The 222,834-nt window shown below is 38.7% G+C and overlaps 1 protein-coding gene across 3 annotated transcripts; it reads right to left on the bottom strand.

Moving 5' to 3' along the window:
- Positions 1-3,930: 3,930 nt before the first annotated feature.
- ELAPOR2 (endosome-lysosome associated apoptosis and autophagy regulator family member 2) lies at positions 3,931-209,221 on the bottom strand. Of its 3 annotated transcripts, none has more exons than XM_065938920.1 (21): positions 209,123-209,221; positions 86,475-86,670; positions 80,196-80,343; positions 77,013-77,099; positions 72,896-73,001; positions 65,477-65,629; positions 64,776-64,864; positions 51,746-51,926; positions 50,240-50,368; positions 43,112-43,202; positions 42,396-42,498; positions 39,403-39,540; positions 37,635-37,898; positions 36,739-36,912; positions 34,289-34,478; positions 32,772-32,868; positions 32,138-32,239; positions 18,323-18,449; positions 13,399-13,577; positions 12,220-12,385; positions 3,931-5,645 (listed from the first exon to the last, which is right to left on the bottom strand). In XM_065938920.1, exons 2-21 carry the CDS (start codon positions 86,636-86,638, stop codon positions 5,586-5,588), a joined length of 2,748 nt encoding a protein of 915 aa, XP_065794992.1. In that variant the 5' UTR covers positions 86,639-86,670; positions 209,123-209,221; the 3' UTR covers positions 3,931-5,585. The 3 variants fall into 3 exon arrangements, with proteins under 3 accessions (XP_065794992.1, XP_065794994.1, XP_065794993.1); XM_065938922.1 differs by lacking the exon at positions 209,123-209,221 and adding an exon at positions 115,493-115,588; XM_065938921.1 differs by lacking the exons at positions 12,220-12,385; positions 13,399-13,577; positions 209,123-209,221 and adding an exon at positions 115,493-115,569.
- Positions 209,222-222,834: the final 13,613 nt, after the last annotated feature.

Here is a 222,834-nt window from a genome sequence, read left to right as displayed (position 1 = left end):
AATAAACTCAGTCCGCTGATGGGATTTGACAGGCCAAGGAAGGCAATATCAGGTGGGTTGTTCAGAGAAACTAATGATGCCCAAAACAATCAAACTGATTGTGGATCGTCTTAAACAAGACAGTCAGGTTGTGAGTGAATCCTGAGTGGGTGTTTCTGAGGACCGGGTTTTGATCTGTGGTCACTGTATTTCACTCCCTGTCTTTACACTGAAAGTGCATTCACTGACCGCTCTCAGCATCTTTTTCTTCCCTGCCATGAACCGTGTTTCCTACTCAAATGCACACACCCTAACGTGTGATCCCTAGAAGTAATTTTTTAAAGAGCATTCAGCATATGTGTGGAAAATAGCAACTATAAAATCTTTTTCACATGAGCCATTTCAAACCAATAGGTTTGGGATTGATTTTTCTTTAACTCCAGTAACAGCATTTCATTCTCTCAGAATATAAAACTTGCTGAGTTGATCCATCTTTCAAAAATGTCCTGAATGCAAGGAACTCAAGCAGAATGATGTATCCCACTCATAAAAAGACATGCCAGAGCCTCATGATATGGTTGATTTTTGTTGGATTCCTGAGTTTTTACAGCTTTTGAAATTCTCTGTGTCCTCTTCTAGTTTAAATACTAATATTCACTTGCCCACTCAGGTTTCTCACAGTAGCATAAAAAGGTCCCACTTTCAAACTGTGAGGCAAGCTGGTTTGCAGACCACATAGAGGACAAATTAAGAGAGTAGCTGAGAAAGGAGGTAATTCAGCCAGTGTACCTTTGCAGACTTCAACCCCGCAGTTCCTCTCAACTAGCCCCCCTGCTTTATCCATGTATCCACCATGATAGTTTGGGGTGTCAGAGCTCTGTAGCAAAAGGCCACAGAGAAGCAAAAATAAAGTGAGGTGCCAGGAAGATGGAACATCAGTATGGATTAAAACCTTCACAGCCCTAATAAGGCCCAAACCCATGAATAACGCAATTATCACTCCTGCTCTGTGAAAGAAAGTTTAGATTTGCATAATCCCCACTGGTTGGACTTATTAATTTAACCCAAGAAATGGTAATTTGAAATCTGTTGATGGCTTGGATGGAAACCCTTAGATGGCTAGCTAAGATAAAAGGAATATTACTCCCTTCAAAACCAAATTTGCCAATATCCACAAGCTGTTTTATACAGTATTCTTCATCCAGGAGTCTTTAATAAGATTAGTAATATTCCAGCAAATAAAAAGCCTAACCGGGATATCTTGCTGAAGGCAATTGGAGGTCTGTTTCTTGAACCACCAATCATTAAAAGAATCCTAAGTGTCCTTTGCAGTTCAGTCAGTCTTAAAATAGGATTTGGTAAATATGTGTGGACTGAGGTGTACATGGCCTGAATACAAGAAATGGATGCTCCAGTGCTGGCAGGGAACCCTATCCAGCACCAGGGCTCAAGAATCTAGGTTGACACTACTTTTATGCATCAATATATGTTACTTCCAAATAGTTAATTGAAAGAAATCTGTCAAAGAGATTGAATATTATCTCCAAATCTAGTTACCTTAGCAATAAATGTTATAGAAATCACAATGAGAAAAGACTTTTAAATCAATCTTACTGGATGACTTTGAACCAATTCACTTGTTTTATTTTATCATTTCCTAATCAATATCCACAATCAAGTCCCAGAACTATAAAAGGAACTCAGAAGAGTATCTGGCTTTGTCTTTGGTGAGTGATTAAATCATCAAGGGAAGGTAACGGGCTATTTTTTTCTTGATCCTCTCTAGAGACTTGAGAAATCTTGAAGGTGTAAACTCCTAAAGGGCAAAGAATCTGTGCAAAAAGATTATTCCAAATAGTTTTGCTTGTGGGTTGTAGTGATGGAAAATAGTGGTCAGCAAGCCACAGCCCACAGGTCAAATCCTAGCCTAGCATCTGTTTTTATAAAATCTGTGAGCTAAGAATGCTTCTACATTTTTAAATAGTTGGAGGGAAAAATACCAAAAGTAATATTTCATGACAAACAAAATTGAACTCAAATTTCCATGTACATCAAGTTTTATCAGAATGTAGCCATACCCATTTGTGTATAGACTATCTGTGGCTGCTTTCATGCTACAATGGCAGAGCTGAAACAGACCACATGACCTGAAAAGCTGAAAATACTACCTGACCCTTTACAGAAAAAGACTGCTGACTTCTAATCTAGACAATTGCAATAGTAATATCCATTAATAGCAATTGTAATAGTAGTATCAATTAACTTTCAATTATTTGTTCCCATCTTTTACTTCATTTATGATTCTAAAATGAACTCATCAATCAGCCCAGCTAGCTCAGTTGGTAGAGCATGAGACTCTCAAAATGAACTCATCTGAAAACATTAAACCGAAATAAAATTCAGCAAAAATGTAATCTCTGGCCATTTACTGTGAAGGTGGACTCCATTTTAGTGTCCAAAGAATAAGTCAAGTGTTGGTATTTTTTAGGTTTATCCTCCTTGAGTCCTTTTCTAAGAGCAATCTTTATTTAGAACTTGGTCATGTAAACCATAGATAATGTTCATGATCACTAGGAAATAGATGTGAGGGTATGTAAATCCTCTGAAGAAGTTCTACTCTACCTATCTTTAGTATAAAAAGGTAAATGTGAGCAATACACTGCCAATGAAATCAACTTCCCACCCCAGCTCTCAGGAAATTTACATTCATGAGGAAGAGAGAAATGATCTGCATATTAGCCTCCCATCAGGAATGACCATGAGTCACAAGAAGTAGCTCTACTGACAGATGTCAGATGACAGTTCACCAGATTTATCTTGAACTACCCCAGAGGGTAAATGATAGACACAGGTAATCCTTCCACATAACCATTTAAATCACCTTTTCTCTCCTTGGGAAGAAAATAATGACAAAAATCTACACAAAGATACTAGGAAACATTTTTAATCCTGAAAAGGACTTGATTACTAGTGATCAAAGAGGGGAAAAGTCAATAAAAACAAAGTTCAATCCTTTAAATCAAGTGAATGCAAATGAAATTGCTCAATATTGTTAAATGGCATGATATAATTTATACATGGAAGATATGGTCTCATTCAGTGGAAAACTGATTTAAATATGTTTTGACAGAGTGCTAAGAGATTTTATAGATGATAGCTGACTTGATGAAGTATTTAAGGCTTCACAACTGCCTTTTAGAAAAATAACAAATAACTTGTTCTTCCACCACTTAGAGGGGCAAAGATATAACAAATGTCAATTAAGAGTCAGAAATGTGATTATTTTATTTTTGCCTTTCAACATTACACTGAGCTTTGCAAAGGCAAGACTTTAGTAAGTTTTATAGCCAGAATTCGTCTGAATATCTTCCTCATAATTTTCCTTCTGTCATACTTCTTCAGTGGTTGAAATAAAATGACAATCCACTGGGATCCAAATGAAAAAGTCAGCTCTTTCCAAAGATGGGACTGAGCTGCCAAAATCTATTTAATATCTAAAATAAGAAATAAAATAAATAAAATTTTTAATACCAACTATATTTTCTGAGAGTTCATTAAAATTTAAGGCATTTTTGACATGTCAGAGATTTTAGTCCAGTGACAAGAGAAGAAAGACGCTATCTGCGAGCAAATCCCAATTATCTCTATGGCTTGGAACATACATGCTGAACACAGCAAAGATGAAGACAGAGGTGGCAGGTGGACGTGTGGAAACTTCTTGACTCTGTCCAATCTGTACAGCTTTGCCTGGGCTCCTCTGAAAGGGTGCGTTTCAAGTGTATTTTTATTCTTTTGCTTAATTTTTGATCAAAATGGGGAATGGCTCACCAGCAGTGACGGCAGGATAAAAATGAGCAATGTCAAACTAATTTCCTAATTATAATAAAATGTAAGAAATTAAATGTAGAAAAGGTTTATGTAAAGCAATGTCCTCTGCAAATTCCACAAAAAACAACAAAACAAAGCCCACCTCACCTATACTCATGAATCCAACAGTAGTGACTTACACAAGACAAACATTCATTCAACAATAACAGAATGGTCCACTGTTTTACCCACCAGCGAAATAAATTCAATTATTTATTTTTCCTTCATTGGCCACAAAACTAAGGATGACCTGCTGAATCAAAAATTACAAGGCGTACCTCATTGACAGACTGGGGGTAAAACATTTAATAAACTTGTCCCTATGCCCTACCTCACAGGCCAATTACCAATTTTTTAAAACTCTGGATTGAAACCTATAAAGATCACTGCTTATTGAAAACAAACAAGATCACCTTAGATTATAAATGATAAGGAAACTCCCCTCTTTCTGAGCTTTAAAACATGTTTTACACAAAATTGGTCATACCCAGCTTCGTTCAAACTTCTTTCGACAAATATTCAATTCCTGCTAATATCAGTATAACCTGTCCATCAGAGAAAATACCACAATTATCTGGATCATTTTTGAATAAGAACAATACTTATTTCATAGCTGCTTATGGTACAACAACATTCTTATTTTGAATACAGATATATGCAATTTTCTAAAATTGAATTTCTAAGTAACTTAAAAAGAAAACCTCCATAGAAGTAATAATCCTTACAGTCTAGCATATAACCTTTGATGATTGATATAGGGCAAATGTACCCACTGCCATTTTCTGGAGGCCATAAATTACCCCGTGCCTCTGTACAGTTACCTGTACTTATACACAAACCATCCCACTTTTTTCTCATGATTTTGCAAGTGATTTGCTAAAAAAAAAAAAAAAAAAAGCTTTCCTATTCATTCTAAATTATACTTCAAGTATTACATAAATTGTTTCAAGCCATTTGACTTTTGTGATAGTGTCAGCTTGTTTTTATTAGGAGAAAATCTAAGTTTCTCTTTGCCTTTTTATTTTTTTTAAGAATCCCATTTCTTAAAAAGCCCTTCTTACCAGTTCCAACAAGGATGGAATTTCAAAGGCGAATGTAAGTTTAGAAAACCCAAGCACATGCTGACTCTTCATTAAGAATTACTGCTTACTTAGGCTCCTGAAATCAAGAATGACACCCTATGGAAAAATGAAAAATCTATTGTCTTTCTTTGTTCATCATTTTTAATAGAAAACATGTTTAAAGGTTGGTCAGGAAAATAAATAATGGGAAAAATAACTGTACCTTAAAAAATTTTTCAAATCTTCCCCAAAATATGAACAAAAAAAAGACATACATGGGATCACAATGCATATGCTCACATTAGCCCTCCAAACACACTTTTTATATAGAATTTATAAAGAGGAAAAATTACCCATTAATTATACGGCATGCATCAGCAGTGCACTGGTGGGCTTAACCTTGGTTTTGAGTTATGTGTATATACAGACAAATCTCTTCCTGAGTTGAGCTTCATCTTCAGTTGAGACTCAAACCATTTGCTTTCTTATTTTTGGCAAGACACTTGACCATGTGATAAGGCAATCTAACATTTCAACCTCCTTCCCTTCTCTGCGGCATGGCCCGCCTCTGTAACATCGCCAATGTGCCAGATACGAGGACAGGCTCTACACGATGGTTCTGTAAAACTAGAGAATGGGTTCTTTGTTCATTAGTCCGACAGCTACAGCACTGTCTTTTCATATATTTGGAGATCTTGAGGATTTCAGTTGAACAGATTCAAAATGGTCTTCTTTTTCCTATGGGGGGAAAACATAAAGACAAAAATCAACTCGTTAAAATTACAGTAAGATTTTAGGATCTTACCTACCCAGAAATAAGTTCTGAAATCAGGTCAATGAATGCACTAGCCACTCATAATTGGGATTTCACATTTAAAGGGGAGGGTAGTACATGTAAAACAGATAGCATGCCTACCCCAAAGACACACAATCCAAAATAGAAGCAAACACATGACTGTAATAGATACCAAAAGATACAGCTGTGATACTTATGCAGAAATTCACTGAGACCCTTCCAAGAAGGACATCTGATCTGAGTGCTGAAATAGATGACTTATCCATGTAAACTGTAGATAGTAAACTAAATATTCTCAAGATAACATAGGGTAAATAGTAAGAAAAAGGAGAGAAGAAATAAAGAGAACACAATTAAAACATAAGATCATTTGGGTCACTGATAAGTTTTAGGAAAATCTTTGGGGATCATGTTTACTAAAGATATTAAAAACAAGTCATCTCAGATAATAAATCAAAATTTTAATGCAAGTATATCATTGATGGAATTTGTTTTATAATGCATTCAAAATGTAATCTATTAAGATAAATTATTCTTCTTTAATGGGGAGAAAAGGAGGTAGTGAAATTTCTCCCAATGTTTTCACTGTTAGACAAAGCTTTCCAAAGGCTTCTAGAATGGAGTGGAGGGACTATGCTGTTGAGGAGAATAAAGATGAAAAGAATTAGGATTATTTTAAAAGTAAAATAAATATGAAACCAATCAGTCCTGGGTGCACATGGATATGTGTATAAAACAGAGAAGTGAAAAGAGAAAATAACAGGAAAAAGATTCTGAGTATCTGTCAAGAAGAATCAGGTTGCTTTTGTGTCTTCTCCCATTTGAGCAGAGAAGTCCAAGACTTCAGATCAACTTTAGGGCTACATGGTCAGGATTACAGGGAAAAAAAATCACAGTGCGAATCAGCATATCCCATTTCCCTGCCTCTGCCCAGGCGACAGACCCTGGGAGAGCAGCCTGCAGACTGCAGCACCCTGACCCACTGGTTCTAGCAGAATCTGCCTCAGGTCTCACAAATCCCAGGCTTAATTTTGTAGGAATAACCACTGATAATCCAAATATTTGTTAAACATCCATATGTTACAGGAACATGGACTAGACTTTATGGAATATAAAATGCCTGCCCTCAAGGATCTCACCATGTATTACAGGAAAGAGCATTTGACATCAGCCATGAACTAGAAGGGAATGCTGAGGTTTTTGTGGCCTTGTCTGAGAAGATTTTATTCAACCTGTTCCTCCAGAAGGGCAGGCAGAGACCTGTTTGTTATCCTCAAGGTAATGTTTCAAGTAAAACATTGGAAGCCCTCTATACAGTCATGTTTGCTTCACATGGCTTTCATCACCATGCCCTCTCTATTCACAGGGGATTTTGCTCCTATAACTGATATGGTGGGATATATATACACATATGTGTATGTGTGTGTGGTTAACATCACTAATTAACTGGAATCTCCTGATGGCAGGAAATCTATCACTTTTTAATTCCCATAAAATGACCCAAGGCCTCACATGTCATTGGCTGTCAATCAATGATTGTGAAAAAGTACTGAAACACTAGTATGTAGACAGAAAAAATTCTGAGTTGGAATTCAGAAGATGCAGTTTCTAATTCCTAACTCACCCTCTCTTGGACAAAGTGAACCTCTCTAGGTTTCAGTTTACTCATGCATTAAATAAAGATGCATACAAAATGATCTTTTTAAGCTCTAAATTCAAGAATCCAAAGAAAATTCAACTTCTCCCAGAAGTTTCTCCTTAGCTTGTCACTACCCACCTACCTACATACTTTTCTCTTCTGCTGTGCTCCAAGAGACCCTACTCAATATTTCTGCTATATAACAAAAAGAATAAACACCTAGGAATAAACCTACCTAAGGAGGGAAAAAGACCTGTACTCAGAAAACTATAATATACTGATGAAAGAAATCAAAGACAACACAAACAGCTGGAGAGATTATACATGTTCTTAGATTGGAAGAATCAGTATTATGAAAATTATTATGCTACCCAAAGCAATCTACAGATTCAGTGAAATCCCTACCAAATTATCAATGGCATTTTTCTTAGAAATAGAACAAAAAAATTTATAATTTGTAAGGAAATAAAAAGATCATGAATAGCCAAGGCAATCCTGAGAAAGAATAACAGAGCTGGAGAAATCAACCTCCCTGACTTCAAATTATACAGAAAGCTACAGTAACCAAGACATGATGGTACTGGCACCAAACAGAAACATAGATCAATGGAACAGGATATAAATCCTAGAGATAAACCCGAACACCTGTGGTGACCTAATCTATGACAAGGGAGGCAAGAATATATGATGGAGAAAACACAGTCTTCAATAAGCGGTTCTGGGAAAACTGGACAGCTTCATGTAAAAAATGAAATTAGAACACTTCCTAAAATCATACACAAAAATAAACTAAAAATGGCTTAAAGACCTAAATGTAAGGCCAGACACTATACAACTCTTAGAAAAAATATAGCCAGAACACTCTTTGGCATACATCACAGCAGGATCTTTTATGACCCACCTCCTAAAGGAATGAAAATAGAAATAAACAAATGGAACCTAATCAAACTTAAAATCTTTTCCACAGCAAAAGAAACCATAAACAAGACAAAGGCAACTCTCAGAATGGAAGAAATTATCTGCAAATGAAGTAACTGACAAGGGATTAGTCTCCAAAATATACAAAAAGCACCTGTAGCTCAATATAAAAAAAAAAAAAAAATACCCAATCAAAAAATGGGTGGCAGACCTAAACGGACATTTCTCCAAAGAAGAAATGGCCTTACAGACGGCCAGGAAGCACATGAGAAGATGTTCAACCTCACTAATTATTAGAGAAACACAAATCAAAACCACAATGAGGTGGTATTACCTCACAGTGGTCAGAATGACCATCATCAAAAAAATCTATGAACAATAAAGGCTAGAGAGGGTGTGGAGAAAAGGGAGCCCTCTTGCACTGTTGGTGGAAATGTAAACTGATACAGTCACTATGGAGAAGAGTACCGCGGTTCCTTAAAAAATTAAAAACAGAACTACCATATGACCCAGCAATCCCATTCCTGGGTGTATACCTGGAGAAAACCATAATTCCAAAAGATACATGCACCCCAATGTTCACTGCACACTATAAACAATAACCAGGACATGGAAGCAAACTAAATGTTCATCAACAGAGGAATCAATAAAGATGTGGTGTGTATATACAAGAGATTATTATTCAGCCGTAAAAAGGAACAAAACTGTGTCATTCACAGAGACATGGATGGACCTACAGACTGTCATCCGTAAGTCAGAAAAAATAATATTGTATATTAATCCATAAATGTGGAATCTAGAAAAATGGTACAGATGAACCTACATGCAAAGCAGAAATGCAGGCACAGATGTAGAGAACAAACATGAGCACCATGGCGGGGAAGAGGGGGAAGCATGAACTGGGAGACTGGGATTGGCATATATAAACACTACTATGTATAAAGTAGATAACTAATGACAACAAACTATACAGCACAGGGAACTCTACTCAATGCTCCATGGTAACCTAAATGGCAAGGAAACTCAAAAAAGAGGGGATATATGTATACGTGTAACTGACTCACTTTGTTAGCTCGGCAGAAACTAACACAACACTGTAAAGCCGCTACACTCCAATTAAAAAAAAAGACTTCTACTGCAGCCCACGTGGACAGAGGTAGAAAACACACTAACTCTCCCTAAGTGTTTTAAAAAGCCCTTGACCTTCCTGGATTTGAATGTTCACAGGCACAGAACTCCAGTAGATGAGTAGAAATAAGGTGGAACTTCAGCTACTGAAATGGGACAAACTGATCTGTGGCAGTGGAGGATCAACAGTGCAGTCTGATAACGAGGTACCTGGGAAGGAGTTACCTTACACTCTGAGAGATGCAAAGGTTTTTGCTTTTCAAAGTTACCCTGTCACCTCCCTATGAAGGAAAATGTTCCACTCTCAAATTTTTGCAAGTGCCTTAGATTTAACAGTCTACTGTCTACCAAACCCACCAGATGCTCTCATCACAATTTGCTTGCCATTCCCCCTTAAACTTAATGAAAAGTATCAGAAATAACTGGTATGGTGCCAACTTCTGCTTCAAAATAACAACAATTGACATGTCCATTCCCATCACTCAATCATTCCATGGAGTGGACAAATACCACCCAGTCTGTGGCATGGGCAAACAGAAAAAGCTGGACTAACAGCCCTCAAGCAGTCTCTCCAAAGACAAAGAAGAGACACAGCTGTCAAGGTGAATCAGAAACACTAAGGTTTATAAGACAGCAAGAAGGTCGCAGGGACTATCAACCAGTGCTGCCTAGCTAAAGAGATCCCACCTGGTGTCCCTAACAATCATAAATAAATACTTCCTTTCCACAGGCACCAAGTGTACCTACAGGATATACTTTTGTAAGAACCAGACATTAACTTCTTCCCTAGAAACAGCATAGCTTGTACCCTAGGAGTGGTCCTAAGTGGTAATAATTTAACTGTTAATGAAAACATCCTCCATAGATCACGCAGCTCTTAGACAACTACAAGGGTCTTTTCAAAATCAGACTACTCTTGGATAATCAGAGTAGATTCCTGGACGGAAAACTGACTTATCCACACTCACTCTATGGGTAGCTATTAAATTTTTTAAAAAAGTATGAAATCATGCCATTTGCAGCAACATGGATGGAACTAGAGGCTAATTACTAAATGAAGTCAATCATAAAGAAAAAGACACCATATGATTATCACTGATATGTAGAATCTAAAATATGACACAAATGAACTTATCCACGAAACAGAAACAGGCTCAGACACAGAAAACAAACTTGTGGTTGCCAAGGATGAGGGGCAGGAGGAGAAGGAAAGATTAGGAATTTGGGATTAGCAGATGCAAACTGCTAATGAGGTTTGGATTTTGTTGGGAGACAACTCTCCATTGTTCTTTGGCATTTCTGCATATCTTATGAATACAACACTGATTTCCCTTTGTTCTAGACTACCTTTTGAAAGGTCTTTATATGGAAAGCGACCTTTGAAGATGTTATATCCTTCCAGAGAAAAGGGCAAGCTCACATACAGTCTTGAAAACAAGTGTTTCCCTTTGGAGCAATGAATGGGGATGCTAACTGTCCAGCACAATAACAATAATATCTCTCTTTGGAACAAAGGCAGAGATGCTTGCTGCCCATTCTAAAAGATTTAGGTTCCCAAGTTCATTATAGGTTCCTTACCTATAATGCAGCCCACCAAGAGTCATCTGTAGAAGTGAGGATTTGAAACTGGGATAAATGCTGAGGTTTTGGCTAGTGCTTCTGCTATGACCATTTAAACTGTCCTTTGTGTCTGATCAGAAATTCTATGTCTTCTAAAGTATCCATGAAATCATAGCAGGCTCACTTGTTAGCTTATAAGTAGGGTAAATTCTCAGCTCTTGACAATCACTGTACATTCACTGTCCCTTAGCGATAAACTAGTTATGTCCCTCCATAAACTAGCATAATAAGCAAAATCAAATAGACATTAATATAAGGAGAATAGGGCTTATTCATTTATTTTTAAATGATCCCCTATGATATATTTATGTACCTAAATTAGGAAATGATTACTAAAACACTCGCAATGAATGTAATCTTTGCCATATGCCCTGCCTGCTGAAAATCCTTTGAAATGCAGTTTCTTTCATGTTTCATTCTATTTTCAAACTTGCAAAAGTAAAGTGGCATGTTTTATCTTTTAAGTCAATGGTGAAGAATGTCAATAAAATGTGTTTACAAATAATATGTAAGGCTTCATGTTATCTGTTTGGATATTTCAAAGCTGATGAACGTGATACCATCTGATAAGGTAATATCTCAACATTTTATATAACTTTTATTTTCTCTAAATGCAACAATCTTATTCTAAAACAAGATATATAAATAAACATTGGATCACTTATTTACCTAAAATTTTTGTTTTTGTAATACTATTAATACATTAACTTTGTACAAATTCAAATATTACAAAACTGTATTACTTCAAAGACAAAAGACACCCATTAGTTAAAAACTCTTGAAATGCAGCTACCATTAGTAGTTTCCTGTTCAAATACTAATATAAAAATACATTTAATACAAATGTGATCGCCTATGTGTTGCTCTCACTTCACTGACCTTGGACCTAGTGACATATCAGTACAGACAGACATCTCCTCTTTATACAGCTACAGGATTGCACAGCATCCCACTACTTTGATATATGGAAATTTAACTACTTCCTGATGGTGTTAAAAGTTGCTTCTACTTGGTTAACCAACAAAACAATACTGCAATGATTATTCTTGTATTTACATCTATCTTTTTTTCCAAAAGTCTCTCTACCAGATAAATACCCAAGGAGATACAGATACGTTGAATGACAGAGTTTGCAAGAATGTTACTGTTAGGTTAATATGGCCTCTTACTCATAAACACACAGTATTACCAGGTTAAGATTCTGCTGTTACCTTTGTTGCCAAGGATTTGAGTTTTCCCAGTAGGGACTGTTTATTGGAATATACAACTTCCTCTTCATTATCTTCTCCTTCCATGATAGCACAGCTGTCTGCAGCTGGGAGTTCACACTCTTTTGAGTTCGTAGTCATTACTAATTTGGAATATTTGTACTCCAGTCTAAGTAGTGGTAAATATATAAATAGATAAAGAGGCTGTTTAATATAAATTAATACTTATTTGGGGTGATCATACACCAGCTAACTGTCTTGGAGTATAGTTGCTTCACCAACAGATTTTCTTCACCCATCACCATAACACTATAGGTTCTCATTAATCTACCATCTATATACCAATCTTTTCCAGAATTTAGAGAGTCAGTACAATATAGTTAATTCTATTACACTTATTTTACATCACTTAAAGTGGCCAATTATGACAAACTTTTGAAAAACAGAGAAAATTAGAGGTATGAATAAATTTTCATCATTTACAAATATTTGGGAACTAATTTAATATGCTGTTTTTCAAAGTTTAGTTCATAAGATGAGAACATTAAATATACGCAAGTGATTTGGTCTTTACTATTTCTTTCACTCGTTGCTTTCTATTTCCCACCTCAGATTATAACTGTCCTTAGATAATACAAAAAAGAACTTTCACAGCCCCACTGACAGGTAAATCATTTTTTAAAAGCCTAATCATATAATGTATCAATATATAATTGGTAGTTAGACTCAATACCCAACTTCAGATTCTTGAAGTCCTGGAGTAAATAAAGGTGATACTTGCCTACATGCTCAGTCTGTTTCTTTGCAAATATTTGCCCACAAGAAACTGAAAAAACAATGATGGGGCAAGAAGGCAGCATGATGTCATGAAAATAAAATAGACACACAGAGAAAATTTGCCTTTCGCTCTGAGCTCTGCTCTCATCTACCTGAATAGCCTGGAGCCTCTGTTCTTCTCTATCTTATAAAAACAGTGAGTCTAATGCAATTATCTCTAAAGTTCTCTGGTCTTTCTGTTATCAGAATAACAACCATTCCATTTGCGTTCTTAAAAACCTTTCCCATAACTCTTTCAACTAGGAGAAATTTCTTGTGGCTCTGGGAGAAATTGTTGAGTACGGTGATTAAGCCTAAATTTTCACAACAAAAGAGATTCCTCAGTCTTATTTGGAGGTTACTTACTTCTGATTCTTTTTCCAGAAGTAGCAAGTTAGAGCCACCAGCAAAACGGCTGTAAAAGCTCCCACGCCTGCTCCCACTTTTAGCCAAAAGTCAACTGTTTCACAGGTTGACAACTTTTTCTCAGGCAAAGAAATTCCTTTAATGCACCACTTAGGCTCATTCCACACATATAAAGTTTCCTTTCAAAACACAAAGAGGACATAGAAATTAGATTTAATAGGAGGAGGGTCTTGCTAACCGTTTATTGACAGTAGGCAGAGAGGATTATTCAGCTTTCATCTAAGCTGAAGCTCCACGAAGAGAGGAAAGAGATATAGAAGAGAGAGAATAAGGAAATGATGAGTGAAAATGCAACAAGACCATGAACTGTCAGATCAGAAGGTTTGCTTCATTATAAGGAGGTTGAACAAAAATGACTCCCTGTGGATCTATCATTTGAGCTATTTTCTTCAAATATGTGATGAGCCCTGACTTAATCATGTTTTTAAATGAAAGCTCGGGTTTTTTAATATAACTAACTGGGACGGGTTTTACCCACTCATCACGTAGGTCCATTTCCCCAAAAAGCCTCTCCCCTGAATAGCAGAACAGATCCTGGAGCCAGACATACAGGCAGAGCATGACGGGCAGACTTTGGTGACTGGTGTGGGGTAGGCATGCAGACTGCACCCCCTTCCCCAGGCCAAAATAAGGAGCAAGTTATTCTGGGTCATTGCTACCCAGCAGAGGGACTTACTCTCTTCCTCCCAAAGTACATGACGATTTTGCTAGAGCAATGTTTTCAAACTGCTCCCTGCAATCAACTAGTAAACGGTAAAATAAAAACAATGGGTCTCAACCAGCAATTTCTTAAATAAACAGATCAAATAAGAGATCAGAGACCAAAATCAGAATCCAGGCATGGTTCCTTATATATTTCAACATATACAATGACCAGTAGCAATTTGCATGATGATTATGTCCAGTGACATTAAATGACATGAGGCATTACATTCTTTACTCAGTATGCCTCCTAAAATTTTCTGGTGAATGATGGTCACTTTATCTACATGCTAACAGAAGCATAGCACCATAATGTTTAATTTCACACACACACACACACACTTTCACAGTTAGTCTTGAAGTAAATGATGTGTAGGAGAATCCTATTTACTTTGAGGAAAAGTTTCAACAAAGTTTTGGTTGAGAACTTTTAGAAAGGCTGTTAGTAATTGAAAAAAATTTTAGTGTAACACTTCATTAAACTTAGTGTAAATAAATTATTTTTAAAATGGCTCATATAATTTTTATAAGAAAGGTGAGGAATGAGGAGGCATGACAAGGCTGAACTGCTCCCTCTATACATGTAAATAATGACAATAAAGAGATAAATGTTAACTCCAGTCGGCAAACACTGATTTCAACTGAAGGGTGTTCCAACAAGAGAAAAAGAAAGGCTGTGAAAGAGTGTATAAGGTTGTATCACATAAGCTACACCCAACGCAAATGGCAAGTGCTCATGTCCAATGATGGTCTTATAAATGAGCCATTAAAACTTCAGAATTAAAAAGACGCATACTTGTAAACCCAGAGATTTTAACTTCTCAATAAGCTCCTCATATTGTTAAGGAAAAATAAAGTCAAGCTACTGACAGAATTTCTAGTCATTCTGTAACTTGATCATTCTATAAATTTCTTAGTCATTCTATTAATTACAAAGCTTTATCCCTACATTAGGGGCTTCCCTTGTGGCTCAGCTGGTAAAGAATCTGCCTGCTGCAGGAGACCTGGGTTTGATCCCTGGGTTGGGAAGATCCCCTGGAGAAGGGAAAGGCTACCCACTCCAGTATTCTGGCCTGGAGAATTCCAGGGACTATACAGTCCATGGGGTCACAAAGAGTCGGACACGACTGAGTGAGTTTTACTTTCACTTTCACATCCCTACATTAAGTCATGTCCTTGGCAAACAAGAAAATGGCTGATAGAGCAGCTGAAAAATTTATTCTTGCAGCATGTAAGGATATTTTGTGAACGGGGTGAGATAAATTTTAAAACTTATCTACCAGTAAACACTATCTCGTCAAATCTCTACCACTATATAACATTTAGAAGTAATGCCTAATACGTACTTAGAACCTGGTATGGATTTTTGAGATTCAATTTGATAAGAACACTTTATCACAAGTCATGCAGCTCTTTTAGTTTATATCAGCTGTATGTGGAGGAACTTTAGTGTGTAAATTTAACTTCATATGTGTCTGGACTATACATCTTTATAAAATTAGAAAAACATATTCTCAGTCAATATCAAGTGAAAAACTATAAAGAATGGAGCATACAATATAATAGAAACACAGTAGAATTATTTAAAAATTAAAAGATACCCATCTCATATTTTACTTTTTTTTTTTTAATAGCAAAAGGCTTTGGCATCCAAAGAAATCCATCCTTGTTCAGTGACATAATGGAAGATGCAGGGAACGTTGTCATGTGTATTGAAAACTCACCAAAGAACAGAGTTTTCAAAATATAATATTCAGAGATTGGCAGTAAACATACCCACTTACTGCATCAAACCCATTTATTTGTCTGCTATTGCAATGAATACCCTGAAGAAGGACATTTCATTTTTTTCTACTTGAAACTCCCTCTCATTTGGCAAATATTTTCAAATTTGACATCTAAACATAATAGAAAGGCATATTTAACTGATTTTAATATTTCTCAAAATAAATGTGGAACTATAGGGGGAGTTACACACCTCACACATCAAACACAACAAGTGTTCTAAAAGGTATTATTCTTAAAACCAAATATTTAAAAAGCATCACCTCACAACTATCTGTTTCAATCATTCTTACAAGCTGTTGAACAGAGGTTTTTTTAATGAAGATAGTTTGAATGAGATAAAATTAGAGAAATAGTTGCCTCCCCATTGTCTCAAACTTATAATCACTACCTTCCAGAAGAGAAATATTAAATATTGAAGAATGTTTGGATAAAAGGTCATTGAGCTTCTCAAAACTCCTGAATTAAACTTGGTGGCCAAAGAGGGAACACATCTTTCATTTTTCATTTACTCTTAAAAAAATAATTATAAGGTAGAAAGTTTATCATAATTCTAGAGAAAAGATAAAGATTAATTTCCACTGTGAAGCATAAAAATGTATCATTATGAGGATTAAAAAGAAATAATTTTTTGTGAAGTTGAAATTTTCATCTTTGACCCACTTACAAAGGTTAAAAAGAAACTGGCTCAGCCATGCCTAAGATATTTGAGCACTGTTGGCTCTGTTGCTCTGCACCAGTGTGAACTATCAACAAGTAAGCACACTTACTGAATTAAGTCTTTTCTAATTTTTGGTTTAGTGTTATCTATTTGGAGATGTCTCCATCTTGTATTAAAGTAATGAAACATATTTTGTGCTGTTATGCCTATGCTCTATTAGCATAAAATATTAAAATAAGTATTGTTTCATAAAACAATTTTATTTTTAGGCATAGCTCTATGTTTCTGAGTTTGTGTCTATTTCCTAGGCTTGATGTATCATGTATTTCTTACTACAAGTTCACTGTCATTCAAGAATAGAAAATACCAGTTTAGGAAATAGTTCTCAATGCTGGTTTTTTTTCCTTTTTTCCTTAGAGGTGGAAACTACTGCTTCCAAATGTGCTGAGTGTATGGGATTGGGTGGGGGCATTCAGATTTCTTCTCTCACTTGGACCCTCCAACCTGACACCTATAAGCTCTTTAAGAGTTTCCTGGATAGAACAGCTCCCCTCTCTGATCACCTTACACAGTGAGTACCCTAGCATGCTTCATGCTGACCTGAAAGCCAGTTCTATCCTATCTACCTGGTGTGCTGTGTTCTTTGCTGAGTCACTTAGTATTGTCCTACTCTTGCCACCCCACGGACTATAGCCCGCCAGGCTCCTCTGTCTGTGGGGATTCTCCAGGCAAGAATACTGGAATGGTTGCCATGCCCTCCAATCCCACTGGAATCTCTGATCCTCTGATGTCCATTTTCCAATAGTGTCCCCACCACATGAATCCCCTCATCTGTGCTTCTTTAGTGTAATTTCAATGGAATTTAGAGAGGGTGAAGTAGTAAGTAAGTTATTTTGAAAGAGGAAAAGTACTAGTCAAAGCTGGTATGGTGAAGTGGGTGCTCTCAAACATCGTATTAGTATAAGAGTAAATTGATGTGACCAAAGCAATTTATTAATAGTATAATAAGTATCAAAAACCTTAATAATGGCCATATCTTTCTAGCAATAAACTCTAAGAATCACATGTCTAACAAAGATATTCACTATAGAGTTATTTACAAAAAGATGGTTTTCAATTTTTTTCTTAAATGTTCAATGGCGGAATTATCAAATTCCAAATTGCATACATAATAGAATATTTCTCTATAAATAAAAGTTATTTAAAAAATTAATGACAAGTGAAATATATTAAATGTATAAAGAAAACAAAATAGAATCCTAACTTTACTTTTAAAAAACAAGTAAGTGAATGCAGAGAAAATATAAAGTAGGAACTTGATTAACGTGTGTGTGTGAGTGCATGTAAGATTTACTCCTTATACATGATTCTTTGGAGAGTCAGTTTTATCATCCTCATCTTAATTATCCCTATAACTGCATTCTATAAGCCATATCTAGGATTCATTGTATCATTTCTTTATGATCACGGTAAATACCCATAGTCTACAATTCTCTTGTATAATTTATTTTCCCAATTCCAGTACACATCTTCAGCTACCTCAGCATACAGAAGTATAGGTATCAAACTCGATTTTAGATATATATTAATGTCTCATTAAGTTAACTATAAGGTTTAGCCCCACTACCGAATCTAAATGTCTACGATGTCAGTGATACTGGACTAAACAGTTATATCTGCAGTGACGCAGTTCTGCTTAGACAGTTTGCCGCTTACCTGAAATCCTCTCTTGCAGGCACCCTCAATCTCATGGAAGTCGTGTTCAGTGCACAGAGGGCAGGCTTCCACACTCTCCCACAGGAAATAGAATCTACATCCATCACAGGTGCCCGCTGGACACTTGCTGAAATAAATCATGGAAAACAACAAAACCAACAGCTTTTGTAACACATTCAGTTGAGTCCAATCAACATTTGAGCACATATTGCATACTGGGAAGCAATAAGTAGATGCAGAGGAAACACATGGGGAAAAAATCTAAAGGAGATAACACCACAACTAGATACCACTCTGCACCAACCAGGATGGCTAGAATCAAAAAGATAATAAGAAGTTGTGAGGTTGTTGGGCAATTGAAATCTTTACACTCTGCTGATGGGAGTACAAAATGGTGCAACTTTGGAAGAATCTGGCAGTTTCTCACACAATTAAACAGAATTGTCATATGATTCAGCAATTCTACTCTTAGGGAAATACCCAAAAGAAATAAAAATGCTATCGCCACACAAAAACTTGTACATGAATGTTCCTAATAGCATTATTCATAATACCCAAAAGGTGGCAACAATCCAAACAACCATCAGCAGATGAATGGATGAACAAAACATGGTATACCCATACAATGAATTATTACTCAACCTTAAAAAGGAATGCAGTACTGATGCATGCCCCTACTTGAATGAACTTCAAAAATATTATGTATAGTGACTGAAGCAAATAAAAATTCCACTTTTTTTTTAATGTTATCCAGATTTAAGTCCATAATAGGAAGCTCTATAAAACATTTGAAAATGGGTTAGTGATTGCTTAGAGTTAGGAACCACTTACTAGGCTTAAGGAGATAATAGCTAAAGGGTATGGGATTTCTTTATGAAATGATGAAGAGGTCCTAGAATTGGCTAGGCTGATGGTTGCACACATCAGACTATACAATAACCACTGAAGTGTATGTTTCCAATGAGTGAATTGTAATGGTGTATGAGTTATATCTCTATAAAGTTGGGTTGTTTTTTTTTTTTAACTTAAAGGAGAAACAGGCACAGATAATGACCAAAAAAAAAAAAACTCCCAAGAAGTTTTTTGCTGAAAGTGATGCCTCAGCCATGTCTAGAATATTCTAGATAGGAGTTAGAATAAAAGAGATGGATGCAAGGGAATTCCTGCCATAGGAATGGAATGGTAGGTGAATTGGAGGCAAAGTGCAAGCAGGTCATTGTCATGGGAGCTTCAAGAACAAGGCAGTGACTGAGTACTGGGCATACAGGCTCCAGGTGGTGAAGGAGGTTTGCGATTTCTGTTTAAGGTAATCGCACAGAGGTGAGGTGCTTTAGGGAACAGAAAGACACACAGGTCTATGGTCTGCAGAGGGTAGGGGAAAGACATACAAACAAAATTGACTAATGTAAAAAAAAAAACAAACACCATCAGTCAACACACAGCTCAGTGATATATGTAAATGATTCTGCAATCCTGGGTTTCCTTAGTCTGAGGATGACTTCCTTTGACAAGAGGCACTCAGTGATGATGAATGAGGTTTGAACCCAGATGAGGGATTGCACTGAACCAATCATTAGGCAGGACCTGCATGCAGACTTTGAAATCCTATTTTCTGGTGGGTATGCCTTTTATATCAACTCATCTCTTTCATTTTAGGGACAGATACCCATGGCATAGCAAAAATTCACCTGCTTTTACTGGATACAGAATTCTTACTGACTGATGCAAGAAACTATTCAGAAATATTCTAATAGAAATGACTGTTTTGTTCATGAATTCATTAAAGCCAGGGGAATATAGTTCCCTCTACCTGTGTATTGCACTTCCCTTAAGTTAAGCTGTGTAAGTATAAGGCATTGCCCTGAAAATCTCCTTCAGATCTTAGCTTGTGCAAAGTGCAGATGCCCTGAAGCAACTAATAGCAAAATGACAGACACAAATAATACAGAGAATCCAAAATATACCCCTTTTTAAGTTTTCATTTCAAATGTCTTTCTGACAGTTCACTATCCAAAACTTCAGTCTATCAGAAAGGTAAAATTTCATACTATTAGTTAACTAAATATATTCTGAAAAGGTGAAAGTGTTAGTTATTCAGTCGTGCCCACTCTTTCGTGACCCCATGGGCTGTAGCCGGCCAGGCTTCTCAGTCCATGGAATTCTCCAGGCAAGAATACCAGAGTAGGTTGCCATTCCCTTCTCCAGGGGATCTTCCTGACCCAGGAATCAAACTGGGTCTCCCACATTGCAGGCAGAATCTTTACCATCTGGACCACCGGAAAATACATTCTAAGGTACCCTAATATGAACACTGAAACAAATTTGCATGCCTGATAACTGATTCATTTTTATATGCCTGTCTTTTTACATGTCATTTTATATGTCTTTTTATAAGTGTCTGTGTGCTGTAGACTAAGTGAAGATGGGTGGGATGTAAAAAAAACAACGTTCTGTATGACATGCTTCAGAAACAGAGGCCCAGGGTTGTCACAGCTATGAACAATGGTGAACAGTGACTCTTCGGAAAAATGACTTGACTCTCTAACTTGCTTTAATTTCTCTTTTTGTAAAAAGGGAATAGTAAATACATTCAGAATAAGAAATACAGAGAGATTTTTTTTAAAAATAGGAATACAATAGACAAAAACCATGCTACCTAAAAAGTTATTCCTACCCTCTACCTTCCAGATCAGTGAAAGTAACTTAAAATTGTTCTTTTGGAAAAAAAAAAAAAACTGGGTAACGAGTTAGAGAAATTCTTCAAGAATACAATTATTATATGCATAATAATGATTTACAACTTTCAAAATAATTACAGCTTTCTGATCAGTTAGCAAAAATTACCAAGAGGCTTTCCTGTTCAAATCTTTTCTCTCAGAATTATTTCCAACTTTATCTTTCCAACACAGAAAAACTTTAAAAGGAGGAAAAAATTGTTTCCATTGGGAAAATGAAAGAGTAAGTCTGCTAAAGTTTTCAAAAAAGAACTCAACAAAGACAAGGAGAAAATTAATCAAAGTTGCAAAAAGCAAGAGAGAAGACTTGGGTTACAGTCCTAACTAGGATTTTCAAATGATTTTGTGTTTTTCCATAAGTGATTCAACCTCCCTCCCCACCATGTCATTCCTGTAATTTGTCAAAAGCAGAATGTCTGCCACACTGCATTCACAGGGTGGTTATAAAGGATAAAAGAGAAGCATTTGACAAAGTTTAAAGAACTGCAAAATATAAAAGACTATTAACAATGCAATTCACTTTCTAAAGAACTGCTAGAGTCAAAAAAAATAGGGAAAAAAATCAAGACATTGATATAATTTAGAAAGCCAGCGTTAAGTGTCAAAATACTACAATGATTCAGTGCATTCCCTTTGTAGACTTCACTTTTTAAAACAAAGTCTTAGGTTAAAAGCAGTTTAGTTTAGAATCGATTCTTAAATTCTTTTAACTCAATGAATCATTTGAAATGTGGGGCATCAAAATTTGATTCTATGTTATGAACCTAATTTTAACAGTTTGAATCAGGCCTTCCCTGGGAAAAAACAAGAATATATGAAGCAATAATAATTTCAATCATGCTTACATACATACATGAAAACAGAAAAAAGATACAAGAAAAAATGTAGTAATATAAATATTTTATCTTTGTGAAATCCTTTTCCCTTTGATGACCTGGGTCACCATCATCTTTACTTTCCAACCAGCTTTTTCCAGGTGTCACTAATTGTGCTTCTACATAACTTCTGCTCTCCATGGTCAACATAGAAAGCAACGGGCACATGTTTAAAGAAACAAGACAAGTCATGGATAGCTGGGGTATAGGAAGTCAGACTTCTACAGGATGGCCAGACGTGCTGTGACGTACAGGTAGAGAAGCCACCACACATTCAAAGGGCAACCAGGTAAACCTTGATTTGGTTTACTGAGAAATGAGTAACAGGCTTTCTAACTGCCCAAGTTTGCCTCTGGGATTGCTTTATCAATCAGGGTGGCTCTAGGAAAAGAATTCAGACAAATCTTTTTTTAGAAAGTTATGTCTTAGATTCTAAAATGGAATCTATTTCATAAATCAGTTACTAGTGTCCTCTTCTGAATGAATCATCTTACCTAAAACAGGATCTAGTTGGTTCATATTATGAATCCATGGAGAAGAACCTTGTGTTTTTGTGAATTCTTATCACCTAAAAAAATCTATTATTAATATTTGGATAGTTGATAAATCACTGTAAACAGTTTTCCCTAAACTTTATTCAAAATCCAAAGGTAAAACAAATTCATCTATGCTGTCAGTGCCTTTCCAACCCTTCTGGAGTTAGTCTCAGGGGATCGGTGAGAAAGGCCACTCTCTAATGTGCCAAGAACATTTATCACTTGGTATCAGGGCACTATTGTTGTTGAACTTCTTTCATGTGGGGCATCTGTAGATTGCTTGGGGTTCCTTGGTCTCAGGGTATACAGACTGGCATCCTCTGTGGGGGCAACGCTCTCTGACCTCCTGCTGTCTCTTTTCAGCTTTGGAATCTCAGGAAGTTCCTCTTGTTTCTGCTAAGGATGTCTTGTCATAGGCCAGAAACTCTCCTTATGTAGGGGCCATAAAATTCATGTTGCTCTAACTCCATCTGCCTTTAAGGTTGAAGACTATCAATCACTTATGATGGAGTTTAAACACAAGATATTTTGACCTGGAAGTCCAGATCTACAAAATTTTACTGGTCTCCTGCAAATCCCTCTCTCTCTAAAACTTCTGCCTTGGGTTAACTACCAAAAGTCAGCATCTGTTGAAGATCTGGACAAACTCAATTTGCTGACACTCCCTAGTCTCTTTTATCTACAGAGTCTGTATTTTCTGAAGTGAAATTAAAATGTGTCAAGGTTTATCATCTTTATTTCAAACTTGATCACAAAACTTGATGACTGTTCCATGATATTTTTACACCATACCTTAAGGTTATTCATTCGTGTTTGAAGTGCACACTTTTAATAATTTTCTATTAGAATTTTTTCATTTTTTCCCAAGTAGGATAAATTAATTTGTGAATGAAGAAAAACATAGGGAAACTGACACATGGTAGATTCTAGCCTCAATCTTGATATTCAGTATTTTAGGATACATCTGCATGTTGGTTACTTTTCATAAATTTTTTTTTATTGATGCATAGTCAATTTCGGTTCAGTTCAGTCTCTCAGTCATGTCTAACTCCTTGCAACCCCATGGACTGCAGTACACAGGCTTCCCTGTCCATCACCAACTCCTGGAGTTTGCTCAAACTCATGTCCTACAAGTCAGTAATGCCATCCAACCATCTCATCCTCTGTCGTCCTCTTCTCCTCCTGCCTTCAATCTTTCCCAGTTTCAGTGTCTCTTCCAATAAGTCAGTTCTTCACATCAGGTGGCCAAAGTATTGGAGTTTCAGCTTCAACATCAGTCCTTCCAATGAATATTCAACACTGATTTCCTTTAGGATGGACTGCTTTGATCTCCTTGCAGTCCAAGGGACTATCAACAGTCTTCTCCAAAAACACAGTTCGGTAGAATCAATTCTTCAGTGCTCAGTTTTCTTTACAGTCCAACTCTCACATCCATACATGACTACTGGAAAAACCATAGCTTTGACTAGACGGACCTTTGTTGGCAAAGTAATGTCTCTGCTTTTTAATATGCTGTCTAGGTTGGTCATAGCTTTTCTTCCAAGGAGCAAGCATCTTTTAATTTCATGGCTGCAGTCACTATTTGCAGTGATTTTGGAGCCCAAGAAAATAAAGTCTGTCACTGTTTTCCCACCTATTTGCCAAGAAGTGATGGGACTGGATGCCATGATCTTCATTTTATTAATATTGAGTTTTTTTGTTTGTTTGTTTGTTTTTTCCATTTATTTTTATTAATTGGAGGCTAATTACTTTACAATATTGTAGTGGTTTTTGCCATACATTGACATTAATCAGCCATGGATTTACATGTGTTCCCCATCCCGATCCCCTCTCCCGCCTCCCCCCCCATCCCATCCCTCTGGGTCTTCCCAGTGCACCAGCCCTGAGCACCCGTCTCATGCATCCAACTTGGGCTGGTGATCTGTTTCACCCCTGATAGTATACTTGTTTCAATGCTATTCTCTCAGAACATCCCACCCTCAGCCATTAAAAAGAATTCATTTGAATGCTGAGTTTTAAGCCAGCTTTTTTCACTCTCCTCTTGCTCAAACTCAGCCAATTTACAATATTGTATTAGTTTCAGGTATACAACACAGTAATTCAATATTTTTATAGACTATACTCCATTTAAGGTTATTATTAAACATTGGCTATATTCCCTGTGTTGTACAATATATCCTTATAGCTTATTTACTTTATACATGGTAGCTTGTACCTTTTAATCCTCTACCCCATCTTGCCCCTCCCCACTTCACTTTTTCCACTTGTAACCACTAGTTTGTTCTTCACAATCTGTCTTTTTTTGTTACTATCACTAGTTTTATTTTTAAATTCCTCATTTAAGTGATGACATATATTATTTGACTTTCTCTGACTTATTTCACTAAACATAATACTCTCCAGTTTCACCAACATTGTTGCAAATGGCAAGATTTAATTCTTTCTTATGGCTGAATATTATTCCATTTTGTTATATATATGTAGGTATGTATGTGTGTGTGTATATATATATGTACACATGTATACACACCACAATATATACCACATTTCCTTTACCCATTCATTCGCTGATAGATATTTAGGTTACTTACCATATCTTGGCTATTGTAAATAATACTGCTATAAAACATTAGGGTGTGTGTACCTTTCCAAGCTAGTGTTTTTATTTTCTTTGGATATATACCCAGGAGTGGAATAGCTGGATCATATGGCAGTTATAGTTTTAGTTTTCTTAAGAACTTTCATACTGCTTTCCACAGTTGTTGTTCAGTTGCTTAGTTGTGTCTGGCTCTTCGTGACCCCATGATCTGCAGCATGCCAGACTTCTCTGTCCTCCATTATCTCCCAGAGTTTGCTCAAATTCATGTCCATTGAATAGGTGATGCCATCCAACCATCTCGTCCTCTGTCGTCCCATTCTCTCTACTGCCTTCCATCTTTCTAGCACCAAGGTCTTTTCCAATGAGTTGGCTCTTGGCTTCAGTTGGTCAAAGTATTGGAGCTTCAGCTACAGTCTTAGTCCTTCCAAGGAATATTCAGGGTTGATTTCCTTTAGGACTGACAGGTTTGATTTCCGTGCTATCCACAGGACTCTCAAGAGTCTTCTCCAGCACCACAGTTTGAAAACATCAGTTCTTCACCGCTCAGTCTTCTTTAAGGTCTAACTCTCACATCCATACATGTCTACTGGAAAACCACAGCCTTGACTATACAGACCTTCGTCAGCAAAGTGACGTCTCTGCTTTTAAAAACACTGTCCAGGTTTGTCATAGCTTTTCTCCCATGGAGCATCTTTTAATTTCACGACTGCAGTCACCATCTGCAGAGATTTGGAGCCCAAGAAAATAAAGTCTCTCACTGTTTCCATGTTTCCCCATCTATTTGTCATAAAGTGATGGGACTGGATGCATGACCTTCATTTTTTGAATGTTGAACTCTAAGTCAACGTTTTTACTCTCCTCTTTCACCTTCATCAAGACGCTCTTTAGTTCCTCTTCTCTTTCTGCCATGTGGGTGGTGTCATCTGCATACCTAAGGTTATTGACATTTCTCCTGGCAATCTTGATTACAGCTTGTGCTTCATCCAGTCCAGCATTTTGCATAATGCACTCTGCACTCTGCATAGAAGTTAAATAAGCCTAGCTTGAAGGATTTTGAGCATTATCTTGCTAGCATGTGAGATGAATGCAATTGTGCAGTAGTCTGAACATTCTTTGGCATTGCCCTTCTTTGGGATTTGAATGAAAACTGACCTTTCCCAGTCCTGTGGCCATTGCTGTTTTCCAAATTTGCTGGCATATTGCGTGCAGCACTTTCACAGCATCATCTTTCAGGATTCGAAATAGCTTGGCTGGAATTTCATCACTTCCACTAGCTTTGTTCATAGCAATGCTTCCTAAGGCCCACTTGACTTCACATTCCAGGATATCTGGCTCTAGGTGAGTGATCACACCATTGTGATTAACGCGCGTGAAGATTTTTTCTGTACAATTCTTCTGTGTATTCTTGCCACCTCTTCTTAATATCTTCTGCTTCTGTTAGGTTGGCATATTTATGCAACATTGTATCAGCATCATCTTTTAGGATTTGAATAGCTCCACTGGAATTCCATTGCCTCCACTAGCTTCCTTAGGCCCACTAGAATTCACACTCCAGGATGTCAGGCTCTAGTTATCTGCACTAATTTACATTCCCACCAACAGTGTACTAGAGTTTCCTTTTCTCCATTCTTGCCAACATTTGTTATTTGTGACTTCTTTGGACAGTGGCAATTCTGACTGGTGTTGAGGTGATATCTCATTGTGATTTTGATTTGCATTTCTCAAATAATTAGCAATGTGGAGCATCTTTCCCTGTGTCTTTTGGCCATCTGTATGTCTTCTCTGGGGGAAAAAATGTGTATACAGGTCTTCTGTCAATTTTTAAATTGTGTTTTTTTTTTTAATATTGCCTTTGTCAACTACAAATTGGCACTTGCCATGGGTACTTACCATCTACCTCTACAGCTATTAAACCATGTGCTTCTGCTGCTGATCTTCAACACCCCCAAAGGAGTTCAGGGTTGAGAGCAGAAATGAGGCACTCTGTGCTCTGGGAAAATTGGCAAGACAGGTCTTCAGACAGCTAGATATTCTCAGGAGCTGATTTTATGAGCTTAATTCTTGCATCTCTTCATATTTAGAAAAGCACTAAAATCCTTCATAGTGACACTATTCCTTGTGACAAGTGAAGGGTTCATAAGACTAGTAGAAAACTTCTGGAAAAATATGGGCTTGATTGCGTGTATTCTCCCTTCACCAAAAATCACATATATACTGACCTTTCCCCCTGCCTCTTTGGAGCAGTTTCTCACAGCTATCTGAGGTGCCATCTCCCAGGTTGCAATCCTCATTTTGGCCCAAATAAAACTTAACTCTCAAATCTCACATTATACATTTTTTACAGTCGACAAATTGTATGAGTTGTCTATATATTTTGGGTACTAACCCCTTCTTGGGCATATCATTGGGAAACATTTTCAATCAGTAGGCTATTTTTCATTTTGTTGACGGTTTCCTTGCCTGTCAGACCCCAAGGCTGGAGCGTTTACTACGTAGCTGAAACCACTCACTCCTCAGGGGATCTCCCAGCTTGTGACATCTCCCCCCTCTCCCGTGTCCCTTCTGAGGGGCGCAGGCCCCATACTGATCACTTCTCCTTCCTTCCTACTTGACTCCATGTGACTCTTTCTGTCACAGCCCTGGGTGCACACAAGTCCTTCTGCGAGTCTCCAGTTTGTTTTCAGTGAGAACCGCTCCACATGCAGATGTATTTTTGACATGTTCATGGGGAGAGATGAGCTCTTCGTTGTCCTACTCCACCATTTGATCTCTTCCTGCTTCTATTTCTTGATCATATGTTTTCACTTGTGATCACAGTTCTTTCACATGCCTCCTTACTTTTTAATGTTCTAAGAACATGTTTGATTTTAATTGAGTTCTATTGCCTTTTTTTTTCTATTGCCTTTTTAACCTATATATGAATTTATATATTATCTGTCCATAAAGGGTGCAGAGAATAGAAATAAACAAGGAACTCATTTAAACAATAATTAATAAATTAAAATGAATAGACAACTGTTTTGGCTTGAACAGTCCTTCCCCAACTACCAACAAAAGCACTACACGAGCAGCCAATAGATCCAATGACTTTGATGCAGAGATTTTAATAGAGCCTGAGGAAGAAATCCCTGGTGTGCTCAATCCCTGAAAACTCTCAGGACAGAACTGTGAGCATCCCTTTTGTGAGAGACAATCTCCTCAGAAGCTATACTTAGAAAGAAAATGAATTTGGGTTTTGAAGGAGGTTTTCACAAAATGATTTTGGACTTATTTATCAACTCCCCAAGCAGTTAAATATGGTAAAAAGTTGTAAGAGAGAAAGGAGGAGGATTTTCCTCTAACTCACAACATTAACAAAGACAACCTTATTTGAGGAAAGATGAGTCATTAAAAAGAAGGCACCAATAACTTGCAGATCACTTGAGTTCTCAGATAAATGTGCTGTTTCCCTCTGTTTAGTGTGTTTATTTGCAAATCTCTGCCTATGAAGGATGGGAGGAAATGACAAGATAAAAGCATGATGGCATAAAAAGAACAACAGAATCAGAAAATCATCCCATCATGACTGTGCCACTCTATAGCTATGCCTACAACCAGGGTCCTCAGTGTTTCCTACTGTGTTGTGTAAATGGGTTTGATGGGAGGATCCCAATGTGCAATGACATCTCCATTACCAAAGTAAAATGGTTCCCTCTGCTTGTTTTCCAATAAGGCTTTTAAAAAAACTTTCAAACCTTTTTAAATCTTTCCAGATAAAACTAACAGCAATTTCTCATGTTTTTGAAATAGTACTCTGGACATAGTGCTTAGGTCTAAATGTTTCCTAATGAAAGGAGAATCTTCAATTCCTCTAACCACATAGGATCATGATTGGGGGTTTGGGAAGCCTTTTAGGTAGAAACTGGAGAGGCATCTATTTAGGGATATTAGTGGTCAACTGTGTTAGCAATTTATTCTTTGGCCAAGGTACAAACTGCACTAGATAATCTCAAAAGTCCACTCCAGCTCTCTGATTTCATCTGCCATAGACATCATGCTGTTAAGTTTTTGTTGAAAATGTCTCACATCCTCCAGACACTTTGTGGAATTAGAAACCAACTGCATTTGCCAGACCAAACAGACAGGCTGGAGTTGCCAACTGCAGGTTTGTGGGCGGTCCAGGATGTTTGCTGCTCCTTCTACATTGCATGTGAGAGCCAGAGAGAACACACAGTCCTCCTTTTCTCTTGCCCCTGCACTTTCTGTGAACAAATTCTCATTTTTTCCCCCAGGGCTGGGGATCTTGTGACATTTTCCCTGGTCACCAAGACACGGAACCCCAATCAACATCACTACTGCTAAAGTCGCCTTTGCCTGGTTTGCAAGGTTCTTGGCCAAGAGAGAATTCCAAGGGATAGCACCCTTTCTGAGCTGCCCAGGTCTCCCCATAGTGACTTCTTGGTAAGCATATGAGATTTCACAGGGCAATTGCCTGGTTAGCACCCTTCTTTCTCTCCTGGAGAATTTAAAGCTCAAAAAAGAAAAATGCAAATTAAACCCTATTCAAAAGTAGCCTAAGTAAATTTGGCTCTGTTAACATTTCTTTACTGTTAGTAGGAAATCTTTAGTCAAACCTATAGCTAAAAAAATATTCTGATCGTTTCCATGCAAGCTTCCATTTCTCATGTTCTGATCGCAGAGCTCCCCCTTGTGCCCTGATGGGAAATTCAAGATTCAAGAAAGAATGGAAGACCAGCACAGGTGGCTCATAGTTGGTAAAGAATCCGCCTGCAATGCAGGAGACCCTGGTTTGCTTCCTGGGTCAGGAAGATCCGCTGGAGAAGGGATAGGCTACACACTACAGTATTACTGGGCTTCCCTGGCGGCTCAGCCGGTAAAGAATATGCCTGCAAGCAGGAGACCTGGGTTTGATCCCTGGGTTGGGCAGATCCCCTGGAGAAGGGAAAGGCTACCCACTCCAGTATTCTGGCCTGGAGAATCCCATGGACTATTCCATGGGATCTCAAAGAGTCAGACACGACTGAGCAGCTTTCACTTTCAGTTTTCACTTTGAGCACATTTAGGTTGTGGGGTTCAAGCAGTTCCCTAGAGCAGCAGTCTTCAAACTACAAGATGCATCTTAATTAAACAGTTTTATCAAAATATGAAAGAATTCACCCTATAGGCCACAAACTTTTAATTTAGCTTTCAGAAAATTAAAATGCAAAACAAAATGTGAGAATCTGTCTCAGAAAAAAAAAAAATTCCAAAATGGGAGTTAAGACCATGGTTCTCAAATTTTAACATGTCAGAACTGCCTTGTGGTTTTATAAATATTCCAGTGCTTAACACTTGGAGACTCTTTAGATTTCAGTGAAGGCCTAAAAATCAGTTTTACAATAGACACTCCAAGGTATTCTGCTGCATCTGATCTTGGGAAAGATAGTCAAGTAGAAAAAACTGCCTGAGGTCAAAGGAAAAACTTAACTTTTCTTCTTCTCACTAGGAAAAAGCTAGTTCCTAGATGCCATCATTTAACATCATGAAACTAACATTTTCTCATTATATGAAAACATCAGAACCTACCTTGGGAGAGTTAGAGTGGAACAGTTTCTAAAGGACAGCATTTGACTTCAGTAGTATTATCCACTTAAGTCATAGAGGCTCCTGAAGGAGGCTTCAGAAGTCATTCATGTGGGATCCCACAGGCTAGACCAAGAGAATTGAGCTGACAGGTCCAAAAAAGGACCTCGGAAGTGCTCTACTAAATAAAACAAGTGTCTGAACTCAAAGCAGTATGGTGGGATATCAGAGCATAGTGAACAAATCTCTGGATACACCTTCTCACAAAGAAAGTGTGCTCTGCGGCCCTGACTCCAGCTTGGATGCTGGCCCAGGGATCCTCTACCACGTGATGCCCTTGAGTTTCAGGCTCCCTCTCTTTCTTTCATGGATGTCAGTTACCTTTATTGTGTTCTGTGCTCATCATATTCATATCTCACCTTGAACAGGTGAAGAGAAAAACTAATGCATCTATGAGAACCAGAGAAACAGAGTTGGTAAGAGGTGAATGCTGGAGTGCTTTTAAGCCCAGAAATGAGCTCAAAATACTATGTTATCACTGTAATTATTTTTAAGATACCCAAGTAACTGAATCAATGCTACAACCACTGATTTCCAATCCTGATCTAATATAAGCAGGACTTATTAAAATCTCATAAAAGTTACACTGAAAGTAACAAAAACAAAATTAAGTCAATCACTTTTTAAAATATACATTTTTTGCTAGCTTGATGGAGAGACATCTGCAAATCAATTTATAATCCAAAGGTACCTTAACCCTAAAAAGATTAGAAATAAATAATCTACATAGTAGACAATGAATAACTATACAAAATAAAAATCAGGAGATACAATGAAAGCAATTTTTAAGTTTGCAATTTTAAATCCATGAAATTGCTTAGTTTCTCTTACTATTCCCAACCAAAATAGTTGTATTAATCAGATCGAGACTGTGGACAGCTAATGCCTCAATGCCAATCAGTTAAAGGAACGATGCTATGTATTCTGCAGGTCAGACTCTAACTTGGTGATTTTGCCACCAGTGATTAGAGAACTCAAGAACAGGAAACTCATCTAACCTGACCTTCATCCCTTATAGAGACAGAAACTATGACAAAGAGGTTAGATTGCTTAATCTAGGTCACCTAGATAGTTCGTTGCTGATAAGGAAATATAATCCAGGGAAAGTCCTAATCCAGCTCTTAAGAAAACTGACACTAGATAGTAAGACTCAATCAAAAGATATAAACTATACAGTTATATATTACTTAAATAATTTTCAAGATAATTTAGACACTCAGGCAAACAAGATGAGAATCTGTCATTGAAGAGACTGATGGTGCTGAGACTCGCAAGGACCTATACCTCTTAACAGGCAAGCCGCACATCTGGAAATCAAAAATCTACAGATTCTTTGTTCCCTTTCTGCTTTACACCCTTAGAGAACATGTTTTAAAATAGCAAGGTTCTGGAGAGTTTTGCTTCCTGATAAATACATACATGGCAGAATCATATTGAAATAAGACTACCTGGGGACAGAAATGGCTCCCGCTCCTGGTTTAGCAGGATTACACCTCATTTTCACAGCAGTTGATCGGCCATTAACACAAGAGGTTGTAGTTGTAGAAGACCTATTAGAAGGCAAAGGTCACTTCACAAAGCAAATATGACACAGACTTCAAAAACAAAAATGTCCTGTGTGTAACTGCTCCTTTGCTCTATGAATAAATGAAAAAATGTATCAAAGTTCACCAATTCAGAATTTTAATACAGACTGAGTTCATTTACTTTCACTGCCTATGAAAAGCTGACTGCTCTGCAGGTAAAGTGATATGCTATCATCAAAGGATTAATAGAGCTATTGTAATTATAATCATAAGAATTTTTTAAGGTATTAGAGGTCATAGAGACTTAGGCTGATGTTTTGATGTGTGAATTACAAACAATTACTGCCTAGACAATGAATAGTCTCTTTATTGCCTTATTTAAAAGATTATATATATGAGAAAAATTACATAATACTTTCTAAATATCCCATGTTTCCTATTTTTTACTAACTCTTTCATTTAAGAACCAATTACTGATTATCTATTCAAAATAAGCTACTGAAGTGATGTCCTTATGATTAAGAAAATAATCAAAAGAAGCTTCATGTTCACTTACTTATAAAAGAAATGCACATCTGGTATTTGGCTTGGTGAAACTGGGAACATATCTTCTTTTATATTAATATTTTGCAACGTGGTTTCAACTGTTACTCCTAGACAACAATAAAAAAGAAACTATTAAGCAGTAGGAAAATTAGGTTTACTAAGTCTCTATATCTAAAGAGAAAATAGCTTTACTTTGAAGCTGTCATTTTAACTAGAAATATCATATAAAATTAATGTATTATTGGTAAGAATAATAAACCTTACAAGGTTTCCAGAACAAAAAATACTCTACTCCTTAACTTTGCAATTTTGCTTAAGTCACTTTACTTCCCTGATTCTTATGTCCTGAATTTGTAAAATGCATGCAATAATTTAGGTGGTCTGCATAGTCCCTTCTAGTTTTAACATTTCAACAATCTACTATTATAACTCTTAACCTCTTGTGAGTTATGTCGAATGGGCTGTGCTACTTTGCTAATGTAGCTTTTCATCCATTCACATTCGTTATAAACACATTTGACAAAATAAAATTTTGTGTGCCCTAAATATTTCCAGAATGTAACTTCAAAGTTTGTTTTATCTAAAAGCAAGGCATTCCCCATCCATCAACCCCATGCAAAATGATAGCAGAGTCAAAATGCAAGCAATAACAGCAACCTTTGTTCTAGGAGCGCTGATGCTGAGTGCAAGCTCAGTAACTGTCCTTAGTGCTGAAAATTATAGCAACTGTCCTTGCTGCTAAATTCTTCTGGAGTCTATAAGCGGTACTGGAGTGGGTTGCCATTTCCTTCTCCAGGGGATCTTTCCAACCCAGGGATCAAACCCAGGTCTTCCACATTGCAGGCAGACGCTTTACCATCTGAGCCACCAGGGAAGTCCAGAGTCTATAGCAGTGGTTCTCAAATCTAGCTGCAGATTAGAATCATCTAAGAAGCTCTTTAAATTGTTAGATTATCATATGCATTGTTAGATCCCTAATCCCTACACCAGATATTTTAATAAACTTGATCCTTAAGAATAACTAGTTAGGGACCTGAAATATTATTAAAGCTTCCTATACTTTCTAGACCAGAGGTAGAAAGGGCAGATGGAGAATAAAATTTAGCACACTCACTCTTGCTGTTTGTCACCAGATTTCCTCTGGTATGAGAAAAGATGATGAAAACTGGTGACAGATATTATGATTTAGGTCTATATTGTGTTTGTTTACTCTTCTTCTTTTGCTCACAGTTTTGAGGTTATTATTATCTTGCCCCATAAATTCCTAGAAAATCTGATGAATGGCACAGATTGCCAGAGAACAACATGTCATATGAATTAATACATAACTCTGGAAGCTTCTAATACTCATTAAGAATGATCAAAAGATCTCACGTGTAAGGAGTTCTAAACCATGTTATAAAGTGATGATTCAGAATTACCTGTGGGTTTTAGTCACTTATGGTAAGCACCGCTGCAGGGACAAGTTATCAGCACCATAATTTTAAGCAAATGCATGCATGACTATATGAACCAAATGAAACTTACCCAAAAATGTATCTGCCAGAATGATGGATTGTGATGATAAGGCTGCTCGGAAACCCTTACTTTCAGAAGGAATAATAGTTGACTGGCACACAAATGCTCCTACCAAATTCGTGTAATCATCTGACCCTGCCACCATTTCCTTTACTGTAAAGTCTGTTATATTGTTGGTACAGAGAGCCAACTTCTTCCCCTAGGAAAACAAAGCCAGAGAGAAGCTTTTACTGAAGGTAAGTCTCTAAGCTGGATCTCAGCTACCTAGTGATTCTAGCAGAGCATTGGCTTTCTCCTCACCACAATTCTGATTTTAGGGATCTGGTGTGGGAGCTCAGGCACCAGGCTTTTTTAAAAGCTCTTGGGTGCTCAGTCACTCCAGTCATGTCTGAGTCTTTTTACAGCACTATGGACTATAATCCACCAGGTCCCTCTGTCCATAGGCTTCTCCAGGCAAGAACACTGGAGTGGGTTGCCATGCCCTCTCCAGGGGATCTTCCTGACCCAGGAATCAGACTTGCATCTCCTGCATTGCAGGGAGATTCATTACCCAATTCCAATGTTCAACCAGGATTAAAAATCTGACATTCTAATGAATTCAGTGATTCAAGGCTGCACTGCTCCCCCAGGTACAGACTGCATTTGTGCTGGATGAAAGCCACTTAGGAAATATAAGTCATCTATGAAATCTTCAGACAACAATGCATACAAAGGAATCAGAAAACTGCTGGTGAAAGTCTTAATGCCAAGGAAAAAACCTTGTTATTCCTTCTCCTGAATAGGCCTCTGTGTGGCAGAAAAGTATTGTCAAGTCTAAAAAAGGAAACATAAAAGTTTAGGACAATATCTAAATTCTAAACAGTTGGTCACTATAAGTGTTTTTATTCACCTACTCTCAGACTCAGTGATGTGGATCTGCTCAAGTTTACAGTATGTTGAAGGGAATACAGGAGCTTACATTTTTAATCATTTGGAGGATAGGTATAAGACTGGGAAGACTTTAATTTTTTTTAATATAGAATATAGTATGTTTAAATATATTATAGTTCCACTAAAAAGCACTTTAGCTTACTCTATAATTTCTGTGAACAAATGTATAAAGAAAAACAGAAACACTATTTTACTGGTCTTAGATGTAGAATGTGTACAGATGGGCATAAAAAACAAATGCTTCTCTTTCTTAATGCAGCTAGCGATCTTAACCTATAAAATGTTTTCTCTCCACCAAGCCAGCTCACCACAATATAGGTTCAATATATTTTTACTAAGCTTAAATTAAATTGTTGAGACTAAAAGAGAAACAAAGAACAAGAGCAGAGAGAAACTGCTGAGGAAAAGAATAAGAAAATAACAGTAAGAAAATTAGAATAAAAAGGAAAGAAAGAGAAAGAAGACCAAAGAGAGAAGACAAAAGCTAAGACAGTGGTAATACAGAAAGGAGATTGGGAAGAAGCGTGATATATTGGGTTGGCCAAAAAGTTTGTTTGGGGTTTTCTGTAACATTTTACAGAAAACACTGGAAAAACTTTTCAGCCAACCCAATATAATGGAATTAATCTTATTCACTGCTTTACACAGCATTTAACACAATAGGTATTTAACATATAATTAGATATCCAGCGAACTTAGTGACTAATCAAGTGAGTATGCTGGATTGCCCCATGTAAAATCAGGACAGGACAAATCTCATACCATGTAAAAATGTATAGATCTTTCTGTTTGAAAACCTCTGTAGTCATGAGATCTCTTTTTATTTCCTTTGTACAAAGTTTGGCACAGCAGTTCATAATGAAGACTATAGGAGTTAATAAGGGAATAGACATGGAGAAAATTACTTATTATACTTTCAACTTAGCTAAGGGTAAATATACACATCCCAACTCCAACCTTGTACACCCACAAAATTATTGTATACATAGTCCTGTAACTCTCCCCTTACCAGTATCAATTGATGTTCTACTTCTTCCCAAAGAAAATTAAATCCCATAATTTATTAGCAGAGGCTACCAAATCAACTGACACTTACCCCCTGCTTATTTCCATTTCATTTTTGGACAAACTTCCTCTGAAAAGTCTTCTCTTTTTAACACAAACTTGACCAGAAAAGCAACAGTCAAACTTTCTCAAACCTTAACTTTCTGCCTAAGAAATAGGTGGGATTGACAAGCCTGACCCACCTTTACAAAAATGAAAGATCCTCAAAGCCCTTACACCACAGCTCCAAGCTTTGGGGGTTCAACTGACTGGATACGTGCTTTGATGGACTGAGAACCAGACAAGGATGGTCCTAGTGGGGAAAACTGCCAACATGCCAGAAGGCAACAAAGGATTTAGGCTGTCAAAGCTCACTTTCTGACATTTGGCTGTTAGTTTCCACAGAGATTTTACTGGTCCACCAACACAGAAAACAACTCAATCAGAGTTGAAACCTAGCCCCATCTCACCTTGCCAGAACTCACCTCATGCCCACATAAACTGATATTGAAGAAATGGAAGTACTTTGTTCCTTTGGAGGTAAAGCTGGGACCATTCATTAAGGAGCCCACACTGCTGAGGTTGCTGAAGTCATAATGCAAACTTTGATTTTCTTTTTCGTGGTAGAAAAAGCAGTCACTGTAGCACGCTGAGTGGTCCTTTGACCATAAACATTAAGAAGTGTAAAACAAAACAAAGCAAAAACAATACAGCAGGAAAGAAAGCATTAGCTGCTATGGTTAAAAAAAAAAAAAAAAAAAAAGTGTTTCCTAAAAGTTCTAGGTTTAAAAACTATTTCAGTAGTTTTGTTTTAGTCATGGCATATTTTACCACTCTAATATAGAAAGTTTCTAAACTCTAGATTTCTCTAACCAAAGTTCAGAAGAGTTAGAATTTTTTAAAGAGTGAAGTTATTCTAAGATAAGTTTCTTGTGGAAAGGTATTTTTAATCAATAGCCAAAATGTCCTGTCATGCCAGTTCAAACAGACATTAAACTATTTTTTTACTTCACTCATAATATAGCATCAGTCTTTGCCCTTAAAATGTTACAAGATACTCTTGCTGTTCTCCATATATACCTACAACCTACCTATAGAGAGGCAACTTACCTGTCCTGCCTTAATGGAATATACAAGAAATCACTTTTAATATTTTGGGAAGGTATTCTTATTTGGATGCTCTTCTTAATATTCTATGTCCCCAGTAATTTTCACTTTCAAGACACATGTTAAGCAGTCAACAGATGTAAGGCAAGGTAAAATAAGGAAGGGAATTTAAAAAGCCATTTATAAATATAAATTAGAAACATTAAGAAAAATCTTTGAGTTTGTCTATTAAAACATGCTTTCCTGGGGATAACTGAAATACAGACCCACTTACCTGAGTGCTTCTACTCCCAGGCCCACATGGAATACAAGCCTCCTTGCCATAGACCTGATGAATGGACAGGTAGGTGTCAGGAGGACACTCCATGCACTGGTTGGTTTCTTTCTCAATGTAGTGGCCTGGGGGGCAGGGGACACACGATGAGCCCGACTGCTCAGAACCCAGGGCACAGGCACGGCATGACGACGCCACCCCATCAACTGCATTAGTGGCGGTGATAGAATAAATCTTCACCATGTCATTGATGAACCGTCTATTCTAAAAAGAGAGCAGAAAGTAGTGACTTCTGCCTTGGCACTCAGTTGTACAACCAGATTGTTTTATGTTCATATCACCAAAATAACTAGGCAAAGTATTCCAACCTAGCAGTTTATAACTGACAGTAGATTAATAGTACTACTTTTTGGTACTTTTCTTTTTTAAAATTATTAAGACTTCACACTAGAAGCTAATTTTCATGGTTATGGACTTCCAGGAATTTTGCCACAGTCACCATGAGATTATATCATAATTGGTAAAAATTCAGGCATATGTATAGACTTGGAAGAACCAATATGATTTGGCAAAAAGAGCAACCTTATCTCCCATCACTGTTTATTCTGATATAGTCTAAATATCATGATAAACGTGTTTATAATGATGTTTACAGTGTGGTAAGGTGAAAAAGACTAGGACCGGGGATTAAAAAGTCCTTACCTAAACACTAACTCTGTGACATTGATGCAACCGCATCAGTTCTTTGGGTCTCCTCTCCCTCTTTTGGCACTTTCCTTAACCAACACAATCTGACTTCTACTGTATGCACAACAGAGTAAAAACCTGGATCTTGCTAATACTTTTCCTTCTTGTGACACTGAGTCAATTAAGGTCTAGTGTTCATCAAGCAGTGAGCACCACTGTGTCAGTAGAGAGCAGATTCTTAAATGCTTTCTGTCTGGGGCTAAGAAAAAAGGGAGGCCAGGAAGCCTTCTATAGCATGTTCACACCCCACAAGCTGGGACTCTGAACTCTCATAAATCACAGCTGGAGTCAAGTGAAACCTGAGGAACAGGTTCCTCAATGAAAGCCTGAAGAGAAAAGAGAAAAAGCTCTCCATCTGCCACCATAGTGTTAAGGCAGCTTCTTAAACAATGATTTACCTTATTCCCACCCTCGGAAGGTCACGATGATGGAGATCTACAACAATAACATGTACTTGAAGCATATGAAGGAAAATACTCACAAGAGGATTAAGGTCTATTCTAGTCTAGCAGAAGGTAAAGAGAATAGTTCTGTGTGTTAACCCAACAACATGTACATATACAGTCTTCATGCTATAGAGGGTGACAGTCATGACCTTGAAGTAACAAACCAACACCAAGAAATGGCATCCGAGCAAATGACAGATCATTCAGATGAAGAGGAAGAAAGCTACCAGCCTTCCCAAAGGCTCAGAAAGCTTTACAAGTATGTTTTTAAATAACTACAAAGTAAGATTTTCTTCCTCTTAAACTTTTAACAGCTATATTTATTCAAAGTGTAGAGCAATCTAAGATACGTTGTTAATCCATTTCATAGTCTTGCTCTCAAACACAAATAAATATTTGTGTGTATATATATATATATATATATATAATTTTATACCAGTCTACTCATAACCAAATGATTGATTCCGCATCAGTAAAAAGCTAAGTCTTTTCCTCCAGATTTCAGTCAGCACTTTGTATAAATCTCCACAGGGAGTATCATCTTTCCTTTTTTTTTTTAAGTGCTTGAAACTTACATCTTGACCCTGATTGGTCCTCTGGAAGGCCCATGTAAATGTAAATGTGGCATTCTTGAAGATGATATGGGTATAAGCTTGTTTTTCTTTGGTTCCTCCCCATGACTCCACCACATTCGTACTTTTTCTATTAATATCCTAAAATATAGTAGAAAAAATATATATATAAGAAAGCAAAATTTCAGTGTGAATATACATGTATATACATCACAACCCTATGTTTGTATTTACAGTAACCCTATAGGGTTTGTGAATATTTATCTACAGAGTAGGTAAACGTAAAACTCTCAAAACCTTCCCTTCAAGTCTACACAAGGACTGACTAGCTTAGTAATTACAATGTATCAACCACATTGCCAATATAACCTGAAAGAGATCTCAAATCAGTATGTTTAAGGAGTTATTCTTTTGTGAGAAGGGATTGGTATATGTGTATATGTGTGTGACTCTAGCGTAGGAAATACACGTAAGGAAAAAGAAAAATTTCTCAAACTTCTGACAGCAAACTTCTAGGATCCTCATAAAACAACAATGCTTCCTTTTCATCTTTTTTTTTCCCCCTTGAGGGATTCTGACAGGTGACTCTTACACAGGAATTATAAATTCTCCCTGAATTATATTTGCAATTTACAGTGCAGATTAGCTAGAATGTTATTTAATGTTCACGCAATCTTCTTTAGTTTATATTTGAATTCTAAAAAGATGAGTTTGTGTAACATTTTATTTCTGATTTCCTTAGCTAAATTCAATATTTAGAATACTATATGAATGTGTGACATTCCAACCAATATTATGTCATTAACATGGTCAGAAAGCAAATGTATTAAGTAAATTAAGTAATGTAACACACATCTAATTTATTTGAAATGAAAAACCGGACTAATTCTGAATTTTCTGATTAGTCTTCCCTGCAGAAACCCTAAAAGATGACATAGGAATTTGGATAGACTTCTTTTAGTTATCCGAGATGTTGATAAAACAATGGCATGAGCTCAAGCCATATCTCTTTCTTTCTAAGATGCAAGGGCAAGCTTTGATGACAAACATGTTATAAAGCAATCAGGTATGCTATAAAGATATGTGTCTTGAGTTCACACCACAGATAAGAATAACAGAGTATGTTTGTCCTACGTTATACAATTTCTCACATTACCAAACAACCAAATAGTCACATATGCCACTTCCAAAAAGGGTCTCATAATATACTGATAGTGCTTGTTAAACACCTTCTGGATGTTTATTTCAATAATAAATGGAACATTAGTTTTGCACCTTACCCTTGCAAAATACTACATGATTTTCAAAGCATTTTGATATGTTATTTAGGTGATGAAATCTCAAAAACTCGTGCAGAAATCAAATCACAGAGTAAAGAAAACTAACAGATCCTGCTATGAGCTAAAAATGCTTAAGATTGATTTTCCAAAATAAATATTAATATGTATGATCCTTACCCTCAGGAATGCTTGATCAACTGAGAGAGACAAATATTGAATACATTCACATAATTAAAATAGGGTTTTCTCAAAAAGTTTTAGGAGCACACTGGAGAGAGTGGTTAACTTTACTTAAAGGAGTAAGAGAAAGCGTCCCAGAAAGCTGAGGTTTTGAGCTACCCTTGAAGTATTGTGTGAATGGCAGTTCACCAGATAAAAAAGAAAGTCATGCTAGCTGAGTGTGTGCCAAGACATACGAAATGAAAAAGGACAGCGTGTGCCGCTAACAAGTCCAGGGTGTTTAAGGGGGGCTGAGGAGTAGAGAGGCTGGGCAAGGAGTACAAGAAGCCACATAGAGGCCATGCTAAGGGATTTTAAGTGTGTTTATAAGCTATTGGTTCTCTAGCTTTAGTGCATGTTAGAACCAACTTCAAGGCTTGCTAAAATACAAATGCTGGGCCCTATCACCAGAGTTTCTCAGTAAGACTCGTGTGGGGCTCAGAAGTGTGCATTTCTAACAAGTATCCACATGGGGCTAGTCCAGGAACCACACTCTGAGAACCACTGCCAGAGGCAATAGAAAGCCCCTAGAGGTGAGGGCTGCCTCTACTATTGTTTGTATGTTTATAAAGATAATTTTGACAGCAAAATTGACAGGGTGGAGGCAAGAAAAATAGACAACAGACTACTGTGGAGAGATAATAGGAATCTGAATTTCAGTCATGGCACTAAGTATGAATAGGAACTAACATTGACGAAATGAGGAGGGAGACCTGAGAGAACTGAAGACTTCCTAGTTATTTATGGATGTGTTGAAGATTAGTCATCATCTTCTTCTACTACCATCACGAGTTAATACTTAAATCTCCACATATCTTATATATCATGCAGGAAACTGTTAAACAGACTATTAACTAGCTACTAAAGGACTGCGGGGAAAAATTAATCGTGTCATTGATGTCACCACTTAATGATAACACTAAAGTCTTAGCCAACAACCTTCTAATACCTGCATGAGGTCTTAGTAAATTTTGTGTTGCTACTTTTTCTCAAGCTATTAGATGAGATTTATAGGACATCTAGGGGAAAAAATGGGCAAAATTATGACAGGTACCTAATAAAATCCTTTGTCTGCATGTATTAATTTAACAAGGAAGAGTGTTATTTTTCCCAACACTCTCCACCTCCATTATTTCGTATTCTCACTTAATACATGCCTTTCCTTCATGATGGTTTGAACTGCTGAGTGGTTTACTAGAGCAGAATTTTCACTTCTGTTAGAGGCATATTTTTTGAAGGAATTTTCTACAGGATTAATATTTCCTGGCTTCTGTCTGTCACCCATACCTCATCGCTAATTTCTCTCCATGAGGAATGAGTGCTTTGTAGACTTCACAACTCTTAGTGAGTTCTTTAGACATTTTTTAATGTTTTTTGGAAGACTCTAAAAATGGGAAGAAAAATGGGATTATTATCCCAGTTTGTATAAATAAGTTCACACTTGAAAGAGAATGCTAAGCCTAGAAATATACCTCTGAAAGCCACTCTTTCACTTACCACCATGAAGTACAGAACACAGTCAGCTGAACAGAGGGTCTCAAAAACAAATGTTATTCTTCCCAGTTCAGAACCCATGGCTCCAGTCATTGATGTGGGTGGTCTATTTAACAGATTAAAATTACAATACTTATACCATGTTCTAAGTACAATCTGGAAAAAATTAAGTCACTTTATTCATTAGGCTGAAAGCCATGCTCTTCTCTCTCCCTAGTCTACTGCTGCACGGAGTCTACAAAACCACAGCGATATGCTCAGACCTCCTGGGATAAATGCCGCCACATAACCTATAGCAAGAGAAAAACTCCTATTGGGAAATTCAACATGGGGACTAAAGCAAATTGGGAATTTGTAACACAGTACTTTACATATAGAACTGTGAAAACACAATAAACCAAAAGATTCTCCTGCAAATGTCCTAGACAATATCTCTGAATTAAGCATCTCAAAGTCGTAGTTTTCATAATGTTCGGACAGAGTATTTTAAAAAACTTTCAGCTTCATCTAACTAATATACAATTAACAATTACAGTTTCCCAGTCGCTGATTCTATAGATATTCTTAAATCTATATTATCCTACTCAGCTTGCTATTTGCTAAGTACATCACAGTATTATAATAATATATTTTATAAAAGCAGTCCTGCTTCATCTGTTTCTGTTGGGAAACAGGCATGAGGATTCTTACAAAAGGGAATCAGAACTGGTTTTCCTTACTTAAATCCTGGGATATGCAAGTTTAAGATCAAGTAATCATTATCGGAACCTCCAGCCCCACTCTGGATGTGATCTCCAGCCACCTCCCAACCTAGAAAAGATAAAGGTTATCAGCAAAAAACTCCATGAATGATTTCCAAAAATTTTTTTATATAAGCCCACAAAAAAACTTCCCTATTTTTTAATTCCAGTTGTAAATTGCGTGCAAATGTAGATGCCTAGATACCAATAAAGACATTGCATATGATTCTCCAGGAAGAACCAAGTAATGCATATTTTTGCATCAAAGTTACTTAATGGTAAAACTAACAACAGTCTTCTCAATGAAGCATGATTATTTTTAAACTATAACAGATGGTTTTTAATCCAGTTTAATAAACTAAGAAAAAAATCCTAGTCTTCAGTTAACCAATGGGAAATAGAAACTTCAAATTACTTAATGAAGATGAGGGGTCTGGAGTTCTTTCTTAGAGTTTGTTGTATTATTGTCCCCTAATTTAACACCTATTCATATTCACTTACTTATTCATCCACCGAACTGGCATTGAGTCTCATTAACCATGATACACATTAGGGGAAGGAAGCCAAGACTGGGTCCGCCCTCACTATGAAATCAGTAGAATATAAGAGACACAGCTACGAACAGTCAAAAGTATGAGGCAATATGTGCTCATAGAATGTGATGTGAGTCTGCCCTCTGCAAAGAAACAATCAGGATGCCATGGGCTGAAATGACCACAATAAAATGAAAGGAGATGCAGCCCCTCAAATACCATCAAACAAGGTTATTAATTAATGGCAAAACTTATTAATTAATGGCAAACCTTTGCAAGAGGAAACAAATATATCTCATGTTTGAACACTGGCTGTTACTACATGTTTTATTATATCACCTGCCTAAAAACATATATTGAAGTTCTAACCCTCTGTACTCATGAACAGACCTGATTTGGAAATAGAGCCTATATATATTATATATATATATAATATATATTATATATATAATATATATATATATTATATATATATAAAATCTGTTGATTATATATAATCAAGTTAAGATGAGGTCATTAGGGGGAGGCTTACTCTAATATGACTGGTGTCCTTATGAGAAGAGAGAAATTTAGACACAGACACTCAGGAAGAACACCATGTAAACACACAGAGACACAGAGACCCAAGGAGAAGACAGTCACATGAAGATGGAGACAGAGACTGGAGTTATGCTGCCACAAGTCAGGGAATGCCTGGAGCCACTAGAAGTTAGAAGAGGCAAGGAAGTCTTCCCAGAGAGCCTTTGGAAGGAACATGGCCCTGCCAATTCTGGGGTTTTAAACTTCTAGCCTCCAGAGCTTCAGGAGTGTAAACTTCTGTGGTCTTAGAAAGAAACAAAGAAAAGTCACTCAGTCATGTCTGACTCTGCGACACTATGGACTGTAGCCCACCAGGCTCCTCCATCCATGGGATTTTCCAGGTAAGAATACTGGTGTAGGTTGCCATTCCCTTCTCCAGGGGATCTTCCTGACCCAGGGATCAAACCCAGGTCTCCCGCATTACAAGCAGACACTTTACTTTCTGAGTTACCAGGGAATCCCTGCTCTAAGGGAAGTCAATTACAGGGTTTCAAACTTCTAGCCTCCAGAGCTACAGAGTGTAAATTTCTGTGGCCTTAAACCCCCCAGTTTGTGATACATTCTTGCAGCAAATTTTGTATTTTACTTTTTGCCTCAGAATAAATCCCACATTTTTCATGTTTCTACACACAATTTCTATTTTGAGTTAATTTTTATGTTTTTAGAAATCACATTTATATTTATTGTAAAATTTTGAAAGCTACAGAAAAACTTTAAAGATGAAAACTAAAATTATTTATAAATTCACCACCCAGAAAAAAACTACTGTTAACATTCTGAGGTGTTTCTTTTCACTATCTTTTTGATGCATACATGGTTTTACATAACTGAAATCTTACTGCTGATGACATTTTGCCTCATAGTTTTATACAGAACAGAATGGGAAAGACTATAGATATCTTCAAGAAAATTAGAGATACCAAGGGAATATTTCATGCAAAAATGGGCTTAATAAAGGACAGAAGTGGTATGAACCTAACAGAAGCATAAGATATTAAAAGAGGTGGCAAGAATACACAGAAAACTGTACAAAAAAGATCTTCACGACCCAGAAAATCACAATGATGTGATCACTCACCTAGAGCGAGACATCCTGGAATGTGAAGTCAAGTGGGCCTTAGAAAGCATCATTGCTAACAAAGCTAGTGGAGGTGATGGAATTCCAGTTGAGCTCTTTCAAATCCTAAAAGATGATGCTGTTACAGTGCTGCACTCAATATGCCAGCAAATTTGGGAAACTCAGCAGTGGACACAGGACTGGAAAAGGTCATTTTGCATTCCAATCCCAAAGAAAGGCAATCCCAAAGAAAGCTCAAACCCAAAGAATGCTCAAAAGAATGCACAATTGCACTCATCTCACATACTAGTAATGTTCAAAATTCTCCAAGCCAGGCTTCAGCAATATGTGAACCAAGAGCTTCCAGATGTTCAAGCTGGTTTTAGAAAAGGCAGAGGAACCAGAGATCAAATTGCCAATATCCGTTGGATCATCGAAAAAGCAAGAGAGTTCCAGAAAAACATCTATTTCTGCTTTATTGACTACGCCAAAGCCTTTGGCTGAGTGGATCACAATAAACTGTGGAAAATTCTGAAAGAGATGGGAATGCCAGACCACCTGAACTGCCTCTTGAGAAGCCTATTTGCAGGTCAGGAAGCAACAGTTAGAACTGGACATGGAACCACAGACTGGTTCTAATTAGGAAAAGGAGTACATCAAGGCTGTATATTGTCACCCTGCTTATTTAACTTCTATGCAGAGTACATCATGAGAAACTCTGGGCTGGAAGAAGCACAAGCTAGAATCAAGATTGCCGGGAGAAATATCAATAACCTTAATATGCAGATGACACCACCCTTATGGCAGAAAGTGAAGAGGAACTAAAAAGCCTCCTGATGAAAGTGAAAGAGGAGAGTGAAAAGTTGACTTAAAGCTTAACATTCAGAAAACCAAGATCAGGGCATCTGGTACCATCACCTCATGGGAAACAGATGGAGAGACAGTGGAAACAGTGCCAGACTTTATTTTTTGGGGCTCCAAAATCACTGCAGATGGTGACTGCATCCATGAAATTAAAAGACGCTTACTCCTTGGAAGGAAAGTTATGACCAACCTAGATAGCATATTAAAAAGCAGAGACAATACTTTGCCAACAAAGGTCCATCTAGTCAAGGCTGTGGTTTTTCCAGTGGTCATTGTATGGATGTGAGAATTGGACTGTGAAGAGAGCTGAGCGCCAAAGAACTGATGCTTTTGAACTGTGGTGTTTGAGAAGACTCTTGAGAGTCCCTTGGACTGCAAGAAGATCCAACCAGTTCATCCTAAAGGAGATCAGTCCTAGGTGTTCATTGGAAGGACTGATGCTGAAGCTGAAATTCCATACTTTGGCCACCTCATGCGAAGAGTTGACTCATTGGAAAAGACCCTGATGCTGGGAGGGATTGGGGGCAGGAGGAGAAGGGGACGACAGAGGATGAGATGGCTGGATGGCATCACCGACTCAATGGGCATGAGCCTGAGTAAACTCCAGTAGTTTGTGATGGACAGGGAGCCTGGCGTGCTGCGATTCATGGGGTCACAAAGACTCAGACACGACTGAGCAACTGAACTGAACTGAACTGAACACTAACATTATTACATAAGCATTTTTATATATAAATGGTTCACCAACATGCTAATGACTGAGTTGATAGTTTATCCTGTAGACAGATATAACTAATTCTCATCATGTAAGAAATCACTCCCACTACAGGACTTACCTCCTGCTGACCATACATCCAGTGTAACCATTCAGATTGTTTTAGCTTTTTTAGCTAGTTTAAGTGACACTATAATTAATATACTTTTGGTAAAGCTTTTCTATATTTTTCTAGAAAAGAATCCCAATAAAAGAACTGAGAGAGTCAACTCCTAGATAGGTTGATAAGTAGTCTGGGGCCCTCAAGGAGGAAGGGGTCCAGGGCCCTCAAGAGGAGAAAGGGGTCTGGGGCTCTCAAGGAGGAGATAGGAGTCTGGAGATCTCAAGGAGGAGGAAAGGACAAATGTTTTTTTTCTTGAAGCCCAGAGCACAACAAAACAACTCCTCTTGCTCAAGGATATGTTTTTCCTTAAACTCTGTACAGTGATTATATAACAACAATGTGTCCTGCTCCAGGACTTGTTTCTCCTTCTTGAGAACCTTCTGACTAAACCTGTCATCTTAAAATGTAATTGTGGGAATGGGTCTCAGAAAAGTATATGAGGCCTTGGTAAGACTAGTGAGTGGGGCCCTCTCCATCCCCCTTCTGATGTCTATGTCAGAAGCTTTCTCTGTTCCTTTTTTCACTTTAATAAAACTCTGCTACACAAAAGCTCTTGAGTGATCAAGCCTGGTCCCAAAGTTAAATCTTCTTTGAAGATCATGAATCCAACATCTTTCACCATAAGCTATCAGAACTACTGGGTAAATAAATATATTTTTTAAAACCAATATTTTGTACTGTTGCTCTGATTCTGAAAGCAATGTGAATACATGAGGAATATTTATTAAATACAGTAAAGTAAATGAAAAAAAAAAAAAAAGTAATTCAAACTTCTCAGAAACCTCCCAGCCCAAGTAATGAACAACATTTCAGAGTATTTTTTTTCACTCTTTTTCTAGTGCATAATTTTCTTTAAAATATACCTTAGGTTTTATTGTATAATCTATTTTCTGTTTTTTTCACTTGACATTATCTTCTCATTTTTCTAATCATCATTATAGCAAAAATACTTTCCCATTAAAAATCTTTGTTACATCTAGTGTTAAAGAGTTAAGAATATGCTATAAGGTTATATCATCATTTTATTTAATCATACCCCATGTTGAAAACTTTGTTTTCTCATATTTTTGACTCTCATAAATAATACTAAAATTAACATATCTGTGCATAATTTCTTTCTTTACATCACACAGTTTCCTTGGTGCAAATTCCCAGACGTGAAATTACTGGGTTAGAGAACGGGACCATTCAAAATGTTTGAAATACTGCCAAATTGTTTTCCATATGGCTGTCATTTTTAATGATTACATAACATTTCATCCAATTAGTACAGCATGACTTTTATAAACATTATCATATTGCTGGAATTTAGATTATTTCCAGTTTTGTTATTAGAGATAATGCTCAGTGAAAGCTTCGTGAATAAACACTAATCTGTTTACAACTCTGAATTCCTCTTAAGCAAAATTCCAGTAAAGATGTACTTATACATACCTATTCCACAACCGTGGGAAATTCCAATTGAGCATACAAAAGAGCCTCAAAGTACTCTAAGGCACACGGTCAAGTTGGTCAAAGCACATCCACTTTAATTCCATGATGGAGTAATGACCTCACGAGACAGGCTACCCTGGGCCTCTCACTTTGATCCTCAGTATTCTGAGCACTGCTCTCCTCAAGGCTAGTTACTGAACCACCAGTCATAAGATTATAATCGCCTTTTATCTTTGTGTCTTTCACCCTACTGTTTGCTATTTCAGTATGACATGCTAATATTGCAGAGATGTATACTTAAATTAATAATTGAACATTTCAGAAAATCAGCAAAAATTTAAATTATAGCCTCTGAGTGAATGAGAAGCCTTCCCTGGTGGCTCAATGCTAAAGAATCCACCTGCCAATGTAGACGACATGGGTTAGATCCCTGGGTTGGGAAGATCCCCAAAGAAGAAAATGGCATCCACTGCAGTATTCTTGCCTAGGAAATCCCATGGACAGAAGAGGCTGGTGGGCTACAGCTCATGGGGTCACAAAAGAGTTGGACATGATTTAACAACTAAACAACAAGTGAATGAGTAAGCAAGTGGATAAATCAAATACTGCCATGAGATTTAGACTAAGAGTAACTTTTTTAAAAATTAATGTTTCAGATAATCTTCACTAGTAAATGCACACACACACAAATGTACCAATGCTTTCATCAATACATTCTCCTTCTTATTTTTGCAATATCTCAAACTTCTTCAGCCACAGGATAATTTTAGAACATAAATCCTATAGTCGGGTAATGATTACTATGTAATTTCTTCTTCTCCTTTAGAAAAAAATCCCAGAAGTGGGATTATTAGGTGACAAAGAGTACTGTTCCATAATGTTCTTTATATATAAAGGCTTCCTTCATGCATCTGTTTAACCAAAATTATTCAAGAACATAGGATTTGTCAACCTGAGTACTCACGTGTACACCTCACTCCCCACATTTCAAATCTGTTTATTTTGGATACGTGCTGATGTAAAACAGATGTAATTAAATAGCATTTTTCCAAGTATTAAATACACTATTGAGAAAAACTGAACTGATAAAAAATACCAGTTAACTTGTAAAAGTAAAGAGCACATTTTAGTATCCGTAACATCTATATCTAGTGTCAAGTTTAAAAATACACATACAGACACTGTCATTCATTTGAACAACAAATATTGCAGAATAACTAAGTGCTATGCTCCCTAAAATGTAAGAACAAAGAAAATTCAGCAACCATCCTATAGAGTTCAGTCATGTTTCCAAGTTTTCAGTAAGTGAGGCTGATACATATTTGCAAATACGGTCATAGATTCCATAGGAAGAGGAGTATGAGATGATTTATCCCTCCCCGAGCTCAGTGCTGAGCCAGAAAACCAATCCAGGCAGAATACTTTCATAAAGTGGTATGTATACACTATGACCCTTCCAAGAAAACAACATAAATTTCATTGCCTCCCTTAGTAATCTATTCTAGTATTTATAACAACCATAAATGGTGATCCTCAACATCTGTTCCAAAACTGACTCCAAAAATGCAAAATAGTTATATTCTTACAGGACAGAAACGTGGCTGTGGCACTGTATTGACTATTTTTATGTGAGGTCTGGGAAGACAAGTAGCCAAGTGATAAGATTAAAGTTCCTCATACTAATATTTATCGTGTTTTTACACAAGTGAGTCCAAGAGTCCCTACCACCATAACACATTGAGAAGGCTGACTCTGAACTCACCATTCATTCCGTCACACTTTGAATTCCCAACATTGAAACAGGAGGTTTTCATGTTGCCAGGAAGTACATTCCACCATTTATATTCAAACCCAAGTGCAGGCTCTGTTCCTGCTGGACATGGTCTACATTCTGCAAGAGACAAGTGGGACAGAGAATTACAGTGATGTCACATCTGGTTAATTTCCACTTCCTCTGCTCCAACTTTAATCATCAGGGAGGCAAATAGTAAGGAGACTAAAGCTCTTAAGAATTAACAACTTATACCTGATTAACATGAAAAAGTAAACAAACACAAACTCTTCTAAAATAATTTCTTTCATTTCTGGGAGTAACTGCTTATACTGAATTAATTTGCATAAGAAAGGTAACTCTGAGACAACTTCTCTTACATGTGATTTTAGAATCAGTTTCCTCCTCTTCATAAATAAAGAAATATTACATCCTTCCTATTAGTCAATAAACTTACCAGAACATTATATCATTTAATTATGGACTGATGACTTGAAATTCAAAATACAGGCTATACTGAAAAGTGATGACAGAAGCTGAGGGGTGTGGAAAGAGTCAGATTTATAAACAAACCTTATTTAAATTAATATTTAAATCTGCAACATTGAAATAAAAGGGTCTTTTACAACCATTGTTTCCATGTAGCCAAGACACTCTGCATTACCACATCAGTAAAAGAAGGAGACAGAAATTGGTTATTGAGCAAGCATTTTCTGGTGCTGAAGGGTTACAGGAGACATTTTTATACAACTTCTCAATGATGATGAGCTAGACATTATTCTCTGCAATTTTACAAATGAGAAAACTGAATTCAAATTAGTGGATACATCATACTATTGATAGCCTGCAGCAAGTAGATTTGAACACAAGTCAATTCAACTGCTTTTTATGCTCTTAAAGGCTCTGGATATTAAGCATACAGCATGGCTATACCCAAGTAAGGTATCTACAGCAATAATGCATTGTAATCTTTATCAAATAAAATTAAAACAAATTCTGTAACCATCTTTCTTTAATATTGTTAAGTTTTCCCCAAATGTACACATTGAAACAACCTAGTTAGGGACTATTTAATTTGTATCTGATCAAAATAATCAATTTTTTCTATTATTATGGTATAAAATGTGATTACTCCAATTGAAATAGGAGTTGTATTTTATGCTTACATCAAAGTTCGTGTGCATACACACTGGAAAAGGAGCGCTTATTCTTAATCACTTAAATTAGTGAATTTTCTTAAAAATATCCAAAGCATCATCCCATTAAGAGGATATGTGTTACACGAAATGCCATTAAAAAACTATTCTTTGCTATAATGAATAAGCCACTGCAGTCTCATAATTCCCTTATATTTCTTAACTCTTCTTCAGCCTGTGAAATAAGAAAATTATGTGTTTTAAGGAATTTTCCATAAAAGCAATTCAGGACAATGTCAATGTGACCCAACAAGTTTATTTTACTAAAGGGCCAATTCTTGGGCCAATTGATATCCCGTACCCTTTGTTCCATCCGAAAATGTTCCAGGAGGGCAGGGATGGCAGGAGGATGATCCATTGTTATAAAATCCAGGGTTGCAAGGTGGACAATCCTTCTTCTCTCCAGAAGGGGGCAACCTAATAGCATCTGTGAGATCCTCTCGGCAGATTTTGGGCTCTATCCACTTGTACATTATCTGTGTCTGCAAAAGAAAAGAAAAAAAAAAAAAAAACTTGCAGGTCTGTAACATACTTTATTTGCTTTAAACTTCCAATAACAAAAATGCTAAACTGACAGCCTAGGTAAGGTCCAAATAGTGACAAAACAGAGGGCCAGCTGAAGAGAATCTAAAACTTTAGTAACAAAATGAGACAGAAAAAAACACTTTTGTGGGGAAATGACAGTTACCTCCAAATGGTTTTACGCTAAGCTGCAAAGACCTTACCTCATATGCACAGGGCATCGTTATGAAATTCCTCTTTAAAACATACAGAACATGACTGCAACTCTTACTCTTCTGGCCACTTGTTCACTTTATTCCATAGCTGCCCTAAGTTTCTCTGCAGACTACCCTCCTTGTGCTGAGACCCGCCCCCGCACTACCCTCTTCCTTTCCCCTTTCTACAGCCTACATCATCTTGCTTCGCACATAGTGATGATTTTAAAAAGTTACTTTTTTAGTTGCATATCTCTAGCTTCACATTTCAATCCCATTATCTTCATACACTGGTAGCTGTTCTCTGAGTCTTTCCAAATAACCTGAGGTTAGACCTCAAGAGCCGTATCTAAACTATCTCCTCTTGAGGTTTCTAGGCCCTGTCACCTGTGTTCTAAATGACAGCATTAAGATCTCCTCTACCTTCGTGGAGGGGAGTCTTTTAAACTCTGCTTCTCACACATGCGTGTACCCAAAAACAAAACAAAATATAACTAAGTAGCTACAAGTCAGCCAAACCCAGAAAATTGTGATTATAAAATTCTTATCTTTTGGAACTAGAAAGAAACATTAAGTGAGTTGGCCATTTCAAAACAAAATGTATATGCTCAGCGAAAAATAGAAAAGGCAGCCTACATGCAAAGAGAAAAATCACTCAAGTTCTTTCATAACTTAACACACTTTTTAAAAATAGACTAAACTTTATTTCATATGTTCAGCTGAAATTACCATTTCTCCTTGAAAGCAATGATAAGTTTAATACTGAAGCAGGAGAATCAAAATTAAAGACAATTCTTTATCGTTATCTCCAGCTAATAATAAATCATATATAGTAAGCCCTTGAGGCCACTCAATTTTATTCTCAAATATTAATAAATTACCTTATCTGATGAAGGCTGTTAAGAACATAGTTTAAAAAGTAGATGTCTCAACAGAATTATAAATAACTGTTTTTTGGGTTTTTTTTTTTTTTTTTACAACTCTGCATTTATGGCCTACATCATGATACAGCTTAACCAGCCACTTCAACCATCTGCCTTTCTCACCATCTGCAAAAATGATTGCTATTCCTGCTGGAGTTTCCTAAATAGCTGAAAAAATTAATTAGATCCTATATCCAACAGGAGCTCTCAATTCCTCCGAGAAAGACAACATAAAATTCAGAGAAGGTAAGCAAATAAACACATTATGTTTGGGGGATTGTCTTTTTAAAAGTCTGGCTTAATAAGTATAGAAAACAACTTTCTGATGATGATCAATTCACAAATTTGCTGATTTATTTTGACATTCACTAAAACTGCAAAGAGTTCCGTGTGCGGTATCGCACTGTTGGGAGGAGACGGCTCCCTGTGTAAGTGGGTGTGATGCTGAGGCTGTGCGCTGAAGGCTCATCCTGGAGGCATTGTGCAATCTTCCCCACCATTCCAAGAGCTCAGTTATATTATGCACATTTATAAGTGAGGAAACTTCAGAGAAGAGCTGTTAAACCTGCCCCCAAAGTCATACACAGCTAGTAAATGGTTAAAACAGCACCAGCCAAGGCGAGTTGTTTTGGTGAGGGTAAAAATAATAAAATTTTTTATTGATTTTAGACAAACTCCCTAACCACATGATTTTCAAACCAAGCACAGTATATCTTTAAAATTTAGAAAATGTGCACCACCTTTAAACACTTGGAAGTCAAATTGCAAATGCTCTGTAGTAAAAGTTTTGTTTGCAAAACCTCCTGCTTCATATGCAAATTGATTCTGTGCCTCTCTTTCTAATGCGGACAGATGCTTTCAAGTCTGACTGACTGGGGAAAGATAATGATTAATATTAATGATATTTAGTACCAGATGGTTCACAGTGCAGGTGAAACACCAACAATCAACTCCTTCTTAGGCAAGTTGAGATAAAACTATGAAATGCTTTATGAAACCAAAACCCTAATAGAGCAAAACTTAGATTTGCCAATCTAATGGCAAAAAATAGATTGCCATCAAGGCTACAGAAAAACTGTAAGATCCATATATACTTATATTAAGCATGAGTAAAATATGTTTTAAAGAGATGCATTGGAAGTATCAATTGGAAGCTGGTTTTCACATAAAAATAACATTCAAATTGAGACTGGGTTTGTCCATGGTTGACAGCTTTCTCCCTTTGGAAGTCTCTGCACAAACCCACCAAACCCTTTGCAGACTGATGGAGCTCATATAAGCTAAATTACATGTGATTTAAAAGGATTTACTGATTGCCACTCCAGCATAACAGGCGTGTGCATCACAATGTTCTAACTCAAAAGTTTTCAGGCAGACAGACTATCGCTCACCTCTCTGCCTCTCCCAAACCTTGATCCTCTCCAGTTGCAAACCACTGGGCACTTATCATCATTTCTCTTGGAAGTACCACACCATTCTGCCAACGTGTGACGGACCCCTCCTTCAAGGTCGAGCTCAACATCCACAAACGCTCTCAGTTGGTCCTCAGCCCACACTGCTATGCATCCACATTCACCAGAATTCCTTTTTTATGAAGCCTCTGCTGCTGCTTTTCCTTATCATTTCCTCCCTGTCTCTTTTCTAAATGCTTTAAAGCCTGGGTCCTATTCTTCCATTATGTGGAAGACACCATGGGGATCTAACATTGTCCTGAAGGTTTTAGCTGGGACTTTACATAAGGAAATGCTCTAAAATTAAATATAAAAATAATAATAATAAACTGAATCGATGCTATACATGGATGACCTTATGGTATGAGAATTACATCTCAGCAAAGCTTTCTTTTAAGTAAAGATGTTAAAGACAACTTGTGAAATTTTTATTTTAAATTCAGAAATCCCTAGTCACTGAAAAACACCACGTTGTTTTTCCATCATCCTAATTAAGAAACAAAGGCTCCAAGTACATCATTCCACTTGCTTAAATCGCATAGGAAGAAAGGCTCATCTAAACCCATATCCCTGTAAGCCCTATTTTTTATGTTCTCTACATCTTACTTCTGCTATAAAACTCAGAAGGACTGTGTTACAGACCTTGATTGTTAAAACGATTTGTAATACTGAATTTAGTTAAAGAGCAAAGAAAGTACTAGACAATGTGACACAAAAACACTAGCAAACCCTTTGTGATTCAATAGTTTCCTAGACTCAGAGATGAAAAAGTTCCATGGTTGGATGTCTTCTCTCTAAAAATTTCACTTCTAAAATGCCCTTCCCTACCAGGCACTCTCTAGCCTTAACAAAAAGTTTCCAATTTGGCAAAACATACTGTTCCAAAACTGGGAAGTTCTGGTTGCTAAAACATCATTACATACAACTGGAATTTATGTTCTTTAAATTTGCCTAATAAGCACAAATTTTGCCTTATGGGATAACACAGAAAGGTCTATTTGTTTTTTATTCTAAGACTTTCTTTCAAATGTTTAAACTTACTATTCAGGAAATTCTTACTAAGTATCTACAACATGTAGAAGAAAGAATTGTAGGAAATTTAAATATTAGTAAGACAAACTGTTCTGAAAGAGGTTTACAAACCTCTGTTTGTAAGAGAAAGATTTACAAACTGCTATACTATAAAAAGAAAATATATGAAAAGGATACAAAAGCATCAGATTTGGAAAACAACAGAGTTGATTAGAATTCTAGTCTTAAGACATAGCCATAAATAGCTATGACCTTAGAAAAATTATTTAATCTCATTAAGCCTCAGTTTTCTCATTTTCAAACTGGGTATACTAATGTCTAGTTACACAGCTGTTGAAAAAAAGAACTGGAAGCAATGTTTGAATATACACGCAGAGCAAGCATGCAGATAAATATGTAAATAACACCTGCTTCTGCTATTAACACCATTGCTACTATTACTATTATCATTGTCGTCATCATCATTTCCAAGAGAAACATGAAATGTCATGGTTACTCAAAGGAAAGAGATCAAATCTCTTTTGAACTAGTAGGGAACATCAGAAAGATGATCACCAGTCCACCATCCAATGGGGTCTTTCCTCCAATCTGAAACAATATTTCTAGTAACTTCAATAATATTTCACATGAAGTAATTAACATCTACTTCTTTTCTCTGGGGTCTTCCCATTTTGTCAAAATTTCCTCAAGCCTCTACAGAGGAAAGAATACAACACTCTAACTGTGTTAATCATATATTCACTTACTAATTCTCTCATTCATTAATTCATTCAAAAGATAATTCACTACCTTCTGCATTCTGGGTACTCTACTAGAGCTAAAAAATTTTTTTTAAATAATTAAGAACAGAACATTACAGCATACTAACACATATATATGGAATTTAGAAAGATGGTAACGATAACCCTATATGCAAAACAGAAAAAGAGACACAGAAGTACAGAACAGACTTTTGAACTCTGTGGGAGAAGGTGAGGGTGGGATGTTTCGAAAGAACAGCATGTATAGTATCTATGGTGAAACAGACCACCAGCCCAGGTGGGATGCATGAGTCAAGTGCTCGGGCCTGGTGCACTGGGAGGAGTCGGGTGGAGAGGGAGGTGGGAGGGGGGATCGGGATGGGGAATGCGTGTAACTCTATGGCTGATCCATGTCAATGTATGACAAAACCCACTGAAATGTTGTGAAGTAATTAGCCTCCAACTAATAAAAAAATAAAATAAAATAAAATAATTAATAAATAAATAAATAATTAAGAACATGTTTCCGTCTATGGGAAGAAGAGAGTTCAGTGAAGGAAACAGTCATCTTTACAAGTATTTGCAATAAAGTGATCTCATATCAAAGAAGACTCCAGAGAGTGCCATGTACTACAAGGAGATCACACTGGTCAATCCTAAAGAAAATCAACCCTGAATATTTTGGAAGGACTGATACTGAAACTCCAATAATTTGGCCACCTGATGTCAACAGCCGACTCACTGGAAAAGACCCTGATGCCGGGAAAGACTGAAGGCAAAAGGAGAAGAAGGCGGCAGAGAATGAGATGGTTGGATAGCATCACCAATGCAATGGACATTAACTTGAACAAAATCCGAGAGATAGTGGAGGACAGGGAAGCCTGCAGTGCTGCAGTCCATGGGGTTGCAAAGAGTTGGACATGACTTAGCAACTGAAAAACAACAACATATATCAAAGCATTGCAAATGCTGATCATCACGTAAGTATCAAAAGAGGTATGTGCAAAATTCTGTGGGAATTCCCAGGATTTCAAGACAATCTTGCCAGATCTATGTTATTTAAGAGTGATGTGTTCTGGAATCTATGCAGAATCACTCTCATTTTATTGTGCTAACAGACAGTATCTCTTTCTCTTTTGGAACTAACATGTGATGATGACAGGAACTGGGAGCCACATGGTGTAGCCTTCCCAGCCATAGAGATTAGCAGGTGAACTAAGTGGTGTAACCAGAGTAGCTCACACTACTGGACAGAATGGCTGGTCTGAGATGGGCTTGAGATTCAAGCAGGGCCAGTATTTTCAGAAACTTTGTTCAGCCCTCCTTTGATCAAACGCTGTAAGGATAATAGTGACTGGAGTGGAGATATCAGAGTGTATCTGGCACCACAGAAAGAAGCTATCTGAGAAGGAAATCAAACTGAGCCAGGAATATCAGTGAGAAGAGCAAAAGAAAGGCTTGGTAAAACTGCTCTGTGATAACTTTCCCAGTCACATGAGTCAAGTGACCCCTGCCCTGTCTGTTCCCACCCAAACTCTGAAAAGTATTTTTTAAATTCAATACGTTAATTTCATAATTATCTCCAACTACAGAAGCCAAACTGACATGGTATGGAGCCTAAGTGTGACCAGAATGTAGGGGTGAAAGTAGGGAGTTGCACTGGATACAACTCATGACATAAGCAAGTGCTAGAGTAGGCATGCTTTCACAGTAGTGAGTGAACTTGAAATTTTCACGTGTGTTTTGTTCTCTAAAGGTTGCTTAGAACCCACATTTTACAAATGTTGCATGAGGTACACCTATATATCTATATACAAACACATGCAAAGATTCAGTGCTTGAGATTTGAGCCCAAAAGAATGTTGACCAGTGAAAACAGACAAGTATTCCTCAAGAGAGGGCATCTTTTAATATTAACAAAATATTTGATAGAGCTTCTCATTATCTCCCTGTGGATAAGACAGAGGGCTATGGACCAAATGATACGATTAGTGGCTATATGGCTAGTTTAAGAACTATATGTAAAACATTTGATCTTACAAATTTTTTTAATAAACATTTCACCCAGGTTTTACATAGCTCTTGAAGCCTTCCCTGATTTGGTCAGAGCACTCTAAAGCTCAGACTTCTCTGTTATAGCACTAATAACAATCAGAAATAATGACTCATTTTCTATGACAGACTCTCTTTTTCTAAAGTCTAGACCAGATATTCCCAAATTGCTGAGATCTTGGACCAGTAAAGTCAGAATTACCTGGGAACTTCTTAGAAATGTACATTCTCAGGCCATGCCCTGGGTCTACTGAAATAGAAAATCTGGGACAGGAACCTCCAAGGGGGTCTGATGCTCACCAAAGCTGAACAACTGCCCTGCAGTCTATGGAGACATGTATCTTCTTCTATCTGTCCTTACTTGGCTCTTCCCTCATCACTCAGCACTCTGCATATAACCAGTGCTCAGTAAAGATTTATCAAATGAATAGGTGAATGAGTAGACACTCCACATTTTTCATGATGTGAATGAGAGTCTATTAATCAGGATTAGAATGGTTAGAGTTACCAATTAAAATTTTCCTTAAAAGTGTATCCTATAGGCAGGCAGCATATTAAAAAGCAGAGACATTACTTTGTCAACAAAGTCCATCTAGTCAAGGCTATGGTTTTTCCAGTGGTCTTGTATGGATGTGAGAGTTGGACTGTGAAGAAAGCTGAGCACCAAAGAATTGATGCTTTTGAACTGTGGTGTTGGAGGAGACTCTTGAGAGTCCCTTGGACTGCAAGAAGATCCAACCAGTCCATCCTAAAGGAGCTCAGTCCTGGGTGTTCATTGGGAGGGCTGATTTTGAAGCTGATACTCCAGCACTTTGGCCACCTCATGCAAAGAGTTGACTCATTGGAAAAGACCCTGATGCTGGGAGGGATTGGGGGCAGGAGGAGAAGGGGACAACAGAGGATGGATGAGATGGTTGGATGGCATCACCGACTCAATGGACATGGGTTTGGGTAGACTCCAGGAGTTGGTGATGGACAAGGATGCCTGGCGTGCTGCGATTCATGGGGTCATGAAGAGTCCAACACAACTGAGCAACTGAACTGAATTGATAGGCAGGAAGCAAGCAAACAACTAAGTTTCAAAAATTTGAACATTCCTGTGTCATATGAATTACAATGCTCAAAATCTGTATACCTCAAGAGCCATTTCCCTTGATGATGCTCTCCAAGCAAGGGGATAATAAGATCCAAAAGAGCATGACAGGACAATAAGAGTCAAAACATAGTCAATGAATGCCCTGGGAAACATCGTTAAGCCACCGGCAAATCACCAGGCTACTCCAAGCAAGAATAAATAACTCTTAAAAAGATGAAACCAGAACAAATGAAAATGTTGAAATAAAATTGGAAAATATTTGAATGGATGTGTATAATAGACATGTCTTCACTATATCTGTTATCTAATTAAGTTCCCATTGCTTTTTGTTCACTTCTGAAGCTAGAAACCTCTCTCTTAAAGTAAGACTTAAATCAGTTTTTAAATAATCAGTGATATAAAAGAGATATTTAATAAGGACCTATAGTATAGCATAGGGAATTCTACTCAGTAATCCATAATTACCTATCTGGGAAAAGAATAAAGAGTGGATATGTGTATATGTATAACTGATTCACTTTACTATACAGCAGAAACTAATACAAGATTGTAAATCAACTATACTCCAATAAAAATTTTTAGAAAAGAATCACTGAGTGTATGGAGTGCTGGTACACTGTTTTGCTATATATCAAGAACACAAAAGGAGCATAATTTTTATGTATCTGTGTACACAAATATGCTTGTGGGTGTACACATGTGCCCATATATGTGTGTGTAGGCATGTATGTGCACCCTGTACATTCTATATTTAATATGTGGCTCTACTTCTTTAGTTCAGTTTAATTCAGTCGCTCGGTAGTGTCTGACTCTTTGCGACCCCATGAACCGCAGCATGCCTTCTTTAAGCACAAGCCAACTAGATTTTATCATTCTATTTACTGACATCATTACTCATTGACATAATAAAAACATGATTTTTGAATATTTTTATTATAGCAAAAACAAGATCCATTTGTATATTAGATCTTATTCATTAGCACTTCAGTAATGTTTTTATTGTTCAGTGCTCAGTTCAGTTCAGTTGCTCAGTTGTAACCGACTCTTTGTGACTCCATGAACTGCAGCACACCAGGCCTCCCTGTCTATCACCAACTCCTGGAATCCACCCAAACCCATGCCCATTGAGTCGTTGATGCCATCCAACCATCTCATCCTCTGTCATCCCCTTCTCGTCCTGCCCCCAATCCCTCCCAGCATCAGGGTCTTTTCCAATGAGTCAGCTCTTCGCATGAGGTGGCCAAAGTATTGGAGTTTCAGCTTCTACATCAGTCCTTCCAATGAACATCCAGGACTGATCTCCTTTAGGATGGACTGGTTGGATCTCCTTGCAGACCAAGGGACTCTCAAGAGTCTCCTCCAACATCACAGTTTAAAGCATCAATTCCCAGTGATGTCCAACTCTTTCTGACCCCATGGACAGCAACACACAAGGCCTCCCTGTCCTTCACCATTACCCAGAGCTTGCTCAAATTCATGTCCATTGGGTCAGTGGTGACATCAAACTATCTCGCCATCTGCCATCCCCTTCTCCACCTGCCTTCAATCTTTTCCAGCATCAGGGTCTTTTCTAATGAATCAGCTCTTCACATTAGGTGGTCAAAGTATTGGAGATTCAGCTTCACCATCAGTCCTTCCAGTGAATATTCAGGGTTGATTTCCTTTAGGACTGACTGGTTTGATCTCCATGCAGAACAAGGGACTCTCAAGATTCTTCTCCAGCACCACAGTTCAACAGCATCAATTCTTCAGTGCTCAGTCTTCTTTACAGTTTAATTAAACACTACAGTTCCAAAGAATAGCACAGAGAGATAAGAAAGCCTTCCTCAGTGATCATTTTAAAGAAATAGAGGAAAATAATAAAATGGGAAAGAGTAGAGAACTCTTCAAGAAAATTAGAGACACTAAGGGAAAATTTCATGCAATTATAGGCACAATTAAGGACAGAAATGCTATGGACCTAACAGAAGCTGAAGATATTAAGAGGTGACAAGAATACATAGAAGAACTATACAAAAAAGATCTTCATGACCCAGATAACCACGATGGTGTGATCACTCACCTAGAGCCAGACATCCTGGAATGTGAAGTCAAGTGGGCCTTAGGAAGCATCACTATAAACAAAGCTAGTGGAGGTGATGGAATTCCAGATAAGCTCTTTGAAATCCAAAAAGATGATGCTGTGAAAGTGCTGCACTCAAAATGCCAGCAAATTGGGGAAACTCAGCAGTGGTCACAGGACTGGAAAAGATCAGTTTTCATTCAAAAGCCAAAGAATGTTCAAACTACCGCACAACTGCACTCATCTCACACACGCTCAAAAGTCTCCAAGTCAGGCTTCAACCGTACATAAATCAGGAACTTCCAGATGTTCAAGCTGGATTTAGAAAAGACAGAGGAACCAGAGATCAAATTGCCAACAACTGCTGGATCATCATAAAAGGAAGAGAGCTCCAGAAAAACATCTACTTTGCTTTATTGACTACACCAAAGTCTTTGACTGTGTGGATCACAACAAACTGGAAAATTCTTCAAGAGAAGAGAATACCAGACCACCTGACCTGCCTCCTGAGAAACCTGTATGCAGGTCAAGAAGCAACAGTTAGAAACAAACATGGAACAACAGACTGGTTCCAAATCGGGAAAGGAGTACATCAAGGCTGTATATTATCACCCTGCTCATTTAACTTATATGCAGAGTGCATCATGAGAAATGCTGGGCTGGAGGAAGCACAAGCTGGAATCAAGACTGCCGGGAGAAATATCAATAACTTCAGATATGCAGATGACACCACCCTTATGGCAGAAAGTGAAGAAGAACTGAAGAGCCTCTTGATGAAAGTGAAAGAGAAGAGTGAAAAAGTTAGCTTAAAACTCAACATTCAGAAAACAAAGATCATGGCATCTAGTCCCATCACTTCATGGCAAATAGATGAGGAAACAATGGAAACAGCAACAGACTTTATATTCTTGGGCTCCAAAATCACTGCCGTTGGTGACTGCAACCATGAAATTAAAAGACACTTACACATTGGAAGAAAAGTAATGACCAAACTAGTCAGCCTATTAAAAAGCAGAGATATTACTTTGCCGACAAAGGTCCATCTAGTCAAAGCAATGGCTTTTCCAGTAATCATGTATGGATGTGAGAACTGGACTATAAAGAAAACTGAGTCCTAAAGAATTGATGCTTTTGAACTGTAGCATTGAAGAAGATTCTTGAGAATCCCTTGGACAACAAAGAGATCAAAACAGTCAATCCTAAAGGAAATCAGGAATATTCATTGGAACGATGCTAAAGCTGAAACTCCAATACTCTGGCCAACTGATGTGAAGAACTAACTGACTCACTGGAAAAGACCCTGATGCTAGGAAAGATTGAAGGTGGGAGGAGAAGTGGACAACAGAGGATGAGATGGTTGAATGGCATCACTGACTCAGTGGACATGAGTTTGAGTAAGCTTTGGGAGCTGGTGATGGACAGGAAAACCTGGCCTGCTGTAGTCCATGGGGTGGCAAGGAGTCAGACACAACAGAGTGACTGAACTGAACTGAACATAAAATAAACTGAATTTAATTTGCCTTAGTCATCATAAAGGAAAGTTCAGCCAAAAAAAGTTTAGCTAAAGAAACATTATTCCAAATTACTTTCAACCCACCTTAATGGAGGAAGGCACAGAAACCCACTCATTGGATTCTTGCCTGCAGAATCCCCATGGACAGAGAAGCCTGGTGGGCTACAGTCCATAGGATCACAAAGAGTCAGACACAACTGAAGTGACTTAGCATGCAGTGGCTCTCTGCATATATTTTCTAAATAGAAATGGCCATTAAAGGACATTCAACATCATACTTCGTACTTCATAAATCTTTGCTCTTTAAAAACTGTTAATGTTACTCTTCTGATTGAAATTAACAGATGTACTTCTAAATGAAAATGTCCATAATTTAAACTGTCCTTCCTTTGACCTATTCTAAGTACTTGCTATACTGTAAATATAAGAATATACATGGTCTTAAGTATTGGACAGTAAATTTAAAAAGCTTAAGGACTAAGGGTAAGATGAACAATTATATAAATATAAAAATTACAGATTAAAACCTAAGGACAAAAATAAATGTCATTATTTCAAAGATGCAAACACACACAAAGAATGCTGCAATGGGCTTAATCTCAGTTTCTCCTACTAACATAGACTGGTAAGGCTAACTTTTTAATTAAGACAATGGCAGGTCAACTGCAGAGTTCAGGTTTGTATCCTTCCTCTGGCTAAGTGTCATTTATATGATAATTACTTTGTATTTTCTAAATGCAATTACACAGCAATCTGCCATCAGCCTATGGCTGCATGGCTTTTATTGACTGAACCTACTGAGTAACCAAATAAGTAAAGAGAAGTTAAACATTATCTTCATTCTGTGAGTCTCAGAACACATTTTAAGACTGTGCTCTTCTGATACTAATATTCTCGAAAAAAATTTAACTGTTTAAAATAGCAGTAACTGAGCATTCACTATGCACCAGGCACTGTGTTAGGGAACCTTAAATTGAGTATCTCATGTATTTTCACGGCAGTCCTATGAAATAAGTACTGATATTATTCCCATTGTACAGATGAAAAAAACTGAGACTTAGAGCACATAATTTAGAGCACACAACATAGCACTAATAAGCAGTGTGTGTTAGTCGCTCAGTCATGTCTGACTCTTTGCGACCCCATGGACCCCCGTGTGACCCTACCAGGCTTCTCTGTCCATGTAATTCTCTCTCAGTCAAGAATACTGGAGTGGATTGCTTCTCGAGAGGAACTTCCCAACCTAGGGATTAATCCCTGGTCTCCTGCATCGCAGGCAGATTCTTTACCATTTGAGCTACCTACAGGGAAGACCTAATAAGCAGTAGATATGAAAGTCAGCATGTATATTATCTATGGTGAAACAGATCACCAGCCCAGGTGGGATGCATGAGGCAAGTGCTCGGGCCTGGTGCACTGGGAAGACCCAGAGAAATCGGGTGGAGAGGGAGGTGGGAGGGGGGATCGGGATGGGGAATACGTGTAACTCTATGGCTGATTCATATCAATGTATGACAAAACCCACTGAAAAAATAAAAAATAAAAAATTATATAAAAAAAAAAAGAAAGTCAAAGCCAGAAAAGTGGGCTTAGGAGCCTAAATTCTTAAGTTTCCTCTGTGCTACTTAAACACACGTGCTATATATCTGCTCATTTATATCTGTCTAGGGAACAAACTGCAGTCTGCTCAAAATGGGAAAAGGGGTGGAAAAATGAGGGATGTAGCTGACTGAACATAGCCTGTACCTTTCCTTCCTCATCACATGGAGTGTGGATCTGGAAATAGTCTTTTGAGGTACAGGGAGGGCGCTCCGTACACTCGCTGGATCCTTCTTCTGCAACACAAGAGTGCATTTCAGAAATGAGTCATTCATGTTGTAACGCTAAGAAAAAGGCAAACATGAAAACAAGCAAACAAACAAAAAGCAGACAAGTGAAAAGTAAAAATAATCTTGCCAGAAGAATTTAGGTAGAACTAGTTAGGCCTAGAACAAATGAAGGCCTGGATTTTTATTCTTCCTAGAGCAACAAATGTTTCCAAGGTACACAAGAAGTATATCATAGTTTCTAAGAAAACATTAGATTTCCTCCATTATCACTGCATGTTGTAAATCTGGAACAAATAAAGTTTCTAAGTACATCTCCATGCCAATGAATCATCTAAAAGTACAATATGAATTTTTTGAGGCAAATATAAACATATCCAAAACAGCTACCTGGGGGTTGTGGAACAGAAAACATTATGGACAAAAAGAAAACTTCTGCAGAAAGAGGTAATTAGAAGTCCTATTTTATCCACTAAGTATGGATTCATTTCAGGACTTTGGTTTCTGGCCCACTGTTTTCATCACATTGTATGTGTGATTTCTGGCTTATGACTATACACTGTCCACAAACATAAATTTAGCAGAAAAGATCAAAGAGTATAAACTGCAGACTCATCTTACCGGAAAATTGGGAGTCCTCGTCACACCTGATGCATTCTTTGGCTCCCTTCTCAGAATAGGTGTTTCTGGGACACACTTGGCAGATGAATGAACCTGGTTTGTCACTGAAGGTGCCGGGCTTGCATGGAAAGCATTCCGATGTGTAGGCCACCCCTGTGTAGTAATGGGAGAGAGAGCATGGAGGGAGGGCCCTGGGTCACCCTGTGTGGCAATGGGAGAGAGAGCATGGAGGGAGGGCCCTGGGTCACCCTGTGTGGCAATGGGAGAGAGAGCGTGGAGGCAGGGCCCTGGGTCACCCTGTGTGGCAATGGGAGAGAGAGCGTGGAGGCAGGGCCCTGGGTCACCCTGTGTGGCAATGGGAGAGAGAGCGTGGAAGGAGGGCCCTGGGTCACCCTGTGTGGCAATGGGAGAGAGAGCGTGGAGGCAGGGCCCTGGGTCACCCTGTGTGGCAATGGGAGAGAGAGCGTGGAAGGAGGGCCCTGGGTCACCCTGTGTGGCAATGGGAGCGAGAGCGTGGAGGGAGGGCCCTGGGTCACCCTGTGTGGCAATGGGAGAGAGAGCGTGGAGGCAGGGCCCTGGGTCACCCTGTGTGGTAATGGAAGAGAGAGCGTGGAGGCAGGGCCCTGGGTCACCCTGTGTGGTAATGGGAGAGAGAGCATGGAGGGAGGGCCCTGGGTCACCCTGTGTGGCAATGGGAGAGAGAGCATGGAGGGAGGGCCCTGGGTCACCCTGTGTGGCAATGGGAGAGAGAGCGTGGAGGGAGGGCCCTGTGCACCCTGTGTGGTAATGGGAGAGAGAGCGTGGAGGAAGGGCCCTGGGTCACCCTGTGTGGCAATGGAGGAAAGAGTATGGAGGCAGGGCCCTGGGTCACCCTGTGTGGTAATGGGAGACAGAGCATGGAGGGAGGACCCTGTGTAACCTTGTGTGGTAATGGAGGACAGAGCATGGTGGGAGGGCCCTGGGTCACCCCTGTGTGTTACGAGAGAGAGAGCATGGAGGGAGGGCCCTGTGCACCCTGCGTGGCAATGGGAGAGAGAGCATGGAGGGAGGGCCCTGTGCACCCTGCGTGGCAATGGGAGAGAGAGCATGGAGGGAGAGCCCTGTGTCGTCCTGAGTGGTAATGGGAGAGAGAGCATAAAGCGAGGGCCCAACAGCAACAAATCAGTGTGTCCTTGCTTCTGCTACCAGAATTGACAGAGAAATATTAATAGTAAGCTCAACCCAGGTCTTTTACATACCATTAATTCAACATCACAAATGTATTTACTGTTTTCAGAGAGCTGGGATGCATACCGAATTGAACACTGAAGTACAGTGAACAGTTAAGAGATTCAGATTTGATAGGGGTATATAATCAGTATACGAGATTCTGCAGCAAGATGGCGGAGTAGAAGGATGTGCGCTCATCTTCTCCTGCGAGAACTCCAAAATTACAACTCACTGCTGATCAACTGTTGACAGGAAAATGCTTGATCCCATGAAAAAAATATACCCCACATCCAAGGGCAAAGGAGAAGCCCTAGCAAGATGGCAGGAGGAATGAAATCACATTTAGAACCAAACCCAATACCCACCAGAGATGCTTGGAGGGCTCAGAGAAAACCTTGTGTGCACCAGAAGACTTCTCAGAGACTGAGCCAGGCCCATCTTTGAAATCTACCTTTGAGTGTCTGAGTGTCTCCTGTGGCGGTATGGGTCAGCAGTCGCCTGCTGCAGGGGCAGAGGCTCTGGATGCAGCAGACCTGGGTATGGCATAAGCCTTCTTGGAGGAAGTCGCCATTAACCCCATTATAGAGCTGCAAGAACTTACACAGGACTGGGGAAACAGACTCTTGGAGGGCACAAACAAAACCGTGTGCGCACCAGGACCCAGAGACTCCACAGAGACTGAGCCAGAACTGTGTTTGAGTGTCTCCTGCAGCGGTATGGGTGGTATGGGTCAGCAGTGGACTGCCACAGGAGCTGGGGCTCTGGGTGCAGCAGACCTGGGAATGGCATAAGCCCTCTTGGAGAAGGTCACCATTAATGCCACCACAGAACCACCAGAGCTTACACAGGTCTGGGAAAACAGACTCTTGGAGGGAACAAACAAAACATTTTGCATACCAGGACCCAGGAGAAAGGAGCAGTGACCCCAAAAGACACTGACCCAGACTTGCCCGTGAGTGTTCAGGAGTCTCCGGCAGAGGCGTGGGTCAGTGGTGGCCTGGTGCAGGGTCAGGGGCACTGAGTGCAGCAGCACATGCATGGGACCTATTGAAGGAGGCCGCCATTATCTTCATCACCTCCACCATAGTTTGGCCTCAGGTCAAACAACAGGGAGGGAACACAGCCCCACCCATAAACAGAAAATTGGGTTAAAGATTTACTGAGCATGGCCCTGCCCATCAGAACAAGACCCAGTTTCTGCTTCAGTCAGTTTCTCTCCCATCAGCAAGCCTCCATAAGCCTTTGATCCTTCTCCTTCAGAGGGTAGACAGGATGAAAACCACAACACACTAATCAAACTGATCACATGGACCAAAGCCTTGTCTAATTCAATGAAACTATGAACCATGCCATGTAGGGCCACCCAAAATGGACAGGTCATGGTGGAGACTACTAACAAAACGTGGTCCACTGGAGAAGGCAATGGCAAATCACTTCAATATTCTTGCCTTGAGAACTGCATAAGCAGTATAAAAAGGCAAAAAGATAGGACACTGAAAGATGAATTCCCCAGGTCGGTAGGTGCCCAATATGCTACTGGAGAACAGTGGAGAAATAACTCCAGAAAGAATGAAGAGATGGAGGCAAAGCAAAAATAAAACCCAATTGTATATGTGACTGGTGATGGAAATCTGATACTGTAAAGAACAATATTGCATAGGAACCTGGAATGTTAGGTCCATGAATCAAGGTAAATTGGAAGTGGTCAAACAGAAGGCGGCAAGAGTAAACATCAATATTTTACGAATCAGTGAACTAAAATGGTCTGGAATGGATGAATTTAACCCAGATGACCATTATATCTACTACTGTGGGCAAGAATCCCTTAGAATAAATGGAGCAGCCCTCATAGTCAACAAAAGAGTGTGAAATGCAGTAGTTGGGTGCAATCTCAAAAACGACAGAATGATCTCTGTTCGTTTCCAAGGCAAACCATTCAATATCACAATAATCCAAGTCTATGCCCCAACCAGTAATGCTGAAGAAGCTAAAGTTGAACAGTTCTATGAAGAACTACAAGACCTTCTAGAACACCCAAAAAAGATGTCTTTTTCATTATAGGGGACTGGAACACAAAACTAGGGAGTCAAGAGATATCTGGAGTAACAGGCATATCTGGCCTTGGAGAACAGAATGAAGCAGGGCAAAGGCTAACAGAGTTTTGCCAAGAGAATGCACTGGCATAGAAACACCCTATTTCAACAACACAAGAGAAGACTCTACACATGGAGATCACAATATGGTCAATAGAGAAATCAGACTGACTGTATTCTTTGCATTCATAGATGGAGAAGCTCTATTAGCTCAGTTCAGTTCAGTCACTCAGTCGAATCTGACGCTTTGTGACCCCATAGACTGCAGCATGCCAGGCTTCCCTGTCCTTCACCAACTCCCAGAGCTTACTCAAGTTCATGTCCATAGAGTCAGTGATGCCATCCAATGATCTCATCCTCTGCCATCCCCTTCTCCTCCCACCTTCAATCTTTCCCAGCATCAGGGTCTTTTCCAATAAGTCAGTTCTTCACATTAGGTGGCCAAAGTACTGGAGCTTCAGCTTCAGCATCAGTCCTTCCAATGAATATTCAGGACTGATTTCCTTTAGGATTAACTGCTTGGATCTCCTTGCAGTCCAAGGGACTCTCAAGAGTCCTCTCCAACACCACAGTTCAAAAGAATCAATTCTTCAGCACTCAGTTGACTTTATAGTCCAACTCTCATATCCATACATGACTCTGGAAAAACCATAGCTTTGACTAGATGGACCTTTGTTGGCAAAGTAATATCTCTGCTTTTTAATATGCTGTTAGGTGACTCACAACTTTTCTTCCAAGGAGCAAGTGTCTTTTAATTTCATGGCTGCAGTCATCAACTGCAGTGATTTTGGAGCCAAAGAAAACAAAGGCTGTCACTGTTTCCATTGTTTCCCCATCTATTTGCCACAAAGTAATGGGACCAGATGCTATGATCTTCCTTTCCTGAATGTTGAGTTTTCAGCCAACTTTTTCACTCTCCTCTTTCACTTTCATCAAGAGACTTTTTAGTACTTCTTCACTTTCACTTTAGTACTTCTTCACTTTAGTACTTCACTTTCACTGCCATAAGGGTGGTGTCATCTACATATCTGAGGTTATTGATATTTTCCCAGCAATCTTGATTCCAGCTTGTGCTTCATCCAGTCCATTATTTCTCATCTTGTACTCTGCATATAAGTTAAATGAGCAGGGTGACAATGTATAGCCTTGACATACTCCTTTCCTGATTTGGAAATGGTATGTTGTTCCATGTTTGGTTCTAACTGTTGCTTCTTGACCTGCATACAAATATCTCAGGAGGCAGGTCAGGTGGTCCGGTATTCCCATCTCTTGAAGAATTTTCCACAGTTTGCTGTGATTCACATAGTCAAAGGCTTTGGCGTAGTCAATAAAGCAGAAGTAGATGTTTATCTGGAACTCACTCACTTTTTCAATGATCCGTCAGATGGCAATTTGATCTCTGGTTCTTCTGCCTTTTCTAAATCCAGCTTGAACATCTGAAAGTTCACAGTTCATGTATTGCTGAAGCCTGGATTGGAGAATTTTGAGCATTACTTTACTAGCGTGTGAGATGAGTGCAACTGTGCAGTAGTTTGAGCATTCTTTGGCATTGCTTTTCTTTGGGATTGTAATGAAAACTGACCTTTTCCAGTTCTGTGGCCACTGCTGAGTTTTCCAAATTTGCTGGCGTATTGAGTGCAGCACTTTCACAGCATCATCTTTTAGAACTTGAAATAGCTCAACTGGAGTTCCATCACCTCCACTAGCTTTGTTTGTAGTGATTCTTCCTAAGGCCCATTTGACTTCATGTTTCAGGATGTCTGGCTCTAGGTGAGTGATCACACCATTGTGGTTATCTGGGTCATGAAGATCTTTTTTGTATAGTTCTTCTGTGTATTCTTGCCACCTCTTCTTAAGATCTTCTGCTTCTGTTAGGTCCATATCATTTCTGCCCTTTATTGTGCCCATCTTTGCATGAAATGTTCCCTTGGTATCTCTAATTTTCCTGAAGAGTTCTCTAGTCTTTCCCATTCTATTGTTGTCCTTTATTTCTTTGCATTGATCACTGAGGAGGACTTTTTATCTCTCTTTGCTATTCTTTGGAACTCTGCATTCAAATGGGTATATCTTTCCTTTTCTCCTTTGACTTTCACTCTCTTCTTTCCACAGTTATTTGTAAGGCCTCCTCAGACAACCACTCTGCTTTTTTGCATTTCTTTTTCTTGGGGATGGTCTTGATCACTGCCTCCTGTACAAGGTCACAAACCTCTGTCCATAGTTCTTCAGGCACTCTATCAAATCTAATCCCTTGAATCTATTTCTCACTTCTCATAAGGGATTTGATTTAGGTCATACCTGAATAGTCTAGTGGTTTTCCCCACTTTCTTCAATTTAAGTCTGAATTTGGCAATAAGGAGTTCATGATCTGAGCCACAGTCAGCTCAGAGAAATTTGTATGCAGGTAAAGAAGCAATAGAACCAAACATGGAACAACAGACTGTTTCCAAATCGGAAAAGGAGTGTGTCAAGGCTGTATATTGTCACTCTGCTCATTTAACTTATATGCAGAGTACATCATGAGAAATAATGGACTGGATGAAGCACAAGCTGGAATCAAGATTTCTGGGAGAAATATCAGTAACCTCAGACGCACAGATGACACCACCCTTATGGCAGAAAGCAAAGAACTAAAGAGCCTCTTGATGAAAGTGAAAGAGGAGAGTTAAAAAGTTGGCTGAAAACTCAACATTCAGTAAACGAAGATCATGGCATCTGGTCCCATCACTTCGTAGCAAATAGATAGGGAAACGATGAAAGCAGTGACAGACTTTATTTTCTTCGGCTCCAAAATCACTGCAGTTGGTGACTGCAGCCATGAAAATAAAAGACACTTGCTCCTTGTAAGGAAAGTAATATCCAACATAGACAGCATATTAAAAAGCAGAGACATTACTTTGTCAACAAAGGTCCATCTAGTCAAGGTTATTTTTTTCCAGTAATCATGTATGGATGTGAGAGTTGGACTATAAAGTCTGCTGAGCACAAAGAATTGATGCTTTTGAACTGTGATGTTGGAGAAGACTCTTGAGAGTCCCTTGGACTGCAAGGAGATCAAGGAAGTCAATCCTCAAAGATATCAGTCCTGAATATTCATTGAAAGAACTGATGCTGAAGCTGAAGCTCCAGTACTTTGACTACCTGATGGATGAACTGACTCACTGGAAGAGACCCTGATGCTGAGAAAGATTGAGGGCAGGAGGAGAAGGGGTTGACAGAGGATGAGATTGTTGGATGGATCGAAGTTGAGTAAGCTCTGAGTTGGTGATGGACAGGGAAGCCTGGTGTGCTGCCGTCCATGGGGTCGCAAAGAGTCCGACACGACTGAGTGACTGACCTGAACAGAATCAGTGTATAATCTCAGCTATCAAAACAACTTCATTAATCAGAAATGGAGTAAATTCTGGTTCCTTCCAATTCTGTACCATTCTCTTCTGTGTCTACCAGTTCCCTTTTTCTCCAATGCTCACTAGTTACATACAGACAAGACCCATGAGACCCAGGGAAAAGCTGACTGTTCTTCAAGTTTGTAATTCCAGGTATCACCAGCAGATGTCCCTATAACTAATGAGTTATCTTCACAGGAAGAAGCACACTTAGATCATATTAAAATGTAAATCAAAGTTAAATAAAAGAGAATCACTGCTTTAATTAAAAGTAGCTCTGATAATGAACCTTGCCAGACCATACGGCCCACCCTCAGGAGTCAGAAAATGCACAGTTGGTTAAGAGATGCAAAACGTGTAGGAGACAGGCCAAGATATTATTTCACTGTTATTTTTAAGGATACAGCCATGACCTGTATAAGTACTATGCCAGCACAATGAAGTCTTGAATGAAGAGTAGGCTATTAATAAAGATTGTTTTCTTTTATTTCAAGACACCTACAATTGTCATTATTTTTACTTTCTCATACAGATTAAATAATTCAGTTTAGGGACAGGAAAAACAAACAGCCAACTTGCCAGAAATAAAACCAGAATCTCTAGGCCAATATGATGCCTAACCTGCTAATTTTGTCCCGTATCCCCTTGAACCAGTGAAACCAACAATGTAGTCAATATTTTAACTAACTATAAAATGGGATAGGCGACTACTAAAGGAGACAGATGTGAAATACCTTCAATTGTGATATTTTTTACCAACACTGGCTTGACTGCCTTGGAACCCATAAGGATGCCTGTAGTTCTCCAGTACAGTATGTTTGTGCCTGATTTCAACATTACCTGTAAAGAGAACACAAGACACTCGGCTCAGATGAACCATGCTACTTCCAACCATACCTATATCAAAGCTAATCCCCTATACACTTTTCAACACATTATAATGAAACACAATTACCTGGAACCCACAAATTTAAATCAACTACTTATTGAGACTTAAGCTTTGCTTAAATTCACATTTTGTAAAAAACAAACAAACAAACAAACAAACAAACAAAAAAGTTTGCCAACCCCAAAAATACAGTAAAAAGGGAGGAACAGAAAATTCTTCAAGCATGGAAGAAGTTAAAATCATTTTCAAATCATTTGCATAAAGACTTGGTTTATATTTAAAAGACTCAATTTAGATTGTGAGAGGCACTTAGCCCAATTACATACTGATTGCTGTCACTATTCATAAGTAAATCTCTGGGCTCTGAAAACAAAAAGGTAACAGAATGAGTTTGCTTCCTTTTAAAATTACTTAACAAACAACACTCCAACAGCAACAAAAGAAAAATAGGGCTGTTCTTATAGAATAGTCTGATTTGACTCTATGGCTCCAGAATTTAAATGATACAATGCCTAATATTTGCTTCCTTTGCCACCAGAACATTTTTATCAAATTACTTTTCCGATCAATTTCATGCTGATTCAGTCAAGTAAACTACTGAAATTAAAAGACGGCTTACTCCTTGGAAGGAAAGTTATGATCAACCTAGACAGCATATTAAAAAGCAGAGACATTACTTGGTCAACAAAGGTCCGTCTAGTCAAGGTTATGGTTTTTCTAGTGGTCATATATGGATGTGAGAGTTGGACTATAAAGAAAGGTGCGCACAGAAGAATTGATGCTTTTAAACTGTGGTGTTGGAGGAGATTCTTGAGAGTCCCCTGGACTGCCAGGAGATCTAACCAGTCCATCCTAAAGGAGATCAGTCCTAAGTGTTCACTGGAAGGACTGATGTAGAAGCTGAAACTCCAATACTTTGGCCACCTGATGCGAAGAACTGACTCATTTGAAAAGACCCGGATGCTGGGAAAGATTGAGGGCAGGAGGAGAAGGGGATGACAGAGGATGAGATGGTTGGGTGGCATCACCAACTCAATGGACATGGGTTTGGGTGGACTCCAGGAGTTGGTGATGGACAGGGAGGCCTGGCGTGCTGCAATTCATGGGGTTGCAAAGAGTCGAACACGACTGAGCGACTGAACTGAACTGAAGGGTGCTTTGCTTTCTTATTTGCCACCCTTATTCTTCTATGGAGTCTGGCTGGCCGAATTCAAGCAGTATAAAATTAAAACATATCTGACTACTTCACCCTGCCAGAGAGTCAGAAAAGCAGTATGTTAAATACTTATCCTTTGTGTTAAGTCTTTGTAAGTGAAGAAAGCGTATTTGCTGCCAAGGGTTACTTGTACCTTCAAAGCCCAGAGGACTGAAAGCTTAGGTGAATGGATCTTAATTGGTACTAATATCCAGGCATACAGATAAAAAAAAATTACTCTGAAAAGGTGCATTATATTAATCACTCAAGGATGAGGTATCTGCTACAACACAAAGGCAAGGCTGGATGGTCACTTATTGAAACAGTGTTCAATCTACACTGTAGGCACCATGTTAGGCCCTCCCTATGTATACTCTCAGTGAACATGAGTTTGAGCAAACTCTGGGAGATGGTGAAGGACAGGGAAGCCTGGCGTGCTGCAGTCCATGGGGTCACAAAGAGTCAGACATGACTGAGCGACTGAATAACAAATGTATCCTCTCATTTAACTCTGTAAAATTGGTCCTGTTTCTCATATGAACTATTAGAGTCAAAGAGACAAGGTCAATTGTCTAACGAATAAAGAAATACAACTACTATAAACCAGAGCAGCTGTTGTTATTTAGTCGCTATGTCTGATTTTTGCAACCCCAGGGACTGCAGGCTGCCAGGCTTCTCTGTCCATGAGATATCCCAGCAAGAATACTGGAGTGCTTTCCCATTTCCCTCTCCAGGGGGCCTTCCCGACCCAGGGATCAAATTGGGGTATAGGACTTTACCGTGTTGTGTTCAATTCTGCTGTACAGTAAGTGAATCAGCTATATGTACACACATATTCCCTCTTTTTTAAATTCCTTCCCGTTTAGATCACCACAGAGCATTTGGTAGCGTTTCCTTGCTATACAGCAGGTTCTCATTAGTTGTCTATTTTATACCTGGTAGTGTATATATGTCAATCACAATCTCCCAATTCACCCCACTCCCTTTCCCCTCTCCGTGTCCAAACATTTGTTCTCTACATCTGTGTCTCTATTTCTTCCTTGTGAAAATGTTCATCTATACCATTTTTCTAGACTTTTGAGAACTGCTTCTTGGGGTGACTGCAGAGAAAACTGGGTAAACGAAACTCAGTTCAGTTCCATTGCTCAGTCATGTCTGACTCTTTGCAATCCCATGGACTGCAGCAGGCCAGGCCTCCCTGTCCATCATCAACTCCAGAGCTTGCTCAAACTAATGTCCATCGAGTCAGTGATGCCATCCAACCATCTCATCCTCTTCATTCCCTTCTCCTCCTGCCTTCAACCTTTCCTAGCATCAGGATCTTTTCCAATGAGTCAGTTCTTCACATCAGGTGGCCAAAGTATTGGAGTTTCAGCTTCAGCATCAGTCCTTCCAATGAATAATCAGGACTGATTTCCTTTAGAATGGACTGGCTGGATCTTCTTCCCTTGCAGTACAAGGGACTCTCAAGAGTCTTCTCCAACACCACAGTTCAAAAGAATCAGTTCTTCAGTGCTCAGCTTTCTTTACAGTCCAGCTCTCACATCCATATGTGACTAGTGAAAAAAACTATAGCTTTGACTAGACGGACCTTTGTCAGCAAAGTAATGTCTCTGATTTTTAGTATGCTGTCTAGGCTGGTCATAGCTTTTCTTCCAAGGAGCAAGCGCCTTTTAATTTCATGACTGCAGTCACCAACTGCAGTGATTTTGGAGTCGAAGAAAATAAAGTCTGTTATTGTTTCCATTGTTTTCCCATCTATTTGTCATGAAATGATGGGACTAGATGCCATGATCTTAGTTTTCTGAATGTTGAGTTTTCAGCCAACTTTTTCACTCTCTTCTTTCACTTTCATCAAGAGGCTCTTTAGTTCTTCTTCACTTTCTGCCATAAGGGTGGTGTCATCTGCATATCTGAGGTTAATGATATTTCTCCCAGCAATCTTGATTCCAGCTTTTGCTCTATCCAGCCCAGCGTTTCTCATGATGTACTCTGCATATAAGTTAAATAAGCAGGGTGACAATATACAGCCCTGACATACTCCTTTCCCGATTTGGAACCAGTCTGTTGTTCCATGTATGGTTCTAACTGTTGCTTCTTTACATGCATTCAGATTTCTCAAGAGGCAGATCAGATGGTCTGATATTCCCATCTCTTAAAGAATTTTCCAGATGAGTGCAATTTTGCAGTAGTTTGAGCATTCTTTGGCATTGCCTTTCTTTGGGACTGGAATGAAAACTGACCTTTTCCAGTCCTGTGACCACTGCTGAGTTTTCAAAATTTGCTGACATATTGAGTGCAGCACTTTCACAGCATCCTCTTTTAGGATTTGAAATAGCTTAACTGGAATTCCATCACATCCATTGTTAGCTTTGTTTGTAGTGATGCTTCAAACTCAAGGATCCATCCAATGCCAGGAGTCACTGATTCTCTTTCATGTGATTACCACATCTGTAAACTTACATACCCAGAGGTTCTGTACATTAATTCTGAATAGACTTCATTCCTGTTAATGCTTCCCTTGAAAAGCAGGAGAGTTGGAGTATGATAGGAAAGAGCAGGGAGACAGAGCTAAGGAGAAAGGAAAAGGAAAAAAATAATACTAGAAAGAGCCCAAGTCCATGAAACTTAGGGGCAACTTCTTCCCTAACTAGAAATTTCTAAATTAAAAGATAATTTTTTTATTTAAAATAAACTTTAAAAAATACATTTGAGAAAAGAAAGGAGAAGAATGGGGTTGGTGAGAGAGAAGAGCAGAGAGACTTACAGAATGAGAGCCCCATTCTCCGTTGTCTGTGAGTTTTACCCACTTGTCCGCGGTGGTGTCCATCTCCTGGCACTGATCGTTCTGAATCTGTGGAGTAAACACAAGGGCCCAGTAAAGCTCAGTGAAAGGTGGTTTTAATTAGATGTGTCACTCACCACAGGACAGGCTACAAGAGCTTCTTTCAGTGTGTAGGAAACAATAGCCACGAGCAATTCTCAATAAGTAAACACACCAGATCTCTGGAGCCTGAGTGACAAATGCGTATGAGTACTAGTTCTAAGTGAAGCATCCTCATTATTGTACCAAAAAGACAAGCCAATTAAGAAGTCAGAAACTGGGTAAGCAGGAGTGTGGGAGGCAGAGGAGGAGAGGGCAGTTAACACTGAAAATTCACATAGAGGAGAAAAAGTCATTGCAAAAATATAAAAGCTTTGCAGGCCCAATAAGTTTATTTTTATAAGATTTAGGGCCATTTAAATTTTAAATTAATAAGTAAATTAAATATGCTTTGCTTTCAGTTCCCCGGGACTTAACCCAAATGTGTATGTAAGTGGCTATAGCCAAAGTCAAAGACCCTAGTTGGTATTTGAGGACAAATGTTGATACTCTATAGCAATTCAATAAATACAGCTAATATCTTCAGCACCAAACATTTTGTGCTTTTCAGACAATTCTTCCAAAATACCTAGGGGTTGGGACATACCTCTCCAGGTCTCTCCTGGACCTCCTGACCAGGTCTACACAGGACATATTTGATGTCTGTGTATTTTTTTACAGTCTTGACTTCTTGAGGCTATATTTACAGTCTTGACTTCTCCTCGTAGGTCAGTCAGGAAAGAATTTGCCTGCAATGCAGGAGACCCGGGTTCAATCCCTGGGTCAGGAACATTCCTTGGAGAAGGAAATGGCAATCCACTCCAGTATTCTTGCCTGGAGAATCCCTTGGACAGAGGAGCCTGGCGGGCTACAGTCCATGGGGTTGCAGAGAGTCAGTCATGACTTAGCAAGTGAGCACATAATAGTCAGCATCAGAGTAGGGTTGAAATAATATCTCCCTGTCTATATTTCTTACAAAATGGCTATTTCTCTATTCTTTAAGTCATTTTCCCACTTCATTCATTCCCATGACTAATTTCACAAACAGCATTAATATCTTCTCCATAAGAGCTATTTCCTAAAGACTTCACTAACTAGAAAACAGATCCTTTTAACAGCCAAAACCAGAGAAAATCAGCTACTGAGGATATTTGCTTTAACTAAATTTAAGTATCATATTTATATTATAAGCATAATGACAATCAATGCGAGTGTTAAGCCATTTTTAAACAGCTATAAACCCTGTATATACCTTTTTTAGTCCATATTTGCATAAACTGAAAGCTTTTTTCTCAGCGTATATCATATATCTAGTGTTATTTTGACAGTCTACTAGCATTCTGGAGATCTGAGTTCTCTTGTTACTCACTCTAAAAGTAACCAGTAAAGATATGACCTTGGTCCAATCACTTCTTCTGTCTAGGTTTGAGTTTTATCATTTCATTAAAAAAAAAAGAAAAAAAGTATGTGTGGAGGGGAGAGCTGAATGAAACTCCCAGATTCCTAACATTAAATACTATACTGCTTTCAATCTGTAATGTTCACAGGTACATCTGCATCCTTTAATCTTCAGACATTCCCTTTCCGTTAACTACTAGCAGGATGGACATAAGGCACCTGACTCTCTGAGTCAATAAATTGCAACCTATGAAGCTGAAACATCAATAAAAGAGGAAGCATAAACTTACCATCCCTTTTCTATCCATAACCAGAAGAACAAAGGCATCACTGAGAGGAAGCAATGAAACTTCATGCCTTAAGAATACCTTTACTGACAACTCTCAAAGGACTTAATAGACAACACAACTAAATGTTTATTCAAACAATTATACAATTACCTTGCCTTTTACCTTTGTTTTAGTAATATTGCAAAAATATCCTATGGAATTTGGAGTCATTCACTCTGAGAAGTGTCTTGCAAACAAAATGTAACTTAAAAAGCCAATCTGTTTGAATATTGCTTAACATCTTAAACTCATCAAAGGATATTAAGAGTTAAGAGAGTCTTTAAACAGTCTGGTCTACAATCCTCTTTACAAAAAGGAATGTTGAAAGCTGAAAAATTAGTTATCCAATAATGCACAACCAGCAACTGCAGAGTTGGGACATGAACCAGAATCTCTTGACTTTAAATCTTAGGCTCATACATTCATGGAAAATATTTCTTCCTAGCAAGCTTTTGATTTAGAAATTTCCATTATCAAGAGCAATATAAATTTGCTTTAGCATTATCAGTACATTTATTCCTGAAATCTGGGCCACAGAAACATTTTACAAGATATTTTCCCAGTTACTTGCACAACAAACAAACTTTTTTTTTTTTTTGGTTTTAGAAGTCAATTAGAACAAATTTTTCTCAAGCATTTGAGTCACTGCCACAACAAATATTTGCACAATTAGGTACAGTTTACATAAAATAGCTAAATAATTTTTGTGGTAACAGCCTATTCTGTTAGACTATTATTTTATCCTATAGTTTGTAATTTTATTTAATCTCTTTTTTGTGGTAATAGTCTATTCTGTTAGACTATTATTTTATCCTATAGTCAATCTGTAATGTTATTTAATCTCTTACCAGAGACATCAACTACCTCATCCCTTAATTTCTTTATATTGTACAAAACTGGGACAATCAGCAAGATATAGTCACTTCTAGTTCTGAAATATTACCCATGAATACACTTAAATAATTCAAATATTTAAAATTTAAAAGAGAAGAAAAAATCTTTTAAAATAAAAACTAAGACTGGTGAAAACATATTTTTAAACAAAGTAGCATCTATTACTATAAAAAATTAAATGAATCTCAGGAAATATATTCATCACACAAAAAGTCTCAACCAAATGGTCACCTAATGATCATATCCAAAAGGAAAACAACCCCAGTGTTATTTTACAAGGAGAGAACTCAGAGGTAAAGAAATAATTATTAACCAGAAAGTATTATAGAAAAAGTAAATATTTCTTATTGAAAGCTTCAGTTAACACAAAAAACCAATGCACACAATGAAATGGGAACAAATGATTAAGAGAAATAATACATGAATGCCCTTTAAAAAGTGAATTCTAGAATATAAAAGGCCTTACGAAGAACTCAAAGAAGATGTTGTTGTCCACATACTGGTACTCAAAGAAGACATAACCTGACTTCTTGAGGTGCACAGCATAGATCAAGGATACCGTGCAGTCATCACGATTGGACTCTATGTAGTTTCCACGAGGGATCCAAGAAGAGCTGTGGAAACAAAGCCATTTCATGTCAGCATTCAGAAACCTCTTCTGTTCACAAGTTCTATAACTGAGATTTAAAAGCATTCTGTCGACAAAGCACGGCAGAGGAGTCTGAAGCACATGTGGACCCCAAAGGCCAACACCACTGCTTGAAAAGAAGGTTCATGTCTTGTGGCACACAACTTGCTAAAATCATGGTAAGATTAGGCAACTAACGTGCTATGCAGCTGCTGCTTATCACCAAAATGTAATCACTAGATAGCTGATCACTGATTCTAGCAGTCTTTGATGGAATTACTCTCAAATAATATCTAAAGTTTGATTTACAAACACATATTGGCAGGGGTGTCCATTTATTATGAGAGGAGAAATCATCCTAGAAAAAGTCCATTTAAAGTGAATCTAAATATTTTTTAATGTTTATTTTGTATTGGGGTATAGCCAATGAACAATGCTGTGATAGTTTCAGGTGAGCAGCAAAGGACCTCAGTTATACACATACACGTATCTATTCTCCCTCAAACTCTCCTTCCATCCAGGTTGCCACACAACACTGAGCAGGAAAAAAAGAGAGAGAGAGAGAGAACGTGGAATCTAAGAAACAAACCACAAAGGGACTTATAGATACAGAGAACAGACTAGTTTTCTGTGGTTGCTAGGGAGGGGAGAGCAGAATAGATGAAGGGGATGAAGGGGTACCAACCTCCAGTTATGAATAAGTCATGAGGTTGTAAAAAACAAGATAAAGAATATGGTCACTATTGTAATAACTTATTGTGGTGATCATTTCATAATATATGCCACTGTCAAATCACTATGTAATGCTCCTGAAACTAGCATAATATCAATTTGCTATGCAACTGTTATATTTCAATTGTTTAAAAAAAAAAAAAAGAGCACATGATCAACCAGATGGGAAAAAAATAATAAAGTGAACCTAAATAAAATGTAGATCACAGTGTCACAGTACATAGTAGGAGCAAAAGTATGATTAGAAACTTTATCTAAAAAATAAAAGATTAAGGAAATACACTATGAACAAAAGTTGGGTTGTAAATCTAAACATAAGCTAATTCTTAGATTAATCAACAGTGAGTCATGTGTCAACTTTGGGGCCAAAAATGTTTCCAACCAGACTGTACAACAGCACAACTCAATATCCTTCTCTATGAATTTAACTTTCCATTTGGATTATAAGAGTAAGATTTTTGGCAAATTCTTTTTACTAACCAAAAAAATAATAACAAAAGCCTGAGACTTCCACGTCTCAACATGATTAACTGGTATTGGACTTGCCCTTTTCTTTAACAATCTAGTAAACTAAACAAAACACACAAGCCATGCTCAGGCATTGACACTAGCCAGTGCAGGACTGAGATTCTTGACAGCAGGAAAACGCATGAGACAAAGTCCAAATTGACCCTGACCTCATTCATTCTTCAGGACACTCTCCAGACTCTGGCACTGGGAGATAGCTCCCAAGCAGAGCACAGTGGCCTCATGGAGTGGAGAAACAAGGATGAATGTTTGGGGGAAGCTGAAATAACCAGAATTTACAGGCATGAGAAGCAGAGAAAACAGGGGCTCCCAAAGTCCACATGGAGCTTCTCTGCAGGCCCAGGCTCAGGGCTGGAGTATGCAGGCCTAGCAGAGAACAATCACTGCAAAACTAAGTCAAAATCAGAGAGGTCACTTTTATGGGTATCTCAGGATCTCCGGGCCAGCCAGAGAGGAGAAAACTTAATCACCACACTGGACATTTATCTGAGACCCCAGAAGTGCCACATTTTAGGAATAAGGGCCATGCCCTAGGATAGGTATCCACAAACTTTTTCATAAAGGGCCAAAGAGTCCATAATTGGGGCTTTATGAAGAATGTGATCTCTCCTGCAGTATTCCACTAGGCAATTACAGCTCAAAAGCAGCCATAGATAACACATAAGTAAATGAGTGCAGCTGTTTTCCAATAAAACATTATTTATAAAAACAGAGGGAGTAGGCCATAGTGTGCCCTAGAGTAAAGACCATGACCTAGAACTAAGTGTGAAACCAATACAGAGCCACCTTAAAAAAATTCTAAATACCAGACTTAACAAGACACTCTTCTGGTAAATATGCTGCCTCCCAGAACAAAATCCAACATCTTTTACACAAAAGAAAAAATAATCCACATTCTCCACATTGTAACACTCATGATGCCAAGATACATTAAAAATTTACTAGAAATGCAAAGAAATGGTAAAATATGACCCTAATTGACAAAAAAGAATCAAAAGAAACAGACAAGCATTTAAGACAGCTTTTAAAAATATAGTCAAAAAACATCAAGAGAAGAATATAGTAAGTGAAGGGATGAATGATCTCAACTATTTTAAGGGAAATAAGAACTATTTTAAAAACTAAACGGAAATTCTACAGCTGAAAATTACTATTTGTGAAATTTAAAATTTAATAGATGAGCTTCAGATCAAGTTTGAAACTGCAAAAGAAATAAGGATAGAGCAATAGAAACTATGTAATCTGAAGTATAAGAGAAAAAATGGTGGGGAAAATGGAGTCTCAGTGATTCTGGACAATACCAAGTGGCCTAACATACATGTAAATGGAGTTATAGAAGGAAAATAGGGAGAGAAGGGGGCAGAAAAACATTACTGGTGAAAGAATAGCTTTAAAAATTTCCAAATTTAATAACAATATCAACCTACAAATCCAGGAAGCTCAATCAACTTCAAGCAGAGTAAAAATACAAAGAAAACCAATGCTTTCTTTGAGTCATGTGTCAACTTTTGGGCCAAAAAAGTTTCCAACCAGACTGTATGACAACACAACTTAATATCCTTCTCTTCAAATTTAACTTTCTCTCTGGGTTATGAGATTGAGATTTTTGGCAAATTCTTTGTTTTTACTAACAAAATAATAATAATAAAGGACTGAGATTTCCACATCTCAACATAACTAGCAAAGAAATAGAGAACACATTATAAGCAAAGAAATAGAGAACTTATTACAAGTAGTCAGGGAAACAATGACACATTACATAGAAGGAAGCTAACCAAGCAAAATACAGCTAATTCTTTTTTTTTCTTATCACAAACAAGGGAGACTTCAGAAGGTAATGGAACACCTTTAAAACATAGAAGGAGAAAAGTAAAAGTCCAGAGTCCTATGTCCAACAAAATATTCTTCAAAACTGAGGCTAAATAAAGATGTGTTTAGATTTCAAAAAGTTGAGAGAATTTATGAGCAGCAGACTTGCATGAAATTATAAAGAAAATTTTACAAATTAAAAAAATAATACTGAATAAACATTTAGAAAAATAGGAGAAAAGAGTATCAACAATCATAAATACATAATAAAAACATAAAGCTACATTTCTCTCAAATTTTTAAAAAATTAACTGATTCTTTAAAACACATTTCATTGTATTACAGGGTTTATGATGTGTTCCTAGACATATGGTAATAGCACCAGGATGAGGGTATAAAGGTAACTATACTGTTGTAAAGCTTTACATATTATATAAAAGTACAACAACAACATTAATTATACTTTAAGAATTGCAATTTGTAGACTTTGCAAGATATATAAAGATGTCAAAAGACTACCCATAACAGAAAACATTGATAAATTGTACTTTTTCAAATTTTAAACTTTTGGTCATTTAAGAACACCACTGAGAAAATGAGAAAGCAAAAGCTGCAGATAAAAGAACTATTTCACACACATATATGTATACGTGCATGCATATGTGTATAGGTTAAATATTATATAGATTCATGACAAAACTTCATGTCAAGCATACACAAAGAACTACTACAGCTCAATAATAAACTGACCCAAAAACATAACAAATGGATAAATATTTGACACTTAACACATACACACACCCCCACAAACATATGGACTATGAACATATGAATGGTGCTCAATACCTTTGTAAAGAAGGAAATACAAATAAAAACACACAGAAATACCATTTCTCATACACACACTAGAAAGACTAAAATAAACCAAGACTTGTGTACAATATTTTACAATGTAAATAACTAGAATTCAAATGTACTGCTAGAGTCTAATGCTACAATCATTTTGAAAATCTCTTTGACAATTTCTTACAAAGTTCAATACACATTTTCTATATGATCCAAGCAATTAAAAAGAAGTAAAAAGAAAGCAAGATTAGGTGGATACAAGAAAGGAAGGAAGGAAAAAAGGAGAGGGAGGGAGGAAAGGAGACAAGCTTAGCAGTAAGACTGCTAATTTCAGTAAGACTGAAATTTACACTGAGAAAATGATACTCAATACACTGAAAAATTTCTGCTTATCATTCGATTTCTTTAATGAATAAGCAATTCCAAGTAGGAAAAAAAGCCATATGAATATCTCCTGCTCACTAAAACAAAGATCTGAGGTCCTATAACATCCTGCTGGTATTCTCCTCTAAAGAACTCTTTAATTTAAAGAGTTTAAATTAAATTATATACACAAAAGGTTTTGCACATTATACAAAGGTACAGTGTTCCTATGAAATCTTTCATAAACTGAAATGGTATAACGCAAAGAAGCAATTACCTTAGGACACAAATTAATTTACAAAATAAACTATGAGAAAGCAATGATCCCACAGATACAGTTCATTACGATGACCTGATGCTGAGATGCTGAATGTAGTTCCCAGAAAGAGCTTAGTGGGGCCACTCTCACGGCCCAGGGTGCACACTGCCTCTAGGGTAGCTCCATTTGCTGCAAAATCAATGCTAAACAGCATTTTTGCCTTTTGCAGCCCCCCCACCCCACTTTTTTTTGTAAAAGCAAAAATCCTCTTTGGATTTCTTTTGGTTAACAAAAACAGGTACTAATGCAGGTCATTCATAAAAGTGAAATGATGTATTAAATAAAATAAACTCTGGAAAAGCAGGGGTTATCTGTATGTGCATGTATATACACATATATGTATTAATATATGTACATACATAATCAACATGGGTTTGAACTGCACCGTTCACTGATACTCAGATGATTTTCACTAAATACATATTACAGTACTACTGGATCCATGGTTGGTTGAATCCAACAATTGCTGAAAGGAGGATACAAAGGGCCAACTTAAAGTTGTAAGTGAATTTTAAACTCTAAGGAGGTAGGCACTCCCACCCCCATAATGCTTAAGGGTCAACTGCATTCATATGTATGTACATTTATACACACATACATATACTTTTTATATAGTTAGAGGAATAATCCTATCAGTGCTATCTAATGTCACAACTCTATATGATGAAATGACCGTTATCAGAAGAGTAAAAATGTCTCTTGGCCAAGAGAGAGAGACTGCTAGAAAGCAAGGGGCGTGAAGGGAAGGTAGGAAGGAAGGAGCAAACATATCTACTTTCACAGCTAAATAATTCCCCAACACCTTTAGTTCAGGGTAAAAAATGTGAGCCATTTTTTATGTGAATCATTTTAGCTCAGGGGAAAAAATGTGACCATCCTTGTCAGAAGGTAGCCAGAGGCTGGAAGTTTAAATGTACAAAACACAGGCATAAGAAAGGGAATGTTAAATAGTCAATATAAGAAAACAGGAAGGGTAAGAACCCAAAGATAAAAATTCTGTGTTTTTTCAAAACAATTTAACCTTCCTCCAATATTGTCACAGGCAAAGCTATAATCTCCTATTAAAAAGGTGGAAATTAAGTAAAAGTGCTTTCTACCTTAGGTGTTTAGCCCACTCTATGTAGCAGAAAGTCATCAAGTATATAAATGAAGCTTATACATTTTTCCTTTTCAAGGAAAATTTTAAAAATGGAAAATATTCATTAAAATTAGAGAAGAGTTTATAGAAATACTACAGGCTTTAATACAGTTATAAATATATTAGAAAACTAAGTTGCTTTTCTAATACCTGTATTGCATTTTGCATACTATATATTATATCCTAAGAGCAATTACTTTAACCTCATGAAAATTCAGCTACATTATTTATAAGGACTGTCTAAAAAATATGACTATTTGCAATTAGTTTACCTACAGTGCTTGCTTCAACAGCACATATGCAGTTAGTTTACCTATAATCCCAATCAATACCAAGATTCTTTCTGGAAAAGAGCCTTTTCAAGGCTCCTTTGGATTCTTACTTGTTACAGCCCTCTGGCCTGCTATCAGAAGGGCCGACCACAGTGTCCATGAATGTTGCGACGTTGGAAAATCCAGCCGGCAATTCATCCCATTCGTCAAATTTGATGCCACTGCCCAAGGAGTAGGTGCCTTCACCACACTTACTGCATACCTGGTTCTTCATTTCTAGATACTCCCCAGAAGCACAGGAGAAAGCTGGAAGACAGAATACATAACCCGTTAGTCATCACACACACCCCTTCAATTTCCTCCCTTCACACCTATCACTAGCATTGTTTTTATAAAGCTCTGGTCATGTTACACCCTAATTAAAGTTTTCCAAAGTTTTCCTTATCACTACAGGGACTTCACAGTTTGTCCCCACCCCATTTTATCAGGTTCATCACTTGACCCATTCTCTTCCAACCATAACAAAATTATTATCACTCCCAAAATATTTCATCCTCTTTCTTGTCACTCTAGTCTTTCTTTGGAGTTGCTGACCAACCCATGTGCTCATCCTGAAAACTCCTATTCCTAACTCAAAAGTGACCCTCTTTATAACTGAAGATGGGTTTCTGCCCCTCCAGGCAGCCAACTGGGGCTCCCTCTGTACTCCTACAATACTATTTTTATAACAGCCCCCCTTAAAGATAGAAAACAGATAGACAAATATTACTTATCAATTGATGTGAGACTTCGAGGTTCAAAAAAACAGGCATCATTATTTTTTAATATTAGCTAATTGATGCTTTTGAACTATGGTGTTGGAGAAGATTCTTGAGAGTCCCTTGGACTGCAAGGAAATCAAACCAGTCCATCCTAAAGGAGATCAGTCCTGGGTGTTCATTGGAAGGACTGATGCTGAAGCTGAAACTCCAATACTTTGGCCACCTCATGCGAAGAGTTGATTCTTTGAAAAAGACCCTGATGCCTTGAGGGATTGGGGGCAGGAGGAGAAAGGGACGACAGAGGATAAGATGGCTGGATGGCATTACCGACTCGATGGGCATCAGTTTGAGCAAACTCTGGGAGTTTGTGATGGACATGCAGGCCTGGCATGCTGCGATTCATGGGGTCGCAAAGAGTCGGACACGACTGAGCAATTGAACTGAACTGAACTGAATTGTACCTGACTAATACTAAGTGCAAATAAAAGGTTGATCCCAAAAGAGGGGATATATGTATATATGGGCTTCCCAGGTGGTGCTAGTGGTAAAGAACCCCCTTGTCAATGCAGGAGACTTAAGAGATGCAGGTTCAACCCTTGGGTCAGGAAGATCCCCTGAAGAAGGGCATGGCAACCCACTCCAGTATTCTTGCCTGAAGAATCCCATGGAGAGAGGAGCTTGGCGGGCTACAGTCCATGCAGTTGCACGGAGTCAGACACGACTGAGTGATTCAGCATGCATGCACACATATGTATACATATAGCTAATTCACTTTGCTGTATAGCAGAAACTGACACATCAGTGTAAAGCAACTATATTCCAATAAATATAAAATAAAAATGAAAGAAAAAGGTTGATCCAGTGAGTAACATAAACACAAAGGGGATAACAGGAGGGTAGTGCTTCATGTGTATCAGCTAAACAAGCATCTCCACTCTGAAACCATGAGTCCACATTTTCATGACTCCATCCAATATTCATGACTCCCACCCAGTCATTTCCACAGCCTCCACATTTTTTTTTAACTGATGCCAGGCTCTGTGCTGATCCTCAGATGGAACCAGAGACAGAAGCCACAGGCAAAGTGCAAAACAGATGACACAGTTACAGAAAAGACGGCAATTCTTCTGCTAAGTTATTACTCATTCAGCGAATGCAAATCTATGTCCCCCAAGTGTGTGGTTCTGTGCTCAGGGCAGTATTAGTGACTCAAACATAGCAAAGAGCTTTCTAATCCTTTAATCAGGATATTAAAGAAACAAGAACAAAATAAAACCTCCAAATTGTCCGATGAAGAAAAACAAATCTCCCAGCAGACAGTGAGGCAGCAAAACCTCACATTTAGATAGTTTTCCCTTTTAGAATACATTTGGAAATGTGGCAAGAAATAAGAACAAGTTAATTTTGAGAAAAAAAATGATTAGAGCTAAAACCTATATTCATCTACTTATCCAATGAATAAATGCTTTCTTGAAGAAAGTTTAAGATACTGTACAATGAACTTCTAACCCCCAAATTAACAGGATATCAGAAAATAAGAAAAGATTAGGCCAAAAGTATTGCATGCTGGCTACAAGGTCAAAACTCTCTTGGATCAAGTTGTACCACTTCCAAACTGTGACTTTGAGTGAGCTACTTCAGGCCTCAGTTTCTATCTCTGAAAAATCAGATAATACTCATAGTACTGCCCTATAGGGATATACTGAGAAAATACAGTGCAAAGTAGTCTATACAGCTTCTTGCATTTAATAAATGCTCACAACATATGGTTGTAATCACTACTGAAATTACCAAGAGAGAAATACAGTAATAGAAAAAAATTTTATTTTACTTTGTATGGCTTATAGGTCTTCTAGTAAACTGATAAACAATATCATAAACCAAGAGCATACATTACACTAAAACAAGAGTCAGCAAGACTAGGAACTGCCTGTGGCTCAGATCATGAACTCCTTTTTTATTTATTTATTTATTTATATTGGTTGGGGGTTAATTATTTTACTATATTATGGTGGTTATTGCCATACATTGATATGAATCAGCCATGGATTTATGTGTGTTCCCCATCCTGAACCCCCCTCCCACCTCCCTCCCCATCCCATCCCTCTGGGTCATCCTAGTGCACCAGTCCTTGTCTCATACATCAAACCTGGACTGGTGATCTGTTTCACAATTGATAGCATACATGTTTCAATGCTATTCTCTCAGATCATCCCACCCTTGCCTTCTCCCACAGAGTCCAAAAGTCTGTTCTATACATCTACGTCTCTTTTTCTGTCTTGCATATAGGGTTATTGTTACCATCTTTCTAAATTCCATATATATGGGTTAGTATACTGTATTGGTGTTTTTCTTTCTGGCTTACTTCACTCTGTATAATGGGCTCCAGTTTCATCCATCTCATTAGAACTGATTCAAATGTATTCTTTTTAATGGCTGAGTAATATTCAATTGTGTATATGTACCACAGCTTTCTTATCCATTCATCTGCTGATGGGTATCTAGGTTGCTTCCATGTCCTGGCTATTAAAAACAGTGCTGCGATGAACATTGGGGTGCACGTGTCTCTTTCCGTTCTGGTTTCCTCGGTGTGTATGCCCAGGAGTTGGATTGCTGGGTCACATGGCAGTTCTATTTCCAGTTTTTTAAGGAATCTCCACACTGTTCTTCATAGTGGCTGTACTAGTTTGCATTCCCACCAACAGTGTAAGAGGGTTCCCTTTTCTCCACACCCTCTCCAGCATTTATTGCTTGTAGACGTTTGGATAGCAGCCATCCTGACTGGCGTGTAATGGTACCTCATTGTGGTTTTGATCTGCATTTCTCTGATAATGAGTGATGTTGAGCATCTTTTCATGTGTTTGTTAGCCATCTGTATGTCTTCTTGGGAGAAATGTCTGTTTGGTTCTTTGGCCCATTTTTTGATTGGGTCATTTATTTTTCTGGAATTGAGCTGCAGGAATTGCTTGTATAATTTTGAGATTAATTATTTGTCTGTTGTTTCATTTGCTATTATTTTCTCCCATTCTGAAGGCTGTCTTTTCACCTTGTTTATAGTTTCCTTTGTTGTGCAAAAGCTTTTAAGGTTAATTAGGTCCCATTTGTTTATTTTCGCTTTTATTTCCAATGTTCTGGGAAGTGGGTCATAGAGGATCCTGCTGTGATTTATGTCAGAGAGCATTTTGCTTATGTTCTCCTCTAGGAGTTTTATAGTTTCTGGTCTTACATTTAGATCTTTAATCCATTTTGAGTTTATTTTTGTGTATGGTGTTATAAAGTGTTCTAGTTTCATTCTTTTACAAGTGGTTGTCCAGTTTTCCCAGCACCACTTGTTAAAGAGGTTGTCTTTTTTCCATTGTATATTCTTGCCTCCTTTGTTGAAGATAAGGTGTCCATAAGGTACATGGATTTATCTCTGGGCTTTCTCTTCTGTTCCATTGATCTATATTTCTGTCTTTGTGCCAGTACCATACTGTCTTGATGACTGTGGCTTTGTAGTAGAGCCTGAAGTCAGGCAGGTTGATTCCTCCAGTTCCATTCTTCTTTCTCAAGATTGCTTTGGGTATTCGACATTTTTTGTATTTCCATACAAATTGTGAAATTATTTGTTCTAGTTCTGTGAAGAATACCATTGGTAGCTTGATAGGGCTTGCATTGAATCTACAAATTGCTTTGGGCAGTATACTCATTTTCACTATATTGATTCTTCTGATCCATGAACACAGTATATTTCTCCATCTGTTTGTGTCCTCTTTGATTTCTTTCATCAGTGTTTTATAGTTTTCTATATATAGGTCTTTTGTTTCTTTAGGTAGATATATTCATAAGTATTTTATTCTTTTTGTTGTAATGGTGAATGGTATTGTTTCCTTAATTTCTCTTTCTGTTTTCTCATTGTTAGTGTAATAGGAATGCAACAGATTTCTGTGTGTTAATTTTATATCCTGCAACTTTACTATATTCATTGATTAACTCTAGTAATTTTCTGGTAGGGTCTTATGGTTTTCTATGTAGAGGATCATGTCATCTGCAAACAGTGAGTTTTACTTCTTTTCCTATCTGGATTCCTTTTATTTCTTTTTCTGCTCTGATTGCTGTGACCAAAACTTCCAAAACTATGTTGAATAGTAGTGGTGAGAGTGGGCATCCTTGCCTTGTTCCTGACTTTAGGGGAAATGCTTTCAATTTTTCACCATTGAGGATAATGTTTGCTGTGGGTTTATCAAATATAACTTTTATTATGTTGAGGTATGTTCCTTCTATGCCAGCTTTCTGGAGAGTTTTTATGATAAATGGATGGTGAATTCTGTCAAAGGCTTTCTCTGCATCTATTGAGATAAACATATGGTTTTTATCTTTCAATTTGTTAATGTGGTGTATTACATTGATTTGCAGATATTAAAAAATTCTTGCATTCCTGGGATAAAGCCCATTTGGTCATGATGTATGATCTTTTTAATATGTTGTTGGATTCTGTTTGCTAGAATTTTGTTAAGGATTTTTGCATCTATGTTCATCAGTGATATTGGCCTGTAGTTTTCTTTTTTGTGTGGCATCTTTGTCTGGTTTTGGTAGTAGGATGATGGTGGCCTCATAGAATGAGTTTGGAAGTTTACCTTCTTCTACAATTTTCTGGAAGAGTTTGAGTAAGATAGATTTTAGCTCTCCTCTAAATTTTTGGTAGAATTCAGCTGTGAAGCCATCTGGTCCTGGGCTTTTGTTTGCTGGAAGATTTCTGATTACAGTTTCAATTTCCATGCTTGTGATTGGGTCTGTTAAGATCTTCTATTTCTTCCTGGTTCAGTTTTGGAAAGTTATACTTTTCTAAGAATTTGTCCATTTCTTCCAAGTTGTCCAATTTATTGGCATATACTACTGCTAGTAGTCTCTTATGATCATTTGTATTTCTGTGTTGTCTGTTGTGATATCTCCATTTTCATTTCTAATTTTGTTAATTTGGTTCTTTTCCCTTCGTTTCTTAATGAGTCTGGCTAACAGTTTGTCAATTTTATTTATCTTCTCAAAAAAACAGTTTTTAGCTTTGTTAATTTTTGCTATGGTCTCTTTTGTTTCTTTTGCATTTATTTCTGCCCTAATTTTTAAGATTTCTTTCCTTCTACTAACCCTGGGGTTCTTCATTTCTTCCTTCTCTAGTTGCTTTAGGTGTAGAGTTAGGTTATTTATTTGACTTTTTTCTTGTTTCTTGAGGTAAGCCTGTATTGCTATGAACCTTCCCCTTAGCACTGCTTTTACAGTGTCCCATAGGTTTTGGGTTGTTGTGTTTTCATTTTCATTTGTTTCTATGCATATTTTGATTTCTTTTTTTATTTCTTCTATGATTTGTTGGTTATTCAGAAGCGTGTTATTTAGCCTCCATATGTTGGAATTTTTAATAGTTTTTTTCCTGTAATTGAAATCTACTCTTACTGCATTGTGGTCAGAAAAGATGACTGGAGTGATTTCAATTTTTTTGAATTTACCAAGGCTAAATTTATGGCCCAGGATATGATCTATTCTGGAGAAGGTTCCATGTGCACTTGAGAAAAAGGTGAAATTGATTGTTTGGGGGTGTAATGCCCTATAGATATCAAAATTAGGTCTAGCTGGTCCATTGTGCATTTAAAGTTTGTATTTCCTTTTTAATTTTCTGTTTAGTTGATCTATCCATAGGTGTGAGCGGGGTATTAAAGTCTCCCACTATTATTGTGTTATTGTTAATTTCCCTTTTCATATTTGTTAGCATTTGCCTTACATATTGCAGTGCTCCTATGTTCGGTGCATAAATATTTATAATTGTTATATCTTCTTCTTGGATTGATCCTTTCATCATTATGTAGTGTCCTTCTTTATCTCTTTTCACAGCCTTTATTTTAAAGTCTATTTTATCTGATATGAGTATTGTAACTCCTGCTTTCTTTTGGTCTCTGTTTGCATGAAATGTTTTTTTCCAGCCCTTCACTTTCAGTCTGTACGTGTCCCTTGTTTTGAGGTGGGTCTCTTGTAGACAGCATATAAAGGGGTCTTGTTTTTCTATCCATTCAGTCAGTCTTTGTCTTTTGGTTGGAGCATTCAACCCATTTCCATGTAAGGTAATTATTGATAAGTATGGTCCCGTTGCCATTTACTTTGTTGTTTTGGGTTCGCGTTTTTACAACCTTTCTGTGCTTCCTGTCTAGAAAAGATCCTTTAGCATTTGTTGAAGAGCTGGTTTGGTGGTGCTGAATTCTCTCAGCTTTTGCTTGTCTGTAAAGCTTTTGAATTCTCTTTCATATCTGAAGGAGATCCTTTCTGGGTACAGTAATCTGGGTTGTAGGTTATTCTCTTTCATTACTTGAAGTATGTCCTGCCATTCCCTTCTGGCCTGAAGAGTTTCTATTGAAAGATCAGCTGTTATCTTTATGGGAATCCCCTTGTGTGTTGTTGTTTCTCTCTTGCTGCATTTAATATTTATTCTTTGTGTTGTATCTTTGTTAATTTGATTAATATGTGTCTTGGGGTGTTTTGCCTTGGGTTTATCCTGTTTGGGACTCTTTGGGTTTCTTGGACTTGTGTGACTATTTCCTTCCCCATTTTAGGGACGTTTTCAGCTATTATCTCCTCGAGTATTTTCTCATGGGCTTTCTTTTTGTCTTCTTCTGGGACTCCTATGATTCGAATGTTGGCGTGTTTCACATTGTCCCAGAGGTTGTCCTCATTTCTTTTGATTCTTTTTTCTTTTCTCCTCTCTGTTTCATTTATTTCCACCATTCTATCTACCTCACTTATCCTATCTTCTGCCTCCGTTATTCTACTGTTGGTTCCCTCCAGAGTGTTTTTGATCTCATTTATTGCATTATTCATTTTTAATTGATTCTTTTTCATTTCTTCTAGGTCCTTGTTAAACATTCCTTGCATCTACTCAATCCTTGTCTCCAGGTTATTTATCTGCAACTACATTTTGTTTTCAAGATTTTGGATCATTTTTATTATCATTATTCTAAATTCTTTTTCAGGTAGATTCCCTATGTCCTCCTCTTTGGTTTGGTTTGGTGGGCATTTTTCATTTACCTGCTGAGTATTTCTCTTCCTTTTCATCTTGTTTAGATTGCTGTGTTTGGGGTGGCCTTTCTGTATTTTGGTAGTTTGTGGTTCTTCTTTATTGTGGAGGTTCCTCCCAGTGGGTGGGGTTGGACAATTGGCATGTCAAGGTTTCCTCGTTGGGAAGCTTGAGTCGGTGTTCTCATGGATGGAGCTGTATTTCTTCTCTCTGGAGTGCAACGGAGTGTCCAGTAGTGAGTTCTGAGATGTCTATGGGTTTGGTGTGACTTTGGGCAGCCTGTATATCAACGCTCTGGGCTATGTTCCTGTGTTGCTGGAGAATTTGTGTGGTATGTCTTGCTCTGGAACTTATTGGCTCTTGGTTGGTGGTTGGTTTCCATGTAGGTATGGAAGCTTTTGGATGATCTCTTATTAATTAATGTTCCCTGGAGTCAGGAGTTCTCTGGTGTTCTCAGGTTTTGGGCTTAAGCCTCCTGCCTCTGGTTTTCAGTCTTATTCTTCCTTTAGCCTCAAGACTTCTCCCTCCATACAGCACTGATAGTAAAACTTCTAGGTTAATGGTGAAAATATTCTCCACAGTGAGGGACACCCAGAGAGGTTCACAGAGTTACATGAAGAGGAGGAGAGGGAGGAAGGAGATAGGGGTGAGTAGGAGGGAAAAGGGGGGAATCAAGAGAACAGAGACAGATCTAGGTAGTACTCTGTTCCCTAAGTGTTCTCCACAGCCCATAACACCCACAGAGATTCACAGAATTGGGCTGAGAAGAGAAGGGGGAGGGAGGAAATAGAGGTGACCTTGGGGAGAAAAAGGAGAATCAAAAGGGGCAGAGAGTAATCAAGCCAGTAATCACACTCCTGAGTAAAAATGGGTACTGAAGATTGGATTCTTAAAAGTACAGAATTGATATCAAGTACTAAAAAACAAAGATTAAAAATCTAGAGTAGAGATTAGACTCTTAAAAATACAATATTTAAAAAAACAAAAACACAAAAAGTGTAAGAAATATATATGAAGCTCACTTTAAAAATAGTGAACTTTTTTTTTTTGCAAGGTAATAGTGGGCTATAAAAATGAAAATTAAAGGAGTAATAGAGGACTTAAAGAAGAAAAAAATTTTAATAAAAAAAATTAATAATAGTAAAAATATATCTAGGAATTTCTCTGGAGCTGTTGTGGTCAGTGTGGGTTCGGTTCAGTTTCAGATAGCTCCTTGTTCCAGTTTACACTTCTCAATATCTATAGACCCCTTCCAGTGTAGTCGGTGTTACCTACAGGGATTTTAATCTGTTGCACCGGTCACTTCTGAAGAGGTTCCCTTTGTTTATTTGGCTTCTGTTTGCAGGTCTCTTCAGTGTCTAATTTCCACCCTGCCACAAAGGGGCGGAGGTGGTCTCTTGTTCAGGTTCGCTTGTTCAGTTGTGCTGCGGGGAGGGAGGGGCGCTGCAGACAAATGTCACTGGCGCGTGTGGGGAGCACTCGCAGTGTTCCCGCTCACGGGTGTGTGCTTTCATGGTCTACACTGCTCAGGCTTCAGGTTGCTCTACAGGGAGTGAACCCTGAGTTGTGTGCACTTCCCAGGTCTAAGTCGCTCAGGTTCAGGTTCTCGGGTACTCCACAAAGGCGCAGACTCAGTTGGGCCTGAGTTTTGTGCCATTCCGGTCCGAGCAGCTCAGGCAACCAGGAGCTTGACGAGCACACTCTCTTCACGTGGAGCACGACTCCTCCCCTCCCCGTCCCGCCTCAGGTTCCGGGGCGCCCCGTCCATCCGGTGAGCCTTGTGTCTCTTCTGGGGAGCCGAACTCTGGCTGCGACCCTCCCAGCGGATGTCAACCATCCAGAATCTCAGGAAGTCTTTGGTTAGAAACTGGAAGCCTGTTTGCAATTTGGTAGGGGATACCCTCCCTGGAGTCGAGTTTGCCTCTTTCCAGCTCTGTCTGGTGCCCGCCTCCCCACTGCCTCCAGCTGGGGGGATGGACTGGTCCACAGCCAGCTGGCTCATCTCTGGTATTGCTCAGTCCTTTGTTCTGTGAATGGGCTGGCAGTGCCTTAGGTCAGGGCTTTTCACAGGCTAATTCTCTCTCGTTCTCTCTGGCTATCCCACAGTTTAGGTTGCCATCTCACGTTAGCTCCCTCAGTTTGCCCGCAGAGCATTCGTGCCCGGTCCTAACCCTAAGCAATGCCACCCACTCCTCTCCGTTCAGCCCCCACTTGTTGGTGGCGGATGTGAGCATCTGTGGTACTTTTCTGCTGGGAGTTGCCTTTAGGAATGTTATCTGTGGGTTTTATTTATTTTTCCTCCTGGTTAGGTTGCCATCCGAGATTTGAAAACTTCCCCCAGACCCGCCGGTGAAGAGGGTTTCCTGGTGTTTGGAAACTTCCTCTATTAAGACTCCCTTCCTGGGGCAGATCTCCAGCCCTAACTCTTTTGTCTCTCTTTTTACTTTTATATTTTGTCCTACCTCCTTTTGAAGACAATGGGCTGCTTTTCTGGGTGCCTGATGTCATCTGCCAGCATTCAGAAGTTGTTTTGTGGAGTTTGCTCAGCGTTCAAATGTTCTTTTGATGACTTTGTGGGAGAGAAAGTGGTCTCCCCGTCCTATTCCTCTGCCATCTTAGCTCAACCTCAAATCATGAACTCCTTATTGCCAAATTCAGACTGAAATTGAAGAAAGTAGAGAAAACCACTAGACCATTCAGGTATGACCTAAATCAAATCCTTAACAACTATACAGTGCAAGTGAGAAATAGATTTAAGGGACTAGATCTGACAGAGTGCGTGATGAACTACGGACATAAGTCTGTAACACTGTACAGCAGACAGTGATCAAGACTATCCTCAAGAAAAAGAAATGCAAAAAAGCAAAATGGCTATCTGAAGAGGCCTTACAAATAGCTGTGAAAAGAAGAGAAGCGAAAAGGAAAGATATACCCATTTGAATGCAGAGTTCCAAAGAATAGCAAGGAGAGATAAGAAAGCCTTCCTCAGCGATCAGTGCAAAGAAATAGAGGAAAACAATAGAATGGGAAAGACTAAAGATCTCTTAAAGAAAATTAGAGATACCAAAGGAACATTTCATGCAAAGATGGGTTCGATAAAGGACAGAAATGGTATGAACCTAACAGAAGCTGAAGATATTAAGAAGAGGTGGCAAGAATACACCAAAGAACTATAAAAAAAGATCTTCATGACCCAGATAATCATGATGGTGTGATCACTCACCTAGAGCCAGACATCCTGGAATGTGAAGTCAAGTGGGCCTTAGGAAGTACCACTACAAATAAAGCTAGTGGAGGTAATGGAATTCCAGTTGAGCTATTTCAAATCCTAAAAGATGATGCTATTAAAGTGCTGCACTCATTATGTCAGCAAATTTGGAAAACTCATCAGTGGCCACAGGACTGGAAAAGGTCAGTTTTAATTCCAATCCCAAAGAAAGGCAATGCCAAAGAATGCTCAAACTACTGCACAATTGCACTCATTTCACCGCTACCAAAGTAATGTTCAAAATTCTACAAGCCAGGCTTCAGCAATATGTGAACAGTGAACTCCCAGATGTTCAAGCTGGTTTTAGAAAAGGCAGAGGAATCAGAGGTCAAATTGCCAACATCCTCTGGATCATCAAAAAAGCAAGAGAGTTCCAGAAAAACATCTATTTCTGCTTTATTCACTATGCCAAAGCCTTTGACTGAGTGGATCACAATAAACTGTGGAAAATTCTTCAAGAGATGGGAATACCAGATCACCTGACCTGCCTCTTGAGAAACCTATATGCAGGTCAGGAAGCAACAGCTAGAACTGGACATGGAATAACTGACTGGTTCCAAATAGGAAAAGGAGTACATCAAGGCTGTATATTGTCACCCTGCTTATTTAACTTACATCGAGAGTACAACATGAGAAACTCTGGGCTGGATGAAGCACAAGCTGGAATCAAGATTGCCGGGAGAAATATCAATAACCTCAGATATGCAGATGACACCACCCTTATGGCAGAAAGTGAAGAAGAACTACAGAGACTCTTGATGAAAGTGAAAGAGAAAAGTGAAAAAGTTGGCATAAAGCTTAACATTCAGAAAACCAAGATCATGGCATCTGGTCCCATCACTTCACTTCAAATAGATGGGGAAACAGTGGCTGACTTCAGTTTTGGGGGGGCTCCAAAATCACTGCAGATGGTGATTGCAGTCATGAAATTAAAAGACACTTACTCTTTGGAAGGAAAGTTATGACCAGCAGAGACATTACTTTGTCAACAAAGGTCCGTCTAGTCAAGGCTATGGTTTTTCTAGTAGTCATGTATAGATGTGAGAGTAGGGCTATAAAGAAAGCTGAGCACCAAAGAATTGATGCTTTGGAACTGTGGTGTTGGAGAAGATTCTTGAGAGTCCCTTGGACTGCAAGGAGATCCAACCAGTCCATCCTAAAGGATATCAGTGCTGAATATTCATTGGAAGGACTGATGCTGAAGCTGAAACTCCAATACTTTGGCCACCTGATGTGAAGAGCTGACTCACTGGAAAAGACCCTGATGCTAGGAAAGACTGAAGGCAGAAGGGGATGGCGATGACGGAGGATGAGATGGTTGGATGGCATTGCCGACTCAATGGACGTGAGTTTGAGTAAACTCTGGGAGTCAGTGATGAACAGGGAGGCCTGGTGTGCTGCGGTCCATGGGGGTGCAAAGAGTCGGACACAACTGAGTGACTGAACTGAACTGAAGAGTCAGCAATCTAGAGCTCACAGGCCAAATCTGGCCTGCTGCCTGTATTCATACAGTTTTATTGAAACATAGTCATAACAATTCATTTATATATTATCTATAGCTACTTTCACACCACAGTGTCAGAGATGAATAGCTGTGAGAGATTGCACTGCATGTCAAGCTGAAAATATGCACTTTCTGATAAAACAAAGCTATCTTTGAAGACAGTTTAGTCTAGTGTCCAAAACTGAACTTTTAACTTAATTAGTAAGAAGTAATTTTTTGATAAGTTGTTAAAAGGACCCTAGGATCTATAAAGGAGGTGACTGTGTTATTCCAAAGAGAACTCATTATCCTTTAAAGTCATTAAGAATATCCTCAACTCTTTCAGAGGTATTTCCTTGTCTAAGGTCAGAAGAAAAACTGAGAGAAAATGTTACTGGTGAATGTATTGACTATTTATAACACAGTCAGTTCTTTTTACTCATAATAGTCATACAGAGATATCATGAAAACTAACCTGGTGAATAATGAAACACTGCCCCTGGGGAAATACAGGGTTAGACACCTAGGATTCTCTGGTCACAGTATCTTCATCAACAAATCAATATAGAACCTATTTTACACATTTTTCAGCTGAAAAACATCTTATTTAAAATGTATTGCTGCTTCGCTAACATTTAACTTATGGCCAAAGTACTTCTACTTATACTTGAATTAAGCTTATTTAACATATGAATTTTCTCCAAAAGGCAAAGGACAGCCTTCTTGTACTTAGGACCACTGGCCAGCACTTCAGCATTATCTTAAATAGTAAATTCAGCAATAAAAAGTACAAAAAAGTGGAAAACATGGCATTAAATAGACTGTTAAAAGGACGTTGTTGGGCAGTATGTGAAATAAGATGGCAGTGTCACCTTCTTTGACCTCAGCTGGGACCACGTGATCAGGAGATCCATTTTTACTGCTTTCCACATGTCAGAGAATGACAGCACATGTATCACATGGATTGATTTCATACAAATAAATTATTTAAGGCAGGTAAATTTACAAATACGGAATCCATGAATAATAAAGACTTTCAACAGACCTGTGAAGGAGGAAGAAAGATATCATGCCCATTTGCCAGAAGAGGAAACTGAGGCACAGTACATTTAAATAACCTGATTAAAAAGTTATCCAGTTAACAAGTGGCTAAGATGATATTCAGATTTATCTCTCTGATTCTAAAGCTCCAGTCCCAAGAAAATTCAATTCAAGCAGTAACTATTGTAATCAATGCAAAAGGGCAAGTAATTTAAAATTAATTCATTATTATACTTCATATTTTTCTTCATTTGCTGTTTTGAACTGTTCAACAATATTCATGTACATTACAAAGCAATAACAATTCCCTGCACACACATCTTATGAAAATTTTAATATAACTAACACACACATATTTACAAAATATTTTAGCAAGTTACTAACTTCCATAAGTCTCAGTGCCCACACTTATAAAAGGAAAATAATAATTATATATCTAAGAGTTTTCAGAATAAATGAGATATTCAATATAAAACATTTAGCAGCATGCCTGACATAAAGCATGTAATAAATGTTTGCTATAATTATTAGTAATATAATTCAGGGGTCTGGGACAATAAGAATTCTGCCACTGAACTGATGATTTTACTTCTGTTTAGAATAATTACATGGTCAAAGTTAGTCTAACAGATATAAGGCCTTTAACAATACAGAAGAGCTGAAGAGTCTATAGCTTTTGTATTTTAATTACTTGTTCCTGCTCAATCTTTTTCTCCATCCTGGAAGCCAGCTCTAGAGTCACATGTCAAAGAAAAGGACAAGCCACACATTCTTATTAAACTCTATTTACTCCATGAAATGATGTCAACACAACCATACTGACTTTCTCTGGCAGGCACCGACGAGAACCAGCTTTTCCTTTTTTTGTATCTTCTAACTACATCTACTTTCTACTTTTTAACTCTGCTTTCTTGGTCTTTAGAATTCTGTCAGATTACAAGTATTTTTATAATCTAAAGGACTAAACTTTTCATTCAAATTTATATACAGTACAACATAAGACTCTTTTTTAAAAAATAAAGTAGCTAATTTACAATGTTGTGCTAGTTTCTGATATTTTCTCCCAGTCCACAGCTTGTCTTTTCATTTTGCTTATGCTTTCCTTTGCTGTGCAAAAGTTTATACAGTTGATTAGGTCACTTTATTTATTTTTGCTTTTATTTCTATTGCTTTGGAAGACTGACCTAAGAAAATATTGCTATAATTTATGTCAGAAAATGTTTTGCTTATGTTCTTTTTTAAGAGTTTTATGGTGGCATGTATTATATTTAAGTCTTTATTTTTCGTGTGAGTCTTTATTATTATGGTGTCAGGGTATACTATAATTTCATAGATCAATATAAGACTCTTTCAACAAAAACTATATGACAGTTATTGTGTGTAGCTGTTTTCATTCCTGTGAATGTGAGTTTGACTCTATTTCATTTAAACAATTAATCATTTCTCAAATAAATACGATTTTTTCTTCAACAACCTTGAATCCTAGAGTAACTGAATGGAAGATAAGCAAACTCTGAAGTTCTGGTATGAGAAGAGAAAGCTCTTATTTGAATATGGTTACACACTACTTAACAGTGGGATCAGTCTGGGATTTCATACTTTACCTAAGCATCCAGTAAAAGAGTGATGTTAAAAATCCAACCTCCTTATATATGTATACACCTCATATATACATTACATATATACATCATACACACACACACACACTCAGCCATAAAAAGAACAAAGTTTTGCCATATGGAACAACATGGATGGACTTGGAGTGCATTTTGCTAAGTGAAATGAGTAATACAGACACAAATGCTGTATGATATCACTTATATGTGGAATATAAAACAATACAATAAACAAGTGGATAAAACCAAAAAGAAGCAGACTAACTGTTATACAGAACAAACCAGTGGTCCCAATGAGGAGAGGGAAAGCCGGAGTAGGGGGGCGTGGGGACAGGACAAGCAACATAGGGGTATGGGATAATTTTAAAAGGGGCTTTATGGGATTATATAAAATCATGTGTGTGAAAATTATGAAAATTGTAAAGCATTATAGAATATAAAGAATCTTTCATTCAATAAAAAAGTAAAAAATAAAAAAAAATTCAACCTCTTAAAATCAAAACTGTAACCAAGAAGTCATGTGCTAAATTCAGTATTCTTTTTCTCAGCTTTATACTCCTTTTCTATACTTCTTTTTTGACATCTATTTCCACTACTATAAAAACTGAAAGATGCAGGTGTAAAAAAATCAGGTGACCAATCAGCAAATGGCTGGGTAATTTACTTAACCCTCCTTGACTCCATTCATTCACATTTCAAGGAGGTCACCACTTTTCCCTCCTCTCTCACAAAACTGCCTGTGGTCCTATGAAAGACTGAAAACTACGCTGAGAATAAAAATATGACATGAAAATTTAAGGCTTTACCATCTTCAAGCAACTGCCTTATCAGTTCAGTTCTGTTCAGTTCAGGTCAGTCGCTCAGTCATGTCCGACTCTTTGTGACCCCATGAATCGCAGCACGCCAGGCTTCCCTGTCCATCACCAACTCCCGGAGTCTACCCAAACCCTTGTCCATTGAGTCGGTGATGCCATCCAGCCATCTCATCCTCTGTTGTCCCCTTCTCCTCCTGCCCCCAGTCCCTCCCAGCATCAGGGTCTTTTCCAATGTGTCAACTCTTCGCATGAGGTGGCCAAAGTATTAGAGTTTCAGCTTTAACATCAGTCCTTCCAATGAACACCCAGGACTGGTCTCCTTTAGGATGGACTAGTTGGAACTCCTTGCAGTCCAAGGGACTCTCAAGAATCTTCTCCAACACCACAGTTCAAAAGCATCAATTCTTTGGCGCTCAGCTTTCTTCACAGTCCAACTCTCACATCCATACATGACCACTGGAAAAACCACAGCCTTGACTAGATCGACCTTTGTTGACAAAGTAATGTCTCTGCTTTTTAATATGCTATCTAGGTTGGTTATAATTTTCCTTCCAAGGAGTAAGCGTCTTTTAATTTCATGGCTGCAATCACCATCTGCAGTGATTTTGGAGCCCAAAAAAATAAAGTCAGCCACTGTTTCCACCTTTTCCCCATCTATACAATGTACCAAATAATGGTTTCTAAATTGAATTATTTATATGCTGATTATCATCTATGCTTTATGCCTAACAATAAAAAAAATATTTTTAATCTTTTCACCACGAGGGCTTCTTAGTGGTGCTTTTCTTCCTTCAGAGACCTCATGCTGAAAGATAATGGCTATCAATTACATTTATTCATACTTCATCCATTTTTCCTATTTTAACTCAAAGTTATGTTACTAAAAGTTGTTTTCTGATTAGTAAACAGTAATAAGAAGCAGTAATAAAAGAATTTTCAACATACTTGTTCAATGAAATATTGATGATATAGAGTGCCTATGCACTCTCATTACAGGTAAGTACATGGGAATCACACTGTATTATTTTATTCAGTGGATATCTCTTGAGGATCCAGGACTGAGTAGGCAAACACTAGTCACCAAGGGTACTCAGTGAATAAGATGAGAAGAGTCCCTAACTCTCATGAGGCAACTAATCTAGTCTAGACTTACCTTCCTCAAAATAGATGGAATTCACATTTCACTAAGCTAAATTCACTGTAAAAAATATATAATATCTAATCAGTTAACATAAGTTAATAACTAAATAAATAAATTGCATATGTTTATGGGAAAATGGTTAATTAAATCAATTTCAGAATTAAGATGAGCCAATACATTTATTTTCTTCAATTGTCTCATTTTATTTACAGAAGATCAAGAAAACAAGGTTAAAGTTGTATGCACTGTCTTTACTGACTACAAAAGAAGAACTCTCTTCCAACTATTATTATTCATGGCCATTAAGGAAAGTACAAACAGGAAAAATAATGCATAGGTTGCAAGTCTCAAAAATTATATATTTTACCTTTTTACTTATGCAGGTCAAGAAGCAACAGTTAGAATCGGACATGAAACAATGGACTGGTTCCAAATTGGGAAAGGAGTATATCAAGACTGTATATTGTCACTCTGCTTATTTAACTTCTATACAGAGTACATCATGCAAAATGCCAGGCTGAATAAAGCACAAGCTGGAATCAAGATTGCTGGGAGAAATATCAATAACCTCAGATATGCAGATGACACCACCCTTACAGCAGAATTCGAAGAACTAAAGAGTCTCTTGATGAAAGTGAAAGAGGAGAGTGAAAAGGTTGACGTAAAACTCAACATTCAAAAAACTAAGATCATGGCATCTGGCCCCATCACGTCATGGCAAATAGATGAGGAAACAATGGAAACAGTAACAGACTTTATTTTGGGGGGCTTCAAAATCACTGCAGATGGTGACTGCAGCCATAAAATTAAAAGATGCTTGCTCCTTGGAAGAAAAGTTATGACCAACCTAGACAGCATATTAAACAGCAGAGACATTACTTTGCCAACAAAGGCCCATCTAGTCAAAACTATGGTTTTTCCAATAGCCATGTATGGATGTGAGAGTTGGACTATAAAGAAAGCTAAGTGCTGAAGAACTGATGCTTTTGAACTGTGGTGTTGGAGAAGATTCTTGAGAGTCCCTTGGACTGCAAGGACAGCCAACCAGTCCATCCTAAAGGAAATCAGTACTGAATATTCATTGGAAGGACTGATGCTGAAGCTGAAACTCTAATACTTTGGGGACCCAATGCAAAAATCTGACTCATTGGAAAAGACCCTTATGCTGGGAAAGATTGAGGACAGGAGGAAAAGAGTATGACAGAGGATAAGATGGTTGGATGGCATCACCGATTCAATGGACATGAGTTTGAGCAACCTTCAGGAGTTGGTGATGGACAGGGAAGCCTGGCATGCTGCCATCCATGGTGTCACAAAGAGTTGGATATGACTGATTGACTGAACTGACTGACTGGCTGATCTTTATTAATCATTTAGCTTGTCAATTATCATTATCAGATAATTAAAGCTACAACTGCTTGCCAGGTTTATAAGTCTTCCCACAGAAAACAAAAAGGAAGTAGGAAATGGCATCTAAAAGATGCTGAGGGAATTCCCTGGCAGCCCAGTGATTAAGAATCCATACTTCCACTGCAGGGAGCTTGGGTCTGATCCTTAGTCAGTGAATTAAAATCCCACATGCCATGCTTGTGGCCAAAAAATATAAATAAAATAAAAGAAGTTGAACAACAGACTCAATTCAGCAAATCTTGGCTGCTCTTCCTCCCTCCATGCCTGTGACAAGGAGAACGCTTGGATACTCTCTTTTTTAGGTTCTTAATTGTGAAATTCTTAGAGAATAAAAATAATTTACCTCATTTTACAAAAATTAAAGTGAGACAGGAAGATACCAAAACAGTGCATTAAAACAGGCCATTTCTTGTTGATGTTCTTATTTACATGTAGGCATTTTTCTTTCCCCTTGGCTAAAAGGATTCCTTGTTCTCTTTCACTGTATTTTACCTACTGTATTTGTTATTTATTTATTTTCCTGGTCAAAATTCACAAGGCAGCAATGCAGGCTGGTTGTGAACACATCACCTGTTTGCCATGTTCAAGATAAGGCTGGAAGAGAATGGAAGATGGTAACACCATGCAAATTCTGACAAATGCAGACATTGCAGTGTTCTGTGAGGAGCGTTGAGAAGAGATATATATATTTCCACTCTGATTCACAAGGCATGGAAGACGAGATCTGATCTGATCACAGAATGAATAAATTATGGTATGTAATAACACTTAAAACTACCAGAATGACCAAAAGGGACTTTTAAGATCACCTGGTACAAACCCTCCTGTATGGATGCCGAGTTTCCTCATCTGTGTCACCTGGAGTATCTTAGTTCAACTTCTCTACAGTCACCACGGGCAAATTCACAATCTATGAGTCTCATAATCCTATGACTCTCTACTTAATAAACATACTTCCCTGCAGTACCATGAAGCCAAAAGTCTTTATTACAGCTAAGCTAAAAAAAAAATCCACTGTTTCTGAAGTAAAGAATAGCATCCAAAAAACACATCTCTGCCCTAGAAGTAAAAGACATGAATTCTACTTCCAGCAGGGCTGCTTAGCCACATGGAGTAACATACGAGCTGCAATGCAAAGTCTGAAGTGGTGCAATTAAATTATCAGAACCAAATTCTTAAATAACCTACAATAAACATGTTTAACTTTCCATTACGATTCAGTGATGAAGATGGAGGCCACAGGGATATGTTTGTAAGTTCAGATTTGTGCAATTCTTCTACAGAGAAGGGAGAAAATTTTCACCTCTCATTTTGCAAAAATGAAAGGAAGACAAGAGTTATACAAAAGATTACATTCATACAAACCAGTTCTGGCTGATGTGCTCTAATTAACTGTTTTATGAAAAGAATATTCAGTCAAGGGATTGCCTCTCCATCTCTGAAAATGCATCCTCACCTTAACATTCTTTCCAGTGAACAAGTCCTCACAGAACCCTACCAGTTAGGATGGTGTGACTGTCACTGCACTTCATGGAAAAGACTGATCAGCAAGAATAATCTGTCCCCCACTCCCACACTCAAAATCACCAACTTCTGGGAGGAAAATTGATTCCAAGTAACAGCACAGCTACAATACCCATTAAATTAAGAGAGCCTAGATTAAAACTTCCTATTATTAAAACACACACACAAATATATTTTATTGTGGCTTCTTGACTTCAGTGTTTGATAGGGAATAGGGAAAGAGACAAATTCCAGTTCACTGAGCACAGGATGACACAAGGTTTATGAAAAAAAAAGTCTAACAGTGAAGGTCAGGGGAAGGAAAATGTTAAGAGTATTTAATGAGGTCACCAAAGAGGGCAGAGAAATGCATCTGTGAAATCAGTTTTCTCAACTTTCAATTATGTCCCAACACTTTGATTCTTATCACCCTGAATTTTTCCTCTTCCTCACAAAGTGCTGGTCACCATGTACTTCCCGATGGCTCCTCTGCCCTTAATTTTGCAGTTTTGAGGGCTGGGTCCTCTCATCTCCTTTTAAAACACTTTTTTCAAAGAAGTTTCCTCAACCATAGCTCCCATCAAACACTTCAACTGATGTAAAGCCTGTTTTTGATGCTATCTTAACAATCTCATGCATTCCTGCCTTTCACCAACCACTTGTGTGTTGCTGAGCAGATTTAACTCCAGTCTTCTTTCCACCTGAAATTTGATGCATCAACACCCAAAACTAAGTCTACTGAGGACAAAAAGTTTCTATGCTTTCATATGTAGAACAGATTTTCACTAGTCTGATTAGATCTCTGTGTTTAACCTACAGAAATGAAACACTGAAGGCAGACTCTAATTTGGTGACACCAGTGTTATTCAATCAACAGACATCCCAGTGTTTGGAGCTGTCTTAGGGTCCAGGAGAGGAATACAGCTCCTCTCCTATTGGGAAAAATGAAACAAGAATCAGAAATTCTTAGTTTTCTAGTTGGAAGCTAGACTAGATTCTAGTCTCTACTGTTGAAAAAATATCAATATTTTTCTAATATTACTACATGCTAAATAATCAATGTACAGTATAGGCATCAAGCACCAACAGTTTTCTAGGCACAGGAAAAAAAGCCCTAAGCAATCCATTGCATTTGAGGATATAACTACAAATGTGCCTTAAATTCAAAATGTTTTTCCCCTCCCTTTCAGAAAAATAGACATGATTAAGGATAAAATTTACAATAAGGTCAATCAATCAATTAAAATAACCCACCACACAATATATTTGAGCCTTTAGATGCTACCTTGTAAAAAAAAAAAAATCCATTTACCTATAGATCTCATAACATTTTTATCAAGAGGTAACATAAGATGAGAACAATGCCTCAAGAAGGGGCCTAACATTTGTTCAACAAACACTGGAATGCTGTTCAAAGAGATGGGACACCACACAGGTTAAGAACATGGACCCAGGAGCTAAACTGCTCTGTTTCAAATCCCGGTTCTGCCTTTGACATATCTTTGGGAGATGATCCAAGTACCTACTTCACAAGGATACCTGGATACCTGGATTTGAGAGAATACATGTAAACCATTTCCAATCATGCTGACATATAGCAAGTAAAGATTGGCTATTATAATTTCTATTATTACTTTCAGTAAGCTACATTATTATATAATTATGATTCTGGATAGTATAGATTATATTTATTATTTCATTTAAGGCCCTCAAATACCTGCAAACAGCCGTCTCCAGATTCAAGTCCTTGGTATAACACACTGGAGCCTGTAAGACTGGCCAGCATTATTATCTGTCCCTGCTCACTTCCCCACTGAGCACCATCCACGCACACCTGCCAGGGCCCCCAGGAATCCCAGTGCTCCCTCTAAGCTGCACCTCCACCCATGCCCCCTCTACCTCAAATGCCACTCTGCTTCATCAAGTGCACGAAGGTCATCCTTGAGGGTTCGCCTCAGAGGTCCTCAGAAAATTAACACATACGGCCCATTAAGTAAGTCATTTAATCCCTGTCTCAACTCTAAGTCAGGACACAATTTTTCATGTGAACCTGCCAAGGGTCAGATAAATTTCCAAGGCTATTCAGTCTGCATTTCAAACTCACACCTGCTTTGCTGTGAGGTCTTTGGTGTCCCTCTGAGCATAAGTTAGCCCCCACTTCTTGGCAAGATCACCCTAGGTATTTGTATCTATCTTTCACTTTGCCCCTATACTCGAAATAATTTATTTCCCCACCTACTCCCTTATTAGAATGAAAAGTCTTGGAAAATAGGAATCTAGTGTTCATTTATGGAATATTTTTGGATCCTTATTGTCAAGAATATAGGAAATACTCAGCAAATGCTTTAGTGAATGAATTAAAACTCAATAAATAGCTGTGAACTAAATATTTTGCTCAAGACTTATATCTGTTGCAGATCTGGGGTTTCATCCCAGGTATATATTATGCCTGCCCATGATCGGTAGGAAGTCTGGGACTGGACACCCATTTGACAGTGCTTCCACTGAGCCTTACAGAGCAATGAAACTAGCTAAAACATAGCATAAGGAACAACATATAAAAATTTCCTAAATTAGCCTGGCATTTGTGTTTAAATCTGTGTTTCCCCAAAAACATTATCTGCAGAAATTAGCCAAAAGGGTGCAACTACACATTGGATAAAAGAGTCCTATAATCAAATACACTTAGGAAACTCTGGGTAAAACAGAATACAGTTAAAACACAGTAAATGTTCTAAAAATCATTACCGTGTTTCTCAGAGATTTTATTATGAAAATGTGCACTGCAGCCCTTCATCAAGGGGATATCACAGTAGCCATTTTTTAAAAAATACTGGCATTTCTCGACAAAAAAAAAAAAAAAAAACGCTCAACTCCCTTTAATTGTTTACACAAACTATTGCAGAACAGAATGCAATCACCATTCAATACCAATGTACTCAATTTTCCCAAATGTTCTGGTTGCCATATCAATAACTCCATACAACTGAAACAGGTTATGTATTGAATCCTGAGGAAGAGCCTACATTTCAAAGAGCTATGATCCCCCAAAATGAGATTTTTAAATATCCCACCCAGGAAGCTAAAACCAACTCCCCTTTCCATGACAATCCTTCCTCTTCTTTTAGTCCAACTGGAATCAAAAACTATTGATTCAAACTGTCACCTCTGCTTACTTATATCTTAAGGCCTATGAAATGTAGGTTACAACAACAGCTCTGAGAGACACAGTGAAAAAAGGAAAACAATTGTATTCAAGGGTTTTTTTTTAATATCTAAATATAGCATTTTAAAATCTAAGAGTCAAATATCAGTTTATACAAATAATGAACTATAAGACTCAACAATGCTCACAATACTATGACTTGGTGCTAACATAACAAATAAGATTATAAATACCTTAGTCATCCCCAATTAGAAAGCAATGTGTTAAGGTTATACTTGAAGTCACAGACTGAGAAATATGTGAAGTAGTAGACAACAGAAATACACACTCCCCAAAGGAAGAGATATCTTGTTAAGTTTTTTCCCTTTGGTGCTCCAGACATGTCTGAAAATATGTATGGCAATAGGTAAAGGAGTTCTTCCCTCACTCCTAGTAGCCAGGCTTTTATTTCTAAAGTTTGGTTTGAAACAAAAAGTCCCTTTTTTCCAATGTTGGTGAGAGTAAGAGAGGGGAGAAGGAGAGAAGGTACTCCACCCAGGAAACCATTTCAGAATGACTATTGCTTTTTATAATCTAAGGAAGTCAAGCAAACACCCAGAGAGTCAAGGGAAGAGTTTTAAAACTCTTGCACAGGGGGGAAGTGATCCAACAGTAAAGAAGAGATGGAGTCAGGACACGGGTTATATCCCCTCATTTGGGGAGGAAGTAACAAGTGCTGTATTCAGGAATGACATGCTAATGTGTCTGAATGACACCAACACCTCCAATGGTGGATGATATCCACAGACATGAGACTGGGCATCAGGGATTGGAAACAGCAGCAAAGTTCTCTGGAGCTAAGCCTGGAGCCAGCAGAGACAGAGAGAGAAATGAAGTCATCTCGGGGGCCTGCCCAGGGCAGCACTGCCTAAGACACTGAGGACTTCACAGCAGAGGGGTCAGGAGGACAACCGGAAGCTGTGTCAGTTAATAACAGAGGTCTCTCCCTCCCATTTCCCGAGCACAGCAAGCCTCAAGCTCACATACAGCCTAGGGATCTAGCACAACAAAAACTGAAGCCTGACTTCTCATTAACTTCACTCAGAGCCATGCAACCAGATTTTACATGATTTATTAAAGATAAAGACATAATACAGCTTGCCCATCAATTTTATTTTTAAAAATGTATGGTTGCTACATAAACATTTCTATAATCCCTTTCCTAAGGAGAAGCCTCATCTACTGTTTGTTTCTGAGAAAGGGGGAAAGATCTAGCCAATTACATTTTGAAGATTCTATAGGAATTTCAATTGAGGCCACATTCTGGGTTTTGTCTCACTGAGAACAGTGGGATCTGGGGAAGTTATGTCTTACATAAGCACTGCCCTAAATATTTTTCACTTATGTGAGGCAGACATGTTAATTTTTAAATTTTCTTTTAGATGGTCCAGCTGCTGGGCCATATCATCACAACATAGCTGCTGAGTCTAGTGCCTGTGGGCATCACCCATCATTTCAGGTTTGGGCATCATTCACACACAGCTTGCAGATAGCAAGCTACTCCTGAACCCCAACATTTTTATCCTCTTTTATCCTGAAGTACACGTTTCTAATATCTTCCCTTGAAGATGGCCAGTGATAGAGCTATATGTACCCCCATGCCAGCTCATATGTCCAGACAGGCTCTGGAATCAGACATGTCTGTATTTGACCACACATCTGCCATATCCTGCCTATATGTCCCAACCTGAAGTAATTTATTTCACCATCTTAACTCCGAGTTTTCTCATCAGCAGAAACATTGACATTATCTATCAGAGAGGGTTGTTGTGAAGATACAACGGAAAATGACACGAAGCCCAAGCACGGTAGTTAGCCTATCATCCATGTATGAAAAATGGTAGCTATTATTAGCAGTAGAACATCTAAGCCACTGAAGGAATATTCAGTTATTATCATAACTGCCTTCAGCAGTGCTTTGATGGCCAGTAATGTGGTAAGCATCACGCTTAATGTTAGGAATTGACTGAGCTTCTAAGGTAATTGCCTCTATTAAGTTTCTTGTGAGTTTCAAAACAACTTGCCTTTATCACACAAAGAACAGTCACAATCAGAGGCCAGACTAATAACCTCCAGAGCAGATATAACTATAGTACACAGAAATACATGTAAATTCAGATTTCAGACAAACCAAGATAAAAAATGCCCCAGCCATCTAATAAATAGTATCATTTTAGGCTATCATTTTAAAAGTAAGTACTATCATCATTTAAAGCGATTTATAATTAATAATGACTTTACTAGATTGAGTTTTTAGAGTAGTTCTAGCTGGCATGTCAAATTCATAACATTATCTGTGAAAGATAATAATAAATAATGAACAAAAGACATCCTTGGCAACAAACAGAAATAATTCCTAGTCAAACATCAATTCTGAAACATATTTTTGAAATTTTGGCCAATGAATTTAATCAGTGGTATGCAGGTAAGCTGATTTGTAGTATTTATCAATTTCCATCATGTGAATACTTCAACTTAGCCCATTTCAAAGGAACAATCAGTTCTCAAAAGCCAATGCCAGTCAACAGCAGCACAGCTGCTGAAACAGTTGAGACCAGTTCAGTCCTTCAGTCGTGTTGGACTCTTAATGACCTCATAGACTGCAGCATCACCAGGCTTCCCTGTCCATCACCAGCTCCTGGAGCTTGCTCAAACTCATGTCCATTGAGTTGGTGATGCCATCCAACCATCTCATCCTCTGTCGTCCCCTTCTCCTCCTGCCTTCAATCTTTCCCAGCATCAGGGGTTTTTTCAATGAGTCAGTTCTTGGCATCAAGTGCCAAAGTACTGGAGTTTCAGCTTCAGCATCAGTCCTTCCAATGAATATTCAGGCCTGATTTTCTTTAGGATTGACTAGTTGGATCTCCTTGCAGTCCAAGGGACTCTCAAGAGTCTTCTCCAACACCACAGTTCAAAAGCATCAATTCTTTGGAGTTTAGTTTTCTTTATAATCCAAACCTAACATCCATATATGACTACTGGAAAAACCATAGCTTTGACTAGTCAGATCTTTGTTGGCAAAGTAATGTCTCTGCTTTTTAAAATGCTGTCTAGGATTGTCATAGCTTTTCTTCCAAGGGACATGGAAGCAACCTAGATGCCCAAGGAGAAAGCATCTTTTAATTCCATGGTCTCAGTCACCATCTGCAGTGATTTTGGAGCCCAAGAAAATAAAGTCTGTCACTGTTTCCATTGTTTCCCCATCTATTTGCCATGAAGTGACAGGACCGAATGCCACGATCTTAGTTTTTTTAATGTTGGATTTTAAGCCAACTTTTTCTCTCTCCTCTTTCACTTTCACTAAGAGGCTCTTTAGTTCTTCTTCACATTCTGCCATGAGGGTGGTGTCATCTGCATATCTAAGGTTACTGATATTTCTCCTGGCAATCTTGATTCCAGCTTATGCTTCATCCAGTCCAGCATTTTTCATGATGTACTCTGCATGGTCATTTGAAAAGACCCTGATGATGGGAAAGACTGAAGGCAGGAGGAGAAGAGGACGAGAGAGGATGTTTGGATGGCATCACCTAATCAATGGACATGAGTCTGAGTAAACTTGAAGAGTTGTTGATGGACAGGGAAGCCTGGTGTGCTGCAGTCCATGGGGTTGCAAAGAGTTGGACACGACTGAGCGACTGAACTGAACTGAATTCTGCACAGAAGTTAAAAAAGCAGGGTGACAATATGCAGCCTTGACATACTCCTTTCCCAATTTGGAACCAGTCTGTTGTTCCACGTTCAGTTCTAACTATTACTTCTTGACCTGCATACAGATTTCACAGGAGGCAGGTACAGTAGTCTGGTATTCCCATCTCTTGAAGAAATTTTCACAGTTTGTTGTGATCCACATAGTCAGAGGCTTTGGTGTAGTCAATAAAGCAGAAGTAGATATTTCTCTGGAACACTCCTGCTTTTTCAATGATCCAACAGATGTTGGCAATTTGATCTCTGGTTCCTCTGTCTTTTCTAAATCTAGCTTGAACATCTGGAAGTTCTTGGTTCACATACTGTTGAAGCCTTGCTTGGAGAATTTTGAGCATTACTTTGCTAGCGTGTGAGATGAATGCAATTGTGCAGTAGTCTGAACATTCTTTGCCACTGCCTTTCTTTGGGATTGGAATGAAAACTGACTTTTTCCAGTCCTGTGGCCACTGCTGAGTTTTCCAAATTTGCTGGCATATTGAGTGCAGCACTTTCACAGCATCATCTTTTAGGATTTGAAATAGCTCAACTGCAATTCCATCACCACCATTAGCTTTGTTAGCAATGATGCTTCCTAAGGCCCACTTGACTTTGCATTCCAGGAAGTCTGGCTCTAGGTGAGTGATCACACCATTGTGGTTATCTGGGTCATGAAGATCTTTTCTGTATAGTTCTTCTGTGTATTCTTGCACCTCTTCTTAATATCTTCTGCTTCTGTTAGGTCCATACCATTTCTGTCCTTTCTTGTGCCCATCTTTGCATGAAATGTTTCCATGGTATCTCTAATTTTCTTGAAGAGATCTGATACATTCAAAAATTTTGACACACTCCACCTCAGTAGGGTTGTTTATAAGGGAAACAAGGAATTAGCCCATGAGGAAAATATAAATATAGATAAAGGACATACAGATTTTCCAGTGAAGTGACAGAAGCAATTTTGCAATGAGTTAATTCCACAGGCAATACTCAAGCTGTTTCCCTTTTAACTGGGATGCTCCCTGAGAGCTGGTCCTCTCTCTGCACAGGTAGCCTCATATACCCCAGCCACGGATCATCTTCTCCACTGGCCCCACTATCCTCTCAAGATTCTTGCTGGACACAAACCTTTCCCTGGCTAACCTGGATTTCTCAGGTTCTCTTTATATTCATTTAATATCATTCACCAAGAAATAATGGCTCTCTTCTCTAATTTTCCTAAGATATACCATCTTCCTGTCTCTCTTTATTACAAAATCCACACCTATGCTAAAATTCCTCTAACCAATCATGGAGATAGAGTTTTCCCATGAAGAGGAAGGAATTAGCTATCTGTTTAATTAATTTGCTTATCTGCTTTTCATTTGGGAACAAAAGAACTCAGCTTTTAGAAATACCATTTGGAAGACTGTAGAAAAACCAAAATAATCTTTGTCTTACTTCTGGCTTTGAACTCTAGAACACCACAAGACAACTTTACTGCAGGATCTTATGACTCACCAAATTCGAGGGTTTTTAAAAGTATAGTCTATAAATGAAAATTAATTTAATGACATATTTCTGTTAATTCATATTACACTTCAAACCTGCTTAATTGCTACAAGACAAGCTGTTGAATATGACAGACAAATTCTCTAATTTCTCTGTACAATAAAAAGACAAATTATAATATTTCTATGGCTAAAAAAAAAAATTCATTGCCAGGTGAGAGAGTTCTATAGATGTGTGTTGGGGAGGACAGCACAACAGTGTAACTGTCCTTAATGTCACCGAACCTACAAATGACTCAGGTGGCACATTTACACAATGTGCTTAACAATATGGTGTGTACCCAGTGCTACTTATGTGCACCAAAACTCTCCGAAAAGTCCCTTAAAATTTAAAGAAAAAAATCTATTAAATAGAAATTCTTCCACTCTGCCCTTTAGAATTTCAAGTAAGATAATAAACCAGATTTTGTAAGACAAATAAAAATTAACACCCTTTAATACAGCATGCATCTCCTTTCAGACTTCAGACCTAAGGGCACCAGGTGTTGAGAAAAGATGCTTCTGCTCTGCTAGACAATAATGCTCCCTTTCCCCAAGGTCTTTTATAGGCATCACAGTTAACTTCTCGGGCTCATATGAAGGACTTATGGTTTAATTGGGAAAATATAAGTCAAAACATACTGCATTCTTTGCCTCTCACTGGGTCAGGCAGGCCAGAGCAGTCCACTGCGGAATTCGGAATGGCAACTCTCCACCTGGAGCCACTGCTATCACATTCTGTATATTCAAAGTGGTAATCTTTCTGCAAATAATCACAAAGACAAGTCTTTGTTAGAGCCAGTTTTAATGGGACAACTGTGCTTTCTCAGTCACTCTCAAACCTGCCTGGAAGCCTCGTTCCGAACTGTTCTCTCTGGTTGATCCTCATTCTTCCGAGACTCTATCCATACCATGTAGTTTTTTGATAAAAAAAAAAAAAAATATATATATATATATATATATATATATATCATGCCACAAATGAACTGACTTGCAAAACAGAAAAGGACTCACAGACTTAGAAAACAAACTTACAGTTGCCAGGGGCAGGGAGGGACAGTTAGGGCATTTGTGAAGGTCATGTGTACACTGCTATATTCAAAACAGATAACCAACAAGGACCTACAGCCTAGCACATGGAACTTTACTCAATGTGATGTGCCAGCCTAGATGGGAGGGAGGTTTGTGGGAGAATGGATACATGCATATATATGGTTGGGTCCTTCGCTGCTCACCTGAAACTACCACAACATTGTTAGTTAGCTATGTGTGTTTAGGTCGCTCAGTCGTGTCCGACTCTTTGTGACCCCATGGACTATAGCCCACCAGGTTCCTCTGTCTATGAAATTCTCGGTCAAGAATATTGGAGTGGGTTGACATTTTCTCCTCCAAGGGATCTTCCCAACCCAGGGACTGAGCCCAGGTCTCCTGCAGTACAGGCAGATTCTTTGCCGTCTGAGCCACCAGGGAATACCCCCAAAAAAATAAAAAGCTTAAAGTTTGGATAAAAATGTATCATACAAGGCACTGAGCCTCTGAAGAGGAGCATGACAGCCATACGCTTCACAGTGTGACCAGGAACCTGTAATCTCACCCACCCAAAAGGCAACAGCACATGTCCCTATTTTTGCAGGCTCCTTACGATCTGAATAATTGATAGCTATTAATATATGAGCAAAATAACCCTAAGAAATTGAAGGCTGTCACTGTCCTAAGTTTTTCAAAGCAAGAAAAAGAGAACTGTTCCTACTGACCTAATTTTTCACTCTGTTTATAATTTAGCAGAAGGCATAATAATTAATCATCCAAACACTAACTAAAAGACTACCAGATTTTAAAGCAACTCTTCCAGGCTCAATATACCCCACCACAGCAGACTATCTTCAATCACTGACTGTAAAATAGACCATTTACTACAGTCACCAAGTAAGACCAACCCACTTGTCTCTGGCCCTTGGTTGCTCTGAACTCTGTCTTCACGCTGACCACCCCTGCTCAGAGCACATCACTGAGATCTTGAGCTGATAGGAATGAGGACAACATGTCATTGCAGAATTTCAAGAATGAGAGAAGTTATAAATCTAGCCCAAAATATTTTCAGCTCAATATTTTAGAAGTTGCTAGCTGGTTTCATCTACTCTGTTTGACTCCCTTACTATATTAATAACAGGAGTGAATAGAAATATTGTAACATAATCACCAGAAAACCAGGTGTGGGAGGCAGGGAAGTTTGTGTGCATGTGTGTGTGTGTTTGTACATGTGTGTATGTGTACACAGAGAAAGAATACCAGTTAAGAGGCAGGTCCTGGAATCAGGTCTGAGTTTGAATTGACAGCCTATTCCTCCACGTACCATCAATGTGCTATACTGGGCAAGCCACTTTACCTCTCAACGCATCCATTTTCTTCATTGGTAAAATTAGAATAATAGTATTTCCTATTTTGCACGGCTTTGCAGCAGTAAAATGTTAGCCAGGTTAAGCTACACTGAGTTAGCACTTATTAGTGATAGAATTCTTCTTCTCCTTAAAGGCAATGTGGGTACAGAGGATGATATGCAGGAAGGAACTAACTAGTGGTAATAAGGTACGGCACAAACTACCTGCATCTCTGTTCCCCGTTTCAATATCTGCACACTCTTAAAGACAAAACGAAAAGGGGTTGAGAGTTAGAGAAGGTATAATCACTGAGCTGGGAGCCAAGGGCTTTATGCTACATTCAGCAGACTCTCCCCAAGAAAGAAGATTCATTATATCCTTCAAGCAATCATCTCTAAATAGGATTTTTTTCAAATAGAATTTTTTTTTTTTTTTACAAAGTTTGGTAACACAATTTGAGATTGTTATTTGACAAGAATCTGGATTTCTAATACGTTTTATGGCCAATTAAGAGCAAATCTACACATGTTAAAAAAAAATCAATAAAAGCCTACAAATGGGAAAGGCTTTCCAAAAGGAAAGATAGGAGGAAGGAGAGAAGAAGGGAGGAAAGGAGAGGGAGGGAGGGAGGAAAACACAATGAGGTTCACTAAATTTGACAGCATACGAATGTTAAACACTATACATCAGAAGTCATCCTAAACAAAAGTAAAAACTAAACAACAAAACGAACTGCCGAAGAAACACACAGCAAAGGTTAATTAACTTAAGAATACCAGGTTTCTGAGTTCTGCAAATGAATGGTGGTGATGGATGTACAACAATATACTCAGTGGCCACTGAACTGTACACTTAAAATTATTAAGATGCTAAATTTGATTTATATATATTTCACCATAATCTTTAAGTATAAAATACTGGATTCCTAAAAATCAGTAATAAAAAGGACAAATAATTATTGGAAATATGGTCAAAGAACACAAGCAATTCATTAAAGAACAATACAAATAGCCAAGTATATGCAACGCAGGAGACCTGGGTTTGATCCCTGGGTTGGGAAGATCCCCTGAAGAAGGGAATGGCAACCCACTTCAGTATTCTTGCCTGGAGAATTCCACAGACAGGGAAGCCTGGAGGGCTACAGCCTATGGGGTCACAAAGAACTGGATACCACTGAGCAACTAACAAAAAATATATATACAAAATAAGTTGAACATTGCCAAAGAAATACAAATAATGATTTTCATCAAGTTGGCATGGCATTTAAATTTATTTTAAAACTCTCTAATGTAACAGTGCAGTAAAATGAGCACTCATATGTGCTTCCAAAGAGAAAATGAAGTAGTATAGGATTTCTGGGGAGAAATATTCATTCTGTACCAAGAGCTTTAATGTGTTAAAAAAAATTTGACTCCAAAATTCCACTTCTAGCATCTTATCTAAGGTGGGGGGAGTGTTTCATGTATTCAGTGATTTGTGTACAAAATAGCTCATGAAAACTTTCCTATAGGTCGAGGGAGCATAATAAAGAGTTTATTACAGAAACTTACATGCACTTTATCTGGTATTTTTCACACATATGTCATTAAGTACTCATAATAATTATGTGGATTAGGAAAGACAGTTAACATTATTCCCATTACTCAAGTAGAACTCAGAAGTGACTTACTCATACACACCCACCTAGTAAGCAACATAGCTGAGAGCAGAACTCAAGCCTTCCATTTATCTACTAATGTTTTCAGTTTATATAATGCAATTGTGCTTAAAATAGAAGGCTACTGTTTTAAACTAGAAGTGGTCAAAGTTTTGAATATAAGAGCCTAATAGTTACAAGTCTAATAAGAATCATAAGGATGTCTCATACTCAGAATATAAGAAGACAAAGGTAAGCAGAAACCATTGGATTCTCCTTCTATTTCTATATTAGTTTCCTGCAGATGCTGCCAAAAATTACCCCACACGTAACTTGAGACAAGAGAACTTTATCCTTTCACAGTTCTGGAGGCAAAAAATCCAAACTTGGTATCACTGGGCCAAAATCAAAACATCAACCAGGCTGCCCTCCCCCCGGAGGTTGTGGGGAGAATGCCTCTTCTAGTCTCTGGTGGTTGCTGCCTTTCATTGGTTTGTGGCTGAATCACTCCAATCTCTACCTCTGTGGTCACACTGCCTTCTCCTCTTCTGTCTGATCTCCCTTTTATCTCATTCTGATAAGACTCGTGATTGCATTTAGGGTCCACTGAGATCATAAAAAAAAAAAAAATCCCCCATCTCAAGATCCATAACCTATTCACATCTTCAACCTTTTTATCCACAAGAGATAACAACTCATAGGTTCCAGGGGAGAGGATATGAATATCTTTTGAAGAGGAGGGCATTATTCAGCCTACCATAGCCCACCTTCTGGTTTCAAAGTTTCATGTCCTTCCCATATGCAAAATACACTTACCACATACCAACATTCCCTAAAAAGTCTCAACCCATTACAGTATCAATTCAAAGACCAAAACCTCATTTACATCTCATTAGCTCAAAGGTCCCAAAACTAATCATTTAAATTAAGTATCAAGGAGACTCTGGTTATGATCTATAAGGGGGCAAGATTCCCCTCCATCTGCACACCTGTGTTACCTGCTTCCAAAGTACAGTGGTTTCTGACATTAACAACAATTATAGACATTCCCACTAAGGACGAGATAAAATGAAAGAAAGGGAAGGATGATGTCAACCATCTCAAGACATTTCAAAATTCAGCAGGGCAAATTACATAAGGTTTCAAGGTCTGGGCACAATCCACTATAGTTCGTGGCTCCAATCTCTGGGCCCAAGACTTCACTCGCAGAGTCATTCTTCTGAATTTTTTTTTAAATAAAAACATATTTGCAGTTGAGTAGTTTTACTAGACTTCTTCTTGCCTATAAAGTTTTGGGAATCCAACAGCCCTCCTCCATTTCATCCATTTCTGTCATTTTCTTGATGCTGGAGTATTTCCCCTTTTATCAAAAAGTTTGTGGGTCTCCTGTGCATCTCATAGGACTCATGCCATGAGACAGAAGATCTTCCTAAAATCTTTCCTGGATAATCCCATCTCTGTTCTTGGTTTCTGCTAAGACAGTTGAGATCCATGAATCACACACCTAATTTTTTTGACACTAGCAGAAGGTTTTCTAGCCACACTCTGGGCCTTGTCTCCACAGCATACTCTCCTAACAGTGAACCCCCAAATTTAGCATCTTTTGCAATTTGCACAGGCTGAGAATTTTCCAAATAATCAAGTCTGGATTTCTTTTTAACAATTCTCCCTTCGACTGTTCTTTCCTCTAACATTTTACTGTAAGCTGCGAAACTTTGCTCAGAAATCTCCCCTGTTGATATTCAAGTTCATCACTTACAAGTGTTACTTACCTTCCACACAACAGGATGAAATTGTTAAACTTTCTGCCACTATATAACAAAAATCACCTGTCCTCCAATTTCCAACGATGCAATCCTCATGTTCTTTTCAGCCTTAACCAGTGGCACATTTAAAATTTCTACCAACATTCTGCTGAGGACAATTTAATATTCCCTCTTACTACTGTATTTCTCACTTCTTCCTGAATCATCACTGGAGAAATCTTTAACATTCATATTTTTGTCAACAGTCTGTTCTAGGCAATCTAGGTTATTTTCTTTCATGTACTTTAAATTCTTCCAGCTTCTGTTCATTATCCAATTCTAAAGCCACCTGCTCATTTTTAGTTATCTGTAACAGCAACTCCCCACTTTCAGGTAGTAAAATCTGTATTAGTTTTCCTTTGACTGCCCTAACAAATTATCAAAAATTTATCAGCTTAAAAAAACAGAAATTTGTTCTCTTACAATTCTGGAGGCCAGAAGTCCAAAACCAGCATCACTGAAGTGCCACCCAGGCCACATTCCCTCTGGAGGCCCTCAGGCAAAATCCACTCCTTGCTCCTTCCAGTTTCTGACATCTGCCAGCTTCATTGGCTGGCAGCTGCCATCACACCAATCTCTGCCTCTGTGGACACACTGCCTTCTTCTTCCTCCCCCTTGTGACTGCATTTAAGACCCATTCAGATAACCATCTTCATCTCGAGATTCTTACTCACATCTTCACAGTCTTTTTTTAAGCCTTTTTCTCCCCCTGTCATATAAGGTAACCTACACAAATTCCAGGGATTAGGACATGGGCACCTTTCTTTGCTGGGGGGAGTAGTATTCAGCCTACCACAATCTCCTACTGCAGAATAGCCTAGACCAGCCATGCAGTTGCATAATGGTTTTCCTGTTCCTCTTGTTCCCATTATTTGTATTAGGAAGTCTTTCTCATCTGCATATCCCACTGTAAAGATCCTGGCCCTCATTTGAAATTTGTTATCATCCTTGCAAAATAATGATGCTGAAAAGTATGGCATGAATTTCAGATGAAGCAAGACCTTTGAATAAAATAGGTAAGCTCAAGAAAACTCTGTCACCATGGCCTCTGTGTTATTCAGGTTGCCAGTTATGAGATGAGAATAGCAGTAAGTACACGGGAAAGTTATGCTGTGTTTTCTGGCTGCAGTGGTACATGTAATATGCCAATTAATCTTCCTATGATTCTTTATTCTACCTGCCTCCTCTAGAATACCCTTGAAATCTAAAGAGGCACAGCTATTGTTAAGTTACAAAATTCTTAGCACTCCAGCAGGAAGCTGTAATGTGTTTATTTATAATTTAAAAACACTAAATGCAAACCTACTTCATGCAGAGGGCAGCACTTGGGGTCAGAAATTTAGACTGCAGTCCCTGCCTGATGGGTTTTATTTTTTAAATTATTTAATAGGCTATTTCATCTAGGCCAGTAACAATTTTTTAAATCTACTTCTCAAGTCAACCCTTAAACCCATCGCAGAGATCTAAGAAATAGTATGATGCAGTAAAATCACTCAAGATACAATACACACTCCTCAAATATTTTGAATGGTATTCAAGGTACTGAATAAAGAGAGCTACAGCACATTCATTTTCAGATTTATAGATAATACCTCATAACTCTGGTCACAGACCTAAATAGATATTGAGCTAAACTGATCCCTTGGAAATGGGAGTTTTTTGGCTATCAAAGAGAAATTAAAAAGAAAATATAAAATTTTTCTAATATAAATATAAAATTAATATGTCAAATATTTTATTTAAGTCATTAACTAACAAGTCAATCCAGAAATAAGCCATTGTCACCAATTCAAAGGAGAACTCAAAGAGCACATATCAACCGCCAACCAGAAAAGTGAAATGAGCTAAGAGATACAGAACTGGGAAATCTCCTGAGGGCAATAATCAATTACATTCCAAAAAATAAAGTGGATTTTCATTTCTATGGACAGGAATCATTTGTATTCTTATCAATTTCCTACATCTAACAGTATTGCAAAATAGTTCAAAGTCAGGGAAAGATGCAGACTTCTACAGAAACTGATCATTCAGAAAGGTGCTCTAAACAGAACAGTCAGTCATCTTTTCTGCCTATTTCAACATGTTTCACAATTTTCCTGACAACAGGAAAAATTCCTGTCAATTTTTGCAACATTACAGGGCTCCTGACACTTTATCACCAAACATAATGATGTGAGTCAGAGCACACTCTAGACAGCAGAACATCCGCTCACAAGCCACACTCTATTAAATTATAAACTGGAGGAAGGGCTTGTGAACCCACTCAGGGGATGGCAGTTATTTAGACAAGTCTGAAAATCACAAAACACTGGAGAATGAAAACACTGCCTCAAATAACAAAATGATGGGACACTCTGAAAATCTAACATTGTAAATATGTGGGAACCAAGGAAACAACCCAGAAAGAAATAGAGCATGGAATTACTCCTGATGAGAGTGGATGAAAAATTGTGGCTCGCCATCCGCAAACACAAAGTCACCAGCTACTGCAGACACTGACCTTCAACACCTCTGAAAGGAGTTCAGGATAGAGATCAGAAATGAGGCACTCTGCACTCCAGGAAAAAAATCAGAAGAACAAGCCTGCAGATATACATTTTCAGGAGAAGAATTTATGATTCTAATTTCCTGCATCTTCTCATATCTAGAAAAGCACTAAAATCATTACTAGCAGCTACTTTTTCTCAAAATGTGTTCTTAACTGCACATACCCTCTTCATCAAAATCACATACATCCTGCCCTTTTCTCTTACCCCTTCGGAGCAGTCCCTCAGAGCTCTGAGAGGCTGTCTCCCAGGGTATAGCCTTTATTTTGCTGCAAACAAAACTTAACTCACAACTCTCATGTTGTGCTTTTTTTTTTCAGTAGACATCAGCAAATGCTTAAGAGATTATTCCTCAATACAAATCATGATAACACACACACACACACATTCACTCACAAATCAAGTATAGGCACAAATTCCCAAATTGTGTTTTCTTACACTTCAACAGAAAAGGTCAGGATACACCTAAATAAATATCAGATACCTAAAGTAGCCCCTACAAAAGACTATTTCCTTGACCAATCATCAGTCAGCCTCCTCTGAACTCTCTTCCCAATGAAGCCTTGACCTCTGGGCTTCTGTGTTCATCTTTGCATCACCCAGTTTTATCAAGAATCCTGTCAAGTCAGTTTAGATAGAATCCTCCTTTACCCTTGATGTTTCCTCTGAGTAATTTTTCACCCACTTACCCTCACCCTGATCCTTGGATATAAATCCCCACTTGCTCATGCTGTATTTGAACCTGAGGCCTCTTAAACCCCATTGCAATAGTTCTTGAATAAAATTTGTTTTACCATTTTAACTACCGACCACTGGCTTTCTCTGACACCCTTAATGCAAAAATCATTTATACTACAAAAGCCTTCTAGTTCTCACAAAAAATCTGGGGTATCATCTCTTAATTATGATGCTGCTATAGTTTAACTACACATAGGCTAGACAATGTTTTGAATATATCTCACATATGAAAATAATATGCACATATGTATATATGTCCTTGACATTATATTGACAATAGTGAAAGTCACTCAGTCGTGTCTGACTCTTTGCAACCCAATGGACTGTACAATCCATGGAATTCTCCAGGCCAGAATACTGGAGTGGGAAGCCTTTCCCTTCTCCAGGGGATCTTCCCAACCCAGGAATCGAACCCAGGTCTCCTGCATTGTAAGAGGATTCTTTACCAGCTGAGCCACAAGGGAAGCCCATATTGACAATAAATAAATAGCATTTATATATTGATATTAACATATATCATTTATTATGCTTTATACATATATTAGGGCTTCCCAGGTGGCTCAGTGGGTAAAGAATCTGCCTGCAAAGCAGGAGATGCAGGTTCAATTCCTGGGTCGGGAAGATCCCCAGGAGGAGGGCATGACAACCTAATTCATTATTCTTGCCTGGAGAATCTCATAAACAGAGGAACCTGGTGGGCTATGGTCCACAGGGTCACAAAGAGTTGGACATGACTGAAGTGACTGAGCACACAAACTTATATTAATATATTTCATTTTCATATATGAACATCAATTTATATCATTCTGGCTCAACCGGTAAAGTATCAGCCTGAAATGCAGGCTACCTGGGTTTGACCCCTGGGTTGGGAAGATCCCCTGGAGAAGGGAAAGGTTACCCACTCCAGTATTCTGGCCTGGAGAATTCCATGCATCCATGGGGTCGCAAAGATTCAGACAAGACTGAGTGACTTTCACTTGATCACTTACTACATGACACTTTAGTTATTAAGTAAGTACTATGACCTAAATGCTATGGGGGAGATTTAAAATAAATATAGCACACAGTCCCTGTACTCAATAAGTTTATGTTTTTGTTGGAGCACCAGGACAGACACACACACACATACCCTACATAATTTTATAAGAAAGCAGAAAGATTGAGGGCTCCATGTTGAACAGTGGCATTACAAGACAATGGACAAATAAAAACTGTATAAGGTAAAAAAAAAATTACCAATAAAAATCTCTCAACTCTACCAGAAAATAAAACAGGTACCACTTTCAATAAACTCATCCCAGTCAATTTTTCCTTAAGCCCTTATCAGTTACCCATTTCTTAGCCATCAAATGGCTTGCATTTTAGGGATCATATTCTAGAAAAATAGGGGAGAATGTGCATGCTGTGACCTCATTATATCATGACTTCAGAGTCAGAAGAAATTCCTGTGATCTTGAACCACTTGAAAATGCTTTGAGGAGAAAGCCCAGGAAGACGGGTGGGGTTTGTAACTGCTCTAGTGTTTATCAGTTCCTTCGTAACTGGCAAGTCTAACAGGGTGTGATAAACAGTGAGACCAAGTCTGAAGATAAGCTGCCTAAAGACATGCAGTAAAATACATTAGCCTAAGCAGGATGGATAGATAGGTGAGTAAGTGAACTAAGGAAAGAACAAACAAACCAACAAAATGAACCAATGAGATGTACTCATGTCAGTGACTCTCCTATGAGCAAATCAGTTCCCTGATGCTCCCTTGCCTCCCCTCCGCAGCCAATTCAGAATTGACCACAGTTAATTATAATGATCCAGTAGATGAGCGCATATTAGAGTTCATAGAGTCAAAAGCAATAGAGACAGAAGAAGAAAAAGTGCTGATATCTAAGAGAACATACAGAGAGGGAAGAGACCAAAAAAAGCAAACATAATTCATTTTTTTCAAATGAGGCTCCTTCTCTATGAGTATTTTTATGTGAAATGCTGACAATAGCATAGTCTTGTATTTGATGAGACTGCAACTCCTCCTGGAGCAAGGCCCTCAAATTTAAGTCTCAGCAAAGTGTGCGACACCCTATTTGAGAAAGCAAGACAACAGGAAGGAAAAAGAGAAAGCATGAGACTGTAGTGCTCAGTACAAATATTCCAACTCCAGTTGCCATGGGTGAGGGCATACATCCTACTACGTGGGAAGGTCAAAAACAGGAGGATAGTCAGTGCAGACACACATGTGACATAATAAAAACTTCCTTAGCCTACATTATCAACTACATGAGCACATAGCATTGTGCAGAAACATTCATACCCAGATTTTTTTATAGAAGGAACATGAAGTTAGTTACCATGGGAACCTAAGGCTAAGTAAAGCAATATGTATCTGATCTATTTATGACACATCCTCTTCTCTGCATTTGCAGACATGGTGGCTTTTAGAAACTATTTTGAAAATGTTCATGTTTTGAACCTGAGTTCAATAGCTGTCTTTGTAAACAAGGCCTTATAGGTACTCAACTCATTTTGTCATTCAATAAATATTCACTGCACATCTCCCCAGTGACACTGTGGAGATGCTGCGGATACCATGAGAAATGAAGCAGCTAAGTCCCTGCTCTCATGGGACTTACACTTTAGTATGAATAGAAGTGCCCAGGTCGATGGACATCTAGGTTACTTCCATGCCTCAGCTGTCGTAAACAGTGCTATAGTGAAAACTGGGGTGCAGGTATCTTTTTGAATTATGGTTTTCTTCAGATATGTACTCAGCAATGGGATTGCTGGAGCAAATGACAGCTTCTTTTTTTAGTTTTTTAAGGACACAGAAGCAAACCTAAATGTTCACTGATGGAGAAATGGATAAAGAAGATGTGGTACATACATACAATGGAATATTACTCAGCTATAAAAAAAAGACAAAATAATGTCATTTGTAGCAATATGGATGGACCTAGAGATTGTCAAACAGAGTGAAGTAAGTCAGACAGAGAAAAACAAATATAGTATGATACTGTTTAAATAAGTTATCTTTTTTTAATGGTACAATGACCCTATTCACAAATAGAGTCACAGATGTAGAGAACAAACCTATGGTCACCAAGGAGGAAAGGAAGGAGGGATAAATTGGAAGATTGAGATAGGCTTACATTTACACACTGCTATATATAAATCAGATAACTACTAAGGACCTACTATAAAGCACAGGGAACTCTACTCACTACTTCATAATGACCTATATAGGAATAAGATTGAAAAAAGATATATATAGATATATTAAATATTATATATGTATTATATTATATATAGCTGATTCCCTTTGCTGTACAGCAGAAACTACTATAACATTGTAAATAAACTATACTCCAATAAAAAATTTTTTACAAAGACGCACCCAGGGTTTCTTGGCAGGATCCAGCTTAGACCATTTTCTTTCCCTGGCTCTCAGGCCAAACTGATAAAGACATACAATGGGCTAGTCCTTGTCTCCCCTCTGTCTGTGCCAAACCTAAGACCACAAGCAACTCAGGTGCCTCCTAAGTTATGCTTGTAGTTTTACAATCCCATTTCTCATATTTTCACTGTTCCGGATAAAGGGGAATCAGCCATCTCCTGCACTGTCATGGAACATTAGGAAAAGTTGCAAAGAACATTCTAAAACAAGTTTGGAAAATCAGACTTTATATTCTTGGCCTCCAAGATCACTGAGGATGGTGACTGTAGCCATGAAATTAAAAGAAGCTTACTCCTTGGAAGAAAAGCTATGACAAACCTAGACAGCAGACACATTACTTGGCTGACAAAGGTCCGTATAGTCAAAACTATGGTTTTTCCAGTAGTCATGTATGGATGTGAGAGTTGGACCATAAAGAAAGCTGAGCATTGAAGGCTGATACTTTTGAACTGTGGTGCTAGAAAAGAGTCTTGAAGAGTCCCTTGGACTGCAAGGAGATCAAACTAGTCAATCCTAAAGGAAATCAACCCTGAATATTCATTGGAAGGACTGATGCTGAAGCTGAAGTTCCAGTACTTTGGCCACCTGATGTGAAGAACTGACTCATTAGAAAAGACCCTGATGCTGGGAAAGATTGAAGGCAAAACAAGGGGATGACAGAGGATGAGATGGTTGGATGGCATCACCGACTCAATGGGCATGAGTTTGAACAAACTCCAGGAGACAGTGGTGGACAAGGAAGCCTGGTGTGCTGCAGTCCATGGGGTCACAAAGAGTTGAACATGACTGAGTGAACAACAATACAACAAAAAAAGTCTACCCAAAAAGAAATGAAGGAAAATGTCAATGTTCTTAAGACTGCAGCCAGATAATCTCTATTATCGATGTTAGATATATTAGTTTAAAAAAAGCTTCATAGAAAATGCTGAGGAAAATGTTATGTCCTTGAACTAAAGGTCTTTAAACACATGCCATTATTATTTTACCATCTAATTATATTTAAGCTTGCTGAATTATCCCTATTCCCCAAAACCTGTAAAAAAAAAAAAAGGAGATTCTCAAAAAAGTAGAGAGAAAAGGAATAAAAATAATATACATGACAAAAATAAAGAGACTAGAAGTGAAAAGCACGATGTAGGTGTCAATAATTTGTTTGGAAGATAGGACACCTAGGTGAACTCTAGTAGACTTATCACAGCAAAACAGCTAAGGACTGCACATCCAGACAATAACAAGAAGAAAACTGACATGAGCCACAGAAAGACTTAGAATTGAAGGCACCAAACATCTCAAAGCAAACAAAGATGACCAACAGAAAAGACTGAAAATCTGTTTTTAAATGTAGACTCTTCCATTCCCTTTCAATCAACAGAAGAGAAAAAAATTATTTGCTCCAGAAAAGTTAAACTAGAAAGGTTACAGATTCAGGGGCATCAAGTGCAGCAGATGGAAGAAAAGGCAGCTTATCAAAAACAAGGCACTGTGTGCACACCTGCATACTGAATGACAAGACCCACCCCAGAACCCTCCCACTGAAACACAAGCCCAGCACCACAGTCCTTCCGCCTGAACCACCTCCCCCAAACTAGTGGCCACCTTTCTTCTTCCTAAAAGGTGCTCTTGATGGATGGTATGCCTCACATCAGGACCCTTACCCCTGCATTTCAACTGATTTTCACATCTGCTTATCCTAGAAATGAGACTTGCTGGAACCTAACTTTTATCCGCAATATCATTATTGTTATTCATAAAAATACTAATGACATTTGCAGACTCCTATAAGCTCTCCAAAATAGTTTTCATTACATTATCCTAATTTAATGAGTCTGAAACACAACCCTACATAGTAAGCAAGTGTCCTGTCTCCATCCTCACGGCCACTGCCAAATTTCAATCACCATCTTCTGCCATCTGAATGACTACCAACAACCTAACTGGCCTCCTGCTTCTGCTCTTATATACATCCATGACACTCTGCAGCCAGTTTTCATTATGTCATCCCTGCTCAAAATCCTGCAACAACTTCAAATTAGCCAGAGGACAAAGTCCATAATCTTAGCATAGCATGAAAAGCCTTTCTTGATTCATGTTCTCTCTGCTTCTCCAAGTTTTATTTCTCAATCTTCTGCATATGTGAAACACTGAAACACGGAATAAAATATGCTATGTTCTTCCTTCCCTCCATGCCCTAAACATGACTTATTCTCAGCCTGGAAGGCTTCCTCTTTGCCCAGACCCTGTAACAGCATAAAGGAATCTCCATAATCACAAAACACTGTTTAGCAGGTTCTCCTTCAGGCCATACCTAACATTGGCAGGACCAGGGGCAACAGTATAAACTAAGATGCCCTTCATCCTCTACATTCACCACACACCTTGAACAGCCTCCTCATATACAAGCGGTGACACCAACCAACACATTCAAGCTCTGTCAGTGTCCCTCCCACAGTAACACCATCTACAGTCAGGAGTAAGGACCTGGAAAAAGACACTGAACACCCTAGAAGCAGACCTGGGACTTAGAAGCATGCAATTGCAAAGTCATATTAGCCAGAGTATGGTATAAGAGGGCGGGGGAAGAAGGAAATGTGACATCTAGGTGGGCACATCGCCTTGGCACATAGATTACAAGGCAGGTGGGGGAACACAGCCACAGGAAGCCCAGAGGGGGGCCCTCTGCCTTGTCTAAAGGTTGATACTGATCTCTCTTATGGGCTTCCCTGGTGGCTCAGGTGGTAAAGAATCTGCCTCTAATGTGGGAGACCTGGGTTTGATCCCTGGGTTGGGAAGACCCCTGGAGAAGGGAACGGCTACCCACTCCAGCATTCTAGCCTGGAGAATTCCAAGGACAGAAAAGCAGATCTCTCTTTACATAACAAGATCCAAAGGAAAGAGCAGCAGAAAAGCTACTGTAGTAGCTACAGCTACTACTTCAATAGACAGAACTTCCAGGAATGGCAGGAAAATTGGCCTACATCTTTATGGGTTCTTGGGTAGAGGTAATTTTTTCTTCTTTTTTTACTCTTTCCTTTTTTTTTTTTTTTCTGGCCTCACCCAAAATAAAAATGTAAAAGTCCAATGTTTCAAAAAATAATAATAAATCTCAGAAATCGATTTTTATGTCTAACAACATATGGTTGTGAGCTTATATGCATATAAAATCCAAATTCTTCTACATTAATCAGGCTGAAACCAAAAGGTGCCTTTGCTTCTGCAAAATTTGAGCAACAACTTACTATTTAACAAGCACCAAGAGAAACTGCATCAAAAGTTTCAGAAATGTATTAAACATAACCCATGACACATCAATTCCACTTCTACTCCTGGACACATAACCCGAGAAAACCATAATAGGTTTACATTATAGCATTATTTAAAATCATAAAAAACTTGAAAACCCTCTAAATGTGCAACAATAAGGGACTGGTTAATATACTATTGTGCATACATGATGGATTTCATATAGCTCATTCTAAAATGATACCATATTTAATGATAAAATTATGACATATTTAAGTATAATATAAAAATTATACAAAGTAATATGTCTGAACTCGTAGGAGTGGATATGTAATAACACAGAGAAAAAATTACTGTGGGTATGTATACCAAAAAATTGATAGCAGTAAACTGAGTATAGCATATAGCGATTTTTTTAAATTCAAGTACAGTTAATTTACAATGTTGTGTCAGTTTCTGGTATACAGCAAAATGATTCAGTTATGTTCTTTTTCATATTCTTTTCCATTCTTATTACAGGATATGTGTTTCCCTGTGCTATACAGTAGGACCTTATTGTTTTGGAACATAGTGATTTTCATTTTCTCCTTTGTGATTCTGTATTTTAAATTTTTCTACAGTTCTTAATAAAAATGTGCTTCTTCCCCTAAATTTGGGTAGCTGCTTTGCCAAGCAAGACTTAAAAAAAAAAAAAAAAAGTTCCTGCTTCTTCTGACTTTAAAATAGGTAGCCAATGGGACTTGTAAAAATTCAAAGGACACCACTGAAAGTTTATTCTATTACCATGCATTAGCCTCTCTGATGGGCATCAATCATTAGCAAGGCTTTAAGGGCAAAGGTCACAAGACATTGGCTGTAAGTTCTGTAGAAGGTAGCATGGAAAAGAAGACCCAGACCTGAAGTACTGCACAAGCTGGCACAAACAAAGATTTTAAGTAGATATAAAGAAGATAAAGAAAAGCAGGAAGAGTTGGCTGGGAGAAAAAGAGAACAAGACAGTGGAGAAATTCTGACTACACAATTTGCTGATCTCACAATTTGGTTCGGGAAAGGGAAAACTCCACACTTTAATTCACCTAAGCCACTAGCAGAGTTCAGAGAGAAAAGATTTATAAAAACAATTTAAATTCAAAAGTTAATTCTTGTCAGTGCTGCCACTTGAAATTGAGCTTTACTTGTAAAGAGTCTACAGAAATAGCATAGGTGATAAAAGGTTCTGAGAATTTTGACATCCAAATCATGTTTTTGCTTACAAACTGTGTGAGCTTAATAAAAACAAACTAGTTATTTAAGTTCTTTTGAACTCAATTGACCCTGGAAGAATCTCTCAAATTAACAGAATTTTTTTTAATAGTATAATCCTAATACCTATTATCGGCTTTTCTGCTGGCTCAGTGGTAAAGAACTGCCTGCCAGTGCAACACATAGGTTGGATCCCCGGGTCGGGAAGATCCCCTTGAGAAGGAAACAGCAACTGACTCCGGTATTCTTGCCTGGGAAATCCCACGGACAGAGGAGCCTGGCGGGCTATATAGTCTATGGGGTCGCAAAGAGTCAAACATGACTTAATGATTGAACAACAACAATGCCTATTATAACCACACTCCTAAAAAATAAACTTTTAAAATCTGTTAAGAGATTTTTTTATAAAAATGAGAAAGAGTAGATAACTGCTGATCTATCTGGCTAGCATCCTTTTCCCATTTCTCCATATAGCAGCACGCCTCATGAGTTCAATACCCTCTGAGGACCTCTTCCAAGACTCCAAGCAGTTCTGATTAGGCAACCAATCACAGGAATCCTAGCCCTGGCCAGGCTATGCTATGGACATGTTACCTGGTCAGTTTTAATAAACTAGTCTGGGTGCCAGACAGGATGCAGACGTCTAATACAGCTTCTTTTTCCCAATCTACACAAAATGCAAGACTCTGCAAAAGACCCAGAGGGATGGGATGGAGAGGGAGGCGGGAGGGGGGATCGGGATGGGGAACACACGTAAATCCATGGCTGATTCATGTCAATGTATGACAAAAACCACTACAATATTGTAAAGTAATTAGCCTTCAACTAATAAAAATAAATGGGAAAAAATAAAAAAATAAATAGCAAGTGACCTGGGGAACAATGTCAAAATTTGAATAACAACTAGTACAACTGTAGTGAGTTTGCTGGTTTAATTTCTTCTTGTATCTCCTGGCTTTGAGCTGAAGGTGGGCCCAATCAGGGAACTGTCTAGTAGATGTGACTCAATATCTTCCAACTTTCCAGGCAGATCAAGAAAACGGATCCCTGTGAGCTGAATAAGAGTTGGGGGAAGGGGGGAGGCGGGGGAAAGTGTGCTTGTTTTTTCCTTTTTTTCTCTGCCAGCCCTACCCCAAGGCCAGCACCACCGACACAACTACACAGATGCCACTGCAATGACACGAGGACCTGATGCCCCAAGAGAAAATCATCTCCCTGGATAAAGAAACTACAGCAAGGACCTCCTGCCGCATGAAGAGCTGGGAGCAGTGGAAGAGATGGGTATTCTTGTTATCCTTTTTATCCCTTTTTTCTCTTACCACTTCACCCCAATCAAGTGAGTTGAAGAAAAGCATGGAGGCTAAAATTATGGAGGAATTCATCTTTCTGGCCAGACGAAATATAAAAAGGAGTCCTTCAGAAAATATCCCAGAGTCATGGAAAAGAGGACCTCCTAGCTGTGTGTATAAACAAATCACACAATTCCCAGTCTCACCCTCAAGCTAGGTAGGTATGGAATACAATTAAAGCAGCATCTCAAAATCACAGAGAACTCAAGTACAGCATAAACCACCACTCCAGCTCAAGACAGGGCAGGTAACTCCTCCTGTCCCTCCCCCCACAAATAGCAAAAGCTTTGAAACCTGAATAAACACTGGAATCACTGCATACAGAAGGTGATCTATGCTGTGAACCTAACCAGCTCAGCTGCCTGCTAAAACAAACAGACAAAAAAAAATTTCTATAGAAGACTAAAAGGACCCAGTGTTTCACAACATAATATTTAAAATATTCAGAATACAATAAAAAATTATCTGATATACAAAGAACTAAGAAAATCTGATTGATACTCAAGAGAAAGATAATCACCATGTGATAAGCCCAAATGAAAATATTAGAATTATCAAAGCAAGAATTTAAAAGCAGCTATTTTAACTGTCTTCCATGAGACATTTATTTTCAAAATCTAGATATCATTTATATTACCAAGTTTGTAATTATGCAAATAACAATAGTAATTTACTATAGAAAAATTAGAAAACATAGATGAGGATGGCTCCCCTCAATTTTTCTTGTCTACCTGTAATAAAACTGTAGGATCCTCTCTCCTTCTTTGGTAGGACTCTGAGCATAAGCAAACTAACTGAAATCATTGTAAAACATGAGATGATTATTCATATACAAGATACAGTATTACTAAGTAATATTTAGGTTTACATGCCAGAGAGCTCTTGCTGAATTACTATATTTAGGCCACCCACCATAGTAGACACTAGAAAATAAGGGCTGGAACCACTTTAGTTCACTGCAGCTGACAAAGATGTTTCACATATACTTTCTGACTTGATTCTCCTGGCAACAATGTGAGGGAGATAGCACACTTCCTCAGTTTTAAGATGCAAATTTGAAGACTTCCGAAATCCGTGTCAAAAGACTCATCACTAGCTATACACAATGACAAGACTGCCACAGCCTGTGCCTGGGTAAACTGAACACTAGCTCAACCATCCATTCCTGACATTATCACTTCAGTTGAGCTGTTTGCATCCCAGGAGTTGGATTTTGCCTTTGTTACCTATAAGGTCTGAACAAAAAAATGACACAATAATGTGGCACAGAAACCAGAAGTGAGTAAGTGCTGAAGGCCACCTCGCCCTGAAAATGGAATGCAGCCAGGCAGAAGTGGCCCATCTCCTAAACATAGGCCACCAAAGCTTAAAAGCTAGGACAGGATCCCTTCATCAACATGTGAAGAACTCCAAAGAGACAATGCTTAACTACACATGACAAAACCATAAATGTAACTTGGTAGAAAAAAAGAAGCTTAAAAAAAAAATTCTTACGATGTTTCCAAAACAGGGTAAGGAAATACAATTTTTTTAAAAAACAGAAACAATAGGAAATGTGAAGCCACAGTCCAGCCTTAACTCTGTAATAGCTTAAGAGTTAAGAATATAAATTGGCCAATTCCTAAACTCAGTTGAGTCAGGGCATGGACCAACAAAACAGAAGAATCTTGAGGGTGATTAAAGCCAAAATGTGGAGAGAATGCAAAAGACAGAGGTTGTATCAGGGCAAGCCAATACAAACCAGGATACCGAGTAAAGGTTTAGAAAAGAAAAACCTCACCCCATCTCAGGGGCTGCTGATAGCAGTTATTCAGAAGAATTTAAATATTTCAGGTGAAGACAGAGACTCGGTCTTTGACAGAGATATTAAAGAAGAATGATACATAATTAAGTTATTGTTAAACAGCTCAGTTGTGTCCGATTCTTTAGTGACTCCATGGACTGTAGCCCTCCAGGCACCCTGTCCATGGGATTTTCCAGTCAAGAATACAGGAGTTGGTTGCCATTTCTTTTTCCAGGGGATCTTCCCAAACCAGGGATTGAACCTGTGTCTCCTGAATTGGCAGGTGGATTCACCACTGAGCCACCAGGGAAGCCCATGTAACTAAGTAGATGTTTTTATACTATTGTTAATTGGGGGGAAATATTGCAAACTTAACACAATGGAGATTTCTCCAAGCCTTCAAAATGTTGATAAAACTCTGGTGCCTTTTAAAATAAATGATTTAGAATTGAGGAAATGGAATATTGTGAGAAATCTGAGATTCAAGATTACTGAGATCCAGCAGCATGCATAAGGCAGAGCTGAGTCAAAAATAGCACAAGTAAAATTATCTTCAGCACATCGCAGCTCCTAGCATGAGCAACTCACTTATTACTATGTATTATGGGTACTTGGCTCTCTCATTACCGGCTTTTACTACTGAGCGCTTTTTCAGCTGGACTCCCACCCTACTCAGTGGTCTTTCTCTATTCCTCCTCTAATCAGTTCACTTTTTCTCTTCCCGATTTGAAATGTAACACTAATATTTTCAAGCCATATACTAAAACTCAGTCCCTTCATTCTCAACAGATAACCTCACATCTGACCTCAAATAGAAAATCCCTCCAGGCACAAATTTCCCCAAATTGTCTTTTTTCTCCTGTGAGTGTCTGTGCACGCGCAAACTTACTTAACCAGCTTGCCTTCTTCCCTCGGGTCGCATGCAACAGTGCATCTTTACCATTTTATAAAATTTATCTCTGTTCTCTAAGCCTCATTCTCTCAAGAATGTTCCATTCATTACTCTGCCTCTCTCTCTCTCCCCCTCTCCCTCCAATGCATAAATTATTCATGTCTCTCCCATCAATTAAAAAAATCTCCACTGACCCCATGTGTTGGTGATTCATCATTCGTTCCTCAAATCCAGCCTCCAGCCTCTTGCCCCAGGTTAGGCCCAGAGAGGCTGACCTCTGTGGACTCCATCACTCACAGGCCTTTGAAAGCTGGATTCTGGTTATCTTTGCCCAATGGGAGGAGGCTCCAGCAAGACATGAGAGCGAAGTGCTTATCTCCCTTTCACCGTCCACAGCCATGGAGCTTCCCTAAACAGCACTGCCTCCCTTTCTGTCAGGGCTGTGAGTACTAACAGCTTTCTGATCTATTCCTGCTAGCCCCTGGGGCCTCTGTGGTTGTTTCTCTTAAAATCAGTCCACAGCTCCAAAGTTTCTTTATTAAACGCTATTCAGGTAAATGTTTTGTGTGAGCTGTTTTCCTGCTAGGATTCTGATCGATAGAGCTCATGTCCCACTGCAGCTCCTTTCCATCTCTTTCCAGCCAGATTTCCTGAAAGGGTGCTCTGAATTCACCGCTGTTTTTCATTTATCCATCAACTCACTATGATCTAGCTTCTGCTGCCCGTGAATCCACTAACCTCATCTTCCCAGTAGGGATATTTAATATCACTTATGACCTGGCTCTACCTTCCAGCTCTGTGGCCCACTATCAGCCATGAGACCATGTGCTCCACCCAGCAAATGACCCTAGAGTTGTCTTCAGCCTCTTATAGAATCTCCACCTGAAATGTCCTTCTCTGCTTCAGGTACCTAGTGAACCCTAGTCATCATGCAAGTGTCCACTCAGGAAGCTCTTCCTTCTGGGAGTCCTTCTCTCACCCACCCTACATGAGCCAGAATTAAAGTGGCTTAAACCCCCAGATCCTGTGAACAACTTGCACCCCCAGATCCTGTAAGTAACTCTTGCACGCATCATATTTATCTTGTAATCCCACCAAATGATTCTCTCTCTCAGAGCAGAATAACTCCAGAGTCCTCAGAAAACAGAGCTTATGTGGAAACATTGTCCTGAGAAGTGCAACTCCAGGGAAAGAAGAGGCAGGAAAGGAAAGTGAACATGAGAGAGTGGGTCAGCGAGCTTCTGGTTGCTCAGATTGGCAGAATGTCTTCAGAGAGATAGCATGAAGCTATTGGATCTCTAGCCAGTCCAGAAGCAGGAAAAGAAAGAGTTGATCCACTGACTCCTTCTCTCATTGGTCAAAGTTCTGCCCCATAGGATAACTCCCACCACTTTCAGGTTGCCCATATATGAGTTCCATGTGGGTCCCATTGTATCACCTGATACATATGTACTAACTAAATTATAAGAAAAGGAAAAATGTATACCTTTTCCCAAGTGATAAATCTCAATTGAGTAGTCTAAATCTCTCAATGTGTAAGTCCATTAAGGCATTAATACCATAAACTGTAAAAAGTTGCAGCTAATGCTGAGGTTAATGAGTAGAATTAACTCTTGAAGAACTAGACAGCCAGAATCCAAAGTGTTGCAAATAAGTTTGATTTTTCTTGTGATTTCTTCTCTTTCAGAGTAAAGTTTAATACCCAAAGGGAAGATGTTTTATTTATCAATCAATGTCTGGATTAACAGGGAGGGACAATCTGCACTGTGCAGGACTATTTCACTCATCTGATCTAGACTAATTTGACAGCTTAAAAATAAGAAATACTGCCATCTGACTGAACCTATTATTTCTAATAGTAATATAATGTTATAGAACTTGTAACAGAAAATGGATCTTCCACTGGATCCAAATTCTCTACTACATTAATAAAGAGCAACTAATCAAATGTTCACTCTTAAAATCATAGTAACCATTCTCTGAAGAAGCAGTGTAGCTCTCCAACATTACAACAGTGTTTACATTTTCCCCTCACTACTTTTATATCCCTCACTAGTATCTGGGTAAGCCCCAAATTATAGAACCTAGATAAGAGAGGAAAAAAGAAATTCCTTTTTTTTATGAAAAAGCATCTAAATCATCTGTGATCACAGTTATCCAGATGCATGCTGAAACTAAGCCAAAGAGGTAGGTTTAACCATTAGCCATTTCAACCGTAAAGTAGAAACATCAGCCTGTGATCACACTCAGGTCTGTCAGTGTCCTCTGTAATCATGAGTGAAAATCTGGGTCCAAGCCACATTCACACCTTTTGCTTGAGCCAGACTCTGCCAGAAACTATGGCTAGAAGGCATCTTGAAATGTCACTTAATCCATCTATTCCCTGCAGGCAAATGGTAACAGACTTTCCTTCCAAATTTCCAGAACCACCTTCAGAACTAGAAGAATTAAATCTTCTCCTCCTGATGCCAGAGAGCAATGCCTGCTGCTGGGTAGTCTCCATACCAAAAAGAGCTGGACAGGCAGTAATTCCCCAAAGGCTCATGGCTGGGTTCTGGAGAAGCCAAATCTCATCAAAATGAACTAACAGGGGTATTCAACATTCTTCTCTACCATCACACCAATGAATTATATACTGCTTTAATAACAGCAGTATAATCTTTCAATTATGGCCTATCTTTATATATATCGTTAAGCATTTGACAGAGAAATAATACTGTGGAAACCATCATCCTCTCAAAATTTAATTTTACACATGAAGTTCTCCTTTAACATTTTTATTAAAATACTTCCACCTAAAGGTTTGCTTTGATTGCTTTTGCAATAAATTTTAAGATTTTCGTTAAAAAAAAAAAATCAGATATTTGCAACTATGTTCTTGGCTACAATAATTTATCTTTCTACCAAGAGGCAGAATTACATAGTTGGTAAAAGTTCAGGACCCTGAAACTAGACAGTTTGATTACTGGAGAGTTTGCTTAACTTCTTGTCATCTGTGAAGTAGGGGTCACAGTTGTACCTTCTTCACAGAATTGTTGTAAAAATTAAGTGAGATGATAAATTATTTAGGATAGCATCTGGGTCATAGTAACCACTATGGAAGTATTGCTATAGTAACCACTATTGGTAGTATTACTACAGAAACAGTTTAAGCGTGGTTTTCAAAAACCATGTCTGCTTCAAAATCACAGTAACTTATTCTTGCTGCATGTCTGTGTGTGCATTATGTCCCTTGCTCTAAAGAATCTAACCAACCCAAGGGGAAGGATGATGGCATCTCTTTTTACAAATCTTAGAGTCTATCATTGAGCCTAAAACTGCACACAATTGAGCCACAGTACATGTTGGGTTACATGAAATAATGAACTAAAATATTTCCCACTTATACAAAAACAAAATTCTCTTCGAAGTTTAAGGAAAACAAAGAAAGCCTAGGTGAGTAAATATACTTTTCTCTGGGGCAAACTGACAATTTAAGTAAAAAAATGAACCAATTTAACACAGTATTATAAGACCACAAATAATTATAAATTAAAATCACAAAGTCCTTGATAATACTGAGATGTTCTCGTGCAATTAAAACAAACTGAATACATGAAGGCGAACCAATCACCTAGTTTTGTCAGAGTCTCATAATTTGTGAAACAGCAGATTGTAGATATTTTTTAAATGCGAAATTTTAATCAATTTGGCGTTGTTTCCTTTTTAAATAACACAGGCTATAAGTTTGGGGTCCAAATATCTTTCTGTTTAGCCATAATGAGGACATTAAAACAGCATATACAAACATGTGCCTATTTTGAGATGGGAGATTTCTCACATGGTGGCTTTTGGCTACCTTGGCTCACAATTCCGAAGAGTTTGAGGCAGACGGGCTGTGAGCCAGCATGATGCACAATGAGGTTCCGTGGGCTACAGGCTGATATTTTGTTTTTCAAAGTCTTTGGAACAACTGCAAATGTAAACAAGCACATTAGGATACATAGCTCATTTTAAAAGCAACATTTGATGGACGGAGGTAGGAGTGGGGTTCGGGATGGGGAACACATGTACACCCATGGCTGATTCATGTCAATGTAAGGCAAAAACCACTACAATATTGTAAAGTAATTAGCCACCAATTAAATAAATTAAATTAATTTAAAAATAAATAAATAAAAGCAACATTTGCACATATTTTTGTCTTTTTTATTTAAAGAAAACAAATGGTCATGCCATTGCCAGTGTTACTACTATGTAAGCAGAAGTGACTGAAAACAAATTTCTGAGGCAGAGTTGGTTTTGTTTCTAACTCACCCTATATCCCCATATGCAGCTCAGACCACCATTCTGATGCTTACTGTTTGTATCTCAATTCTAGGCTTTAAGTTTGAAGTGGAATGCCCTCAGTTCTACTCTCTAAACTGAGATTCCAAGGAACAGAAATTTATATATTTTACATATAAAGAAAATAGTACCTCCTTATTACTGTAAACAAGGCAATAAGCTCTCCAAACCTTGATTTTACCTTGGATAAAATTAAAAGAGAAAATACAGGTCAAAATATTATTTTAAGAGATGCCACACAAAGAAAGAATCTTGCAAATCTTAGTTCCTTAAGATTTCAAACTATTGAGCTAGCTGTTATTCTTCCCAGGAGATTAAAAAAAAAAAAAAGTCTACAAATTATTTATTTTCTCTGGACCACTAAGGCACACTGAACAAACAGCCAAGTTAAAGAACTAGCTGAGTGAGTGAAAGGTCTTATTTCAATTTAAATCTATATAGTCTGTGACCTTTATCATAAAATAATCCTTTCTTCAGTGCTTACAGAAAAGAAATAAGGCCCCCAGCTGCTAACTACAAAAAATTAATATAATCTCCCTGAACTATAACCTTTAACTATACAGAATGTTATGACCAGAAAGCTTGGGAACCCTCTCTAAGGAAACAATGCTTGTTGCCTTAGTTATATTCATGATTACAAACTGGAATTTATTCATCTGAGCTGTAATAAACTCACCAGCACTGTGTGATCCATATATGTAATCACGGACTTATTTATGAATGTATCACATTTAGATCTGCCATATATCATAATAGAAGGTAAGATGATGATGAAGCACTAACGGAAGTCCCAAGGACTGCAAAGTGCCCACACATAGCTGGTACAGAGCAAACTCGAGGTAAGTGACAGTATCTGCTGACTGAAAGCAATGATGACTCCACTCATATGGAAGAAATAAGGGGTCAATGCTATTAAATACCTATATTATTGACTAGCTGGTCAGTGACAGAACCAGGGCAAACTATCCAAGGCATCATACTCCCAGTCTGATGTTTTATCTAGTTCACCACACCGCCTCTCTTTCCAGGAAAAGAGCTTCTCACCTCTAAACCTTCTTATTACTTAATGAGTATCATCATATGTGTGGTCAATGAGAAAACTTTACAGGCTTCTCTCAAAACACAGGCATGATGTTCCTGAGTATAAATGTAATTACAAAATTATCCTTGACAGTTGGGAAAATGTACCCCAGCTCTGCTATGCCAGGGTATGTTCTCTTAGGGAAAAAGAAGCAAAAAGCAAGCAGTTCAGAGCATGTTTGGAGGTTCCATAAAGTCAGGAGGCTCCTCCTGTCTTTCTGCTTCATCCCTCTGACTTTCAGCCTCAACGCCACCTTATGATCGAAGATGGTTGCTGAAGCTCCTGCCATTCTACACATGTGACAGCAAGGCAAACAGAACTGAAGAGAAAGAGGAGAGGACGTGTGCTCTCCTCTTTTTAAAAAGCCTTCCAGAAAATCTCATCTGACACAATTGTTTATATCTCATTTGCCAAAACTTGGTCCATGGCCACAAGCTGCAAAGAAGCCTGGGAAAGTAACTAAGCATGCTGCCCAGGTTTCTATCATTAAAAAAGAGGAGATAATAAATATTGGAAGGATACTACTTCCAATGTGTAAATAAAAAGTGTGTCATCAACAAAGGAAAACAAACTATTGCTACAACAGAAAGCTGACTAAAAATATATAGTTCCTAATGAAAGATATTTCTAAAATCTAGTGTTTCTAGATTTAGTCCAAGAAGCTTTAACCAGGATGAATTTTTTTTTAAATGGAGATTTACTATAAGCTTATCCTAAAGAAATCAGACCCACATATTTTTTTAGTTAAATTTATGTGGAAAAATTAGGAAAAGCAATTTCAACTGAGCCCTCATAAAACCTCTTTGTCTCTCTCAGCACAGACAGTCTTATTACATTAAATGAAGAGGCAAAATTCTTTTCATTTATGCTGTTATGGGAAGAGAACTTTATCATTCTAGTGTTGAAATTTGTCTAATGTCTTCACTGATGTTCTGATTTGAAAACACCAAATGAAATCCATTTTTATACAACTTTTAAGGACTACTTTCCATTTTCAGCAATTATAAAACATTGACTATATTCCCCATGTTGTACAATACATTCTTGTAGCCTATCTTACACCCAGTAGTTTGCACCTCCCACTTCTCAACCCCTATATTGTCCTACTTCCACCTGTACCCCCACCCCCATTAATCATTTGTTTGTTCTCTATATCTGGAAGTCTGCTATTTTTATATTCACTAGTTTCTTTCTTTTTTAGGTTCCACATATAAGAAATATATTTCTCTACCTGAAATCTTTGTAATCAAAGAATGTTATGATCCCCATCATGTTAAAAATGCTACAACTGTAAAATATACAGAGACTCCCTGAGAACAGAACTGAAATCCTATGAAATGAAATGAACTCAGAACCTGAGATCACTTTGACCACCACACAGTAATCCCCTCCCATGGAATAAGCCCTGCAAACATAACACTGAATGAGACATGGCCATGCCTCCAGAACAAATGGATGAATTCAAGAAATGATGAGTTATGTCAATAAAATACCATAACTACTGTGTGTAGAACCTCAAAAGAGAGAAGGAAATTATCCATTTTGGGGATGAAAATGAGAGAAAGACTATAAATATTTGGAAGACAGCTAATCAGTTCTAAAAATGAGTGAAAGTGAAAGTCTTAGTTGCTCAATCGTGTCTGATTCTGCAACCACATGGTCTGTAGCCCGCCAGGTTCCACTGTACATGGAACTCTCCAGGTAAGAATACTGGAGAGGGTTGCCATTCCCTTCTCCAGGGAATCTTCCAGATTCAGGGATCAAAGCTGGGTCTCCTGCATACCAGGCAGATTCTTCACCATCTGAGTCACCAAGGAAGTCCTAATAAATCTCTTAATTTAATAACTATATTTTTATATTAAATTAGGAGAGAGAGTGGCAGCTGCATGACACAGGACTGGCCAAGAGGAGCCACCCCACGTCCAAGGTCAGGAGCAGCGGCTGTGAGGAGACACCCCACGTTCAAGGTAAGAGAAACCCAGGTAAGATGGTAGGCGCTGAGAGAGGGCAGACGGACTGAAACCACAATCACAGAAAACTAGCCAATCTGATCACAGGACCACAGCCTTGTCTAACTCAATGAAACTAAGCCATGCCATGTGGAGCCACCCAAGATGGTCGGGTCATGGTGGAGAGGTCTGACAGAATGTGGTCCACTGGAGAAGGGAATGGCAAACCACTTCAGTGTTCTTGCCTTGAGAACCCCATGAACAGCATGAAAAGGCAAAAAGATAGGACACTGAAAGATGATCTCCCTAGATCGGGAGGTGCCCAATATGCTACTGGAGATCAGTGGAGAAATAACTCCAGAAAGAATGAAGGAATGGAGCCAAAGCAAAAACAACATCTAGTTGTGGATGTGACTGGTGATAGAAGCAAGGTCCGATGCTGCAAAGAGCAAAATTGCATAGGAACCTGGAGTGTTAGGTCTATGAATTGAGGCAAATTGGAAGTGGTCAAACAGGAGATGGCAAGAGTAAATTCTAGGAACATTCTAGGAATCAGCAAACTAAAATAGACTGGAATGGGAGAATTTAACTCAGATGACCATTATATACACTACTGTGGGCAAGAATCCTGTAGAAGAAATGCACTAGCATCAGTCATCATAATCAACAAAAGAGTCCGAAATGCAGTACTTGGATGCAATCTCAAAAACTACAGAATGATCTCTGTTCATTTCCAAGGCAAACCATTCAATATCACGGTAATTCAAGTCTATGCCCCGACCAATAATGCAGAAGAAGCTGAAGTTGTATGGTTCTATGAAGACATACAAGAACTTTTAGAACTAACAACCAAAAAAGATGTCCTTTTCATTATAGTGGACTGGAATGCAAAAGTGGGAAATCAAGAACCACCTGGAGTAACAGGCAAATTTGGCCTTAGAGAACAGAATAAATCAGCAAAAAGGCTAATAGAATTTTGCCAAGAGAACTTACTAGTCATAGCAAACACCCTCTTCCAACAACACAAGAGAAGACTCTACACATGGACATCACCAGATGGTCAACACCGAAATCAGATTGATTATATTCTTTGCAGTCAAAGATGGAGAAGCTCTATACAGTCAGCAAAAACAAGACCGGGAGCTGACTGTGGCTCATATCATCAGCTCCTTATTGCCAAATTCGGACTTAAATTGAAGAAAGTAAGGAAAACCACTAGACCATTCAGGTATGACCTAAATCAAATCCCTAACGATTATACAGTGGAAGTGAGAAATAAATTCAAGGGATTAGATCTGATAGACAGAGTGCCTGATGAACTATGGACGAAGGTTTGTGACACTGTACAGGAGACAGGGATCAACACCAACCCCAAGAAAAAGAAATGCAAAAAAGCAAAATGGCTGTCTGAGGAGGCCTTACAAATAGCTGTGATAAGAAGAGAAGCAAAAAGAAAAGGAGAAAAGGAAAGATAAACCCATTTGAATTCAGAGTGCCAAAGAATAGCAAGGAGAGATAAGAAAGCCTTCCTCAGCGATCAGTGCAAAGAAATAGAGGAAAACAATAGAATGGGAAAGACTAGAGATCTCTTCAAGAAAATTAGAGATACCAAGGAAACATTTCATGCAAAGATGGGCTCAACAAAGAACAGAAATGGTATGGACCTAACTAAAGCAGAAGACATTAAGAAGAGGTGGCAAGAATACACAGAAGAACTGTACAAAAAAGATCTTCATGACCCAGATAATCACAGTGGTATGATCACTCACCTAGAGCCAGACTTCCTGGAATGTGAAGTCAAGTGGGCCTTAGGAAGCATTGCTACAAACAAAGCTAGTGGAGGTGGTGGAATTCCAGTTGAGCTATTTCAAATCCTGATAGATGATGCTGTTAAAGTGCTGCACTCATTATGCCAGCAAATTTAGAAAACTCAGCAGTGGCACAGGACTGGAAAAGGTCAGTTTTCATTCCAATCCCAAAGAAAGGCAATGCCAAAGAATGCTCGAACTACTGCACAATTGCACTCATCTCACACACTCGTAAAATAATGCTCAAAATTCTCTAAGCCAGGCTTAAACAGTACATGAATTGTGAACTTCCAGATGTTCAAGCTGGTTTTAGAAAAGGCAGAGGAACCAGAGATCAAATTGCCAACATCCGCTGGATCCTCAAAAAATCAAGAGAGTTCCAGAAAAACATCTATTTCTGCTTTATTCACTATGCCAAAGCCTTTGACTGTGTGGGTCACAATAAACTGTGGAAAATTCTTCAAGAGATGGGAATACAAGACCACCTGACCTGCCTCTTGAGAAACCTGTATGCAGGTCAGGAAGCAAAAGTTAGAACTGAACATGGTACAACAGACTGGTTCCAAATAGGAAAAGAAGTATGTCAAGGCTGTATATGGTCACCCTGCTTATTTAATTTATATGCAGAGTACATCATGAGAAACACTGGGCTGGATGAAGCACAAGCTGGAATCAAGGTTGCCGGGAGAAATATCAGTAACCTCAGATATGCAGATGACACCACCCTTATGGCAGAAAGTGAAGAAGAACTAAAAAGCCTCTTGATGAAAGTGAAAGCGGAGAGTCAAAAAGTTGGCTTAAAGCTCAACATTCAGAAAACTAAGATCATGGCATCTGGCCCCATCACTTCATTGCAAATAGATGGGAAAACAGTGGCTGACTTTATTTTTCTTGGCTCCAAAATCATTGCAGATGGTGACTGCAGCCATGAAATTGAAAGACGCTTACTCCTTGAAAGGAAAGTTATGACCAACCTAGACAGCATATTAAAAAGCCAGAGATATTACCTTGTCAACAAAGGTCCATCTAGTCAAGGCTATGATTTTTCCAGTGGTTATGTATGGATGTGAGAGTTGGACTATAAAGAAAGCTGAGCGTCAAAGAATTGATGCTTTTGAACTGTGGTGTTGGAAAAGACTCTTGAGAGTCCCTTGGACTGCAAGGAGATCCAATCAGTCCATCCTAAAGTAGATCAGTCCTGGGTGTTCTTTGGTAGGACTGATGTTGAAGCTGAAACTCTAATACTTTGGCTACCTGATGGGAAGAGCTAATTCATTTGAAAAGACCCTGATGTTGGGAAAGATTGAGGGCAGGAGGAGAAGGGGATGACAGAGGATGAGATGGCTGGATGGCCTCACCGACTCTTTGGGCATGAGTCTGGGTAAACTCCGGGAGTTGACGATTGACAGGGAGGTCTGACGTGCTGTGGCTCATGGGGTCACAAAGAATCGGACACGACTGAGTGACTGAACTGAACTGAGGAGTATACTATGATCTCATTTTCTTTTATGAATCATTCCTATTTAGAAAAGCAATCATGGATTTCAAATTGTTTTACTGTCCAAACCACTTGCCCATCACTTCAACTCCTCCATAATCTAGCGCTCCATGTTGCTGATGACGTGCACGTGTGCTCGGTCGTGTCCGATTCTCTGTGACCTCCTGGACTGTAGCCCACTAGGCTCGTCTCTCCATGGAATTTTCCAGGCAAGAATAGTGGAGTGGGTTGCTATTTCTTCTCCAGAGGATCTTCCTGACCCAGGGATCAAACCTGCATCTCTTCTGTCTCCTGCACGGCAGGCAGATTCCTTACCACTGTGCCACCTGGAAGCACATCATCACATCAACAGCATGCCACCAAAATTAGTCTAATCATGTACCTCTAACGGTACTATGTGCTCATCTGCCCCCTCTATGACTTCACCTCACATATAATGCCTCATGTGCACACATGCATACACACCCTCCACTCGGTTAAATTCTTCTCTTCTTACAAACCCACTTAACACTCTTCTCAGTGAAATTTATTCCAAATCAAAATCTCTCTTTGATCTCCATTAGCTATTTCACCTGCACTATTAATATGATCTCTCAGATTTCCTTTCTTACTACAAATCTTAGATTCCTGGCCAAATTTTAATCTCTTGTGACTGCAGGAATTAAGTCTTATATCTCTTTATATTATCTGACTCTAGAGTAACACAAATGTTCAGCAGATTCTGAATTCATAGTATTGGCAGTTTTTCAATGATATCCCTTTATTCTAAACACAGAAGGAAGGGTAGAAGAATAAACTTAGAAAGGAGATGCCCACTTGGGAACTGAGGAAACCACATTAGAATTCCCTTTCTTTCAAACACACACAGAGTTCCAATGATAAGCATGAAACATTCTCTTGAATTAAGAGGTATAACAATGAGTAAATTGAAGTCATTTATCAGGTGTTTTGAAATTCCAAGATAAAAGCTGTCAAATTAATATAAGGTCCTCATCAATCATCTTACATGCTTAAATGATGTAGCAAAGCAGGAATAAAATGCACATCCCTGAGAAACAGCTCCACTAACACATATTTTTTAATAACTGAACTGGTTGAGCAATTCCTATCTAAAATATGACATGTTTAGGGCCTCCCTAAAAACACAAAAGCCATTTATAAGGAATTTTCCAATCACTGAACTTGGGTAATGGGAGTGGTGGGGATTGAAGGGTGCAGGGTGTGAGGCAGTTTCAATGGTAATACAGAAAAAAATGTTTAAAAAAAACCTATCAGTGTCTCAGGAATTGAATGGGAGAATGGTGATAAGAAAAAGTTGACTTTTCAGCTGGTACTTTAAAAAAAAAAGAAATCTAAGTCTTATAGACATACTTTAGCATTCACCCATAAATCAGTGCCTCTATAGCCCAGAGTAAAAGAGACAGGGCTACATTTCCTGCCACTTTATTACTCATTCATTCATCTCAACATGTTAAGTACTAATATATCTATTAGAATACCCTGGACTACAAGTAAACATCGTTTCAAACTAGTTTTAACAAGAAAGCTGAATTTTGTCATATAACATGAAGTCACCAAGATGTGAGACTTTATAAAGTTGACTTCAGTGGCTCAAGGATGTCCTGAAAGATTCAGGTTTGAACTGCAGTTGGCCCTTGAACGATGTGGGGATTAGGGGTGCTGACCCCCAATGTGGTTGTATAATCACTGTATAACTTTTGATTCTCCAAACACTTGACTACTACTAATAGCCTACCGCTAACTGGAAGCCTTCCTAAAGGAGATCAGTCCTGGGTGTTCATTGAAAGGACTGATGCTGAAGTTGAAACTCCAATACTTTGGCCACCTCATGCAAAGAGTTGACTCACTGGAAAAGACCCTGATGCTGGGAGGGATTGGGGGCAAGGGGAGAAGGGGATGACAGAGGATGAGATGGCGGGATGGCAACACCGACTCTATGGACATGAGTTTGAGTAAACTCCGGGAGTTGGTGATCGACAGGGAGGCCTGGCGTGCTGCAATTCATGGAGTCACAAAGAGTCAGACAGGACTGAGCAACTGAACTGAACTGAACTGGAAGCCTTACCAATAACACAACCAACCTATTAACACATTAACATATACTTGGTATGTTATATGTGAGTGAGTGAAGTCGCTCAGACGTGTCCGACTCTTTGCGACCCCATGGACTGTAGCCTACCATGCTCCTCCCTCCATGGGATTCTCCAGGCAAGAATACTGGAGTGGGTTGCCATTTCCTTCTCCGGGGGATCTTCCCGACTCAGGGATCGAACCCGGGTCTCCTGCATTGCAGGCAGACGCTTTAACCTCTGAGCCACCAGGGAAGCATGTAATCTTACAATAAATGTATTTTTACAATAAATTCTTGCAATAAAGTAGGCTACAGAAAAGACACTTATTAAGAAAATTATAAGAGAGAATAATACTATACTGTACTTATTAATACATTTTCTGTTACACTGTTTACAAGATGAATTGTCTTCAGCACCTACACCAATATTGTCTCATATGATACAAAACACTGTAGGTGTTATCATATTACTAACACTGCTGCTGTTGCTGCTAAGTCATATCAGTTGTGTCCGATTCTGTGCGACCCCACAGACGGCAGCCCACCAGCCCACTTTTACTCTGTCCCTGGGATTCTCCAGGCAAGAACACTGGAGTGGGTTGCCATGTCCTTCTCCAGTGCATGAAAGTGAAAAGTCAAAGTGAAGTCGCTCAGTCATGTCCAACTCTTTGAGACCCCATGGACTGTAGCCTACCAGGCTCCTCCATCCATGGGATTTTCCAGGCAAGAGTACTGGAGTGGGTTGCCATTTCCTGCTCCAATTACTAACACTAGATATCAAAAATGTAAAATGCAAAAAAATTCACATTTATGTACAAGAATAGTGATTCATAAATTGATTATGAAGATGCAACATATGATTACTTTATATAGCCTAGTAGAATCAGTAGAATTGCTTTGAGGAAGCCTAGCCTATACCTAATGAATGAATCATAAAACTTTTATGGTATAGAGTATTATAGCCATACTCATAATATAGTGTTAGAAACAGCGTTACTTTTTTTAAACACACTTACCTGTGAAAATAGGCTGATACATATTTCCTCCAATTACAAGACAGAGGCATCCTATATGGTATTATAATTCTTTAAAGCAAAGTTATAAAACAGTAAGAAATACACTACTAATTTTATATTAAATATCATTCACTTTATGCCTATGTAAGGATAGGCTGGTATCTGTATATACTTCATGCATTCATGACATACTCACTTTTTTCTTAATTTTTTCAATATTTCTAAGTTATGTGATTCATCTCTCAGGTTTTTTTTTTTTCAAATGATCACAAGCCTCAAAAAAGTTTTCCATATATTTTTGAAAAAATCTGCATATAAGTGAACCTGTGCAATTCAAACCCATGTTGTTTGCAGGTTAACTGTGCTTTTCCTTTCTATCGGGGTTGGCTTCATTCTTAAAGTGGTCACAGATGGTTACAGTAGTCCCAGTTATCACCTTCACAAAACACAATATCCAGAAACAGAATAAATAATCATCTCTGTCAGTTTTTCTATGGTTAAGGATATTTTCCCTCATTTCTCACAGGCCAGGACAGGATCACATGCCCACTTTTAACTACTACCAAGGGAAAGACCTTGACAATTGGTTTAGACCATTCATCAGAAAACTATTCAACTGCCACTGTAGCAGGAATAGACAACGCATAAATGAGTAAAAGTTGTGTTCCAACCATATTGACAAAAACTGGTGGAGGGCTGGATTTGGATTCATGTATTGACTGACTCCTAGTTTATACTAACAGAAAGTATTCCTGGAGTTGTATGCATAGTTATTTGCCCAGAAGCACGTGGTAGACTTATAAACAAAACCACGGTGGAAGGAAGGAAGATGAAAGTGAACAAGAGTGGAGCAACCAACTGGGCCACCACAACTCAACTTTGTGTTCCATCCCAAGGCCAGGCTGCCTGTTAACCTTTTGTGATTTCTTCCCTTTTCTCAAGCACATAATAGAGTCATAAAGTGACTTTCCTCCCAGAACTGGGAATGGGGTCAAGGGAAAGAGCAAAAAATAAAGTCAAGATTAAAGAATGTATCTAGTAAATAAAGCCCAAAAACAGGAGAGGAGTCATTAAAAGAAACTTTCCTGGGGAGTCAACCGTTGTGGATTAATTCACAACAATTCTATCAGTTAGATCCCCTGTGTTACAGAAGAAGACAAAAGCGACATGGTCACGATGATACTATAGGGAAACCAGGCTATGTGTGTTCCTGAGCCAAAACTTCAATTGCAATGAAACCCACCACTGAGCTAAATGCAAGAGAAGTGAAGAATAAGACAAACAAGATTCTCACCTTTGGGAAACATGTTCTAATTAGTCAAATTAACAACTAAAATAACAGATTATTAAGCTTATGGTAAAAGTTGGAAATATTCACAGAAGAGTCAGCCTTTTTGTTCTATGCAGACTTTCCACTGACTTGATAAGGGCCACTCAATGAGAGGGAAATCTGCTTTACTTTCTCTACTGATTCAGATGTTAATTTCATCCATAAACACTCTCACAGACACACCCAGAATATAGCCTGGCCGAAAGTCTGGACACTCCCTAACCCATCATATTTTTCTACTTTCTCCTAGATATATATTCTGAATGTAGTACAGACCAGGCCTGAGACCAGCTCAGAAGTTTTGGTTGACCATTTCCTGAAACAATTTTAAGTATAATATTGCTATGCTTAGTCACTCAGTCGTGTCTGACTTTTTGCAACCCCATGGACTATAGCCCACCAGGCTCCTATGTCCATGGGGATTCCCCAGGGGATCTTCCCAACCCAGGAATCAAACCCAGGTCTCCCACACTGCAGGCAGATTCTTTACCGACTGAGCCACCAAGGAAGCTCAAGAATACTGGAGTGAGTAGCCTATCCCTTCTCCAGGGGATTTTTCTCAACCCAGGAATGGAACCGGGGGCTCATGCATTGCAAGCAAATTCTTTACTAGTTGAGCTACCAAGGAGGCCCCAAAGTATATTAACCACATTCATATTCAAGCAAATTCACAAATTTAGCTATTTCAGCATTTACATTTTCTATATTTCAGCCTTTACTTTTATATATTTCAGCATTTACATCTATATACTTTACAAATTTTTCCCTCTGAGCTTGATACTAGTTTTTCCAAGGATGATCTATTCCTACAACTGAATCAATACACAAAAGGGAAAAAATAAAACTTGGATTTTTCTGCATATCCCATGCTTTCCACGGTATTTAAGCTTTAGAATAAAGCATCTAGAGGGGAGGATACTGGATAAATTTTTCAAAAAGTCTGACCCAATGAAAGGAGCTAGAAAGTAACCTAAATACACTGTTTTCCTGAGTAGGTGGTATTCATATATAAATTTAAATAAAAGCAGATGGCTATCACAAAAAGAAGCCAGGGGAGTACTACAGGGATTTATCACATTGCTTCCCTGGTGGCTTAGATGGTAAAGTGTCTGCCTGCAACGTGGGAGACCCAGGTTCAATCCCTGGGTCAGGAAGATCCCCTGGAGAAGGAAATGGCAATCCACTCCAGTACTGCTGCCTGGAAAATCCATGGATGGAGGAGCCTGGTGAGCTACAGTCCACTGGGTCGCAAAGAGTCGGACACGACTGAGCGAGTTCAATTTCACTTTTGACTACAACTAAGAAAGAAGAGATGAGAAGCTGCTGGTCCCCTTCTGCTCATCCTTCATGTTCAAATTAACTATTCCACTATCTCCCACAAGGAACTGCCAGACAAATGATTCCAGGAATGATCTGAATTTTCAGGATTAAAAATTCCAACCTCACTTATATACCTATTTTTCCATACATTTAGAAAATTTAGGCAGAAGTAGTTCAACTGGAATGAGAAGACACGGAATCATCAACAACACCCTCAATTAACAGCCTATGAAGGTTATGGGCTTTTGTAGCAAGTCGAGAAATTCAGATCTCTTCAAAACTGATCACAATCCTTGATCTGAAGAAGTATCATGAATGTCCCTTCTGACCAAGGTCACTTGACCTAGGGTATCTGCGGGTTCCTTCTGGATCACATGTTGACCCAAATCCCCAATAGGTCACAGAAGGAGCTCTCAGTCAAATGTTCATTCAGTCAGTTACATGACACAGCTTTTTTCTAGACATCCTCACCTAATTGTACAGTTTGGGTATCTGAATACTGAATTGCAGTTTATGCAAAAGCCTATAGTATAGATTTATATAGGAATCACATGGAATGTGGTTAACATCTCCTAGCAAATCAGAGAGTGGCTAGACCCACTATCTAGGAGCTGACAATTAAACAGCACTACGCAAGGGTGGACAAACAAAAGACCAGATTTTCATTAATGGAAGGCCTAAAGTATACATGTATGTAATGAACAAAAATATACTGCTCTGTTTTATATTTAGAATTATACTTGAGGATATAAGAGAAATAAAAGTGTAAACCCTATCTTCAAGAGATGATCACATGAAAAATTCTGAATTCATGGAGAAAGTGTTCTGTTAAACAATGATACTATAAGGATACTCAAATTTGCTTTATTCTAAAAAAAATTGTCATACAAGTTGTACATATCTTTAGTTTATAAAGCATTTTAACAACTATTAGCTCACAGTGATCTGTACTGTGAGACTCAAAAACTGGTGGATAATGAAGCATTATCTGTATTGCTACAAAGAAGAAACAAGAGGTTCACAGAAGTCAAGCAGTTTTACCTAATGTTTGATGGTTCTTGGTGGTGGAACCAAACTACAGATCAAAGGCTTCCCACCTCTGGGTCAAGCCAAGGGTTTCCCAATATTAGCACTTCAGATATTGGGACCCAGACAGTTCTTTGTTGTGGGGAGCTGCCCGGTAAACGTCAGGGTGTCAGCAGCATCCCTCACCTCTGAACCCCAAATGCCAGTGGCAGGGTCTCCCTCATCAAGTCATGACAATCAAAAATATTTCAGAGACAGCCAAATGACCCTGCTAGGGCCAAATTCACACATCCACCATTGACAGTCATTCATCAAGTCTACTTTTTAGGATTCTGTTCAGGTTAATAGCAACTATACTTACAGTATATGGCAATTCTGATTCATTGGATCATCAATTTTTTATAAGCCAAGTGTAAAATATGTATATATAACAACCATATATATAATACTTACGTTATATATATGTTCTAAAACAATCTATCTTACCCAATATTTTTTAATATTCCATAGTTTGATTTTTTTCAAAGAAACTAAGAAAACTATACTGCCTCATAACTAACAGGAACAGCAAGCAACAGGTATAGGAAAGGGATACTTAATGAAGAGTGATGGTTAATGGAGAGTTCTGGAGCGTTCATGGCAAAAAAATAAAAATAAAAGAAATGCTTATATGTATTTGCATACTAGTGAGGTTAACAAAAAATAAAAATACCAAACTGGTACTCCCATTTCCACTTCCTCTCTTCCTAATTCTGGTATTTTCCATATTTGACATTGTGAAAAAGAGATTAAAAAAAGACACCTTGTAAATTACGCAGTCTGTATCAGCCAAACGGGAAAAAAAAACAGCTGACGAAGCCCCTAATTTGGCACCAACAGCCTTTTCTTGGCATTCCCCACTGAGACCACTTAAGAACATCAAATATGTAATCCTACTTGATTTATGCAGAATATTCAGTACTTTGATGTTTTAGCATTTTTTGGAAACAGAATTTGTTTCAATCACTATGTCATGTACTTTACTTTGCCATAGAAATAAAGAAACCTCTCTAACAAAAGACCTAGATGGGAAACAATTAAAATGAAAAATGTGTACCCCCATCAGAAAACTCTGCAGGTAACTCTTAACTAACTTTAGTAAATCATATATTCTATCAGTTACCAGCTCAACTATTCAACAATAAAAATCAATGGAGTATATATAATTCAGGGTAAAGAATATACATGCTTTGAAATAATAGCCTGGAGTAGAAAACTAGGTCAGTTCCCATAATCATGTGTGCTGGGTCGCCTCTCTGCTCTGTTCATCAGAATTATGCTGCAGTTTCTGGAGACAGCATACCCAGATTTATCAACAACACCTACTAAAGCCCAAGCCTCCCCAGGGAAGACGGAGCCATAACAAGCTCTGCCTACGACAACAACATTCATACGGTTTTAGCACCATATTTCGCCTGTGTTTTAAGAGACTGAATCTAAATCACACTGAACAGTCTGTTCTCCCACGTGAACTCCTGTGGTTGAGAATGATTTCATGGCCTAAAACACTGAAGATAAACTCTTTGCATTTTCATAACAAAGATCCATGAACATGATATGCTCCTCTTTCACACTACATTTGTTTTCAGAACAGACTGTTTACATGTCTAAAGGTCAATACCTAACAAAGATGATGCAAGAATAAAAACAGTGCCATATGGAACTCCCTGAATTTGACTGAAAAACACATCCACAAGAGCCAGATTACCCTTGCAGAGAACACATTACTGTCCATATGCAAGGCAAAAGTGCCGTGTGAACTATCAAAGGCTCCAAGGGACACTGAATGCCCCTCCCTGCAAGCTGCCACATCACCCCTGGTGAAACTGTCCTGGTGAATACTCGTCAACAAAGGTTGGGCTTCCTCTCAGGACACTACACTTTTTCTTTTTTAAAGGAAGAGAAAGGGAAGAATTTCTGTGCTTTTCTAATTTCTTATTTTATACTGGAGTGGAATTGATTTACAATGTTGTGGTGGTTTCACGTATACAGCAAAGTGATTCAGTTATACATATATATGTATCTTTTCTTTTTCAGACTCTTTTCCCATAAAGGTTATTAGAGAATATAGTTCCCTGTGTTATATACTAGGTCCCTGTTGATTATCTATTTTAAATGCGGTAGTGTGTATGTGTTAATCCCAAACTCCTAATTCATCCACCTACCTCCCCAAAGGGAGGCATTTGTAAAGGAAGCTGTGAGATTCAAGTGGCACACCCTGGGTAACTGCAGACTTCAGGGGTGACTAGGGAAACCCCCTTCTTGTCCCCATGCCATAATCTGAAGCTTGGTTTTCTAAGCCAGAGAGAGAAAGCTCCTGAACCCCTGTCCCAGCCAACACCAAGGTGTCCTGTAAATTCAGCTCATGCCAGAGAAACCTGAAGAAGTCTAAAAAAAAAAAAAGCAGCCTGAATTCATTCACTGGCCCAGACTCAGCATCTGACTCAGCCCTGCAGTGTCCCCGACTTACTGGGGCTCCTGAGCCAGCCGTCTACTGTTCTCATTCCTCTGCCTCTGTTAGTAATCTAAGCAAGTGCCAGCCACATTCTACATACTGTACAAAATATCGAAGAGGGAATGAACCCCACTTGTCAGATTCACGTCACAGGCTTCAGCCTGGCTAAGTAAAAGCCTAGGAAAAGCACTATCATTTTAGTGGTTTCAATCAAGAGAACAAAGCATCATTCAGTGACCCATGTCAAAAAGTAGCAGCACCGCTGAGTAACTGACCAAGTTCACTACTCTGTGGAGAGAGCTGATCTACAATAGCAGCGTGTGCTGGAGGGAAAGGGGAACACAACGGAGTGAGAAGTTCACATTTCCGTTCTGCCTCTTACTAGATGAGTGGCCTTGACTTCTCTGAGCTCCATTCAGAAAAGATTCTTTATTATCAGAAATATTGTCACTCAGAACCGGGAGAGGATTAAATGAGATAATGTGTACCAGGAATAACAGTGCCTTGTGTATTGTTTTTCTCCATAAATGAGGCTCCCCGGAAATCATCCTGCCAAGAAATGAAAAAAAAGGAAATCTTGGTCCAGCTGGAAGAAGGAAGCCCACCACATCAGGCTCCCAAATTATTGTGAGGAAGAAAAGGAAGCTGTGCAAGCAAATGGTGAGACAGGTGTGTCTAACGCCCCCTCGATGAAGCTCAAGTCCCAGGAGGGATAGATGTGTCATTAGACAGATTGCGGAAACTCTGGTATGAGAAATGGAGCAGCTTTATTTTCCATGCACATCTGAACTTAATGGAGTAAACTGTGATCCACCAGAGTTACAAGTCAATGCAGATCCATTCTGGCAGATTTGGCTGAAGAGTCAACACAGTGCTGGGTTTTTTTTCATGAAATGTTACCAGTGCCAAAGTCAAGGTTCTCAACCAGTCAGGCAAAAGTCAAACTAACTTGCCAATTAGGAATATCTCAGTCCAATCCTATGTCTCCAGTCACTTCTAGTCTAAAACAGTCCAACCCAGTGTAGAGCCAGGGTGCCCCAGCCTTCTAACACCGACTGTGCCTGCGCACAGGTGTTAGTCCTTGCTGGGTAGGGTGGGGCCTGCTCTCCCCTCCCTGCCCCACAGGCCAGCTCTACTGAGGATGACAAGGAAGAAGCAAGGCAGGTGGGGTCAGCTTGTGCAGCAGGGCCCTCATTCTGCTGGCCACTGCTACTGCTCCATCCTACGCCAGTGACAAGCGGTTGTCACTGCCATCAGCATGACCTCGCCCCTTAAGTGAAAGTGCTCAGTCACTCAGGTGCTGCCAGCTCTTTGCGACCCCACGGACTGCAGCCTGCCAGGCTCCTCCGTCCACTGAAGTCCCCAGGCAAGAATACTGGAGTAGGTTGCCATGCCCTTCTCCAGGGGGTCTTCCTGACCTAGGGATTGAATCTGGGTCTCCTGCACTACAGGGAAATTCTTCACCATCTGAGCCACCAGGGAAGCCCAATATGAATGTCAAATGCTGAAGCCTTCTACCTCCCAAGTACTCTTGGGATAGAAAGCATACCACTGAGTATTGTTCCCTCCACAGAGGCACACAAGATGGTGCGAGGGAGTTTTTGCATCTCCTCGAGAACCCAGCAGTGCTAAGAACTACGCTTCCTCATCAGACCTGTGCATCCTCACTTAGTTGGGGCACATCAACTAGAGAAGCCCAACAACGCCTCCCACTCAGCTAACTGTCCCACCCGTAACACAAAGGTCCTCAGGAAATGCCAGCTCCCCTACCCCTCAGTTTGGGAGACTGTTGTAAAGTTTTGGCATGTGGGGCTGGATGCTTCCACCCTCTCCACACCCAAGTACCCCATCCCCCAGCTCTTTTTGTCAAGAAAACATGGGGCACTTCTGTGAGTTGCCAACCAAGAGGAATTCCAGGTGAAATGTGAACCACCCTCTTTCAAAACCTCCTGTGCTACACGCTACATGTTCTCTCTGGCTTTGGGGCTTGGTTTTAGAGAAGAAACATGATGAGTAACCCTCCAAAGAGGAGGGAAACGGGTAATTACCACATCACAGTCTCACTCCCTATAGAGGCTTTCTGTCCCCACATAGACGAGTGAATAGGGAATAACAGAAGTTCTACAGGTCTGCCCTCTCTTCATAGGCCCTGCTTTGTGGAACTGTAACACAGGCCTTCCTCTGATCTAACATATAAGGAATGCATCTCCTTATGCTCTCAACTGTGAGTTGACTCCAGAGTAAAAGGGAACCTGGAAAATCATCTGTGTTATTATACACCACCCGGTGGCACCCTTAATATCAGAGGTTAGAAACTGAGATGCTCACCTCCAGCCTTAGCATGTACCACAAGGGTGATGAAGGTGGGGCAGTCACCTGACCTCTCAGAGGCTCGGTCTATGCTTCTCAGAAGAGAACACTATCCTCCCAGGAAACTACACAGTGTGACATAGACTAATGAAGGCATTTGAAAACTATTATGTTTTAAAAATGCATGTTAATATGCCAGCTGAGAAGCACCATCCTGATTAATTTCAAAGAAAAGGAAGAAGCAAGGTATTTTAAGTTGCAGCCCTACGTTTGCATAAAGGCAAAGACAGACCAATGCTTCAGGGACTAGTTGAACCCACCCTTTCCCAAGGCCACACATGCATGTTACCAGCCATGGTACCTGAGTCCTAAGTACCCGAGTACTTGGGTCCTGAATTTCTGATGTTATGGCTTAAAAATCCCTAGAACCTCAACATTCACTGAGGATTCTAAACCTCAGAGTTCAAAAGTACTTGAAAGCTCTTTGTGGTTCAAATGCCTTGTTTTAAAATAAAGGAGCTGGACTCCTGGGCACATATCTGGAAAAAGACGAAAATTCTAATTTGGAAAGATACCTGCCCACCAGTGTTCACAGCAGCACAATTTACAACAGCCAAGACATGAAAAGAGCCTAAGTTGCTCATCAACAGAGGAATGGATAAAGAAGATGCAGCATGTATATACAGTGGAGTATTACTCAGCCATAAAAAGGATAAAATAATGCCACTTGCAACAACATGGATGGACCTAGAGATTATCACACCAAGTGAAGTCAGATAGAGAAAGACAAAGATCACATGATACCACTTATATGTGGAATCCAAAAACAGATAAAAATGAACTTATTTATAAGACAGAAATGGACTCATAGACATAGGAAACAAACTTACAGTTACCAAAAGTAAAGGGAAAGTGGAGGGGAGGGATCAATTAGCAATCTGGGGTTAACAGACACACACTACTGTATATAAAATAGATAAACAACAATGATCTATTGTATAGCTCAGGGAACAACAATGATCTATTGTATAGCTCAGGGAACTATATACAATAACTTGTAACAACATATAATGGAAAAGAACCTGAAAAAAGAATATATATATATACGTTTAACTAATCACTTTGCCGTACACCTGAAACTAACACAACATTGTAAATCAACTATATTTCAATTAAAAAAAAAATAATGAAGCAGGAGCTCAGAGCATAAAGCTAGATCAAATAAATGATTCTCTCTAAATACAAGCCATGTTATGCTGGAGTAAAGAGCTGGTTTTTCTCTGAAGCTGGGAAAGGTACAGTACAAAGGAACCACATGAAACAACCCAGAAAGCCAGCTCTGCCTCTTTGGTGGTGTCAGACAGGAATAACGGTGCTGAGAACAGGTGCACTTGGCTTTGCAGCCGTGAGAGCTGAATGGGGCTCTAAGGAAGCAGGCACCTCCCAGCTTCTCATGTGGCTAAAGAGGCTCTTATCTACAAAGCCATCTTAAGAACTAAGTGTGAGGCACTGGCTGTGCCATGAGCTCACTAATTGAAATGTATTAACAGCACTGAGTCCGATTATCCTTTCAAAAGGAAGAGAGCCAAACCAGGGCTCCAACAGCAGAGAAGATAATTAAGTAAAACTGTTTCTCACAGATAAATAATGGATATGACAACAGATGCGCCTCTTTCCTGGATGGTTGGGAACAACAAAAAAGGAATGTGCTTGTTTCCAAAATGAATGCGAAATAGCTGCAGGCTAAAGATCAGCCCCCTTTGAAACATTCAGTCAGGAACAGACCTGGCCTCTGTGAACTAGGATGAAACAAAAATCAACATTTCTACACACGTTACTTATTTCATTATGTACTTGCACTTTGCCTTAAAGAAGAAGACAATACAAATTCAATACGTGTCCACATCCCAAACATAATGCTGCTGCCTTGTCAGCCAAGGGCTCTGTCCACAAACTCGAAACATCTTTGACACAAGGTGCTGCAGAAAGCAGCTCTTTCTGGGAGCACTGAGCCTGAGCCTGCCCTGTCATCTGCCGTTATTCTTGCTCAGCTTCAGCGAATTAGAGATAACAGTCACGCGACACATTTTTCCCTAACACACACTCTCAAGGACACAAGCTGATGGCTACTGGAGGCCCATCATCAGCTGTAGGCCTAATTACAGACAGCGCATTTTCACCGTGAAAGCCACTAATGGGAGAGGAAGGCCTAAAACTGCTATGCTGAAAGCTCTTAAAACAGAGAAAAATGAGACCATTTCAAGTATTCTCCTCCAAAGAATAAATATTAGACTACAAAAGAAAATTGTTAACCTTGGGAAAATGAATCCTAAACAGTAAGTCATAGAGAGAGCTCGGATTTTGCTTCACAATAGCCCAGAGCTACTAGTAATGAGATCTCTAAGGCAGCTTCCTCACTCTTCCAAAGAGTGAGGAGGAATGTACATGCATGTGTGTGCATATTTTATGGGTTAAGTGCAGGTAGCCATCATGGCAAATTTCAGCCTTGTCTGTTCTCTAAGGTTTATGAAATGTGATTACAAAAAGCCAATTGTCATTCATCCTCAGGGGCCCACAGTGAGGCAGCTTACAATAGGAGCTCAATACACATACGCTGAATAGATGAACAAAAACAAAGGAGGGGAAAGGAGGTGGGTGAAAAGTTTGCCAAATGTTTTCACTTTTAAAAAATTTACTCACTATAAGCATCATGGCATATAATGCTTTGTTAAAAATGAAAGACTGATTTACTCCCTTATTTAGGTCTTTATTTTCTAAACAAGGTGAAAAAGAAACTATGCAGGAATCCTTTTATGTTACCAAAAGGACAAGGTCGAAAGAAACAGAGGTTACATATTTTTGACCTCAGTGATAGAGGTTATCCCAGGGCTAAACACACACCAACTTATCCTGGCATTTGATGAAGAAAGGCAAACCACAACAAGCTGTCCCTATAGGTGAAAGCTGAGTTAAAGGTTTTTATGAATGCTGCTTAAAAGTAACAGCTCAATGAAAATCAAAGCCATGTTTACAAATAAAATTATTCAGGAAACTCACACAAGCAACTAACTGATCAAATAGTGCCAAAGTAATTAAATAGGAATAAGAGAGTCTTTTTCAACAGATGATGCTGGACAACAGAATACTCATAAGGAAAAATAAACCTCAACCCCTATGGCTAAAGCTATATAAAAAATTAGTTCAAAATGGATCATACACCTAAATGTTAAAGCTAAAAAGTATAAAACTTTTAGAAGAAAACAAGTGAATATCTTCACAATAGGTAAAGATTTCTTTAACAAGATACAGAATCCAACAATTCAAAAAGAAGGGGAAAAAAGGTAAATTAGACTTCACTGAAATTTAAAAGTCTGGCTCAACAAGAAAAAAAGAATAGGCAAGTCACAGACTTGGAGAAAATACTCTGAAAATACACTTCTAGCAAATAATTCAAAGTCAGAATATAAAAAGAGTTCCTACAATTCAATAATGAAAAGAAAAACAACTAAATTTAAAGTCAGTCCCAGATTTCCACAGAAATTTGACCAAAATATACAAATGATCAATACATATGTATAAAAAAATTTTCAACACTGATCATCAGGAAAATGAAGATTAAAATCACAATGATGTATTACTACTCATCCACTGGAAAAGCTACAACTAAATAGAATTAAAATTCAGAATGTTAACAAGGATGTGAAACAAATGGAACACTCATATCTTGCAGGTGGAAGTGAGAAGTTGAAACAATCATTTAGGAACAAGGGTTCTGCAGTTTCTGGTACAGTCAAGTTAACACCTACACAACAGTTCAGCTATTCTACTCCTAAGATTCTAATCCAAAATATGAAAACAAAATGTCCACAAAAAAAAGATTTGGATAAAAATCTTCATAGCCACTTACTATATTCATTATAGCTAAAATCTAGAGTCAACCCAAATGCCCATCAACCAAAGAATGGATAAACAAATTGTGGTACAATTACACCAGGGAATATTGCCCAGGATTAAAAGAAACTGCTGATACATACATCAGTGTGAATGAATCCCAAAAACATGATGCTAAGAGAAGCCAGACACACACAAAAGAAATGTGCACAATATAATTCCATTTATATAAAGTCCTAGAACAGGCAAAACTAAACTATGGCTAAAAGTGTCAGAAAAGTTGATGCCTCTTGGTAGCAGGGTTGAAGAGAGGATTAACTGGAACAGAACACAGTGGTATGGGAACAGCAACTCTGAAACTGCTTCTTACACACTCTAGACTTGAGCAGATAAGCATAAACACGCAACATACTGAAAGTTTCTCACTACTACAAAAGGGAGTTACAAATACAGAAAAGAGAAAAACATGAAAGTAATCTGTTTGATTGAATTGAAATTACCAATGTAAATTTATAGCTTTTCACATGAACAGTTAAGTTTAGAAATAAATAGGATAATATGTGTGTGCATGTGTGCATGTATATACACACACAAGCATTTTCCAGCTTTGTCTTCTAAGAAGATCTAGAAAAAAATGATATCAAGTAGAATAAACATGCTTGGCTCCCAGATCTCAGTTCTAAATACCATCCTTCATTAAAAGAATCAAGGTTCCGCAGTTTCTCCAAAGTTCCCTGGAGAAAGGGCTAATTCAAGGGATGAGGCAGGAAAAGTATACAATAAGCCTAGAACATCCTGTGCTATACAATAAGGAAATGTTCAAAAAATAAATGAAACTGGTAAAAGTGACACAATAGCTAGCCTGAAGGGGCTTTGATTTGCTGAATCTGAGTCAATATGTGAATGGAAATAATCAAAATTCCTGACTAAAATAAGAATCCAGGAGTTGCTTGTATATTTTTGAGATTAATCCTTGGTCTGTTGCTTCGTTTGCTATTATTTTCTCCCAATCCGAGGGCTGTCTTTTCACCTTGCTTATAGTTTCCTTTGTAGTGCAAAAGCTTTTAAGTTTCATTAGGTCCCATTTGTTTATTTTTACTTTTATTTCCAATATTCTGGGAGGTAGGTCATAGAGGATCCTGCTGTGATTTATGTCGGAGAGTGTTTTGCCTATGTTCTCCTCCAGGAGTTTTATAGTCTCTGGTCTTACATTTAGATCTTTAATCCATTTTGAGTTTATTTTTGTGTATGGTGTTAGAAAGTGTTCTAGTTTCCTTCTTTTACAAGTGGTTGACCAGTTTTCCCAGCACCACTTGTTAAAAAGGTTGTCTTTTTTCCATTGTATATCCTTGCCTCCTTTGTCGAAGATAAGGTGTCCATAGGTTCGTGGATTTATCTCTGGGCTTTCTATTTTGTTCCATTAATCTATATTTCTGTCTTTGTGCCAGTAGATGCCCATCAGCAGACGAATGGATAAGGAAGCTGTGGTACATATACACCATGGAATATTACTCAGCCATTAAAAAGAATTCATTTGAATCAGTTCTAATGAGATGGATGAAACTGGAACCCATCATACAGAGTGAAGTAAGCCAGAAAGATAAAGACCAATACAGTATACTAACGCATATATAGGGAATTTAGAAAGATGGTAACAATAACCCTATATGAAAAATAGAAAAAGAGACACAGATGTACAGAACAGAATTTTGGACTCTGTGGGAGAAGACGAGGGTGGGATGTTTCGAGAGAACAGCATCGAAACATGTATATTATCTAGGGTGAAACAGATCACCAGCCCAGGCTGGATGCATGAGACAAGTTCTTGGGCCTGGTGCACTGGGAAGACCCAGAGGAATCAGGTGGAGAGGAAGGTGGGAAGGGGGATCAGGATGGGGAATACATGTAAATCCATGGCTGATTCATGTCAATGTATGACAAAAACCACTACAATAGTGTAAAGTAATTAGCCTCCAACTAATAAAAACAAATGGAAAAAAATAAAAAATAAATAAAATAAAATAGAACGGTTGTACACTTTAAAAAAAAAAAAAAAAAGAATCCATCAGTCCCTAAATAAAAAAAATAAAAGGTGTATATCACAGTGTCGTGCTGTGCTCAGTTGTCCAGTTGTGTCTGGCACTTTGTGACCCCCGTGGACTGTAGCCCGCCAGGCTCCTCTGTCCATGGTGATTCTCCAGGCAAGGATACTGGAGAGGTTCCCATGCCCTCCTCCAGAAGATCTTCCCAACTCAGGGATGGAATCCAGGTCTACTGCATTGCATTAGTTTCAGGTGTACAATATTTGTATATATGGAAAATGATAACTATAGTAAGTCCAATTAACAGCTGTCTTCTAACTTACAAAATTTTTCTTGCAATGAGAACTTTTAAAATTTACTCTTAGCAACTTTCAAATATTCAATGCAGTATTAACTATAGTCACCATACTGTGTATTACACTTCAATGACTTATTTATAACTAGAAACTTGAACTTTTGACCACCTTTAGCCATTTCACCCACTCATACACTTCCTCCCTCTGGCAACCAAACTGTTCTATGTTGGTGAGATTTTTTTTTTAAGACTCTGCAGATAAATGAGTGAGCTTCCCTGGTGGCTCAGATGGTAAAGAATTTGCCTTCAATACAGGAGACCCGGGTTCAATCCCTGGGTCAGGAAGATTCCCTGGAGAAGGGAAAGGCAATCCACGCCAGTATTCTTGCCTGGAGAACTCCACAGACAGAGGAGCCTGGTGGGCTATAGTCCATGGGGTCGCACAGAGTCGGACATGACTAAGCATGCATGAACACATATGCATATAAGTGAGATACATAAAGTATTGATCTTTTTCCATCTCACATATTTCACTTAGCATGGTGCCACAGATATCTATGCATGTTGTCTCAAATAGCAAGAGTTCCTTCTTTTTTGAGGCTGAACACTATTTCAGTGTATTTACTACCACACCTTGTTTACTGATTCATCTACTGATGGACAGTTATGTTGTTTCCATATCTTGGTTACTATTAATAATGCTCCCATGAACATTGGGGCAATGTAAATTTTTGAGTTAGTGTTTTTGTTTTCTTTAGACAAATATTTAGAAGTGGAACTGTTGAATTATATGGCAGCTCTATTTTTAATTTTTTGAGGCACCGCCATACTGTTTTCCATAGTAGTTGCACCAATTTACATACCTACCAGCAGTGCACGAAGCTTCCGTATTTCTCCACTTCCTTGCCAACACTTTGTCTTTTTGATAAAGCCTTTCTGGCAGGTGTGAGGTGACATCTCAATGTGGTTTTGATTTGCATTTCCCTGATGATAGATGATGAATCTGATTGATAGTAATGTTGAACATCTTTTCATGCACCCATTGGCCATCTATATGTCTTCTTTGGGAACATGTCTATTCAGTTTATCTGCCCATTTTTTAATCACATTGCTTTTTTGATGTTGAGTTCTCTATACCTTTTGGACATTAATCTTTTATCAGATACAAAATTTGTAAATATTTTCTCTCACTCAGTAGGTTGCCATTTCATTTTCTGATGGTCTCCTTTACTTAGCAGAAGCTTTTTAGTTTGATGTGGTCCCACTTATTTATTTTGGTTTTTGATACCGTTGCTTTTAGTGTCAGACACAAAAGTATCATCTAAGACTGTTGCCAAAGAAAATACCACATATATTTTCTTCTAGTTTTATGGTTTTGGGCCTTAACATTCAAGTCTTTTATCCATTTTTAGTTAACTTTTGTGTATGGTATAAGATAATGGTCCAGTTGCTTTCTTTTGCATGTGGCTGCCTAGCTTTCCCACCACTATTTACTGAAGAGAGTGTTCTTTCTCCACTGTATAATCTTGGCACCAATAAAGGCCTTCTTATCAACAGAAGTTCAACTAATAAGTAGAGTGAGTGCCGAAAAATTGATGCTTTTGAACTGTGGTGTTGGCAAAGACTCTTGAGAGTCCCTTGGACTGCAAGGAGATCCAACCAGTCCATCTTAAAGGAGATCAGTCCTGGGTGTTCACTGGAAGGACTGACGCTGAAGCTGACACTCCAATACTTTGGCCACCTCATGCGAAGAGTTGACTCATTGGAAAAGACCCTGATGCTGGGAGGGATTGGGGGCAGGAGGAGAAGGGGACGACAGAGGATGAGATGGCTGGATGGCATCACCAACTCAATGGACATGAGTTTGAGTGAACTCTGGGAGTTGGTGATGGACAGGGAGTCCTGGCGTGCTGCGATTCATGGGGTCGCAAAGAGCCGGACATGACTGAGCGACTGAACTGAAGTGAATAAGTAGAAAAACAAAAATAACAGCCAGAAAACCATTAATGGTTGCTAAAGTAAGTGGCTAACCATGTTTTTGTTTTGAGGTATAGCTGATTTATAATATTATATTAGTTTCAGATGTATAACATAGGGATTCAAAACTTTTATACACTATACTCCATTTAAAGTCAGTATAAAATATTGGCTATATTCCCTGTGATTTACAATATATTCTTGTAGCTTATTTATTTTTATACATAGCAGTTCGTATCTAGTAAGTAAAAGTTCAGTGAGAACCAGAATACTTGGAGTTCAAATGTATCAACACAAAGTACTAATTGATTCCAAGGGGAAATGGTAATTTTAGAGTGGAGGGTCCTGACGAGCTTAATCAAATGATCAAAGTTTACATCATCAACACTGGGGCAAACTGATATCACATGTTTCCTAACATGATGTACAGTGAAGGACATAACATTACATGTGCTATTTGACTCCAGAGCATCCCACAAGCCCAATTCAAGGAATGTTTGACAAAATACTCTTCAGAAATGTCATCATCAATAAAGACAAGACTGAAGAACTATTCCAGATGGAAGAAGGCTGCAGAGACATGACAAGAAAAGGCAATCTGGAATGCAAGGTTATATATTAATACTAAATTAGGGAGGAAAGTAGCTCCTGGTGGCTCAGACAGGATTTATCCCTTGATCGGAAAGACCCCTTAGAGAAGACAATTGCAACCCGCTCCAGCATTCCTGCCCTGGAAATCCCATGAACTGAGAAGCCTAGCGGGCTATAGAGTTGCAAAGAGACAAGACCTAGCAACTCTGTCACCACCACATAGCTATAAAGGTCATTCTTTGAACTGATGAAATTTGACTATGAACTGTAGATTAGACAGGAATACAATATCAATGCAAGATATCCTTTTTTGATCATTATACTATGGTTGCGTCAGAGAAGGATCTTATCCTTAGGAAAGCAACACAATGCTTCCAAGTTCAAGCAGACAGAGGCAGAGAATAAAACAACTGGAACAAAATGTAAATACTTAGTAAATCTGGATAAAGGGTTTACAGATGTTTCTTGAACTATCTTTTCAACTTTCTTTAAGTTTAAAATAATAAAAGTAATCAGAGAAACATGAGTAAGCCATAGAAAAACTATTTAATAAATAGAAAACAATCAATATAACATAGCAAGTAGTACTACACTGAATTTAGTAACTGGAGGAAAACAAACATACCGAATTCAGTGATTCGTGAATTCAAAAAATATTTGCATCTCTAGTTTTGTTAAGCATTATTGGGTTTAAAAAAAATACTTACAAGATATGAACATTTATCTTCATTATAGGAAAAATAAGACTAACCAGCACACAAGATGAATTGTGATAATTACTACAATAAAGGTACAAGTTTACCCAGTATGCAGAAAGAGCATTCCACTCAACTAGGGAGATCCTAGGGTGGCTTCACGGAGGAAGGAGAGATTTGATCTATGGGTAGGATTTCAACATACAGAAAAGAAGAAGGGAACAAAGACAAAGATGTTCCACACAGAGGGAACATCAAGGCGAACCTCACTGCGGAGCACAGGTGGGCTGTACTGCACACACCGTGAGGGGAAAACTCGACTTGGTGGAGAGGGTAAGGGAAGGAGCAGCAGGACAAAGGACCGTAGAAAATAAGTGTGAGGAAACTCACACAGGAGTTTTAGATGCCAGAGGTATCTGAACCTAATTTTACACTCAGGGCAATACCCCAGTGTCCTGGGTTTTAGGAGCAATGGGGATGGCTATTTCACACAGAAAGTCAGGCAACAGGCTAATCTAACAGTTCAGGTAAGTGGACATAAAGGTCTGGACCAAGAGAAGGTAGAGAAAGAGAGAGTGGTATTCCTAAATCTTCCTCTGATCATCTCACTTCTGGCCATAAAAAGGCTCAAGATAACCACCAGCTGTCAAGCAAGCTAATGAGCATGAAGTGTGCTCACAAAGCATTTTATAAGTTTATCTTTAAAAGCAGAATATTAAGTCTCCACACTAGAATGAAGAAATTTGTACAGATTCGTTAGTTTTTCTGTTTTTCTCCAATAAGCCTAGGAAAGCTTTAAAGAATATCCTTTAAAATTCCAGTGCATAAAACTCTTTTTATAAACACTACCTTTGAAGTCTCATCTCTTTTCAAGTAAACTTTTTTTAATAAAAGAAGAAAAGCCTAAAATCAAAGCATTCATTTATTCAAATCTTTTTTTCTATATTCAGAAATAAAATCGATGCCTGTGGCTATTGCAAACTTCACAGTAAAATTTACATTTAATATTTCCTACATCACTCCACAGATCATTTTAATTATTATAAACAAATACATTCCTTCCACGTGGGGAGGGGAGCAGGGTGGAATGAAAAACAAGATTCTTGATACATGCCCCCAACAATAGTTTTGCTAACTTTGCAGCTGGAAATCTTTGAAATTATGATTCAAGTAGTGCTAAGCTTATTTTACAGACATAAATGGAGTAAAACAAAGCTGTAATGCAGGGAGTATCTATAACTTCAACCTGTGCTCATATTATTATAGAACTAAAAAGACAGGCTAAATAGGAAAAGGCCTAGCACACTCTCACTTTTGTTTAGGAAAAGCTAGGCTTCCCCAATGGCTCAGAGGTTAAAGAATCCACCTGCAATGCAGGAGTCACAGATTCGATCCCATGGACAGAGGAACCTGGCGGGCTACAGTCCAAAGGGTCACAAAAAGTCAGACACAACAGCACAACACAAACAATATATTATTATACATTTCTATTGAAAGCCACCAAGAACTTTTAACTTGAATTCACTGAGAAATTCTCCTGTTTTTAGGAAATTACAGGAGAGATGAACCTTAGTGTAGAAGAGAGGAGCACTTCATTCTGCTGTCGCCTTTATTATTTCTCTAGGGGATCTTCCTGATCCAGGGATCAAACCTGCATCTCCTGCACTAGCAGGTGGATTCTTTACTGCTGAGCCACTAGGGAAGGCCTATGCCAATATTACATTGACTTAATTTCTACTGCTTTATAATAAGTCTTGAAATCATGTACTGTAAGTTCTCCAAATTTATTATTTTAAAAACTGTTTTAGCTATTCTAGTTTCTTAGTATTTTCATATGAATTTTAGAATCAGACTGGCACTTTCTATTTTAATAAAACCATTTGGGATTTTGATTGAGATTGCACAGGCTAGAGACCAGGGTTTCAGGGTCTCTCTCAGGGTATTAACATCTTAAAAGTATTGAGTCTTCTAATCTATGAACATGGTACTTCTCTCCATTTATTTTGTCTTTAATTTCTCTCTGCAAAGTTTTCTGGTTTCCAGTATAGAGTCTCTTCACTTAAGGATTTCATATTTTTAATGCAATCATGCAAATTATTTTTATACATTTCATTTTCTAATTGTTTGTTGCTAAATAGAATGGGGAAAAGTGGAAACTGTGACAAAATTTTATTTTCTTGGGTTCCAAAATCACTGCGGATGGTGACTGCGGCCAGGAAATTAAAAGACGCTTGCTCCTTGGAAGAAAAGCAATGACAAACTACAGCATATTAAAAAAAGCAGAGATATTGCTTTGCCACAAAAGGTCTGTACAGTCAAAGCTATGGTTTCTCCAGTAGTCATGTATGGATATAAGAGCTGGACCATAAAGTAGGCTGAAAAATCAAAGAATTGATGCTTTTGAACTGTGGTGCTAGAGAAGACTCTTGAGAGTCCCTTGTACAGCAAGGAGATCCAACCTTGAATATTCACTGGAAAGACTGATGTTGAAGCTGAAGCTCCAATACTTTGGCCACCTGATGCAAAGAGCCGACTCATTGGAAAAGACCCTGGTGCTGGGAAAGATTGAGGGCAGGAGGAGAAGGAGACGAAGAGGATAAGATGATTGGATGGCATCTCTGACTCAATGGACATGAGTTTGAGCAAACTCCAGGAGATGGTGAAGGACAGGGAAGCCTGGCATGCTGCAGTCCATGGAGTAACAAAGATTTAGACATGACTGAATGACTGATCAACAACAATATACAGAAATACAATTGGCTTTTTTATGTTAACTTTGTACCCTGTGACTTTGTTAAATTCAAGGATATCTGAGGCATTTCCTTTTGTGCTTCCTTCCTTTCTTGGATTTTCTATTTCCATATCCAGTCACTGTGGCAGCCCCAAACTCTGATCTCTTAACTCCTCAGCCCAAGACTGTTGCTTTTTGCTTGAATTTTATATGCAATGACAGAGGATTGACAGTGCCCGGGAAGGAAAAACTGGATAAATGTGGCCCTCACTCAGTGTGGTTTTCTATCTTTCATGAGATGTAGCAGAAACCCTTACATGTGTTGTATTTATTGTCTATTAAAAACTAAATCTTACTATATTTAATATAGACACAATTATGAGAGACATTACATTAAAATTAGGCATTTATAATTTTGCATTGTCCAAGTTCATATGAGTAAAATGTTATTTTTATAATAAAGGCTTCTGAAATTCTAAAATGCTGCCACAAAACAAGTTTGCAAATAAACCATGTGCGTGATGCTATACCAAACAATAAAGGATAGAACATCTCCTGGACTGAATTCACCTCTGTAGACTTGAAAATAGCATCCAGCTTTGTACAATGCATAATACTGCTCAACACTTTAATAATATTAAATTCTCACTGACTGATAGTAACAAGTTTCAAAAGAATTCATACTTGAAAACAAGGATTGCTGAAATTTATTTCAAATTCTTTTTAGCAGATTCTAAATACATTTTTTCCAGGTTCAGTGAGTTCTCAAGATTGCCAGTTGGCTTAACTTCAGCACATAAAAAATATGGTCTCATATTATCCAGCTTTTACTAATTTGGTATCTTGGGAGCTTTCACAGAAGTGCATGGCAACTACCTATAATGAGAAGTGTGGTTGGTTGGTCAATAGGGAGTTGATCATTGAATAAACACATTATGTCTTACCTTCTCCTCAACAGGACAACATTACAGGTATATTTATAAGAAGGGAGGGAAGATAAGAGAAAAAAATAAGAAATAGGGTCTATATATTGTAAATATCTAGAATATAACATCTATACCAACTGCATATTATATACTATTGAACAGAAATATAAGCAACAAATGCTAGTCACGTACATAATTTTAAGTTCCCTAGTGGCCTGATTATAAAAGTAAAAAGCACAACACAAACAAATGGAAAAATATACAGTGCTCATAGACTGGAAGAATTAATATCATTAAAATGGCGTACTACCCAAGGTGATCTACAGATTCAATGCAATCCCTATCAAATTACCAATGGCATTTTTCACAGAACTAAAACAAATTACTTTAAGCCTTGTGTGGAAACATGAAAGACCACAAATAGCCAAAACCATCTTGAAAAAGAACAAAGCTAGAGGTATCGCATTTCCTGATTTCAAACTATACTACAAAGCTGCAGTCATCAAAACATGATGATACTGGCACAAAAACAGACACATAGATCAATGAAACAGAATAGAGTTCAGTAATGAACCCACACATATGGGCAATTCAACTACAACAAAGGAGGTAAGAATATACAATGGAGAAAAGACATCCACTTCAATAAACAGTGTTGGGAAAACCGGACAGCCACATGCAAAAGAATCAAATTGGACTACTTTCTCATGCCATATACAAAAATAAGTTCAAAATGACTTAAGACTTAAACATAAGACCTGAGAGCATAAAATTTCTAGAAAAAAACATAGGCAGTATGCTCTTTGACATCACTCTTAGCAACATTTTTTGGATATGCCTAATTAGGCAAGGGAAACAAAAGCAAAAATAAACAAACTGGAACCACATCAAACTAAAAAGCTTTTGCACAGTGAAAAACTAATAACAAAACAAAAAGGCAACCTACTGAATGGGAGAAGATACTTACAAACAATATATCTGCTAAGGAGTTAATATCTAAAATATACCAAAAGTTCATGTAATTCAACATCAAAAAAAGAACTCAATTTAAAAATTGGCAGGAGACCTGAATAGACATTTTTGCAAAGAAGACATACAGATGGCCAATAGACATGTTACAGAAAAACAAGTCCATGTGCCTGACACACAGTGAGGCCAAACAATATCAAAATGTCAGAGTTTGGACAGAGAAAGGTTTATTAAGGGCCATGCAAGAAAATGGGTGGGTCATGCCAAAATTACATTTAAAAAGAATAAAAAATCCTAGGAATCAACTTCTCAAGGAAATGAAAGATGTATATTCTGAAAACTATGAACCATTGATGAAAGAAATCGAAAATGGAAATATACCCCATGTTCTTGAAATGTAAGAACTGATAATATTAAAATATCCATACTACTCAAATCAATATACAGATTTAAAGCAATCCCTATCAAAATATCCATGACATTTCTCACAGATTAAGACAAATAATCCCAAGATTTATAGAACCACAAAAGGTCCTGAATTGCCAAAGTCATATTGAGAAAAAAGAACAAGATGGAGGTATCATGCTCCCTGACTTTATACTGTGAATCCATAGTAATCAAAACAGCAAGGTACAGGCACAAAAGCAGACACAAACCAATGGATTAGAGAGCCCAGAAATAAAACCACACACTTATGCTCAATTAATCTATGACAAAGGAGGTAAGACTATACCATGGAGAAAAGATAGTCTCTTCAATAAGTGGTGCTGGGAAAATTGGACAGCTACATGCAAAAGAATGAGATGAGAACATTTCCTCACACTATATACAAAAATAAACTCAAAATGGATTAAAGACCTAAATGTAAAACCTGAAACCATAAAACTCCTAGAAAAGAACTTAGGCAGAACACTCTTTGACATCAATCGTAGCAATATTTTTGGATCTGTCTCCTAAGGCAAAAGAAATAAAAGCAAAAGTAAACAAATGGGACCTTAGTAAACATAAAAGCTTTTGCACAGCAAAGGAAACCATCAACAAAAAAAGACAATCTACTGAATGGGAGAAAAAATTACAAATTATATGATCAATAAGAGGTTAATATTCAAAATATATAAACAGGTCATATAATTCAATATCAAAAAACTCAATTAAAAGATGGGCAGAAGCCTGAGCAGTCATTTTTTTCAAAGAAGATTTGATGGTCAATAGGTTGTTAACTGCAACACTTTTAAAGATCACTGGACACAAATAGGACATCTGCTTTAGAAGTTCTCTGACACAAGTTTCAATCCCAGCTCTTTCCTGCTATCTGCCTAAAGTCTTTCCAACAAACATGAACTACTCAATTATTACTTCACTAGTATCCATTTCAAACCGTTCAAAAATAAAATTTTTCTAATATCAACATCCCTTTATTGTTTCAGAGTGAGTACTTTACACAAGTTTTCTTAAAGTAGGTTGTTTGTCCGTTGACCAGCTGCAGTGGCCAGTTTCTTAATTAAAGCAGTGGACGTAACAGCAGCAACTTCCACTGTTGGACGTAACAGCAGCAACTTCCTTTCTTGGCAACAAATCTCTCTGAAGGTGTGATTACTCTCACACTCTCAAGCTGCTCCTAAATTAGCCCTATCTGTGCTTCACCATTCACAGTGAAGCTGAAACCTGAGACAAACAAGTCTAAACAAACAGAAAACTCTTTTTTAACCTTCAAGAGGTAGAGAAACACTCATCATTTCTCAATGACTTTGATAAGAATGACACCTTTATTTTAGGGTTAGGTAGATAGGAATACTTGAGCCCCAAAGAACATAACTTTATTCTTGGAATAAAACTATCAGTGATAAAATTATAAAGATCTAAGAAAATAATGAAAAGACTTGCATGGAAAGGAACACAAAGTAGTCAGAAATCATAGAAAATTGTGTGGCAATGCCCAATTAATTTACAGCTCATGTTTCAATTGCTTTTGTAAGTTATAGAAGAATTGACCCTACTGAGTTATCGGCTACAACATGTCATGTGACTCTCCTGAGCCACAGAGCCTATCCTCTCTCCATCCCCATTATATAGAGCAGCAGCTGCACATGGTGGGTTCTTCATGTCCATGGGAAAGGAGAAGGTAGAAGTTTAGAACAAGGTGAGCAGTGATCATCAGGAAGACAGTAACACCATCAGTAAAAACTTTCCTAAATGTCAAATAGGCCAGGTATGGTCAGAAGAATGGAAACCAACATTCCAAACACCTGCCCTCCAAAAGTAACCAAAAAAAAAAAAAAATCAAATTTCCAACAAGAAAACAAATAAAAAGCAAATCTTCTAGAATTCCTATCCCACTGAACTTCTCAATTTTATTTTCCACAGGAGGGAAAATAAATTAGACTGGAAGATGAATTGCCAGAAAGAGAGCTGTAGAAAGATAAACAATGTCTTTACAATGAAGAGAAATTTTTATTTCATCTATTAAATTTGAAAAGGTATCTAGTGTAGACTTCTATATTCCTGACAATCTCATTTTTCAAAAAAAAAAATTGTAAGGTTCGGAAATTGGATACATTCCACTTTCAGGAATTTATCCTAAGGAAATATCTAAAGATAAATATCTAGATATAGAAAAGATAGAGCTACAACAATGTTTATTACATAACTGTAATATCCAAAGTGGAAAACATTCTAAATGATTGACAATGGGGAATTGCTGCAATATATTTTGATGCATCCACACAGAGGAATTCTGTGCACTCATTACAAACTGTGTATATCTTCCCCAATATGGCAATATGGTTTGAGATGATAAGTGTAACATGATTCCATCTTTATAAAAATGCATGAATGACTACACATATATGGAATGCATGCATGCTAAGTCACTTCAGTCATGTCCAACTCTTTGAGACCGTAGGGACTGTAGCCTGTCAGGCTCCTCTGCCCATGGGATTCTCCAGGCAAGAACACTGGAGTGGGTTGTCATGACCTCCTCCAGGGAATCTTACCAACCCAGACATGGAACCCACATCTCTTACATCTCCTGCATTACAGGCAGGTTCTTTACCACTAGCGCCACTTGGGAAGCCCACATATATGGAGTGGATATACACAAAAGCATTAATGTAATCATCCTAGTATGTTTGGCTTTATTTCCTGATCTCTTTTATAATAAACATGTATTATTTTTATACAAAGAAAAAAAGAGATCATTCAGAAGTAAAATACAAAAACAAGCAGATAAAGACTAAATGACTTCTCATTAACATCTTCAGCCTGCAGTACACAGATGGTCCATTTCATACCACTGGAAAAGTCACTTCCCATTCTGACATTTAATGCAAGAAAAATACTAAATGCTTACCTAGGTTACCATCGATTCATACAATTTGTTTCCCTAAGATGCAAGAATATTTTACCTGTGTATGATAAATCAATTGAGATGGCTAAGAAATGAGGTGTTCTAGTTAAATGATCTTCAAAGGGTAAAAACAATTTCCCTCAGCAATGAATCAGTTCAATTTTCTGTAGAGGCAGATAAAGTATAATGAACAAAATTCAATCTGTCTTTGATGAATGAGGATATGAGTACCTCAAAAGTCAATGCAAGTTATAAGACCCTGGCCACAGAGAAACTATAGAGAAAAGACTAAGTGAATTTGTTCTGACTGCAACATATGCCATGGAAATGAGTTCCCTGAATGAATTCCAGATGTGCCCTGTTTTCTTGCAATCTATGTCTGTCTCTAAAGTATAACACAGAAGATCCTCGGCTGATGGTACAAAAAGCTTCCAACATGTAAATCCATGGCTGATTCATGTCAATGTATGGCAAAAACCACTACAATATTGTAAAGTGATTAGCCTCCAACGAATAAAAATAAATGAAAAAAAAAAAAAAAGAAGCTTCCAGTTAATGGCAGTCTTTTTCTAGGTCACTGAAGAAAGTTAGCACACAGCAAAATAAATACTGAGACAAGAAGCCTTTGTAAACAATATGTAAGTTTTAAGCCACATTCATTCAAGACAGTATAGGATTTTTGCTCATTATCAAAATCATACACCAATCACTTAAAGACTTGGGGAAAAAATGTGAGGAAGGCAGAAACCAAAAAATTAAAGAATGATAGATATCACTACATAAAGACTTCTAAGTTCCCTCTGACCAAAATACAACAAACAAAATGAGGAGACAAATAGCAAACTAGGAAAAACATTTGTAACAGATTGTGAACACTAATATCTTCATTATATATTTTTTAAAATTTTAATTATTAAGAAAAAGACAAATTCACATAAGGCCATGAAGCAGGCATTCAAAAAAGGATGAACACAGTAAATATGAAAAAATGTTTTATATGAATAGAAATAAAAGTGTAATAATAAATATAATTTTTATTAAAATGACAATGATTATGAATTTTTTTAATGTACAAAAAAAGAGGAAACAGACACTGAAATACTGATGGTAGGAATGTAAATCAGCCTAACATTTCTGGAAGGAAATTTGGCAACACACATCAAAAGCTTTAAAAATATTTACTCTAACAAAACAGTTATATTCCTAAGATTTTTTTATCCTTAGAAAAGTAACTAAGTACTATTTGACAAAAAAATAAAGGGATACTCATCATGGCATTACTTAAAATAGGGATCCAAAGTTAAGCTTTAATCACAGAAGAGATCGGCAAAATAAACTCTGCTTATTAAAAATTATGATGCACCAGAATATTTATAGACATCAGAAAATATTTTTGAAATGTTAGATGGCAAATACTTCCATAAAATGGAATGCATAATAAGATTTCCAATTTTTCTCTTTCAAGAAAATATTTTTTACACAGTTGTGTTTTTGTACATATATGCATGTCCATATTTTCTAAATTTTCTAAAAGAAACCTCTGTTGACAAAAGAAACTATTTTTAATAAAAATAGTTCATGATAGCACTATTTACAATTGCCAAAGTACAGAAACATCCCAAGTGTCAATCAGTGGATGAATGAATACACAAATTATAATACATATATATCATAGAATATTAGTCAGCCACAAAAAGGAATGAAGTACTGATGCATGCTATGATGTCAATGAACCTCCAAAACATTATGCTAAGTCAAAGAAGCTAAATACTGAAGGTTACATATTATATGATTCCATTTACATGAAATACCCAGAATAAATAAATTCATAGAAACATAATGCAGGTTGGTGGTTGCCCAAGCTGCAGGAACAGGGGAAACTGATGAATATGCACAGGGGTTACTCTGGAATGACAGAAACATTTATTAACTAGATAGAGGAGGTAGTTGCACAACATTGTGAATATACTAAATGCCACTGAACTGTTCACTTTAAAACAGTTAATTTTATGTTTGTAAATGTCACCACAATACTTCTTTTTAAAATTTAAGAAAACAGTAGAGAAAAAAAAGAAATCCCCTAATCATTATATTCCTCTTTAAAATTTACCAAACTATTTCAGTCACTTGATACTCTAAGAGACCATTGCCTCAACCAGTGAACCCCAAGTAGGCTAATTTGTCTGTCCACTAGTCCTTCACTCACTATTTTTATTACACAAATATTAATAGCTAACACAAATATGGTACTTACTATGAATTGTTCTAAAGAATTCACATACATTAATTATACTGAATCATCACAGCAGCTCTATGAGGTAGGTATTATTAGTATTAGTGTTACTTATTATTATCTCTACAAATGACAGAGACATAAACTGACTTGCTCAAGGGACAGCTAGTAAGTGACAGGATTGGAACTTAAACCCACCTAGACTGCCTACAGAGTCCTCACTCTGAAGTGCTTCAACTGGCATGTTCTACTTCCTCAAAGAATCCATGGGTCTTGACAGAAAAATTAGAGGTAAGAGTGCAAGGTAGGGGGGAAACTACCCATGCTCTTCCCATTACAGGGTAATCACTGTAAATCTGTCGCACATTTTTTCCAAATCAATATACATGTCTATATACCTACAACCAAGTCTGCGTAACATCTTTCTTAGCCTGTTGTGCTCAGTTGTTTCGGACTCTTTGCAACCTTATGGACTGGAGCCCGCCAGGTTCCTCTGTCCAAGGGATTAACCTGCTTAACTTATTGTAAACTTTTTCCATGTAAATAATTATGCTGCTATGTCATCACATTTAATGGTCCCATGGTATCCCATTTAATAGAAGAAACAACCTATTTAACCAGCCTTCTATTAAATATTTGGATTGTTTATGAATAATGCTGAGATGAACCACATAACCCACACATCATTGCTCAGCCAAGCAACTTACTTAAGAGAATTACAGAAGTAGGTATAAAATACTTGGTGAGAACATGCTTCAAAGCTCTTAACAAATACTACCCAACTGTTTCTAGAAAGTATTTAACAGTTTACACTCTCATTTGTAGGTTATTAGAATAACTTCTCTTGTCACACTTCTTTGTCTGAATTTTGAGATATATTCTATTTTATGAACCTAAGGATCATTTCATTCCCTTCTGTATCTCTCCAACAGACACACACTTTCAGTGGCAGGAAACTATATTTGAATCTTAGAGGATTCTTTTTAAAGTATAGATCAATTTGTGGAGTATAGACATCTTTACCATGCTGAGCCTCTTTGCTTAAAACTATGGTATAAATCTGTTCAGGAGTGATTCTTATAAAACATGCCAGTGTGGCATGATCATTTTCAATGAAAAAGCAAGGTCTCAGCAGTTGAAGGCCATACATCAGTGACTGAACTAACAAGAATTAAAATAAAAAGCAAATTCCACTCAAGTCTGTCTCACATCACCAACATGTGACTCTTCCTACAGAAAAACACGAGGCTAGCTGTCTTGGATTTAATTGATGAGATTAAGTCCTCCTTATTCTGTTGTTGTTGTTTAATTGCTTAGTTGTGTCCAACTTTTTTGGTACCCCATGGACAGTAGCCCGCCTGGCTCCTCTGTCCACGTGACTTCCCAGACAAGAATACTGGAGTGGGTAGACATTCCCTTCTCCAGGGGATCTTCCCAACCCAGGGAATGAACTTGAGTCTCCTGCATTGCAGGCAAATTCTTTATCATCTAAGTCACCAGGGAAGCCCTATATGTTGAAAAGTGAAAGTAAAAATGTTAGTCACTCAGTGGTAACTGACTCTTTGCGACCCCATGATACAACTGTAGCCCACCAGGCTCCTCTCTACATGGGATTATCCAAGCAAGAATACTGGAATGGGTTGCCACTTCCTTCTCCCAGGGATCTTTCCGATCCAGGGATCAAATCCATGTCTCCTGCTTGGCAGGCAGATTCTTTACCCCTGAGTCATGAGGGAAGACCCCTCCTTATTCTAGATTGTCCTGTAACTCAAGGCAGAACTACAGAAGGCTGACCTCCTGAGGCTCCAAAATCTTGTCCTGAGGAATGTTAATTATCTCATACTCAATGAATAAACTTGATTGACTTAGATGACTAAATGAAAATTATAGAACCAATCATGTGCTGGTAAAAAAAAACAAAATGCCAACACGTCTGGGTCAAACAAAAGTAGCACAGCCTTGATTCACCAAGGCTTCTCATTGACTATTTGTAAACAAGGCTTATTTTCTAGAAACTATCAAGCTACATCCCTCTGTCTGGTATGACCATACTGTGTTTTAGTCATGGTTTCCAGGCAAGCATATTGGAATGGGTTGCCATTTCATTCTCCAGGGTATCTTTCTGACCCAGGGATTGATCCCAGTTCTCCTGCACTGCAGGCAGTTTCTTTACTGACTGAGCCACCAGAGCAGCCCATAATCATACTGGACATGAAAAAGTCCACATTCAGTCAGAAGCATCCAACAAGAAGCAAAGATACAGTCCCCTGTTTCTATAAAAATATAAAACCAGAAAAAAGAAAGTCATAAAATGTTGAGTTTGGAACCTTTCCAGATTATCTAAAGCAATCTTTTTTTCCAAATGAGGTCAAATTCAAGAGAAAGCAAGCTACCCAAGGTCACACAATTAGAAGCAAGACAAATCTCATAATTGGGTCTCTTGACTCCCTTGTTCAAAGACAATCCCACCACACTTTGGTACATGCAGATACAATTGAACATTGCCTCTCTAATAACTGATTTACAAAAAATAATTGCAATAAATACTAAGTGTTTCTTCTGAATAATTAAAATTAGATGGTATGCTCTTTAAGCTGTTGTAAATGAAGGCTGGTTCTGTAATTAATACTTAAGAAACACTAAGCCTTTATCATGAGATACTTTTAATAAATTAAAAACAAAATCAAATTTGAGCACAATTCTTAAAAACTCCACACTATTCTTAAATGATGCATGTTTGACATAATGCATTTTACAGGGAGCCAATTAATTCACTGGAAAAAAAGTCATCAATTGGAAATTGTCAAATAGTGTGGGAGTAAAGGTGTACACTTATGGCAAGCTAGCCTCAGAAAGAGAAAACACAGCAGCTGGTAGAAAGGAAAGCCTTAAACAAACATGTTCTCCTCTTGCATTTGCTTAAATAAATCAGTCTACCAAAACATAAAATCAAGACCTACGCATATATCGGCTTCCATATGCTCTCTGTATTTCATCAGTACAGGCACCAAGAAAGTCCAGAGAAAAAGATGTCTTTCTAGAGTCACTGAACATGAGAAAGTGAAGGGAGAAGCTGGAAGGCTTGTGACTTCATGAAGGCAGAAGAACACTGAATTCAGATTTCATTGAGCTGTGTTCATCAACGAGGTAAACCGTGGAGCCCCAACAGGAATTAGTTCACTTCAGTTACTCAGTCGTGTCCAACTCTTTGCTACCTCATGGACTGCAGCACACCAGGCTTCCCTGTCCATCACCAACTCCTGGAGCTTACTCGAACTCATGTCCATCAAGTCAGCGATGCCATCCAACCATCTCATTCTCTGTCATCCCCTTTCCTCTGTCTTCAATCATTCCCAGCATCAGGGTCTTTTCTGGTGAGTCAGTTCTTCATATCAGGTGGCCAAAGTATTGGAGTTTCCGCTTCAGCATCAGTTCTTCAATGAATATTCAGGACTGGTTTCATTTAGGATGGACTGGTTGCATCTTCTTGCAATCCAAGAGACTCTCAAGTGTCTTCTCCAACACCACAGTTCAAAAGCATCAATTCTTTGGCACTCAGCTTTCTTTATAGTCCAACTCTCACATCCATACGTGACTATTGGAAAAACCATACCTTTGACTAGATGGACCTTTGTTGTCAAAGTAATGTCTCTGCTTTTTAATATGCTGTCTAGGTTGGTCATAACTTTCCTTCCAAGGAGTAAGCATCTTTTAATTTCATGGCTGCAGTCACCAACTGCAACGATTTTGAAGAACAAGAAAATACAGTCTCTCACTGTTTCCACTGTTTCCCCAGCTATCTGCCATGAAGTGATGGGACCAGATGCTATGATTGTAGCTTTCTGAATGTTGAACTTTAAGCCAACTTTTTCACTCTCCTCTTTCACTTTCATCAAGACGCTCTTCAGTTCTTCTTCACTTTCTGTCATAAGGGTAGTGTCATCTGCATATCTGAAGTTAATTGATATTTCTCCCAGCAATCTTGATTCCAGCTGGTGCTTCATCCAGCCTGGTATTTCACATGATGTACTATGCACAGAAGCTAAACAAGTACTCCTTTCCCTATTTGGAACCAGTCTGTTGTACCATGTCCAGTTCTAACTGTTGCTTCTTGACCTGCATACAGATTTCTCAGGAAGCAGGTCAGGGGGTCTGGTATTCCCATCTCTTGAAGAATTTTCCACAGTTTATTGTCATCTGCACAGTCAAAGGCTTTGCAATAGTCAATAAAGCAGATGTTTTTCTGGAACACTCTTGCTTTTTCAATGATCTAATGGATGTTGGCAATTTGATCTCTGGTTCCTCTGCCTGTTCTAAATCCAGCTTGAATATCTGGAAGTTCAGAGTTCACATACTGTTGAAGACTGGCTTGGAGAATTTTGAGCATTACTTTGCTAGCATATGAGATGAGTGCAACTGTACAGTAGTTTGAACATCCTTTGACATTGTCTTTTTTGGGGACTGGAATGAAAACTGACCTTTCCAGTCCCGTGGCCACTGCTGAGTTTTCCAAATTTGTTGGCATATTGAGTGCAGCACTTTCACAACATCATCTTTTAGGGTTTAAAATGGCTCAATTGGAATTCCATCACCTCCACTAGCTTTGTTCATAGTGATGCTTCCTAAGGCCCACTTGACTTCACATTCCAGGATGTCTGGCTCTAGGTAAGTGATCACACCATCGTGATTTACTGGGTCATGAAGATATTTTTTGTATAGTTCTTCTGTGTATTCTTGCCACCTCTTCTTAATATCTTCTGCTTCTGTTAGGTCCATACCATTTCTGTCCTTTATTGAGCCCATCTTTGCATGAAATGTTTCCTTGGTATCTCTAATTATCTTGAAGAGATCTCTAGTTTTCCCCATTCTATCATTTGCCTCTATTTCTTTGCATTGATCGCTGAAGAAGGCTTTCTTATCTCTCCTTGCTATCCACTGGAACTCTGCCTTCTAATGGGTCTATCTTTCCTTTTCTCCTTTGCCTTTAGCTTCTCTTCTTTTCTCAGCTATTTCTAAGGACTTCTCAGACATCCATTTTGCCTTTGTCCAATTATTTTTCTTGGGGATGATCTTGATCCCTGTCTCCTGTACAATGTCACAAACCTCCATCCTTAGTTCTTCAGGCACTCTATCAGATCTAATCCCTTGAATTTATTTCTCACTTCCACTGTATAATCATAAGGGAATTGATATAGGTCATACCTGAATTGTCTAGTGGTTTTCCCCACTTTCTTCAATTTAAGTCTGAATGTGGCAATAAGGAGTTCATGATCTGAGCCACAGTCAGCTCCCAGTCTTGTTTTTGCTAACTGTGTAGAGCTTCCCCATCTTTGGCTGCAAAGAATATAATTAATCTGATTTCGGTGTTGACCATCTGGTGATGTGCATGTGTAGAGTCCTCTTGTGTTATTTGAAGAGGATGTTTGCTATGACCAGTGTGTTCTCTTGGCAAAACTCTGTTAGCCTTTGACCTGCTTTGTTTTGTATTCCAAGGCCAAATTTGCCTATTACTCCAGGTATCTCTTGACTTTCTACTTTTGCATTCTAGTCCCCTATAACGAAAAAGATCTTTTTTGGGTGTTAGTTCTAGGCAGTCTTGTAGGTCTTCATAGAACCATTCAACTTCAGCTTCTTCAGCATTACTAGTTGGGGCATAGACTTGAATTATTGAGATATTGAATGGCTTGCCTTGGAAACGAATAGAGATCATTCTGTCGTTTTTGAGATTGCCCCCAAGTACTACATTTCAGACTCTTTTGTTGACTATGATGGCTACTCCATTTCTTCTAATGGATTCTTGCCCACAGTAGTAGATATAATGGTCATCTTAGTTAAATTCTCCCATTCCACGCCATTTTAATTCACTGATTCCTAAAATGTCAATGTTCACTCTTGCCATCTTCTGTTTGACCACTTCCAATTTGCCTTAATTCACGGACCTAACATTCCAGGTTCCTATGCAATATTGCCTTTTACAGCATCGGACTTTACTTCCACCACCAGTCACATCCACAATTGGGTGTTGTTTTTGCTTTCGCTCCATCTCTTCACTCTTTCTGGAGTTACTTCTCCACTGATTTCTATAGCATATTGGGCACCTACTGACCTGGGGAGTTCATCTTTCAGTGTCCTATCTTTTTGCCTTTTCATACTGTTCATGCAGTTCTCAAGGCAAGAATACTGAAATGGTTTGCCATTCCCTTCTCTGGTGGACCACATTTTGTCAGAACTCTCCAAGACCCATCCACCTTGGGTGGCCCTACATGGCATGGCTCATAGTTTCATTGAGTTAGACAAGGCTGTGGTCCACGTGATCAGTTTGGTTAGTTTTCTGTGACTCTGGTTTTCACTCTGTCTGCCTTTTGAAGGATAAGAATAAGAGCCTTATGGAAGCTTCCTGATGAGAGAGACTGACTGAGGGGGAAACTGGGTCTTGTTCTGATGGGTGGGGCCAGGCTCAGTCAATCTTTAATCCTATTTTCTGTTGATGGGAGGGGCTGTGTTCCCTTCCTGTTGTTTGACCTGAGGCCAAACTATGGTGGAGGTAATGAAGATAATGGCAACCTCCTTCAAAAGGTCCTATGCATGCACTGCCACACTCAGTGCCCCCGACCCTGCACCAGGCCACCACTGACCCACGCCTCTGCCAGAGACTCGTGGACACTCACAGGCAAGTCTGGATCAGCCTCTTGTGGGATCACTGCTCCTTTCCCCTGGGTCCTGGTGCACACAAGGTTCTGTTTGTGCCCTCCAAGAGTGTGTTTCCCCAGTCCTGTGTAAGTTCTGGTGGCTCTGTGGTAGAGTTAATGGCGACCTCCTCCAAGAGGAGGTCTGCTGCACCCATGCTTCCTAACAAATCATCTGCTATAATATGGTTCATATCTGAACCCCTTCCAGGCTTAATCTGTAGAACATCCACTGAGGAGAGGCTTGCTGCTATTTTACATTAGAGAAGAATTAACTTTCTTCCAGCTGGGGTTTTTATAGTGTTTAAAGTTAAACAATATTTTTTAAAAGTTGTAATTATTTAAACCTCCGTCTCCAAGAGCTTCATTCAGGGGCTACCTTAGGGTATTGCCACGGGTGTAGGTTCCCAAGTCAAAATGTGGATTGAAAAATAACCAAATAAGCATTCTATTTAACACTAATTTCCATCACAGATGTTTTCTTCACTTAAAAGTATTGTGTTCTGCCTTAATACTACAAGGAAGCAATAAGCACACACACACCAAAAAAAATGCTATTTGTCAATTAAATTTATACTTCTCCCTTATTGCACTGAGAATTTAGAGCTAATAGGCCCATGTATTGACAACTTCAATCATTAGTTATGGGTGCATTTTAACAGTTTCCAAATGAAATCTTTTAGAGCCAGAAACTGTTTTATGAGGGTATCTTAAATGGCATGTATTCCCAAAAAGCTTGATGCTAAAAGAGAAGCAACTCTTTTGAGAGAACAGGATAGCCAGAAATTTGCTGGAAACACTTCAATAGATAATACACGCAGACATACAAATAAAGACAGTTTATATGATACTCAGTGCAAACAAAACTTCTTAAACAACTTATTTTCTCTGTATAAGGGTGATATATGATGGGGTCTGATGTTGGTCTTTATTCAGAGCTAGGCTGTGCTGCCATCTTGATAAGACCACAGAGATGATACACAGAGTTCAGGTTGGTGTTTTCTCAGAGAAGGCACCATGGCTTATCTTGTCTCCCCATGGAGACAAAGTCTGCATCTGCTAACTTACTTGTTCTACTCTCTCATTTCTACTCATGAGAGAAAGGAGGATTCTAAGTAAAGCCTGACCTTGTGTTCATACAAAGTATTAATAAAAACCACCTTTCTAACTCATTTTCTATTTCTTTTCAAAAGGATGATTCAAGGGAAGTCCAATTCAGTATATGTCCATTTTACATCAGGAAATCCACCTTTCTAGCCCAAATCCTCTACTTGACCCCTGTTACCAGAATGACTAGATTAAGTAGCCAATGACTATGCCTAAGTACAACCCAGCATAAAAATGTGAAATGTTATTAAAACTTCAGAAATGAGCCTACAGAGAGTAAAGGTATTACGGCCCCCCACAAAATTCTTAAAATGAGTTCTCACCTACAGTACCTCAGGATGTGAGCTTATTTGGAGATAGAATCTCCATAGAAAATAATCAAATTAAAATGAGGTCATTAGGGTGGCCCCGAATCCAATATAACTGATGTCCTACCAAGGAGAAAGGACAGCACAGAGATAGGCCAAGAGAGAAGACAGATGTGAATGGGCCTATGGAGATGGCCACCTACAAGGCCATGGAGAGAGGATGGAATAGACCCTTCCCTAGAAGGAACCAGTCCTGCTCACATCTTGGTTTAGGACTTCCAGCCTCCAAAACTGAGAGACAATCAAAAGCTGTTCTTAAAGCCAGCTCGTTTGTGGTACTTTGTTATGGCAGCCCAATACTAAAAGACACCCCCAAGCTAGAGGGAAGGGACAGTCATGTGACACTAGAAAGTGTCCTAAGTTCAACAGGATAGAAAAATAAGTGCTTCATCTTAATTCTTTAAAAAAAAAAAAGATAATACCAGAGTCACTAATCGAACAAAATCTTGCCACTGGAAGGAAACTTAAGTCTGTTCAGCATTGCTCTCGACAAGTAAACATCTGCACCTTCCCCTTCAGCTCCTGTCACTCCTCTCCTCTGAACAGCTAAGTTCCTCACAAGAGTTGGCTCTTCTCACTGCACCTGCCTCCTTTCTTCTCACTCTCTCCTGACAGTCAGCCTGGATGACCAACGAGCACCTCTATCAGTCAATCAAAACTGCTTTTTCAAGATCACCAGTGGCCTCCACTTGGCAAAATCCAAGCGTCAGTTCTCAACATTCTTCTTACTAGAGAGAACAACTCAGTGCCTCCATCTCCCCTCCTTTAGCACTTTCTTTATCTAACCCCCAGGACACTAGTTACCTCCCTGAGCCCTCTGAACTTGCCAGAGGTACCCTAGCACTTGGTCTTTGACCTCTTCTTTCTCTACCTACAAGTCACTTCTTTGGAGGTATTAGTAAAGCTGACTGCCTCTTTCAAATACATAAAAATACACTTTGTACACAAAATATGCCCAGAATCCAACTGCTTCCCATCACTCCACCCTAAACCCTAATCTAAGCTGCTCTAGTGCCCCACAAGATTACTGTAATAATCGAACATAGCATGTTTTCCACATAGCAGCTAGGTTGATCTTTTTACATATAGATCATATTACTTTTTGTAACATCTGTGGAAGTGTAAAATCAAAGTCTCTAACATGCCCTAAAGGGAGCCATGCCCTCTGCCACACCCCACCCCGCTGTGCCCTCTATGTCTGCATCTCCTGCCTTGCCCCCTCACTCATTCCAGTCCGGCCACCATGGGTCTCTCTCCTTTGAGCGCAGCAAGGGCACACTCATCCCACAGTCTTTGCCCTGCCTCTCCCATGCGCCTGGAAGCCCTTTCCCAAGATGTCCCCATGGCCTGAGCCCTCTCTTCGTGCAGGTGCTACTCAAATGCCATATCTTTCCTGATCTCTCAGACAACTCCTCTGTCCCCTCACCTCCCTTATCTTTCTTCTTAGACTTATCACCACCTCTCATATATTTGTGTAATGTCTATATTCTACCATGCTATAAACTCTGTAAGAAGAGAAGCTCTATTTTTCACATTGATGAAGTGAAACATAAGAAAGGCTGGATAAATACTTGTTCAAAGAATAAATGAACATCACATGGCCAGCCAGAGTAGGTGACACATAAATGACACTTCGAAACATAACCATTAGACAAGTGATTCTTAACCTGTACACTGGAATCTATTTCCTGGGCCCTGTCCTCAGAGATTACTAAATTAGAAACATATTAGTCTGTGATTCTCATGTGCAGCCAGGATGAGAATGACTACATTCGATTATAAACTCCTTAAAGGATATTTTTTTTCATCTGTGTACCTCAGGCACAGTGGTTGGCAAAGTGATTAACAATGTTGATTAAATTAATGGATCCATGAAAAACGGTCATTTACAGTGATTGCTTGTTTACATTTATGGATAAAGAGCTATAAAGTCCTTTTCACCGTGATGTATCTTCAAAGGTTACAATTCTTCCTTAGTCTAAAGAAAAATGTTCCTCACTATAAACTCTACTCACTGGCCCTAGGTCTGCTGTTTGAAACTCACTTGAAGGCCAGTCTCTGGTCTTCATTTATTTTCAAACAATAAGTGGTCATATATTTTCAAACAATCATAATTGAGCCCTTGCATTTGGGCTTCTTCTTTGGTCAGGACAAATCTTAGCCCATGTAGAAAGGGTTATGCTTCAGATTCACTCTGCTGGGAAGTGGGTATTTCAGTCACAAACAAGGACATTTAATCTATGTTCTGAATAATAATTAAAGGTTAGCTGTACTGAGGAGAAGAAATGGTTTTTCAGACATAGCCCTGAGCAAAGCATCCATGGATGGAAGTGCATGATAATCTCTGGAAATTGAGAAATATGGTTAGATCACAGAATAAAAGGGGTAAAATGGGAGTAAAAGGCAGAAATAGAAAGCTAGAGAAGTCACCTCAGGCCACATGATAAAGAGCCTTATATATGATATTAAAATAATTATTTTATGACTAATTGGATCCACCTGGAGTTTAGAGGTGAGAAGAGAACTAATGAATTCAGGTCAATGACTATCAACCGATCAAAAACAAAAGCAAGAAGAAAAACTAGGTTCAAGTAGAGGGGAAGATAATGAATTTGGCTCGAGATGTTTTTCATATTAAATATTAATGTTCATATTGAATGTTTCATATTGAATATTAATGTTTTTCATATTAAATAGTCCAGGATATCCTACCAGAGGTATTTCTGAAGGAGTTGTCAATGTGCTTTTGGAACTTGATGGAGAATCAAGCACTGAAGGTTGGATTTAAAGAGTTATTTAAACAAAGGTTGTAGGTAAGACAGGCAGGAGGATGAAAAATATTAACACTGGTTCTCCATAGCAGGACTGCAGGTATCTTTTTTCTTGTTCAAAACACTCAAATTGTTTATAATAAGAATGTATTACTTCTATTTTAAGAAAATAAGGATTATAAAGTAAAACATGGGTAAGATCATTCAAAGATGGCACGAACAGTGTAAAAAGACAAAGACCAAATGCAAAAACCTGGGAATAACCAGCATTTACAAAGGAGTAACAGAGGAGTAGCTAGCTAGAGAAATAGGATCTATGATGGAGTAATACAAGATTTCAGAAGTATCTCAGAAAAAGACAAGAGAGGAGCAACCTAGAAAAGTGGGTTTAATGCTGCAGAGAAAAAGAGTAGGATGAGAATTAAAGAAACCACTGGCAGTTAGGAGATGATTACATAACAAGACATTTAGGGAAATAATTGAGATAAAAGCCAGACTACAATGAGTTGAATCAAAAAAAAAAAAAAAAGCCAGACTACAATGAGTTGAATAGAGAGAAGGAAATTAAAGAAATAAAGGTAAGGAGCCTAGCTTTGAAGGGAAGCTCAAAAACAAGTCATAACTGAAAAAGAAGGTCAGGTTAAGGACTAGCCTACCTTTCTCTGTGTCCACCATGGAGACACAAAACTTGCAGTCAAGGAAATCAAGTGAGTCACATTCATTCTCTCTGTACTACCAAAGTCCTCACCTGCTGCTCCAAAGAAAATAACCCTACATGGGAAAAGGTAACCAGTCTCATGATCATCGCTCATGTCAGTACCTCTTGTCCTTCTGGAGAAAAAAAAGACCAGAGTTTTCAGAGCCACTATTACTCTAAAAGAATTCTTACCTTATTCTCAATACAAACATGTTAGTCAACCAAAATTACACACACACACACACACACACACACAAATACAATGAAACTTAGCTATCTTGCTAGATTTATGCTTATAGAAATATAATTACAAGGATTGCTGTTGAGTCTGTTGACCTGGTAAGTAGCTCAGGTGTCCCTTGTGGAAAATAACTAAGCAAATAAATAAAATTTCAACTCATAATCAGTATATTTAACTATCCTTCCAAATGAACACAAAGACTTCTCTCACTATCCAGATAGTCCACAAATGCTCATCACCATGAATGAAAAAAATAAATAAAAGTCCTTATTTCAGCCTCTGGATGAGTGGTGGAAGATCCACCTTTTTCACCTGCACTCTGAGAGACATGCATTCAGTAACTGATCATGAAAAGATCTATAGGCAGACAGGCAAGCAAGTGGAAGCAGTTCTAACAAGTTGATCTAACTAAATGATTAGCTCTTCCCAAAAAATCAAGATTTGTCTGAAATAGCACTAAGCACTGAGTAAAACAGAAAACTAAATTAACTCCCAGAATATCTCAGGATGCTGAAAGTCCCTGAGTGCTTACATTTACATTTCAGACTGCTGCTGCTGCACTTTATAAACAACCTATTTGGAGTCCTCACTAATGAGTTCTTGATATTCATAGATTACATTATCATACCGGAGCTTGAGAATATCAAGTGCTATGATTAGAACTATGTCATGTTAAAAATAGATGGGCATATGTGGCAGAGTCATACGATGGAATGCTACTCAGCAATAAAAAGGGACAAGCTATTGATACTCACCACAGTGGGAATCAATCTCAGAATCATTATGAGTGAAAAAAAGCCAGATCAAAAAAAAAAGTATATGCTTCTATGATTCCCTTTATATAAAATCTAGAAAAAGCATGTGAATCTGCAGTGACTGAAAGCAAATCAGTGGCTGCCTGGGGACAGGGCAGAGGAAGTGCTGGATTACAAAAGGGAAGCAGGAAGCTTTTGGGGCTGTTGGAAATGGCTATCTTGATTATACGGACAGTTTCATGAGTGTGCACATATGTCAAAACTGACCAAACTGTATACTTCAAATGTCTGTCATTTAGTGTACTTCAATTAATCTTCAATACATTTTTTTTAAAAGTTTGAGGCAATTGTCCAACCTTTTCATAAAATATCTGAATAGCAGTTTAAAGCAGTATCATTTACATATGAGCAATGAACAGACTAATAACAGATGATTATTTTTAAATGCATGAATATGCCTAAACACTTAGAACAATGTCTGACTCATATAACTGTGATACAAGTCTTTAAAAAAAAGAGTTTAAAATAGTTGTGGTAAAATGACAGAACAGTGGTCCATCGATTTTTCTTCTCAATCATCTTTGGTATATACTGCTTTTACAACCGAGTTTAGCCTGTTATTTGTGATGTTTTATAGGTCTCTGGTTGAAGATATCATCAGAACAATACTCCTCACCCCCGATTTCATCTCCATTCTTTATTCTCAGTACACACAGACGAAGACAGTGGCAGGGCATACTCAAGGTCCAGTGCCTGCCACATGCTGCTTACTGTGGAAATACTACAGACAGCTCCTGCTACTTCAAAATTCTAAAAACACTTTTTCTAACCAAGAATCTAGTATAGGCAGAATGAGATCCCCTCAGCTGATCAGCATAGAAAGAAAGTTTGTCTGACAGCAGAAACTGGTCCAGGGACACTGCACAGAACCCTCATCCCGGAGGCAAGAGGACCAAAGGCTACCCACTGAGCACCCAGCCGTGTGAGGGTAAGACCCGGTGAGTGGGACAGAGAGCTCCCCCAGTGAAGACACGTGCAACACTAGTAACTGCCTTGGGGGAGATGGTGGATTTCTGAAACAGAGGAGAAGGCAATTACTACCTTGAGAAAACAGAATAATGACAACGATTGATTCAAAGAGAAAAAATCTATCAGTAGCTGCTCCTTTAATATGATTCAATATGTAGTTTCCTGGAAGCAGCTGTGGTGACCTGTAAGTATAGACCAGCCTCCTGGGTAGGCAGAGTGCAAGGCTGTGGGGTTCAGTGAGGTCTCTGGAGACAAATACATTCCAGCCTCATGGCTCACGAGCTTTGTCATCTTCTTCAAGGTATTAATTGCCTTTCACCCAGCCTCATCCCAGCCCCATAGTTCACTAGCTTTGTCATCTTCTTCAAGGTATTAATTGCCTTTCACCTCAAGTTTCCTCATCTCTAAAAGCAGAGGCATGGACTGCTGTGAGGATTACTGTTAATATAAGTAAAGTGTTTACACACTTAATTATTCAATAAATGGCACTGTTACCAAGAAAATTGAAGATAATTAACTGAAAAAATATTAGAATTACCAAGACTGCTCTGTAAGAAACTAGATACACAATTAATTTTCAAAACACACTAGCTTTTCAATATTTCAGGGGAAAATCAAAAGGTAAAGTGGTAGGGGAAACAGCCACAGAAAACAGTAACACAAAACAGGTATACAAGGACTGTGCTTAAAAATATAGAATGCTTCAAACACTGAAGCAGATTCTACCCTCAAATATGAAGATAATTCTGTAAAGATGACATTTTTCCCCAAATAAATGAAGAAATTCAACAGAATCCAAGAGAAAATTCCAGGAAGAATTTTTTTTTTTTAATTTTCAGAAGTATTCTGAAATTGAACTGGAAGACTAAATGGAGTGAGAACAGTTGAGAAATTTGAGAGAAAAGTGACAAGTGTTATATAAAATTGTATTATAAATCCCTGTGAGCAATCTTGGTACAAAAATATCAACAGATATAAAGTAGCCCAAAAGGAATCAAATAATGTTTGTGTCTATATAATATGCCTCATATGTTATACATAAAACAATAGATTATAAAGAATATATATGCCTATTTGGCATAGAAAACAAATCAATGGAGAAAGGATGGCTTATGGATTGTTCAAATATGATTTGTGAAAATTTTTAGTTAAATTAAAATGTGGCAGTAAATTCACAGCATATTATTAAATACAAAAAAAATCAACTGTATGTACAGAATATTCCCATTTTGTCAACATACATGTAAATTCATAATGAAATATATGTAGAGAAATATCTGTTATTCCTATCACAAACGCTAATATATTCAGAGTGGTGTGCTTATTTGGTGGGATTAAGGGTGGTTTTATTACTTCACTTTTCTAAAATGTTATACATACACTGCTTTTAATTTTAAAAAAGGTCAAATGGGAAAAGTGAAACCATAAAAAAAATGTTAAAGCAAGTGGTGTTAGCATTTACCTGCTATTTAGATAGTGAAGCACTTTCTAGCATACCAAGTTCAGATCTACTTAAGCATCAACTGATTATTTTGGCTTGAGTTTTCTCCTAGTATGCATTATTGATATGCCCAAGAATTATCACATAGAAGTCAGGGGTAAACTTACATTTCAAATGGCCAGTTCCTTCTGTTCTCAACTTTAGGATGTTAGATTAAACACCAAAGGGCATTGCTTTATGTTTACAATGTAGCAATCTTAGAATACAGTGCTAAGGATAAGAGATTAAGAAAGAATGTGTCCTAAGATTAAACCACCAAGGAGAAAGATTTATCTTCTCACTTGTTACAGTAGCAATGCACATACATTCATTGAACTGCCCCTTAAATCTACCACAGACTGCAGCCATAACATTAAAAGATGCTTGCTCCTTGGAAGAAAAGGTATGACAAACCTAGATAGCATATTTAAAAGCAGAGACATTGCCTTGCCAACAAAGGTCCATCTAGTCAAAGCTATGGTTTTTCCAGCAGTCATGTATGGATGTGAGAGTTGGATTGTAAAGAAAGCTGAGCAACAAAGAATTGATAGTTTTGAACTTTGGTGTTGCAGAAGACTCTTGAGAGTCCCTTGGACAGCAAGGAGATCCAACCAGTCCATCCTAAAGGAAATCAGTCCTGAATATTCATTGGAAGGACTGATGCTGAAGCTGAAACTCCAATACTTTGGCCACCTGCTGTGAAGAACGGACTCATTAGAAAAGACCCTGATGCTGGGAAAGATTGAAGGCGGGAAGAGGAGGGGACAACAGAAGATAAGATGGTTGTATGGCATCACCGACTCGATGGACGTTGAGTTTGAGCCAGCTCCAGGAGTTGGTGACAGACAGGGAGGCCTGGTGTGCTGTAGTCCATGGGGTCAAAAAGAGTTGGACATGACTAAGCAACTGAACTGAACTGAACTGAAGTGTTAGTCACTCAGGCCTGTCCAACCTCTTGCTACACCATGGACCGTAGCCGACCAGGCTCTTCTGTCCATGGGATTTCCCAAGCAAGAACACTGGAGTGGGTTGCCATTTCCTTCTCCAGAAGATCTTCCCAATCCAGGGATTGGACTCATGTCTCCTGCATTGCAGGAGGATTCTTAACCTCCTGAGCCACCAGTGAAGCCCACAGTAACATAGATGCAGTACAGTAAACCAGAACTCATGGTTCCACACAGATGTGACCCAAGACAACAGTCTGTCCTAAAAAAGAAACAAAATCTCTGCAACTTTCAGAGTTAAAAGTAGCAGCACATGGTTTTACAGATATCAAACATCTTCTTGGATGAATTAAATTGTGCATTATTCTATCATCACTGAGTCTAATCTTGTCCTCTAAGTGAGCATTACACCAATACCTCTTATGCGTGACTGCACTGACTGTTACTTGAGGCTCACTACTATAGTCCCCTTAAGTCTTCTTCAAGCTAAACAGCCTCAGCTCCTTTGACCCATCATCAAGTATTTGGAGACACTCTCCAAATAGTTGTTCTTCCTAATTCACGCCTTAAATTAACATCACCCTATTCCAACGTCCCTCTTAGAATATTGCACCTAAGTTGTATTGAAAGTGAAGAGAAAGTTGCTCAGTTATGTCCAACTTTGCAATTCCATGGAATTCTTCAGGCCAGAACACTGCAGTGGGTAACCTTTCCATTCTCCAGGGGATCTTCCCAACCCAGGGATCCAACCCAGGTCTTCCACATTGCAGGCAGATTCTTTACCAACTGAGCTATCAGGGAAACCCTAAGTGAAAGTCATTCAGTTGTGTCTGACTCTTTGCAACTCCATGGACTATACAGTCCATGGAATTCTCCAGGCCAGAATTCTGGAGTGGGTTAGCCTTTCCCTTTTCCAGGAGATCTTCTCAAACCAGGGATCAAACCCAAGTCTCCTACATTGCAGGCGCATTCTTTACCAGCTGAACCATAAGGGAAGCCCAAGAATACTGGAGTGGATAGCCTATCCCTTCTCCAGGGGATCTTCCCGACCCGGGAATAGAACCGAGGTCTCCTGCATTGCAGGCAAATTCTTTGCCAACTAAGCTATTAGGGAAGCCACATAAGTTGTATTGGTGAAAAGTCGCTCAGTTGTGTCCGACTCTTTACAATCCCATGGACTATAGCCTACCAGGCTTTTCCTCCATGGGATTTTCCAGGCCAGAATACTGGAGTGGGTTGCCATTTCATTCTCCAGGAGATCTTCCCAAACCAGGGATTGAACCCGAGTCTCCCTCATTCTAGGCTTTACTGTCTGAGCCACCAGGGAAGTTGATGGCTCTGAGGGTAAAGCGTCTGCCTGTCCATGGGGTAGGCTACAGTCCATGGGGTCGCAGAGTCAGACACGACTGAGCGACTTCACTCAGCTTTCTGACTTTACAAATTTTGGTTAAGCCTTCTCAAAACCAAACTACTGTTTCAACAGTCAAAGTAGAACAGTAACAGGATAGAGACTAGATACTAAGACCAAAGGTATTGCATTGGAAACCTTCCTCCAGTTTATCATTAAGTCCTTGAATTATTAACTTCAGGATACATTTGTTCACATATCCAAGACTCTTCCTAGATATACTATCATTCAGCATATACTTCTGCATCTTGTCCACAGGGATGTGATATTTCAAATGTCTAACCAAACATCAAGAATCATGCACCTTAGTGGCTGTACTAGTTTGCATTCCCACCAACAGTGTAAGAGGGTTCCCTTTTCTCCACACCCTCTCCAGCATTTATTGCTTGTAGACTTTTGGATAGCAGCCATCCTGACTGGCGTGTAATGGTACCTCATTGTGGTTTTGATTTGCATTTCTCTGATGATGAGTGATGTTGAGCATCTTTTCATGTGTTTGTTAGCCATCTGTATGTCTTCTTTGGAGAAATGTCTGTTTAATTCTTTGGCCCATTTTTTGATTGGGTCGTTTATTTTTCTGGAATTGAGCTTCAGGAGTTGCTTGTATATTTTTGAGATTAATCCTTTGTCTGTTTCCTCATTTGTTATTATTTTCTCCCAATCTGAGGGCTGTCTTTTCACCTTACTTATAGTTTCCTTTGTTGTGCAAAAGCTTTTAATTTTCATTAGGTCCCATTTGTTTATTTTTGCTTTTATTTCCAATATTCTGGGAGGTGGGTCATAGAAGATCTTGCTGTGATTTATGTCGGAGAGTGTTTTGCCTATGTTCTCCTCTAGGAGTTTTATAGTTTCTGGTCTTACATTTAGATCTTTAATCCATTTTGAGTTTATTTTTGTGTATGGTGTTAGGAAGTGTTCTAGTTTCATTCTTTTACAAGTGGTTGACCAGTTTTCCCAGCACCACTTGTTAAAGAGATTGTCTTTTTTCCATTGTATATCCTTGCCTCCTTTGTCAAAGATGAGGTGTCCATAGGTTCGTGGATTTATCTCTGGGCTTTCTATTCTGTTCCATTGATCTATATTTCTGTCTTTGTGCCAGTACCATACTGTCTTGATGACTGTGGCTTTGTAGTAGAGTCTGAAGTCAGGCAGGTTGATTCCTCCAGTTCCATTCTTCTTTCTCAAGATTACTTTGGCTATTCGAGGTTTTTTGTATTTCCATACACATTGTGAAATTATTTGTTCTAGTTCTGTGAAAAATACCGTTGGTAGCTTGATAGGGATTGCATTGAATCTATAGATTGCTTTGGGTAGAATAGCCATTTTGACAATATTGATTCTTCCAATCCATGAACACGGTATGTTTCTCCATCTGTTTGTGTCCTCTTTGATTTCTTTCATCAGTGTTTTATAGTTTTCTATGTATAGGTCTTTTGTTTCTTTAGGTAGATATACTCCTAAGTATTTTATTCTTTTTGTTGCAATGGTGAATGGTATTGTTTCCTTAATCTCTCTATCTGTTTTTTCATTGTTAGTGTATAGGAATGAAAACAGTGTGGAGATTTCTTAAAAAACTGGAAATAGAACTACCATATGACCCAGCAATACCACTTCTGGGCATACACACTGAGGAATCCAGATCTGAAAGAGACACGTGCACCCCAATGTTCATCGCAGCACTGTTTATAATAGCCAGGACATGGAAGCAACCCAGATGCCCATCAGCAGATGAATGGATAAGGAAGCTGTGGTACATATACACCATGGAATATTATTCAGCCGTTAAAAAGAATTCATTTGAATCAGTTCTAATGAGATGGATGAAACTGGAGCCCATTATACAGAGTGAAGTAAGCCAGAAAGATAAAGAACATTACAGTATACTAACACATATATACGGAATTTAGATAGATGGTAGCGATAACCCTATATGCAAAACAGAAAAAGAGACACAGAAGTACAGAACAGACTTTTGAACTCTGGGGGAGAACGTGAGGGTGGGATGTTTTGAAAGAACAGCATGTATATTATCTATGGTGAAACAGACCACCAGCCCAGGTGGGATGCATGAGTCAAGTGCTCGGGCCTGGTGCACTGGGAGGACCCTGAGGAGTCGGGTGGAGAGGGAGGTGGGAGGGGGGATCGGGATGGGGAATACGTGTAACTATATGGCTGATTCATGTCAATGTATGACAAAACCCACTGAAATGTTGTGAAGTGATTGGCCTCCAACTAATAAAATAATATTTAAAAAAAATAAAATAAAATAAAATAAAATTTAAAAAGTCAAAAAAAAAAAAAAAAAGAATCATGCACCTATATCACGCTGCAGACTGACTGGTCACCTAACCCTCCGACCCTCAGTCAGCTTCTGTGCTATCACTCTTTCCTAGCTGTGCCTTTTCAACCTCATTCCCAATCGCTTCTTCCTCGGCTTGCCTCTAAATGCTGGTGTTTCCCCGAGCACCTTCCTCAACACACGGTGCTCACAGCCCAGGTGACCTCATCAACGCCACTGGCTTCAATTACCTCTCACTGTGTGCCCCCTGGCTCCCAAGTCACCTCTTGGATGCACTCTCAAACATTCAGCCGTCTCTGGGAGAGCACTGCTTGGCTGTCCCTCGGGCATGAGGATGCCAATAATGAACTCATCCTCTTTCTCCCAGCAGACCTATTCACCTCTTACATTTTCAATCTCAATGAAACGTAGAGTGTCTACCAAGTAGGCCAAGGAAAACCCCTAGAAGTTGTGGTAGACTGAAATTGATCACTCAGCTGTCAAATCCATCTCCTAGCCTCCCCCTTTGATCATTTGCTTAGCTCTGACTTTTTTTTTCCTCCTCATAGGAGAGGCAATAGCCTCCTAATTGATCTTCCTGCCTCCAATATTACCCCCCTTTTATATTCCTCCACTCACAAACAAAATAATCTGTCTAACCTGATGTCAATGATTCCCCAAAGTTTTCTCACAAAAACCTCAGTCCCAGTCTTCCTCATAATCTAGTTCTCTCTTGCCATTGTCGCTCATGTGCCTTTACTCCAGCCCGTGAAGTGGTCCTGTGATTTAACTCCTCTGTGTAGTCACAATCGGTTTACTTTGACTAAGATAGATGGCCTCAGTGCATGCTATAAAGCACTTGCAGAAATCTTTCAAAACAGCTCAGACAGCACCTTCTCTGAGACCAGGACTCCTTGGTGTGATTTAGTCGCCCACCTCTGCTTCTATAAAACTCTGCATAACTTCATCACAGTACTTAACCCATCTCTAATCATAGATTTCCATATTATTAGTTCACCTGTGAGAGAAATACATGATCTGCACTCATTAAATGTCACATGAACAAATAAACACATGAATGGCCATGGAAAAAGAATAAACAGGGAATGAAGTAGGGTGGTCTTGAAATTTCAAAAGCACACTCTTAGAATAAAGACTGTCAATCGAAACTCAAGAATTCTTGGTCACTCTGCAGTTGTTTTGGGATTTTTCTCAGTCAGTCACATGAAAGACTTCATATAGTGTAGGAATTTAATACAGTATTATGTGTCAAACAGATTTTTTAATTAGAATTTATTCCTATGCTATATGTTAAGGGAAGTAATTCCATAGACATACTTATTATCTGAATAATTAATTATTTTATCTGGATTTTATATTATCTCAAAGCATGTAGACAGGGAAAAAAATGTAAGGAAATGTTTTTTCAAAGTACTGTATATATGGTATCCTTAGTATATATTAAGAGCACCAGTAAGTGAAAACACCTAAACAGAAATTCCACAAAAAGTGAAATACAAAAAGCTAAGTCACATAAAAAATACTGACCATCAACAGTGATTACAGAAAAGCAAATTACATCAGTGAGACAGCATTTTCCACCATCAAATTAATATTAATAATTGTTCACAGACAAAGAAAACTTATGGTTGCCGAAGGTGAAAGGGGAGAGGAAGGATAAATCGGGAAGTTGGGAATAACACATACACACTACTATGTATGCTTAGCTGCTCAATCATGTCCGTCTCTTTGTGACCCCATGGACAGTAGCGCACCAGGCTCCTCTGTCCGTGGGGATTCTCCAGCCAAGGATACTGGAGTGGGTTGCCATGTCCTCCTCCAGGGGATCCTCCTAATTCAGGGATCGAACCCAAGTCTCCTGCATTGCAGGCGGATTACTTACCACCTGAGCCATGAGGGAAGACCACACGCTACTATAATAAGATAACCAACAAAGACCAACTTATAGCACAGGGAACTATACTCAGTATTTTGTAACAACTTCTAAGGGAAAAGAATCTGAAAAGAATATATCAATATATAAATGAATCACTGTGCTATACACCTGAAACTAACATGACACTGTAAATCAACTATACTTCAATTAAAAAATAATCAATCAATAACACTTTTCACTGTTGTTTAGTACAGTAGAGTTCATATCCTTCAACCTAAGATTTCTGAGGCAATTTTATAATATCTTCAATATTCAGGAATTCAAGGGTTTGTGTTGCCCCTTATATTGTTGTTTATGTATTTTTATACTACAAAGAATTAAAAACAATCAAAATTAAATTTACTCATTTGTTTGACACAGTGCCAGGCACCGTGTGAGGTACTAAGGATACAGTGTGTGTGTCCAGTTACTAATTCGTGTCTAACTCTTTGAACTCTATGGACTAGAGCATACCAGGCTCCTCTATCCACAGAACTCTCCAGGCAAGAATACTGGAGTGCAGTAGCTTATCTTTGAAAAGTAGTAGGAAGAAAGGGATGGAGGGAGAGATTGCCTTGTCTTTCTGGAACTTACAGTTACTGAGAGTGGGCTCATAAACACTAAATAATTAAAATATACATTATGATGGATGCTGAAAACTGATACGGAGAAAAATAAAAGCATGAAATGGGGATACAGAGATGGCTGCAATTTTAAGTAGGTGACCAGGGAAGGCCTGACTGAGAAGATGACAACTGAGTAGAAACCTCAAGGGCATGAGGGAGAAAGACAAGCAGATATCTGAGAAGAGAGTTGTAAACAAAGGAAGAACCAAGGCAGAAGCCCTGAGAAAAGTTTCCACAACACGTTCTGCAGAAAGCAAAGAGAACGGGGAGGCTGATGTAGAATGAAGAATGGGGGGAATAGTAAGATGACATGAGCGGCTTAACGGAGGCAGGATCATGTTGGACCCTGCAAGCCACCATCAGATCTCCGATTCTGGACGAAGCCTTAGAAGAGCTCTGAGCAAAAGATAACACTTATGTTTCAATGGGATCTCTTTGCTCTGCTGAGCTCAAACTGGAGATCAAGATGGGAAACAACAGCCATCATCCAGGCGAGGTCCTCTGGTGGTATGGCCCAGCAGGCCAACAGGGGAGAAGCTCTGACTCTGGTTCTTCAGAAGCAGAGACCAGAGAGTTTGCTAACGGATTGGATGTGGGACATGGGAGGACAAGAAGTAAGGGGAGACTCCAGATGTTGAGGCCTGAGTCACTGAAAGGGAGGACTTGCCAATCAAAAAACTGGGAAAGACCACGCAGGAGCTGGAGCAGGCAAGAGCAGGGGCTCAGTTTCAGACGTGTCAGGTTTGAGGCACTTACCCAAGCAGAGGCATCCAGGCTGTGCTTGGCACGAAGTCACGAGATGGTCCACGCAGGAGATGGGAATTGAGAGAGGTCCGCAGGCATATGGCATTTAAAAGCAAAAAACTATATGACATCACCAAGAGGGTGAGGAGGGAGGGTGACAGAAAAGATAAAGGGGTTAAGGATTGAAGCAGGAAAGTCCCAATGTAAAGAAATCAGGGACATGAGGAAGAACTGGCAAAGATCGAGAAGGGTTGCAGTGGAATAAGAAAAAAATCAGGAGAGCGCTGGATGCCTGAAGCCAAGTAGATGTTTCAGAGGTGATGGAGCAGTCAGCTTGGTCCAGTGATATAATAAGGCGGGAAAACTGAGGAATGGATGACAAACTTATTATAGCAAAGAAGCGGTCATTGTTGACCTAGGAAAGGGCATTTTCAATGAAAGGTTGAAGTAAAAGGCTCATAAGTAAACAATGGCAGATACTCAAATGAAGCTATATTTTGTAGTATATCATATATTAAAATATTTTATAAATATTATGAAAAATACTTATAAAGAAACATTAATATCATTGAGAAATGCTTAAATAAGAGAGGGAAAGATACAACATCTACATAAAGTATGCACTCACTTATAGCTAAAAAGGAAAAGAAAATATATAGGTAGGAAGTGTGCTAAAACATTAATACTAGATATCCCTAAGTGGGCCTCTCTGGTGACTCGGTGGTAAAGAATCTGCCTGCCAATGCAGGAGACACAAGTTTGATCCCTGATCAGGAAGATCTCCTGGAAAAGGAAGTGGTTACCTACTCCAGTATTCTTGCCTGAAAAATCCCAAAGACTGAGGAGTCTGGTGCTACAGTCCATGGGGCTGCAGACACTAGGCACAACTTAGCCACTAAACAACAATAACAAAGATGCCCTGCAGAAGCAGGAAGTTAGCAAGAGTTACAGCTGAAGAAATGCTAACAACAGAACAGGTCCCCGAGTTTCAGACAGTTAAACTGTATCCCTCACTTTATACCTAGGGCAGTGGTCTCCACCTTTTAGCCTGCCTCATAATCCTGTAGAGGGCTGGTTGTGACAGATTGCTGGGCCTCAAACTCAGGAGTTTCTGATTCAGGAGGGTGTGTACAAGATCCAATAACCTGCATTTCTAACAAGTGCCTGTGGAATGTTGACAGTCCTAGTGTTAGGATCACATTTTGAGAGCCAGGGACTAAAGCAAAAGAACCTCATAAAAGTGAAGCTTTAAACAGGTTAAATAACATCCTGAATTCCAGAGCTATAAATTGACTTGAGAATAAACTTCAATATATTCTGATCCCTGGGCTTTTGTTTCAGAGTCTTAAATCTGGTACAATTAAGAGAAGATGTCAATTAGGATTAAATGTGTTATAAAGATCAATTCCTTTTTATAGCTGAAAAGAGTGGAAGTCACTCACTCTATGAAATTTTCAAGGCAGTGATTAGTGCCCCCAGAGAAGAGGACCTGTACCTTACTCGCTTCTAAAACCCCTAAAGTGCCTTAAACAAGAAGACAGTTAATCACCATTTGCTGAATAGGATGAAATGCCTGCCCTAATGAGTCTATCTCATGTTGGGTGGGTTGGAGAGGCAGGTGTTCAGAGCCTCTGGTAAGGCATACAGCACCTCTGAGTGACTCAGAAAATGGAACCTGCTCTGGGGATATGACTCAGACAAAGGCTCTCTTTCCTCTATATGGATGTAGACCCGCGCCAGGGCAGCTGGCTGGGCACCCTGAACACTGCATGGACTCCCACTCTTACATGGGCACGTTTGGGTACAACTCACCCAGCCTTGCAGGAGAGGTCTGTGTGTGTGAAGACTTTGTAGAATAGGGTATGGATGCACCAGAGCAAGCAACAGGCTGGAACAGTGAAAAGTCTGTTGTGTTTAGTACTCTAGGAAGGGTTAGACATGGTGGTGGTTTAGTTGCTAAGTCTGAGTCTGACTCTTGCGATCCCATGGACTGCAGTCCGCCAGACTCCTAAATCCCTGGGACTTCCCAGGCAAGACTACTGGAGGCGTTTGCCATTTCCTTCTCCAGGGGATCTTTGTGACCCAGGGATCCAACCTGCGTCTCCTGCTTGGCAGGTGAATTCCTCACCACCTGGGCCACCTGGGAAGCAGGTCATAGGAACTGATCCAGAAGTAAAAGGTTTCCTCTGGATGAGAGGCTCTATCATCACCACCCACAGCCTCGTACTCACGCTGTGGGTCTCAGCTTACAAATCTCTTCTGGGGAATCCCTCCCACCCCAACCAGACTAAAAAGGCTATGTACACCCACTGCACACAGTTCCCATAACTACTTATGACAAATGTAATTACCTGATATATGGTGTCACTTTGAGTCTGCCCACATGAGATTATAAAGCTCAACATGGAGAAGACCACACATTTTATTCAACATTTTACTGCTAGTACCTGGTACATGAATATGTAATAAATGTGTTTAATGTTGAAATATTACATATAACTTCAATTAAGAAAGGCAAAAAGGGATAAGAATTATCCTTGGTTTCTCCAGGGGGGCTTCCCCAGTGGCTCAGATGATAAAGAATCTGCAATGCACGAAACCCAGGTTAGATCCCTGGGTTGAGAAGATCACCTGGAGAAGGAAGTGGCAACCCACTCCAGTATTCTTGTCTGAAGACAGAGGACAGAGGAGCCTGGTGGGCTACAGCTCATGGGGTTGAAAAGAGTCAGACACAACTGAGCGACTAACTTTCTTCAGGGAGAAGGAGACGACCACCAAAATTTAACTTTTTTTTCCAACAAGCAAGAATTATTCTAGGATCCAAGGCACTGCTGAAGAATACACTCTGATAGGAAAATGTGCCACTCTATACTATGCTCTGCTATTTCTATCCCTTGTGCTAAAATATGACACTTCACAGATCTGTCAACTCTTGGTTTTACATTGTAAATATTGATGGTGTGAATACTTGCTTGCATTTGCCTAAAACATGAGAAATGGTTCTGAGCATAAAAACTTGAAATGGAAAATTCACCTTCACAAGCATAACAGGCAAGATTAATTATGTTAACTGCTTGAAAACAGAAGCCAAATCCTAACTTCTTCAGTGACAGTGTGGCTTTAGACTCCCTAAGCCCTTAACCCACAGCCCATGACCTTCAGAGACTTCCTACATAAAGGTTAAAGGTTATTTTTCAACTACTCCCATCAAAGTCTCAAACAGAAAACAGGACCATTTACAAGTCTTCTGACTTCTGACATGGATGACCCAATTTCTTAGCAAAGCTTGGAATAATATAATAATAAAATTCTACTCCATCGCTTTTGGGCTTCCCAGGTGGTGTCAGTGGGAAAGAAGCCCCCTGCCAATGAAAGTAATGCAGGTTTGATCCCTGGGTCAGGAAGATCCTCTGGAGGAGGGCACGGCAACCCACTCCAGTATTCCTGCCTAGAGAATCCCATGGACAGAGGAGTCTGGTGGAGTATTGTCCCTAGAGAGTCAGACAGAACAGAAGCAACTTAGCATGCATACATGCCATCACTACTACCTCACCTGCCAGTCAGTACCATCCCACCACCACCCAGGAACCACTCGGGCAAGAGCACCAGTGAGCTAACTGTCAAATTCAAACTTCTCTTTTCGGGTCTCATATTATTCGAATTTCTCTGGACCACTGACACTACAACCAATGCCCTTCTTCATCAAAGACACATCCCCTTTGCCCCATAACTCTGCACTATTGTGTTCCCCAGAAACCCGCCATTCCTTGTCTGTCTCCTCTGTGTACTTCTCAGTTTCTGTCCCCTTTAACATCAGTAAAACCCAAGTTCCATCTTTCACCTTTTGTGCTCACTCCCTGGATTATCTCATCCAATCCAGCAGTGTCAACCATGCCTTTCATTCAAGTGAGCTCCATGTCTCCACTCCAGCCTAGACCACGGCCCTGAGCCAAAGGGCCTGCCACCTAACTGCCTAGTGAAACCTTGAAAGGTCAGCTCTCCAGAACCAAGCTCCTTATCTCCTTATCTCCTCTTCCTCATACTCCTCCTCATGGAGGCAGGACCTCTAGACAAGGCAGAACCTTCCATTCCCTCACCCTCCACATCTACCCACTGTCAATTCCACCTTCTAACATCCTCCCTCTTTCCATCTTCACAACTACTCCTCAACTGAGGTTCTGTCATCCTTTACCTGGACACTTACAACTGCTCCTGGCAGGCCTCACCTCTTTCTATTTCCCACTCCTATGTGACCTCCATACTGTTTCCAAACTATATTTTATTACCCGTGATTTTTAAATCTTTCTATGACTTCTCATCACCTACCAAATGAAGAGCAGCTTCTTAGCAAGATGGAAGGTCCTCTATGATCAGCTTCTGCCTGCCTCTCAGGCTCATCCCTCATCAGGCTCCTCATAGCATGCAGCACTCTAGTTATATCCAATTACAGAGGAACTGTTCTGAGCTGCTGCCATTTTCAATCTGTGCTCTACATCAAAAATGTCTTCCCCCAAACGAGCCCAACCTCACATCTGACCCTTGTTTGCTTGGCAAATTCCTACTCATCTTTCCGGACTCACTCACCTCTTCTGCAGGGCCTTTTTTGATCCTTCCCACTAGATTTACAGCCCCTTTCTTCTTTCATGGCAACAAATCACTTCACCGCAATTGTTAGTTTCCATATCTGACTCATCCTTACCCAATCAAATTTTACTTTTTCAATTTGGAATTTCACATCAGCTGACATTTTGCCTGTTTAAACTCAGTAATGTTTAAACTCAAACTGAGCAAACTGTTTAAACTCAGTAATGGTGGAATAAAAACCATTGGCCAAAACGTCATGATTCAATCAAGATTCAGAGAAACCAGAAAAATCATATTATGTAGGACTATAGAATAGTGAAGTAAGAATCAAGCAAGTTTGTGATTTAATTTTCCAAATTTAAATAATGCATACATAACTCACTTAGTTCTGTTCTTTTTAGGCACTTTTCTCTCATGCACTCTATCTTCTAATACCTCGCTCCAACTCTGAATCATCTGTTGGCTTTTATCTTTTTGTTCCTCTGGTAGTCCCATTGAGTCAAAAATTCCATTGCATTCAATTCTTGGATAAGCCTATTTCTCTGAACCTCTGAAGTTTCTCTGTAGACCATTCCTGAAACATCAGGATAGAGGTCTACTAAGCTAGCAGTCGTCAACTTTCATATATTTATAAAGTTTCCTTTAACTCATACTCACTTTTAACTCATATTCATGCTCACAATTGAGATAGGCAGATCATTTTATATCACTATCATTTTATAGGTGTAAAGCAGATACCCAGAAACCTAGAAGATATTTATCCTTTTAAGTTCCCCCATAATTAATTTGAAGAAAATTAGTTCTATACTTTCTGATGTTTAGTCCTCACTGTTTTTGTTTTTTTAATTTAAATGCCATTTCTTAAAGTCACATCCTACTGGTGTCAACTGCTGGCACTCTGACTGTACCTATTACTGTCTCCTCTTTCTGTCTGCGCTTGTGCATCCACCCTACTGACTGGATCCCCAGCTGAGCATTCCAAAGTAATCACTTTTCTCTCCTTCTCTGCTCCATAATCAATGACTTTGACAAAGGAAGCTGTATTATATGAGTTTCACCCCAGAGTCCAATCCTCAGCGAAGAATCTTAAGTGACACTTTCCACACGTCCCAGCCACTCTCTTGTGAACTCGGGGGATCATAAAAAGATTCCTCCCAGGCCAGCTTTCTCTGCTTTTCCTTTTGCTGCTTTCTGCCAAAACTAGGCAAGGGAAATGAGAATCTATGTGATTTAGTTAAAACATGATGACTTTTTATAAAAATACTGATAAATGAGGATAAAGCTGAAAGTACTGGCGGCCATGAGGTTTAGAATTACCTGCAGATTTTCCTTTCGACATCCTTTTCTTGTCATCAAGAGCTGTCTTTAGTTTCCAGTCTCATACCCCTCCCTCACTTTCACTGCTCTACTGTCCTCCCCACCAGTGGTGCTACCCTTTATGTTTTGGGGGATTCCTTTTCTGTTAATAAAGAGTGGAAAGGGATCAACAGGCAGGAGTGGACACAAAATAGGTAACTTTTGGTGTTACATCTTTACTCACAAGAGTTTGGCACACATTTCCATAGCTGAATCTCACAGGAAGGCCCCTCCCCACACATAAGCACCAGCCAACTCTTACCCTCAAAGCCTGAAAAACTCCTCCATTCTCACATCCATCTTAAAAACAAAGTTAGAGAGAAACAATAATCAATTCTATAAATTAGCTCAGTGGGTTAGACCAGCGGCTAAAGAGCAGATTCAGCCCCCCTGGCCCCGCCAAAGGAACCCCCAACTCCCAGTTAAACATCTGCCAACTGTTCGTCAGTCATCATAACATAACTGGATCTGCGCATCACCATTTCTAAAAACACAAGCCACAGGCATGTTCAGGAGCATCCTCCTATAATTTTACTTATTCCCATCAATTCGAACTTGAAACATCAAGGAACTGAGTCAACTGAAACTTGTAAACTCACTATAATTAACTGAACACAGCCTTCTGGAACCTTCAGTCAACCCCTGCCTCTGGTTTCACTATATCTGTCTCAGGGTGCAGACTCCATTCTGTCTGGGTCTGCATGGGTAGAAAATGTGCTCACCTAAAGGATCGGTCTAGCTCGAGTGGCCACCACCCCTTCACTAGCCCTCACTTTCACCTGTTTCAAGTAAAGCCTCCATCACTAAGAATTAATTTTACAAGAATCTGATTTTTCACTCCAGGAAAAAAAAGAAAAAGGTTTTGCATAATTGGGACTAGGGGCTGGAGGCAAGGTTTTAAGTTTGTCCTGTTGCAACTACTCAATCTGAAGATGACCAAGAAGTGGGCTTTCTCTGGAAGCCTGGAAGAATGGACTATTCCCAGGTGATAGAACACAGATTAAACAACTAATTATCCTAATAAGCTCTGAAATTAAACACGGCTGTTCGCTGAGCTCTTGCCCTGATTTCCCCAATTATAACACTACTGTGTGCTGCTATACATGCCTTTGGTCTGAATCTCTTTCATTTCAGTCTGTCCTAGGACTGAGACTGTTGGAGAGGAAGGTGAAATATACGGATGATGGATGAGGTCTAGAACACAGATATTCTATAATTCGAGTCTGGGTAAAATTCAAAAGTGACACAAAGGAACAAGGTCCGGTCTTGCCTCCCAGGAGGGATATTAGCTAACCCATTTTTGTTACATCAAAATAAAATGACCCATCACCCTGATTCCTAGCAATCTTCCTAAAACAGTATTCACTCCTCACATCCTCCTCAACATAATCACTCAAAGTAGGTCAGAAATGTTGCTTCCTTCCCCTCATTGATTTTCATTAAGAGGATGCACTTTCTGGAACACTAAAGGAGAAGATAAACACCCAGTACAGCTACCAATGACATCCCCTGTACATTTTTGGCATTATTAAGTACAGTTCTTCCAAAAGCAGAGGGAAAAAAATCTCATCACTCCTATTTATTTTTCTTGGTTGTATATCAACGATAATCTCAAACTTCAAAATACACAGTAGTAGTGCTTCAGCCAGCTGATGAACATCCCCCAAAAGGAGCACATAAACTCTCCTTCTAATTTTCTAGATCACCAACCCACCTCTTCCCTAAGTACACATTCTTTTTCGTCCTAATTCACATCCATGTTTTGCCAGAAGGATGCCAAGCGACACCACACACTGACTTAGCAAGTCCCCGGGGCCTTATCAGGACGCTGAGTGCAAGGGAAGGGGTTTGTAGACGCTGGGGAGTGGCGAAGGGGGAGCTGGAAGCTCTCGCGGCAGTGCCGGCTCTCCAAACCCCACCGGCAGGGCTTCCCCAGTCCCCTGCCCTTGGTGAAAACTCCCCTCGGCCCCAGGTCCTCAAGCCTGGCACTCCAGGAAAGCGCCGCAAAGTCCTTCAGAGCCCTCAAAACACAGGAGCGCGGAAAGCATCCCCCCAAAGTCAGCAAAGCCACACATCCTCTCTTGGCCACCTTCTCGGGGCGGGCAACTTCATCCCTGGAAACAAACGAAAAGCCCGGTCTTCCCAGGAAGGAAAGAGGTGACAGGAGAGAGCAATGAATGGGCACGACCCTCATCCCTCACTTCCCGCCCCCCTCTCCCCCACCCCCACCCCCCGCAAACTCCAGGTTTCGGAGCAGGTGCGGCTCACCTCCAGGCAAGGAGGAAGCGGGCGGCCGGAGGTGGAGGGCAAGTCCCCAGCCCAGGCCGCCTGGCAGCCGGCGAGTGCCCAGCAGCAGATCCAGGCGGGGCTCCAGGGCGGCGAGAGCCCGCGGCGGGGAGCCCTGGCCGGCCGCCCCCGGCCCCTCCCCCGCGCCGGCCCCGGGCGGAGGAACAGCATCTCCTTCCCGCTGCGGTCGGCCCGCCGGCCGGCTGGAAAGCAGCCTCCCGGGGTGGGGCGCGCTCTGCTCCCGGGCCGCTAGGGCTGCGCGCTCAGCTCACAGCTGACAGCTCCGCTGCGCTCGCGGCCCCGGCGGCCGGCGCCCGTGCTCCCGTCACGCCGGAGGGAGGGACCGCGGGGCGCGGGCGCGGCGCGGGGGGCGGGACGCGGGGCGGGGACGCGGGAGCCCGGGAGCAGGTGCAGCAGGCGGGGTCTGCGGCCCAGCCCCTCCGGTCCTGGCGTGCAGTGTGGTCGCCGGGGGCTGGAGCTCCATTACACTGTAGAGGGGGAGAGAGGCCGGGGTGTCTCCCGTCCACGGTCCCCCTGGCCCACCAGGAGGGGCGCTCCGGGGGGAGACAGAGTAAAATCCAGGACCTCAGGACATTGTTTTCCGGCGGCCGGTCTTTAAATGCTTCCTACTTCCCGCGTCACGCACAAACACACCCAGATGAGCCCCAGGAGCATCCTTTCGTAAGAATCCAACTAGCTGGCGTCAGATGGAATTTGGGGGTGATTTGGATGTGCATCAAATGGCGGGGAAGGAAGGGGGAATGAAATTTAGATGCAGGTTGTGATTCAGTATTTTCACTACTTGATGAGAATAATGACAATTCATAACCCATAGGTTGTTATGAGGGTTAAATCAGTTGATACACTGTAAAGCACCCGAGAGTGCCTGACAAGGAGTAGATTTGGTTCGCGTTGAAAGTGGTAGTGATGGATCATCGATGCTGCTGGTGTTACTTAATAGGGATAACTGTGCAACCTTGGACAAGTAAGCCCTTTTGTTCCTGGAAAAAGCAGGTTTTCCATCTGTACGATAACTGGGATGGTCTTTTTCTTTCATTCAAAAACATGTTGAGTTGGGTGGTAGACACCAAGAGGTGAGCAAGATGAACATTACGGTTTCCTCAGTGTTGGGGATCCCTTCCTCTAAAATTCTGTGAATGGATGAGTTATCCTGTTCTTCAAAAGGAGCACCCAAATTTCTTTTAATTGAGCACCTAGAGAAATCTACCTGGCAGACCTAATTAAGTTGACTTGAATTGTCTGTGGCACAATCCTAATGTCCCTTTAATAAACATTTCCACATAAAATGTGCAAGTCCTTTCTCTCTCTCTCTCCTTCTCTCTCTCCTGTTTCATGTGTTCTGATAATAACAATAAAGCATGTTTACTGTTAACATTTTGGAAAATATTGAAGACTATCGGGAAGAACATAAAATCACTAGGGAACCCACCACCAAGAGATAACACTATTAGTGGTATTAGCATGTTGAGGTATTGCCTTCTTGGCATATAATTGTGCGTGTGCTGCAAAACTGGGATATAATTTGTAACCTGCTTTTATTTTTTCCTTAGTATTAATATTTTCTCACGTCATTAAAGTCTCTGACAGCACAACTTAAGTAACCGTATAATATATAATATATTCTACTGTTTGGATTATATGTAATCTACTTTTGGATATTAGGCACTATTTCTCAAGTATTCAATGTTATTAATAATTCAACCCTGTATATTCACTAGTAGGACTGGTGCTAAAGCTGAAGCTCAAATACTTTGGCCACCTGATGCAAAGAGCCAACTCACTGAAAAAGACCCTGATGCTGGGAAAGATTGGGGGCAGGAGGAGAAGGGGGCGACAGAGGATGAGATGATTGGATAACATCAACAACTCAATGGACATGAGTTTGAGAACACGCTAGGAGATAGTAAAGGACAGGGAAGCCTGGCATGCTCCAGCCCATGGTGTCACAAAGAGTTGGACACAACTTACTGACTAAACAACAACAGTAATTTTAGAATGAATATACATCTACTTTTAATTTTCTATGATGCTTTTCTAAAATTGAAATCATTGGATTACATAGCATGTGCATTTTTAAAGGTTTTGATGAATAGTGCACAAATTCCTTAAAAAAATTTTTATCAGTTGCTATCAGCAGTTTATGAGTACTTATTTCATAACTTTCTAAATTATAATACTTTGTATATCTGCCATTTTTGTAGAAGAGAAAAATGCCACTGTGTTAATATTTTTTAAATGTATAGCATTTTTTTATTTAGTAATGTTACCAAACTCACGTTCAGCTGCTCACCACTCAAAAGCCAATAATGGAGAGCCAAGTGTTGGTAGAAAGAAAAGTTTGCTTTAATCAGAAGGCCAGCAATCTGAAGAGAAGAAGGACTCATGTGCCAGAACCAACTCCCCAGATTCTGCTCGGTCATGAGAGTTTTTGAAGGGAAAGGGGGGAAAGAACGTCAGTGAATTACCAAGGTACAAGCTTAGATTCTGCATCATTCTTCACTGTGCACAGATCTGCTGACTCCTCTTTATCTTTTCTTCAGATGTCATCTTGCCCGTGTCATCTGCCTGCAGGATTGCAAAGGGGGCTGCTGGGGGTACAGAGCTGCTCATGCTTAACTATTTAATTATTCATTCTTCTTTTAATCTAGGGAAAGAATTCACAGGTTAGGCATAGCATGGTGTGCATTCAGTAGAATATAAGTCAGGAGTAAAGTTAAATTGTCTAGTGATCTCATTTCTATAATTAGATTCTTTTAGGGTTAGAGAGGAACAAGAATGAGCAAGCAGAAAAGGGGCAAAAGAGCTTCTGTCAATAACACTGAATATTTTTCATATATATTTACTAGCTATATAGTTCCTTCTCTTGTTGGTGTCTGAATTTTTCACTGACACTCTTTGACCATTTTTCTATTTAAGTTCAATCTTTTTTATTGATTTGTAGGCAGTCTTTGTAAGTTTTATATATTATACCTTTGCTTACCACATATGTCACAAATGTTCCTCTCGGTTTGTAGTCTTCTTTTTAATTTTGTTTCTGGTGACCTTTTCTGCAGAAGACTGTCATTTTTATGTACTCAAATATTGCCACATTTCCTTTTGTGAGTTCTTCCTTTGTTTTATGCTCAGAGGTACTATACCTCTGCAAGATCAAATAGATGCCTGTGTTTTCTTATTTTGTTATTACTTTCCTTATATGTTTTTATTATTTAATCCATTCAGAATTTAAGTCAAATTACATTATTATTTTTGTTACCTAAGTGGGACCTAACAACATGGTTAATGGATTGAAAACAATTTCTTTCCTTGTAAAAAATAAAAGTCATCCCAGTCACCTTAGCGTACATGACAATTACAAATTTTCCTAAATGGGACAATTTACCACTTTCAATAAATGATTTTCTCATAGGATTTTCACCTAGAGAAAACATGTTGACCTTAAATAGTTAAGACCAGCAGGCAGACTGGTAGAGAAAGGAAAATTCTGAGAAAAATCTGTGGTTCCTTTGTACTTATTTATTTTAGAATTTAACTGCAGGTTATTCAGTTGATTACTGATTATCTGATCAATCAGATCAATTCAGTTCAGTTCAGTCACTCAGTAGTATCCAACTGTTTGCAACTCCATGGACTGCAGCACACCAGGCCTCCCTGTCCATCACCAACTCCCAGAGTTTACTCAGACTCATGTCCATTGAGTCGGTGATACCATCCAACCATCTCATCCTCTGTCCTACTCCTCCCACCTTCAATCTTTCCCAGAATCAGGGTCTTTTCTAATGAATCAGTTCTTCGCATAAGGTGGTCAAACTATTGGAGTTTCAGCTTCAGCATCCGTCCTTCCAATGAATATTCTGGGTTGATTTCCTTTAAGATGGACTGGTTGGACCTCCTTGCAGTCCAAGGGACTCTCAAGAGTCTTCTCCAACACCACAGTTCAAAAACATCAATTCTTCGGCACTCAGATTTCTTTACAGTCCAACTCTCACATCCACACATGACTACTAGAAAAACCATAGCTTTCGCTAGATGGACCTTTGTTGGCAGAGTAATGTCTTTGCTTTTTAATATGCTGTCTGGGTTGGTCATAACTTGTCTTCCAAGGAGCAAGCATCTTTTAATTTCATGGCTGCAGTCACCATCTGCAGTGATTTTGGAGCTCCCAAAAATAAAGTCTGTCACTGTGTCTACTGTTTCCCCATCTATTTGCCATGAAGTGATTGGACCAGATGTCATGATCTTAGTTTTCTGAATGTTGAGTTTTAGGCCAACTTTTTCACTCTTCTCTTTCACTTTCATCAAGAGGCTCTTTCGTTCTTCTTCACTTTCTACCATAAGGGTGCTGTCATCTGCCTAAGGGTGGTGTCACCTGCCTAGCTGAGGTTATTGATATTTCTCCTGGCAACCTTCATTCTTAGCTTGTGCTTCATCCAGTCCAGCATTTCTCATGATGTACTCTGCATAAAAGTTAAATAAGCAGGTGACAATATATAGCCTTGACATACTCCTTTCCAAATTTGGAACCAGTCTGTTGTTCCATGTCCAGTTCTAACTGTTTTTTCTTGACCTGCATACAGATTTCTCAGGAGGCAAGTCATGTGGTCTGGTATTACCATCTCTTGAAGAGTTTTCCCAGTTTGTTGTGATCCACACAGTCAAGGCTTTGACATAGTCAATAAAGCAGAAGTAGATATTTTTCTGGAACTTCCCTGCTTTTTTGATGATCCAACGGATGTTGGCAATTTGATCTCTGGTTTCTCTGACTTTTCTAAATCCAGCTTGACCATCTGGAAGTTCACAGTTCACACACTATTGAAGCCTGGCTTGGAGAATTTTGAGCACTACTTTACGAGTGTGTGAGATGAGTGCAATTGTGTGGTAGTTTGAGCATTCTTTGGCATTGCCTTTCTTAGGGATTGGAATGAAAACTGACCTTTTCCAATCCTGTGGCCACTGCTGAGTTTTCCAAATTTGCTGGCATACTGAGTGCAGCACTCTCACAGCATCATCTTTTAAGATTTGAAATAGCTCAACTGGAATTCCATCACCTCCACTAGCCTTGTTTGTAGTGATGCTTCCTAAGGCACACTTGACTTCACATTCCAGGATATCTGGTTCTAGGTGAGTGGTCACACCATCATGGTTATCTGGGTCATGAAGAAACTCGTTTCACAGTAAAATAATTAAGGCCAGTGCTCTTGGGTTTCACTAGTAATTCCACAAAACCTTCACTCAAAAGCACCCGACTTACAGCATAACAGAATGGTCCAAGAAACCAATTTACTGAGTCAGCTAGGAAATAATGCCTTTTGACATTAGGGTGGTATCCTTCAGTATAAAATATACAGTATTATCTGAACTAATGACTAATATGTGATGCTGTTTCTCCCCAAACCAGACATATATTAATATAAGAAAAAATTAACATATGATTATATACATAGAAGAATAAGGAAGAAACTGTGGGCAGGGACAATTATTTCCATTTCTGCAATTGCTTCTGAGGTTATCTGCAGCATTGGTCACTTTCTTCCTCCAAGTTTCATTCATGCTCAGAGAGCTCCTCAGCTGGTCATGGTTCTTTGGTTAATAGGCTGATCAAAAGCCTAATCCCTGAGTAGGTCTGAACCTTGGTGATACTTGCTATACGGGGTTGCTGTGGTCTGCCATTAACTTTTGGCACTGGATATCACAACACTAGGAGGTACTCCAGAGGAATTCCTGAGCTGCATCTTAGAAACTCATAGTTAAGCACTCTAGTAAACTTTATTTTTCTTCCTGGTCCATTGGCAGGAGGAGCCCAAAAAGCCAAATGGCAGTCTTAACAACCCAATTTTCATTCAATTGTCTCTCCCAGTGAAATATTTATCCACTGAATACTAAGACCTTCAGGCTAGCAGGACATGGACTTGAGAAGGAAAATTTTGTGCTTTGGTCATTCTGCATAGTAATGAGAAATACCACCCACATTGTACTCCTTGATTTCTGGACCAACATGTCCTGGTTGGGGGAGAAATAGCATAAGATATTAGTTACTAGTTCAGATAATATTGTATATTTTATACTGAAGGATACCATCCTAATGTCAAAAGGCATTATTTCCCAGCTGATTCAGTAAGTTGGTTCCTTGGATCATTCTGCTATGCTGTAAGTTGAGTGCTTTTGAGTGAAGGTTTTATGGAATTACTAGTGAAACCCAAGAGCACTGGCCTTAATTATCTTGCTGTGAAATGAATTTCTTGATTAAAAACAATATTCTATGAGAATACATGGTATAATAAGGCAAGATGTAAATAAGGCATTAAGTCAACAGACTCAGCAAAATGGCCCAGGAAAACAAACCAGAACCAGATTGTGTTTACTCCAGTGAGGACAGAATACTGTTCACTCCATAATGGAAAGGGCTCAATATAATCAACCAGCAGGTAGGCTGCTCTCTCTTTGTTATACATTATGGAGAGCTTTCTATTGGTCTCTACATCTGGCTGATTGGCATTTAGTCATAGTGGGAGGGGCAGGTCAACCTCAGAGAGAGGCAATCAATTTCTTTATGGAGGCATATCCAATCATCATCACTGCTATGATGCACTATTGTTTATAAGCTCATTGACACAGTAAGGTCACTAGGGAAAGAAACTGACTGACATCAATGGTGAGTCATCTTGTTTACTTGGTCATGGGCATGTGGTGAAAATTCACATGGGATATTAATATTCCCACAGGCTAGGCCCATTTCAAGAGATACATTCACATAATTCTTCTCCAATACTCCTTATCAGCAAACCTTCAATCCTATTCTTTCCAGATTCCTTCACCACATCGCCAAACTTTTAGCTATTACCTGGGAGCTGGTGTAGAGCTGACATCATGGCACCTTCCTGGTAAAGTTCACCATAAGGATTGTACCCACTGGAGGAGTTCCCTTCATTGTCCTTCAGAGCCACTCATGATTTATTTGTTAATCAATGTAAAAGCAGAGGATTGGTCCTTGAGTTTTTTAGCACATAATTCTAAGGCCAGGAAGCATGAACTAAAAATCAAAGAAAAGTTAAACCACTTGGAAGCAGAATATTATGCTGAGCTAGATAAATGCCAATACAACTTTTTTCTGTACATACATTGTTCCAAGAATCCTCTGCCCTCTGCAATAACCAGCTTGTCTGTGAACCATATACTAAATATTTGCATGCCCGTTAGCTAATATATTAGGTGGGACAGGAGCATTACTAGCAACTAAAGCTGAGCCATCAAAAATCCTGTCACCTGACAATTCCTTTATCATTTTATCCACTTCCCTATTCCAAAAGAAACACAAGTATGATTGGCATGCACGGATTCTGCAAATCCATTTACCCAGATAAGAGCAGGGAAGGAAATAAATTCTAGCCCCTTAAAGGTCAGGGATATGCAATTTTTATTTCATGTAAGTGACTTCAGTCAAATATGGGAAGAAAAGACTAGGTGAGTGGATGCAGATTTTTTTTTTAAGGTTTTAAATGTTAAGCACAGTAAAGAAGTCAACAACTGAACCTCAGGAAAGGATTGGCCTTTAAAGATCACTGAGCCAAATCCCATCTCAAATCCCTGAATCCTCTTGGCAAGTCTCCCTCAAATGACTTTTCAGACTTTAAAAAAAATTTCAGTGACTGAGAAATCACTACCTTTGCAGTCATGTAAGGAAGTCTTTCTTCAGGGAGCAAAGCATCTGTGTCATAGTCACAGTTCTAACTCAGGCCCAAACAGGGTCAGCTCCATTCCTCTTTCAGTGACAACCCTTCCAATAGCTTCTTCTATCATAACCTTCTTTTCTCCAAAATAAGTGTCCCTAATTTCTTCCACAATTTTTCACATGATCTAACTTTACATTCACCTCAATTTTCCAATATTCCTCTTGAAAGTATACATTTAAGCTGAAATAGTAGCACAGATTTAGTATACAATAGAGTAGAAGTATAATTCCATATACTGTAGAGAGACTATAGTTTTTTCAACTTCATGTCCAGGTGGATTTTTCTGAAAGTTGCACCAATGTTCATTCTGATTGCTAATATTCACTAGGAGCTCACAATGTGTTAAGTACCTTGAAGAGGGCCTCATATGCATCATCTCATTTAATTTTCCTGACAACCACCTGTGAGAAAGGCACTATTTTTATGCCACTTGCAAATCAGGAAAATGAGGTTTAGAAAGAATAAGTACCTTGGAAAGAAAGTTAAAGTGTTAGTCGCTCAGTTGTGCCAGACTCTTTGGGACCCTATGGACTGCAGCCCGCCAGGCTCCTCTATCCATAGGATTTTCCAGGCAAGAATACTGGAGTGGTTTGCCATTTCCTTCTCCAGGGGATCTGCCTGACCCAGGGATTGAACCCAGGTTTCCTGCACTACAGGCAGATTCTTTACCAACAGAGCTACCAGGGAAAGACTTAAATGTGAGTGAGTGAGTGAAAGTCGCTCAGTCGTGTCTGACTCTTTGCGACCCATGGACTATACAGTCCATGAAATTCTCCAGGCCAGAGTACTGGAGTAGGTAATCACTCCCTTCTCCAGGGGATCTTCCCAGGCCAAGGATGGAACCCAGGTCTCCCACATTGCAGGTGGATTCTTTACCGTCTGAGCCACCAGGGAAACCCAAAGTACCTTACCTAAGGTCAAATACCCTATAAGTGGCAGTATTTGGTCTGTCCCAGGATTTCTGGGAAAGTAGCAGCACCTATTGATACTTAGCATGTGCCAACACTGTGCTAAGCTCTCACTTCAAACAGTTAAGTACTTAGTATTAATATTCCCATTATACACATAGGGAAACTGAAACTTAGATATAACAAAATGATTAGAAATAATGAGCTAGCTTATCTGAACAAGTTCAGTTTATATATTCAGATTTGGGATTTTTAATTACCCCTTAAAAAATTAATCTGGCTGGATTCAGTCTATGACTCTGTCAAATTTTTTTAGAGATACTGATTTGTTCCAAAGTATTTTTATCTCTGCTCCATTTTTATAACTGCAAGTTTTACAAGAAAGCTTCCATGTGTTCGAGTTACCAACAAATTACACTGCATGGAAGGAGACATAGGAAAGAGTCATGCGCAAACCACTAGAACCGTCTTTCCAGATGCTATCAACATACTCACCAGACCGTATCAGCCAGTCATTCAACCTTTAATACACTACGTAATCTAGGCCACATTTCTCCATTTTGTCCACAAGAACACAAGTTGTTGGGTCTTACTGAAATACAGATTTGTCATCCCAGCTCAAACTTAACAACCCTATCAAAATAGAATCTTATATTAGTGTGAAATAATTTAGAGATAGTAAATCTATCTTGGACCTCAGTGATCTACATGTGTTTCTAAGTGTTGGCTATGTTTTCAGAAATAAAACAGTAAATTAAATGTATTTGCAGTCACTTTCATGCTCATTATGCTATACTTTTATTCATGTAATTAGAGACAGCACTTTCTCCATCATTAAAATGATATCTGAGTTTCAGTGCCTTCCCACTTAATCTTCTGAGTTGATTTTTGACTCTTGTGACTTGATTTTTATAATCCATGCTTGTGATCTTGACCTCTTGGACATCTTTAAGATTGGCAGTATAATTTTAAAATTTTTTTTGTATTTCCTATTTTGCTAGGTTGATAGTTTTACTTTTCAATCACTGAATTACCCATCAACTATAAGTAAATTATCTTCTCCTGAAAGTCATTGAAAAGCTTTTGACAAATAGAGGCTTGGCACCTGAAAAATAATCCTTTAAGACCACGAATCTGTCATAGAACTTTTCCTGGCTTTGAAATGCCATGATATATTCAGTAGATTTGGCAGTTTTCTGTTACCTCTGATTTCACTGCTTGGCATCTAATAGTCCTTCTTTGTATAAAATAATGTTCCCTTGTATATATATGGCTGAGTCCCTTCATTGTTTATTTGAATCCATCTCAACGTTGTTAATTGCCTATATCTCAGTACAAAATATGGAGAAGGAAATGGCAACCCACTCCAGTGTTCTTGCCTGGAGAATCCCAGGGATGGGGGAGCCTGGTAGACTGCCATCCACGGGGTCACACAGAGTTGGACATGACTGAAGTGACTTAGCAGCAGCAGCAGCAGTACAAAATAAAAAATTTTTAAACAAAAAAAAATGTTTTCATTTAAAAAATAACATTTCCCTTCAGTATTACAATGATATTTAAAACATTGAAAGCAATATTATAGATTTAAATTTAAGTTAATTACAAAGCCACAGTCATCAAGACAGTATGGTACTGGCACAAAGACAGAAATATAGATCAATGGAACAAAATAGAAAGCCCAGAGATAAATCCACGTACCTATGGACACCTTATCTTCGACAAAGGAGGCAAGAATATACAATGGAAAAAAGACAACCTCTTTAACAAGTGGTGCTGGGAAAACTGGTCAACCACTTATAAAAGAATGAAACCAGAACACTTTCTAACACCATACGCATAAAATAAACTCAAAATGGATTAAAGATCTAAATGTAAGACCAGAAACTATAAATCCTAGAGACGAACATAGGCAAAACACTCTCCGACATAAATCACAGCAGGATCCTCTATGACCCACCTCCCAGAATATTGGAAATAAAAGCAAAAATAAACAAATGGGACCTAATGAAACTTAAAAGCTTTTGCACAACAAAGGAAACTATAAGTAAGGTGAAAAGACAGCCTTCAGAATGGGAGAAAATAACAGCAAATGAAGAAACAAAGGATTAATCTCAAAAATATACAAGCAACTCCTGAAGCTCAATTCCAGAAAAATAAATGACCCAATCAAAAAGTGGGAAAAAGATCTAAACAGATATTTCTCCAAAGAAGACATACAGATGACTAACAAACACATGAAAAGATGCTCAACATCACTCATTATCAGAGAAATGCAAATCAAAACCTCAATGAGGTACCATTACACACCAATCAGGATGGCTGCTATCCAAAAGTCTACAAGCAATAAATGCTGGAGAGGGTGTGGAGAAAAGAGAACTCCCTTACACTGTTGGTGGGAATGCAAACTAGTACAGCCACTATGGAGAACAGTGTGGAGATTCCTTAAAAAACTGGAAATAGAACTGCCATATGACCCAGTAATCCCACTCCTGGGCATATACACCGAGAAAACCAGATCTGAAAGAGACACATGTACCCCAATGTTCATCGCAGCACTGTTTATAATAGTCAGGACATGGAAGCAACCTAGATGCCCATCAGCAGACGAATGGATAAGAAAGCTATGGTACATATATACAATGGAATATTACTCAGCCATTAAAAAGAATACATTTGAATCAGTTCTAATGAGATGGATAAAACTGGAGCCCATTATACGGAGTGAAGTAAGCCAGAAAGATAAAGACCAATACTGTATACTAACGCATATATATGGAATTTAGAAAGATGGTAATGATAACACTATATGCAAGACAGAAAAAGAGACACAGATGTATAGAACAGACTTTTGGACTCTATGAGGGAAGGCGAGGGTGGGATGATCTGAGAGAACAGCATTGAAACATGCATATTATCAAGTGTGAAACAGATCGCCAGGCCAGGTTGGAAGCATGAGACAAATGCTCGGGGCTGGTGCACTGGGATGACCCAGAGGGATGGGATGGGGAGAGAGGCGGGAGGGGGGTTCAGGATGGGGAACACATGTAAATCCATGGCTGATTCATGTCAGTGTATGGCAAAAACCACTACAATATTGTAAAGTAATTAGCCTCCAACTAATAAAAATAATTGGAAAAATAAATAAAACCTATCCTGTTCATCCCCCCCCCCAGAAAAAAAAAATAAATAAAAGCAAATGCATAGAGGGAAAAAAAAAAGTTAATTTAGGCATCTGAATGCTACCACATATGACTGTAATGTTATTCACAAAGATAATGACCACTAAGAAGCATAGGAATTGCAGCTTGTTTCTTTTGACACTGCCTTTTAGAAAACACCCAGATTTCAATATGTCAAAACATGAAAAATATGTAACTCAGATAATTGAGGAAAAACAATAGCTATGCTAGTTTTTGAGTCTGTGGTACAAATTGTGCCCATGTTTCAAAGCAGTGCAAAACTGAAAACTTTCAACAGTATTTTCCTGTCCTCCATTCCCCATTTACAACCTACAACAGAAGATGAAGATGTTTGATTAGGAAATAATAAAGGTCAGACATCTGTCTAATAGTATGAAATGCTTTGTTCAAGATACTTTGCATTTTTCAACTGATTACCAAATTTCTTCACATAATCTTGTAAACCTTTTGTCCTGTCTCAATTAGCTTTATTTTAAATGTATCTGTAGAGCTATTATCCCTTTGAGAGATACAAAAGGTCACTTTCTTTTTTTAAAACACAGAATTATTCAACAGAACTTAATAACTACACTGCTAATGTAATTCTTACTATACCTCTGAGATGAAATGCTCCTTGAGATAGATTCAGACCAAGTTTCATTTGTAATGTTAATGTATTTTGCCTGAGAAAGCCTCAGCTGTGACACTTCCCCACATGCTGGCCAAATCCTAATGAGGTTTTGGTACTACAGTGAAGAAAGACATATATTTTCACTTTTTGTCTCGGTTCAGAATTTAAAATTACATTAGCCATTTGCAGTATGCCTATTAGTGTTCCTTTGATAATTTTCTGATCCTTAGCATTTATAAAGTAGACCTTGAATTTTGATACTACAAATCCTGATTGACAGTTAATGATTCTTTTCCTTATTAATAAAATGGAGTGGCCTGAGAAATTGATAGAGATGCTCTGTTAAACTAACATCATAACCTAAAAAGTAAGATAAAATAAGCAAAACTGAGCAGGAACTAGCTCAGTTCTTCCTCTTCAAAATGAGGGGGGACATTTGTTTCTAAATACCGTGTCCTCAGTGTTACAAGTCAGACGAATGTTACTCATGGAAGAAAAACCAAGATGTGGTTTCAAAGCTATTCAGAAAATAAATTTTTTTTTCTGAGCAATGGAAGAAAGTACTTATATAAACCACATTAAGCCATTGTCAGAAATCAAGATTATTCATATCAGACACCCTGAATAAACACCAACATTTTTACTTGTTTCACACCCCCATTCTTCATCTCATTCTAGTTTACCCCTGTTTATAATTGCTAGAGTTTAGCTAATTCTTTGTATTTAGATATTTTATTTACTTGACAGGGCCAGGTCTAGCTGTGGCACATGGGATCTTCAATCTTTATGCAGCATGTGAAATCTTTGTTGTGGCACATTGGATCCAGCTCCCTGCCTAGGGGTCGGACCCAGCTCCGATGCATTGGGAGCACAGAGTCTTATCCACTAGACCATCAGAGAAGTCCTGAATTTAGCTAAGTCTTGATTCTACTATTAGCCCCGCATAAACGACACATTTTAAACTGTATAAAATTGAGAAGTTAATACATCTATTAATGACTCTCGGTCCCCCACTAGTTTAAGATCAAATGACAGGGCTTAGAATTTATAGCCCTTCTTGTTCTGGCCTCAGCCTAACTTTCAATCCTTGTCATTAACCATTTCCTTAGAACTGCTTATGATCCAATCACTTATGAGATAACATACAATTATCTCAGCTGCTCCATGATTTTTTATCTCTACACCTTTGTTCACACTCTTTGGTCATTTATCTGAAATGAATGTCCAG

Source organism: Muntiacus reevesi, chromosome 6 (assembly GCF_963930625.1).
Source record: "Muntiacus reevesi chromosome 6, mMunRee1.1, whole genome shotgun sequence".
Classification (NCBI taxonomy): Eukaryota; Metazoa; Chordata; class Mammalia; order Artiodactyla; family Cervidae; genus Muntiacus; species Muntiacus reevesi.
The sequence above is the reverse complement of the archived record's forward strand: the minus strand, read 5'-3'. Positions and strand labels throughout refer to the sequence as shown.

Excerpts from the sequence above, each read along its gene's own strand:
- ELAPOR2 (XM_065938920.1), bottom strand. The coding sequence starts at position 86,638 with ATGAAGAACCAGGTATGCAGTAAGTGTGGTGAAGGCACCTACTCCTTG. Across the intron at positions 77,100-80,195 it reads ACATCTTCTTTGAGTTCTTC|ATTCAGAACGATCAGTGCCA; the intron begins GTAAGGCCTTTT and ends TTTACTCCACAG. Across the intron at positions 32,240-32,771 it reads GATGTGCATTTCTTTTATAA|GTCTTCTACAACTACAACCT; the intron begins GTAAGTGAACAT and ends GCCTTCTAATAG.